Genomic DNA, 260,318 nt, shown 5'->3' with positions numbered 1-260,318 from the left:
GTTTGATCCAGTACGTTGCGATTTCGCCAGACACGAACTGTACATACACGATGATTGCGAACTTTCATAATCCGAGGCGGCTTCGGACGCCCTTCATCGCCATCATCGTTTTCATCCTCATTACCGGGTTTTTCTTGCTCTTCCACCAACCGCTTGTCCAATACTTTGTAATACCTTGGACGGCAGAGCGTAAGTCACGCTGATAACCCTTTTGCCACTGCGGGGTGCTAACTTAGGTTCAGAGTATGGTGGCAGCTGGATGAACGACTCTTCGCCCAACTGGGTCCAACCAGCACTCTACGAAGGTCGGCCAGACAAGTTTGGCGAAGCAAGTCAATATGTCCAGGCAATTCTTGACCCTAAGAATGGCGGTTTTCCCATTGTCAACTGCCCAGCGACAAACGTTACTCGCTACGAGGTACTGCGGCCAACTATGAACATGGACAAGAGGCATTACTTCTTTGCTCTTGACTTGCGACAGGTCAGAGATCTTCTGCCTCAGTTGATAGGAGCTGTTCTGGAGGCAATGAACATCATCGGGCCGGAGAACTGCGCCCTTTCCATCGTCGAGGGTATCTCCACCGACGGCACATATGAGACGCTCTACCGCCTTAAATCCCACCTAGACAAAATGGGAGTTTCCTATCACCTACAAACGAGCAGCATCGACTCCCATAGTGGCGACCGTATCGGCAAGCTCGCCAAGCTGAGAAACCTGGCGTTGGAACCCATGATGGCAGAGGCAGATGCCTACGACCCGAAGGCGACGATTATTTTCCTCAACGACGTTGCCGCATGCCCCGAGGATATTCTAGAGCTGGCATACCAGAAGCAGACGCAGGGAGCCGATATGACTTGCGCGATGGACTACCACTTCCTCCGATTCGCACCGCACAATGGAGAACCATCGTTTTACGATTCATGGATCTCTCGCGCCATCAATGGCGACACGTTCTTGCCGATACCGGATAGAACCCCCAAGGGAGAACAGTGGAGTGACGTGGCGAATATGTTTTGGAATCACCCGTACTCTCAGGATCGATACCTCAGCCGTAAGCCGCTGCAGGTGTTTGCGTGCTGGAACGGAGGCGTTGCGGTGACTGGGGAGCCCTTCCTGAAGAAGCAGATTGACTTCCGGAGGTCATACCAAGGGGAGTGCCATACCGGCGAGCCGACACTGCTGTGCAAGGATTTGTGGAAGTTGGGTCACGGCAAGATCGCCGTTATACCGAGCGTCAGCCTGGCATACAATGTGAAAGACGGACGACAAATCAAAGAAGAGAGAGGCTTTGCGTCGGCTTGGACCGTCACAGAGAACAATGGAGAGCCTCCGAAGATCAACTGGCAAGAGGAGCCGCCGGCGATGGTCAAGTGTATGCCGACATTCAGGAACCAGTTCTGGCGGCCATGGAATGAAGGACTGTGATGAGACTTGCTCAGATCAGGCGCTACAGGGAAGAAGAGGTGGAATTGTCATTGTAGAGAGCATCAATTATGATACCCGGTCGCATAGTATTTTGGGATAGCAGGCGCTAATATCAAATATTCTTGAACTTTTTTTGGGTCTTGTTGTCTGATGGCAGGTTTTGAGTGAGGTATTGATGCGAAATACACCTACCCCATCGCCAAGAGCATCACCTAACGTTGTCAAAACTGCCGGTATTTGACCAAAAAGCCACATCGGTGGATGGTACCATAGTACCTCCCCCCCTTGCTGCGGAATGCCGTTGCATGTCGCATGCGTACCTCATCTTAGTCTCGAAGGCTGAACACAAGCGTCGTCGACCACGCAGGACGGATCCGGAAAGATTACTGTCCAGAAGGTAGGGAGATAACAATGAACTCCACATCCCGTCTCATTAGTCCACGGGGGCCGGACCGGGGGAAGGATTTCACGTCAATCAAGTCCGTCTCCGGGCGCGCCTTTCACTTTTCACCCGGCCCCGCTAATTATCGGCACCGGCAGACCTCGGGGCACGTTTCTATCTTTGCGGAACGGGATGGAATTTTCTCGGAGCCGCAACTTTTTTTTTTTTTTTTTTTTTTGTCTTCTTAGTACCTTACCTTAGCTTACTGATGACTTTCCATCCCGGATGGTCCTGCCAACTTTTGCTTCTTGTCCATACCGTTTCTTTCCCCCGCCTTTTGAGCCTGGCTCCCGCCCGCCCTTCTCCTTCATCTACAAGACTGAACTTCTTAGACTGATTCGATTTTTTTCAACGACAGCCTAGATTGGAGAGCATAGTAAAGGATGCCGGTTAGTCCCAGAAGACCTAGAACCGGGTGAGTTCAAACGTCACAACGTAGAGACATCTCGAATACACGTTCGGGGTCAAGAACTGAGAAAATAAGCCAGCTGCGTGCAATGTTGTGATGTTATTGTTTGTCCCAAAAGGATATTAGGGTTTATGATACTTTTGGGCTTCATCGAGCTGGGAAAGTATATAGGTCTCCCAAGCTCGCCCAAATGGAAGGGGGGGAATCGTAAGTACAGGTGAACAGCACAAAATGTGGTGCTCACAAAAACAAAATACAAAAAACAGGATATAAGCGCTGATTGAATCAAAATCTCTCCAAGCCATCCATCTTTTTCTTCGTCTTCTCCTCCAAAGTCATCTTCGTATCCAGAAACACCATCGCCAAAAAAGCAAAACACATCAAAAGTTTCATCAAGCCGCTCCGTACATTTCAAGTGATCAGGGGAATCATAAGCATCAGCAAAATTCCGGCCAACATCAACATCCCAACAGAGCACGTGGATCTTTCCCGCCCAACGCCGCCCGCTGCTTCGTTTTCATTACACTCGTGACACATGGCGCACTGGCCGGGTGTTGACGGATGAAATGCGTGAGCAATAGATTAGAGTCAACACCAGGTCAGTGCTTCCAAATGAGCCAGTCGTACATAATTAGAGCAGCGCAGCGACAAAGGCAGCGCCGAGGAGGACGGCCATGCTGGCGGGCCCGTTGCTGCTTCCGGCGTTTTGATCGGGGGCAGACGCCGAGGTGGTCGCCGACGAAGGGAAGACGGTACTCCTCGCGCTGGAGCGAGTCGATGTCGTGGCCAGGGTAGTACCGTTGCCTGAGGCGAAGGCTGTGCTGGTGCCGGCGCTGGGAGCAAAAGTGGTTGAGATCTCGGTGGTCACCTCGGTAGTGCTGGGGACCTCGGACGTGGTGGGGGCGAGGGTGGAAGACGGAGCGGGAGTGCTGGAAGTGGTGACGACGACGACGGACGACGAGGTGGTGGTGGGTGGTGCCGGCGTTGAGCTGGTGGTCGGGGGGACGGTGCTGCTCTTGCTAGTGGTGGGAGGAACAGAGGTGCTCGCGACGACGGGGGGATCGGAGGTGAGACCGCTAACGCCGTGCTTTGCGGCGCAGTCAGCGAGGTTCATGCCATTAGGGCAGCAGGTCGTGTCGGTGTTGCTGCCGTGGGTGCAGTAGAAAGATGACAAGCAGGAGTCTAATGGGATTTGTTAGTCATCAAGGTGCAGGCTACAGTAGATGAGGCATCAACTCACTTCCGGTGGTGGTTGAGCAGCAAGTCTCGCCGGCGGCCGGGTTGAAGCAGTGGACAGCCGAGTCGGTGGACTTGCACTGCTCATAGCCGGTTCCACAGGCCTCGGCGCAGGTGTTACCACCCTTGTTGCAAACTTCGTCGGCGGGCTGGTAACCGTCGTCGGCGCGGCGCATAAGACCCAAGTCTCTTCCGGCGGTGATGCTGCGCTTGAAGATCTTGGTCTGTTGTTGCGCGAAAGCCTGGGCGGCGAAGGCCACGAAGGCCACAGAGGCGAGTGAGCGGATATGCATTGCGAAATGCGGATTTCCCGGGGGAGTTTTAGCGATTGGAGTGGTTCGATCGGGTAATCGGTCGATTAGAGTCTTGTTCGAAATTTCCGAACGACAAGAGACTCAATAGCGATCGTGTGTAGAGAGAGAGCGCGCGAAAAGTCGGCGAATGAGTGAATCGACGACGAACAACGAGAGTATCGACGGAGCGAGAGGGAGAGAGAGAGAGAGAGACGAGTACTCTGGACGTGAAATCGTGACGAGGAGGTGTGAAAGAGTGACTGGGCTGGAGGGGCCTGACCTAAAAAGCGAGCGACGATGCAAAGGGCGTTGCGGGAGAAAGACAAGAGGCAGAGCGAGGGACAGCGAAAAGACTGGAGATGAAGTGGAGAGAAAGAGTGGGAGACTGGGAGTTGAGTCGCGAGACGGGGGAGGAGGACATGGGGATGAGTCGGGACAGGCGAAGGGTGGCACGGGGCAGGAACCGGGAGGGTTACTAACACCAACACTAAGACTACGGGTAACACTACCAGTCCAACAGAGCGCCTCAGCAAGAAGGGCCCGGGGCAGATGGACAGACTGGGCGAGAGACAGAGAGACAGAGATGATGGCTAGAGGATGCTCACTTGTGCGCTCAGCACCGATTCGGAAGGATCCTCCTTTTAATTTCATTTGCCTGGACAGCAACCACTTGGAGTCGCTTGGCCGACAGGGCCAGCCACGATGACCCCGGCTTGGAGGGGGAGCGCTTCGGGTCAGAGGCTTTCCAGGACAGCAGAGCAGCCAGTGGTCGGCGTTCGCTTGCTTTGGTCGGTGAACAGACCGTCCCTGGGGTGTTGATGCCAGCAGCCCCAATGGATCATGTTGGATGAGAGTGGACGAGGTTGTTGGTGGTGGACTGGTGGACTGGTGTGGCAGCTTGCCATTGTTCCCACCAGGTTCAAGCAGTGGGAATGGCCGACACCTGCTCCTGTTTGGAACTGTTTGGAGAGGGTGGCACTGGCCTTCGTGCGGCGTCTCAAGTGGACGGCAATGAAAAAGAAAAGGGGATGAACTGGTGGTCGTTTATGCGTCCAAAGTATCTCGTACTTTTTGTGTCTTTCTCTCGTGCAGCAACAACTTCATCATCTCAACCCAGCCTCGCTGACCGCCACTGTTAATAGCAATAACAACAACAAGTCCGTCTATTCGTACGAATACAGACTTTGCAGCGGTCCTTCTCCGATGCCTCCACGATTCCACCGAACGAGGGTGCCGGGGGCCCTGGAGCCTTGAGAAAGACAGGCAAACGTGACCGCCCCCAGAAGCAGAGAAGCAACAGGGAGGCTTGTCGCGTCCGAGGGGGGGGGCATTTGGAGGGGCAGACCAGACACTGGCAGGGAGAGACAGTCCAGTTCCAGAGAGACTGAGAAACGGCAGGAGTCGCGACGAGACCAAAGAGGAAAGACCAACGGCTGGAAATCTGCAGGCGGGAAATGAGACAGGTGTACCTAGACAAGCGGCGGCGCGCGCCAGCCAATCTTTTCTTTTCAGGAGATTTTTCAACGTGCGCCTCAAGCCTCACGTCTCTTCTCTGATTTCAGGGTGCTCTCTCTCTCTCTCCAATCAGATTCGGGTCGACCGTCGCACAAGTTTTCAAGGTGGATACCACCGGGCCCCCTGTTCATCCAGTCCCGAAAAAGCTAGTGCCACCATCGGGTACCTTGCAGCGCCAACCCAGACGTGCATCATCCGCCAATCGTCTGGATAAGATTCCCTTAGTCACCATCAGCAACGTACCGCCCACTCACTCACGTGCACTGGCTTCCATTCCAGTACCTCAAGGTAGGTACCGGTATCTGCTGCGAACCTCTCTGTCTTCCTTCTCGGCCCCCACCAGCTCGGTCATCTGACGAACCATCAGACGCCGTTTCAGGTGGCGTCCCGATGCTGATTCGCCCGTTCGCTTAGTAGGTCAACTCTTTTTTCTCAACGAGCAACACCCACCTCACCAGGTTTAACCATATGTACCTTCTTAGCGGCGGTAAAGAGGGTAGGTAATTGGGAAATGTACGGATACGCATCACGGATCCAATGGGCAAATGAGAAGATGGCTCAATGCACCTAGGGATCTGGAAATTGCAACATGACGTTGCTTTTGCCAGGTTTCCCCATCCTTGGACCCCCAAATCCAACCCAATCCCTTTTCGCCCATCTTTGCCATTGACTTGCTCTATGTGCCTCTCTTTAAGGGAAAGCTCCGCCGATTATCATCACGTCCAATTTCGTGGACGTCCAGAAACGGATACCTAAGGTGTCAGTGAACCACAAGCCCACGATCCATGGCACAAATCTGGAGATGACAAGACACACACGCACACACACACACACACACCACCACCACCACCATCACATCACGAATTAGCACGGTCGATAGACGCCGGATGGCCTCGAGTCCGGCTCAAACCCAAAACTTGGCTGGCCGGCCTTTTACTTCTGTTGCTGGCCTAACGCGACGTAGAACGACGCTAAGCTCCAACGTCTCGTCGTTGTTTCCAAATTATCGGATTATTTCGTTCGTTTTCTAGGTGGCATACTCCGTATTTAGAGTGCGGAAACAAAGGTGGTGAGAAAACATGTTGTAGCAGATGGACCTTTTTCAAAACGATTACTTGCCTTGGTAGCCAGCCATACGATGGTTCAATAGTCAAAACCGTGTCACACACAAACCTCAAGACTCACCTGAATCCCAAGGTCGAAGTGTTTCTCGGGAAAAGGGGTCCAAAAAGGGCCCAGCGCGAACTGGGCTTAAACTCAATCGTACTTTGGACGATGGTGCTATCAGGTTCATACGAACAGACGTGGGCTATCTCAGGTCGATCGAAGAGCTTGGACTATGCCAGTAACTGTGCGTATTGTTGACATAACGCTGTTGATGATGCTGCAAGAAAACATGCCAAGACTTTGGGTTGTTTTCGATGCGAGAAATTCTTGGCCAGTACACGAGAATGGAAAGGGGTTATATCCGTAGCCGAGGCAGATTGAGCCGTCGATCAGCCTGATGTATTTTGGGAGGCGAACGGTTTAGTGCCAACTTCGTTCGCCGACGCTTTCCAAACTTTCGATAAGGCTGATACTGCATGACTTTGCCGTCGCATAGCTAACCGACCGACGGAATTCGAGGATTGAGCTCGCCGAAAACCAAACCCTCTTGCCGCTGAAGCTATCCGCAACTACTACTACAGCGTCGCCCCGCGCCAAGGTCTTTCTTACCAGCTACTGCGGGAAGCTCAGACCAGATGCCAGCCACCGGCACCACAAGATGAGGGCATTTATATCTTGATACTTTTACCAATTCCCTGTTCAACCCGATGCTATCGGCATCAACCTCGATGCCTGGTATACCTATCCTCGAGCTGACGATGAAGACTGGCCGGGGTCATTTGCTGGAGGAAGGGGCCGGGGGCACGTGAGGACGACGCAACACGACATCTAGACGGTACCAGAGACCAGAGCAGCCAACTTACATACATACGTACAAATAAACAAACAGGTGAGTTCACTGATATGATCGCAGTGCAAAATATCTTTCACTTTGGACAATAAGAAGATTATCCGACCACACCATGGATTGAACCACAAGGCCCAACACCTCGGGAAAACGACATTGATGAGGATACTCATTCCGGTATCCAACCCATAATGTGGCGAACGGTAGAGAAAGGCGATTTTGGATGCTATGACTCCTTTCCGTTTTATTTTCAAGTTCAAAGCTATCAAGGTGCCCAGACTGAGGTTGTGATATCAGGAAACTGTGATGAGGATCATGACTATTCACCTATGAAGGGAAGGGACCAGAGAAGAGACAGCGCCGATACTCTGCTCCCCCAGCCGTGCCACATGGCGTGTAATCATGATGAAAGGCAAGTGTTCTGTTCCAGCTGGCAAATGTCTTCGAGAAGACCACTCCTATCTCTTCTCAGCTTCAGACCGATATATGGATAGCGGTATCCAACTTCCACACATCTCACCTAGGAAACACAAGTCACAACTCAGGAGGCTCAGTATCCACCAAAACTAATCAGGGAACAGCAATGTGAAAGAGGATAAACTTTAATTAAAGGTACGGGTATATACAAGTTCTCTCTTCTATCCGTCGTGGCGATGTGTTGTTTATTATCTACACCAAATTCGTTCGTTTCATTCATTTCATCCAGAGATAATGATCTAGAGTGTCAGGGTATAGTGAGGAGAGAGAGGAAAAGGCGTTTATGCATGTGCCTCCAAGTGCTTGGAGCCAGCCTTGTCGCCGTAGGAGTCGTCTCTCGCCGGGTCGCCAATGACGCCATGCGCGTCCGTGTCTCCAATCTTGGACTCGCTGAAGCTGTCGAGGTCCTTCTTCCAGATGGTGTTGAGGAAGATGGGGTAGGCGAGGGAGATGACGAAGCCGGCGAGGGGCACGACCATGGCGATGTGGTATCCCTTGGTGTCGGCGACGAGACCAGTGAGGGAGGGGAAGAGAGCACCACCCTATTTGATTGAATTAGCAAACACGTCCCAAAGTTTGATGATGATTATGATGGGAAAACTTACACAAACGGATGCGACGATCCAGGAGCTACCGCGCTTGGTGTGTCTGCCGAGACCACGGATGGCGGTGGTGAAGATGGTGGGGAAGATGCACGACTCAAAGAAGAGCACGAGCGAGAGCATGGCGATACCGGCCTCGCCCTTGACGGCGATGGCGCAGGCGATGAAGATCATGATGCCCGTCATGAAGACCATGAGGACGAGACGGGGCTTGATGACCATCATCAAGCCGGCGGCGGCGAAACGACCAATGGCAAACAGACCCTGGCCGATGGCGTAGCGGTCGCTGGCTTCGGAGTGCGTCAGGCCGGCGGACTCGACGGCGTACGAGATGAACTGGGAGGCGACGGCGACCTGGGCGCCGACGTAGCAGAACTGCGCGGCGACACCGAAGAAGAGGCGGTACTGCTTGCGGAGGGGCTTGTCCTGGCCGTGGCCCTCTTCGCTGGCGACCATCTCGGCCTGGAGGGCCATGTCGCTGTCGGTGATCTCGGGCAAGGGGACGACGAAGAAGACGACGGCGAGGAGGAAGACGAAGGCGGCGATGCCGAGGTAGGTCCACTGCACTTTCGACAGGTCGTTGGGCTCGGTGTGGGAGAAGAAGACGCGGGCGGCGAGGAGTGGGGCGATGACGGAGCCGACGGCCTGGAAGGACTGGGAGAGCTCGAGGCGGAACTCGGAGAGGCGGGGCGGGCCGCAGGTGGCGATGAAGGGGTTGGCCGAGGTCTCGAGGGTGGAGAGGCCGGAGCCGACGATGAAGAGGGAGCCGCAGAAGCCGGGGAAGGAGCGGTAGACGGCCGAGGGCCAGAACATGAGAGCGCCGACGCCGTAGATGCAGAGGCCGGTGATGAAGGTCCAGCGGTAGCCGAACTTGCGGACGATCCAGCCCGAGTAGGTCAGGGGACCGATGAAGTAGGCGCCAAAGTAGGCGCCCTGGAGACCGCCGGCCTTTGCGGCGGTGATGTTGAGGGCGATTTGGAACTTTGAGTTGAGGACGTCGAGGAGGCCGTACTGGGGGAGGGAGGATTACATGTCAGTATGGACTGGGAAGTGGAGATCAAAGGTTGTGAACTTACAGCGAAACCCCAGAGGAAGAAGAGGACGGTGACCAAGGTGATGGGCAGAATGGACTGCTTGACGGTCAAGGCTGACGCGCCGGTCAAGCCCTTGTTGGAGACATTCTTGCGGTGCTGGTGCGCCGTCGCCTCGGCGGTGCTGGGCCGGCGCTGCTCGAGGACCTCGGCGACATCTGGTTCCTGCCTCTTGCCGAACATTGTGACGATTGTGGTGATCGGAGTTCGGGAATGTTGGACGGTGGTGGTGGTGGTAGAGTAGGAGGGGAGAGTAGGAGGGATGAGATGAGGATATATATATATGTATAAGAATATAGGCGAGAGAATTCACTCAGAAACCCCCGCTGGATTGGCGAGTGTGTGTATGTGTGTGAGAGTGAGAAGAGTCAGATGCTTTACTGCTCAGGATGTTCCCTGCTGGCTGATGGAGAAATTCTTCTTCTTCATCTTCGGTGCGGCTGCCGCATTGTTCATATATACTCATGAAATCCCCGGCCGGGGGTGGTGAGTACCCCAGGCTCCATGCCCATGGGGGGGACTACTGCGACGACGACGACCACGATGATGCGGAGAACTAGCCGGAGCTAGAGAGAATATGGGTGAAATCTCCAACTCGGCGAAACCGTCGTGCCCATCATCCACGCCACCACACTGGCTGGGGGGGGGGAGAAGGGCCATACCTAGACTGGGTGACTAGGCCTGGCTGGATCCGACGTCGTGGTTAAGGTGGAGTTTTCCCTGGTCCGAACTACAAGACCTTGGTCGCATACGACTCACCTCGAATTTTCGGCGCTTTGGGGCTGCGACTACGGAATGTTCCCAACGTTGGCACGTTTTCCCAGGCTTTGGCTGCCACTAGGTACTGACAACCTTCACGGCATGCGAGAAGGGGGGAGGGAGGGAAGATCCACACCACCCACCCTGACACGGCACAGATCTCGCTCAAACACCAGAACAAGCTTCATCGATCAACTCGGTAGTCTCTGTAGCTTCTGTAGCTAGCTCGCAGCCGCTGCCATTGATTTGGTGGCCGGACGGGCCTAGCTAGAGCAAGCACGCAAGTGATCATCAACTTAACTAAAGGAACTCGGAGTGCACGAACCCTCGAGTGCTCCAGCCTCCCCCCTAGAGACAAAACTGACAACCTGCAAAGCTCTCTAGTCGTTTTCTTGACGGCCTTCTAGATGCGAGGCCACGATGTTGATCACCCGGGGCAGACATACCGCAGCGGTAGCGGGAGAGGAAGAGTCCGCAACCACCCTCTCCCATGGCTAAGCAGAATCAGCTTCGCGTTTCATTCCGGGCTTCGTACCCACGGCTTGAGGTATCACCCCCCCCCCCCCCCCCCCCCCCCCCCCCCGGCACTTGGGAATAGGTAGGTATTCTGTCGAGTTGCGAAGTATTCCAAGGACCAACAAGCACAAAAGCTAGTAAGACAGACGTGCCTTATCTTGGCCTGGGCAACGGCAGCGGCAGCCAAGCACGCAGAATGGGAAACCGGCCAAGGGGGCACTAAGATAAAAAGGCCGAGAGACGCCGCAGAAGCTTGACAGAAGAAGCGTCGCGGGAGGTGGGCGGCCCACGCCGCTAGCTGACCCCATGGTTAAGAGGTTCCAGCTTTTTCGCCCGCAGAGGTTGAAGGAGGGACTACAGAGTCCACAGCAAGTTTGGGGTTTGGGGAAAAAACTGGCGCTGGGGTGCGGGGGAAACACCCAAAAGACCATAAGCTCGCGTGGGGACGAGACATTCTCCACGCGCAGTCAGAGAGTGCCAGAGTGGAGGGGCGGGTCAAGACTCGAGGACGGGGCGACGATTTTCAGCGAGTATATCGACGGTTCGACTGTTGACGCGGGGACTGGGGGTTGGGGGAGGTACGCGGGGGGAACGATTGGCTCGCCCTGTCCGGATCTAGCATGGCGCTACGGGTACCATCTCTCGCGAAAAAAAAGGAAGAAGAGACGGTCTAGTCTATTTTACGACTGGAGTTCTGGAATTATTGGGTAGCTCTGCGAGTGGGCTTCTTTTTTTGTGGGTTGGAGGTTAACGGGCGTGTAATCATGTATCATGTATGGATGTTGAGGCTTTTTTTCTTGGTGTTTTCTTTTCGCTTGCGGTGAGATGATGGCGTTAGTGAAAATTTTTGAGGGTAATACAGTTACACACGAAATGTCATGAAAGCGTTGGGAATGGCAGAGACTCGGCCGAATTCTAGAAGATACGGTCTCGTTGGAGGGAGGTTGCGAGGCATGAGGCTTTAACAGGGCCCTGCCGGACATCTCTCCGAAATCGTGCGATGTTATGTGCATATCACATCAGAGCCTCTCTGTAACACCGAGAGTTGTGAGAATCGTTATCAAAACATCTCTTGGCAATGGGGACCGATCCACCAAACACTCTACAAGTTCTCACAAGTTGGCATACCAAAAAACACAAAATCCTCGGTGATGCGATCCATCATGTGACAAATTGACAATGGGCCTCGAATTGGTCCTCCCCGCTAAAGAGACATTTGACAACGCGGGGACGATGGGCACTCTTCTCCTCGCCTGACGTCTGCCGATCATGGGGTTTCCAGGAACTCCAGTATTCCAGTTTCTCCAGAGAACGCGCATACGGAGTACTCCAGACTCCTCCAGGCTGCAGAAAGGGCCGACGCAGAATCTGGAGTCTGGAGAACCAGAAGACAAAAAAAAAAAAAGGGACACCATAAAAGTGGCGAGGTGTGGTGGAACTGGGGTAGAAAAAAACCGTAGACCGTAATTCAGTGGCCTAGACTCGACGTTCCAGTCCCTTAATCCACCCCAAGCTATCTCTCTTCCAGTGTCACTAACAAGAAAGAGCCCCATCAAAACCCCCCCCCCCAACCCAAAATGATTTGGATTCCTTGACTCGACTCGCGCGCACACCAAACAACCATACAGATGGACCTCATAGAGAAACAGAGACCGAGACTAGCCTCACCTGACGTAAAGGTAACGCCGAGACTAACATCCCCTTCCCCACGCGAATCCAGGTGCCGGCGCCGTGGATATTCGGTCCGATGCATCAGGAGGCTAAGGGGTTAGCTGAGAAGTCGCCCGCTGCCCAGCCCAGCCTGCCGGTATGCTCATGGCGCATGTCGTCTGCTTTTCTCACAAGAGCCTCAGCCGCGCCGGCGGGAGGGAGGGATGGAGGAAACGACGCCTCCTTTTTCGGGACGCCAAAATACCTCATCAAATGGCCAGAGTATTGGTTTGATGGAATGAGTAATGGACTGGCTAGGACTTGACTATTGTGCCCGACGATTTGTTGGGATCTAATCAAAATAATCCCTCGATTGTCAGTGCCCAACTCTCATGACACCAGGGCACGTGCTACCTCTTTCGGTACTTGACAAGTTGACACGAATTACACAGACGACGATGAGGGCGGTTGCGAAGAAACTCTGGTGGCAACGAGGTTCACCTCGCCATCGACAGAGTGAAGTGGAGACGTCAACATTGCTGCCGCGTTGGCACGTGGACACGTGAGATGAACAGAGCGACAAGCTTTCAGCTTTGCATCCGTATAATGTCGCTTAGCGAGTCTACCTTAGGTTGAGTACGAATACATGTGATATGGCATAGCTAGCTAGGTAGGTCTATCTTGCGCTGCTCGAGGTCAGTCTGGGTATTATCCTCCCCGAAAGCAATCCACTCCTACTCACAAATCCCCTGCACCCTGTCCCTAACGATACACATTATATAGCACGCCCTTATCGCGCTCCCCCACCAAGATGAACAGCGCGCCCAAGGATAAGACAACTGTCGTCCGTCCTCTCATGAAATATCATACACGTGAAGCCCCAATCCATATCATGCATGATTCGCACCATCAGCCAGAGAATCATGTCGCGGGGTGGCAGTCTAGTCCACGGGCTCGCGCAGCATTTTGGAGATGTTCTTGTGCATTTGGGCATACTTGTCCTCAAATGTGCGCTGGAACTTCTCACACGCCACCCACATGGGATCGCCCTTTTTCCAGTACGTGTAGCAGTTTTCGAAAATCTGGCGCACGTCGGCGGCAAACTCGTCCTCTGTCTGGTACTGGTGTTGCGACATCTTGAGCTTGACTGTGTTCAAGTCCATGGGTTTCTTCACCTTCAAAAGGTAATCGGGCACGCCATCCTCATTAGGATCGACAGGTTCCTTGAATGGGCCAACGAGTCTCGTCCAAAAGCCTGTGATGGGTCAGTTTGCGTGACTACATGGAATGATTCGGCCAGGCATAACACACCAGGTCCTGATAGCATTCTGTCAAGCAGATCGGAACAGAACTCGACCTTCTTCTCGGTCGTGATCTCGCCGCTTGGTGCCGAAACAATGCTGCGTCGTTTCTGGATAACGGGCTTTTGACGGGGTGCCGCTGCTGCAGCCGCTACAGCCGCGGCCTTGCGGACCGGGGGAGGTGGCGCGCGGGAAAAGGCCTTGTCTCTGTTTTGAGAAGCGGGTAACGGCGCAGAGGACCGCCGGTTCTTCTTGGACATATGTCCTTGTTCTTCGTCACTGTCCTCCTCCAGATAGTGCACACTCTTTCTAGGAGTAGGCTCGGCGGAGGCAGTGTCGGCCGGTGCTGCAGGCGGCGTAGGCAGGTTCTCGAGTGAACTCATAGTCACAACTAGCTCGCTCAGAACCTCTTGAGGGAGAGACTTGGCGAAGTCGGCTCTCATGTCGGATGAACGCATATACTCTGCCGTCCACGAGAGGAGGAGCTTCCGAATGGTTGAGCCCTCAGGGGTGTCCTTCCAAACCCGGACAAGAAGGGGAGTGGCGGGGATGTTCTCAGTGAGACGTCTGCACTCTTTCATTGCGTCAAGACTCGTATCACAGAGACCATCTATACCCAATTCGTGACCCAGCTTCCACACACCAATGAGAGCCTCATAAGACGGAAACGTCTCGACATCCTCTGAGACTTCTCCAGTGAAGAGAAAGAGCTGAGCCAGACCGAAGACTTCGGGAGTGTACTGGGGAAGCTTCACCAGATGCTCGATGGTATCGGATGATTTCTTCTGTCCTTTGAAGTACTCGTGGTAGTATTTTGATTTGGCACACAAGAAGTCCTTTTGGAGGCCAAAGGGCTTCTGTTCGGCTCCGACGAGGACGATGACGAAGATTGGGTGTGGCTGACTGGGAGCTGTTAGATCTATGTACTTGTGACATCAATGCCATCACCTACAGCCATGAAAACGGCATCTCCAGCTCCTCCGTTGGCTCTTGCTTTGCCTCCGGGGTGGCAACTTCGGGGATGCCATTCGAGGCGGCGACCGGCGTATCGGTTGACATCCTAGCCTGTACGGTGATGTGGATCGACCTAGATGGTGTTAGTCGACTGAAGAAAATCTCCGATAATACGTGAACAGCCACTCCTGGATGTCGTCAAACACAAGTGCATAAAAGGGAGTAGAGAGATGAGTGACTAGTTGATGAGAGGAAGAGTGTTTTACAACAATGTCGTCGTCCGTGGGAGTGAATGGCAGGCATGAGACTGAAGCCATATGGGTGAATCACGGCATGAGCCAAGCTGTGGTGCCTGTCTGATGCCGGCCGGGTTGTATTCAGACGCAGACACAAGAAAACAAACTTTTCCGAGTCCAGGAACATGAGTTACAAAAAGCAGCTTACAATGGTGTCCAGATGTCGGCGGATATGATGAGATAAATTGCGGAGTTTGATGAACGAGGTGGTTGACGTAGAACAGGTGATCGAATTGTGGTCTTACAATCGCGGGTGATCGAGACGAAAAAGTGAGTCGAATACAATGCAGACAGCGGCAGAAGATGTGTGACAATGAGATGGTAAGTTTGACGCCATTCAAAGGATGAAGAGGAAGCGTGTAGTTGAAAATTTGCTCCCTGGGACGTTCTTGCCAGACACACTCAACCTTGAGAATGAAGCGGGAAGGTAAGGTGTGAAACGACAGCACCTTCTGTGGCTCCCCGTGACTGGAGGTGGCCTGTGCGGGAGCTTCCTGAGGCCCATTGTTCACGTGTTCCCTCCCTTCCTACCATGGAACCCTGCCAAAATTGAGGACCGAAAGAGCTTACGCCACAGTGGCCGTCAAGATAGGTGCACCGCCACTTTATCTGTGAAGACACCTACACAGTAGGTACTTACGCTTTTCAAGGTTTCTGTAAAGGTTTCTCAAAGTTCTGTCACCTCCTGCCTGTCATCAAGGATCCCCATCTTCGCAGTCCTCCGCTCTTGCCCTGGTCCCATGGCCATGGTTAAGCGAGGTCGACCGTCCGTTAGGACCTTGGACCTGAATGGAAAGTCCAAGTGCATCACGTCCCAGGAACTCGGCTTCGCAAGGTAAGGTTGGCAGGCAGGCATGTTGGACTTTAACAATTCCCTTATCCTCGGAGCTCGCCGTAGTCAACGGCCACACTTCCCAAACAGTTCCCATCGCGGTCCATTCCCCTTGCAAAGGTACCTGAACAGAGTCAAAAAGACAGACACACCGCGACAGTCGACAACGCCTTGTCAAATCGCATTGGCGCTACTGCAAACCACTCTCCCGATTATCGCCCCGCGCGCACCCAATTGACCTCTCACGTCCCGTATCTCGAGCAGGTGGGAGTGCTACCCCCCACAAATGGGCCCTGGTCCGCCGACGGCAACGACGGCTGACAAGACCTGACAAGCACTGTTGCACGTTGGCCAGCTTCCTTTTCAAGTCAAGAGCATTTCCAACATCGCTTCCCGTGTGGAGATTGGAATCTTTTTTTTCTGCCATGTTGCCCCAGGTGGAAAGATAGATAGAGAGGAGACAGTGAATATAAAGTGTCATGAACCTGCGCAAGTTGATCCAACGTCCCTTGTGTCGTTGTTGCTCCCCTGCCTCTGGTCCCCGCCAACTTTTGTGAGAGAGAATTGTACAATCTGTAAACTCGAAAACATGTCTCGAACAATTGGACTTCTTGCTGTCGCTGGTCTCCTGCGCACGGCCGCAGCCGGCCTTTACCCGGGCCTGACCACCGCCAACCACACTTGCGCTCTCGGTGAGACCTCGGTGACCTCTTGAGAATCTAGGACTCAGCTGACCCTCCGCGCCTCACAGTCGAACCCGTCCTGTCTTGCTCTTGCGGCGCAAACCCTGACAAGGTCGACAGCTGCTGCGTTGAAGTTTACGGTGGCCTCCTCGTAAATTAACCCTCTCTTTTTATTCAAAAAAAAGTTGGTAAACTGACTGTGAACTTTTGTGGTGGACAACAGCTCGCGACGCAGTTCTGGAACACCCACACCGGTCTCGAGGCCGAGGGCCAGAAGCTGCCGGCTGACGCGTGGGGCATCCACGGCCTGTGGCCCGACTTCTGTAACGGCTCGTACACGCAGTACTGCGACCTCAGCCGTCAGTACGACCCGGCCCCTTCCCCCAACACCACCACCGGAAAGGCGGATGGCACTCCGGTCCCCGCTTGGACCGGCGCCTCCCTCGATGAGTTTGTCAAGCCCTTTGAGAGGTTTGATCTTCTCGAGTACATGAAGAAGTAAGATCCTCATCCCAAAAGTCCCCCTCCTGCTCTCATACAAGAATACACAATCTTACAACAAACCCCGCGCACCAGGTTCTGGATCGCCCAGTACACCCCAAACTGGGTCCTCTGGGCCCACGAATTCTCCAAGCACGCAACCTGCTTCAGCACCTTTGACGTAGAGTGCTACGGCCCCAAGTACCAAGAACACGAAGAAGTCGTCGACTTCCTCGAGACCGCCGTCCACTACTACCAAGAGACCCCGACCTGGAAATGGCTCGCCGCCAAGGCCATCACCCCGTCCAACACCACCGCCTACTCCCTCTCGGACCTCCAGGCCGCCCTCAAGGAGGGCCACGGCGCCGTCCCCTACCTGGGCTGCTACGGACCCCGGTACAACGCCACCGAGGCCGGCAAGGGCTCGTTGGACAACGGGTACACCCAGCTCACTGAGGCGTGGTACTACTTCCACGTCCACGGCAAGCCCCAGCGCGGGGATGCTGTGCCTGTCGCTGCTGATGCCAATGGCGGGCGCGTGACCAACTGTGCGACTACGCCTGGTGCTGTTTGGTACTACGAGCGCTCTGAGGGCTCGGTCCAGTGAAACATCCCGAGGTGTTGACTGTTGAGCATGTAAAAATAGAAGCATACTAGTAATGAGTAATTCCCTACTACGCCACAAATGTTCGGCTAAGATGCGAATGGGGCGCGATCCATTACATTTCACAACTATCGAGGACCGATGCAACCTGATTTAGTCCATTGAGTACCCTAGGAGAGCCGAGGTGACCAGAATGCTATGTACCGAGATCGCCTGTCCTTCTCAGACCCACGCGTCAACTAGTTTGGACGATGGGTATTCTATTCGTATAGTCCTTCCTTCCTTCAGCCAATGAAAAAGCCCCAACGCCTGTTTGATGCGAATTTGCCCACCTCGAAAATGCATCTACTCCTCATCATCACCAAGCTCCTCCACAGCTGGCGCGACATAACCAGGGCGTTGCGCGGGCTGCGATGCAATCTGCGTCTCCGTTGCTGTTGTGGTCGCGGAAGCCGGGAGAGGCTGGCCAGTGGATGCGGCGAAAGTACCACCGGCAGTCGAGACGCCACCAGATGAGGCGGCCTTCTTCTTCTTGCCCTTCTTGGGAGCAGTCTGTCATTTGTCAGTTTTTGCCTAATCACATCGAACACAGGGTGCAGTATAGCTTACATCGTGCCAAGCCCAGACGGGCTTGAAGCTGTCCATGAAGGAGACGTCCTCCCAAAGATTGGGGAACAACCAAAGACCGGGAGATGCGACAAAGTAGGTGATGCAGAAGAGAATGACGCGGAAGATGGCCATGAGGAAGAACAGGCCGAGCAAGCCCAAGAATCCCCAACTGAGGTAGTAAACGCCAAGACGAAGCTTGAGGGGCCAGAGAGGGTAGCAGACAACGATGAAGATGAGCACGAGGGCGAGGATCGAGTACAGCTTGCGCTTAACCTGGCTGCCCTCCCAGAACCATGCGTAGTACATCTCCTCCTTGGCCTCTTGCTGAGGCTCGATACGGACGGTCCATAGACCTTTGATACGCTTCGTCTTCTTCGGGCCGTGGTCGTGGCCTTCGTGGGGGTCGGTCTTGGTGACGCGCAGGGCAAGCATCGACATGGGAAGAAGCTTAAAGGTGTTCTCGAGAGACGCGCGATCGGTGATCTCGGGCAGCTCAGGGTTCTTCTTGCGCGCCTTCTCGTAGGCGGGGGACTGGAGAGCACGGAGCGCACGCTTGACTATAGCCCAGAACGTCAGGATTGACTCGGATTTTACAAGTCACGGTTGCTTAGTACTTACCCTTGAACATATCTTTGCGCTCGCCATTAAGGATACAGGTACGGGGCTTCAAGTCCTGGGCGCGCAGGAAGCTGGCCAGCGCAAGCGCAACAGGGTTCGGTGGACCAGGCCGAATAGGCTGAGGCTGGCCCTGCTGGGGCTGCTGTTGCTGGTGCTGGTGGGGGTGAGGGTGCTGATGACCCTCGTGGTCATGATCGTGATCGTGATCATGACCGCCCTCTCCACCCTCGCCGCCCTGCTGCTGCTGCTGTTGTTGTTGCTGTTGCTGTTGCTGCATCGCCATCCGTTGCTGCTGCATAGCCTGCTGTCGGAGGTGGTTGAGGAAATCCGGGACACTCATGCCGGCCTTTTGGGCATCAGCCTCTATTTGTCTGCGCATGGCCGCGATCTGCTCAGGCGAAGGCATGGGCTGCCCGTTGGGGCCCATCTGCATAGGGCCCATGGGGCCGCCGGGCATTGGCATCGACATCTTGAATATGGGCTAGTGCTCGAAGGCAACCAGTGTTTAGGAAAGACGCGAGGAAGAACTCTGTGTTCTCTCTGCCAAGGTTGTCGGCGGGATTGGAGGAGTCCGGCGACGATTGGGAAGCCTGACTGCTGGATCAGGTTTTGTTGGATGAACGTGAGTTTGACCGTGGGAGCTGTGGTCGTGGGCTGGGTCTTTGAACAAAAGTGACCAGCAAGCAAGCCAGGTGTTCACTTCTGGTCCAAAAATCCGTGCAGGGGTCAAGGTCCGTCCCCTCCACCCATTGGATCCATCGAATTCCATTGATTCAAGTTCGGCATCCCCTTTCTCCGACTCCCGTTATCGATAAGCTTATCAGCCCAGAAGACAAACGCTTGGACCACACCCAAACTCAAATGTGTCTCCACTCCGAGTTCAAACGGTCTTGTTGATCATTCGTTGCATCACGTGACTTGACTGCATGGAGAACCTGCAGAGGACTTTCTTCTCTGTTCTTATGTCAGCAATATTATGTCAGCGAAGACACTCACCGAAACTCCTCTTTTCCTCCTCCCACTTCGTGCCACTGTGGCGGCTCGCCCGAGACATTTTGCTTGCACTAGAGTAACACGAGAAAGTCTGCCAAAGTCTCTCGTCCACCGGTTTTCTTCAGACCAAACGATGACGAGAGACTCCGCCACAGTTCCCAGCAACGGTTTCCCGGCACTATCTTGCTAGACTCGAGTCATCAGAGGCCGGAGACTTCTTTTCTCATGATCTGGCTGGGTTTTGCAACCACCACAGTCAGCAACATCGCAGCAGTCGTCAAGTGACGCTGATTGCCCGAGTGGCTTTTATTAGATCCAAGGAAAATCGAAAGGGGGCAAATGCGAAGCGGAGCGGGACAGCACGGAGTACAATAACACTCTCTCTGTTTACCTACATATTATCCACAGTCGCCATCCGTCGGCCACCCCATCGACTTCGCCCTCCCCGTACGACCACTCAACGGCGATGGTGTCCTGCAATAACCGGAGACATGCTGAGCGACGATGGGAGTTGTGACGGCACAACGCATCCCCAATCCGCACATAGGCTTCCCGCGTTCCTTGCCCCCTGCCACCCGCGGTGCCTTGCATGCCACAATGATTTCCCATTGCTTCCCGTCCGCTCACGTTGGAACATGTCACTCAGTGACTAGGTTTATTGGTTTCCGTTTGGATAGACAGTCAGCCATCGCCCAGTGATTGGTCACAGAAGCCTTATTAATTGCCCGACTGGAAACACACACACACTGCGTCGAATTACCCTTCACTCTCAGGCTTCAGCCCGTTGCCCTGTTTGTCAATAATTTTCGACAAAGGGTTCGTGGGCCCGGCGCTCCAAGAGATGACAAGGGGCGGTGACGGGTAAGGTATGATGTATCGCAGGATGGCAGTTCATGACTGGCACGAGACCCTCCTTGCCTCCCCCCCCCCTCCCCTCTGGAGGGGCACTTGTGGCAAGCAACTGCTGGTCAAGCTGGGCAGTCCAGTAACCAGAGCAAGGCAGAGGTGAGACATCGACTCGCTGAGCCATCGTCTTCATCTTACACGACTGGTGGAGCCCTGCAATCTGGTGCAGGATGGTGGTGTGCCGCCAGCCATCCGAATCCGACAACACCCCAGCTTCCTAAGCGCCGGTTGGCCGGCCGTGTCTGGCCCGTTCTGCAACCCCGGCCTATCAGAACGGTCCGTCTGCATCTCGACTGCACACCTCGCCAACAACTGCTAGGCCCATGTCCCTCCATGCCCCTCCATCTTCTTCTCAGCTGGACCTATGAACCAAAGCACTTGTTCAAATCTCTTGCCCAAAGTGGGAATTGGGATTCAAAATGCCTCGACTGCGTGACTTCAAAGAGAGAATAGTCGGCCACACCCAAGTGGGTTCCTTTGGCATTGCCTACTACTTGTTCGTACCGTACCTGTTCGCCTTCCACGACTAATCCCGTGTACCCATCTATTATAACTCAATCGGATCGCTCGCTCGCTCTTGATTCCTGTGCTTTGCCGCCCTCTTTGCATCTCCCCTTCTCTCGTTCTGTCAAATCGCTGGCCGTCTTTCGTTTCTGATTTTTTTTTACCCCCCGTCTCCAGCAAATGTCCGGCATGAAGCTATCTGTAAACCAGGTATTATGAAGGGTCTGAGTGGCATACTTGCAGACGCCTATGCGACATGGCTTTCGCCCCTCACCAACTGCTGCTCTCCATTTTCTGACTCCGTAGAAGAGAGGCCGCGTCAAAGTGAGTGTGCTCTTGGGTCCGGTAAACAACACAAACATATCAACTACCGGAGGCTAACACCAACCCGCTTAGACACCTTTGACATTTCTGAGAAACTGTCACCCACCGTAACCCGCAACCAGCCCGTGCCCATGCCGCCGCCCTTTGCTGGGACAATGCAAAAGTCAGCCGGACCTCGTCCTCAGCCGCAGGGGAAGTCGAAAGGAATGAAGAGAAGTTTCGCATCGCTCCGGGAGCGGTTCTCTGTGAGAAAGCGATCTCGCTCAGACTCCTCATCGCGCCGACTACAAATATCGGCCCCCAGCAACTTCCGCCATCTGCATTCGGAGTCCTTTCAGTTCCCCCAGTATTCGAACCTCCAGCACGTCGGCCGGACCCCACCACCGCGTCCCATGCCGCGACCTCGCCCTTCTTCGTTCAGGCCGCTGGAACTCAGCATATACGTGCACAAGAGGGAGCTCTCGCCGATTCTGCCGCACTTCGACATGATTACGCCGCCGCGGCCTGCTGCCCAGGTGCGGCCGAATTCCGACGACGATGTATTCGGACCTTCGCATGAGCCCAACTATTCCCCAATGTCGTTCCATCTGCCCCGGAAGATGTCGGCGTCGCCATCCACCCTTGCTACCTCAGCCAGCGATACGCCGCCAAAGATTCCGCCAAAGTCGAGGGCCCGGTCTCAGACGTCATCCAGCGCGAGCGCAGAGAGGATGAAGGAGCGAATTGCCGGCGCCATGATGGAGGTCGACAAGCTCCAGCGCGAAATCGAGCTAGTCATGGAGCGTCAGAGCATCTACGCCAGCAGCCGGCCTTCGACTGCTCATTCGATGGCACTGACAGCGCACGGTAAGCTCAGACGAAAACACCAAATTTAGCACTTTTTTTTTTTTCTTTCTCACGTGTGCATGTAACTGACAAGAAAGATTTAGACCTGGAACCCATCCCCACGGTCCCCGCCCTCCCGCCATCTGCACCCTCTTTTGCCGAGCGCCTTAACCCCGGGGCCGAGCGCCCTCACACGGCACCACCCCGGCCGCCGGTGCACATTCCCCACCGCGGCATGGCCTTCGCCGACGCCTCGGCCGCCTTCATCACCCCACCCCCGAGCCGCGGCAGGGAAAGCAGCCGGCCCCCGCCGCCCCCTCCACTGCCCCTCGTTCTGAGGCCCCCATTACGCAAGAAAAAATCATTCTCCCGCGTCTCCAGTTGGCTTTTCCCCGGCGGCAGTGGTGCAGCAGAGCCGCACCACCACGGACGAAGCATCAGCCACGATTCCATCACTAATTTTCCCCGCCCGGTCAAGGGCCGCGAGGGCTTCTACCAATGTGTCCATGCGCCGCGGGACAGGCGCACGAGCGTGGACACGGTGTCGACTGTGTCGACGTGGGAGTCGGACGACGGAGGCCAGACGGTCCCGACGACGTGGTCGCCAGGCAGCACTCTCGCCACTAGAGCGGAGGAGCAAATGCCTCTGGAGCGCGTTACCACCTTTGGGAAGGAAAAAGATGCCGGTGGTCCTAGAAGGACCGGCTTCGCGGCGGTATTTTGAGTCTTTGAATGGGGTGGAGCGGTGGTGTTTTTGGTTCACACCTCTTTTTTTTCTTCTTCTTGCATGATACCAACGGTTATTCGGGAAAGAACAAAGATACCATGTTGTAAATATTATGGATTAGACGGGGTGGCGGGCGGTTTTGTTTGTTTGGAAATCTAATGATGCCAGTGGCGCTTGAGGTACGGTAGCATAGGATCGGGCAGGGCTCGGGTAATTATTGGAATGATGAAACGGTTTTTGATGGTGTCAAAGTCGGATCTCTAATGTCTACCTTCCGTGAGATGCTACTCTGGATTACATCGCGGTGGTTCAAGTTATATGCGCATTTCTTCAGTGTTCAAGAGAGTACCTAGCTTCAGCTGAGGCGATCAAACAAGCCATATGCAATCAAAAGTTTTAGTCGCGAATACTTAGAGACGCTATTTCAAATTCGTCCTTGTAAGTGTACAAGACTGAAGCATTGTGCATATGGCTTCCTGCCAGGCCTCTCTTATTCTCAAATGCTCTATGGAAGCATCATCTGAACTCGCCATGCAGCAGTATTCGAGCCCGGAGCCCAGTATTCTGCAACCTCGATCCAGAATAAATCATCCCGTTTTCTCAACTTTAAAGTATCTGCCAAGGTTCTTCCAATAGAAATGCAACAATTTGAACGAGACCTGGGCTGCTTGAGGTGGGTATTGCTGATGGACATCGCCGAAATACGTATTCGCGAGCTTGGCACGTTCATCACGTAATGATCACAATTCGGGACACTCAGAAACGGCAAAAGTCAGCAAAAAAAGCCACCAAGCAGGAAATGGACGAATGATGTTTGCGATGGTAACTTCCGACATGGGGATGTTTGATCCGGGTATGCCCACTGCCGAAGTCACCACGCCTTCCTCTTCCATGTAATCCCGGTGAAACCCCAACTGCGTTGGAGCTCCTCCGTTTTAGACGTCTAACAGGACACTTTTTGAGGCAGCACGTAACTCTTCTCCCAAACATCTTCAACATCCTCTTTACTGCCCTCGCATTACCCTCCACCTCATCAACAGACTTATCGAATAAAGCAGTCTTATTTCGACACGATGGGCGCAGGATGCTGCTCTGACGACCCTGCTAAAGACCAGGGATGCGCCGGTCCTGCAAACGACACTGAACATGGACACGAACATGACGACCATCCCAAGCTCGACGACTGCTGTGCTGGCGACGGAGCATGCGACGATGCCATGGAAGTGAACTGCATGGACGAGAACTGCGATGCCGAAACCTTTTGCGATTCTGAAGATGACTCTACCTGCCGTTCCATCAAGCTCGAGTGCTGCACCTCTAAGGAGGAGCATTGCGATGGTACGGGACCCCTCGTGATGTCATGTGTGCCTTGTCTAACGCCGTACGACAGAGAAATGTATCATTGCCGCCGCTGCTGTCGAGTGCGAGAAGTCGTGCGAAGACGATGCCGCCCATGACGGTATGCCATGATATCCGGGCCATCATCAACTGTGTTCATAGCTCACGACATTAGGTGATCACGAGCATTCCCATGACAAGGACGGTCGCCATCCAGCCTCCGCTTGCAACACCCATCTGTCTAAGGCTTTCGAGCAGTACAGCGCCTATCTCGAATCGGCCCGTTGCATCTGCCGCAGCATTCTCGATCGCGGACTCCCAACCGCCTGCTGCAGCGAGCAAAAGCCCGTCGTCACAGCCACAGTCGCTCCTGTGAAGTCTTCCCCCGGGAAGAAGCGCATCGAGGCTGCCAAGGCGCACACGACCGCGCACACTCATGGTCAACACAAGCACCATCACCATCACGGGATCAAGCGACGTGGCAATAAGTCGCAAGCCACACACGACCATGACATGGCCATCAAACCCGTTCGCGATGATCAGTCCGACTGCTGCAGCGGCCACGATGTTGAAGCTTCTTCAGCTTACGAAAAAGGACGTTTCGCTATCGATGGCAATGTGGACAAGGATGTCGAAAAGGATGCTGGGTCGGAGCATGTCGCCCTCGTTGTCGACGGCATGACCTGTTCTGGGTGTGGGAACAAGCTTGAACGCACCCTCAAAGGAATGCCTGGAGTGTCTGGCGTGCGGGTCAACTTTGTCATGGGCAATGCCGAGTTCACTCTTGACGGTGCTGCAGGAAAGGCCGAAGATATTATCCGCAACACCGAAAAGGCGACAGGCTTTCATTGCACCCGAATGTCGAGCGATGACCAGACGCTGGACATTCTCGCCGCAGGCCCGTCTGCTAAGGCGCTGATCAACCTGGCGATAATCGGTGTAAACGAAGTGAGCTTTGTTGATAAAAGAATTGCCAGGGTCACCTATGACCCAGCTGTCATCGGAGCTCGAACGCTTTTTAACAAAATAGGACCGCACTCGACTGGCCTAGCCCCCTCTCACGATGACCCGTCCATCGCAAGTGGAAGAAAGAGGATGTATGATCAACTGATCAAGACGGCCGCTGCCGCAGTTCTCACCATTCCTGTCGTTGTTCTCGCCTGGGGTGAGAAACTTGAACCCAAGACGCGCTCGATCATCTCGATTGTGTTGGCCACTTGCGTTCAGCTCATAGCTGTGCCAGATTTTTACAAACCAGCCATTTCATCTCTCGTACATAGTGGTACTATTGAGATGGACATGCTGGTCGTTATCAGCATTACGGCTGCCTATGTCTACTCGGTTGTAGGATTTGGTTTCCACATGGCTGACCGGCCACTCGATCCCCGCGAATTCTTCGAAACGAGCACCCTCCTCATCACGCTTGTGCTCCTTGGTCGCTTGACTGCTGCCTACGCGCGCATTCGTGCTGTTGCTGCTGTTTCCCTGCGTTCGCTTCAGACATCTACCGCTGTTGTCATTGAAGATGGAAAGGATGTCGAAATAGACGCCCGTCTCCTCCAATATGGATGGCGACAAATTCAAGGTTCTCCCGCACTCGGTTGTTCCTACAGACGGTCTAGTGGTGACTGGATCTAGTGAGGTGGACGAATCCATGCTGACTGGGGAGAGCGCCCCTGTCTTCAAGAGACAGCGCGACATTGTCATTGCGGGCACCATCAACGGATCCGGAACTCTGGTTGCTCAACTTACTCGTCTCCCTGGAAAGAACACCGTCACCGATATCGCCGGGCTAGTCGAAGAAGCGGCAAACTCCAAACCAAGGATCCAGGATATTGCAGATCGTGTTGCAGGGTGGTTCGTCCCTGTCGTCACGGCCGTTGCCATTATTGTCGTTATTATCTGGACCGTCATCGGTGTCAAGGTTCATGGCGAATCGGCTGGGAAGTCGATCTCCACCGCCATCACCTACGCTATTGCTGTTCTCGCTGTCTCCTGTCCTTGTGCGCTCGGTCTCGCGGTGCCTATGGTCTTGGTTGTGGCTGGCGGCATTGCTGCTCGAGGAGGTGTCATCATCAAGTCGGCCGAATGTACCGAGAGGGCTCGAAGGGTCAGCGACGTGGTGTTCGACAAGACTGGAACCATAACTGAGGGGGACCTCGACGTTCTCGAGGAAGAGATCCTACATCCCGACCATGACGAGGCTCGTGCCATCACTAAAGCCCTTGTGGCAGGCAACAACCACCCCGTATCTACGGCCCTGGCAAAATACCTTGCCTCACGGGCAACCCGCGAGGTGAAGATTACCGACCCTCGAGTCATCCCTGGCGCAGGTGTTGAAGCAAGTTACAATGGCCACAAAGTTTGTGCTGGAAACCCCTCGTGGACTGATGCCGACGCCCTACCCTCCGTCATTCGCTTCCAAGAGGCGAACATGACTATCATGGTTGTCACCAGTGACTCTATCCCCATTGCAATATTCGGGTTGCGCACACGTCTTCGACCTGAAGCAAAGAAAGTTATTGCTCAGCTCACCCGCCAAAGCATCGCCGTTCACCTCGTTTCTGGTGACCAAACTCTCGCTGTCGAATCTATCGCCGCCCAAGTTGGCATTCCTAACGTGGCATCTCGACGCACTCCATCGCAGAAGCGGGACTATGTCGCCTTGTTAATGTCAGAGGGCAAGATCGTCATGTTTGTCGGCGACGGAACTAACGACGCAGTGGCGGTCACCCAGGCTGATGTAGGCGTTCAACTGGGCAGTGCAGCTTCGGCCAGCGACGTCACCCGCGGAGCCGCAGACGTGGTTCTTCTTGCAGGCCTCGAGGGTATCCCCTTCGTGCTTGAGGTCAGCCGCGCCAGCTTTCACCGCATGGCGTTCAACTTTGTCTGGTCTGCCGTGTACAACGTGCTCGCGATCTTGCTTGCCGGGGGCGCATTCGAGCCCGTCAACTTCAAAATTCCTCCTGCCTATGCAGGATTGGGTGAGATGGTCAGCGTCATTCCGGTCATCGTCGCTGCCCTGACAATGTTGGGAAAGAAGATCCGAATCGAGGCCTAAGGTGCCGGTGTTGAACATGTGCGATGAAGCCTAGCTGGCACGTTCAACACCTGCGGGCTGAGGCGCGGATGGTTTTCTTTTTCTCGTCATTGCTTGTTGATGACGGCTGTTATCGAGAGACGAGGATTCAACACCGACGACGCAAGGAATCGACATTTTATGTGTATTTCGGGGGCACGGTTCGCTTCGATTTACGGGTGCGACGGAGTCATCAGGGCACCGCGACTTGGTTGACTCGCTGAGCCCCTACCTTTCACTCGCTCTGGTCTCTATCACAAGGAGGCTTATACCGTACCGAGGTCTGCCATTCTAGTGGACGATTAGAAGAGGTGGCCAATCGAGTACAGAAATATGAATACAAGAGACTGCAATTGCTTGTCCAAACCCCCCTTCCTTTTGATTCTATATAAGCTGTGAAGTGATGCCCTTGGGGTTTAGATCATTGTCACCCAGGCCTTTAAATGCTTCTGATATGGGCTTTACCATGCGCCGTTGAAGAGACTCGACTTATTTCAGTTGCCAAATCGTCCCGACTCAGCTACTGTCTTGTGAGATTCAAGATGCGAGGTTTGCTAAGAGTGCTTACTTTCCTACAATAGCAGATACACGTCAAAGCGGATTCGCCAAACGCTGCTGACAAGTTGCGTTATACAGCGAATCAGAAGCCACACAATCTCCCAACCTCACTCGTTGGTCATATTGGAATGGACAGACTCTATAGGGCTAAGGGTATAGCTGATGACGTCTGGCAAGAATAACCCTCGTCGTGCAAGTTAAACTCCGAGCCATTTTCAACGTTTGCATTGCCCAATCCGGAGGTGGGCATTACCAAACAAATCTTACTGCCCCGCCGAAAAGACGGGACTTTGCTCTGGATCCACCGTGAGGTGTTGTCAAGACTCAACCGGTGGACGGCCCCGCAGGAGCCCAGCCACCTAGACCCGGAGGAAAGCGATGAACCAGCCACATGGGGCCCCGAGAGCCCCCGGCAGGAAGGCCAGCTTATGATGTCGAACTCCCGGGTGAACCTTGGTCTGCATACTTAGAGAGACAGACTTAACCCATATCAAGGTTGTCGCGTAATGTCGTGAGAGTATTCCGTACCCGCACGCACGTTGAAGCATACCAGGAAGTAAGCATCCATGCACAGCTGCCATGCGGGTCAATACTAGGATGCAAAAATGTCGCGCAGGTAATGACCGCAGACGTCATGTGCTAAGCGGTGAGAGGAAGGATGAGGCGTCGTGATGCGAGAGGTGAGGCTGGGTGGCGACGAAAGTGTGGCAGAGTTACGGTAGAGTGTAATAACTCTGAGCAACGACATGCAACAGCCCGGCACGTCGACTTGACTACCTGAGCGGTCAAGGTGGTGAGGTGCGGATGTGTCACGGAGGACGAGTCGTTTTCATCGGGATCGTGATTCTGGTCTTGATGTACTCCAGAGGCTGACTTGCGTGGTTGGGCAAGTTCCACGATGGACGTGGTTCTAAAAAACCACCGACCAGTCACCGCCGCGCCGGGTCGGTGTGTAAGCTGGTAAATGTAGGGTTGTTGTTGGTCCGGCCGACTTCTGTGGGCGACGGGAAAGAGCAAAAGAAGAAAAGAAACAAACGGGGGCAGGAAGTGTGGGCAGGGTTCAGGGTTTGACATGTCGGCATTGTGATGGCAGATTTGGCCAACAGATTGGATACCCGCTCTAAGCGCATGCGCATGTGCAAGCGATGGATGTGTTTATTTCGAGTGAGCTGGGAAACACTAGGTAAGCTCACAGTGTCACTGCCTTGGAAGTAAGCAAAAGACTCGATTTTCACGGGGACAGGGCAGTGAGTCCAACAAGAGCCACGAATAGAAAGAGGCTGAGAATGGCACGCTATCTGGCAGTCGGAGAAAGAAACTCGGGGCCGCGAAATAGGGTTTATGCGTGCAGCAAGTGGTATCGTCATGCGCAGTGGGGACGGATCTCGTTCAACTTGCAAGTGCAAATGTCGTGGTTCGGCGGCGGGACGTGTGACCATTGGCCAAGCCTACATCGTTTTGGCGTTCGGTTTCCTGGGTTGAAGGCGGATCGCAAAGTGCGTTGGCGCTTGTTGACTTTGGGCTCCCACGTACTCTACCTTACCTTAGGAAGCGTGACTAGACTCGATGTAAGGATGCTCGTCTAATGCAGTGAACTCGCTGGGCAGCTGGGCCGTTGTTAATCGATTGTCTAGTGGTCGGTCCTTTTTTGATAAACAAGATAGTATTGAGCGGAAAGTGCATGGATGTTGACCGAGAGTTTGCGAACGCACCCGACGCTGAAAGTCTGAAGTTTTGAGGTCGGCGAGTGGAACTTTCTGGTTCCGTATATCGGCGTCTCCTTCCGGGCAGGCAAGACCACCTCATAATGTACACGGCACACCGTACAAACCGTGGCAGGTCCGGGGTGCAAAGGCAACACAACTAGCAACTGCAGCTCAGTAGATCCGGTGTCGTGCCTGCCGGTGCCTTGCGCTGAAGGCTGAAGGCTGAAGCAAGATGAGCAGCAAAAGGAAGGCATGGAGGAGGCCTTGGCACTGCTCTTGCTCTTTGTGTTTGATCTGCCCACCCAGTGGAAGGCGCGGACCGGCACGAGAATGGAATGCGACTGCCAACTTCCATTGAGGGACGCCTACCTCAAGGCATTAGGTATTGGGTATTATCTAATCTGATCTTGTCGTTCTGGGCTGTTTCTTGTCCCCCTTCGGCTGCCTCTGCTTGTCCGTAGCCATCCGGACTTCCTTTTTGCCTTTGTCTTTTTTTATCCTTCGGTCCTTCGGGAAGCGTTGCATCCTTTTCGTTCGGGCTCAAACGGGAGGCGCCTCATCTTGCCCTTTTCCAGCAATTCAGCCCCCCCACGTTTGTCTAATATTGATCCGTACTCCGTATCCGTCGTTGACTTGTTGCTTACAGTTTATTACCCGCTGCTGACGCCGCAATCCCCTTGTTGCGCACGGCCTTTGGAGGTTCCATCATTTGACAGGGCTGCCCAGGACGACTACTTTGAATCGGCTTATTACCCAAACGCCAATAGGCCCAAATACTCTGTACCATGCTCTTCTGGATAGGCCATGCCATGGCAGATGCGAATCGGCTCGTTAGAGTGGTGTCATCCCGCCGTGTCCGCCTGATGCCCCCCATTCTACCCGCCATAGATCCACGAGCTACTATTGGGAGAGGCGTATCCGTACCGTTACTGATACCTAGGTCCTAGACCAAGGGACCAAGGACATGGGCTTCGCTTCCCGCCCGAGCCGTCGATAGCTTCGACAATCCCAACTCTGATCCTGATCTGGTCTTGGCTCGACCCTCACAGATACTGCACATTCAGCTGCCACGCCTGCGCCTCGTCCTGCGGCCTCTGAACCTCTGGGGCTGCCATTCTGCCTGCATGCCGTGTCGTTGGACCAGGTTACTTGTTGGATCGTCGTCCTGCAGCCTGCAGTGCGAGGCGAGCTGCAAGTCGCGGTAGCCTGGGATCGTCGCAAATCGACATTTCCCCCTTGGAAAGCCCATCTTACCCATCGCTAAGGCGGCAGCAGCACACCCTTACAAGTTACCGCTGCAACTCTGCCAATGAAACCAGGGCCTGGAGGAACTTCTGCTGTGCCTTGCTTTAGTTGCACACAAGCCCGGCTCCTCAAGGAACCACTCACCGTCTTTGGATTTGTAATGACCATCATTTCTCACAATCCGCTACGCTGAACACACCGCAAGGTAGTTGACTTTGTACATGACATTGACAGCCGGCTGGCGGCATATGGACCTGGAATGAGATGAGGTAGGCAGGCCGCAGACTTGGCCGTGGAGAAGGAGATTGCATGTCTGCTGCTCTACCAAGCTTTCTGCTACCTATGCTTCCCTCACATTGGGTCACAGTAATTCACGGTCAAAACACCGCCGACTGCGGAGTCGAGTCAGGAATGTTGCTCCATTTCGTACAGCACGGGCACAGAAAGAGAATGACGGGAATCCCTCCGCATACACACAGACGCACAAGAATCGGATTCAGGGCACAGGCGGCACCCTTGATCCCTCATCCCTCATCCTGGGTCCCTTGAGTCCTTGACAAGCATCGCCAGGATTGGGACCATGGGCCATGGGTTGGAGCTGCGCCCGGGTCACTGGCCTTTCTGGGCAAGGCTAAACCCCCACGGACAACTGTCATTCGTCCACCAATCCGTAAATCGTTTTTTTTTTCTCTCGCTTTCAACGCGTCAGCGAAATCCCATCTGCACCTCTTACGTTGCATCTTTCAGCCCATTCACACAACGTCCGTCATCCCTAGACATCCGCAAAACCGCCGCGGGTCAACAATTCGACACCGGTGTGGTTCCCTACCTAGTTGCAACTTCCCGCTCCAGCTTTCTTGGGGTTCCCACCGATCTGATTCCACTCTAAACCCGCTAGTGTTCCTTTCTTGGCCACCAAGCAGCTTTCCCTCGTCTACTAACCGAGACAAGCGGCCTGCTGCCAAACACAACGCGGTACCAAGCCTCAGCTCACGAAAGGGAGAGAGACAGAGAGCAACATCGAGGCAGGGCAAGGCAGGCCAGTCCACAGGAATACCTAGGACCTCCCATCTGCTGTCAACGTCCAGGCTTCCATTTACCCGTCCGAGTTGTGCCAACTTTGGCCAGTCAAAGTTCCGTTCCGTTCCGTTAACGCAGTTGGCCACTTCACACATTGAATCAGCACACAAACAGACTACCTACACTTCTCAGTCTCTCTCTCTCTGTCGTCCACGCCCCCGACGATAGACACCCCCACCAAGCTACCATTCCCACGCCCACGCCCACTCCCTCCAGACCAGTCCGCCGCGGTGCCCCCCCTCCATCCCTCCATCCAGAGCCCACGGTCAAGGTCCATGGTCCACAGTCCACTCACACTACTCGCGCTTCCCTGTTGTCTCTGTTTCTGACCCGTCACTTGTTGCTTCTTCTTGCCTGTCCGGGGCTACTGCCACTGGCACTCGACTGGTGAGCAGCCATGAGCCAAAGAAGGGCATCCGGCCACAAAAGCAAGCCGAAGGCACCTTTCCCTCCCGACCCTGACGCCGATACGGTTGCTCTCGCTTTGGAACCTTTGCCTCTTCTTGCACCTGCAGACGGTCCCACAAACGACAGCTCTGCCGCTGCTGAAGCTGATGTTGCGAATCCCTCGACTACCTCGTCATCCGTACAAACCGCTTCTGACCCATATAACACGGCACGCCACCCTCGATCTCGCCCTTCCACTTTGCGAAGCCGACCCTCTACCCTTTCACACGCTTCCAGCGCTGGCGAACATGGTGACGATACGATCGAACCGAACCCTCAATCTCCCGTCCCGCCTCTAGACGACGGCACAATGCCTTCGAAACCTTCCCTCCTGCGCTCTTCGCGCGACGACGCCCCGTCATACGGTGCCGTCTCCCAAGACCCCAGCCGCAATGTATCACCTACCGGAAGTGATTCAAGGACGGGAAACGCACATCCGATGCGATATGTCTCCGATACTACCAGGTCAGCTTCCTCGAGGTTCTCTACCGCCTCAAGAAGGGAGAGCTCTCGTCTCTCCGAGGAGTTGGATGCTGCTGCCCTTACAACCGGGCTGGAGGGGCGCTTTGGCGTGACCCAAGCTCCAGTGACGACAAACATGCTCGAGGATGCCAAGTCAGACGCCGCCGAGGATGAGGTGGACTACGACGACTACACAGGCAGCGAACCTGACGAGGATCCGGTTGACAATTCGCCTCACGAAGTCGTCCGCGCCTCGGTGCCGCCGACGGATAATATCACCCTGTCCATCAATACCCCGAGGATGTGGACACTCTCGTTTCTGTTTTCGGTGCTCGGTTCTTCTACCAACTTGTTCTTCTCGCTACGATACCCCAGTGTTGCTATTACGCCTGTCATTGCCTTGTTGCTCGTCCATCCACTTGGTCTCATGTGGGACTACCTCCTCAAATATCACAGCGATCCTGCGGAGGAATTTCTGGATGGTGTCCTCCAGACTGATTGCGAGAACCGCCCGCCAGCGAAACGGTCCTTGACCCGATTTCGCAGATGGCTTGCGCAAGGACGGTGGAACGAGAAGGAGCATACTTGCGTCTACGTGAGCAGCAACGTCTCGTTCGGGTTCGCTTTTGCTACCGACGTCATTGTTGAGCAGTCTAGGTTTTACCACCAGGAAGCCACAATAACCTATCAAATTCTCCTGATTCTGTCGACTCAAATCCTCGGTTACGCCTTTGCCGGCCTTACGCGTCGATTTCTCGTTCGACCCAGCGGCATGATTTGGCCCGGAACTTTGATGTCCGCGGCCATGTTCGGGACGCTCCATAAGGAGGAGAACAGGGTTGCAGACGGTTGGAGGATCTCAAGGTGGAAGTTCTTCTACCTGGTTTGGTTTGGAGGGTTCGTCTTTTACTTCCTTCCCGGCCTCCTGATGCCTTGCCTCAGCTACTTCAACGTCATTACGTGGTTTGCGCCGAAAAACGTGGTTGTTGCCAACCTCTTTGGCACCGTCTCTGGTCTGGGATTGTTTCCTTTGACCTTTGACTGGGCTCAGGTCACGTACATTGGGTCTCCTCTTTTGGTCCCCTTTTGGGCTGCAATGAACGTCATTGGTGGCCTCGTCATCGTCATGTGGCTCATTGCGCCCGTCGCCTACTACGCCAACGTCTTCTACTCATCCTATATGCCGATTCTGTCTTCTGCGGTATTCGACAACAAAGGCAAGGTCTACGATGTGAGCAAGATCCTGACGCCTGAGTTCCTTTTCGACAAAGACGCGTATAGCAAGTACAGCCGGGTCTTCCTGCCTATCACATATGTGCTCAGTTATGGAGTTCAGTTCGCTGCCCTGGCGGCGCTCCTGACGCACACGTTCTGCTGGCATGGCAAGGACATGTGGAACACGTGGAAGACGGCCATGGCGGAAGCTCGCAATGAAGGACAGGCGGTTTACCAGCCTGTTTCGGGCAGTTCTGAGCACATCAGGCCCCAGCGATCTTTCAACAGCAGCAACGGAGGTCTCTCGAGATCTTCTTCCAATCTCGAGGGCATGATGTTCCGAGAAGATGTTCACTGCCGACTGATGAAGCGGTACAAGGATGCCCCCCTTTCCTGGTATCTAGCAACGTTTGTCACGATGCTGGCCGTGGGCATCTTTGTCGTTGAATAGTAAGAGCCCCTCTGCAAGTTGAAACGACCCCAGGCTGACAACTTAGTTACCCCATCCACCTCCCGTGGTACGGCTTGCTCATGTCACTAGGGATCTGCGCCATATTCTTCATTCCCAATGGCATCATCATGGCAGTGACCAATCAGCACAGCAGCATCTATTTGATCTGCCAGCTCATCTGCGGCGCCGTGTTCCCTGGTCGCCCAATCGCAAACATGGTGTTTGTCACCTATGGCTACATCTCGTCAGCTCAGGGCATCAAGTTTGCCTCCGATCTCAAGCTTGGCCACTACATGAAGATTCCGCCCCGCATCATGTTTTCGGTGCAAATGGTGGCCACTATTGTGTCATCCTTGACCCAGATTGGCGTCCTCAACTGGATGTTTGCCAACGTCAAGGGCATCTGCACGCCAGAGGCTGTTAATGGCTTCACATGTCCGATCGCGCGGGTGCACTTCAATGGCTCTATTTTGTGGGGTGTGGTTGGACCGGGCGAGTTTTTCGGACCGAACGCAACGTACCGCGGACTTGTGTGGTGCTTCCTCATTGGAGCCATCGCACCGATTCCCCTGTGGCTCTACGCACGCAAGAACAGACATAGCATCGTCCGAAAGATCAACCTCCCGGTCGTTTTTGGATCCATGGCGTGGATTCCACCGGCGACGGGACTCAACTTTTCGGTGTGGGCGGTGGTTTGCTATGTGTTCAACTACCTGGTCAAGAGGAGAAAGAGCGCGTGGTGGGCCAAGTACACCATGACCATGAGCGCTGCGTTGGACTCGAGTCTGGCCTTCGGCATCGTCGTGGTGTTCTTCGGCTTCGTTTATCCCGGGCACATGAAGGGCTTCAAATGGTGGGGTACGGAAGTCTACAAGCAAGGCTGCGACTGGCAGGCGTGCTCGTATAACACGGTACCCGAAGGAGGGCATTTCGGCCCCGACAAGTGGTGATCCTTTGCGGCGACACGACACGAAACGACTTTATGGAAACTATTTGACACATTTTCGGCATGGCAAGCAGGCATAGGGATGGCATATTTTTGATTAAGATGCAAGAGACGGAGTTCTGCCATTGTATAGGGTGTATTAAAGCCCTAGGGATAATATTTCACGCATTTAGAAGCACGTCATATAGAGATGCTGCATTTGCGAAATTCATCAAGACCACTTTGGCTCGTGGTTTGCACTTGCCTTGAATCGTATCAACTGAAATCATTGCGAAATGAAAAAAAATACAAAAATTTGAGTCACATTGTCCAGAAAGGGAAACAATGACTCTTTGCCCCCAGTAAGCTTCGTACGGAGGTCAAATCCCTCAGCGCGGCTCTAAGCCATTTGGTAATCCCGCCGAGCTCTAGCTGGCTGTTGTGCGTGCCGGATTATCACCGACCTTCTCGAAACGGATGGGTTGTGGCCGGGCCGGCATATGAATCCTTCCGTTGTGGGCGCGAGGAGTATGCGCAAGACGTAAATCTGTGAGATTGTCACGAGAGGGGTGAGTCAACCTTCTGGGGTAAGCTAGACAATTCGAGGGTTGTGAAGTGAGGCCAAAATTCGGCTGACGGAAGCTTGACCCTATTGTTGGTGTGGTTGCTATCTGGGGCCCGCTGCCGATTGCGACGTTCCCATGGGAGCAAAGTGGGGCTTTATTCGCTTTTTGACGACTGTCAGCACGAGGAAGTTGATTTAGAGGATTGCGATTGTGCAGGGGGTTTGCAGTATCGGGGATATTGCTGTCGAAAGGGGTTAGAAGATTTGGAGGATAGAGGGGTTGGGATATGATGGGATGGGTAAGAAAGATTTAAGAGGGCTCTACGGGACGGGATCTCGAGTGGTTATTGGAAAAGAGACAGAGAGACTATACATTCATCCCATAACGCATCACAGTTGGACGCCGTACAGCTCAACACCAGAAACTCAATTCGCTCCAACCCCCCCCCCCCCCCCCCAACGTCATCTCATCTCAAAAAGATCAAACCAAAGCAGATATCACAAATCACCATAACTCTATCCTACCTGAAGAACCCAAGTCCCCAATCACAAAGGACCTATAATTTTTCCATCTCATCCAAATCCTCTCACAACTAGTTCGACAAACATGGCACCAACACAAGCATCCCACCTCCCGACAACCCTCCGCTCACCAACCCACCCAATTCTCCTCCGGACCCTGGAACCATCCGACTTCGCCGCCGTCTCGGCCGTGCTCTCGGACCCGGAGAATACAAAGTACGATCCGCATGCGTCGGCTGTCTCCCCCGAGGTGGCCAAGATTGTGATTGCGAGGATGAGGGAGAGCGCTGGGGTGCCGAGTGTTGTTGATGAGGGTAGTGGGAGAGTAGTGAGTGGGCCGGGGAGGGTTAATCTGCTTGTTGTTTTTGTTGGTGATGATGATCATCACAATCAAAAAGACAGCGACAACACCACTCCAGAGGGGACGGTGATTGGATTCGGCGGGTACGGCGGCATCAACGAGCACGAGGAGGAAGACGGGCGGACGGTGAGGGTCGGGGATGTGGGCGTCATGATTAATTCGGCGTTTCGGGGCCGGGGGTTCGCGGCTGAGGCGGTACGGTTGGCTGTCGAGTGGGGGTTTAAGGGGGTTGCGGAGGGCGGGCTGCAGCTTGAGAGGGTGAGTGCTACGATGAGCGAGAGGAATGTGCCGATGAGGGGGTTGGTTGAGGGGAGGTTTGGGTGGAAGGGGGTTGTGAAGCCTGGTGAGAAGGAGGGGGATGGGGAGGTGTTTTTTGAGGTTACGGGGGAGACGTGGAGGAAGTGAATGGGGGTTTGGGATGGGGGTAGGTGGGAGAGGATGATGTGAGGGTGTTGTGATTTTGATTGAGGGAGGTTTGGGATTGGTTGGTTTTGATTTTATTTTGCATATGGTGTCTTCTGTTTGGTCGAGGCGCGGACCACCATATATGCCTTGGGATATCTTATACTGAGGAGGTGACATTGCCCTTGAGTGGGGAGGTATCGATACAAAGAGCAATAGCGGCAGTGTTTAGTCTGACGTAAACCCTCAATTATCATGGACATTGATGCCCGCCCAAGTTCTGGAGCCTTGTGTCTCGTTACGCGAAGCGGGCGATAATATCAAATCAGAGACAACTTACAGCATACCCACATGATGAGAGGATATGAACTGAGCAACGGAGGAAGAGCATGGTCATAAACACGCGAATCGCATCAGGTACACCCACCCATGAAGTTAGACGCCTGTCGTTTACTTGCGTCCTATGAAAATCTCAAGATTCCCAAATGAGCACGATAACAGAATCAAGATGATCGCCATCCCCATCCTCACCCTCCTCCTCTCCATCCATGAAGCCCGAACCGCCCCGCCTCTTCACATACACCTGCCAAACCTCGCCTTCCTCCCCTATAACAGAATCCAACAGCAGCCATACATTCCTCGTACCCCTCCACGTCACGACTTCCTTATCCTCTGTAGAATCATGCAGCACGATGCCTTCCCCCAGCGGCATCTCGGCCTCCTCACCGTATTGCATAGGCCCCTGGAGGTCCGCATCGCTTTCCATAGGCACGACCTCGGATCCGGCGCAGTAGTGCGTGAGTGAATACCCGTTCACGAGCACCCAGTCGTCGGCAAACCGGAAGCGCTGCAGGAAGCAGGCCTCGCCGCAGACGGACGTCACGGCGTGGCCCTGGCTAGGGTCGAAGCGGTGGCGGGACTTGTAGTGGCGGAGGGTTAGCGGGGAGATGCCCAGGTCGTAGGTCGCTGCTTGGATGTTGTAGAGGGCGTCTGTGGGGGAGTAGAAGCTCGGGAGGACGTGGAAGGAGAGGTCGGTGTGGGTCGTCACGCAGTCGTGGAGGATGCTGTCCCATTTAGTGTGGTTGCCGGTGAACCCTTCGTCGGGGCGGCACGGGAGGTGCGAAACGAGGAGGGCGCCGGGCGGGGTGAGGAAGATTGCGCCGCCGCCGTGGGTGACTGCCGTGTCGTTCTCTACGGACCAGTCTGGCCGCTCGCTTGGAAGCCCAATATAGTACGGGCTCGAGGGTTCAAATTTGGAGAGCTTTTGGGTGAGCTGTCCTGGGGTGGGGAAAAAGATGTCGTCGTCCAGGAGGCCAAAGTATTTCTTGCCGTGTTCCTGCTCGGTCAAGGCCTCGTTGACGTCCATGAGAATGGTGACCAGGTCCAGATATCTCGAGGCCTTGTCCCGTTTCTTCTCCAGCGGCACAATTGTAGCGTCTATGCCGAGATTTTGCAGCTTCTCGTATATTTCCCACGCCTCTCCGCTGGTGGCTCGATACAGCGTCACGACGATAGTCGCCCCGTTCGATTTGCCATGGCCGTTCGTAAGCCACCGCTGCCAGTCTCTGATTAGAGAGTCATTGGCGTTTGTAAGGCGCTTGTAGGTCGATGAGATGCCGAACAGCAAATCGGAAGCATCGACAGCGTCCGGTAGTATGCTTGTGGTGACGGGAAGATCGTTTGCATCGCCCTTGGGGTACATGTCGAAACTCTCGTCATCCCAGCGAATGTTTTGAAACTCCTTGCCCGCAAACGCGCGCTTGATGTTTGTCGTTGGGAACCTCTGAGGAGCTTCTGGTACGACCTTGATCCTCTGAGAGTACCAAGATATGTTTTGTGTAAGACTGTGTCGCTCCGCAAATGTCCTCAGGTAGTCGCTGCCATGTACAGACGTCTCCTTTCCGCCGGGCTTGACCACCGGTACGAGCGGGTCGGCGTCGATGACTTCGTAAGCATCCTGTCGGCTTTTTGCAACCTGGATCATTATGAAAAGAAGGACAAGCAGAAACGTTACCGCGTGTAATGCCCTGGCATGGTTGTGATAGGCGTACATGGGCTGCATTGTGGGTGGAAGGGCCCCCATTTTGTCAATAAATTCAAGGCCGCTGTGAAAAGCAACACTTGACGCGAACAAACACTTCCCCCCATTCGGAGGACATTGTCATCTTTTTGAGGGGATATGGAGGAATGTTGGCCACGATAAAGGGATGATGCGTGGAATTCAGTCCGCCTCTGAGGTAGTGAGACACACCATATACACATCCGGCGAAACGCGTAGACTATGGCGCCTCCATGCCAAGTACAGAAACACAACGCTGCTGCCCCCAGAATATCTTCACCATGGTATGCTCGAGCTGTAGGAAAGTCTTGAAATCTTTCGAGTGTCTTGTTCTGAAACGTGCAAGACCAATATGTCGAGTTGCGTTGCTGCCATGCTAGAATTGCCACCGCAATGCTTCGTACGACTTCTCCCTGACGATGGGCTAAGCTGGTGATGATGGAATGGAAAGGGCTTTCGTGCACGAATCCCGTTGGGAAAAGGCAGCAGAGCACAGAACACCGGCACTTCATCTCATCATGACACTTGGTGCCCAGTCAGATAACAACGTTGGTGGTTTAGTTCTAAGTGTGGTCGAGGAGGCTCTTTGTGGGGTTCTCGAGTGACCACTATCGACGGCCGATCATGTCGAAAATGGAAAGCCTCTTCGGCACGGTAAAAGAGCTTCAAAACTAATTAAACTCGGGCCGACGAAACTGTATGAACGGACCTGTTCATGAGAGGGTTCGGGAGATGAGAGAGGGTGTGCAACCAACAAGTTTACTTCTTTGGGCGGTTGGGGAAGAAGACGGGCCCGGGTGCTTAGCTAATGCACTCTCCGTCTCCGAGACCTCAGGGAAGGGGGGCCGCTCATGTCGACGCTTACTTTTTTTCTGATGAGCCAAGCTAATATCTTTGAGTACAGAGTACCTACGTTGCCAAGGTAGGGAAGAACGGAAGGCACTCAGTTGCTAATACGGCATTTGCCTGGATGCTATACTTGTGTCCTCGAGCCGTTGTTGCGTGACACAACCCCTCGTTCTGCATCATCCTCAACATCAGAACGTCCTGTGCCAGCCTCCTCTCCAACTCACGACTTCTCGGCGATATCATCAGACATTGCACCAGAGTGTCTTCTTTCTCCACATATTTATTCTCCTTCCGACGTCGTGCAACGCAGCAGTGGTGCAGCGCCGGCCACGACGAGTTTGCATCGAGGGCGAGCCGCAGAACCACGAGGTATCAGGTCGCACTGTGTGAGGTGACCGCCGTCACCTCCTCAGGCCAGTATCACAGAAACATGTCAGTCCTTTGCTACCTGCGACTTAAGCTTCGCGGACTCCTTTACAACTCCGATTGGTTTCATCTGGATTTCGAGGCTTCAGAATGGTTTCTCTTACTCGAAAACGTTACGTACTGCTCTAGAGAGAACTGGTCTTCGGTATTTGGGGACGACAATACTCAACATGTCCAAGCCCAGAACCCGAACACCATATCTTCACTGCAGCTTCTGACCGGAAGAAAATTCTGACGGAATGAGCATTTCTCAACATTGGTTGTTGACTTCATAGTCTGATGAGCTACGGATGGCCTTACTCTTGGCCGCCGCATAGGTGGACCTGTCCACCCGTCGCTCGAGCTACACAATCACGCTTTCCATCTACGCTGTGTACGACTTACTCCCGAATTCTGCATGGCAAAAGAGCGAAACAACCCGAAGACGATGCGCAAAGCCGTCACCGCTGCTAATCTTGAGTCGCACTACGCATGGCGACCTTGCCACTCCTCTCCTGTCACTCACTGTAGTGTCACCGAGACCGGGAATGGCCATCTGAAACCACGATGGGATCTTCAGCAACACTTCTCTCAGGAGCCGCAACAGTGCCGGATTTGGAATCCACTCAGAACCCTAGGAATCCGAATCTAAAGACCACGATCCAGAGCATGGCGCCCGGAATGGGGTCGTCATCGCCAGGATCCAGCGGGGTTGCCGTTTCTCTTTCCGGCATCGCCTAGTGCTGCGAAACATCCGAACAAACGCCTAGAAATCAGTTCATCAGTCTGCAGCAAGGGTCTGAAAAACAGCTGCCGTCCACGTCTACTTCTACCCTTGCGACGTGACTGAGCTGTCTTTCAGGGGCCATAACCTGTCCAGCCCATCATCTGGTCCGTTTGCAAGAATGCCCAGCCTGGGGGCCGCGGCCACACCAGACTTAATGCTTGTTGAAAGTAGCGGTGCACGGTAGGCCGCAGAAAGTCAATGCCTAGTTACCACATTAACGAAGCACTAAGCAGGGGGCCCATTGACTCGACTATGACCAATGCCGTTCTCCGTATTCTCGACATGCTGTGGATTCGTTATCAATACCTTTCGTAGCATCACTTCAGCAACCGGGCAAAAGGTGTAGAGAGAAGCCGGATTTGTCCACGACTGATATCACAGGGGCGGTTGCGCCAGACTGGCGACCTGTTCGAACCAAGCTCTCCGCCGTCTACTGTGGAAAGGAAAACTTCAACCGATGGACCCGCTATGTCAGGTTAGGGGCAGTACTCCAAGAAAGGCTGTACTCTTGTGCTTCCCATCGGACATTTTCTTCGTGCTTGTACGCAGGAAAGCTCGTGGGGGAACAAGGAGCTTTCTGGTGACAGCTGCAGCCACCCCCTTCAAGAGGAGCCACACGAAAGCATGATACGGATCATACTTCTCTCGAAGAAACTGAGATTATCTCAGCAAATCACTGGTCTGCCTACGGATATGCACATAGCCACGCCACAAAGAAGAGGATCCGGCTTTGGCGGTCTGACGAGAGGCCAAAACGCTCGCTCGCTCATAGGATAACGTGTCATTCGAAAAGAAAGCGTCCAGTACTCACGATGAACTGCTGCTGGAAAGGCTGTCAGTCATGGCAAACCGCCACTGGATGTCTTCGGTATGCCTCATGATTCCCCTCTATTCTTCAAAATCGCGGCCGCGCGTGCCGAGTCAGGTTGACGTTGCCCCGAGATCTTCAACGTTGCAGGAGGGCCAGCCTTGTTCCACCATCTCGAACAAGCTGTTAGAGTCAACGGCCAGATGGCACTCTATGCACCTATCCGCGAACCCGCTCTGCAATTCCCACCCCAGTGCGCCTCCAGAAAAACGGTACCCATACCTGTTTGGTCTTTGCGGGAGCGTCTGCTGTATTTGCGCTTGCTAACTTGTCCAATGACTCTAGGGTTTTGGCGGATGAGCTCCACATTCTTCTGTGAAGCCTCTCTACGGACCAATGCTTGAGCTGGTGATATCTGATGAAACTTGACTAGCTTCGATCTCTGGCCTCCTCCAAGCAGACCTCTTCCCAGTGCGGTTCAGTAGCTCAGAGACCTCTAATGTTAGTATACGAAAGGCCCACAGCTTGGCTGCTTTTGTGAGCTTTCTACAAGTTGGGCAGATTTGCGGATCCTCCTGCATGGAAGCTTCCCCGGAGCCGTTTGGCTTACCCGATTCTCCAACATCAAGACGACACATGCGGTAACTTGAGACCACCACACAAGCATCAGCAGTAACCTCGCTTTACTAGACTTGGTCTCGTGAGTTCTCTTCTGGGGGAAACATATTAGACCGCCTTCAGTCTGTACTCTCGGTGTCTACGGCTTCCACCATCTTACCAGTCATCTATCACTTTGTAGCTTCACCTCGATAGGGCAAAAGAAAGAGCGGTGGCCGGTCACAAACGGAGACCTCAATGCTGAGAGGTCGATTCCAAGACACCGCAACAAAGGAATCTGCACCGAGAGCGCCGAAACTCAAGGAGAAGCCCCGAGCCCCGTACTGGAGTACAGAATCCGTTGCAGAATTGGCCGTGTCTCCAAGAAAAGCGACAATCTCGAACCCCCTTGTCCTGGAAAAACTTGCCAGCGTGCTGCACGCCCATGGATGTTGAGTCGCCAACCCCCGGAACGAAGACATCAAGTGTTTGCCGACTTCCAAAGACCTTACTGGTAATCCGCTGGCCATTACCTCTACACCTGGTCTCGCTATTGCTGCAGGACTTGTCTTAAATCTTCCATCGTCCCCCCTTCTTTTTAGGAAGAGGTTCGCCTACGCCGATTCACCAGGTCCTGTCCGCATCGCAGCATAGCACCACCTTCGAGACATCTTGAACCGACAAACAGCCGGCAAGATGCTTTCTGTATCTTCTCTTCTTAACCCGTCGCCTTCAGGGCCTCTTCCTGCCCCTCGGTTTCTCCCAAGTCCTGCAATGTCCTCGCCGGGAACCTGCTACTCAGACAGAGCTCCGTCACCGTATCTTGACCGACCCGTCGTTCCGAAGGTCAAGATGTCCAAGGACCCGTCTCCAGTGTCCAAGTACAAGCCTCGCGGAGTCATCAAATACTACCCCTTTGAAAACTTGGACGACCTATCCCGCCGCGAAGTCCATCGCTTTCGTGTCTCGCCATTTGGTCGTATCCAGGAGTCATGTGCCCATATTCCCTACAACAGCGGGAAGAAGGACTTCTTCGAGAAGACGGGGCGGGAGAGTTTTGAAGGTTTGTGGTTGTGTTCTCGAGATGGGCTGGCTGCCTTTGCTGACTGAGATGTCCAGTTTTCAAGTATGAGTTCAAAGTCCCGGGAGAGGACAACGACTTCACCGTAATGTGGGACTACAACGTCGGTCTTGTCCGTATGACTCCGTTCTTCAAGTGTTGCAAATATTCCAAGGTAGGATTCCATGTTGATTCTAGGTTGAGAGCTCCACTGACAGATATAGACTGTTCCGGCAAAGATGTTGAGCCTCAACCCTGGACTCAAGGACATCACTCACAGCATCACTGGAGGCGCAATAGCAGCTCAAGGTTGGTCCAAATATCTCTACTATGAGTTTCGGAAGCTAATCTTTCCAGGATACTGGATGCCGTATGAATGTGCCAAGGCAGTATGTGCCACGTTCTGCTACAACATTGCCGGAGCCCTTATTCCCATTTTCGGCCCATCATTTCCGTCCATGTGCGTCCCGCCAGGCTCGCCAGAGTATCAACGCATGGTGATCGACCACCGCATTGTCGAAGACGCCATCAAAGACGCCGATCGGTCACGAAAAGTACAGCACCACGCTCTCCCTCCGATTGCAGTCGGACACATGCCCAACATGGAGCGGCAGCCCATGCGACCTCATCGTGACGACAGAAGACTCCGACTCAACACGAATCGCCTCATGAGCCCGTATAGCGATACTGACGGGGAGGGCGGCAACCGCTCGTGCCCGGACTCGGCGTCTAGCAACGGCTCAGACGGCGTCAGCTACAGCTATGGATATCATCTGGTTCCAGCACGACACTCGCAGCCGCCGACTTCTGGATGGGTGGCCGCAAACCGTCCGGAGCCGTACCGCCTGGCCGACGAGGTCTACCGCACAGCCCATACACCTCATCCATACCTCAGTGCCGTCCCTCGCTTCACGCCCCTGAACAGACACACACCAACCCCTCGTGCTCCGTGGTCACAAAAGCGTCCTGTCGACCACGATGACAGCGATGGCGGTCGTGAGAGCAGCGGCGAGAGCGTCCGCCTCAGCAGCCCCGCGCCCAGCTTCCAGTCTGAACGGCGCAGGGAAGAAGAGTCTGACGCCGAGATTGCCGAACAGAATGCTGCGCTGGGCCTCATGACGCTCAAGACGGCGTCTCGTAAGGAGTCTGGGTACCAGAGCGACTTGGACAGCTCCGATTTACACCGAAGCAAGCGACGGCGGGCCACGTCTGCGTGTATTATTGAGGGGCTTGAGCGGAATAGAAAGGGAGGAGGATGGATGACTCGGACGACTTGAACGTATTCTAGATTCCCATGTTTTTGCTCGCGCACTTACTTTGTATTTCTGTTTTGGGGCCAGATAATGTTTGAGGATGGAAGAGATCAACTTGCTGAGTCTCTTGTGTCTTGGCTCTTGTATCCAGCTTTATGTCTAAAATTCGAGGGTTGGGACCGGTGTTTGGTGGAATTCAAAAGTATTTCATAGTCAACATCCCAATCATCACGGTTCTTTTCTTCGCATTTATAGCAACTCATGCTGAAATCGTCCCTCTAACCAGATAATTCGTCATTCAGTAAAGTTAGTTCAGCCGGCCTCCCTTCTCTCTCATACCCAACTACCTCTTCTCCGCCGCCTTCTTCACCTTAAACTCCTCAATCCACCCCTTGGCCCTCGCCACAGGAACAACATACACCCTCACAATCCCATCCACAACCTCCACATTCCCTCCACTCAGAATCTTCAACAGCGTAGCCTTCTTGCCCACCTTCACCAACCCACCGCTCGCCGTCTCCATGTAACACTCCACCTGACCAGCGCTCGCATACTCCCCCCTCTCATCCCACGGCAGCGGCAGGATATACCCCAAATGATCCCCCACACACTCCGTCTCATTCCACGCCTTGACAAAATCACTCTCCATCTGCAGCGGATACAACAGCACCGCCGGAAAACTCAAACTACTCTTCGGATCATCCTCATCCGGCACAAGCCTCATCCGCGCATCCTCCATCTCAGGAGGCTGCTCCGTAACACGGTGCCTGATCCCCCGCGCCGCAAGCGCAGCCTTCAACAACATCTCCCGTCTCCTCTCAGCCGCTCTCCGCTCCTGCTCCCTCTTCGTCTTGGCGTCGGCGCGCTCGGCCGCCTTGATAATGTCCCACGCGACGGCCTGCAGGGGTTTATTCGCCTCATCCAGCGCCAGACCCCTCGCGCACGCGTCGTCGGCCTCGGCGATACGGTCTACTTTCAGCAGGGCGCGCGCGGAGCGGTAGTAGGCTTTGAGGTTCTTCGGGTTCAGCCGCAGAGCGAGACCGCAGTCCGTCCAGCAGGAGCGGAAGTTGCCCAGCTCGAGGTGGCACGCCGCGCGGTTGACGTAGAGCGATTCCAGCACGGCCTTTTGCTTTGCGATTTCGTCGTCGTCGTCTTCGACTTCGATGTCCCTCTCCTCTTCCTCCCCTGCTGCTGCTGCTGCCGCCGCACCCTCTTCGGCCTTGGCCTTTGCCTTCTCCGTATGAAAGGTCTTCTCCCCTTTCGCGCGCCTCTTCTCCTCCACCGCCAAAATCTCAATCCCTTTCCCATAAAACTCCTTGGCGTCAGCATACATCTTGGCCTTGAAACACTCGTTCCCGCGCTCCTTGAATTCTTCTCCATTCTCCCTCGCCGTCCCCTCGTACGCGAGCGCCTGCAGCGCGGCCACGTCGTCATTTTCCTCGAGCGAGGTCATGAAGAGCGGGGACTTGTTCAGGTCGGCGAGGACCTCGTCGGCCGTTTTGCCGCTGAGGAGAGCGTGACCGGGCGGTAAGGCCGCGCCCTTGGCGGCGCCCGGGGTGGCGGAATGGGATTGTGCTGCCGCTGCCGCTTCGGCGGCGTCGCGGCGCTGGACTTCGGCAATCATGGCGTCGGCCATTTGGTCTGTGATTTCTTCCATTTGGACCATGGTGTTTGCGGATGGCGGATGCGTCCCCGCTTTTTTGTGGGTGGTGGTGTTTGCTGTATCGGGTGTAGATTTGTGTTCTAGTTTGTCTGCAATGATTAAGTCGCAAACGGTCTGAAGAAATGTGTAAAATGCCGGTCTTGGTTGTGTGAGTTGTAAGTTGTGACGTGACGTTGGTGAGTCTCACATGAGATTTGTCGCTTGTCGTTTGTGAGCTTGTGATTGAGTGAAAAATTCAGAGGTGAGTTTGACGTTTGTGTGTGGTTTTTGCGATGGCGATTCTCATTGGGCAGGTCTTGCAAATTCTGGAGTTGATGGAGGAGCTACGAACCTCGTAGAATCCTGACTCTTGGACCTCACTTGAGGGCAAGAGAACTGCCTCTCAGAGTTCTATCGCAACTAATAATTGATTTGAGCGATCATGCAACGTCATATCTTCATTAGGAGGGATGGGCATCATTCATCGAAACCACACACAACCACAGATACCCAAGTTCATCAGTATGACTTCAATTCTATTAGAGCGATTAACTAGTTATGGCGAATGACCAAGTAGCAGCCGCTCCCAACGCCGAATCAAATGCAACAAAACTCCATGCTTGCCAAAGACAAAAAAGTGTCTCTAGTCTATCCGACACTCCTAGCATCAGATCCCAACTCCAAAGTTCAAACCCATATCCGTGACGCTGTCCTGTTTCGACCGAAAAAGCAAACAAACTCCCCTTCTATAGCCCTTTCTCATGCTTTGGTTGGGTCGTGAAATCTTTTTTAAACTCCGTTTCGTGAAATGTCCCCCCTCGAACCACATTCTTCACATTAATCTGACAACATATTCATTCCTCATCCGAGAACACCTCCCTGATGCTGACTCGAGACTCCTTCTTCTGCAAGCAAGGCTGGGCGTCCTCCTCGCTCACCTCGTATTTGCGCTCACGCTTCACGGAGAAGCACTGGATGGCACCAATGACTGCAACGACGGCACTGCCATACCATGCCAAAGCCGTGCAATCAACCTTGCTACCGAAAGTGTACAACCATCCGGCAACGGGCGGGGCGACCATGCGGAAGCCAGCAGCGGCGCTAGCGGCGAGACCGTTGACCTTGCCCAGGGCCTTGGGGGTAGGCGTAACCTCCTTGATCAAGATCAGGAGCAGAGGGTACAAAATGATGGAGAGGACGTTGCGAACAGCCAAGCAGAAGTAGATGCCGGCATACACAAACGACTCTGGGAGGAACAACAGGCTCGGAACCATGACGTAGGCGATTGGGTGGAGGACGGTGACGATGATGAAGAGTCGGTAGACACCAAACTTCTCGGCGGCAAATGGGAAGATGACGGCCTGCACGAACAGCGCAATGACACCGTTCACTGCCATGATCATGCCTACGGCACGGAGCGAGAGACCTAAACCGCCAGGGGTGTAGAAGGGGCTCGAGGCGTCGGTGAGAACGGTGATCGGGGCATTGGCGCGGTCATCCTCGAAGAAGATGGGCAAGAGGTGATCGTAGGTCATGGAGTGGTAGGTGAAGATGCAGAGCGCAAGAATCAGCGACATGATGGGCTTGGTGTAGATGTTGTAGGACTGGTCGGCCTTCTTGGCGGGGGTCTGCGCGCTGCGACCGCGGACGGTACCGTAGTTGTCATCTCTCAAGTCGACGGCAGGTCTCTTCATGGCATCCGAAGTCTCCAGCAAAGGAGTTTCCTCGGACGCGTAGGTGTCGTCGGGCATGAAAACGCGAGGTTGCATGTCGGGGTGAGTCTCCTCCAGGAGGAAGTAGCCCAGAATGATGCTGACGAACAGGAGACCGGCACAGACGAGGTTGGGCAGGAGGTACGGGTAGCGGTAGAACATGCCGTCGACGGGGAAGATGCTGGGAAACGCATCGTGGGGATCGGCAAAGGTACCGCCAATGAAGGGACCGATGATTGTGCCGATGGACCAGACGAAGGGCATAACAGAGAAAGCGCGGGCTACACGATTAGCATAATGCACAGCTTGATTGTCAGAAGAGTGGGCTCTTACGCTCATGCTCAGGCTTGGTGACCAATTCACCAACCATGGTCTGGATGACGCCGATGTTGCCGTTAAGAAGACCGCCGATGGCTCTGCCTGCCAGAGCAATCCAGATGTTGGAGGCGAAGCCGACCATGACCATGCTGAACATTGTGCCGACGCATCCCAGGAGGAGTACGGGTTTTCTTCCGATACGGTCAGAGAGACCGCCCCAGTACATGCCCATCAGGGCCTCCGCGAGGGAGAAGGAGGAGATGAGGAGGCCGGCGTAGAAGGATGCATCTTCAGCGTTGCCGATTTCGAATCTCTTGACGAGGGCCCAAGCGTAGGGGAAGATGGAGGTGAGTGCGATGGGTTCGGCGAGGCGAACAATAGCTGAGAAGGTGGCGTTAGTATGCGTGGTTGAAGAAGAGAGAGAGAGAGAATGTGCATGTGTGATTGTGTGTGTGTGTGTGTGTGTGTGTGTGTGTGTGTGTGGTTGGAACGCGGCAAGGCAGAGAATGCCGGGTTAAGGAATGTGGTAGGGAATGCAGTGTTGGACGTACCAAGGAGGAAGAGCTGAATGGTGGGAAAGTCGTCCGGGTTGCGAAGGCTTTTCTGCATGGTTAGGGCCATTGTCTCTCGACTTGGTTCAAGTCTTACGATGCGACAGAACACTCGACGAAGAATCTACTGGAACGTAGGAAACTTGAAGAATGAAATGTCGGGATGCGTGTACGCTTATACACGTTTCCTCCTGTCCTGGCCGGCGGCGGTGACGTCTTGTAGGAGACGGGTACACAGGAAGATATTTCGTCCGTCTTCAGAAGAGTTGATGTCGAGGGATGAAGAAGAGGAATGTTGCCGAAGAGCGGAAGCAGGAGAGGAGGGGAGGTAAATATTGGTTCTTGGGCGTGGATCCGTGTACGATAACGGCTTTCTCCCGAGTCCTCCAGGGTGGGAGGGTGGAAACAAGCGCTTGCAGCAACCCGGAGTGCCAGATGGAGCTAGAAGGAAAGAAGACTGGCGGATGCAAGCGGGAGAGGAAGCCGGCGGATGCAGTAGAAGTTGCACGGTGGGATGGGAGTTGCGGGAAGTGCTGGGTTTGGTGGGAGGAATGCATATGACGGGCGGCGTGAGCGAGATGTGTGTGTGTGTGTGTGTGTGTTTTTTTTTTTTCAATCCATCCCATCTCGCTCTCTTTCCTCGTCTGATACGAACCGACTTACACCGTCCCGTCCTTCAACACACAGTGACACAGTGTGGCGGGGCTATCTGCTCAAGGAGACAAAACCTAGTGGAGTGAACAGGGGAATTGCGGTTTCCAGACCGACGGCATCCGAGGAAAGCAGCAAGTCTGGCCGCGCGACGACAGGGAAGGAGCCATGGAGGGGGGAAGCTTCAACTGATGGACTGCGCCTGCACGGACTGGACGATGCAGCTCATGCGCAGGGCACACCCACGCACTGCACCGCAGGTCACTCCGTAGGGTATGCAGATATGCGGGAGGAGAGCGGATTCGGCCTGGGATATCTGCATAAGTGGCGCTGCCGCTGAGGACCATGCGGGTGACGGGGGATGGATCTTGCGCTAGTTTAGCGTCCTTTTTTTGTTTTTTTTCTCACTTTCTCTCTTTCTGGGTTCCATTTCTCTTCTCAAGTTCCCAACTTCTCAACTTCTCTCTTCACTGCTGCCAGGGTTGCTGAACGCACGGGCTCTAGAGGAATATCCGCTTACAAGTTGCGCTACGATTCCCTGTCGATGCAGTAGCTCGTCCGTCGATTGTCGTGTCGTGTGAGAGAATGTGTCTTGTGCCGTGTGTGGTGGGTTTTCTTGCTCTTTCCGAGTTGACGGCGGGTGATCAAGGTGAAGGCGATGATGCATCAAGGTGGAGGAAAGAAGTCCGGCTGTCGGTCTTCGGCTCCTCGGATGGAAGTAGCGCGAACTAGACAACTTGCGACGGCTTCGACTTCCTTTCCGCCTTTCCATTTCCTTCTTGTCTCCAACCCGACTAACCACCCACCACCCACCACCAACACCACCACATCACACGCACGCTTGTCCAAGCATCTTCCAAACCTACTGCCGCCTGCAACTAACGAAGCAATCTGTGCCTACCTTATTGAAACTCCGCATACTATTGCCGGCCGCCAGTTGTTGGCATAGAACCTCCCTCCCTTCCAGTGTCCACCCCTCCACCCTCCATCCAAACATTGGATAATGAGTTTTTAGTTCTCGAAACCACGATAGCCTCACTCAAAAAGGAAATTCATCTTCACCGAAAGGAAGCTGGCTTGTTCTCCAACAACCAGCCCCCAATGTACACATTACTCCTCCTCTCTTCATAGTAGACTATGAGGTCGCGGCGGCCTTCATGGCCATCCCAAATTTTGGTCAACGTCACCGAAACCCGTCACCAGCGGACGACTACCGATTGTCCCACGCGAGTGCCGGGTCTGGTTTCCAGTCTCCCTGGCTGAATGTAACGATTTCACCGCAAGGATTGCAACAAGCACACAAGATACTGCATGACACGACCAGCATCGACCGACAACAGTCTTGAAGGCTCCACGGATCATCAGTTTTGGGCCGGTCCAGAGTGTCTGTCGAGGCACCAAAGGCGGCTTCGTCTGCGCAGCGAAATTGCCTACCCTGCGTGTACCTGCCGTGCCCTGCCCGCTGTTGCCCACTTTCTCACGACTTTCCTTGCTCCCTTCTCCAATTCATGGCCCAATTCTGCCATGGGTGCTGGTGCTATTGGCTGGCGGCTCCGACGCACTTGGGACGGCTGATTGGGACGGTTTTCCTCTGCACTGTGTAGAGTCCCCCCCAGTTTTCTCATCGTCTAGCGTTGCGCCGCATCCTTGTATGCGAGTTCGTTAGTCATTGGGCCTCTCCATTGGACCAAGACACCAGCACTTCCCGACTCCCGTCGACTCTCAAGGTTTCCACATTGGCCGTCTTTCGCAGTCCTCCTCCTTCTTCTCCGCCACCACTGCATCGTCCAAATGTACCTGGGCAGCAACCTCGACAACCACTTTTGCTATGCGCTACTGCGACTCAGCATGTGCGCACTTCAGACGACACCGGACCATTGTTGCGAATCCACATGGAGCGTCCAAGAAGACCACGTCGCCTGACAACCACCAATCCCATTTTTGTCACTTTTTACGAGTCTAAAGCGCTATGCCACCCACCACTTCTTCTCTGCTGCTTAACTACCGTACATGACTGGGGACGAGCAGAACCGCTCCTTCAGACTGGCTTAATTTCCCATTTCCAAGGACTGTGACTCTTGGGCGGCTCCCTCACAGTCGTTTTTGACAAGATGCGGTGTGCGAGGGCCATAGCTTTGACGATGTTGTGGAACCTCTCAAGGTTCAGGTCGCCCGAGGCGAATGGCTCACGACTGAAGCGATCGGTTCAAAACGTAGCAGATCTTGAAAAGAAGCCATCCCCAGTCAAGCCTGGCCCCAGCTTCAAAATGATCGAAGACGACTCCGTACGGATAAAGCAAACAGCAACACAGATAGTGGACGAGCGGCAGTCGAACCAGGGCCAGCACAAGGTCGCGAGCCCGTTCATCCACCATGCAGCCCTCTTAGCGCAACCGACCCCAGCGCCGACCTCGGTCATCCCCAGTCCTCGTCGATGCATTTGTTGACAAGCAAGGAAGCACCACGCAGCTGCCCTGCCCTGTTCTCCTCTCCGCATCAACGTTCCCTTTTATCCGTACGGGATACGGAATAGTGTAATACAGAGTAAAACATTCGGGTCTGACAACTGGTTGCCGCACACCGTTTCGAGGTGCGATGCGACGCGACGCTCGTCAAATCTCCCAAGCTGCACCTCTTCCATCAACAACGGCTGCAGTGCACCCTGCGTGCCTGCATGCGTCCTGCCCGGTGGCAGAGAGAGGCCAACACAAGGTTCCAAGTGGCCTGCCTCACTTCTAATCGCAGGTGCTATGTCGTCCTTTTTACCCGGCTGCGAGATAACGCTCCTCACCCTCGCGCCTTGATGGCACTGCCTGCAAGCTTATCTCACATCTGAGCTAAGGTATCTCACGCCAGCATGAAATTATGCTTTTCGCAACTCACCTCGAGTGACACGCACCACCGCGATCGTTAGCGCCGCCCGCAAGCCCGTACCCACCGCTACGCTCCGTGTTTAGTTCTCCACCGCCCACATGCAACGCCGCTAGAGAATCCCGGAACACGGCTTAATTGCATTTACCGCTTATCCTTCTTCGTACGCATAGTCCTCGGTAACAAGCTCGCCGAACCTCCTCCATCCTCTTCCCAACACGAGTGCTGGGCCGCCATCCAACTCCACCGACTTTTCAACCAACCTGTCCTCCCACCACCAAGTGCGCCGCTCCCACCCCGATGACTGCTCAATCACAGTTCCCTTCCTCTTCTCATTCTCTCAAACCACTTCTTCAACCCCAAATATCATCAAATAAACCCCCCTTTCATCGACGTTGAATCTGTTCTTCGCCGCCCCGCATCCCCATCTGCAGGCATCATCTTCCGGCCGGCCCCATGACAGGGTTCTTTATGGGAACTTGCGCTAGTTCCCGTTTGGAATCCTTGGAGGGGTGTGAAGCCGTGGGGAGTGGGACGGCTAGCACTCGGTCACTAACGACGCTCTTTGACTATCTTTGCCTTTCACACGTGTAGAGATCAACAGTCTTGAGTCACAAGCTGGCTTACCTGGAGGGAAACGCTTGTGGCGAACGCTAGAAGAGTTAGCCACCGGTTTATTTCTGTTTTGTTGTTTGTTCCCTCTGGGCGGAAGGGTGTCCCAGGAGTTTTCCGCTCTGGGAAACGTCCAACGGCGCTGATCTCCGCCTATCACAGGGCCTGGTGGCCACCACACACACCGCCATAATTGCCCATCAACAAGATACTTTGTGCTGTCGAAGAAGGTGGCCACGTCGACGTTTGCCACTCGAAACTAGACGGGAATTTCAATTGGCGGCGTTCTACGTCGATATTCTTCGATATAAATGCTTAATTCCCAAAATGAGACTCTTCAACGGCCAGAGACAAGGGTGTGCCATGGTCCCTGGCGGCGTGCCCCACCCACCCCGCGCACGCCATCCTATAGGGCTCTGACGTTCTCGTCAACCCCCACGCCGTCGACGTCGTGAACAGAGCCGCCTTTGACGACGTCTCTTGTTTTGTTGTGAGTTACAGTGTTGATGCTGTTTTGTCGTTTCCCGTTGCAGGTGGGTGATATTCGTTGATCTTGTGTGACGTGACACGCGATGGTGAGTCTGCGGCTTTCTGCCGCGTTGGCAAGACACGACTTGAATCTCGACCTTGGTTACAGGCAGATTGGTTTGAGATTTGGAACCCAGGCTTTGAAGTAGGATCTTCACCTTTTCTTTGGTCAAATAGAGCATGTGATGTGGTGGCACGGGTCGTCTCTGGGCGGTGTCGTGATGCTCCATGTTGTCTCGCCGACGCCACCGGCAGGCTGCGCCGGACCTACCTGATGGTGTTGCCAGAGTGGCTCATATCATGTCGAGATCGACGCCGGTCAGGGTCCTACTTGAGAAACTCTTTCCATTTCAGAGAAGAGAGAAAATGTATTTCGAGTTCTATGTCGGGTGAAAGGGGGCGCTGTATGGAGTTGCGGCGATGGAAGCTGTGTACTCGGGTTGCCCACATCAACAGCCAGTCATAAATTGTCTACGAAGAGGCAGGATATCCAACGTCCCTTGAGCACTTATCATCCACTCCATATCGTCTCTGACGGTATGGTGGCCAACAATTTTAAGTGGGTGTTATTCGTAAGAGGATGCCTGTCGACCCCTTTTCTTGTAACCACCACCTAGGTGTACTATCATACTACAAGAACCCTCCTACGCTACCTAGGGCGTATTCTCAGAGGAATAGACATGGGAGGTTGAAGAGTAACACCAAACTATAACATAAGGCTAGGATTCATTTTCTTTTCTCGGGTTAGGTAATACGCTTCCAGGATGATGAGCTTGCAGTAGGAGAACGCCACGCATCCGATCATCCTCGCGTGCCAAATCACGATATATCTTGCCCAGATCCAAGGCGTTTATGTTACCTTGTGTGTCGAGACTGTGGTATTTATGTATACCCTTGAGAATATAGTCGAATCACTCCAATCAACCCTCAAAAAAACAAAAGAGTTCACCCCCCCCCCCCCCCCCCCCCCCGATGACGAATAATGGCTACATCTCTTGGTGCACATGGTGGGACTCGAATACGGCACCTCTGCAAAGCTTTCCAGGAGTAGGCTTGTGGACCTGAACCACTTCACCAACCAGCCAGTTTTGACCTGACCGCCCGAGGGGGGTAGGTGCCGTCTCCTCGTGCTTGCCTGCCTGTACTTTCATGAACAATATTTGTGGTGGCCTCAAGTCAGCTCCGGTTTGATCAAATGCCAACAGAAGGCGGAAGATGGACCGTAGGACCATAGCAAGAAGGTCCAAAGAAGGCCTATGCTCCAGTAAAGACAGACTTTTGAGGCGGGGAGGCGTCAAGACCGGCCCAAGCTGGCAAATACATCAGAACTCAAAAAGAAGATGAGATGATTGTCAAAAATATGTGCACTTAACTTGTTCCTGACTTTCAGACTTCGCTGGTATACAACCATGCCTCAGGAAAATAGGACAAGAAAGTATTGCAGAATTCAAGCTCGATCGCCTGATGAAAATAATAAACATCTTGGTATGATTCGTACGGCAAACATCTCTGGTTAAGGTGAGATTGGAAACAACTTATGGCGAGGACCTTCAACCTCTGATTTCAGTTCATGCATACGAAAAACGTTGGTGAACGAAGTTGTTGATGACCCTTGCGCCACTGGTACTGATTATGTACACCCCATCGGACTCCAGACCTTTATCAAGAAACACTTCGGTTGGACAACATTTCAAACAGCAATGTCAAGGGATTGAAAAGATGACAGACGTAGATGGATCGAAGGGCGGGAGCATTTGCTTCGTCAAGCGTTTCTATTACCCAAAACTTCACTCTGCCTTGGAGAACAACAACCTTCCATCATCATTCGTGATCTTCGTGCGCATGCTTCTCGCCCGCTCCTCCACTTCCTCAGGACCTGCCGCCACCACTGCAGATTTAGAATCGCTCCAGCCGGAAAGCTCATGGAACAGCAGCGCCAAACTGGAGCTCTTCCATATGGGCATCCCGCGTTGATTATTGCGGATGATCATGACGATGAGTATCACAAACGTCAAGAGAATCAACGAGATTGGTAGGATCAGTCGCGGCCAGATGATCTCGATGTACGTTACGCTGCTCATCGCCACCCCGTTTAGAACAGTGTTGTTGGCCGATGTGCGGAATGCCTCGGTCATGCTATCTGCAACCTCGTCCATGAGATCGGCAATGCTGTCGGACTGGCTGAAGGCCAGACCTAGTCCCGGCGTGATACGCTGGCGAAGCTGGCTAGCCCCAGCTGTAGAGCTGTCGTTTGTGGTTCCGACCACACCGGTGGTGCTCATGGATGTTGTGAACAGGTCTTGGAGGTATCTGGCGATGTCTTTGTAGTTGCAGTAGTTGATCCTAAACTTGACATCCTCGGATACTTGGCCTGGACTGGCCGGCTTCAACCCAATGAATACACGAGCGGCACTACCCTGTGTAGTACCATCTGTGGTAGTCACCAGAGCCGTCCGAGGCCCGGCTAGCGGCGCTGCACTGAAGTTGGCGTAGAAAGGTGTCGTGAATGTTCGAGCACAGAGCTCTAGAGTACAGTGCATTGCCTGTGAGACTGGAGGGATTGTCCGCAAGCCATTCTGGCCAGTGACATATTCGTAAGCAATTATATTAGGAGGGAACTTCACAAAGGTGAAGTCACTAATCACGGCCGGTCCTGATTGCGTAAAGGTGGGATCTTTCTGAAAATTATACGCATTTCGTAGATTAGTGAACCAGTCCTCACCGGCCAGTGAGTTCCACAGGGTCGAGTAAGGGACTCTGACCGAAGCCCCTCCTGTGGCGCCAAATACCGCATTGAAGGTAGCGCCGCGGGATGGTACGGTGTAGTTGCAGTCAATCAACCTCCAAATCTCGGTAGGAGGATGGACGATGCACGTTGGGACCACGGTGTCTGTAAGATCCTCACAGCTACTACAAACGCCCAGTGTGGTTATTGTTGGCCAGTCACAACGTTCGAAGCTGCAAGGCAGCGATGGAGCTCGAGTCGCATTCCATATGGGTGCCAGTATTGCTGCTTGCATCTCGGATTCGACACTCGCGGCGCCGTAGCATTGCCCGAACCTCGCATTCAGGAGCGCTGGATCATAGACTCGGGTCTCCAGGATGCCTGGGCTGACGCCTTCTACTTCACTCAGAAGGACTGGCAAGCGAAAGACTGACTGGATGAACGGGTCCACCAGTAAGGAGGCGATCACCAAGATGGAAGCAAACGAGGCGATTATGGTCTTTCTGTTCCTCCTGGAAACCAGCTGAAACGCTCCCCAAGGACCCCGAGAGGCGTTGTCGAATAGTTGTAGGTCGCTCAGTGTCTGTGGTTTGTGCTGAAAATGTAGCCATTTCAGTTGCGATATGATCTCGGTGAGGACAAGAAGACAGGCCGACTTTGCCAGAGTTCCAAGGAAGGATACCACGACGGTGGGGGAGAAGAATCCTTTGCCCAGACCCCACTGGTCAAGTCGCCGGCCCTGCTCGTAGGACAGGACTCCAATGATGGATGCCATGCAGGCGAGGCTAAAGGCCGAGGCGGCGACCTCCCATAGCCAGAGACGGTGTATGAAGGAGGATTTCTGGTGTGGAGTTGGGCCGCCAATGGTTCTGTCTGAATTGCCAAGTCTCAGAGAGGAAGAATGACAAGTTTGCTCGGAGATGGCGTCTTCCTGGTGTGCTTGACCCTCAGCTTGTAGGAACGGCCGTGTGTCTGCCTGGGCACCCAGAGAAACGTCGTTCCTGTAGCTGTCGCCAGTCTCGTGTTCTTGTGCGTTTATTATGTCGCTGACACTGGTAGGTCCACGGCAATCCTCTCTTAAAGGGCTGTTGCGCAGGTTTACACACTCAGGCAAAGGCGAATGCCATGGAGCCGAAGAGGTTGGCACCGGTTTTCTATTGATGGCATGCATGCTTTGCCTTGAAGCCGGTATATTTCGAAGCTCGTACTGCTGTGAAGTGGATTCGGAATGCCTAGGGCCTTCATCGATCATCAACTGGGATTCAGAATTTATGGACAGGGAGTCCCGAAGTTCAGCGCCTGGGAATTCCACAGTCGTGGGAACTGGCAGATAAGAGGACATCGCGCCTAGTCTTCACGCAGCGAGTAATATAACAAAAGTAACCATAGAGGCAGAACGGGAAACATCGGTTGACGACGCTCCCAGGTGTCCAAAGACTATTTAAGAGTGCGGAAATCCGGGCAACATAATCAGGCTGGAGAGCTTCTGCTCCCGCAACCCCTCAGGAATCATTGTAGTTGAGTTGATGTTCTGATAAGGAGCGGCTGATCAGAGTCAGTGTCTTCATTGGTCAACTGAGATTTATAATTAGGGACATCATGTTCAAACAGACCAACATGCAGAACCTTGCTGCAGGTGAGGAGGTCCTGTGTCGTTAATGCGGTTAGTCCAGCGCATGCCGCCTGTCACAGCCTGATTCTCACCCCCCTCAACTCTGGTGAATCGTTTGAAAGAAAGAAATTACTGCATCGCAGGATTGCATAATAACGTACATTTCCAAAGAACTCGAATGACCGCCTTGAAAGTCTTCGTGTCAACGTATTCGGATTTTCTATGGCTAGAGATGATCAACAAATTGTTGTCTTGGCTTCATATCAAACGAAGCCAAGTACCAGTTGAACACTACGCTGGTTGTTTATCAAGTAGCGCGGAGCTGACACAGCATTCTCAAAAAAATAGACGCATTCAAACAAAGGGTTGCGTTAAAGAAGTTTGGCATAATAATTCTGCTCGTCTAGGAATGAATGACGGGCGGGTAAACAATAGAGTGCTACCTATCCGGCAGGCATACCCACTTATATCGGCTCTAGACTCCGAGCAACGCTGGATCTGTCAGGCCCACGCCTCCGGCCGCTCCGGGCCTCTGCTGCCGGATCTCTGCCGCCTATTACGGCCATACGTACTATACTTGCCTGGCTACGATCGGGAGTAATTGTGACCAGAGAGGCAATTGCGACTGTATGATACGCGTGAATATGCTGCTCTCATTGGCCGACAGCTGGAATAGGTAGATTTACCTCCCAGATCGTAAAACGTGCTGTGGTCCCCAGCATTCGTCCTGGTCTCATGATGTGGGAAATGAAAATGCCGAGTGTCAGTGTCAAGTCAAGTGTCCGGCTAGGGTGGTGGCACCAAAGTTTCAGTTGACAGGGGCGCACCACGCATCAGGGTCCAGGTATGGCAGATGGCGCGACGGGATGTCGTTTCTTGGGTGCGTGAGCTCGAGCCATTTGGTGGCAAGGCCCCTAGAGAGTCCCATTCTCTTCATCCGTACGAAGTACCTCACTGAAATGTGCATAAGTCAAGGCGAGGCGGAGGGGATGGGTGGTAAGAAGGCCTCATGCAGCCGCAGCTGAAAGACGTTGTTTCCTTGGTTCATCCATCCACGTTGCTTCCTCAACTATTCAGACACCAGATATCGCGCTCAAGAGATTAGGTATCATACTTTGGGTGGCATCTGCGATAAGGACCCGGCCGAGAGACACAGTCTCTTGTCTCGACCAAATGCAAGGGGGGCTACATACGGTTTACGGAGCACGCTATGAATAGCGCCGGGGGTCGCACACATGCCACGTTTGGATCTCGAATTGGCGTCAGCAAGGAAGAAAAGGCAGGGGTATCTGATCCGCAAGGCTGGTTTCGTTTCCGGTAGCTTACAGCTGCACCCTCATTGAGACGTCATTGGCCTTGTGGTTAATGGAATGCGCATTTCAAACTCCTGCGTCCGGCGTAAACCTGGGTCTCTTGCTACTGCTGCTGTTTATATCTGTACGGATCAAGCTTCGACTCGGTGGCCCCCAAAATTGTCTTAGTTGAAAAAGTCCCTGCGAATGTGTCGCACTTGTTGAATGGAATGCGCACGCATCCTAGCACCCAGCCCGCGCGCAGTGACTCCTTGCGTTGCCTTGTCTTAAGAACCAAGCCAACTACGAAAGTTGGAGAAATCAGGGCAGCGACGATTGGGCAGCAACAGTCAAGCTCTGATGGCCTTAGGTAATCCACATATAGGCACCAAGCTACCGGGTTTCCATTTCGATTTGCGAAGAGAGTGGAGGATGACCTGGAGATTTAAGATGGAGAAAGAGAGAGAAGAAAAAGAATGGAGACTGCGGTGCGGGCGGGACGCTGACGGAGCCCGCGGAGCTAAAGAGGATTGGGGGCCGTAGGTACTGGGTCAGGGCCGTTTTCATTGGCAGATATTCCATTGGCAAGCTGCAACCAAGAGCAATTTGGGTGCACCTTCTTCATCCTCCTGCGCCAACTTTGTTGCATTTTGGTACCAAGTACGGGAGTAGCTGCCTTGCATTTGCCCTGCCCCAATCCTCCACCAAGGAAACAAGCCGCTCTGCCGAATAGGTTACCTTAGCTCCAGCTCGCCATTGTTGGAGTTGGTCCCTCTTGCCAGGCTACCGAATACCTTGGTGTAGGTATCCCGTCCATACGCAGTAATTGTACGGAGTACAGCTGAAAGCCTGGGGGCTGCTGCTTTGCTGACCTCACCTGCCTGGTCTTGCGCAACACCTGCACCGCACCTGCACCACCGTCCACCGGACCACACACAGCGCGCGCTGCCTCATCAAACAAGGTTTCCACGGGCCTGGTCTGTCTGCTTTCCTCCCAATCCACCACACCTCACCTCATCTCATCATACTTTTGGTACGAAGCTTACCGATACTTTTTCACCCTCCCTTCTCTTTCTTTCTCTCTTCCTCTCTCTCCCGCTCTCCTCTGTTCGCCCTGTGTCGTCCGTCTTCTACCCATCCTCTCCCGGGCCGGGCTCACTCAGCAAAGTACCCGACCTCCGCCTTTGTTTCCTAACGGGCGTCCGTGTCCGTGTCGCACACATAGCCTAGAAGCAAAGCTTCTGGCGACCAAACGAACAGGCGGCTCAGCGAAACACACCACCATCAACAACAACCACTGCTAACGGTCCATCTCACTCGTCAGCCTTTCCATGAGCCGGATCTCCATAATTCGCCGCACGCTTTCAACCACCACCAACACCATCCGACCCTCCATTGTCGTTACTGAATCGTCGTACTGTTGCTGAGAAACGCTTCGATTTCCCCCGCAACGCCAAGCGCACTTTCCTCGCATCGTCGCAATTGAATCGCAACCATGGTTTCAGCCGCTGGAGGTATCGTCATCGCCATCCTGGTCCTCGCCATCGTTGGCGGCGCTGGCTGGATCATCTTCACCCAACTGCGTGCCCGGAGACTAGGTGTATGTTACAAGGCTCCCCATCCCCAGCATCCTATCCCCATCATGCTCTGTCCTGAGACTAACCCGCATTGCACAAACAGCTTCCACCCCCATCCCTCTCCTCCTACATACCTTTCCGAAAATCCGATCCACCGCCGTCATACGGACCCCCGCGCCCCGCGCCGAGTGGCATCGCCGGCTGGTTCAACGACAAGATCACTTCCTTCAAGAATCGCAACAACCGCTCTGCCGCCGGAGCCTACGAGCAGCCCTCCGGCGGCGCTGGCGCGCCTCGCCGGGGCTTCGGACCGCTTGACCCGGATGAGGCGTGGGATGCGCGCGTGGGCCACGAGGCTGAGACCTACGGCCCTTACGGAAACTACGAGGAGCAGGAGCTGGGATACCGTGGCGGCAGCAACAACGACAACAGCTACAGCATGAACCTCGCCGCCACTCCTAACCCGCACGACGAGCCGGCGCGGGGCCGCAGCCTCAGCCGGGATGACGACGGCGGTCTAGGTGTCCACAAGGCCGGCGGCAGGAATCCGTTCGAAGACGATGCCGAGCCGAGTAACATCAGCTTACGCGGCGTCAGCCCCAGGCCGATCGTCGACACGGGTGCGCCGCAGCAACAGCAGCAGCAGCAGCAGCAGCAACAACAACAGCAAAAGGACAGCGGCGAGAGTCCGACAGAACGGAGGTCGATCTTCCGGGAGAACGTATGAGACGGTAGCGCAGGCTCGAAAACCGATTGTGAAATTTCCCGTTAAGGAGACCGTAAAGCACAAAGATGAGAAACTAGACAAGAGCCGTGATTGAAGCAGAGGATGGAAGTTGCAGATGAAGAGGGCAGGTTGTCTTTTTTAATCGGGAGGGCAATGCGTAACGGGTACGGAAAGCGGGCCGGGAAAGTGGGAGGAACTGGGTTTCCGGGACATGTCACGATTGGGAATGTACAAGATATGGTCTTCTCATGAGATTTCAAAGGCGTTGGGCTTCTCTTTGCTTTGCTTCTGAATGTTTCTCGCCTCATGCCCACTTTTTGCGCGGTAGAATATATGAACAGAATGAACCGCCCAAAAAAAGAGCCTCGCCCATGTCTGACTTGGGGGAGGAAAAGTTAGCAGGCCGTTTCCGGTATCCCGCCGGACCGTCCGGGCAAGAAATTTATACCGGGGGGAAATGAAGAGTCGACCGGTTCTCCACCAGTTGATTGGGTGACGACGTTGCGAACCATCTTCAATAGAGGTACTCCGTAGGTACGGATACTGAGGAAACCGACTCCGAGCTCGTACCGGATGTCGCCTGATATGATTCCTCCGTCCACGAAGTGCCATTGGCCTGCTGCAGCACTGCGCTCCTCGCCCGGCGTGTTCCATTATCCGCCGAGAAAGTCCGCTCGGTAGGAGTGACCGTACGCCTCCCGAACCTCGCCGGGGTGGGCCGGGATACCGGTGGCTGCTCGGCCAGCCAGGACATAATTACCTAGTACGGATTACCTTACTTTACCTAAGGTATCCGTACTAGGTGCGCTCCAATCGCACCGAGCTGAAGAACACATGGTGTGAGTTCCCTGGACAGAGTGGGCAGAGGGTGAGATCCGCCCGCCTGTTTCCCCACAAAGGAACTTGGACCAGCTTTTTGTGACCTCATTCCTCTCTCCCCCTCTAAACCACCCCGCCATCCATTCCCCTCCTCCCATCTTCTGCCCCTCCAAAAAAAGACCCTCCGATTTGGAGCTTTCTAAAACATTGATCGACAGCCGCCATCTCGCGAATACGTTTCTTTGAGCATACCAGACGTCTACAAGAGCTGCAATTGATTCCTTTCTCAATTGGGATTTCTTCATACGGTTCGAGTACCAAACATAAGACGATTGTAGTTACCCCCACGGATTCAAAAACCCACCAACGACAGAACACCATGGCGGACCTCAACCTCCAAGAAATCCACGACACCCTCCTCGAGATCGCGACCGAGGCAGGCAAGATGATCATGTCCGCGAACCCGGCCTCCATCGACCAAGACACCAAGCTCAACTGTTCGTGACTGCCCTCCTCCTATCCCTATCTCTTTCCCCATCCATTGAAGCACTTTCCCCTCTCTATCCCCAACCCTCTCTCAACCAAGCAAGCCGCAACATCTGTCCTAACTTCTCCCGCCTCCCACCAAACAGCCGTCGACATCGTAACCGAAACAGACCAAGCCGTTGAAAAAATGGTCTCCACCCGCCTCTCCCAAGCCTACCCCTCCATCGCCTTCATGGGCGAAGAAACCTACACAAAGGGAACCCGCCTCGGCCCGGAACCGACCTTTGTCGTCGACCCCATCGACGGCACCACAAACTTTGTCCACTCCTTCCCGGACGCCTGCATCTCCCTCGGCCTAGCTGTGAACCACGTCCCCGTCGTCGGCGTCATCTACAACCCCTTCCAGGATCTGCTCTTCACGGGTATCCAGGGAAAAGGGAGCTACATGCGCCGTGGCGCCGGTCCCACACAGAAACTCCCCCTCGCGAAGAACCCTATCCCCTTGAAGGGACTCGACTCCGCGCTGTTGGCGTGTGAGTGGGGATCCACGCGCGACGGGCCCAACTTTGACCTCAAGGCTGAGACTTTCAAGAAGTTGGCTGCGACAAAGGAGACGGGCGGCGCGATGGTGCATAGTATGCGCGCCCTGGGCTCCGCGGCGCTGAATCTTGCGGCTGTGGCGGCGGGACAGCTGGATGCGTATTGGGAGGGCGGGTGCTGGGCGTGGGATGTGTGTGCTGGGTGGTGTATCTTGACCGAGGCGGGCGGGATCATGGCCGGTGGGAACCCGGGGGTGTGGGAGCCTGCTGTTGATGAGAGGGTATATCTTGCTGTGAGGGGGGCTCCGGGGGGACAGAAGGAGCTTGTGGAGGAGTTTTGGGGGGTGTTGGGAGGGAAGGCGTTGGATTATTCTGTTTGAGGGAGATGGGAGCGGGTTTGATGATGGATGAGCGAACGAATGAATGAATGAGAGTGAATTTTGTAGTAGATAGATGAGAATGATCACAGGTTATGGGTATCGTATGTAGATCTGCAATGTAGACAGACTCTGGCTTAGAACTCCGAATATCAAAAAGTTGATCCTACCACACACAATATCTCACTATAGGTAGTAGCGTTAATGCCGTACAATTACAATAGGCGATAGTTGATACAAGTCATCTCTATAAACCAAAAAGAGTTCACCCCCCCGGTGCTGAAATGGGGGCTACATCTCTTGGTGCTCCTGCTGGGATTTGAACTCGGGTACTCTCGCTAAGCCTGTCGTCGAGTAGGCTGGTTGGCGTATGAAATTTAATTGTTGACCATAAACCACCCCACCACCCAGCCAGTTTGACCTGACCACCGATCTAGGGGGCGCCTGCTGGCTGGTGACCGGAATGGTGTTGAGGGGGGTTGTATACCCTTTCAGCCTCGTGGCGCGCGGTGTGTCACGTGTGGGAAGGTATCGACAGTAAGATAAGCAGGGAAGGTGCGGTTGACGAGGAGGGAGGAGGGTAAGTGGGCCAGCCACCTCATGAATGTGTGGAAAATACCTTATGGACTGCGTTGGCATACGGTACCCAATTACTAGAAGCCTATTCGGTCTGGCTTGTCCCTGTTCCATCTTCCCTCGCTCCTATCCGGGATGAGGACGTAAACGGCGATGAGGCCCGACGTTCTATGTGATTTGATCAACACCTGCCTCGTAATTCTTTCTCAAGTTGCAAACTTGGTGGTGTTCATCCCAAATCCCTTTCCATCCTCACCTTGATCAGGGATGTTGCCGCATAAACGACATCAACATGTAACGTGATTTCCATCATCGGACGATGCGAACTTGTGTCCCGCAAGAACGTACTTTTCCCCATTCTATGATATGCATGTATTTAAATCTCATACCAGATTACGAAAAAAAAAAAAAAAAGGAAAGTCTATACAGAACATCTACCTACGTACGTGAACATCATCTTATTTGAGCTTAATACTTGAGTGCCCATCGTACTGTATGCTCGCTTTGAGTGACTTACCCAACATACTCAACTCTCAACTGGTTACTACTAACATCAACCTTACTGTATATGTTGCGACCTTGGTGAGCTGGTGCTATATGAAATTTCCTACCACCTTACCTTACGATGCTTGCTCTGCCAGAATGACTTTTCGAAAAATGCTCTTACACGGATACTTAAAGTACATTTTCTCAACACTCGTGTTCCAAGATCAGGCGACAGCTTCTAACAAGACTATGCACCACCCACCCATGTGCGAAGTCTTGGCGATCTCCCACGTCCCGGACCCGGACCCGGACCCGGACCTTGATGCGCGGCGCGCCCCTGTCAGCTGAAACCTTGGTGCCACCAACCTAACCGGGCACTTGACTTGACACTGACACTCGGCACATTTTGATCCCAAGCTTTTTTGACAACCGTCTCTCAATGAAGCCAAAATAGTACCAGGTACTCAGCAGATCATGTCCTCTCAACTGTTTTGGGAAAATGAGTTGCCTGTAGAATTCATCCTCAACCTACTCCGTGCTGTAATGCAAAGTCTACCTCGTCTAGGCAAACACTCCTGGGTATTCAAACATCACACAAAACACTGGTCCCAAAGCCCTCCGCTCTTGGCGAACCCCATGCTATCCACAAACGCCCCGAGCTTGCACCGCCCAAGCCCGTCCGCGCCGCACCCGACAAGCGGAACCACCCGGTCATTCACCAAAATCCGGACCATCTCCTCGTCCGAGCCACCACACTTCATCTTCTCCACGTACATGCGCGCGGCAAACGGCACCGTCCAGCTGGCCGTGAACCCCTTGGCATCCGTCACCGAAGTCCGGTTCGTCTTGGACAAGGGTGCGGTCTCGTTGTACAGCCCCAGCGTGCCGTAAATCGCCATCATGTCGTTGTCGTGGCTGAAGTCGGCGTACAGCTTCTTGTCAAGCGGGAACGTGGCCGGATCGGCGTCCATCGTCGTGTTGGTCGACGTGTGGTCCACAACAGCTTGCCCTGTAAGCCGCGCGAGGAGCTCGTTGGTGAAACCTACGCCCTGGGTCGGGCCGAGGGGGTTACCCGCGTTGAAGCCATAGTACTTGCCCAGCGTCTCGTAGTACTCGAGGTCCTTCCACTCCTCGAGCGTGAAGAGGTCGCAGAACGGCGACTGCGTGCCGTTGACGACCGTGTTGAAGGGGCACAGCTGCATAAAGGCGATGGTGTCCTCGGCCGTGAGGTTCGCGCCGGGCAGGTTCTCGTTGAGGCGCGCCGTGATGGCCGGCGTGAAGGCCTCACGCCAGGGCACCTGCGCCTCGTCGCCGACTTTGGAGAAGGCGCCGTCCTCGAAGGCGGTGCAGAGGCCGTGGTCGAGCGTGTTGTTGATGCCCTTCTCCTCGGGGATGATGGTGATGAGGCTGACGATGCCGCCGTCGGGCCCGCTGTGGCCGTCGGCGAGCTTGGCGCCGAAGAAGCCCTCTGTCCAGTTCAGCCCGGACTCGACGACGCGATTCTGGCCAGAGGAGCGGATAAAGATGTCGTTAGCGGCCGCGAGCTGCTGGTAGCGCTTGTAGAACGCCTCGCCCGAGTCGACGAGCTCGCGCTGGCCAAAGGGGGTGAGTTCGTCGGCGCCGAGAGTGTACTGGTACGTCTTGATGAATTCGAAGCCCTTGCCGTAGTTTGTGACGTTGGCGTGGATGCGGTCGACGAGCGCCTTGTAGGTGGCCGTCTTGCCGGCGGTGGGGTCCCGGGCGCCGTGCCGGGAGAGGACCTGCGCAAAGGTGACCTCGCAGCCCTGAGGGGTGGCGACGTCGATGTCGGACGGCACGGGAAAGAAGGGCGAGTACTGGCCCCAGAACTGTGAGATGGACTCGAGCCCGTTGCGCGGTGCCTGGCCGCTGACGAGACTGTTTGCAGTGTCAGTTTCAACAAGCCTGTAATTTGGGACGGTTTCACGTAGGCAGTCAACGTGACATGGGAACTCACCTGAAGCCCAAGGCTAATGAGAGGAAGATAGCAAAAGCCATGGCGGCGATTGTGAGGAAGCAAAGTCGACGTTTCGGGTCTGGCGTGTGGCTCTCACGATACTCATCGACCTCATCCCTCTCACCCTCCTCGTCAGGGATGGCGTTGTATTTATATGCCTTGCCCGTCAGCATGCCCCTCACGGACTCGTAGGCCGACGTAGCGACGTCGGCGAGTCGACCCATCGCGGCAGTTGGATGGCGGGAGACAGGATAGCCTAGCCTGGCCTGACAGGAGACAGAAAGAGTGAAAAGAAGGGAATCCGAGGTCCGCCTAGTGGTTCCGCGGGTCAATGGGTGAGCTTGTGTGCTTGCGTATGTAACGGCGAAAAGGGTCCGCCCGCTGCAGCACCACCCTTGTTCCTCCACCCTCCTTCCCAGGTTCCAGGGGTCTGGTCTGGGTTCGTGGTATGGGGATGTTGTGTCGATGTGAGGTATGATGTATCTGCGAGGTACGGGTAAATGAGGAGCGTTCGAAAAGGGATGTGCTTTCGTCTCGTGTGGCCTGGGTTCAAAGTCCCGTTGTATGTATCCGTAGTTTGGAACAACGGCAAATGTGCGCTCCTGGGGTTTCAGGGGAAATGGTCCGTGAGAACCCTTGGTATTATATCAGACTTCTTTTTTATGTCTGCGATATGTCTGCGGGTGCAGTACGGAGTAATACAGCTAGCTGGCTGGGCGTTTCTCCTTTGCCCACGTTGTATGCGTAAAACGTGAGGAATAAGGTACGGGTTTGCGTTTGCTTGCTGGCTTAAGCGAAGAAAGGACGTTTCAACGTTGCCCAGTCGGGGCCACGGCGTGCTCCTCTCGGGTGCGGCATGTCGGGCGGACATTAGCCCCAAACGTGGAGCGGACCACACCGGGGCCACTGCCCCCTCTTGGCTTCCTTTCAGGACCTTAGCGCAGTCACGTGGGTCGTTGCGACGTTGGAATTGGAACAAGCTTCCATAAGCTTTTTTTTGATCTCCTCCTTCTCTCCCCTGCCGGCTCCACCCCCAAAATACCGCACATCTTCCAGGTTGTCTTACTCGCCGCATCTTATCGGTAGGGAAGAGAGGGGCCACCCCGAGCTGGAGGGGCCGAAAAGGTGGGTGAATGGTGGTTGACATGAATAAAACGTGTTTTGTATTGACTCGGTGTTGCGACCTTCCAGGTCAGCTTATACCCAGTAAGGTTAACTCGCAGCTAATCAGGGACTGAGTCTCGGAGTCGTGAAAACACGAGACACAATTTCGCCGGCAGCATCGGTCTGAATCCATTGATTGATAATCTGATATCCCTTGGTGACATTTCCGGTTCCGGAGCAGAAGCACAATCCATATCCGTACAGCTCGGGACAGAAGGCCATTCATAACCCACATACCGACACTGGTCCATTGCTGCTTCTCTGACCACGTGGGGTCTGAAAGCTGGGATGGTTCGTGCAAGACAGACCCGTTTGCTTCCACTGCCCAAGGTCGGGGCTTTGGTCAGAGTAGCCATGCAGCTTATCCCAACTTCGTCATGTTTCAACCGACCTCTCAAGAAACGAGAACGAGCTGGCTGATCGACCCCAGGTATGGCAGGTACATCATAGACGGAGCGGTCCAACGTCGAGGACGGATCAGCCCGCCTGACACAGTGACATTCAATCATCCTTACTCATACACCGCATGAATGCTACGATGGAATGCAGCTCATCAGACCGGGGCGGGCACATGGGATGGTCCACGGCGTCATCTCACGAGAGCGCCTTCCTTATTCGCTCATTACCTATGTCATGATAATGCATACTGGTATTCACCTTCTTGGCTAGGATCCTGTCGTCGTCTGTAGGCCCGACATAAACTCATTTGACAGACACAGCAAGATTTGGCCCCAGGTTCAAGTCGATCACGAAAGTGAAGGAACAGCAGGAAAGATAACCGAGATACTGTGATGGCAATCTACACCAGAACTACCTGCATTGTCCTCCTACTAGCAAGCTACTCGACATGGAAATGGCCCCCCCCTCCCTTTAAATCTAGCTTCAACCCCACACCCAGGCCATCCTACATTAAGTGCGGAGAACATTTCTTCCCTGCTCAAAGAGTATGATGTCGTTCTTCAAATCCTCACGAGAAGACTTGCTCACGGTGTCTTCGCCCGCAACCATCTCCAACTGCTCAGCCGTCATCTCAAAGATGCGATTTGCCGACAGAACGTTCAAAGGACTATTCTCTGCGCCAAGAAGGAAGTAGTCGACAATCTGGGTGCAGATCATGTCCGAGAAGCGAGCACTGGCAACCTCATAATAGCTCTGCAGAACATCATGAATGACGCAACTAGTCGCGCTGGTGCCTTCTTCGTGAGCCACTTCCTTCTTCAAGTCGCTGTACCGGATTACATCAGTCGGTCCGGAGCCGAGATCAAGGCAAATCTTGAGCTCGTCGAACTTCTTGGCGGACCTGTCAGCCTTGACCTTGTTGAGAGCTCTGTCAAAGGCCGGATTGTAAGTGATTGAGCGGCCCTCTCTCTCGACATGGATCAACAGCTTCGCCTGGTCCATCGCTACCTGGTATCTGGCAGTCAGATGCTCCACAATCGAGGACCAGAGCGCCTCAAGGACTTGATCATCACCGCAAGACTCTTTGACCACGCCGTAGATGAAATGGTGAACGACGAGAATCGCGTTGCTGACGTGGGCCAAGGTGATTGACTCCCACTTCCGGGACTGCTCCTTGAAGGCCGTGGGCAGCATGTGGCTGCTGAACTACAATTCTATCAGCTCAAAATGCACGAAATAACGAACAATGCCGTTGGCTTGTACTCACAGTGCCCATCTCAAAGCCGCGAGACATGAGATACAATTGCTGAAGATGCTTCATGATGCTATCATCCAAAGGAGGAGGACATTTGCAAGGGTCCGTCAGGACTGTATCAAGCTCACCATACACATCAGCTGGCACTGTGAATGCGATACGGTAGAGGTCGTTTCTTGTAGCATCTCCATCCTCACCATCGTCTGGAATGTGGGCGGCCTTAGCCTTGACCTTGACCTCAACCTCATCATCGGCCTCTTTGGCGTCGGACTCAGGGTCGTCTGTCTTATCCAACCTTTTCTCGACAAGGTCATCAAAACTGCGGGTGTGCGCGCTCTTGAAGAACATCGACGAGAAAGCCGTGTTCATCTCGCGAATGCGAGTGGCAAGGCGAAACTCTGGATGCTTGTCAAAGATGGGATCGCCCGTATAATAGGCATCCACGCCGAAGTTCTTCAACTCGGTGAAGCGACTCACAATCTTGCCGAGGTAAGCTCGCTGCTCATCAGCGTTGCTTCGGGGCTGCCCGAGATCCTCAAGCTTGGCCTTTGCCTCGGCAAGACGGTCATTGATCTCACGTCTGACCTTGGGAAACTCGCTCTTGGTCCGGTCCATAAGTAGTCCTCGCAATCGGATACGCAACGCCGGTATTCCCAAGCGAGACTGGTCGAGTCGAGACCAGGGCTCCTCAGCAAAGAATATCTTCTCGTCGGAATCCCGGTCCTTTTTACTGGACGAAGAGTCGTCGGCGCCGCGATTCTTGACAACGTAGTATCCCAGCTGGATGTCTCGTCTCTTACCTCGAACGAGATCCATCGCTGCCTCGCGGGTGGCGTTCTCGCTGACGAGGTCCGGCTTTGTGAGGACACCCAGAGTGCGCTTGCCCTCGGGATCAGCTTCAGCAGCATAGGTCAGAATGGTCTGGGTTGCGACATCCACGTTACAAGGGATGACTGCGAGGATGCTAGATGGCCCGTGTTAGCAGTCGCACATACCTAAGGAGAGGGGTGCTCACATGGTTCTGGAATCCTTGATATAATCTTTTACCATGGACTTGACCAAGGCAACATCTCTGGCTGTCGAAACGCCTGGTAAGGAGGTTAAAGGAGAAAAAGGTGAGAGACATCATGGGAATATTCTCATACCATCTTGAGCGTTCTCAAAAATGCTTTGATTTCATGTTAGCTGCAAGCGCTAGGAGCAGTAGAGTTTGGTCCTACCAGGAACGTCGATGATTGTTAAGTGCTCCTCGTTGGGGCCGCAAATCTCAACGCGAAGAACATCCTTGCTGAAGGCAGCACCTTCGGAGTTCTCATCGCTTTTCAAGCCCATCACCCTGGCAGCCTATGTCATCGATTAGCTATCACTGACTACGACGGGAAGCTGGCAATGCTGGGAGATGACACAGGAAGTCCGTTGAATGGATCCAAGATGAAGAAAAGAGGTAGCTATGGAACAAACAGCCAACTTACTTCCCGAAGAACATCCGCAAACGCCTGTCCCTTGAGTTCCTTCAGCTCACGTCGGAACGATCTGGCAAGCTCGGTCCTCTCCGAGGTGGCATCGGCAGGCTGAATGGTAACGACGATGCCGGGCGTGTTTTCTCGACGACAGACAATCTCGGTGGCGTGACGAGTGCAAAGACCGACAGATCGGGGGAAGTAGTATCCAGTGAGGCTCTCGAGAACGCTTGACTTTCCAGAGGACTGGTCTCCTACGACGACGAGCTGTTTGTGTGCGGCTTGGGTCAGCATGAGGCGTCATTAAAAGAATGAGGCGAGGTACCTGAGGAAGAGCAATCTGCCTGGCTATTCCGAGTTCTCTCAACTTGTCGATCTTGTCCAAGAGGTTTCGGTTTCCCAAGCCAGTGGCCTGCGTCTTGGATTGGACAGGTGCCATGGTGTCGAAGGTGGAAGACGATGGCGGCCAACGATTATGTCAGAAGTCTTTCCGTGTATCTTGAGAACGGAGACTTTGTATGAGAAGGAGAGAAGGAGAGGAAGTTTCCTGGGGCCTGGAAAGGGTTTTGTAAAAAGTTTCCTTCCGCGTTTGCCTGCTGCCAGCGTCGCCCAGGCCTTCCATAAGTTGCTTTGCGGGAGAGCATTGCCCATGGCATCGCTCAACTGGGTGGGAACAAACGCAGAGGTCAAAAGCTAGATAAAAGACAGAATATGCAAGTAAAGAACCCTTGACAACTTATGCATCACGGCTGTCTGCTCGGCTCGCCTAAGGGGAAGCCGAGATGGCTGCCTGAGAAGTACTCTGCACGGTCAACATGGCGGGCGGTGGAAGAGTCCAACTACAAACGCTTTCCGTCAACCTGAGTGAGAGTTCACTGATGCTAGAGCTGAAAGGCATGTGGTTTGCTTAGCCTAGTCATTTATTGACTTTCTGACATCTAGGAATCAGAATGATTGAACAAAGTTACCATTCAAGCTAAAGGCTGCTCTGATTGCCTCGGCACATGTCAAGGAGGCCATTCGATTCCAATGTAGAGCATTCTAGCTCTCGGATCAATGAGTGACTCTTTTTCAAGAAAGGACAAGCACTTTCCAGTGTAGAAGTCTCTGCGTAAAGCAGCACCGTCACTGCCTTTCAACTACCGATGCTTACAGCTTCCATACCCATTTTCGTCCCCCTTGAGCCCGGTCTGCCGTGGCCTCTAGTCTCATCCAAGCCACAAATATAGCTGCAGCAGCCATGAGAGTACCTACCATGATACCCATCCCCATGTAGTCACCCGATTCCTTGATCTCTCCGTGCCCTCTGACCAGGGCACCAGCCACAGGCGTTCCAATCATGGAAGCCACACCCATGATCATGTACATGATCCCAGTAATCTGCGGCATCAATTCCATGCCGAACAGCTCAACCAGAGCCGGTGGAAACAAGCTGACGTATGCACTTGCGAAAATGCCATACAGAACTGTGAAGCTGACGAGTAGCGACCTTGCTACAGACTCATGGCTCATCCCGATCGCTATGCTAGGAACCCATAACCCGAGAGTGACGGCGGCACAGATCACAGTCGTGAGAAACAGAGCGTTGAGCCTTCCGATGCGGTCTGCCACGAGCCCAATCGCAATCTTCCCGACAGCGTTGCAGGCGTTATTGACGGCAGTCAGATTGGCACCGTCGCTGTCCGAGTATCCCAAGGTCTTAGCGTACGACGCAAAGAAGAACGCCGGTGTGTAATATGCGGCGCTCTGGCAGAACATGCTGAAACTTTGCGCAATGAACTTGCGTTGCTTGACAGTCTTCCATGGTGGCATAGGAACCTTGAACATCTTCTTCAATCTAGATGTCGTCGTGTTCTCGCTCCGTATGCGGGCCGCCATTGCAGGTTCCCAGGTAAGCAAAGCTCCACAGACACAAACAACCACAGCACCGAGAGTGCCAGTCATACGAAGGGTATTCCGATACCCCAGCTTCTCGATGCACGTCACGAGCACAGGAGCCCAGACCAGACCGCCAACGCCGCTGCCTGCAGAGACGATGCCCATGGCCAGCGCCCTGTGCTTATCGAACCAAGTCGGGACGACGACCATTGACGGAACGAACGAGAGACAAGATCCCACTCCCATCAAGAACCCTTGCGTAATCTGGTAATGCCACAGCTCCCGACCGAAACTTGCCAGGACGTTGGCCACTCCTACTAGCAGACCGCCTGCGCACATGACTTTCTGGGGGCCAATAGTTTTTGACCATGCCACAACTACAGGTGCGCATATAGTCATCATTGAGATCGCGAGGGTTCCAATGAGGTCGAGCCGGGCGGCCGTGGCACCGGTGAATGGGGTGTCGTCTTCTAGTGCCATCGTCTCATAATGCGCCTGATAGATGCCGAAGCCGAATTGCAAGCCACCCGTCATGAAACTAATCATGAAGGCAGCAAGGACTACAATGATGTAACGACTGAGTAAGGTCAGCCTCTGTCTCTGGGTTAAGCTGGGGTTGGGGTGGTGATCGCTTCAGGAACTGGCGACCTTTAGCCTACCCTTTCCCATGTTCATGTTCTGTGGCATTCCGTTGCGAAAACCCAGCTTCCAAACGGCTGTCTGATATTGATTTGCTGTTATATCCGGCCATTTTTGTTCAAAGACGGGAGGAGGAGTTTCGGCGGAGCTCAAGTCGGCACTTCGGGAGCATCAGGAAATCAGACCAACTAGAGGCTCTCAGACGGTTGTCGCAACTGAACATCAAGAAGAGCAAATTGACAGCGACCATGAAACATGTGACCAAAGAACATCGTCGAAGCCAAAAAAACAAAACTCCTCGAATGCTTGAAATACTTTGACATACGCCCTTCGTTGATCTGACGTGTTCTACATCAAAAACGGGTTGAGAAATTGAGACATTGCAGAGCCCCACAACTCTTCGCTTCTATTCACCAAGTGAGTCATGGTGCCCCGGCAAAGGCTTCGGCAGCTACGTTATAAGCAATTCCACTAATGTATCGCTTAATGGTTTGGGTATAGTTCTTTGTTTTTAGCGAACAAACCGAGTTGTCAATTTGGTACGTAATGGGGAGTTGATTGCCCTCAAGTTTCTAGTTGAAGCTTTTGCTTGCGCATTTTCCCCCTGCAACGTAGATCTCTCTAGTGGAGATACTAAGCCGCATAACCGCCGTGGACCACATACAATGGACCTTCAAGTTCTAGCATCGACTCTGAGAAAGAAAGAGAGGCCAAAAAGTGTTCGACTACCTAGGGTTTCTTTATCGCGGCCTAGTATCAGAGATACAGACCAGGTTGAAGATCACCATGGATACAAAGACGTAGACTTTTCTTCAAGAGCGAAGTTATAAGTCGCGATGATAGCTTGCTAGTATTGTGGCTTCTTTAAAGTTATATTCTTTGAGCCATCCAGGCTGTGCTCTTATTGTAAAATAATCGGCGTTTTGAATTGCTTGGCATCATGGTTAACGTTTAGATTATGATGTTTCGGCATTGATTCTGCTGCAGCAAACATTGAGCAGTGGCATGTGTAAGGAACCAAAATCAGGTCAGTTATTGCAACAGTCTTTTCTTTTCGCCAATAATCACTCGATCCAGGTTATCTTGAATTTATACAACCCAGGACACATTATGTTAACCCGAAGCTAGCTCAATTACGTGTGAATGCATTAGTTCCCCACGATTTGCACATACTTGAGGATCAAGGAGGCGAAAGTTGTATTTGCATTGATATGTATATGGGATTGTCAAGACATATCGCCTATTTGGTCTAACAACATTCTTCGCGTTACAAGCTGTCGAAGGAATATACAAACAGAGAATCCACATTTGACAATCGCGGAAAGCTTGCTGTTTAGGAAATATTGGCCAGAAGCAAGTTAGGAATCCTTTCATTTCAAATTCCAGGTCATTTGGGTGCTTTGAAAGAGCCGAGAGAATCCATAGTAGTGGCTGAGAACACTACTGGCAACCAGGGCAGATGGCCTCGACGTACTCGAGGTACTCCTTGGCATAGTCCACGTTGCTCTTGGAAGCAGAGCAAGCCCGCTTCTCGATCTGGAAGAGGTCTCTAGCGGAACGTCTGCGCGTGCAAGAGGAGAACTGCGACCAAGGGGCTTCACCCCAGGCGGGGTGGTTGGGAGGGAAGGCGGCGAGCTTGTACTGCGATCCGCCGGTGCCCATATTGCTGTAAATGTTGCCCTGGTAAAAGGGGTTCAGCTCCTCCTTGCCCTTGACGCCGCCGCGGACAGGGGTCCAGCCGATGATCTGGTTGTCCTTGATGCCGCCGAGGGCGGCGAACTCGGCCTCTTGCGGGTACGGGTTGTACTTTTGGAGGGTGCCCTGGCAGTCAATCATGTTGGGGGCCGAGTGGATGCGGTAGACGAAGCCGTTACCGCCCAGGAAGCGGTTGACCCAGGTCTCGGCCAGGTTGCGGTCCGAGGTCGTGGAGACGTAGCCGTCCTCGTCCTTGCTGAAGCCGGTGCTGGCTCCGTTGACGTGGTTCCACAGGCTGGTGTCTGGCGCGGCGACGCCAAAGGTGGATTGGCCCTTGGGCAAAAAGCCCTTGGATGCCTGGATGGTAGCGTAGGGTCTCGAATCTGCGCGATAGAGATCGAGACCATTGCATAGGAAGGCCCAGAAAGCAATGAGCGTCAGCCCAAGCACGAGGGGTTGCTGTTTAGCCATTGTTGAATGATAAAGAGAGACTGTTCAAAAGAATGTGAAAGGTTTGTCAAATGATTGTGTAGCAAGAGAATGTAAGATCTGAAGCCTTGTTGTGTGTTGAGTTCATTGTGAGGAATACTGCGGATTTTGACTGGTTTATATCACGATTCTTGATCTTCCAAGCAAGGAGTTCTTCTGGAAGAACACCGCAGACACAGTCCGCGGATTCCGATCTTTCCGCAAATCATTCAACCACGTTTTACTCTGCGTGACACTTACACGATAACTTCAACTTTCGAGAGTCATGTCGAGACGAGTCTAGTATGAATTCAGGCGCATGAAAAAACAAATAGATTGATTGTATTCAAAGAAGTTACGATTCTTAGAAGCCTTCGTATCCATACGAATATCTTTACATTTTTGCCAAGACTAGACTAGTTGGTCGTTTGCTAGTACTTTGAACTCTGAAAACAATGGAATCCGAAACCGATGGAGCCGGGTAAGGTCTTAGACGGAGTCGGAGTGATTTGTAAACCGTCATTGTAAAGGCCGACAAAATTGGAGAACAAGTCACTCGCCTGCGATGGCTAGACTCTAGTTGAGAGAGGAAAGCATCAATGAAAAACAAATCCCTTCTAGAACAGGACTTTCCAAAGTTGTGACAGGCTAACCTGGACTAATTGGCGATCATGTTCTGTTCGTGGTATATTGCCAAGACCCCGATATCTCATCTGAAATTGGGTAGGACTCCGACGAAGCCCGAATGGCTGGGACAAGAGACTCAAAAACAAATAAGGTTTAAGGCTACGCGTGTCCATCCCAGATGGAGCCTTAAAATACCCAACTAAGAGGTAGTCAGACTCTCCTTGAGCCTCTGAGGCTGGGATCGTCGGTTTACAAAGATGCTGAATGCATCGGGCCGAACAGTAGACAAAAACTGGGACTGGTAGACATCCATTTGTATAATATCCTCATTCCAAATAGGCCCAAATTTAGCAGTAACGACATCGACTTATCAAGTAACTCCATTGCACATTCTCAATCTCTTCAAACCCACCAAACTTGCCGAACGTATCCGGCGCATCCCATCTCTTTCAACTCTGCTGTTTTAGCAATCACACCAACATCATGGGCAACTCCTCAACTTCCGTCTCTCCTCTCACACCCAGCGAGTCATCATCCAAACGGGTCACCGGCTCCAACTGGGGCGACCTCCATCCCATCGGCAATCCCGCCACAGCGGCCTGGACACTCTGCATCTCGAGCACAGACACCGCCAAGCTCCTGTTCGGCTACCAGCCGACGTCGATGGAAGATCATTGGATGTGTCGTTCGGACGGACCAGATGCGCAGGGCGCTATGGTGGTCCATGTGTACCGGAGTTGGACCGGCCACGAGCAGTTTCAAATCAGGGCATCGACCCGAGCAGTTTCGGATGGGCCCGGGCCCGTGGCGGAGGGGGCTGACTACGGGGCGGACATTACGGAGATTATGTGGGATCAGGGTAGCGGTCCCGTACAGGTTGGAGAGGAGGAGGCCAAGGACTTGGTGATGATGGTTTTTAGAAGGGTCATGGGGTGCAAACTTGAGCAGGCGCCTTAGATGGACAAAAGACTATTGGGATTTGGCATGCATCTGCTCTCGCAAATAAGATATGAATCAGGGGCCCTCTTTCACATAGACCTCTTCTAATCACTTTTCGCCCCCTATCGTGCACACTCACTGCCCTATGGATCCAGACACGTTCCAATGCCGTTGCGTACTACGTAGCTAGAAGTCCGTCTCCCGTCCGTGAGTGGGGTAAAAGCCCGATCCCGCAGTATGCTTCCCGCGGATTCTATTGTGCGAAGTCTATTTTGTGGGCGAGGTTACCTTATGCGATCCCACCGGCAGTTCAGTAATCTTCTCAACTCACATACTAGTCTACTATAATTAATTTGACTTTTGCGCCTCTCGAGGGTCCCCAAGACTTGCTTGACTCGATGGAGACTATGAAGATATCGAACTGCAGTTCACTCTTCCTCTTCTGATTGAGGCAGTGAACAAGTGACCAAGATGTCGGAGCTCTCGGTCTAGATCATAATCACACTCAACTCAAAACAGAGTGTTATTTTGGGGACATCGTCGGATTCGCAAATGACTTACACGCCATGATGCCGTAATGCCAAGATGGATGATCTAGATGCCTCCATTCCATGAGTATAAGTGTTGGCAAAATCACCACCGTAACTCGATCCAAAAGGTCTTCATCACACAGCTCACACTGCATCATCCAGTCTCTTACTACCACAGTCACTATCTCACCATCACTTTCTTTCACGGTCTCTGCCACCTCCTCCAATCACTCATACCCCAATCAACACTTTGACTCAACTCCTCCAACCCAACACCGCAAAGGTAAGATAACACCCACTCCTAACCAAACCAAGCCTCTTCAGACACAAAAAGACTAACCAAGCCACAACCCCCTTCCACAGATGCAATTCTCCACCCTCTTCCCCACCATCCTCCTCGGCGCCTCCTTCGTCGCCGCAGACTACTGCACCCAGGCCCTCGATCCGGAGACCCGCAAGTCCAACACGGGCTTCCGCTTCGAGAGCGTCGACAACGCAAACTGGAAGTGGCAGTCCCGCGACCTCCAGGTCGTCACCACCCTCAACCAGAACTGCCAGATCCACCAGGGCGGCGGCGGCGGCGCCTTCGCCGCCACCATCTGCATCGACTTTGACGGCAACTACGCCTGCTGGGTCACCCCCGCCAAGAACCAGGTCTGCGATCTCGTCTTTGAGCAGAACGAGGCGCCCATTGATGTCTGCAAGAGCATCAAGAACATTTGGGGATGGGTTGCTTAGAAGAAAGAGTGTAAACTTGTAAGGATCATTCCTTATATGCTCTTTTGCCGATTTGTGAACAACATTGCTAACGCATTCTAGCTTTTCTGTCAAAAATAAAATACAGCTGCATTGGGAAGAATTTCATATCTTTCGGTATGACGGGAGGCAAGCTAATTCGACAGTCTGCTGAAGGCTCTGCAGAAGACTTTGGCCCGGCACGGAAAGACTGGCGCCTAACCTGGAACCTTTGAGGAGCAGCTGTTTGTCTACTATATTCCATACTTCTTAGAGTGAGAGTGGTAGAAAGCAATGTGAATTATCTGATACTAAATCACAACCTTCCCTTGTGCGTGCAAATCGAGTCTTGGACCAGAGCCATCATACTATGAGATTCAGAAGCCAGCTCTACGAAAGATCCGAGTTAGAAGCGAGAAATCCGACTTTACGCGTTTTCCACAAGTAGTCTCCCCTTCCCTGGAAAGTTTGTTTCCTTCTAAAAGAATTTCCTCAAAGGGGATTGACAGATCGGGTTGAACGGGCTGATGCAGGTTTCCAATTTAAGCCAGGGACCCCGGAAGACATGTCGTCGGAATTGAGCCCCACGGCGTTTTTTCGCCGAAAAACTGCCCCCAAATCTCTCACTCTCCACATTCAGCCCGCCCGTGCGTCCGTTCTTCCGCAACCTGCGCGCGCGGTCCGATCCTCCGACATCCTGTCTGCAATCACATCAGGTCGCTAAGCAGACATGCCAAGATGGAGCCGTAGACCGTACCAACATATTCAGCATTATCCTCATCTAGCCTCATTCCGTGCCCCCCCCCTCCCCCCTCTGTTCTAGCTCAGAGAATCGCCAGCAACAATGGCCGTAAAAGCTCTCATCTCAACCCTAGAGGATGAAATCCTTGACCCCGAAGAGGGTAAGTCATCCTACTGCCCAATCACAAGACTTCGTATCCCAGTAAAACGACTTACACGGGAAACTCTTCAATGTGCCAAACAGAAACCTTTTTCCTTTTCTCCCACAACATCCCGTCCTCGAACCTGGGCTTCATCGACCCAAAGGCTACCGAACTCTCCCTGACGCTGGCGGGCAGAGACTTCACGATCCACCAGTCCCCCACGGTCCTCTCATCGACCCGCGCTGGAGGCACGACAGGGGCCGGTCAGTATTTCTATATTTCTCCATGGATCTAGATCGATTCTCACAGACCTCTCATTTCACACTTTACAACCCTATTTCGCGTCCCCCGTTTATTCATCAAATTCCCGATTGTCATTAAAGTCAAAACTTACTCTCAACCTCACATCACTCGTATTACTCATCTCACCTCTGTTACTAATCTCATCTCTCCTCGCTCAAATTATCTCTCTGCATCACCTCTCATCTCTTAGCCTTAAACACACAACAACCTCAATCCCTCAAGTCAAGATCGTGGCTAAAAACAACCCAAACAAACAGTCCTCTGGAAAATAACACCCCTCTTCGCAACCTACCTCTCATCCCCAACCTCCCCCTTCTCGCCAGTCTTCACACCAACCTCGACAGTCCTCGAACTAGGCTGCGGCATCTCCCCCCTAACAGCCCTCCTCCTCGCCCCGCGCATCGCCCGCTACATCCTAACAGACCAGCCCTACGTCGCGCGCATGATCCACCAGAACCTCGAAGCGAATCCCCTTCCCAAGTCTTCGTCCTCGGGTCACTCGTCAACCTCGCGCCGTTCACGAAAAGCAGCAAGCTCAACAACAACTACCTCTTCCTCCTCATCATCATCATCAACCCCCGGAACAATCTCCTTCCACCCCTTAGACTGGGAAACCGACACCCCAGACCCCTCCCTAACCGGCGTCCCCCCCACCACCGCCCGCTCCTTCGACGCAGTCATCTGCTGCGACTGCATCTACAACGAAGCCCTCGTCGAGCCCCTCGTCTCCACCACCGCCGACCTCGCTCGTCTCCGGCTCCGCGCTCAGAAACAAGACCGCGAAGAAGAAGACGAGGCTGCCGACAACAACGCCTCCTCCTCTTCAACGACGGCAGCGGACCGGTCCGAGCCGTGTGTCTGCATCGTGGCGCAGCAGCTCCGCAGCCCCGACGTCTTTGAGGAATGGATCGGCGCGTTCCATCGCGACTTTCGAACCTGGCGCGTGCCGGATGCGTTGCTGCCGGAGGGGTTGCGGATTGAGTCTGGGTTTGTGGTGCATGTTGGGATCTTGAGGGAAGCTGGGTGGGATTTCTAGATATTCCTAGTGGTTGGAATCCAGGCCATACTATCAGCATCATTACAACGTCTAATGATGAATACACAGCGTCCTCGCGATTTCACAATATCCATTGAAGATATACAAAAGTCAAGATCAATCAACACGTCATGAGATTTGAAGATGTTGTGCTGCGAAAGCTCCGTTATTGTGACGAACTGCGCATCTAACTTGTCGAAAACTTTTTTTTCATGGCTTTTGATACCAGAGAAAAAGCCACTTAAAAATCAAATCCATCCCTTGTTTAAATAGTTCCCAATATCGCCGCCAGTCTGATGAAGAAAAATCATCTCTGGACAAGGTGAACATGTACCCGCAAAAAAGCCGTAACCCAGATTCGTATCGTAGACACGTTACATGATTTGAACTCCCTAGTTTTTTTTTAAAAAAAGCCCATCCGATTTTTTTGTGGTTTTATTTGCTTCTTTTTTGTTTTCCTGTCTCCAAGTACCTCACCACTCAAGAGGCTCCTTCTTTGTCTCGCCCCGGTTCGTCTTGGGGACGGGGACAGCCTTGGCGAGGAGGCGACCGGTCTTGGGATCTCTCTTGAGGTAGTTTGTGCCGTCGAGCCAGGGGGTGAGCTGGGACATGCGGCGCTCGTAGTCGGCAATCTTGTCGTTCTGCTGCATGGTCAGACCGATGTCGTCGAGGCCGTTGATGAGGCAGTGTTTCCGGAACTCCTCGACGTCAAAGGAAGCGAGGGTGTTGCCGTCAGCGTCCTTGATGAGCTGGTTGGGCAGGTCGATCTCGACCTCGCGGCCGGCGCGCGCCTCGTCGGCAATCTTTTCAAGCTTCTCCTTGTCGGACATGATGATGGGCAGCATGCCGTTCTTGAAGGTGTTGTTGAAGAAGATGTCGGCGTACGAGGGCGCGAGGACGCAGCGGATGCCGAAGTCGTTGAGGGCCCAGGGGGCGTGCTCTCTCGAGGAACCGCAGCCAAAGTTGGGGCCGGTGACGACGAGGATCTTGGAGCCGCGGTAGGGGTCCTTGTTGAGGACGAAGTTGGGGTTCTCGGAGCCGTCCTCATTGAAGCGGAGGGCGTAGAAGAGGGCGCTGCCGAGACCGGTGCGCTTGATGGTCTTGAGGAATTGCTTAGGGATGATGGCGTCCGTGTCAACATTGGACATCTCCAGGGGGGCGGCGATACCCTTGAGGTTGGTGAACTTGGGAAGGCCCGTGGAGCTACCAGCCGAGATGGTGTTGGTATGGGGTTCGTTGTCCTCGGGCTGGTCGGCAATGGCCTCCTTCTCGGAGTCGCTCTCCTCGACCCGCTCATCGACCTGGGGTTCGCTGTCGGGGGTAATGGTAGCCTGGAGCTTAGGGCTCGTCTGGTATCCCTCCAACTTTCTTACATCAGCCAGCTTGCCGACAATACCGGCAGCAGCAGCCATGACGGGGGACATAAGATGAGTGCGGGAACCGGCACCCTGGCGACCCTCAAAGTTTCTGTTGCTAGTGGACGCGCATCTCTCCTTGGCGGCAAGGATATCAGGGTTCATGCCCAAGCACATACTGCAACCAGCCTCACGCCACTCGAAGCCAGCGGCCTCGAAGATCTTGTCCAAGCCCTCGGCTTCGGCCTGGGTCTTGACGAGACCAGAGCCAGGGACAACCATGGCGCGCTTGATATTCGCGGCAATCTTCTTGCCCTTGACGATGTGGGCCGCGGCGCGCAGATCCTCGATACGGGAATTTGTGCAGGATCCGATAAAGACCTTGTCGACGGGGATGTCCTCCATGGGGGTTCCGGGAGTCAGGCCCATGTACTCAAGCATTCTGCGGCCAGCAGCCTTCTTGTTCTCCGTGGAGAAGGTCTCGGGGTCGGGGACGACGCCGGTGATGGGGATGACGTCCTCGGGACTCGTGCCCCAGGTGATGGTGGGAATGATGTCCTTGCCATCGATGAAGACGTCAATGTCGTACTTTGCGTCGGCGTCGGACTGGAGAGACTTCCAGTACTTGACGGCCTTATGCCATTCGTCCGAGTTGTACCTGGGCGCCAAGGGGCGGTTCTTCAGGTACTCAAAGGTGATGTCGTCGGGAGCGACCATGCCGGCTCTCGCGCCGCCCTCGATAGACATGTTGCAGATAGACATGCGAGCCTCCATGCTGAGGCTGCGGATGACGGAACCGCAGAACTCGATAACGGCACCGGTACCGCCAGCCGTTCCGATCTTGCCAATGGCGTGCAAGACAACATCCTTTGAGCTGACGCCGGGGGCCAGCTCTCCGTCGACCTGTATCCGCATGTTCTTACTCCTCTTGGTGATCAAGCACTGGGTTGCGAGGACGTGCTCGACCTCACTGGTACCGATTCCGAAAGCCAGGGCACCGAAAGCGCCGTGAGTCGAGGTGTGACTGTCACCGCATACGACGGTGGTGCCGGGGAGGGTGAAGCCCTGCTCGGGGCCGATAACGTGGACGATACCCTGGCGCTTGTCGCCGAGGCCAAAGTATGTGAGGCCAAAGTCCTTAACATTTTCCTCGAGGGTCATGCACTGAACTCTGGAGTCATCCTCGGCGATGAAGGAGCCGATGTCCTTCATGCCTTTCCGCGATGAAGTAGGGACATTCTGGCCAGCCACATCTTAGCGATTATATCATCACGGCGAAACTGACATTGAGCGGGCGAGAGCGATGCTTTCCGCATGCGCATGCGCGTGTGGGAACTGGAAGAAAAAGAAGACTTACGTGATCGGTCGTCGCGAGGGTGCAGTCCGGTCGGCGGACCTTGCGGCCTGCATTCTTCAGACCCTCAAATGCTTGCTGCAGCCCTTTGTTAGCGAGGTGTCATGGTGGGGTCGATCAACCGACGTCATCCGAGCCGGAGTGCGAAGGCGGCGGTGGCAGCGGATAGCGAAGGGGGACGAGGGGTGGGAAAAAAAAACAGGAGCAAGCGTCAAACGTACAGGAGAGGTGACCTCATGCACGAGATGTCTGTCTGCATTGCGTCTCATTGTCAGCGAATGAATTCTTTCCCGTTTCCCGCGTAGGATCAAGATCAGATCGTAGGGGAGGGAGGCAGCATGACGCAGAACTTACCAATGTACAACAGGATCGTGCCGTCCAACTTCTCGTCTACGACGTGGGCCTGGAGGACCTTGTCGTAGAGAGTCTGCGGGGTGCCTTCGGCAACGGGCATTTTGTGCAACTCGGGGAGACGGGGAGAAGGTTCAAAAGCTCAAGTCGGCCTCAATTGTAGGGACCTGTTTGGATGTGCGAGGGGGAAGGTTCCCAAGCTTCCTTGTCAAGATCAAGCTGGTGTGAGAGCAGTCGATGGGTGTGCGTATGTGTGTGTGACTCTGTTTGTATGCAATTGGGAGTCTAGGGTAGTGGATGACGGAGAGAGAGGGTTTGGTGAGAGGTGATGAGAAGAGTTCGTGGGATGAGAGGCGTTTGGGGGAAGGGAAGAAATGGAAAAAGGGTTAGAAAACGTAGAAAAATCCTGGGTCAGAGGAGAAGTGTGGTCAGGGGTGTGGGGGGAAGAGCAGCTCAATATGTATCTGCCGGACTGGGAGGCCTTCGTCCCTCTGTGTGTCTGAGGTAGGTGCTTGCTTTGCTTAGAGTTGGGACACCTGAATCAAATTACTCCGTAAAGAGATACATAGAGTCAGAGAGAGAAAGAGAAAAAAGAACGAAGGTACGAGATCGGAGCGAGAAAGAGGTGCGACTTGCAAGGGCGACAAGGAAGAGAAGCACGTACGCTCGCCCGCCCCTCTTGCAAAAGTGCCCGCAAACCGCAGGTACCTAGAACCCTTTTCTCCCACTACGCAATGCAGAAAATACACCCGAAGTTGACCTTGCTAGCTGCTACGTCTCTACCTGGGGCCAAACGAAACAATCAACTGTGACTACTACCTTAGTACCTGGTGTGCTGGTGAAGCTTTGGGACGAAAAGTTCCCAAGTGTGTCCGATGATCGGAGGCGCCAGCTCCAGCCAGCAGTGGGTCCGGTCGACGGAAGACCTGTGAACGCGGGGTACAGCGCCCTGATTTGCAAATGACGCCCGCGGATTGGCCCGCCGCCGCAAGGTGCCCTGGCCCGGGGGTCCCGCATCCCACTCTGAGCGCCCTGAGAAGGTTGAGAACCTTCCAAATGCTGCCATGAACTCGGGCCATTTCATGTATCCGGACAAGACCTCTCAACACACGCCACATTATCACAGCCATCACTCAAGTCCCGTCTCCATCTCTAAAGTCTTGGATGTTTGGCGAGACGGGCAAAACTGGACACGTCAAAAGGGGGAGCCACTTATCCACCATACAATAGACCACATCAAAGTGTGACTCTTTTGATGCTTGAAAAAAAAAAAAACATCTCTCCCAGTCTCGGAGAGGATACCGTTAATACGACGGCACTTGACATCTCCACCGCTTGACTACACGTCCCGCACGTGAGACGCAAAGAGCCCGCAATCTGACGAGTAATATGGGCTCCAATGGGCTCAGCGACGCCCAAAACAGCAACTCGTTGAATTCTCATGTGTCCGACTTGTACTCTATGCCACGCTGGGCCCAGTCGCCGTCTCCGTTTTGTTCCGTCGTTTGCCGTTGCTGACTTTTTTTCTTCTCTCTTGCCTTCACTCTGATACTCGGTGGCCCTAAAACTGTGTGTGTGTGTGTGTGTAATTAGTACGGATATACATACCAATTCAATCAAGTACATGCGCCAGCAAGACCAGTAACAAAACACCGAATGCTGGCGCCGGCATCATTCGCAACCCCCTCATGTACGTAATTGACGCGATGCCGATGCTGCATTGCAGCACTTCAACTCGCTCTTTTGCCTCTCAACGGTTCCAATCTTATTCCTGTCGCCCGGCACTTTTTTTGTGCACTAATCAACTCTACTTCTGTCCTCACATTTGTACTTCGTACACGAATAGTAGCACTCAAGGCACTCAATCCCAAGACCTCCTTCCTCCTTGAAAAGGAGTACGTACCAGATTACGGAATCACGGAGTGTCGCCCATTCATCCAAGCAAAAGTGACAGTGAACCAACAATCCCTGAATCCCATCCTGGAGCTGGATGCAACATCCGCCCGCCGAGGCTTACTCGATGATGACGCTGCAGAACTGCGCGATAACATGATAGGGCCTCGATCGCCCGCCGCTGCTGTCGCAAAACGCAATGTCCAGGTCCGGCATGAGGCAGTGGCAGCTTCACCGCATCGGCCGGTCCTCCTACGGTCATCCCAACAAGCGCTCCAAGCTAATCCGGAGACCATCTACCCTCCCCAATAACGTCTACCCGTATCCGTACCCGAGCCCGAGGTGCCGACTTCATCATACATTGCAAAAGCATACCCGGGCTGCTCGTTCTATGGTGCAACTCTGTTTCATTAATGAGAATAGCCATACCGGCATATCAATACTTCGTGCCAACTCGTCAACCCGTCAACAACTCCGCCACCTGCCATTGCATTCGTGCTGCCATTGCCAACCTCGTCCAAGCACTCGAGAAGCAAGGTAATCAAGTCTCAAGACTTGAGAGGGTTGATCTCCTTCAAGCTGCATGCTTGGCCTGCCACTACCCCACACAAGCTCAAACAGCGCCCGTTCGACTCGTATCATGTGCATTTGACACTGCGCTTTCGGCCTCCGTCTTATCAAACATTGCTTTCCCCCAACCCAGCCGATGTACGGAGTATGGCCGTCGTAGCGCCTCACCCAGCCGACCTGGTCCCTACAGCGCCGATCGGCGGTTGGTCGGGCTCCAACGCCAAGCTTTCCTCCACAACCTCCCTTTTTCGTCACCACCGGCTGTCAGGAACCGAGAATCGCAATCAAACCCCCCAGTAGGCCTTGCACCATCTGGATCACCCACGCAATCCCCTGCGCGATCCGGACCGCTGCCGCCAATACGACGAATCCGCTGCTCAGCGCAACGAGAAACATCCCAACGTCCGTCCAAGTTGACTCGTTGACATCAAGTCGCTTTCTGAAAGGCGATGTCGGATCAAAGCAAGGTGATACGGCTCTCCAATACCATCGAGCCAAGCTCCCCGCAATCTGCTTGCCGTCGGTGGCGCACTTTAGCACACGCTTATTCAACACGTCTCTTCTCAAACGACCTCCGGTGTCGCCGCCTTCGGAGTCGCTGTTCACCAGGGCCGTTGACGTGCTGCAGCCAGCTTTCAACCTGGCTTGACTGGCTGCTGACAATTCCTTGCTCTCCGTTGGTGTATTCTGCGGGTTGCCTTTTCTCCCATTCATGACGCAAAACGCCTTCAAACTCTTGCGGCTGTCGTCCGCCTCTACAACGTCGGCCACGGTGTTGTTTGACTTCGACGGGCTCTTGTTCGAGAACCTCGTGATCTTGAACTTATTCCGCAATCTCCTACTCGGAACAGAATCGGGAGGAGGCTTCCTGAGACTGACAGGCAGCGTTCTGGGTGTTCCGCTGGCTGGGAGGCTCTGTTTCCGAGTTTCCGCCGTCCTTTTGCCCGAATTGGCCACTGCGGCCCGCGCCGCCCCCGTCGATGCGATCTTGCTTTGGCCCTGCTGCGTGGCTTGCTCCAACACGGTTAGAGGTGATGTAGACGTGGACATGTGTGATGTGACAGGGTCCTCGGCTTGGCTCTCCTGCTTGTTGTTGTCTGCCAAATTTCTCGCAGAGTATTTCCCGACCTCCTTGTGGATCGCATCGTTTTGACGCTGGAGGGTTAGCGTTTGGCTTGCCTTTGGTGCCAAAGCTTGGGTCCTTATTTTGACGGTTCTCAGATGCCGCACTTTTCCGGTCGAGATGTCCTCTGTTGACGTTGACATCTGTTCGCCGCATCGTCGACTCACGTGTCGATTCTGCAACATGCTCCAGCTTTCGCTGACTTTGCTCTCGAGTTGCCCTTGGCATAGGTTCGACTGTGAAAGACCTTGGTCGCAGCCAATAATGGTGGTGGTGGGTGTGGTGGCAGCTTTTGTCTTGAGAGCCTCCGTCTTTTCTACTTCTCGCTGATGTAACACGTCCTTGTGGATCTCCGTCCTTCTTGGAGTTATTACTCGGCCCTCGAAGGTGAGACCTTCCACTGCCAGTACTGACGGCTTTTGGGTCACCCTGCAAAGGCTGTCCTGTAGCGCGTGGATATGCTCTCGGGTCAGCGGATTCTCTTGAAGCGGGCTTTCCAGGTCGATCTGGGATGTCAACGATGACTTGAATGGGGATATGCTCGCTGTGGTTGGTAGGCCATGAGTCTTGGCTGCCTGCTGGTCGTTGAACTCGTGAGTTTCCCCGATCAATGAACGGCAAGCTACTACTGGTGGCGCTACTGCCAATTTTTCTTCGCTGTCCAGGGCTTCCGCATCTCGGATCAGTGGGATAAGTTGTCTTGCTTCCCAGTGATTTAGTGTTGTCCGCTGCTGGTAGTCCTGCGCTGGACGTTGGTATGTTTCCCGCAGGATATGACCTCTCGAGAGGTTGGTAGGCGTCAGGCTTGCGCTTGCTGGCACTGTTCTCGAACGACGGAGGATTTTGTCTGAAGTTGGACACAGGTTTCTTGAGGATCCCTTGCTGTGGTATCCCAGCGGATCCTGATCGTCTGCTTTCCGCAGAGACATCGGGTTGGAAACGGCCCGGAGAGCTTGCCGGCCTCCCGGCTCTGTCTCTGGGCACCGCTGGCCTAAAAAAGACACCGTCTTTTGAGGCCCTGGAGGTAAAGAGGGCAACTCCTTTTCCGTGGGTTTGCCCTTCAGACTCTGACCGATGATTGGTTCTGGGGGGCCGAAGTGACCTTGGCGACTTTTCTCACTGGCGCCGTGAGGCGAGTTCAAGATTCCAAACGGGAGGGGCATCTGTGCAGGTCCTCGGTCTCCGCCCAAAGTGCGGCCGTTTCTCCCGAATTCCTGGGCCGTGGTGGATGCCAAAGATGATCGCCTACTTTGGGGGGTTCGTATCACAGTGTCAGATGAATCAGCATCGTTTTCTTCCGAGATGATATGTCTGGGCAGATGAGATTTGGGATCAGTATGGCCCATTCCCAAATGATGAGGGCTTGGTTGCTCGAGCAGATTTCGGGCGTCTTTCGCTTCAGAACCTGACTTATTGGTTAGTATATGAGCTCAATGTAGACGCAAGCTAGCTTACCGCGCGTGGATATGCTCTTGGTTGACTGCGCAATCGGGCTTAGGACTGGCTCTTTGGCAGAAGACCACTGCTGCCTATGACGTTGCCACTGAACCTTGCGCTGTGCTTGTCGTATGGCCTCCTTTTCCCGATCTTTCTGGGCAAATCGTTGCTCTTCCCGTTGCTGGAGCTTCTTAGTCACCTCTTCTGTCAGTATTTCGGCCCCGCGGCGCGTACGTCGAGACTCCGACTTGTGTCTAGCTTCCAGCTTTTGGTCGAGAGTCAAGGACGCAGAGCTGAAGCTGGTCGTAGATGGTGTCTCAACGTCTAGTTCTCCAGTGACTGGGTTGATTCCTGTGACGCCAAGGTAATCTCCACTCTCTTTCAAAGTTCTGCGCTCTCGATGAACCAATCGACGTTCTTCTAGTGTTCGCTCTTCTCTTGAAGATCTAGTCACTGGTGCATGGGCGATCGTGTTGGCTCTCCGGAGAAGAGGCTCAGGCTCAGAAGATCGAGCTTTCCGAGAAAGGCCCAGTTCCTTGGCTGTGTTCCAGCGAGTGATATGGTCAGAGCTCCGACCTACTTGAGGAGGACTTGTTGGAGAGTGTCTAGATCTCGAACGGGGTTTCTCGGTGATTTCCTAGTATCCTTGATTCCGATGGGTGCTACCCTTCTCAGCCCGGCGGCTTGGGAAAACGGCCCTCAAACGCGCGCTTAGAGTTGACCTCCGGCCAAACCATTCGGAAGCTTGCTGTCCAGGACGTCTAGATAAGACTCGAAACGATGGTGCATCGGGCGGTCGACCGGTGGTTGGGGCTGAGTGGGTTGACATAATTCAATTCGAGGGGATGCGGGGATAGAAATGCTGCATGGTCAGACAGACAGAAAGTAAATAAACAACGATGCCACCAAAAAGAACTCACGAACCAGTTGCTAGGTGTGTCCGGCGGCGATGTAAGAGATCGGAAATGATGGGTTATGGTTAGAAAGGGAGATCCTTGCTCAGGAAGGGACGACAGGTATGAGCAACCAATCTCACAGAGGCGCAACGACTCGATGAACTGCTGCTGCTATCAACCCCTGACTCAAGGCACAAGGCAGCTGCTTGTAAGTTGGCGACGCTCCTCCCTCAACATTTAAATAACTCAATTGATTTTCTCTCCTTCTCATCCCTTTTCTGTTTGCGCGATGCCTTCTTCTTTCTTTTGCTAGCCGTCTACCAGATTAGCCGTCATCTACGCCTGCGCAATGGAGTTCCACCTCTTTGGCGAGTTGCCTGCAGAGATTCGGGCCGAAATTTGGAAATTGTCACTTCCTGAAGTCGAAGCTGAAGTTTGCATCGTTCCGTCATCGTGCGATACACCGCAGTCGTTACTGGTGTACACTGCCTTCCCGGTGCTGATGCATGTTTGCCACGAGTCTCGCCAATTTGTCCAGAACTCTAGACTGAGTGGAATCAATCTCATGCGTCCGGACTCGGCCATTGATACGATCGATTTTTCTGTGCCATTCCGACTCTATCAGCCAGAATTGGATACTCTGTTTTGCCAGAACCAAGGCCCGGCATCTCTGGAAGACATTGCCAGCGAAGACGAATTCGAGCACGTTCTTCAAGAAACAAGGCATTTGGCTATTCCCGGCGAGAAGGAGTTCTTGGATCTGGTAGCTTGGGTACTCACATTCTACTTTCCGAAACTGGAGACTTTGTCAGTGGTCGTTGAGGACCCCTCTCGTGACTCTTGCTTTGGCTCCTACTTCGACGCACCAAAGACACGCTGCAAGCTACGCCCGATATCTGCGGAAAGCACACAGATATACACCGTTGATATGAAGGATCTTGACGGATCCGAAACCTGGAACCCATCGCACCTGTCAAAATGCATGACGGAGTACATCCAAGAACTCGAGAAGATCATCGAGGAGTGTTTCAACGATATGGACAGAACATTACGAAGAGCTCATCGCTGGTGGAATCGTGAATCGAAGACCTTCAAGAGAGTCCAATACTTAACACAGACGTTTGTTGAGTATGAGGCAGGAAGTACCTTCCACTTAGAAAGAGCTTCCTCGTAGCACAAACATGTTAGTAAGGTCCGGGTAGCAATGAACGATAGAAGGTTCCAATATTGGATGCATCATGAGACAGTTCTTCCTACTTAGGAATCGAACATATCAATCACATGAGGGACACCTTGTTGAATGCGCTACGGTCCTTCTTGCCTGAGCCTTATGCGACGAGGGCAGGTGCAGCGCCTTCGACGTACCTGCCTTCTCTCGTAACTTTCGTTGAACATCGAAGAGGGTACCTTCCTGCCTAATCAGACTGACTTCCTTCCATAAGATAACTTCCCTCTAACTCGCAGCTTCCTTCCTCCTCTTCTTCCTTCCCGCCACGTCGGCATCGAAAAATCCTGTCATCTTTGATTCTAAGCTCTGAGAATTCCTTCCTCCTCCATTTTCATCGCCATCATTGCCTCCCTTCCCTCCGCCTAAGCTTCCATTACGATTGATTCCTTCCATCTCTCCACCTAGACTGCGCGTCGAGCCTGGCTATCTCTGACTCGTTCTGGTTCAAACGCCTCACTTCACTCAGCTCAAGTCAGATGTCCACTAAGCATGGCTTCTTTCGAAAAGTTCCCTCACCTACCCGTCGAGCTCCGGCAAGCCATCTGGAGATTCAGTCTGCCTGACAAAGACGAACCGGAAGTCTGTGTAGTCACATACCTCTCACGAGATACAGTCTACACTGCCTTTTCTGTCCTCATGCATGTTTGCCAGGACTCCCGCCATTTTGTCCAAAACTCGAAAGCAAGCGGTATCGAGTTTCGCTTCTCTGACGAAGCTAAATTTTGACGTTCCAGTCAGAAAATTCCGCCCTGAGCTAGACACGGTGTACTGTCACAACTGGGCGACGCTGAATCTTCTGAGACATGGAGCCCGCATGCCCATCGGACAAATGCGCCACCTGGCGATACCATATTGTAAGCAGCTCTTCTCGTCGATTGCTACCGCCACCATCAGCGATCCCAACTTTAGGCTTTTGAACCGAGTGTCAATTGTGGTTTTCTTGCCGGAGGAAGGTCATGCCATCACATACAGCATTCGACGACCCAGACAACGGTGCAAGTTGAAGGATGTTCGATACTACACCGAAAGCTGCAAACCCGTCAAAGCAGTCTCCAAGCCTCAAAAATCAGAGGTTTTGTTAAATATGATTGAAAACGTCTTCATGGATTTCCAAGCAGATGCTCGGGAGTATATTGAGAGCGCCGCGGCCGCAGGCGAGGCGATTGACCTGGAGGCTTGGGTTCAAGCCTGGGACCAGAGATATTCAACCTATGGAGGTTTACATAGCCATCCCCAGCAGTTTCTGAAGTACTCTCCGGGAAGATAGAGTCAGACATGGTGATCAATTTGAGTCAGTGCGGGAGGTAAGGGGAAAGGCTGATGGAGACGGGGGTCGGAGGTTCGGAAGATATCATCTGAAAGAAAGTATCAGGTGCCGAATTTGGCCGAATTGCTTAGCAAGCTATCATACTGGAATAACTAGCATACGTCGTGGGAATTAGTTCTTTGCCGTTTTACCTGCCAGTCCGGTCTTCCTGGTATTTACATGCGCATACGCCTACTAAAGACTTTGGAAGCCCCATCCAAGCAGCTGTGTCGGTTTGTATGATACCATTATAAGCAGCAACCTACTACAAATGTTGTCCGTTAAGCGAAACGAGGCGAAAGGGGGAATCCGATGTCGCGGAAGCCAGAAATGCAGAAGAGCCTCTCCCCACATAGCTTCACCAGCCCGTAAGCGTCTCCACGATACCGCCAACGTGGTCAAGATAAGTAGGAAGTGGCATACTCCATACTCATGAGCGAAGCATTGGCATGCGTTGCTTCGCTAGCTCTCGAATCTATACACACAAAATGAGCCTGGGTATCAAGACGAGGCCTAATGGGTCACTGCTGCACCCCACATGAACACTGGACAGGTAGTAGGGTACAAGGCCACACCCATTTCATAAAGTCGTAGGTTCCCCCATAAGGGCAATGTTGAGGATGTCTTCGACGTCTTTTTGAGTGGTAAGGCTGAACCAATATTGCCGAGCCAAGCTCATGCGGTGACACAATGTAGATACGTATTCAATAGGAAAAGTCAATTGAGGAGAACACGAAATCAGTCTTGAGACTTGAATAGTTGATTAACAAAGAAGAACGCCGGCCCAGGAATTGACCATCCGCCCGAACCAGCCTAACGCCGCCATATGCTGCTGTAAATAAGTTTGAAGCCATCAAGCAAAAAGTCTCCCTAGAGCAATTTCACCTGTCTCTCATGTAACGTATGTCGACCCCTCTCAGTGGAAACCCGACCATCTAGAAGGGTACCGTTCCCCCTGTTGATTGCTTCTGTTCCTCTTTGCGCTGGCAAAGGGGTTGTAGTCAGGAGCGCTCGTGTGGTCGAGGGCATCTGAACCAGTTGATCTCCTAGTCTCTGACTGCTTCAACGGGCTGCCTCGACGCTGTTCCCGAGCAGCCATCTCTCTCGAGTTGCGGGGCGACATGAAGCCTTGGTTCATCTCGTTGAGACTGGATGTCTTCTTGAGGGGCGAGTTTGCGTGGTTGAATACACCCAAGTTTCCGCCGAAGCTCGTCGTTCCGGCGTTCGCGGTAGACGTCGAAGTCGACTGGTACATGGGTGCCGGCGGAAGACTTTGACGGACTGAGCGAGTGCTGGGCACAGGGGTGAAAGACTCGGATCGCCTATTAGATGTCGGCGTAAAGAGGCGGGACGCGAAGCTGCTAATGGGAGGAGTATGGACTGGGTCCTCCTGCTTGACGTGAGGATTGGGCGTAACCACAAACTCCTTCTTGATGACGGTTGTAGGCGTTCCCAGTTCGACAAAGGACTCTTCATCCTCAGCCTCTTCAGGCGAACACTGTGTGCCTACATCGCGAACAACGGGGTGAAGGCGTGGCCGCACGAACTTGGTGTCATACTCGTGAAGGACCTCCTTATGGATGATGGCCGTATCCTTGATCTGCTGAGCGTACCGAGTTTGGACGAAGATCAGCTGCACGGAAAGAATCAGCTGCAGCACGATGCAGTTGAAAACTGTGACGCTCGGTCTTGGATCCAAAGGCACCAGAGGGAGGAACATCATGTAGACGAGGACGTGGCCAGGGCTGAAGAGGCAGAAAAGCTGCAAGGAGACCGGGAGAGGATCCCAGACGCTCAGCTCCCAAACATCGTGTGATCTGTCGGGATGGGCTCGCGATTCGGCAGTCTCGGAAGACATAAGGTTATTCAAGAGTCGAAGGGGCGAAGAGACGGCCGGGCTGGACCTGGCTTTGACTCGTTGGGCTGACGGGGTGTGCGGCTTGTCCTCGACGTTGACTTGGAATAAGCGGTACTGCCTTGTCCTCGACATGGTATAGAAGGCGTTGGCAACAGATAGGAGGCCAAGGATCCAAACAAGGGGCCGCACCTAAGGACTTGTTAGCAACCATGATGCGCAACCCAAACACCTCGATGCTACTGACAATGTAGGTGACGATGCCTCCAGAGCTTCCATCGCTGAACACGTCATCCTCGACCTCCGATGCTACGCAGTTAGCTCTGGCGAGGAGGAACACAAAGTTGCAGCCGAGCCCGAGCTGTGTCCCCAGTGCCTTTGAGTCCCAATCTCTCGTCTCCAATTCTTCCGACAGCCAGAGCAAGAAGTCCATGGGATTCAGCATGGCCTTCAGGCGCTCAGAGAGCGGCTTCTTTCGCACTAGACGCGGCATCTCGTCGGATTGCGCTGCTTCTCATCAACAGGCGAATTCTGGGCGGATAGAAACCTGGCGGCCTTGGAGGCGATGGCTTTTGTGGTCGACGGAATCGAGTGGTGTGTCGATGTCGTTTATCGTCGTTGTCGTCGTGGATTTCGTCGCTAGGTGAAATTGTTTACAAAGAAGTCTGGGTCTATTGATTTTTGGGCCATTGTCCCGCTGCTAGGCAGGAGGAGCTTTCGACAGGGGTACCTTCTACATGTGCATGGACCGTAAACTGAAAGCGCACCTTGGAGCGATACGTACCGAAATGCTGTAGGTGGGGTCTGGCTTGTTGCAGCGCCCACACCTCATCCGACCTGAGCCTGTTAGCAGTTCGGCCTCCAGCAGGCAGTACCTGGCAGGATAGCGCTAACAACGGTTCAGCCACAGTGAGGATGCTGGAGTGGAGCGCTGCGAGTACAGGTAATCAAGGCAAGTACGTCAATCCGTCCGCTGACCTCCTGGACCATCGCAAGCTCTCCTACAACCGCACAAGTCATCCAAGATGGCTTCGCAAGCAGATATGAAGGACCGCCAGTTCCTCGCCGTTATCGGCGACGAGGTAGGACACTTGCGTATTCAACACTGCGTGCGATTTCAACAAGCTAACACTTCAAAACTAGGACTCGGTCACCGGCCTCCTTCTAGCTGGCATTGGGGTGCGCTCTTTCGACTCCACGGACGATTGCGATTGCGGCTCGAGATAACTAACAGATGTACAGCACGTTAGTACGGGTGCCGACCAAGAAAAGAACTTCCTCGTTGTGGATGGCAAGACGGATACCGCTGCGATCGAGTCTGCCTTTGAATCCTTCACGTCGAGGAAGGACATTGGCATCATCCTCATCAACCAACACGTCAGTAGCGATCGCGCGGGGAGGAAGACGTGTGCCATTAGGATATATGCTGATTGAAGGAACAGATTGCCGATCGCATAAGACACCGTGTCGATACCTATACCGCTGCTTTCCCGACCGTTCTCGAAATTCCGAGCAAGGACCACCCGTACGACCCCGAGAAGGACAGTGTTTTGCGCAGAGTGCGCCGTTTGTTTGGCGAATAAGCATGTCATTCGCAGTTTGCTGGGAATAGTAAGGGTCAAGAGGCAGAAGCATGATACGCCGGTAGCGTATTCGGGGGGTTGGATGGACCATACCGGCCTATCGTGAATAAATTGCGAGCTACATGCCGAGCACCGCTACCCTATGTACGTACGCATTATTATGCCGATACTCCTACGCAGAATGAACACTTAAATGGACCCTCAAACGAATCCGTCAGACGGGCAAAATTGAACTGCGTTATGCCAAATTCCTAATGCTACCAGTGTTATGAGATGAAGTGAAACCCCAACAGCAATCTGGATGTATCGCTACGTGTGACTGTAACCCATGCCCCATCATCGTAAACCATCGTATGCTTATAATTAATTTAAAGCTCCAAGCTGAAGAAGCTCTTGGTGTTGCGCGAGAAAACGACTTGAGCGGTCAAGCAAGTGATGGGGACGTCATCGGCAGTGTAAACGTCAGCAAAGACAGTGTACTTGCCCTACGTATGTGGTCAATAATCTGATGATGATTCTCATAGACGAGGCGAACTTACGGAGGGGATCTCGTTAGGAAGCTCGACGGACTTGGTGACGGTGAGAACACCCTTCTCGATGGGGCACTCGAGGTCGACGTTCTCGATCTGCTCGCAGAGGTCCGCCTTGGTGCTGATAAGGCGAATGAGGCCGTACTTGACCTGGAGAAGGACGTATGCGCCCTTCTCAATGTTCTGCTTCACGGTGCCGGAAGCCTTGATGACAAGCTCCTTGCCACTGAAACACTATGTTAGCCAATTCCCGTTTCACGATATTGCGGTTTGCCTCGTCATAGACTGGGCTGCCTCAAACAACTTACGCCTGAGGGGGGTTGGGAGAGAGGTCTACGCTGTCGATTGTGACGATATCCTCATCGTGGGACTTGGGACAGAGCTCCAAAGGCGAGTCGCCAGGGACTTTGAGGTCATCGTTGACAATGACGGACTGGTCTCTCTGGACCAGGACGCTGGCACCGGCCGGTGCGAGACCGGCAGAGAGGAAGGCGATGACAGCTGTGGCGAACCTCATCGCGAGTAGAGGTTTAGGTGTTTTGATGTTATTAGGGAGATGGGCTCTGAAGGGTTCGAACGACGGCGGTCTCGACTTCGTTGGATGCTCGGTGTGGAATCGTCGGCGTCCGAGGTTCGATGTTTAGCGTGAGGATGATGAGAGGTGGTAGAGAAGTGGTTCCTGCGAGCGGCTACGGTTGGTAGGTGGTGAGCAACGAACGGGGCTGGGTTCGGAGGGAGAACGTCATGGGGACAACCAAGGGCTGCTCTGATTGGGCGGAGCTAGGTGGACCTTGATTGGGACAAGCGCCTTTGCCTTCCCCAGCGACCATGGCGACATTCAAGGTACCTTTCACTGCATGTCTTTGGTGCAGAACAAGCGGTACCCTTTGATGATATGTGTACATGGAGGTGTAGATATTTGATTGTTGACTGGAAATTTAGATAAAATAAACAGAAGTGGCCTCTGGATTATCCCTATTGCTAGAATACAGCGAATGAACCACGGATGAGCCTCTTCAATGGTGGTCCAAAAGGTACATCCAATTCTGTTGTCGTCGGCGCACTGCACGGGCCACCGTAAAATTCCCACTCTTGTGCTTCGTTCCCCTCCAAAGATCCCACTTTCGTTATCAACTTCCCAGCTCCAGATTACCTCCCGCCTTCGTCTTTTGAGATTGAAACGGCCGAGTCACTTCATTGCGAGCTGCGACCATTGAATTGCGTCGCGAGTGCCATGTCACCATTTGCGCATTGAAGAAGCCGTCCCTGCGCAAACGAGACGGAGCGCCACACGAGAAGAAGCTGTCAGCATTCTAGCCACAATTATGGGCTTGACTTTTCGCCTCCGCTCGTGCTCACTCCTATGCGACGGCTGGAGCCTTGTCACGGAGAATAGCTGGGCTGTTTCGAAGGCCCAGCTTTCGTTGGAAGATCCCTGGAACTTTGGTCCCGTGGACAGAACCGAAGCAGACAAGACAGCAACCTCAGCATTGAAAGCCCAGTGCCCGCCAAATCTGTTCAGGGTCTCTCCATCATCACAAGCCGCTGTCCTCCAAGCTCCTCAGTGTCAGGACCGCAACTGCATGGTGCGCACTCCGATCCAAGCATCTTGAAGTCTCGATTGCGCAGGTTTCGTGATTGGGCAGACCTGTCCGCGATTCAAGACGTCGTGCTACGGCATGGATGATGACCTGAGGGGAAAGGTAGCCACACCGGGAGCCACACCATCTCATGCGTCTTTCTCACCAAAGAAACCGTGGTGCACGGGTCCGTCGGCTTGTACCAAGCAACCTGGCGTCGAGTGCAGGAAGCTGGCGCAAACAAAGTGCTCGAGTGAGCCGGAAAGTGTGGCCAGCCTGCTTGGACGATGATTGGGGACCGTGGTCAACAAGTATCGACAACTCAGCTGCAGCCCCGGCTATCAGTGTCGCAAACTTTTGTACAGGACGCAATCGTAGGACAGGGAGATCCTAGCCAAAAAAGACACCGGCCGCGAATCATGCCGGGGCCCTTACGCCAGCTGGGTGCGGATGGACGATGGAAAACCGCGACTCTTTGTTTTGTTTGTCTACTTCCAGTTGGGGGAGAAGGATGATGAGGCGAGAGAGCAAAAGGATAGCGCATTTCCTCCCGTCGATCCCTTCACCAAGGAGCATTATGAATGGCAAAGGCTCGATAACGACCTTCGAGCCCGCAGCGGGCGCTGATGTCCTCCCTACGTCGTACTGTACTTGGAGCACCCGGGCGCTCTGGGCAACCAGTCAATCCAAGGGCAACAAGGACCACAACTGCTCGCAAAGGCGCCGCGCGTGGTCGCATTTTCGAGGCGCGCAATTGTGCTGGACCTGAAGAGCATTGACTGAAGGTGGTCAAGGTACCGATACTTCTGCAACTATGACTTGGTGAGGCAGATAGGTAGATGACACCTCAGCAGCCCAAATGGCCGCCCCCCATGCCTCCGTTTCTGCGTACACACTCACAGTAGAGTTCAACGCAGTGTGCCATTTACCGAGCTCTTGGAGGCCAACCTAGTCTGTCTTGGTGAGGGGTCGAGCCATCTAGCGCAGATGTAGAAGGGGCATCGGGTGACGGCGTAGGATTTTGGAGAGAAAGGAGAGCAACTGGAGGCGAGAGTCATTCTACCTACGCTACCGACCGTCGAACGAAAGGGTGGGTTGAGGTTCCAGTGCCGAGGGGGGACGCATCGCATCAGCCTGCAGTGATGATGACTTCAAGCTGCATGCTATTGTCGCCTTGAGTTGACGAGCGATACATGAGGCTTCACGAAAGGGGTGATGGGGGGAGAGCTCCAGCTGCAGTCATCAAGGGCCGCCTCTGCAGGCGGGTGACCTTATGGCGGCGAAGACGCCTCTGCGAGACTACCTACGACAAACCCATGGAACGCTACCGTCAGCCGTGGGCGTGGGTGTGCAGAGACAGACTCTGTCACCCAGAGAGCCAACATTTGCCCATCCAAGTCGGAGCTGTTTGTCACCTCCAAAACTCCAACGCAAAGTCGCATGTAAAACTGCAGGTCTCCAGCTTGACCAGGGGGAAGGGTGACCTGTTGCAGGGAGCGATTAGACCGGCTCCATGCACGATAATACTAGGCCCTGGCAGTAAGACCCGGTCGTTCATTCCCAGATTGATCGTTCAACCAATGAGAGAGGACGATGGGATGTTGAGTTGAGACTCGAGACAAGTGGGAATCGGCAGGACACGACGCTGCACTCGTGGGACTTGCGGCTTGCGACTTGCGACTTTGGGGGGGAGGGGACTTCACCATTTTGGGTTTTGGGGAGGAACATCAGAAATGATGCCCTTCGCAGGTAAGACCCACTTAATCTGATGGCAAATCCAATACAATCTGATCCCACTGCAGCCGAACAGAGTCACATAGCCAGGTACATACAGAGATGTATTTTTTCCTTCCTTTAACCTCCACGAAGCACCTCGGCCCTAGGTATGTATACTGTCCTCACTGTGTATGGATTACATGTAACTAGGAATATGGGTGGCTGACTTTGGTGTAGTGTCCGCTTCGGTTCCATGGCCCTCGACGCGATGAACTCTCGAGTGCCGTATTCGCACCTCTTCGGTCGGACAGACATTTCTGTGACGAGAAGCGAGAAGCTCTCTTCTTCCGCGGTGCGCTAGGGAGAGACGAAAGTGGACAGTATTCGGCGTGGATGTGGAGAGCTTCGAAGCAGTGGAGGCCTGAGTGAGGGGCAGCGCCTTTGAAGTCTGCTCAAGGTCTCCCATTGGACCATCTTGCAGAGGCCTTTCTCTCTCTCACGGTCTCACCACTCACCCTCACCTGGAGCCAAGAGGCTCGACAGTGGAGTGTCCTTCGAGTGCCTCTCCAGTCTCGTTGGCTTCTTCTACCCCTGGCGCCCTGGCGCATTGGACTTGGATTGCCCCCAACCGGAAAGTGACTCTTGCCACCCGCCCACGCCGTCCAGCTGCCTAGCACAAATCAGAAAGAAGCACCAACTGACTTCTTCACAAGTCAGGCATGAAAGGGGGGGGCCAAGGTACAAAGGTTTCCTGCGAAACGACGCACCGAGACCAAGTCACCTGAAGGCAACTCCTATTTTAAGAAAATCCAGATTGCGCATAATTGGACGGGCCTCACGTCTCCCTCGGCATGGGATGAAAGCCATGGTCATCCCCGATTCTCAGTCTTGAATCCTGCTGGTTTGGTTTTCCAAAGACGCTACCATGTTTGAAAGGCATCGAATTCGACGCTTGTTCAACTGGAACTCAACGAGGAGATCAACACGACGCCGACATTCTCCCGCTCCATGATACAAGCACACAAACAATCAAATCTACGCTCATCTTGTGCATAGTCTTCCGTCAGCTATGAACCAGTCACATACGGAGGACCTACTCTCCCGTGTCTCTGGTCTCAAGTCTACCCTCCTGGCTTACCGCAATTCTCAGTGCTCACACACTCACTTCCGCCCACGCCCTCATCTTCCTATCTTGCGGGATACGGATACCTTGGTCGTCTCCGCACACGGCACTCGGATGCCCTTTCATTCACAGGCAGAAACCAGCGAAGCAAGGCATCCATGAACCATCCATCCATATGGCGTAGGCAGAGTCCCTCCCGTCGCGCGGGTCACCCCTCCTTCGACCAGTCCTCGACCAGTCTGCCGTCGCCTTTCGCCCTCGGTCGTTCCACCTCTCGCTCCTCCCGTCACATCCGCCCACCGTTTCTGCTAGGGCCAGAGAGGGTCGATCACCCAACTCGCACCAAACACCAACACCACGCTGCCTGCCCATTTCTTTCTCTCTTATTACTCATTAAATCTTTGCATGCCGCCTCTTGTCCCTCCACTCCCACCAGACGAGTCTGCCTCTTGTTTTTGTTCATATCAAACCGACATCGCGTGGCCGCCAGCTGCTCTACTCTCTCATCAAGATGATGAGAGTCTGTTCTAGTCGAATGTATCCTTCATTTTGTCTTCTGTACACTTATTGCGAAAAGTGTTCCACACCCCACTTTCTCTCCAACATTTTGCTTCTTTTCCCACTCAGACTGGATTCTTATTATTTTTTTACCCGTCATTCTCTTGCCTGGTCGACCTTTTTCAGGCGTGTCTGGTGCGGAGGGCTAACAAGGCACTCGCCCAGTCCTTCATCAGACGGGAAACCATCACACACTTCCTCTCCCATCTCTCTCAGTGTCTGGTTGCGGCCTGAAACCTCTTCTGCCTGAGGCATCATGGATCTGCGCTAGAGGGCTGATTGGACTGCCGTAGCCACTCATATCAGCGTGTCCACTGCCTTTCGGGCTTAGCTTCAAGTAAGTACTGGTACCTGTGTACCCTGCTTTCTCCTACACACGGGCTTTGGCTTTTCTGCCCTCGTCTCCCGTCTCTCACTCACTTTCTCGTCTGTCTTCCCGTCTCTCTCTTTCTCTCTCTCTCTCTCTCTTGGCTGGGCTCCTGTTGTCGCCCTTCCCTTCCAGCGCATGCCCGGCTGTACCAGGCTGTGACGGCTGGCGGGCTGGCTGGTGGTAGCCAGTGCTCCTCAGCAGGAAGCGGGCGATGAGCCAGGGCAACTCGAGCTGAGCAGGTGCGATGCTCCCCCAAGCATCCCAGCACCCAGCAACCCGTCCGGGGAGAGTCCTCATCGCCCTTTCCCCCCAAAAAATCCCATCTTCGAAGACGCCCCCCCCTTCCCTTGCCTCCCCCCATCACCCAGTCCGCAATCCGCGCACCGAAGTACAAGGTGCCAGTCAGTCCAGTCCCCAAGCCGCAGGAGTCCAAGTCCCCCAACCTGAGCAGTGCAGTCACTGTTCCTACTCATTCGTCCTCTCTCTCTCTCTTTTCGGCTTGGCCTGGGCTCCGGCCTGCACGCTCCTGCACTGGGACCTGTCTCGCTCTCACCTCGCACCGCACCGCACCAGCACCGGCACCAGTACTCCTACTGCTACTACTGCTGCTGCTACCACCACCGCTGCTCTCTGCTACGCTCCTTTGGGGGACCCATCCATCTTTCTCCTGCGTGTCGTGCCCCCCTCTCTTCTTCTCTTTCAATCTCTTTTCCACCCTCATTTTCTCGACCCAAAACACCCTACTCTCCCTCACCTCCGGTCCTCAATACTCGGTTTCCTCATCATACTACGTCCCCCCGACTCAGTCCAGCTTTTCGAAACGCTCTATCCCTCCCCGTCGACGAGGCGCAACCGCTCAACCCTTTCTTCGACCTCGTCCCCCTTCTGGCTTCGATCCGTTTCGTGGACACGCTCTTCGCGATCACAATTCGAAAACTTTTCCACCTCACGACGCCTACAACACACGCTCGTGACGTTCTGGCTGCATCGTCCTGGTTTCGGGGCAACCGCGGTGACTGGAAACCCGATTTGTTTGGGCCATTTCTCGACTCTGCGACGACCTGTCCTTTGTGAGCCAGACTCGACAATCCCGCCAAGTCCTATCTCTCCCGACTTCGTCGAGATCCCTCGACTCGACTACACACCTCTCGCTAACGGATGACGACGACCCTACGTCCTGCTGTTTCTGTGGTTCATTCGACGGCTTGCTCCTGTGCGTCTAAACAGGCGTCGTCATGCTACCCAGGCCGCAACAGTAATCACCTCACGCAATACCTCGACTTCAATTTGCACCACGAGGCAATCTTAGATTATGACCGAAAAGCCTCAGCCGCTGTCGACGCAGACCGCGACTCCTAGTCAGACCCTCTTCGCTCCGAGCGTACCAGTCTCAACACATAATGTGCCACGCAAGGCCGAGACAGTAGAGGAAGAAGAGCCATACACCATTAAGTGTATTTGCAACTTCACTGACGATGATGGAAACACGATCTACTGCGAAACGTGTGACACGTGGCAGCACATCGACTGCTTCTACCCTCACAGTCGCGAGGAGGCACTCCGCGAAGACTTTGCCCACTCGTGTGCTGATTGCAAGCCGCGTCCCTTGGATCGACAAAAGGCCATCGAGCGAACCCGGCGACTAAAGAATGGTCCTACGACAGAAACCATACCAGATAAGAAGGCCAAACGCCCGCCATCCAAAAGCCACAAAAAGAAGCCCAAGCCAACGGACTTGCAGTTGAACGGTCACCCTGTGGGCCAGGAGAATGCAAAGCACGGAAGTCCTAGCGACCACCCTCATCCATCAAAGAAGGTGAAATCATCCCATCGCCCATCACACTCGATCAGTTCTCAGAACGCAAAGCGAAGTCCTTCGTATGGAAACGGTGGACGATCACAGCCCAACGGTCACCCCCCAAGTCCAGCAACTACTCCCCCGGACCTTCCGAGCGATTTTCAAATACACAATTACTCGGATGGCTTCTTGTCTATGAGCAAAGAAGCAGACATCCCCATTACTCGCATCAATTCCTTTGCAAGCCTCTTCGTTTCCAACACTCTGTCAGTTTGGCTTCGAGAACCGGACCGTATGAGGCAAGAGACTGGCGAGGAATTTAACGACGTCTTTGCTAAGCTGCCGAAAGACCTTGATGCTCGTAAGCGTCAGCTCCATGTCGAGAGTAAGAAGATTCCTGTGTCGCCAGAGACGACATTGCGATGGCAATACCTCGCCACCCCCGCCGCCATCGAGAAAGACGTTCCTTTGATTGAACTCAACGGTGTGATCGGATTTCAAAAGGACTACTGCGCAGATCCCGAAAATCTTTGGGAGGAACTCTCATCCCCGTTACCTTTTGTTTTCTTCCACCCGATGCTTCCGTTGTACATTGATACCAGGAAAGAAGGATCGATGGCTCGCTTCGTTCGAAGAAGTTGCAAACCCAACGCCCTGCTGGATACCTACTTGTCAGGCCAGTCCGAATATCACTTCTGGCTTATGAGCGACAGATACATCGCGGCAAACGAGCAAATCACACTTCCCTGGGACTTCAGATTACCCAAGAAATTCCAGGCACGGTTGGTGCATCTTCTGGGCCTCGCCGACGATGACACCAATACGCAGAACGATACTGAAATGGACGAGGCTGAGTACCAAACACTATCGGGCTGGATCCATCGGATATTGTCCGAGTACGGCGGCTGTGCGTGTGACTTGGGGGCAAACTGTGCCTTTGCTCGCTTCCACAGACAACACCAAGCGAAGGTTCAGTCTCGGCCTCCGGCAAAGAAGAAGCAACGAAAGCCAAAAACCCACACCATCTCACCCACCAGCACCGGGCACGCTACAAACAGCCGCGCAGCCAGCGAAGGACATCAAGACGACGCCGACAACGACGGTCGGTCAGTTTCTGAACGCAGCAAACCGCCCAGTCGTGATCGCACGCCCGTACGCCAGGGTTCATTAGATCGGCCAGGTATCCTGACAGAACCTACTGACAGGGACAAGCGAAAGGTTCAAATGGTTGAAGACTCATTCCGACGGATGGAACAGCAACAGCCTCCACGCAAGAAGAAGCGGACATCCGATGGTACGGCCTCCACTTCCACTCCCAGTTCTTCCAAGACGAAGCAACGCTTGACGAGCAACGCATCTAGCGGGACTACACACTATGTCGACGCGGGAACTTCTCGAAGCAAGTCGAATTCTCCTTCAAGCGGCGTGTCACCAACGGCACAGAATCCCTTCAAGGCACCTGTCGCCAGAGCCGAGTCGGCCGGTTCCCAGTCCGGTCGAACATCATCCGCACCTCGTCCCGTATACTGCGATGTTGGCGTACAAACCGACCCTGTCGAAGGCGAGTGGTATAGTGAGCCCGTACAAACGCCCAGGCCACGACGACGTATCATTTCCCTTTCACAACGGTTGCTCAACAATCGGCATCGCCTACGTTGTGATGAAGTCGAGAGACGCAAGTCGCTCTCTTCGCTCTGCACTCAGGAACCGACACCTATGGACGTGGATCAACCAGCTGAGCCCAAACTTAGCGCTGACCTTTCCCCGCCCTCAAAGGCTATTGGCAACCAAGTCCGCGAGACATCGCCAGCTGATCCTCCCACTGGCGATGTATTGATGTCGGATGCTCCGACAAGTTCGCCAAGCACGGTCAAATCGCCTCTGCAGACTGACCACGTTTCAGATGTCCTTGCAAACGGCGCAAGCAGCCCGTTGAAGATGCGATCACCGGAGTTGCGAGTCACGATGCCACCGGTCCCCGCCTTCAACGGACCTGCATCGGCGACTCCCAGCGCCACAACGCCATCGACAATCCAGTCGCCATTCTCTGCAGGTAGCCTACCTAGCCCTTTTGCTCCGACTGCTGTCAATGGTGTTGCGGCACAACCCAGTCCGGTGAAGAAGAAGTTGAGCCTCAGCGACTATACCAAGAGCAGGATGAACAAAGCCAAGCCTGCTGGCACTCTGAAGACCTCGTTGTCTGGCACTGAGGAGACGAAATCAACACTTGATGCGATCGTCGATTCTCCAGTGGTTGAGAAAAACACGGATGTTCTCACACCCGTCACGGGTAACACGATCAATTCGAATCCTGCGGCTGCGGCCGCCAACACGATGTAAAATAGATCGGAGTTCACGAGTCTCGAAGACGTCACGGCGGCTTTCATTTCCCTTCTAAATATTATCAAAACGTTTCGGCGCGGCGACAGTCTGGTGATTGACTTTGGCGTTTGGGCAGCGACGGACAATGGGAATGGGAAAGGGGCGGGAGGGGGTCCTCGGATTCTGGTCAGCGCTTTTTCGGGAATGTCTTCAGATGAACCGCGTTTTACTGTTCTTTTTTTTTTTTTTTGGAGGAGCTGCAAAAAAGAAAATGCACGTCTTTACGAAAAACACATGCCCATTTCGACGCTTTTTTCTTTTCTTTTTTCCTCCGTCATCTGGCAGGACAGGAAGCTGAATCTTTTCGATGGGGTCTACGGCGCAACCCAAGGGAAACGGGACAGACGTAGTGAGAAAGACGAAAACCTTGAAGGCGGGAAACGAGATGAAGAAAAGACAGGAGGAAGGATTCCAACTACTCTTGCCACGAACGGCATGTTTTCGTGTGTATTTCTAAGGCTTTTGTTAGCTGTGCCGAGGACACGGATAGTTGCTCGGTGCGGTACTATTACACCCCTCCCATGACAAATGGATGGCTCTTTTTTCTGCAGCCGAGAGGCTGCCTAAGTTTTGACTCACATAATACTGTTCACATGGAACCATGGTCGTGATGTGATGTTCTTTATTCCCTCTTGATTATCTCGACCAACTTTCAAGAGTGTCAATTTCGGGTCATATGTACCCGCTAGGTACTCTTACAGGGTATCTCAATCTCAAACCTCTAAACATTTTTGGTATAATACAAACGGCTCTCCCAGCCTCGCCGCCCCTGTGCGATGCGAAGTCCAGACATGCGGAAATGAAGCAACAAAAAAATCTCCGGTTGGAATGTCAGTCCGGGATTGGTGAACAGTCATAAAAGTGCGAGGCCCTAGGAGGTCTTGTCTCTTTGGCACAGATCAACACAACAGGGTTGATCAGTATCTCTTGGTCGTCATACCCCAGTTATCCTCCTTAAAGATGAGCAGAGCGAGGCGATGTCGGACAAAGAGGCCAAACAGGCCAACAAAGAGCTGGAGGAAGGTGACCTCCCACGCGAGACGATCCTCTCTCAGGGGACCTCTCCAGACGAGCCACAGGTTGAGGAGGGTGAAGTTGCTCGTCTCGACGAAGCGGCCCTTTTCGTCCACTGTAACCTCCAGAAGGCGCAACTTGGCAAGCAGGTGCAGTCCTTGCGCGACGAGGGGGCGAGGTTGGCGTTCGGGGCTCCAGGGGGTCTTGCTTGGTTCGAGGAGGCCGGTACGAGCGTTGAATCGGGGCAAGCGGTGGCGAGGGCATGGGATGAGGCCAAAGATCTGGGGCGTCGAGTAGAGAAAGTTGAAGAGCTGGGGGACGAGGAGGAGACCAAGCGTCTTTGAAAAGTGACCGAGGATGCCGACCGTCGCGAAGACCATGCCGGAGAAGTAGCAGTACGTATCGCCGACGAAGACCTTGGCGGGGTACCAGTTGTGCAGGACGAGGGCGAAGGAGACGCCGAGCCAGGGAAGGAGAAGGTAGAGGGAGAAGAGGTGGGAGTCGGTGGCCGGGTGTGGGTAAGGCGTGAAGAGGTAGAGGCAATCGTTGAGGACGAGTAGGAGGGAGACGACGATGCACTGGGAGACCTCGATGCCGTTGATGCCGGCGAGCATGTTGATGGACTGGGGGCAGAACATTGCGATGCAGGACATGTAGATGTAGTAGAGGACGCCGAGGTCGAAGAGCTCGCCGAGATAGGGCTGGAGGGGGATCGGGATGACGATGGAGGTGACGCCAAAGTCGACAAAGTAGATTACTAGGATGGGGACCGAGGCCAGGCCTGGGATCCACCACTTGTGACGCCATCGGATGTCGAAGAGGTCGTCGCCAATGCCGAGGAGGGCGGTCGTCTGGAGGGAGATGATGGCGGAAAGGTAGGAGGCAAGCTGGTGGGTTGGAACAGGTGAGTAAGTAGTTTGTCATGGTGTTGCGCTCGAGGGGACAAGATGTTAAGCTAACCTTGCTATGGGGGAAGCGATGCAGGAACCGTCCCTGTTGGACATGCTCGACCTGGAATACAACGTCCCTGTTTCCACCACCGCTAGTGGCGGCAACAATGTCCTTGTAGAAGGGGAAAGGGATGAAGACGATGACGACAAGGAGGTAGACGGCGGCGCAGACGGCACCCATGCACTCTGGCAGCTCAGGGCGGTGGTGCTTGGAGAGGTCGCGACCTTTGAAGCCAGCGTGCTTGAAGACTGGGCCAAGCCATCGGATCATGGAATAGGCCAGCGCAAAGGCCAGGACGGAGAGGGCCAGTGACGCTATCAGGGGCTCGCCCTCGCCCTGGAAGGCATTGAGGAGGACTGCGACTGCGGCAAAGGAGAGGGCTCCCAGGCTCAGGGTCTCGGTTCGGGTGAGGGTCGGGGAGGAGGTTGAAGAGGAGGCCATCTTAGGCTGTGGTATCGTCGGTCTTCTGCGGGCAAGAACGTGCCCGCGGGATGGTGGTTGTGGTACCAGTAGCTTTCTCGGTACCGGTGTCGCTTCCTTCGCTTCTTGTAGAATTCTAGGCTTGGCTGTGGTGCATTTTCATCGGATTTGTGTACACGAGGTAAGTAGACAGGTACGCATGTGGTTTTGTTGTCGGGAAAGAGTGGTCGAAGCTCTCTCAATAGAAAGAAAAAGGAAGGTCGCAATGTCAAATGTTTTGCGACGGGACACAGTTGCACAAGGTGGAGGAGGGCTTCGTCAGTTTGGAGAAAGAGGTGCCCACATTCTTCCAGGGGGCCGCGTTATCGATGGTGGCTTCCCTTTCCGGTCTCCTTTTTTTTGGGGTACGGAGTACCTACCCAGACGGATAAAGTGTGGAAACCACGCTGAACTTGCCGAGAGGCTGCGGGGCAGATATGCAGTATGAATACCTACTCCGTACTCTGTAGGCTGTGGAGGAAGGAAGGCGAGGAGAGAACGGGAGTTGGCAACCGAAGTGGGGCCGGGGAACGGTTGCAAACTTCCATTGCAGTTGCAGCTGCCCTGTTGCAGCTTCTGGTCTGTGCGAGACTTGGCTCTGTTCTTGGGGACTGGAAAGGCGCATTGACCAGTGGTGGTTGAGTCTGCTTCCTGGACAGTTACGAATGAACTCTATCTCTAAAGTTGATTGATTACAAACTCTAAGACTCTTGTAGTGTTGGTAGTTGTAACTTCATCTTGCATTATCTGTATGTCAATTTACAAAGAAAGAAAGGTACAATACACACTTTGCTTCCGATGTTCCTCTTGGTAACATGAAGCTTACAAAGAGCATTCCAGCTTGCAACCAATGACCACCAACTGCGGAAAACAAAGTAGAGAAACGCGGAATTAAGATTGCCACGGCAGAGAGATGACGGAACGCCAAACACTGCCGATTTGCCGTACAGCCTACAGGTAGGTGGTCAGCCCCAATCCATTGTCCCTCGCTGATCTCCATGGATAGTCCGCGGCTCCGTCTCCAACGAACCCCGCGTCCTAGACTCTCCCATCGCCGTCACTGCCTGTCATTGAGAAACAAGATCCGAGGTTGGGTCTCCTTAGTGCATCTTAGTTCGAGAGCTCCACAGCATCCCTACTTACCTTACCTAGGTACGGATACCTAGCGTAGACTGCCTATTTTCCTCATTCTCTGGGTACTATGTACAATAAGCCCCTCCAATTCTTGATCCCCATACCCCAACTATGCCCGCCGCGAAGCGGGTAACGGAGATAAAATATGGACTTGTTAGCCCCGACTGAGACGACTCAGAGGGCAGCGAAAACCCCGGCGGCGGTAGAGAGACTAAACGCACCTTCCTGCAGCTGAGGCCTGCAAGTCGCAAGGGGGTGGTCGGCCGAATATGATGGAATGGGGACTTTGGAGAGTACTGGTCGAATAACGTTACACCATTCACCTCAATGATCGTCGCCCTTGCCTTGCGCCCTTCCCTACACAAGGGTAGATGCGGCAACTGGGGGGGAAAGGTAGAAGAGAGAGGGGGGTCTCGGGTTAGAATTACTAAAGCAGTTTCTCTCACTACTCCTACCGTAGAGTCACGGTACCGCGATTGAGGATTATTACTAGGTGGATAGATACGCCAGGCACGCGGATACCTTATGTGCTTGCTTGCCCTCCCGCCGGCTACTACATCCGGGCCCTTTGCTCTTTCCTCCTCCCCATCCTCATTTTCCATTCCCCTTTCACCTACAAAATCCCTTCCTTCCTACCTCTTGGTTTCAGGTAACATCACTTCCAACTACTCAATTTCTTCATTCATTGTCCATTGATAGAGAAAATCCACTTTTGTCCCCAAGTATGACGTCCGAGAAGGACGTGGAGACGCCGGCCGGCGCCCACGGCCCCCGAGGATCCTCCTCAGAGCAGGGCACGCTGGCGGAACGGGAGCCTCGACAAAACTTCAACGCGTCAAGCGATTTGGAAAAGGGCGAAAAGACTGAAATGGAAGAGAGAAAGAGCTTCGACGATGTGGAGGATACGCCCGACAGCGAGCCGTACCAGGAGGTGAGTTTCAACTTTTCCCTCAGAATGTTCCTTGGCAAAACTTCTTGCACCTGTTTTAAGAGTTTGCCAAGGTTCAATCACCATTGGCACTTTATTTGGCTTTCTCTGTGACCTCTCTAGAAATACTCAAATCTGTTGACAGTGTATTCTGTCTCAAGCTACTCGTTCCGTGCTAACTCCATCACCAGGACATCGTCGTCGAACGCATACACACAGGACACTCCCACACCAGCGCAAAAAGTCGCCTCTCCCGCATAGCAAGCTTAGCATCCTCGCGGCGCAAGAAAGAAAAGGAACAACTCCCTCCCACGATCCACCCCGTTTCCGACCTCGACAATGGCATCGTCGGCTGGGACTCCCAAGATGACCCGGCTATGCCCATGAACTTCCCCCGGCGCCGCAAGTGGATCATCATCTGGTTCCTGGCCGGCATCACCTTCATGACCCCCTTTGCGTCCTCGATTCTCGCGCCTGCCATCGAGTATCTCAATGAAGACTACGACAATGCCGACCTCACACTGGGAACGTTGCCAGTGAGCATTTATCTCCTGGGCTACGCCGTCGGCCCCTTGATTCTGGCGCCCCTTTCCGAAATGTACGGCCGCCGCCCCGTCCTCACGGCCGCAAACTTCTTCTTCTGCGCCTGGCTCATAGGCTGTGCCCTCGCGCCCACGCTCGACTCCCTCATCGTCTTCCGCTTCCTCACAGGTATGGGCGGCTCCGGCTGCCTCGCCATCGGCGGCGGCGTCATCGCGGACATGGTCCCCATCGCCGAGCGCGGCACCGCAATTTCCATCTGGATGATAGGGCCCCTCATCGGCCCGACAATCGCACCCATTGTCGGTGCTTTTGTCGCCCAGGACGTTGGCTGGCGCTGGTGCTCGTGGATCGCCTTCATCGCCGCCACGCCAATGGCCCTCGTCATCGCCATCTTCAACCAGGAGACCAACCCCCGCGTCCTCATCGACCGCAAAGTCGCCCGCCTCCGCAAGGAACTGAACCGGCCCGAGCTCCGGAGCGTCTACGACGACACCGCCCCGGGCACCGCACCGAAATCCACTTCCCAGGTCCTCCTCCGCGGCCTCGTCCGCCCCATCAAGATGCTCTTCCTCTCCCCGATCCTCTTCAGCGTAAGCCTCTACTGCGCCTTCGCCTACGGCGTCCTCTACCTCCTCTTCAGCACCATCCCTCTCGTCTTCTCCTCTACTTACGGCTTCTCCGTCGGCACCACGGGGCTCGTCTACATCCCCCTCGGCCTAGGCTACCTCATCGGCATGGCCTGCTTCACCCTCCTCTCAGACCGCACCGTCGTCCGCATGACAAAGGCCAATAAGGGCGTCTACGAGCCCGAGATGCGCCTCCCAGACTGCATCTACTTCGCCGCCCTCCTCCCCGTCACCTTTTTCTGGTACGGCTGGACCGCCCAATTCCACACCCACTGGGCCGCGCCCGTCATCGGCCTCCTGCCCTTTGGCATCGCCATCCTCGGCATCTGGCAGCCCATCCAGGCCTACGTCATCGACGCCTACCCGGCCTACGCCGCCTCCGCCATGGCGGCCTTCACCGTCTTCCGCAGCGTCGTCGCTGCCTTCTTGCCCATGGCCGGCCCGTCCATGTACGACGCCCTCGGCCTTGGTTGGGGCAACAGTCTGCTGGGTTTCATTGCCATTGCGCTCATCCCCGTGCCGGCGCTGATCTATCGGTACGGCGGGCGGTTGCGCAAGTGGCAGAAGCTAGAACTTTGAGGTGGAGAGTGGGGGGGGGAAGTGTCAGATAGACTGGGCTTTGTGAGGGAGAATGATGAAATTGCAAGATACCCATTAGATGTAGAGTTTGTGCGCAATCGGCAAAATTATCGTTCTATATCGCTGTGGCAGTGTTTCGTCTGATGTTACAGTAGTGATTGCCCGAAGAGACCATCCAATGGCGGTTGTTGGGTTAGAGTTGGCTAAATTTGGTTTTTCCTCACCTGATCCCTGAGCGAAGTAAGTTCAAGGCGATGAAATGGAAATATGAACCCGAAAAGATACCAGAACCACAATGCGTGATCCAAAGAGTCCCATTATCATTATGTATAAACGATATAATGTTTCGGCCGTCCCAATCGTCAGTTGGAGATTCCCTTATTTCTCTCGTGTCGTCGTCCTTGCCCCTCAAATGAGCTCCCATTTCATGAGGAACGTCCAAGCCATGCCGCACCTCCCCTTTTTCGAAAAGTAGTAGTCGGCCGTCATGCCTCTAGCGTCCTGCCCGTCGATCGAGGTGATCATGGCCACGCTGACGCTCTGGCCCGGCGCGCCGAGGTCTATCGCGTTGACGTCGGCCCAGTGCCAGAATCCGTCCGTTTGGATAGGCACCATGTCGTCCTTGCGGCCGTCCCGCCCCTTGATACTGAGGAACAGCAACGGGGGCTTCCCCAAGCCGTGTTTCTCCGAGGTCCAGTGCTCACATTTGTTGGACCACTGGAAGCGCACGACTTGACCACTGTAGACGGGTATCTGGAGCTCCTTGGGTTCGACGGTGTGGTCCCAAACGCCTTCTTCGTACGCATGAGTGTATACGATGGGTTTGTCGCCGTGTACTGTGCCGATGTAGTATTCTTCCCAGGACGGTACTCTGCCATCGGGCCGGAAGAAATGTCGGGCATCGGATGGGTAATGCGATAGTCCGAATATATCGTTCCTCCGTGTAAACTCGTGCGGCTTGAAAGACTTAGTGTAGTCTTTTGTCACGTCAGAAACGTTACCGGCACCCCAACAGGCGTCGAGCAATTTCCACTCCCCGCCATCGATTCGAACCGCATTCCAAGCATGGCCGTCAGCCTTCTTCGGCGGCGGACGCTCTCCCTTCTTTAGCGCGGTATATCCATACCCTTTTCCGTGGCCCACAACCGTGATACACTCGAGACCCGCACGAGTGGCGATTTCTCTATACGTGTCTGCATATCCTGAGCAGACCGCTTTGCCCATGAGAATTGTTTCAGCTCCCGAGCGACCCCTGATGTTATTGCCGAAGAAGGCTGCGCAGTCGTAAGCGATATTATGGTGAAACCAGGTGAAAATCGCCCGCGCCTTGTCTGTATGTGACGCGAAGGGTCCGCAGAGCATCTGAGCCAAGTAGCCGACAGGATCGTTCCTTGGTAGGACGTGTATGGGATACTGAGCAGCAACACCATCCGGCCCGGAAAAGTCGCGACAGATCAGACAGTCATTTGCACGCTCAATCACTCTAGCCGAGATCGCCTCGATTTGCGCGGCGCTTGGCCGGGAGCTGAGGGGAACAGGAGGAGGTGCGTCATCATTCGCGGTCGGTCGTCTTCCTGGTAAAGGCGGCCGGTCGTTGCCTTGTTGATCATGAGCCGTATGGCCGTTTGTCGTCGGGGGCGGTGGCTTAACGTATGCCGATGGTGGCGGAGGTAATCTTCGTGGCTTTGCCGGTTCTTCTTCCTCCAGCGTCTGTCGGTGAACTTGCTGTGTGGTCGATTTGGAGGTTAATCGTGGGGGTAGTATTGGTCTCTGAGGAGGCTCAATCTGTCGGATTGCAGGCGATGACTTGACCGAAACAAGGGGAAACTTGGGCTGCTGAGCGGCGGCTTCTTTTGCTTGAGCAGCTTCTCGTTCTCTCTTGGTTGGTGGCAAGGGTGGTAGCTTTGCCTGTTCCAATGTCGGAGGCAGCTTTCGTGTAGGGCCATCAATCGAGTGAATGCTAGTTGCCGATGATACAGTTTGGTTCAGCGAGAGGGACGACAGATTAGAAATTTCGGAAGCGTTCGAGTTGCGGCGGACAGTCAGCTGCTGTGTGGATGGCCTCCGAGGGGGCAGAGCTGGTGAGATTTGCTGAGTCGAAGACCTAGTTGGCAGGGGTGGAGGAGCAATGCGATCCCTGGGGGCTGGTGAAGTTGTCGTTTCGACTTGGGATGAATCGGTGGTTCGTCGCGGTAACGGTGGTGGGGCGGGCTTTGCCGGTGCGGCGGCCTTGTTCAGGCGAGGTGGTATCGAGGGACTCTTCTGCGGCGTGGGGAGTCCATTGGTCTGGGTGACTGGGAGCGTCTGGCTGCGTGGAACAGGACGATTTGTTGGCGGTGGTGGTGGAGGAGGCTTCTTGGGCTTTGTTTCTGGTGCTTGGAAGTTCTTTTGCTGATTGAGGGCGGCGATTCGTTCAGCCAAGGAGTTGAACTTGGGCTCCTCGACGTCGGCCATGATTGAGTCTCGAGACTTGAGTGAGGAAAATCGAGTGAAAGGCGAAAGTTGGTGTTCCGCAGCTCAAAGCGATGAGAAGTGCGGACAGGTGGTTTGTATAAACGATGGAGGAAATAAACGACTGTCGATTAGTGGTGTTTACCCCACCAATCCAGTTCGTGTTGATTGCGGCGCGATGTCCCAATTGAGCAATAGGCAGCAGGCAGGCCACAGTGACTGAGTCACGGAACTCTAGAGGCGATTGGGACTTTTGCGCGGCGGGGTTACTACGAGTGCAGTGATGGTATCGCTGCTGAGCAAGATCTGTAAAGAGCGGGCGAGAGGGTTGAGCAATCGATCAGGGGTCCGACGAAAGAGAAGAGACGAATGGGTTGGAGGGGTATCGCAGATAGTCTTTGTATAAATGTGCTTGGTGCCACGGTAAGGTAATAGTAGTCGAGGTATCCGTACGAAAGAGAGCAAACTAGACGGGCGACTATCGGTGTGGCCCGGGGGCGGAAACGAATGCTAGTCAAGCAAAGGATTGGCTGGTAGATGGCTCGGCCACCAACAAGTGTAATCGTACAGCGTATCTGTACCTCTGTACCAAGCCCGGTGTCGATACAGAGATGGGTGTGGGGGGAGGAGAGAGGTGTCGGATTCTGGCGATGCTCTCAGCCTTCGGGTTGATTGCCGTTGCAAACAATGTAAGGCGAGGATGGGAACGCAGGCTCGCCTCAGGCAGTGGTACTGGTGGCCCAGTCAGGCAATAGGAACGGGGTGTCTGGGAGGCCCACCGGTTCGGAGGTCGGAGACTGGCAGGCGCGGGACGCGAGAATCTCAGCCGTGACAGGGACGGGGACGGGAACAAGAGCAGACGAGAGCAGGATGAGGTATTACGGTACAAAGTACGAATTGATGAGGAGGGAGAAGGGGGAGGAGAAGCGTGAGGAGTCCAACAAGGTTTGCAGGAACCGGGGCCAGATTCGGACTCGACCTGAAGGTTGGTTGCACGCAGCTGTGTCCGTAACGAAGTATCCGTAAAAGGTATGTGCCTCTTTCCAGGTTCGCAAAGCAGCACAAGCGCGCAAACACAGACCAGGAAACAGCAAGCAGCAAGGGGGCGGTTGAGCTTTGGATGAGGGGACGGGTATCTGCTTTATTTAAAATAGAAGAGATGGGAAAGACAAAGGAGCATGGAGCCACAGACATGGGAACGCCAGGGCCAGGCATGGCACGTTCGTGTCTACGAATACTACAATTGCAGTACCCAAGGTACACTAGAAACCGGGTAGTAATCTGTACACTACAGACACCTACCTATGGACAGGCTGCTCAGCCCAGGACTTTGTACCTGGTTGGTCTGGCCTCGTCTGTACACTACCACTATGTAAAAACTTGGAATACGGATAGAAGATACTTATGAAGGTTGTGAGGAGAATGGGGAGAGTACCTAATAAGGTGCTAAGGTACCTAGGTATTCGTGCTAAGAAGGTGGGCTGGGCTGGATCAGTCGGCACAGCCCAGCCTTGCTAGTGGGGGATTGTGGGGATTTCCCCTTGGAGCGGATGCGCTAAGGCTGATCGTTGCCTCAAGCTTGCGCCATGTCTAGCGCTCGACATGTCTCGAATGGCGGCTGCCTGGTGTTGGATTCTTTGCTTCCATCATGAGAATCCCGTCCGTTGTGTTAGAATTGGGTGTCTCCAACGGATAGACATGCCGTTGAAAAGGCCGTTCCAGAGCCCAATTTCGTATAGCTGCAAGCAGCGACTGAGCCAAAGTGAAATTCATTTCCAAATGATTGAGACTTCCTGATGCTGCCGCTTCTCCACACAGGCGTCATTGCGCCCCGTAAAGAACCATGTCTACCGCGGAAATGCGACACTAGCAGACGGCAAACGTAAGCTGCCGTAAAACTTAAGGTACTTAGCCAAGACTACGTTCCTATCGTCTCTCTCTCTACCTCTGTCTGTGCTTAGTAAGTGGTGTCTTCGAGGTAAGCAGAATGAGACACCAAAAATGCACCCAAGTTGGATGATATCTTGGTCTTCTCCTAAGACTCTGGCTTGTTCAATCGACATCCTCCTAAATATGTTACCCCGTATGTCTAGGTGAGACCCTGCAAGCTTGCCAAGGGCTCTCTCTGGCGTGAGGGCATATTTGAATGACAGTCTCATTCACCAATGTTGGGATGTCGGGAAGGTGCAGAGTAATCGACACCTTAAGGCAGAAAAGGTCTTGATATGAGTTTGAGATGATGGGTAGGCGCAGAGTATCCAACAATGTATGTGACAATGGCATGAAGTCCTTTCGGAGTGTCCTGCGGAGAACAGCTGGAATACTTGAGCCGGAACCGGCACACGTTGCTGTAGAGGAAAGACCTGTCGTCAGCTGTGAGGGACGAGACATGTCTATGAAGGCAGGTATTTACATCCCTCAAAGACCTCAGGTGGGAGTTGCAAGGTGAAAGAATGGGATAGTTACCTACCCTTAGGTACGGATACACCGTAGAGTCTAGGCGGGAGTTGCAACGGCAGGGAGGTGGAGCCGGATTAGAGTGCTGCGGGCTGCGGGCTGCGCGTGCTGCGAGCCATCCTTGAGGTCCACGATACAGGTGGTCCTCGAATGCCAGGATGACAGGCGAGACGCTAAGCCCTTTTCTCTCATTGCCAGCTAGCGAAGCGCCCAAAAAGACAGTGAACCTGCCATAGCATGCTTAGTCACCATGCCATGATACGGAGGTGCTGTACGAATATTCATAAAGATTCTAGGGAAGCTGCTCGCCCTCCAGTGGAGAGGAGGTGGCTACTACCTGCCACCCCGTGCGGCGTGCACAGGGAAGAGGACCCCGGGGAGGCCATTGACCACCCATTTACCTGCAGGTGGCATGCCTCTTTTCTGCCAGTGACCTTGGAGGCTGGAGCCCACCTCATCCCTTTGCGGCGTGCGCTGTCGGTGGGCCGAGGGCGCGCGCATCGTTCGTTGTCTGGCTACCAACCTTGCCCGACCTTAGGTGGCCGCCCCGTCACCTCCCGCCTCGACCACCGGCCACCATCCACTGTGACGCTCCACTGCATCCTCCGCCTCCGAAGACGCCCCTCCTCCACTCCATCCAGTCTCCTGCAAGTCGCAACTTGTTCTGTCCCTGCTCGCCCGCCCGCGTCTTGCCTTGCCTTCCATTCCTAAGTTCCATCTTCCCGTCCACTTGCAGCTTGCCATTGTCTGTTGTCCGTTGTCTCCATGTCTTCAAGGGTCTCTGTCATTTCACCCTCCCCAACATAAGGCAGGCCGAGCCGATACCTACCTTTACCTTACCTCACGCAACAAGAAGACAAGGACAGACGCAGAGCCGTTGCCGCCTTCTGTTCATTTCCACAAATTCGCTTGTTTCTGTTCCAGATTGCCTTGGATTCCCTTTCTGCCGTCCTCTTCACTACACTTCCGGCGACCATATCTAGCAAGTTCCACCCATCGCGAATCGAGTTGGCGTATCCGTACTTCCCTTCCTACCTATGCGCCACACTTCGCCCACGATGGATTCAGCCCAGTCTTGCGACAAGGCTACCACCACCGCCTCCGAGCCCGCAACCAAACCTCTAGACTTCCTCGACCTTCCTCCCGAAACCCAAAAGGACATCTTCAGCCATGTATGCCCTCCCGGACGCCTATACTCCATGTCGCAATGCAACTGACCACGTCTAGTGCTGCCAAAGCGACCTGATTTGCCTCTCCCTCGTCTCCAGACACTTTCGCGAACTCGCTGCCGCCCAGCTATACCGCAACTTCCACATCGTTTTCCCCGATGAAGATGACCCATCCTTCGATTCACCCATCGACAGCCTGGCTGGTGGCCTCGACACCTTCGTATCGAGCGAATATGACTATGCCCAGCATCTTCGGGATATCTCCCTCGACACCCTCAGTGCTGGCGACAAGGCCGAAGCTGCATATAAACCATACTTGTACAGTGCCAGCTGCGGCAAGTTCATGAACACGTTGTTGTTTCTGGCCCTCAAGAATGCCAAGTCGCTCGAGACCTTCAGGTACGTACGACTGGCCTCTATTTGCGCATCATCGCCACTGACAGCTCGGACACCAGGTGGAACATTCGGGTCGAGCTAAGCCGGCCTGTGTACAAGACGTTACACCACATTGTGACGCTTAAGAATCTCCATATTCGAATGCAGGCGGGACCGTCCCTCTTCGAGACTCCTCCTCCACTACCGTATTCGACGAATCTGCCGCCGCCTACGTCGACTCAAGGTCATTGGGACCCGTTGCCGGCCTTCTCCTCGATTCCGCCCCCGCCTCCTCCCTTCGCAAGCATGTCGTTGAACGTCCCGCCGCCGTACAACCCCTCTTCTCTCGGCTCTCACCCCCCATTACCGCCGGCGTTGAAGCCGACACCCAGAAGTAGGCGCAGGATGTCCGCCAATGAACCCGCAACGCTGGGTGGATTCCGGAAGCTGAATTCTTTGGTTGTTCTCGATATCGATACGCTGGATACTATTACGGAGATCAAGTCATGCGTGCGCAATTCGGCGCCGACTTTAACGAAACTGAAACTGTCCTTCTCGACGTATCTCGCTTTGCAATCCCGGAAGCCGCCTCCAGACACCGATCCCGACGATTCCGACCAGGACGATGAGTTCCAAGTCGTTCCTCTGCCATCAGCGCCCGGTTGGGATGAAGCGAGTGGGCCAGCAAGAGCATTTCGCGCGCAAGAAGAGAGGAAGAGCCAGGAGTCGGTTTTGGGCAGGATCTTGGACGTGGAGCCATTCCTCGCGAAGAAGTCACAGCATCGCAAGAGTCTGAAAGGGAAGGCAAAAGTCGATGCCCCTGCTGACACACATGAGGCTGGCTCACCTGCCGAAGCGTTCATGAATAGGTTGCGGGAGGTCTCGGGTAAACTGATGGCAAGCATGGCGGAGGGTGATACAGATGATGGGTCAAAACAAGAGATTCTAGAGATGATCGAGAAAGCCAGTCGGAAATATCTGGAAGCAGAGGAGGCGAAAGCGGCGACGGAGGCAGCGAAGAAGGAGAACGATAGCACAGCGTCAGCTGAAGCGGGGCCTTACTCTGGCGCAGGATCATCGTCCGCCGCAACAACCAGCACTCAACCGGCTACAACTGTTGAGACCTCTGGTGCTTCTACTATCAGTGGAGACACCAGCACCAAGGCCAAGACGACCCCGGCAGCCGATTCTAACCCCGAGGATATCAACGTGGAAGAGCCCATTGCTGCTGATGAGGCTGAGGCAATCGAGAGAGTTCAGGCTGTTGCTCCCCAGGCGAGTTCGTCAAACCAAGAACCCGTATCACCTACCACGGTGCGAGCAAAGGCCGCGTTGGAAGCTCAAAAGGCGAACTTCGAAACGCTGGTCCTTCGTCTACAGCACCTGCTATCCGAAGCCACAAGTCTCCAAGAGAAACTTGAGGATTTGCGAAACACAACTAGCGCGTTTGACCGTGATCACATTCGATATGCCGAGAATCAGTTGCAGGGCTTCTACCGCGATATCGAGAACGTTAGGTCCGAGTTGAATGCGACCGAAGCCGAGATTCGTGAAGTAGAGAAGCAGGTCAACGGCATAGCCACGACAGCACATGGCGAGGACGAGAGAATCAGCGAGTATATCCGATCTACCAGAGGTGTCGCCCTACGATCCTTCAGTGTCCACCTCATCCCAGTCAAGGCGTCCGTATTCAAGGCAGCCATCGACGTGCGAGTGCTGAAGAGGCTGACATTGTTGAATGTTGGCAACCAAGCTCCCATTTGGACCATGTTGATCAAGGAAAACAAGGCGCAGCCGCTCCCCTTGCGCAAGATCTTCACAGACAATGTCTCTATGTCTTTCCTGACGTTTGCATCGCAACTGGAGCAGATTACCGAGTTGTTCATGCTCGAGCGGTCATCAAAGTACAAGCCTGAGAGCTTCGCGCCCAAGACAAATGTCGTCATGGACCAGATCCGCCGTCTTGTTCTCAAGAAGCATATGCCGACCCTAACTCGACTGATGATTAAAAATGATTCTCAAATGAGCTGGGATGTGGACGAGAAGGCCATGCTGCTCATTTGTAATCGCGGGAAACAACTCGAAGAGCTTGCGGCCTCGCTGGGAATTCGCGCCATGGTAAGTTGTCTGAGACGCTGTGCATGTTCTAGACTAACCCATCTCCTAGCACACATTCATGCAGCATCTCGGAGGGCTTGTAAACCTCCGAGCCTTGAACGTCATCTCGTTCAGAAACGATGACACCTGCGTTTGGGTGATGCGCGAGACGCGGAAGTTCCTTGTCGATAATCTGAGCCATCACCCCCACATGAAGCTCGAATGGATCTCGATCGACGATGACCGGGTTGAGCGCATCATCCGCCCGCCACCGCAGACCCCGGCTGCCAAAGCTGAAGAGAAGAGGAACAAGAAGGGCAAGAGTAAGCCTGCTGGCTCTGCTTTTGGTGCTTTTGGCGGCCCAGGCACCTCCACTGGTTCAGGAGTCCCGGGTGGCTTCCCACCGCTGCCTATGCCGGGTTGGGAGACGGATAGCGATAGTGACGACGAAGACACCGATATAGTTGCGAACACCAAGCTGGAAACCGTCGAAGGCGTCCACTTTTATGATGTTTGGGACGTCCGTATCTTCAAGAAGGAAGTCATGGCTGGAAGGCTATAAAAGAAAGGTTTGGAAGTGTAGGCGGAAAATCGTCATGGAGTGGAGCAGAGGAAATAGCGCTGTAAAAGGTTGTGGAAGAGCTGTGGGCTTGGAAAGAATACCTAGCAGATGAAACGGCGTTTATTGGTTTCAGTTATTTGGATGGGATCATCTGGGCAATACCCGGCACTAAAGGGAATCAAGGCCTGGCGTAACATGGGTTGGAGAAGGGTCATCAACAAGGGAGATGCATCTTCAGGTTTTCTCATTTGCTCATGGCGTAAAATAGCGAGTTCTTGTTAAGCATTATTGAGAGGGGCTTCTGTTGCCCCCTTTTCGTGATCATACCATAGACCAGTCATTGTGAAACGAGTGTATAGTTTGCTATTGTGACATGTAGACCCCCCCAAAGGCAACCCCAAGCCATTCATCCATCTAACTAACCAGGCATTCCTTCCTAGCCAGGACATCTCTCGAGGGAAGCCAGCCTTCCTCACCCCAGCGTCGAGAGTCAACCGCTCGCACCGCCCTGGGTAAAGTAGTGTCAATATGACAGCCCTGGTACAAATCGATAATACTCCTTAGGAAGGCGTGACACCGTGTACTTTGGATGCCTTCGATTTAAACATCTCTCCCACCCCTCTCTATAGAAGCTTCGAAGAGGGTGTCGTTTGGCCCTCGCGGTAGTCTCGGATGTTTGGAGACTTTGGAAGTACTATCGAGATGGGTCTGAGTAAGATGGGTAGTTGAAACATGAGGGGAGAATTAGAATCATAGAAACAACACACAAAGGAAAAGAGAAAATGAATGGTTCACCGCCGGTGTGGCGGCATTTCTTGGCAGTTGTTATGGTACTCATGCTAGGATTGATGTAGGCTACCGTATAGGAGGTTAATTATCGTTGACCGTAGACTATACCAGCACGCAGCCAGTCTCCTCTAAGCAACCGACCTAGATAATACATCTGCTATTGCTGAATGAGAGAAGGGAAAAAAAAAAAGAGACTTTATCATAGGGAATCGAACAAAAGAGTACGCGATTGATCGGCTTGGCTCTGGAAGAACGGGTTCCACTGGCGCCCCCTAGACCCCTCGGCCAAGTTTCCCAAATCACATCTTTTGGTGGTAGGCAGGAGCGAAAAGAGACTCAAGCACTGTCTCGCTAGTCGTATACATTAGGATGAATATACGTATGTACACGGGACCGTGTTTCTCGCCCCAGTGTGCTACCATTTGAGGAGTATGTATTTGTAATGTGTGACAGCAATGTACAGATCACTGCAGTTTTGAAGACAAGATGGGAATTACAGTCGTTGCGTGGAGTTGCCCCTTTTGGTTGCTCATTTTTAGGCACTCAAAACAAGTATGGCATCAACTGGCATTTCCAACTTCTACAAAACTCACCGTGTGGAGGAACAAAGCTAGTACTACCGTATTGCGTTGTTTTGCTCACTCAAGAACCGCAAAATCACCCCGAGGACGGGGTCAGATGCAATTGTGATCAGGGGAAGACATGGTAAGTTAGGTTCTCGTTTGGGTATCAATCTTCTCTTCTCAAAGCCACCGGCAATACATCGCCGTTCTATGTGGCCTTTTGATCCATCAGTGCCATAATCTCATCCTCCTCGTCTCCCTCGCCAGCCCTCCGCCTCGCCTCCCTCTCAATCCCAACCCTCGTAATCATACCACCAGCAAGCATCCCGGTCTCTTTCACCCCCCTCACCCACCCCTCAAGACTCCTCATCCCCACAACCAGGAAACCCAACTCCTCCCTCTCAACATCAAAGACCTCCCACCACGCAACCTCAGGCATCTTGGCCCCGGCCTCTCGAGCGGCAATATACACCGCCGCCGTCGCGAGCGCGTTGGGCTGATGCGTCAGGTACAGCATCTGCGGGCTCAGCAGCGCCGTATTGAGATGCGCGACCACCCGACCCGCCACCTGCGCCCTGGGTTTCCCGAGAAAGTCGAGCGCCTGGAGGTACGTCACGGCCAGCGCGTGCGGTAGCGCCACGGCCGTGTCAAAACCAAGGGCCCAGAGGATCCGCGCCTCGGCTGCCAGCATCCGCGTCTGGAAGGCGGCGTACTCGCCTTCTGTCTGGTAGTACGTCGTCGGGTCCGGGCGAGGCCGCTGCTTCTCCAAGTCGTCTGGTGGCTCGCCGCGGAAGAGGGAGGAGGCTGGGGAGAGGAGGTAGGCGTATACGTTTGAGACGTCTCGGGTTGAGCGTGGGAAGGGTCCCAATTTGGCGGCTAGGTAGAGGGCTGCGGCGGAGATGTCCTGGGCGACTTCATGTTAGTGGAATTTGAGGATTTCTTTTTGTATGGAATTGTTGCTTGCGACTCACGCTGAATTCTCCCGCCATTGGCGACTCGACGAGCCAGTATCGCGCCAGCAGGACATTTGCCTGTGCCGTTGTCGATTGCGGCAAGTCGAGTAGGACACCGGCAGCCTGTGTTAGGCACTGCGTCGCATAGAAAATGACATCCTGGAGGTCGGCCGGGAGCGAGCTGAAGGAATTGCGCTTGTAGAGCTGCTCGGCCGTGGCCAGAGTGTTGATCATATGCGCCATGGTCTGCGCCCTCGTTATGTCGTCGTCTGGGCGATCTTTTCAAGGCAAAAAGATCAAGCTAGCACCAGATAATCGTCGTCGCAAGGCTGAAAAGAGTGTTGAAGTTTCGAGGTAGCTGCGATTCCCGCGTCCCTATTGGTCAAAGCTGAGAGCTGTCAGGATAGTAGCTTAGGCGCGATGTCTGCCGCGCGTGTGTCGTCACTCCTCGAAAGGCGAGACAGAACCCGGAAACAACTAATAGGTAGGTGCTCCGTATGGAGTAGTGTAGCCTGTAGATGCTGCGTACGGAGTACTGTGGTAAGGTACCTAGGTACCCCACTCACCCTCCGCTTCGGCTTAGCGTCCCCACGTCCTTCTGCTTCGCGGGCTTTTGGGTTGGCTCTTCGGCGTACCTGAGGCTTTGAACTGAGGTGGTTACGAACCAATTCAAGGCAGCTGCGTGGAGAAAAGGTGCCCCGGCCTTCTGGACATCACGCTCGCATCCCGCATCAGCTCGCGAACGACACGAGAGCGATTATACGGACCATCATCAATCCACCCGGGCTTCTATCCTTCGGCCCACGACGACTACTATTGCCTTTCGACACTGGTCAATGGATGAGCTCATGTGCCGAATCCCCAAATAACCATCTGCACCCGCTCCCTCTTCCCCGCATCGGCTTTGTCGGCCAGTCGTGATCCGTCCACGCAACCCGACGACATCATCGATTGCACCCCTTGGCAGACGACGAACAACGACGACAAGGAAACCGCCGTGGCCATGGACTACAGCGCCTCTATCCACGAAGAGAGCGGCGCATCGCCCTGGGGAAACTCCCCAGGCTCCTCGCCCCGGCCTAACCAGACCAACTTCTCATCTCTCGGTGCTGACCTCGGCGGCGACCCGGCCGGATCCCCATTCAACTACTCACCGAGCCCCGGCAACGCCACCCCGCAGGACCACCAGGAGGGCTTTGGCGGCGAGCAGCAGTACAGGCGACCAGACACCGCGAGCAGCACCCAGTCGACGACCGAGGTGGAAACACAGGAGTCGAGAACCGAAATAGGCTCAGAAGCCCGCTCCAGCGGTGATGGTCCGGGACCTGAGCTGCCCCAAAAGTCGCAAGAACAAGGCGGACCCGCGGTCGCGGGCGGACAGGCTCGTCAAGAACAGCCGCGCAAGCCTCAGCAGCCTCAGTTCAGGCTACAGGCCAAGATCACCGGTCTCGAGCGCACCGGGAAGAAGGACCCCATCTTGCGGTTCGATGTTCATGTAAGGAGCAACATCCCCATTTTGCTGCTGCTATGCGGTAGAAGATGAATGCCTAACACGTCGTAGACCAACCTCCCGAGGTTCCGTACCACTCAGTACCGCGACGTGCGCCGCTTCCACTCGGAATTCGTCAAGCTTGCGGAGCACCTGATTTCTGCAAACCCCGAATGCCTGGTACCTACCGTACCGTCTGCCGTGACGTCGGCCGGTGCTGGCACGGACGAGGACGAAGCCCGCGTCAAGGCCTTATTACAACGGTGGTTCAACTACGTGTGCAGCAACGAAGTTCTTATGAGGGACGACGAGATGGTCCTCTTCGTAGAGAGCGATTTCGGATACAGCCCTATGGTCAAGATGAAGCAGCCGGCGACGGGCGTGCGCAGAAAGATTCTGAAGCAGTTTGCTCCCCCGCCGGACGACACTCCGGAGCTCCAGGAGGCTCGTCCGATCGTCAAGCTCTTCTACCTTGGTACCATGGATGCCGGCCATAAGGTCGATAAGCTCGTCAAGTCTCGTCGAGGTACGTCCATGCCAACCCCTCCTTAATAACGCGCTGGTATTTGCAGGTCTGATATCATCTAGGTCTGGGATTGGCTGAATCCGACTTTGGCGTAAAGCTCGGCTCCATGCATATCCAAGAGCCCCATCAGGGTCTTGCCAATGCCTATCGTAAGCTGGGCAAGATCGTACAAACCGTCGGTGACTATCACGCTGCGCAAGCTACTGCGGAAGCCACCACCATTGGTGATCCGTTCCAGTACCACTCCCAGGACTCATTTGTTGTCAAGGAGTCGCTCACAAACCGCCAAATCCTCATCCGCGAGTTCCTCCAGGCACAAGAGAATACACGTAGCAAGCTCAATGCCGCCGATCGTCTGAAGGCGAGCTCCAACGTAAGACGCGAGAAGGTCGACGAGGCCATTACGGCTCTTGATGACGCCCGTCAAAACGAGACCTACCTTTATCAAAAGACGACTCGTGTCACACAAAATCTCGTTCAGGAGCGTCGAAAGTGGTTCTCAAGAACGGCAGCAGATCTTCGGCTCAGCATCAGAGAATATGTCATTCGCGAGATTGAGGCGGAGCGACGTGCTCTTGCCGTCCTCGAAAGCGTGAGACCAGACATCCGCGCCATTGACGCATCTGGCGGTCTGAGTCGACTCGGACGCGAGGCTCACCCTCCCGTCAGAAGGGCCAGCGTGGCAGCCAGCCAAGGTCCCAAGGGTGATGCATGGAGCGGTGTTCCACGACGCACCGACACGCTCAACCGCAGCGTCTCTGGCAGTCTTATGGGCGTCCCTGAGGACGGTGAGGGCGACGACAGCCAGGGTGCGGGGCAGAACAAGGGCGGTGCAGCGGGCGGCCGGGCGAGCTTGTCCGGTGTGACAGAGGAGGACGACGAGGACCGAGTGGATGCGAGAAACGCAGCGAGCCGATTGGCGACCAGCACTTTCTGATCGAGTCGACCTTGTTGTTTACGAGGCGCGGGTGAACGGGCGAAGCCGCTCCTTGGAGGGGAGGGCAAGGAAGGAGGGGGGGGAGAAACCTTGGACCGAGGCCTTTTTTGTATGGAAAGGGCTTCGGGGCAGGCACTTTTTTCCAAAAAAAAAATGCTCGTATGATGTGTAATGTTGTATCCGTCCTGTTTGTGTTCCCATACACATAGATTCCCAAAGTATGAGCCTTGCTTCTTTTTTTCTGGTTCTTAATCTGGGTTTGTCTCCTGCGGTTAACTGTGATTGCAGCCGGTGTGGACGGTGAACTTGACACGCCTGCGGTCTGGGAGAGAGAGAGAGAGAACATACAAAAGAGGGAGGTCCTCGTTGGGGGGGGGGGGGCAATGGCGATGACAGGATGCACCGATGTAGTGTCACGATGAGATTCTTAATGGATGACTCGGCCTGCGTGTGCCTCGTTGGCGATAGGCGGTAGGCGGTGAAACGTGACTCAACCTCAAGCTCGAGGTAGGCTGGGGGAAAGAGAAAAAAGAAAAAGGGCCCTCGGTGGTGACGCAAGTAATAACGTCCACGATGCAATGAATGCGCCAGATTATGTTTTGTATTTTGCGTGCCATCTTCTGACGGTGTCTCTACCTAGGTACTGCATCGTCGGACATCCCATCTAGTAAGAAAAAAAGGTATATAGAAATGCAAACATGTGTGGCAGATGCCGTGTTCCCGCCCTCTTCTCGTCTCCCCCCTCACTTACTCGACTCTGTTCAACTCACCCCGGTTTCGGCTTCGGGGTCTTGATGTTTTACCTGCCATTGTCCAAAGGGTGGACGTCGCCGTCTGTATGCCTGTTGGCTCGGGCTTGTGGTTTGATCGATTAGCGGTGAGGTTGAGGTGTGTGAGTCAAGTTCAAAGTGGCTGGATAATACGACCGGGGAGTGACGCGGATGCGGGCTGTGGGTGTAGAGCAAAGGTGCAGGCAGATTTGGTGAGTGCTGTGTTGGCTGAAATGCACATCCATGGATGCTAGCTCAGCACTGGATACAGGGGCAATATTCACATGTTCTTCGTTGATATAAGGTAATTGAGCGATGATTGAGGCGGTGGCTGCAGGCAAGATGATTTCATTGGGAGTTGATGTTTGTATGTCGATTGGTTGGTGTGCTTCTGTCGGCTTCCGGACGACTTTTATTTTCCTATGCTTCAGTCTCCTTCTTCTTCTTAGCTTCCCCAATACGATTACAACCTCATACGCTTAATACTATTGTTTCTTTCTTCTTACAATTGATTGTCAGCAAAACAGTCATCGTCTGGCATCAGTAACCATAGATGGAGGCTTTTCGAGCGGTCTGAGAAATGTCTTGGATGTGTCGTGCCATCAGCGTCTCGGCCGGATTTCTATCCCATGCAATGTAGTTCATCGTTGGAACTCTAAAAAGCATGCCGAGGATGTACGATGCAGATGATCGGGTCTCACATTGCTTTTTCTGCTCATGCTGGCGCCAGTACTTCTTTTTCCTCCCCAGAGAGACGCGGTGTTTTCGCATTGTCAGCCTGCCTGGACTCTTCTCTCCGCTTAATTTCTTTGGAACACCTAGGTGGCTAACCAGACGCCGTCAGCGTCGGGTTCTGGAACGGAGGCGTCAGCCAGTTTTCTCTTTCCAATCTATCTGGCATTCATCTCAGCGATGCGAGCAGTGTTTCACTCGATTCCAGAGATCCGGTAGATACCCTCGCTGACGCGCCTAGGCAGACGATGTACCCAAGGAGAGGCCGTGGCCTAGTGAGGTCGCATTGTGCTATGCTTCCCTAGTCGTCCCATCCGGCTTTTGTGATGGAAATTTTCCTTCAAAGTCAATAGCCGTCAGGACGCAAAGTCATTACTCGGCAACTACGTCGGCAGGTGTAATAGCTAAACGCCTGCCTTGGAGCTGGAGTCTGAAGCAAGGAGAAAATCGCCGGTAATGGAATCAGTTTTATACACCGCTAGCAAGCGGCACTCGTCGTTGGTACTACAATGACTTATCTCCATGCGGCTCAGGAGAAAATCTGCTAGCTCTAGTGGTATCAACGCCATTCATTGGTAGACCAGCCAGTAATTCCGTCAGCCGTACTGCTAATTGTCGCTGCTGTCATTTCTGATATCAGAGACCTGACGAGAGTGTCGTCTGAAGAGCTGCCCACGTTCGTCTTCGGATACACCAGTGTGCGAACACTCCCCCAAGAGATGACGTGACGGGCGGTTCTCACCTCTCACATATTATGAAGGAGACGGTACTGTGTCCATGGGCCATCAGTATCACAGAGACCCAGCGTGCCGGGCAAGACTTCATGCATGGCTTCTCTTCAGGTAGACATGGAGCTCCACTCAACTGTCCTTTGCATGGGCCCTGGGTGATGCCATGCGTTCCGATTGCGTGAGTATGCAGGGTTTCTCCGAATTGGATGATCGTCTCCAATTTTTGTTCGGAAGTGGGCATCTGCTGGCGGCCGTTAAATGTGATGTCCACGCAGCTTGCGGATGCGGATATGCGAGATACTTGTTTCCGTCACTGTCAAGCACTGACTGAGTCGCTAGACAAACCAGCTCCTGATTCATCCCGCCTCCTTCTAACGGCGGAGGAGTAGATCTTGCCGAGTCGAGGGTTGCGTTGTCGGTTCAGGCTCTCCGTGTGATAGTGCACTTGGAGATCACTCGTTTAGAGTTGAGTAGAGTTGTGAGTGTCTCTTTAAGTATCTCGCCCGCCTCAGAGATCAGCGCGGGCGCCGTCCATGTTGATACTGTCGACAGAAATAGTATTGAGAACGCCAGATAGCTGTTGATTGTGTCTCCAAGGTTGTGGATAACTGTGAGCTTGTGAAGTTCGCAGAGCACAGAGAATGACATTGATGTATCTGGTCCTTGCTAACAAGAAATGTAGTTTATGCGTCCGCCTACAAAAACGTTTGCGGAGCGGCATCGATTTCGAATTGAGCGACTTCAAACGATTTAATCCAACGCCCACAACTTGTGGACAGGGTCTATATTTCGCCCATTGTGCCATGTCGAAACGGGCAGCATTGCCGCTTGCATCGTCGGAAAACTATCAGCCCTCGTTTTGTAGATGCTTCGCTGTGCCCCTGTTAGATGTTGAGGCAATGCGGGCAAGGCACAAAGACCAGCACTGCTACTCTGTAGAAGGCCGCAGTCCACATCCTTGCTCTGACTCGGCAAAGAAATGTAGCGGCAGAAAGCCGGGCAGGGGTTTGCGTGCCGACTGCGGATGCGTCAGAGGTTGCGGATCAGGATAAGGTACGGCCACCCAAGAGTTGGAGCTGTGGGCTTTGAAGGACTTACAAGGGCTGGGTCCAGGACCAGCCATGCAATGCGCCTTGCTATAGGACCGGTAAAATGGAGGTGCACATGCAGTGGAATAATTAGTGTATCCGCGTACCATCTGTCGGTTGCTCTCTCGAGAATTTGAACCCAATCACTCGACCAGGTTGGCGCAGACCGGAGTGCTGACAGAAAGCAGATAGAGGAGCAGTTGCAGTGCCCTCAACATACGCTGTTGTATATGCTTTCTTCGATAGACTGGAACCAGACTGAGGATTCCTGGCACCGAAAACGTCACGATGAGGATGCCCTGTTCGGGCCGGTTCAACGATGGGTTAAATTATTGGAGGACGCATTGCTTCCGACACGATCTGGTTCGGCCGGTTATAACCTCGGCATCGTGTTCTTTCATCTTGTGCCATCGTTTATTGCTAAGAGCCATTCTTGCAAGGATAGGTGTTGGTAAGGTAAGGCCCCATCAACGGAGCCGGGGTCAACAGATGGGGCGTCGAACCCCCTCAGAAGGAACCACTGGGTTCTTTGCCGCCTCGGCCAGGGACCTTGAGGGCATGCCATCACAGCGGGCCCTGACGTGCAGGATTGAGCACGCATCTCGAGTTGAGGATATGAGCCCTGCGAAGAGACTTGGCGTTCAGTGGGTTTCTTAAACCGCAACCGAGGCGCGAGGGCGAAGTTCTCATTTCCATGGCGGAAGAGAGCTGCTGCTTAGTAGAATACGCTTGGCAATGTCTCTCTGGTTGAACACTTGCTGTTTGTCTCAAGCGATCGACGTAATGAATGGTTCGATGTGGCGAGGCATGACGCTTCGTTAGCTGGGACGGATGAAGGCTGTCAGTGGCCGGCAACATCCTCATTCCGCGGAACGAACGGGATGTGCGCCACCGTTGGCCAGGACAGGGTAAGGTAGATGGTGTTCAGCCGTGCCGTACCGCACAACCTCCAGAAGAGGATCTCCAGAGGAGGGAGTGACGACGGATGGGCGTTTCGAGGGCACCAAAGCTGGTGTAAAGGCTTTGGCTCCAATTCTAGAACGTATCCGACGGCTGCTGGTTGATAGGATGGTTCAGCCAAGACGATGCGATGCAGGCGGCAACATCCATGCAGCGCCGTGCGCGCGTGGCCGCGGAGTCAAAGTAGCTCAACATCCCAAAGCTGCCGATTCGCTCCATTTCAGAACGAGAGGTTTGGCGAGATGACAAGAACGTACGGAGGAAGGTATCGCGTCGTCAAGGAGAAGCGAAGGTGTTGGACGGAAGAAGTCGAGCGGCACGGTTTCCGTGCATCAGAGGAGTTACATACCTAAAATAACGAAGACAGGGAAAGTCCCTACCTTGGCACCCTGCCATCCGAAGTGTTGTCTGATTATGTAATGTTGTGAAGAACCAAAGAAGGTGCCTTATCCGAACCTTCTCTTCCTTCGACGATATTTTACACAGAAAACGGTATGTGCAAAGGCAGACAACCAGGGAACGTGAAAGGCAAGAGAGAATCTACAAAAGTCAAGCCCTTGGTTTCTCCAATGGGGTCTATCTAGGGCAGGCAGGAAACTTTCTTCGCACACTTTGTTTTGCCTCTATCGATGCGCGGGAAATTGAAGTAAGGTACCTTATACGGATACAGCATTTCGCCTCCCAACATTTCAGACACTGGACGACACATCAGGCAAAGATCCATTCTCGCATCAGCGGCATTGCTCTAGGACTTTCATTCAAACCGTCATGTCAATTACTCAGTTCTTAGCTGCAGCTCTTTACTCGGTCATACTGCACAGGGCCCATGTCCATGGCATACATAGCTCGCACCAATGGCCAGAAGGTTGTGCTCAACCCTTCGACCGCCGAGCATCCGACTGGACCCCCTGGGAGGATTCTACGCATTCAACGAGGGCCACGAATCGTTGCTTCGTTGCGAATCTCGTGCGGAATTCGAACCTCGACTAGCCAACTACGTCGTTTCTCCGTCAGAGGCCTGCCCTGGTCTTCTCTCTCTCTCACCGTCTATCTCCATATCCATTCTTCCTGCAACTCTGGCACATTCACCAGGGGCCTCATTCATCGCCTCATCTTGGGTTCATTGTCCATCATCTGTCGCAATTCATCCGCGATTGTCCCGTCCCATCTCTTCCTCGGAACCCTTGCAAACAAGATCATGGTACGGATACCTACAGGCGCAGAAAGAGCAATTTTGCCCACGGCATCTACCTTGTTCACCACACCTCCTCATTTCCTACCCTCCATCAAGAGCCATGCATCCCCGTTGCAATGTCTGCCCCCCCCTCCCAGCTGTCCCCTCTCGACCCCTCTCATTGATCCCTGTCATGGTCCATTCTGTTCCGGGCCCTCACTCCCGGGTACCTCACCGACCATACCTTAACTGTCCACTTGGCTCAATATCCCAGTCCTCGCATGCGGCCGTTCCACTGAGCGCGCGAGAGGCAATACCTAACAATTTTGACTCCCGCGATTCGCCATCGTCATATCTTCGTACTCGCTCCCTTCTACCTACCTACTCATACCTACTGACTAGCATAGCATCGCGACCCGAGACAGTTCTATCCGTCACCGCAACCTGCAACACATGCAGGCAAGACACTGCGTCCATGGCTATCATGTTGGAGCCCCATGCATGCCGATATCTGTCACCGCACTGATGCCATCCAGGCCATCCCATCACCAGCCGCTACTTCCCCATTTGCTCGCTGGGCCCCCCCCATCTGTGCCATGCTTGGAAAGTTTCGGAAGTGGCTCAACAGGGCCCTGCCTAGTCACCGTAAAAGGCGAAAAGTTACTTCCATCCGCCCTCCCGCTTTCCATCAGTCCAGCATCGTCAACCAATGCCACGACGATTTCACGCCCAGTGCGTACAGCTGCTGCCCAAATGCGGACACCTCCTGGCCCGACGTGCCTCGTTCCTTGCCAAACCATGTCCACTACCGCCCGGTATCCCCTATCCCTATCCGCATCCCTTTCATCTCTTCGCCTCGCAAGCCAGTACGATACCGGCCAAGGTTTGTGCTGCTGCCGAACGCTGAGGTGGTTCCGTCGCTAGATGTCTCTTGCATACGATTTCCCGAGATTACATGTACGAAGCTCTTAGCTTGGCTCCGATAACTGGTCGATGTTTGGTTGGGCGAACTTGGCCAACTCTCCCCATCATGGTCGCCATCGATAGGTATACTCATGGCCCGTTGTCCATCCGTCTCCCCATTCACCCAAGATAGCCCCTTGCAACTTTGGTTTATCACCGATTGACACCACCATGAGCATCATTCATCAGGACGTTGAGAGTGTCCGGGGCCGGGCAAGCACGCAAGCCTATTTAAGGGGTGGGGGGAGCAACGGCCCCTCGCGCCAAAGTTTCCTTAAAATTCCCTTTATCTCAAGTCTCCTGCTCTTCCGGTTATCATTTTGTTCTGTCAAGTGATAATATACTTGCCCACCTCACCTCCATCTTCGCACAAGGAATCGTGTTAGCCTGGATTTCGTACATCTTCATCCCACGAGATAACCCTGTCTATCCTCTCGTGGCCCCCGTTAACCCCCAAACTCCAAATACCAAAGCGAACCTATCATTCCTCGAGACACCCCGCGCCGGTCCCCTCCCGTCCCTCATTCCCAAGACCCTCGCCCTCGTGTTTTCAGCATCGTTTGTGTTGTCGGCACCCCTCATCCGGCACTTGGGCCAATCCCACTCGTCGAGTCCTCCCTATTAGGAAGTTAGGCCAAGCCCCCTTTGACACCCTAACCCATCATCCCACGCTTCACCCCACGCCGCCGGCGTCATCCAGCTTTCATCATGGCCCCAGTTGCAACGGGTGAGATGGCACCAATGCACCTACCCGTCTACAAGTCAAAGTCTTGTTCGGTCACTGCGTCAGTCTTGTATGGTCCTCGGGACTTGCGATTGGTAAGTACAACTTTCTTGGGTTCATGGTCATGGATTGTGCGTGGAGAATGTGGGCTCGTCACACAAGCTCCCCCACGTTGATCGTGTTGCATCCTTGAGTCCCTACACTTGGATGTGTCAAAGCCGCCCCGCCTTGTCGATGTTAATTCTAACGACACTCGTACTCTTAGGAAACGAGAAGCATTGAAGAGCCGGGCGCGGGGGAGCTGCAGATTGCCATCAAGCGGACCGGCATCTGCGGGTCTGATGTCAGCTACTACAAGAAGTTCGCCAACGGCGACCTCTGCGCATGTCACCCCCTCTCCTTGGGCCACGAGTCCTCGGGAGAGGTCGTCTCCATTGGACCCCAGGTCACGGGCTTCAAACTAGGTGACCGCGTCGCTCTCGAGGTCGGCGTTCCCTGCGGACAGTGCACCATCTGCCGCAAAGGCAGATACAACCTCTGCAAGAAGATGAAGTTCCGGTCCAGCGCCAAGAGCGTGCCCCATTATCAGGGAACCCTCCAAGAACGAATCAACCACCCGGCGGCGTGGTGCCACAAGATCCCCGACCACGTCTCCTACGAGGCCGCCGCCCTCCTCGAGCCCCTCTCCGTCGCCATCCACGCCGTCAACAGGGCCGCGCCGGAGCCAGGCTCGACGGCCTTGGTTATCGGCGCAGGCACCGTCGGGCTCCTGACGGCCGCTATGGCGCGGCAAGCTGGGTGTTCTGAGGTCACAATCACCGACGTTGACGCCGGCCGCGTAAACTACGCCGTCGAAAAGGGCTTCGCTACCCACGGCCACGTCGTCAACACCAACTCGGGCACCTCGACGCCAGCGGACCCGGGCGTCATGACCCCCGCAAGCATATTCTCCGTCCAAAGCGTACAGAGCAAATTCGACGGCGCCAAATCCCTCGCCGCAGAGATCCTGGCCCTGACAAAGGTCCCCGACGAACTCGACTCCGACGCCGAAGATGACGGCGTCGACGTCACCTTTGAGTGCACCGGCAAAGAAGTCTGCATGCACACCAGCCTATATGCGACGCGGCCCGGCGGTAAGGTGATCATGGTCGGCATGGGCACGCCCGTGCAGACTCTACCTCTGTCCGTCGCGCACCTCCGGGAGATTGATATCCTGGGCATCTTCCGGTACGCAAACACCTACCCGACGGGCGTCCGGTTGCTTTGCGCCAAGGGCAACGGCGGGCTCCCGCCTCTGGACGATATGGTTACGCACCGGTTCAAGGGGCTGCAGAACGCGTCAAAGGCGTTTGAGCTCGCGAGTCGAACGTTTGACGATGAGGGGAAGCTTGTGCTCAAGGTTGTTATTGAGGCTTGAGTTGACCCCTTCATGCATTAGATAGCTAGGATTTGCGGTTCTCTTTCGGGGGTGCGGGTTTCCTAATTTTTACAAGTGTGCGGTTTTTGACTATAGACACTACCTTAGATTCTCTTTCTTTTTCTCTTCTTTTGGTTTGGAAAGCAAGCGTTGGAAAGTTTGGCAAAGTGGCTATGATGACGAAGTTGATACCTACTTAGAGAGTGAGAAGAAATCGACAAGGTTGATTGGGCTGGCGACGGAGGCTAGGGGGCGAGATGAGAGTGAGGGTCGCTGGATACATTTCCTTTCCCAGGGTTTCTCAGGACACAAAAACAAAAGAGAAAAGAGAGCATAGGTAGTCTGCAGGTTGATTTAAAAAGAAGATGAATCATATGACTAGTGCCCAAGATCACGTCTGTCACATTCGTCATCCCCTAAATCCCGCAAGACTATGATTTTCTTCTTCCTGGAAAGAAATAATTTGAAGTATGTACGGTATTTGTGCCAATTCTGTTCTTTCTCCTAGGAACAAGAGGAACGTGGCCGGGGAGGCAGTAGGAGGGGAGTCGATGTGACCAAGTTGAAAGTTCTTGAACCTCACTCAACCTAACCCCTTTTTTGAAATGGATGTCGTTGAAACTATGAAAAACAAAGGAGGAAAGGGGGAAAAGGGGGGGGACAAATGATCAGTCAACCCGGACCAAGACTCTGACTTCATAAGAATATTCCAGGTTTGCTTTTTTATTCATGACTTAAATTGACCACCTCGCATATAGCTTGACCTGAACCCGCCGACATAGACGCGCGGAAAGACCTGAGGGACGTGAAGTTGGGAGGGAGCGAGGCAGGTGCCGATGCGGGGGCTGTGGTTGAACGTACCTCAAGGTATCCACCATAATCTGAGAAACAGCTGGTGGTAACTCGATCACAAGAAGAACCTCATGAGAAATCATCCATGGAGCTATAGCTCGGTGGCAACGGTGTATCTGGACTTAAGGTGTTTGTATTTTTCGGGGTTATTTGTGCCCCTCGCACGTGTGGTCATGTCTACATTATCCCCTGAAACGCCTCCCCATGAATCCCAGATAGGCTGATGATGCGCGCAACCGTCGCCAAAAAAAAGACTCTTTGCTTCGCTGCCCAGGCACCATAAAGTAAGATGCCCTCTACATCATAATGTCTCCCGCGCCGGGAAGATTGAAGCCAGAAGGACCGTAGTTGGGGAAGTCAGACGCCGTCGGATTACCGCGATTCCTGCTACGTGCAGACTCGGCGATGCTAAACTTCTTGCCCAAGTCGCGCATGCCACTGATACTCTGCATGAGTTCGTTGAGACGTGACGTAATGGCGACCTCGTTCTCCTCACAGAGCACCTCCTTCTCGAAGCCCTCCGCATCAGAGGGAACGAGGAGGTCTAGCCGGTTCACGAGGGCCTGGATTTGGCGGAGGATAGTGTGAGATGGTGTCGTTTGCGCATCTGTGGTGGCAGATACGGCATCGGGCTGTTCAGCCCCAGTAAGGGGTTCGGCCGGCAAGCGTTCGAGGTAAGTTGTGATGAGGCGGATGCGGCCCTGAAGCATCTTGACGGCGTTCGCCTTGGCCGTCAGAGCGGCGACCATCTCTTCCTCTTCTGGGGACAGCTGAGCCTCTGCGTTATCACCATCTGAGCTATCAGTAACAACGACGCGGCGCTTAGTACCGAGGTCAACGCGCTGGACCTTGGGCTTGACAGCCTCCTTGGGGGCCTCGACGGCGGTCGCGTTGCCGGCACCGCGCGCAACATGGTCCATGCTGATCATCTCAGCCTCGCCCGTCTCGACCGTATAGGGCAGCTCGCGGAAGCGTAGCTTGAGCTTTGATTCCCCGTCGTCCATCTTCTTGTCCTCGCCCTCTGCCTCGGCAGCTCTCGGATCGTCGACCTCATAGTTGGATTCGTATATGGTCATGGGCAGCTTGCCGCCCACGGAATGAGTAAAGACTTCCTCAGGATGGAAGCCTAGGAGGAGGGCCGACTCGTTGAATTCGGAGAGAAGCTGGTTGTGGATCGGGAGGATGGTGGGTGTCGGGCCGGTGACTGCCAGGAGAGTGTACCAGCCAACCAAGTCCAGGCTTCGGTCCTTGTGAACTGTCTTCACTTGGGGGGAATTAGTCCGCTGAGGGTGCAATGAACGGGAAACATGCTGAGCTTACTCTGCTCCAATCTCGCACCGAAGCGCCCCGAGTCCAGGAGGTAGCCTCCTTCTACCTCTGGTGCCGGTATCGTGTGACAATCAAACGCATGTTCGACGGTGATCTCGCGACCATTCTGCTGGCCCAGAAGAGCGCCAACAATGGGACCTTGCTGCGACCGCAGCGTATGACGGGTGATGTAGTCGGATATGGTGAGGAGTACCAAAGGATGAAGGATTGCCTGAAGCTCCGAGGACTTCTGGTTCGAAATGAGCGGGTTCACGTCGGAAGAGGCCATGGCTGACGATTCTCTGGCCGTCGCCACAGAATTTGGGAATTATTATTCGACTGTTGAGACCATGTGAAAAAGTGAAGGGACAAAGATCTGGAGCAGGGAGCTGTCGACTAGTGTTTGGGTTGACGTCGGTGGTGTTTGCTGTTGCAGCTGCAGGTACAGTTGGAGATGGGTAGTGCGTTGCTCAGGTATGGAAGGTAAGGTATCTGTAGTGGTGAAGCTGCCTTGAGGCTGCCCCGCGATGTGGGGAAGGCGTGGTTCACAGATGGGCAGGAGCTTAGCACGATAAGAGGCTGAGGCGGCAGTCAAGCCACATGCTGACTGTTCCCATCTAGGACCAATCATAACAGGGCAGCTCGAAGCTATGGTGCTCAGTCTCATGAATTGCTGGGTACCTCTGTGTGCTACTCTCCTCCATCAACACCATTTCTTGAACTGAATGAGCACTTCTCATAGCGATAAAATACTCTGTTTAGATTGAATCTGCAATGAAGCAATTTCCAGCAACTGGTAGGCCTCGCCCAATGGTGCTGCGTCATGTGCAGAGCACCACAGTCAGCGCCACTGATCCCTGCGCTGATAAGGCCATGAAGACACTAGATGAGTCCATCGCTGCACAAGGGAGCAAGTGCCTCAGATCAGAGCCCTTTCGGTTACTTTCATTGTCTGAGCTTGCAACTCTACAGGAAACCAAAAGGACCTATCGTCTCTTTCAGCAGTGATGGGCGGCATTGATAGGAACACTGGCAACTCTGCACACCTCCTTGAAGGCAAGGTATTCACTTGGGCACCTCATGCCGCCTTCCCTGCCAAGTGGCAATCTGCATCCTGGACCCGAGAAAAGTAGCATCAAGGTGCTTGTCACAGTTTGCAAAACTTTGTGATTTTCCTCTTCTTTCTGCCAGGTACACCAGGCTGGAATCCCACCGTACCAAAGGGAACGGCTCAAAGGCAAACAGTGCAACATGCCAACGCTCTTCTCTTGGCTTCCCTCTTTGCTGTTCATGGCTCACTGTTACTGGGTGTGCTCAGCTTTCCCCGTCATTCCAATATGTACGGTACCCAGCATAGCTGTTGTTGGTTGGCACAGGGTTCAAATATGGATGCTTGGCCGTTTCTTATCAGTTAGCGGCGTTCCTCCATCTCATCGATGTTGCATCCGCTCCCGCTCCCGCATCAGCAAGACACCCGTCTCTCCCTCTTTTCCTCTCCGTCACTGTCTCTCCTCATCGATATGGAAAGCTCCCACCACTATCTTGGCATGTTTCCCCCAGTCTATTCCACAGCCCTTGCACCATACCCACAACCTGTGATACCAGCGAAACGAGATGATGACGACGTTCAATTCGTATCTTCCAATCCCGTCAAGAAGAGAAGAATCGATGGCTATCAGCCGGTCATGCCACATACCACCGCAGACTCACCGGCGCCGGCGGGGCGACCCACCCCCATCAACCATCAGCCATCCGAGCCCGCCAAGCCCATTTCTCAGCCCGAGAGACGGGGAAGCACGGGCATGGTCGATCACTCACCCACGGCCCGTTTGCCGGACGTGGACCCGATGAGAGGATGCTCCATGCCGACGCCGGAGAGGGCCTGCCATTCAGAGTCATTCTGGACTGCACCGTATACTGGACCGCAATGCTCGCCACCAGTGTCACCCAAATCACTCCCAGAACATGTTTCGCCTTCAATGCTTGGAATTGACAAGAGTCACGAGTCTGCACCTGGTTGTATGAGCGGAACCAACGAAGCCGTGGCTGATATTCCCGCACCGGTCTCGTCAAGCATGCCGTCAACCATGACCTCGCCTCATGTGTATCAAGCGCAAGTGTCAGGAGAACAAGGTATGCCGAATCAGATTCAACCAGAGACCGAGAACCACGCTGAGACTGCGAAGGAGACAACCAAGGCTCCCACAGCTCCCGCAGCTCCCGCGCTAGCTGGTATCACTGACCTGGGCAAGATCAACTCTATGCCCGCATCAGGGGCAGATGGCAAAACCATGCTTCGTCAAGCAGCTGAACCTGTGCCAACACTGAACCATCCTGGTACCGAAGCGGAATCGAAGAATGCTATTCGCGATCTCTTGGATCAGCAGGTAGACGTTCATAGTTCCAAGATTAACGAACCCCCCTTCCCCTTCTCCTTCCATACCCATACTCACCAAAACACCGATACACCAAACCCGTTCACTTCTGATACTCACAACACCACGCATGGTACGTCGGATAACCAGGCCGGGGCCTGTGCAGATCGCCCTACGTCTGGAGCAAAGGGGCCCTGCCGTCAGTGTGTGGAGGCGAGGTTGAGGCAACAGGCTGCCAGCATGGCGGTCAACTCAGGCTTGCCAAACGGCACAAATGCAGCTACTACGAGTCAGACTCCCCTTCCGCCGTCGTCTATGCAGCAGCCTTGGACAAACCTCCTGGGCCTCAACCCGTACCACAACGCGATGGCTGGAGCCATGTACAACCCGCTGCTACAACAATCTCTGATGGCCGGACCAGCTGGTCACTTTGCCGTCCACCCGCAACAACCACATCTCGGTGCTGGAATTCCTGCCCCACAACCGACGGGACACATGTTCCATCTCGGACCTACTTCGCCGGTCCCTCAAACACAGGCGTACGTCACGCAACAGCCACCCGCCCAACCAGCCCAACCAGCGGTAGCTATTACCTTGAAACCTCAGGCAAATAGAGTTCCCGACACGCAACCGACGACCAAACACATCATTGTCGACATCGCAGACACCTGCCTAAACATGTTTCCATTCCAGGAGGTGGCGAAGCGACACAACCAACCGGAACAGAAAATCAGGGACATTTTCTCCGCCGTCATACAGGTTCCTCTGCTTCGTTGTCCCACAGACAAGAGAAGGGCCGGCAAGCTGGGTACGACGAGGGTCAAGGAATTTACGCAGGCGAAGAAGGAAGTGCAAGCGCAGAAGGGAAACGCTAGTCAGCAGACGCGACAAGATTCTCCGAATCAGATGCCGTATATGCCTTCGGCATGGGATGTTGCGCAATTCATGGGCCCGAGCGATGTGCGGCTTGGGGCGTTACCAAAGTATTCACCACCTTGGTGATCAAAAGGATGTTTGCTTAGAGGTCGTGTCGTTTATGGGAGGGCAATACTTGGTTTTTCAGCTCGCACTGAGGCTTAAGAAAGGGGCCATTTAGGAGGCATCTTGAAGTTTTGTATCTATACCCCCCATTTGCAATTGCATTCAACCTTTCCATGATTCCTGGCCCCAGAGCGGCCCCTCCAAGATCATCTCATCCACCACCATCACCAGTAATTCTCACCATATCATTCACAAGCAGGCCACCTGACGGCTCCTCCCTCACCAAACTCACCGCAAAATTAAGCTGGCGCAACAGCCGCGTGTGATCCAGCATGGCGCGCCGGAGGCGCCGCATCCCGTCCTCGTTACCCGCGGCGTCGGCCCGCATGTGCTCATCCATCAGCACGGCGTGCTCGGCCTCATACCGCGTGCGGTTCTGAGCGTAGCAAGCGGGGCGGTGGCAAGCGGCGCAGCTGTCTTCGAGGGAGGCGGACTGGGGCTGCTGCTGCTGGCAGCGCGCGCCTTTTTCGCAGTCTTTTGGGGAGAGTCAATTGTGTGGCCGCAGGACATTGGTGTTCGGGAGCCTTGACACATGACAGGGTTTTCTTTGGGGGGGCACTTGTTCTTTACGGGTTAAGATACTTGGTCAATTGGGATCAAGGACTATTGGTATTAATATGGAGGATGTTGTTTTATTTACTACGCTGTGGAGGTTCTTCATTGTTTTTGTTCAGTCGGTTTCTGGAAGCTATTCGCAAAGCATGTTCTTTGTTCCAGCTCGAGAACTTGGATGTTGAATAGAATCATTGTACGGAACCTCCACGTCTTTGTGTGATTAGGGACGGAAGTCTGAGGCTCACAGTTGGCAAAGGACCCCGTTGCGATCTCCCCACATTTATAGGCGCAAGGGGGAACCCTCCCCCTGGTCCTCGAACCCCCCATTTCGGACCATGGAATCCAACGTCCCATTGCCCGAACCAGTAATGTGGTCATTGGCGCATCGGCTTCTCTAGTCGCCCGAAACTAAATCTCAATCATCATCATGGGGATATAGACTGGACGACAGATATCGTCCCTTGATAACCCGGAAAGCATTTCGCTTCTGCAAGAGCGCAACTTATTTCCTCCGCTCCAGGATGTCTCGAACGACGGCAAGATGGACGAGATTGTGTTGCTTATCAGCGAATAGGGTCGCTTGCCGTAACTACCCCAGGAGGATACAGATTGCCCACCAATAAGCGGCGACGCGGAAGAAGCGACGCAATCCCGACCGGCTGGAGATTGCCGTCGGCCCGCCTGTCGATTTCTGTGTCTGGGATGAGAGGTTTATCCGCCGTCTGCAAGTCTTAGGGTCTTACTTTCCACTCACTTCTCTCCAGTAAACATGCACATGGACTTATGCTCACACTACACTGTCTACTCGAATCGTTCTCCTGGAGCGGTGCGTTTAGGGTATACCCCGTGTAACGATGGCCGAGGCTTTTTCATGTGTCAGTTAGCCTTTCATGTCTTGCTTGATAGATTCGAATGTATGCGGGGAGTGAAAGTGGGTTTGTTACTGTTCTGACGATGCGTATGCGTAAATATTCGTAAAAGTATGCGGCATGACGAAGTCGCGACACGCAAGGTAGGCGTCGATTTCTCTCTGCTGCAGCATGCGAAGGGAAAAGCGAAACGGCAAGAATCGTCTTAGTGAGAGATACCCCGAAGACGAATGTAGGGAACTATCTAAATGCTACAAAGAAAGCGCGATTCCGGTCTAGAATGCATATGGTCTGAACAACTCCAGATTCTTCGCCGTTGCTCGACGTCTCACCTGGCCGCTTATTCAGCTACCTTGGGTGCCTTGGGCGCCGTGACTTGACGTCAAATGAAGACTCACCCCCACGGAGCTAGCACTCTGATCTTTTGGTGGGGGTGCCCGGGCCCGAGGGTTCCGGACCCGGCGTGAGACCAACCTCTTTTCCACCTCAGTCTCAACGGACGCTAGGTAGGTTACAACTAGATCTGCGCGATTGACTTGCGGCTCGGCTCTGAACGACAACCTCCAAGAAAATGTGGGGGGACCTTTCCAAATGCGACGTTGAGGTTGACGTTGATGTTCCCCACGGGGAAAAACAAGAGTCATGAACCTAGTTCACTACCTCATTAGTGTTGCTTTGTACCCTTCTTTTTTTTTCTGCCTCTTGAAGGGAGATCGTGTCTGAGCCTGCCCGAGATGTCTATTCGATCTTTTAAAAGTAACGTTTCCAGCAAATATCGTCCGATCTATTGAGTACATTTAGGATCTTGAGATGAGACATGATTTTGTGGTTTTCGCCCTCATAGTATAAGTTGTTTTTTCCCGTCCCGCCAGCATTCATGGAACGTGAGTTGTGTACTCCATATAGTCGCATGTCAATGTAAACCTCTGCTGCGGCGTGTTCGTAGAGTGCATCGTTATTGGTAACAGTGGTTCCAAGCAGCAGTACTTCGATTTAGACACTTGTGTGAGCTTTAACATACATATTCAAGAGTATCATTCTGTGTGAATTGAAGCGACTACGAAGCAAGATAGAGTTCTCACTTACCAGCACTTCAACCAAACGTCAGTCCAGTCTGTTCATCAGTCATTGAAACGATGCAATGTCACCTCCGATCATCGCGAGATCCCGCCTCGGACCGGTATGCGTCAGAGCCATTTGCTTACCTTCGAGATCAAACAAATGTTACGTTCCATCGGAGACATCGGCACGGCCACGAGTGCGCAGACATACGGCGGCGCCAGAAGAAAGAGGGCCGGAGCGGAGCCCCAAGGAGCATCCTTGTTGATGAGGATCGCGCCGGCGGGTGGCGCCGGATTGAACAAGAAAAGCTGGGGCAGACCCAGTTTCCTTAAATCTCCTCTTTGGGGTTGGTGAACGAATCACGTTTCACGAATTTGACCTCAGGTCCTCGACCCCAAGCGTCATGTCCCACATAGACCACACTGCTGTCCGACTCCTGTGCCCCCCTCAGTATGATTGTGGGAAGATATTCGAATCCTTCTTACCCGATAGAGAACAAAATCTGGATAATGCGGAAAAGAAGGCGGAAGGGTCCTCAGCTTATCTTCTTTCGTCCGGCTTCCCCGTAGCCTCACCCTTCTTGTTATCATGTCGTTTTTGGTAATAAACAGAGCGAGGGAGATCAACTGTCACGCTAGCGGGGAACTGTTGTAGGTAGGAATGGTGTTGGGGAAGCCAAGCTTCCGTAGAGTGATGCGACATCAACGTTACCATGTGCATACGCTTCCTCAACGGCGCCCTCTACTGGCTAGCCCAAATGCTTGGCGGCCTCCTCATCGGCCTCCTCCTCGAACTGCCTGCCCTTGATCGTCCAGCGCGCGCCCGCCTCGGCTGGGCCGTCCTCTTCGTCACGGGCATGGTCATCTGGGGCGGTGGGTACCGGTTCCAGCGGTGGCAGGACGCGCGGCGGGCCCAAGGCCACGCGCAGGACATCGACTTTGCGCGGGACGGCGACGGCGGCGGCGCCACAGCCGCTGGACCAATGGTGTTGTACGTGTTGTACAGGGCCTACGACTCGCTGTGGTAGTCGTACTGCTACTAGCTCGTAAGCGCGCAGTCCAACTCGACGGGCCGGGCGGCGGTCCTGGTCGGCGCGTATAAGGCCTTTCAGGCGGCGGGCGGGGCCATGGCGTGGCGGATCAATGCCCAGCGCACGAGTGCCATGGCGCAGCTTACGATGAATTGGGGGTTGAGCATGGGGGCGCTGGTCTTTGTTTTACCTACCGTGTTGGCGGTGACGAAGAGGACCGGTCCTCCGGAGGAGGCCGGCGTGGGAGGGGTTAACGATGATGGCGAGAATGAGGAGGGGGCCCGGGGGAAGAGAGTCGAGGGATTGTAGTGGTCTTGTGTTGGTAAAGGGGGAATTCCATGATCGCCCGGTGTGACTTCTTGTTGTTCCTCTTTCGGGGCGGGATTTTCTGAGAGTAGATGGTGAGATGAAGATGGTCATGGTTTGAGCTGAAGAAGGGAGGCCTGCAAGGCGATCTCCAGTGTGGAGATGATCCCACTTGTACACATAGAAGACTTGCATCTTAACGATCAGTATGAGCATCAATTCTTGTACAGTCCGAAAGGATCTGTGCCCTGAAGAATATCTCACAGGCTGCTCGGACGCAGAGCGCACAGTAGCACTTGGAAAACGAGGAGGACTGTAATATCTTCCACCTAACTCTATCAAAAAATTGTATAAATTACCTGAGAAATCTTAGAACTAGTAGAATCATTGATGAGACCGAGCCAGCGGCAGGCGCTTCGCCCAACGTCCCGTGACGCGGGACTGTGTCGAATTTGGCCTTGCTCGGCTCGGAGGCGATCGAGGGCTGGAATGAACTGCGGGTATCTACCCTTTAGTCATCGTACGCCTCATCCGAGATGCAGTACCCCGCGGTACGAAAGATCGCATTTTGTTTCTGATCAGCACGGGCTATAAGAGATCAGAAGCGGGAGGCAAGTATCCGCAAGCCTTCTGAGGTAATGGTGCTGAATGTAATCTGATTGACGCGCAAGGCCATGCCGTCCGTTTCTTGGGCCGTTTCCCTGTACGCGTATGTGAGATTGAGGTCGATGGGGCCGCCATGGTCTCCTCCCCCTTGCCGTCAATGAAAGCCTGCAAGTCGCAAACATATCCCCCTTCGACTGCCAAGTAACGCTTATAGATAATATCTCGTAGCTCTCGTGGGAGGCAGAGGAAGTTGAAGAAGGCGGCAGCCATTGCTTCGAATGTCGTTAGACCAGAGTATGATGCAATAGTGATCTCGTCAGCTGTTTCCTCAAGTCTTGGTCAGAGTCCCACTGGCGAAATTGTCGGATTGATGGGAACAGCCTCGTTAACTGGCTTGGCCTTGACACTGAGGTGAGCAAGTGTGGAGGATGAGGAAGACACCATACCCCAAGGACTTGGGGATGGGACGGGCCTCATATATGCGGACTGGAGTGCCTTGCACCATGATGAAGTCAGCGCGTTCAGGGCGTCTGTGTGTCGGTGCAACCCACTAAATTAACTTTCACAGAAGGTACCTGCCTAAAGCTTACGCACTAGAGCACCTAAGGCAGACAGGCATGCAAAGGCAGTCACCTCTCTAGACTCTGGACGCAACCCTCTTCCCTGAGATATCTGCTGATGGATGGTGGCTCTTTGCAGCGCGTCAAACTGGTCAAAAATCAAACACATTAAGCATGGAAGCAAAGATAGAGGCATCCGAAGCCCCATCACTTTTAGCACCCAGTTAGAATTTTTATTCGTAACCTAACGAGTACGTCGGGGGAAAATGGCAACACCGAATTAAACCACTCCTTCGCTCGGCAGTACCCTGACTGGTACAAAAGTGAAAGTGCCCGCCCTTAAAAGGGTGTTTGAGCAACCCTGTATTCTTCGGAACCCTGATGAAGTACCCCTTTCTGCTTGTCCACAGCAGTATCCAGAAACTGTAACCTAGCTTTTCGTCGACCTTGGTAGACCTTGATAGGAGTTAGTCAAATGACGCTCAGAAGCTTGAAGTCAACCTACTGACGATGGTTTCCAACTATCCCGTCTGGCACCGGCAAGGTTGAAGAAGATGGGAGTATTAAAACTCGGATCTACCAGGCGCTAGTCAGCAAAAGGCACCATGCCATCGTCCTGAACACTGATCATACCTGTCAAACAGTGACGTTGCTGATCCCTGATCCCTAAACAACTCACAACTCACAACTACACCATAAACAACGCTCAACCGCTTGACTTCCACATTCAGGCATGCCTTGTGCATTATCAAATTGTATGTTAGATTGATATGAAAGAGCAAATGAATGATTCTTTCAACTCACAACAGGGCACCAGCCTCACACGATCGAAAGACAACCGAGATGGTGGTGGCTGTTGTTGAGAGATCTGAACCTCCACCGGCCACGTCGTCCCCTTGTGAATGGTAGTCAGACTCCTTGTCGAACACGAATGGCTGGCAAAAGTCAATGTCATGAGTCTGTGAAATTATGGTTATGCGGCGCACAGTTTGGTAGATGGCTACAACAAGTGCTTTGGCGTAATCATGAACCGCATCCAGAGTTCGGATATCTGGGAAGCCGATCGTACGCAATTGCTTCTCGACTTCTTCGCAGTATCTCTCCTCGTTTGCTCTCTCCCAGTTGAAGCGTGGCTCCTTGTCTCGGTTGGGCTCAACTGAGACTCTGATATGGAGGGACGATGATCTGATTCGAATCCAGGTACCGACAGCGCTCGGGTTGAGTGAGTCCGAGACTCAAGCTCCGACAGGCAAATGCCAAGTCAATGGTGGTTGAAAAATCGCCAGAGTCGGTAGCCGATGGTGAATAAGTCCTCAGACCAGGTGGTAACAAGTTTCGCATGCCTGCCATAGCTTTTGCCTAGTGGAGAATTTCGGCGTCCTTCTCAACTTGCGCAACCCCATCTCCACCCCAGCCCGGGTGGTGGGGGTTGAAGTGGCCAAGTAATATGGAATTTTCGCCGGTGACGGGTTGGTCCGCGTCGGTCAAAAGCTCCGACATGGAAGTGGATTGCTTGTTGTTGTAGACGTTGTAAATCGTTATCTCACCGCATGGGGGGATTGAGAAACAAAGAAGCTACCGAGCTAAAGTGCTTGTTCTCGTGTTCCCGCCAGTCAATCCTCCACTCGCTTGGATCAATCGACTGGATAACATGAAAGCCAACGAGCTGGACTAAAACTGGATTTTCTGTCGTTTTCGGATTGTCTTTCTCCAGAGGCTCCCTTGCCGGGAGATACTCAATATTGTAGCCTGGGCATGATTTCCAACCGAATTCTGGTGGAGGATCTTGGATGGCGACGACGTCTGGTGGAGGATCCATGTGTGGCAGGTGTTCGATGAGGCAGCCCATACGAGCGGGAAAGCGTTTGAGGTTCACCTGAATAAGATCCAGGTTACTGGCATAGTCTGAGTCGGCTGTATCGGAGGCAGAGGCGTCATTATCGTGAGCATCGTGCTGACGAGCACTCGGCGATGAAGCATGAGCCTCTGTTTTTGAATAGACCCTCGTTAGACACCAGAGCCGTTGAATGCTACGCAACTGCGAAGAAAAGTCTCACCTTCTTACGCGAAGTGCCTTTCACACGCGCTTGTTTCTTCCTGCGAGAGTGCCTCATTTCAGCAGGCCAGAAGGTTGAACAAGGCTGAAAAGATGACGATGGTGAATAGACCAAGCCACGTCTAAGAAGGTCGTTAAGTCATCGAATTATTTTGGGATCCTCAGGTACAATTACCCATGAGAACATTCTCCATTTCGCCAGAGTGAGACGTGTCGTAGGCCTTCATCGGAGGCTGAGGACACGGTTCACAGATGGCAGCAAAACCAAAAAAAAGATTATGGATAGGAATACGGAGCAGATTAATAAGACGTTATCGAAGCATCGCAGGATGTCTTATGTCCGCATCGCTCCGGAAAGTATGTGTTCAAGATAAATTCGACTGTTCGTGATGGGATGAAAATGAAGGATTATCAAGTCTGAGAAACAGGTCATGTGAGATTTTAACCATACTTACGCTTCGGCACAAAGATATCGGAGGGCAAGGGGCAAAGTACAATCATTACCATGTCTGGGCTGGCTCGATTGCTTCCTGTAAATCTTCTATTGTCCAAAGTGCATAGGATTTGAACCCGAGAGTCTCTGCATTCCTGGTCATTTCGCAAAACCGTTCCATTCGCGCAAAGATTGAAATGCGTCAATAAGGCAATGCCAGCAATGGCCCTATACATGCTTGAGGTATGCGAGACGTTTGCCAACGACGACTCGAGCAGAAGGAGTTCCAAGACTTGACAACAAAGCGGAGACCCACTCCGGGAACCCGAACAGCGGCGGCGCCGTTATCGATAAGAACGGGGCCGTCTTGCCGGCTGGTCCCAAATAAGTCTAGTGAGGGGCACCCCCCACCAAAAATTTCATCCTCACCGATGCGGTCGCCATCCAAGGTACCTGTGTGCCTGCGTACAGTGACAATCTCATAGTCAAAAGCCTTGCGAATAACCCATACAATCCAAGCTTCTTCGCAACAAACCCGCCACTCAGTCATCGTATCCCTGCATTACAGCACAATATTTCAAGATGGGAAAGAAGAGAGAGAGAGACGAGGCCAAGCCTGCGGAAGATGTCCAGATGGCCGACGAGAGCTCCGACGATGAGGTGAGAGACGACTCATTTTTCTTCCCTCACCAGAGACCAGCCTACTCACTCAGCCTACAAGGACTTTGATGTCGTCAATGTCGACTTTGAGTGGTTCAACTTTGACCCCGAGGTCGACTTCCAGGGCACCAAGACGCTCCTGCGCCAGCTGCTCGACGTCGACTCCACGCTCTTCGACATCTCAGGCCTCGCCGACCTCATCCTGTCCCAGCCGACCATCGGCTCGACAGTCAAGGTCGACGGCAAGGAGAACGACGCCTACGCGCTCATGACGGCGCTCAACGTCCAAGAGCACAGCCAGAAGCCCGCCATGGCGGAGCTGGCAAAGTACATAGTGGACAAGTCGCAGACGAACCCGGCCCTCGCCGCCGCCGTCCCGCGCGTCCTCAACGACAGCGGCACGCAGGTGGGCCTGGTGCTGACCGAGAGGCTCATCAACATGCCCTCGGAGATCGCGCCGCCCATGTACCGCATGCTCGTCGACGAGATCGAGGCCGCGGTCGAGGACAAGGAGCCCTACGAGTTCACGCACTACCTGATCCTGTCCAAGACGTACCAGGAGATTGAGTCGACGCTCACCGAGACGGAGAGGAAGGGGAAGAAGGCCAAGGCGGACACGGCGCTGTGGCACTTCCACCCCGAGGACGAAGTGTTTGTGAAGCACGCCGTGGCACACGGCTCCTTCCAGTTCACGAATGAGGAGAAGGCGGTGGCGGACAGCAAACGTGCGTTCCAGGAGATGGGCGTCAAGTCGCACGGCCACCTAATCTTGATTGAGGCTAGCAAGTGGGAGGGTACAGTGCAGGCAGTAGAGCAGTACCTGAGTGCATCTCAATAGAAAGGGGAAACCAGGAAAGAAAAAAGAAGAAACATGATTTTGAGCAAATGTTCTTTCATTTTGTAGTCTATTCTACAGGCTCTAATCTTTGCATGAGGTACTCGACCTCGACGTCCTTGGTCAGGGGTATCACAAAGTCTTTGTACATGGCCACCACGGCATCGGCATCGATCTTGGCCTGGTTCTCCGGGCCCGCTCCGATGGAAGGGTCGGTGCCGTAGGTCAGCACCTTGAGCCTGAGCCGCTCGAGGACCTTCTTCTCGACGGCGGCGTTGGTGATGGCCTCGGCGATGCCCTCGCGGTCCTCGGCCTTGATGAGCTTTGTGTACTTTTCCGGATCGGACTGGAACTTGGACTCGGCGACAAACTTGCCAAAGTGTATCCTGCGGGAGAGGGCCTGGAGGCAGGCAATGTCGCAGGTGGCCGAGGAGCCGTAGTTCTCCTGGGACTCGCCGCGATCCTCGCGGCCGAAATCGGGGCAGAGTGCGGGGAGGAACTTATCCACGTAAAAGTCCTTGATCTGGTTATTGACGTTGACGTCGTTGGGATGCAGGATGCGCGGGTAGTGCAGGGGTTTGAGGATCTGCTTCTGGACGGCTTCGGGGAAGAAGGGGTACTCGTCGGGAGAGTCGTAGCGGCGGATGATGGACTGCAGCTTCTCCTGTTCGCACAGGTACCAGTCCATGAAGCTCAGTTCACTGTTTGGTATGTTGAGCGCGCCGGGGACATAAATCGTTTTGTTGCGGGCGAACTGAGCCCGCTCGATAAGGTGAAAAGTGATGGTATCTTCGAGACGACTGTTTTGGTAGTTGGCGTTAGATGTGACCAACGAAAAGGGGGTCAACAAACAGCGTTGGAGGTTGGAGGGGGAACCGACATCAACTGGTAGCGAATGCGGGACAAATCCAACGCCTTGGAGGGGTCCGATAGGTCAATGAGGGAGTCCATTTCGTCGTCAATTGATTGAAAGCCGGTTGGATATTGATAGACCAGTCCCTGGATGTTGTGCTGGTGCGCAATGGGAGTTGGGACGACGGGTTGGGGCGGGTAACGCATTCGGACTGCTTATGGTCGAGTCATAAAGGGTAAAAAGCTTGACGGTGGTGAGGATTTGGCTGGGTGCGGGCGGGTGACAACCGAGGCCGATGACGCTCCCAGCGAAAAGGGACAAGCCTAGCAAGCCCAGTTCCCGGGCGGCGGGTACCCTGGGGAGGAGGAAAAAAAGAAAGAAAAAAAAAACCTCGTCCCAACGCAGCACAAGCGCGAGGCTGCCCATCTCCGGACCCCCCGTGCACTGCATCTGCAGGTCGCTGCCCCCAAGGGATCGAGTGGCTTAAGCGGGCACCAATCACTGACCCCTGCCACCTTTTTGCAATAGAATTGGCCCCCCAAATCTTGCAGCCTCGTACTCCCTATGAAGTAGGCCACACCGGGGCGTTAGCGTGCCCAGGTGTCCCGTGTTGCCCGTGTGCCCCGTGCAGGGAGCTTCTCGGGTGTTTAGCGCGTCATCCAGACAGGAGGCGTCCCCAACCGGGTTCTTGCCGGGATCAGTGCTTGGAGTGTGGATACGTATCTGATTCTCGACCGAGACGACAAAACTCGACCCCGTCAAAAAGAAGCACAATCCGGACCGAGCTGTTCCCACAACGCCCAGCTACGAAATCACCACCTTTTCTCCTTTCCCGACTCGTGTCCTCTTCCTTGCCTCCTCCCCCTTTGTGCCACTCACTGTCGCGCGCATCGGACGGGAGCACACACGTACGCATGGCCGCCTCGGATCACGACCAGTATGGCTTCCACGACGATGCGGCCGCCGGAGACGACCAATCCGTCCTGTCTGTGAGTCGACCTTTGCCACTCGCGTGACCACTTGTTCGTCGTGATATGATGACTGACCAAAGTGCCGCATTGGTAGACTCGCGGTATAGAAGCATTCGGGCGCAAGGTCACGTCCACAGCGAGCCATTTGATGGGTCCTCTGTCCGAGCAAGGGAACAATAATCATCACCACTACCATGGCGCCCTGGCCGAGGTCCACAAGCAGCTTCGGCGGCCAACTATCCAACGGAGCATGTTCTCCATGGCCAAAACGACACCGACAGACATGGTCCGGTCCAAGTTGTCCACGACGGAGATCCAGCATCGCGCTCTGACGTATTTGCCCGACGAACTGTTAGCGAACATTCCCGAGAGCGACAATTCCTACTCTCTCTTCCAGGGCTTCAAAGCAAGCTTTCCGGACCTGACGGAAGAAGGTAGGAAGCACCGACGGCGGGTATCGAGGGGCAGGAAGCTTTTGGAGGATACGGAAAACACTGCCGGTACACCGCAGGCGCTGCATAATCTGAAGAAAGACAAGGCCTCGATGATGCACGAGTTAGAGATGCTGGGTGTTCGCAAGAACATGGCAAGTAGTGAGATTCGTGACATTGACAACAAGATTGCCAATCTGCACGGTATGCGCCGGATCATCCTGGACAGACTGGCCAACTTGGAGCAGGAGGAAACATTGCTGGAACATGACCGTGAGTTGCACAATCATGTATGCTCTTAAGTGGCTCGTCTGGTACTAACGAAACTCAGTCATGGATGTTGAGACACGGTTAGAAGACGCCCAAGAGCTTGCAGACGAAGCCGAGTCGATTGCGATAAACACACCCACGAAGACTGAGGAAGATCTGGCTGGTGAGGACGACTCTGGTTTCATGTCACAATCGGTGTACGAGAAGCTCCCAACGACGGCTGGTACGCCGGCATCAAAGGCAAAGAAGAGGGTGGTCCGCCGGAAATCAATGCCAATCTTGCATGAGCATTTCGAGGCTGGCACGGCTATCAGGGAAATTCGCGCGCACCAGGACACGATTACGGCTCTCGACTTTGACTCACCCTTCGGAACAATGGTGACTTCGGCCATGGACGACTCGATCAGGGTCTGGGATCTTAATGCTGGACGATGCATCGGTTTGCTGGATGGACACACGGCCTCAGTTCGCACGTTGCAAGTGGACGACAACTTCCTCGCAACCGGCGGCATGGACGCTACGATTCGACTTTGGGACTTGAGCAAGGCACACTATGATCCCCACGGAAGCCAGTACGGAAGGGACGAAGATGAAGACGGCATCGCATTTGAGAACCCCGACGATGGACCGGTCGAGCCTCCTGAAGGAAGCATGAGAGACTGCCACCTTTACACCCTGCAATCTCATGTCGACGAAATCACGGCGCTCCACTTCAGAAACGACACGCTCGTGTCCGGCTCGGCAGACAAGACGTTGCGACAATGGGATCTCGAAAAGGGCCGATGCGTCCAGACTCTGGACGTTATGTGGGCGGCAGCGCAGGCTTCTGCATCTCTCGGCAGTGAAAGCTCCTGGAGGCAGACGAATCGGGCACCCGCACAGCAGGCCGATTTCATCGGTGCGCTGCAAGTCTTCGAGACTGCTCTTGCGTGCGGTACTGCCGATGGCATGGTTCGATTGTGGGATTTGCGAAGCGGACAGGTTCACCGAAGCCTAGTGGGACACACAGGACCGGTGACCTGCTTGCAATTCGATGATGTTCACCTCGTGACTGGTAGCATGGACAGGAGCATTAGAGTGAGTTTGGCCTTTTTCTAAGTCAGAGAGCATCGCTAACCATCAACAGATCTGGGATCTCCGTACAGGGTCTATATATGACGCCTACGCGTACGACAACGCCATCACGAGCATGATGTTTGATGAGCGGAGAATCGTCAGCGCAGCAGGCGAGGACGTGGTGAAGGTGTACGATAAGGTGGAAGGCCGGCAATGGGACTGCGGCGCGGGCATTTCCGAGGCCGAAGAGGGCAAGACGCCGGCTGTTGTAGAGCGTGTACGTGTCAAGGACGGCTACCTAGTTGAGGGACGACAGGACGGGATTGTAGGAGTATGGACATGTTAGAGTATATAGAACCCCTTTCAACAGAGCGAATTCAACGCGATTATGACACAGGCAGAGGGTGCGAAAGGAATGTCTTAATGATATGCTGAGGAAATGCGACGAGGTGGCCTATGTTTATATCTGGACGTCATAATGTCAAGGTCTATAATCAATCTCCTTCCAGGCTCCTTTGTTTTTTTTACTTTGGGAAGGCGACCGTTTGAAGCCAGTGGTGTTCATCCGACATGCTCCCGAGCTAAAATGCAGGAAGCAGTTGCTATCATCAGACGAGACCCGCTCAGCCAAACATCTCCAACTTTTTTTCTTAGAGGGCCTTTGACAATTGGCTACTCAGCTTCAACAACTACCATCCACCTGCCATCCAACTTACCCAACTGATTCCACACATGACTTTTTTAATATCACAAATCAAGAAAAGGCAAAGCGAGGAAAAAAGGAGAGAGAAGGAACGTAAGAAAAAGGCCCCAAAAGAGGGAGCCGAAATGTCCATCCTTGATAACCCCGCCCTCATCGCAGAGTGCAGCGAAACAGCGGTATCAATTCACTCCGAAGTCGTCGACCACCTCCGCGCCGGGTCTCCGCTTTCGTACTCTGATTCTTCACAACCGGAGCAGCAGCAGCTGCGACTTGAGAGCGATGCGGAGCGCGGGCTGAGACCTGTCGGAAAGGATATTTTGAGGGTTGTGGAGGGGTTGGCTTTTGAGGTTTTGGGGTTGCGCGCGTCGGCGGGGGGTTGTTTGGATGGGGACGATTATACGTCAACATCAACATTACGACCACCACGACCACCACCGTCGTCGGGACCGGAGGCGGATGAGGAAGAGAAGAGTTCGGAGCCTGTGATTGCTCGCCTCGACGCAGAGATTGAGCGGACCTACCGCCGGTTTTATGACTATGTCTACGCGGACCTGCCGTTTTGTTGGAGGTTGTTGTATACGGAGCTGAGTCTGCTCAAGTTTTCGGCGGTGGTGTTTTTGTATTATGCTAGGAGGGCGGGGCGGGATTGGGAGGGAGGGGGGAGGAAGCGGGGTGGGAAGATGGAAGGAGGGGACGAAGAGAAAAAGGACGAAGACGAGGACGAGGGAAAAGTGCTGGATGAGCTCGTCGCCGTGCTGGATCAAGCGCTCATCCTCGCTGGCGGGGCGGGATTGAAGCGTGGGAGGAGGGCAATTTCGAGGTTGCTTGGGTACCTGGACGACGCGCCGCCAACATCATTGTCTTCGTTGGGTTCACCTTTCCCAGCGAAGTTCCCTTCTTCGCGCCCGTTCACACCGCCTGTTGAGCAGCCTATTCGCGTCTTGGATCGTATGTCCATGTCGGCTTTCCAGGCGTACTTGGACGGCCGGAATCACCCGGAGAAGGCAGACGAGGATCTGGACTTGGCGGAGCCGTTGGTCCTTACATCGCTGATGAACGAGTGGCCTGCGCTCTCCACGAGACTGTGGTCTTCGCCTGCGTACTTGATGTCCAGGACGCACGGCGGGCGGAGACTTGTGCCGGTGGAGGTTGGGCGGAGTTATGTTGATGAGGGATGGACGCAGGAGTTGATTCCGTTTCGGGAGTTGGTCGCGCGCGTTGTTACGTCTGCTTCACCATCTACTACATCGACGACGACAATATCAACACACACAACGATAGGGACAGGACCAGAGCCAGGACCGGAAAAGGGGACGACATACCTCGCCCAACACGAACTCTTCGCGCAGCTCCCGCACCTGCTAAACGACATCCTCACGCCGGACCACTGCTTTACCTCGCCGCCGGCGCACCCTTTCGACAAGACTGCAAACAAGCCGGAGCTGGATGTGCCGCTTGTGAATGCGTGGTTTGGACCGCCGGGGACGATTACGCCGTTGCATACGGATGGGTATCATAACCTGCTGTGTCAGGTCGTTGGGGAGAAGTATGTGCGGTTATATGCGCCGCGGGATTCGGAGGCGTTGTGTCCTAGGGGGTTTGATGACGACTATGATGCCGTGGAAAATGACGACGATAGGGAAGAAGGAGAAGGTGATGAAGATCTAGATGGAAAGCGCAAGGGAGGCCAGGGAGTAAAAAAGGTGGACATGAGCAACACCAGCGCCTTTGACGTCGGCGCCGTGGAGGGCTGGGATCCGGACACGGAGGGCCGCGATCCCATGGAGCTCGAGGAGTTTCGCGGCCTGCGGTACTGGGATTGTGTTCTGGGGCCGGGAGAGGTGCTGTATATTCCCATCGGGTGGTGGCACTACGTCCGCAGTCTGAGTGTGAGTTTCAGCGTGAGCTTTTGGTGGAACGGGGACCACTACGTTGGTCCGGAGGACGAGGAGAGCAGATGATTGATGTCACGCCTCGAGAGAGTCTAAATCTAGGTGAGGTGTTTACTTTTATAGCTTGAGAAGAGATACCTCTGTGGAAGAGGTACAACAAGCCTCGGGTTCATATTTTCATTCCATCATGTCCTCTGCGTCAAATGTTCTTCGTCAAGGAGGGGCAACTACAGTATCAACTCGCAGCAGCAGCAGCCTCGTCCGCCTCGGCACTCTCCCCTGCCCCCTCTTGCGCCTGCCGCCTCGCCTTGGCACCAGCTTTCAGCTTCTCCCACTTTTCGCGATACTTTTCCAGCGTCCGCGCCATTGTGCGGTTCTCCTTCTCCAGCGCCTCCATGCGCTGCATTGCCATGGCCATCTGTTCCTCGAGCTCCTTGTTCCGCGCCTTTAACACGGCGTCGGTACTCGACATGCCGACGCCAGCACCAACACCACCACCGGTTGTGAAAGGGGTAGTAGTAGTCACCCCCGCCGTCGCAGGCGACCCAGGCCGTCGAAGACGAATACTCTCCGCCAGCGCCAGACTCGAATTCTGCGCCGTAGCCTCGAAGGCGTGGAGCCGTTTGCTGAGCTTGTCAAGCATATCTTTGAGACCTCTGTTTTCGAGGTAGAGTTCCTCGACTGTGTTTTTGAGGTTCTGTTCTGTCCGGGGTTTGGCGTTGCGTCTTCGGACGCCGGGGGAGGTTGGCGCCATCACGGACGGAGACTCGCGCGCGTCGACAAAGTCGTCCTCGTCGTCTTCGATGAGGCTGTCGCCTGCGCCGCTGCCGCCGCCGCCGACGCCGACGCCGCTGTGGAGTGAGGCCTCGAGGCGGCGCTTCTCCTTGTCTGCAAAGTTGAGGATGTTGGCGTAGGACATTGTGTGCCCGCTCGTCGGGACGACGTAGAAGGAGTCGTTGGGGTTGTTTGCCGAGATTGCGCGGAGGGTGGCGCGGGAGTAGATCTTGGAGAGGTCTGGTTCGGCGGGGGCTGCTGGGGAGGGTTTGAGTCTGTTGCGCTTTGCTGGGGCCGGTTCTGGGGGCATCTCGGCGTGGGGTTCGGGGATGGAAGATGAGGTGGAGGATAAAGAAGATTCTTCGGTGATGAGGGGTAGGCCTGCGAAGGCGAGGGGCGCGGAGAGGCGGTTGATGATGTTGCCAAAGGTGCTGTAGAAGCGGGAGTATCCGTCGTCGCTGGTCGGCGAGGCGACTTCTTCCGCCTTTTTGGGTTCGGATTCCCTTCGTGGGGAGTCGTTGGTGCCCGTTGGCGGGATCCAGCCTGGTTTGCCGGACTGGTCGAGGACGTTTTGCATCTTTGTCCTCGATCCGTCTCTGCGGGCTTGGACTTCCATATTGCCTGGCGCCTGGTCGTTTGTGACGCTCGGCGGGATGGGCTGGCTCCGGTTCCTGCTTCCGCGGATGCCTCGCGCCGAGGCGAGGTTGCTCGCGATCGACGAGGTCATCTCCCGGCTTGGGTAGCGGCGCTGTTGCGCCGCCAGGGACGGAACTCCCTTGACGGCAGCAACTGGGCTGCCGGCGCCGGTGGGCTGCTGGCCTGATCCGGACTTGGTGCGACCATCATCGGGTGAGGAAACATCACTCGTGGCATCGGAGGCTTGCGATTCCTGCTTCTCGTCGATGGTCTCGGAGGAGGGGTTCTGGCTGGCGGCGGCGGCGCGACGGTCGTAGGGTATCTTTAGGAGTTCGGCGAGGCGCTGGTGGTGCTCTTCGAGGAGCTTGAGGGTGCGCAGGGCCTCGATGCTCGAGGTTGCGCGGGCTGCGTTGGCGAACTCGCCGGCGGCGAGGGCGTGTTCGTTGATTGCTACCGTCGTCTCGGACTGGTGTTGGGCGTTGGAGGCTGCTTTGGCGTGGTCATGCGCCTAGGGTGGTTGATTGTTGTTAGTACAGGTGCTAGACATTCTTTCACAGTTGCCTTTTATTTAAAGGTTGAGGATACCTTGACTAGTGAAGACTCGTCCATCGTCAAAGAACTGTAGGCAACAGGTAGGCTGCCGGTGATGTGTCAAGGGACGGTGCCGGTGCCTGTTCCGGATCGGAGGACGTTGGGGGAGTTTTCTAGTCCAAGTCGGCCGTCCGCACGTTGGCTTCTGGATCACGCGGCCGCCTGAGACCGATGCAGACGGTGGTAGGTAGGGGAGGCAAGTGGAGGGATGTACGGACATGCGCCGATGGAGGTACGGAGGAGGTCCAACGAACCGGCCTTTGATATTCGGTAGCCGGTGGTTGGGTCGGGTGTTGCGGTCGCGGAGGTTTCCCCAGAGTCGCTAAGAGATGGCCCCCGCTTGTTCTCTTCTCCGGTTGCAGTCAGGTGGGAAATGGACAATGAGTGCGGGAGGGACGATGCTTGGTGGTCACTGGTACGTTTCCAGTTAGAAGGGGGCTAAAGGGGCCTGGATGGGCCGGTTGGAGTACGTAAGCTTTTTGCTCGCCAAAACGTCCTCCTCCCGCTGGTGGCCACCAACGCACCTTGCCAAAATTGTCAAGGTCAAAAGGAAGCGAAGAGATTGATCCCACGTCACCAGGTGCTAGTAATTGCCTCAAGCGACTTGCTGGAAGCTAGCTTTACCAACTCCAACTAATGACATCTCGATGATGTTGCTAGAGAATCCAAAAGAGACTTCAGACGGCTTTTGTGTGGAGAGACCAGTCCTGCTGTACCACAACACGGCACATAATACAAAGCACCGAAACAATCAAGCAGGCCATTATACCGTAAGAATAGGTATTTGCAATCAACATTATCAAAGCATTCAAGCCATCGGTCGTCACTTGTATTGTCAAATTTGATATGCTGATCAATAGACAAGCCATAGCAGCGCGACGTCTGGATGGTAAGTAGGAAGTGAGTGACTCGTCAATCCAGACTGGAACAATGACAGCAAGCGGCGCAACTGAGACAAACCAACATTCAGAGAGATTCTGGATGACGCAAAATGCATGTCAAAGAAACCCAGGAACTTGGGCATTATATTGTGTATGCGAGTGTTGGAACCTGGGTGTGCTGTGGCTGCCACCTGTCCCCGCCCTAACAATCGGTCGAGAGGGACATTGTCCAATATCCAGTTGCGCGGTGTCTCGTCGCTCTAAAGACGGGCCTATCATGATGAAGGAGGAAGAAGGGCCACTGCACGCCGTAAGCCGTAAGCCGCGAGACACAATTCGCGCTTACAGAGGCCCCTGACGTAGGTATGGTTCCCCCAAGCCAGCACCTGATCCAAACGGGCAACCCAACGGCCACAACCGCCCCGAATCGGGCCAGCCATCGAAACCTTGCTGGGAAAACCATCTGCGAATCTGCCAGACGTGCATGCATCGCCAGGAGGAGAGCGGACTGGGAGGCCTGGGTCGGGCTGAGTGGGTGAGAAAGGTGGGATGAAAGGCTCCGGGCCAGCCGTTGATACGCTGGTTGGGATCTGCTGGGCTCTCTGGTTCGACCTACGCCAGAGACCATGTGGTGCTCGTGCATCCGGCTAGAGTGGAATGGGAGCTGGCCGGCCGGTGGTGAGATGTGATCTGAGCCGAGGCGGGAGTCGGAAACTCAGGAGACGATACTTGTTCCTGTTAAGGGCCGGGGCAGTCACGGCCCAGTCAGCCACAGCCTCCTGGGTCCTGGGGAGATTGACTTTGGGAGCATCTGTCGGAATCATCCCGATGCAGGTCCCAGGTCCCAGGCGCAATTCCAAGGTGGAAAAGTCATGGGCTGGTAGACTGACTGGCGTGGGGATGGAATGGGGATTGCATTTTGGGATTGCGCAGTCGCCAATAGATCCATCGAAAAAGAGATGCCATTGAACAAAAATAGCAGCGCAGTGTCTTTCCCGGATCACGGGTGGCGGGCGTCGAATAATGCAGCAATACGTAACATGGTGTACATACTCCGTACACAGTACTCCGTATATGGGTGGCTCCATTGGGGCTGGCCAGATTGACGGCCCCAGATTCCCGATTCTGAGGGATTCCAGGCCGCTCGTAATAATGGACCACTGTCGGGAAGCGGGCAGATGGAAGTCATCAGGGGTTATGCCAATGTGAGTGTGCACTTGGTTATTTTGAGGGTTATGAGGAGAGGATTATGAGGATGCGAGAACTGGAGGAGATAACAACTTGCTGTGCAAGGTACGTAATAAGGTAGTAAGGTAAGGTACAAAAGCTTATGTAATGAGATGCACTAACACTTTGAGGTACCCCTTGTGCTCTTCCGTTTCAAGCCAAGGAAGGAAGGAGGAAAGGTGCCGGCCTGGCCCAGGAACTTGCCTCGCCTCCAGTGACGATGACGCTCTTCGTGGAAAGAGAGCTCCGGCTTGGGGTTCTTGCCTTGGCCAGCCGCCAGAATGGAAAACTGACGATTTGGGGAGGTACGAAAGGTACGAATAGAAATCAAGGTGGCAACCACATAGGACCAGAACCTGGGGAGCTCCTTCCTGCTCGGATTTTCACTTTCATTTTCTCATTTGGGATCCTCGGCTCCGGCAGCGTCTCCAAAGAAATTGCAAACTTACCATTTTCCGTGAAGTGTGAACCGATCTCTGCTCTCTCTCTCTCTCTCTCCCCCTCTTTCTCTCTCTTACCCATGACCTGACCCATTCATCCATACATACGGAGTACACCTTGTCATGTTTGCACTTTGCATTTGCACCACCTCCCCCAAGCAAGAAACAACATTAAACGGAGCCCCGTCTGCATCGCATAAACTCGAAAACCGTCACAACATCCGCGGGTTCGTTTCCAAATAATTCCCCATCATACACAAACAATACACCAGGCCAACGGTCTACCCCTACCTCGCATCGCACCTCCCTACGGATCCTCTACGGATACAAGCTTGTCTTGTCTTCTCGACCTTAATTTCCATACTGCCAATTCCCTGCACCCGCGGACCATGATCATCGTGCCCACTCTTCGCAACCAATGCGCGTATAGTCTTTGACAGCACCAACCCGCCAGACCGCAGGCACACATTGCTCGGGAAAGAGTACGATAATTACGAGCTTCAACGACCCCAGGAAAAATCAACACCTAATCTACCTGGGAAACCATGGACGGCGCCACTGAAAGCGGAGGAGGTCTGAGCAAGCTGCTGCCAAAGTCAATCGCAGCCAAGCGCCGCCGCAGAAAGCAAGAAGCCCAAGAAGATGAAGCCGCTGCCGCTACGGCCGCTTTGCTGATAGGGGTCAAGGGGGAAGATGTTACCGCTCCAGCTGTTACGCCTGCACCGCTCAGAGACGATGATGCCAGCCATCTGTCTAACAAACGCGACAGCGGCTCTTACGTCCATGACACGGACAGCTTTGTTGGATTTGGAAAAGACAGCTCGACAGGGTTTCCCGACTACGACTACGACTACTACAACGAGCACGGCCACGCCGCCCACGACACCCGCGACGCGGACGAAGCCAGCACCGAAGCCACCAGCATGCTGTCGCTGGAAGACCCTGAATTTGACAATCATCAGTGAGTAACATTGCCTTTTCCCGCATGTTCTGTCTCTCTTCATCTCTACTAGTTATTTCCGTCTTTTACTGCTTATTCCTTATCCCGTCTTACCCATCTTACCTTGTACTACTACTACTGTATGCAACCGGTTGGGGCTTCTCTGCGCCCTCATCCTTCAATCTTCCCACCACCTTACATATGTATGCATCCGAGCGCACTTTGTTCCGTGCTCTTCACCACCTCACAAGGCCACGTCTTTTCGCGTGGCGCATTCCCCCCAGCGTTCAAGTCGTCACTGGCGTCTCCATCGAATGACGAGTCGAGCTACGAATATCTACCTAGCTACTCTCCGTACCACGGGTGCTATGCAACTCGGCCCCAGTCTACTGGCACAACCCGCAACGGCGCCGTCTCTCTTTTGTGCATGTCAAGTGGAGAGACAGAGAAAGGACAGCGGGCTTAGCGTCCGTAGTAGGCTGCTCTGGCCATCCTTGGTCTGACAGTTCTCACTGGTCCGGGGGGTTCTGGGACTGGGAGACTAGGAGACTAGGAGGGGAGGGGGGGCTGATACGCCGCCCTCCTCTCCTGGGCTCTCCTCTCTCTCTGCTCCATGGCCCATGGCCCATGGCCCATGGGTCTCAGCTCCCCCTCATCCACTCTCTGCGGCAATCGCCGTATGACAGCTGCCTGGGGGTCCCTTCAGCACATTTAACTCGTGTCCCTGACGAATGTTCCATTTCAAGCGAGTGCGAACAAACGGGGTCAGGGTCGTCCATGTCTCCCCCGACCACCTCCTACTGTTTCGTGTCTTCATGTAACCATCCGTACGGAGTACAGTACCAACCAAGTATCTAACCACGACGATTTCCGCCCCCTCTCATTAGATCTTTCTCTCAGCACTCTCGACCAAGTGCCATATCGACACATCCTTCGCAAATAGGTTACTTGACCACTTCTTCCCCTATCGTTCAGGCAACCCACTTGCCTGAACCCCAACCTCAGATACTGGACGACCAACTCTCCCAGATCGCCTCGGCGCGATCCACTCTCTCTGCCAAGCGGACGCAATCCGTCGAATCCTCGACAGATTCGTCTTTGCGCTCCAAACGCAGTCTTTCAAGTCTTGTGCCACCCAAGAAAAACACCACGAGATCGCCATCCCCCGTTGGCCGTCTCAAAGGTGTTTTTACAAAGTCAAAAAAGACTCCCAGCGCCGCCACGAGCCCTGACCGGTCCCTGGGCGGTGACGAAACCCCCGACCACGACCGAGACACGCGGAGAACTAGAGACCGAGGCAGAGCCACTGCTTCCACCTCTGACCTCATCACAACCACAAAGCCGTTTCTAGACAATTCGACCGCGCCCCAACCGAATGCGACCACCGACGCAGATGCATCTCGCGTAAAACAATCAGCAACGCAATCCCCTGAGCGACGTCGCTCCAGGGCCTCCACGAACACCTCACGAATCGACACCTCCTTCGTACCCCAAACCCCGCCCAACGCCGACAAGACGCCCGTCATCGTCAATACCCCTCCGACGCCAACCGACCACAACGCACCCTACGCTCAATCTCCTCCGCCAGCCCCAGCTCCGCAGCCCGCTCCGGAGGTTTCTGTCACTGCCTCAGGCAACACGAATGGTGGTTCTGCCACGGGTAGTATGCTTGCTCACCGCAGGGGTAGATCAGGATCTGGAAGTTTAGGGCCAAGCAAACTGTCCAACATAACCCTTGCGCCTTTGACGCCCACCCCCGAGAACGGGACCGCAAGCAACCCAGGAACTCCATCTGGCGGAAGCGGCTTCTTTTCATCTGTCTTCTCGGCTGCGCAAAACGCCGCGACCTCGCTCACAAGTACCATCCAGAATACCGGAATAGGGCCGACCCCTCCCAAGAACAAGAACGTAGGCAAACCCCCCGATATCAAGATCGACGAGCAACCCGAGGTCGAGCCGCCACCTCCATCCGCAACAGGTTCGGCCATGGAGAAAGAGCCTGCAGTCAAGACCATTGGGTCGGGCGAGCTGAGCCTCAGTCAATTAGGTATAACAGACACAGCCAGCAATGCAGGAACGCCCATTACAGCAAAATTCCCCGAATCGGACGCACGAGCTAGAAGCGAGTCAGCTCCGACTGACGCTGCCTATGCCGCTGCCACACGCGACCTCGGAGTAGATGACGGCCGAAATGCGGCGAGACCCCAATCACTGTACGATCCAGGAAGCACCGGCGACCGAACCCCTCCGCAGGGCAGCATCCACGAGGACAAGATTTCCGGAGTCCAACGCAGTGGAAGCATTCGAAGCGCCATTGGACGCCATCGCAAGCGAGGAAGCTCAGCTGTGTCGGGAGGTACGGCTACTACTATTGGCGCTGCCATTGCTGCGGCTAACGCGTCTCTTGCTCACCCTCAAGCCAACGCGAGCGTACCGAAACTTACTGGATTTGCGGTTGCGAGCAAGAAGCGCAACCGGGATTTCCATGGATTTTTCAAGAGCGTGCCCGACGACGATTACCTCATCGAAGACTACAGCTGTGCGTTGCAGCGCGAGATCCTGGCGCACGGCCGCCTATACGTATCCGAAGGCCACTTGTGCTTTAGCAGCAACATCCTCGGCTGGTCGACCACGCTCGTCATGAGCTTTGACGAAATAGTAAGCGTCGAGAAGCGTAGCACGGCCCTGGTCTTCAAGAACGGACTCATGATTTCGACCCTCCACGCCAAGCATATTTTTGCCAGTTTTACCAGTCGCGACTCGACTTACGATCTGATTGTCAATATTTGGAAACTCGGACACCCGACCTTACAAAGCTCGTTGAACGGAGTGCAGCTGGAGGGTACTGGTGGTGATAAGACAGAAAAGGTTGACGCGAATAGTGCTGTGGTAGCAGAAGTTGATGATGGTAGTTTGTCCGGCACCGACGAAGAGAGTGACTCTGGCGACGACGACGACGTTTACGACGAAGACGATGATGCGGAAGACTTGCAAGATGTCACCCAGCTGTCAGAAGTTAACGCTGAGCCTGAAGGCGGAAAAACTGTATCTCGCAAGGTATCTGGCGCAGGTGCTAATGGCGCTGTCGCCGATGTCGTCAAGGAGGCTGTCGGTGCTGCTCCTGGTGGCAATGATTTTCCCGGCCCGGCCACTCACGCGGCGACAGACTGCGGAGACTCTGATACGCATTACGACAGGGTTGTCGGAGACGACGTTATCCCTGCGCCTCTGGGCAAGGTGTACAACTTACTCTTCGGTCCAGCCTCGGTCACTTGGATGACCAAATGGCTTACTGTTGAGGCCAAGTGCACAGAACTTACCATGGAGGACAAGAAGGGGTTGACTCTTGATAACAAATCTCGATATTTCACCTACATCAAGCCACTCAATGGAGCCATTGGCCCAAGGCAGACCAAGTGTCTTGTGACGGAGACTTTGGATCATCTGGACTTTGAGAAAGCCATCAACTTTAGCGTCACCACACAAACACCTGATGTGCCGAACGGCAATATTTTCAGCGTCAAGACGAAGTATTGTTTGACGTGGGCCGACAACAACTCTACCAGAGTGCAATCCAATTGCACTATCGAGTGGACGGGCAAGAGTTGGTTGAAGGGTGAGTGCCGAAGACTTGGCTTACGTTAATGATACGAGCTAACATGATGAAGGTCCTATTGAAAAGGGAGCGAACGACGGCCAGACTCAGCACTGCAAGGACCTTTTCGCTAGTCTGAAATCAGCTGTATCTACCAAAGCCCGCGCAAGCGGTGCGGGAGCGGGATCGGGCCCCAAGGGCAAGAAGAAAAGCAAGAAGAGCAAGGCGGCCGGCTCAACGACGGATGCCGAGGACGAGCAGGTCCGGCCCAGGCACGTTCCAAAGACAGATTGGGGCCCGTTGGAGCCCGTCCGAGGCATTCTCGAGCCAATCCTGGACATCGCCAAACCACTGCTCACAGGCAATATGATGTATGGTCTCCTAGTCGGTCTCCTAGTTGCGACTTGGTTTGGCTTTGGCCTGCCTGGTAGACAAGCATCTGGAGACATGCGCATGTATGGTTACCCAGACCGCCTTGCGGCGTACCACGAGATGTGGAGACGCGAAGAGAGTGAGCTCTGGGAGTGGCTGGAGGAGAGAGTCGGGTTGGAGCGCTTGCACGATGGCAATTTGCCCACGCGGAAGCGAGCAATGGAGCCGAGCACGGCGGAGGAGAGGGTCAGAGAGGACCGCATGGATGAGCGGGAGATCGAAGAGGCAATCAAGGTGACGGAAGAGAAGCTTAAGGTGTTGAAGGGCGTCATGGACAAGAAGAAGCCAACATCCGGCTGAGGAAATACCCTGGGAATGGGAGGCGGAAAAGTGCAGCAAGTCAGGTTACGGCACGACACAACGTGTCTTCTCATTTCTATGTTTTATTGTGTAGCATATTCAATAGCGATGCCAACGAGCAATCAGGGCTTGAGTAGATCAGCATCAGCAATGTCATTTTATATCGACAACCTACATGTTAGTCTTGCCGTGAGGTCTTCTAGGGTTGCATCAGTCGCTGGAGTGAGTGCTCTGAAACCCACTGACTGACCCATGATAAGTTTTCACATGGCATATTCACCATCTCTGGGAAGAGAAATACTGTGATTTGGCGAAGGTATTTAAGCTTGTGTGGGTGTTTTAAAGCTCTTGCATGATTGGAAGGTGGGCAAGGTGAGGTTACCCGGCATTGAGAATGCCATCTGGTATCTCGAACCACAGACCTCCGTGATACTTGTGCATGTCTTTCCAACTGTCTGCCGTTATGAGGCTCGACTCTGCCTTCGTTCCACTTCCTCTATAATGTACCTACTGCTCGTCGAAGAGATTTTTGTTTTCGTGATACCTAGTCCAAGTGGGCCAGTGTCTCATTGATCTGGTCTGGACGGTTTCTGAACCTGAGGGTTCTAGGTGCAATGAAATTTTGGAAGGGAAACTGTGAGGTGTAGTTGCGAGAGTGGAACGAACCCTACTGGCTAGGCAAACATGATACTATTATAGACGATTCTATAGGTATTGCTACGAATACTCTAGCACTGGTCAAAGGTCGTTATCGATCTAAAGATATCGTTTAGTTAACTCTGGTTGTGCTTCGTCATTGATGCATTCACAGGTGTTAGCTCAGAGATTAGGCCGACATTGATCAGAGGGCATCCAATTGACCGATCTGTAGAAGTCGGTTCAGCCAAGATCTGGCCTGGGAGTGTAGGCCCGAAGACCTGACAGGAGAAAGTCCTAATAAATATGACTTAAAGAGTGTTTGATGACCCGTCGAGGCAGTTCGACATAAAAATGAATAGTATCCCCTTTCTCCCATCAAACATCCACTATTGCTAGTGATATTCGTTTATGAAGGGAAGTTTTCTGATGGGCATTAAAGAGCCAAAGACTGTCTCACCTTTGCCTGGCTCGAAGGACGAGACATAGAAGGACGTTGCCTGCTCCAGAGCCTTCGAATACACCAGTCAAGTCGTTGTGCCCCGGTAGAAGTGCATCTTCGTGGCCTCTTTCTGCCTGAACTTTCTCTCTTTTTGCCGGCAGTGGGCACGCCATACGACGGGTCACCTTCCTTTGCCCTAAGTCCGCTCTTCGTTCTCACATAATTGTCCATTCGACCTAAAAGGTACCCCTCTGCCTCTTTCCCCTGAACAACAGGTACTGGCCTGCCTCCATCTTATCTTGTTTTTTTCCTTACACAAAATTCGAGGATTCAACTTGCCCTCGTCAACCACCGCAACCCAGCCATCTTCCTTCGCTCACTGCCCAAGATTGTCTCAAGTTTGTTCTTCGTACCCTCATTCATTCCTCACCACTCCATTCCCTTCATCTGACAACCAATATTTCTGGTTTAAGAGACAATCCACACAGAGAGTGAACATGGGAGACCACCAAGACCAGCACAAATTCCGCGACTCTGCTTACGAATCACTCGGCGATGATACGTTCTCGCGGACCATCGACAAACTCCGCGAGCTCGGCGCCGACCTGGTCCCCCTTCCGCAACTTGTTGTAATTGGCGACCAATCTTAGGGCAAGAGTTCTGTCCTAGGGAGCGTGACAAGCTTCGCCTTCCCTCGCGCTCGCGAGCTCTGCACCCGCTACGCGACCCAGATCACTTGTCACCGCGATGATTTCGAGAGAGTTCGAATTTCCATCATTCAAAGCCAGGACTCCGACGGGGATCGGAACAAGCGATTGAAAAAGTTCGGGTTCTCTATTGAGAATGCCGAGAAGGAAGACTTCGCGTGGACGAGAATCTTTTCAGAGGTAAGTAGAAGACCCCTTCGGAGGCTACGGTATTGATGCTGATGGGTACCATCTTCTGTAGGCAAACGAAGTAATGGGACTTCGCGGTCTTAATGATGGAGATAACCCGAAGCTTTCGACCTTTGTCGAAGACGTTTCCAAGATTGAGGTCAACGGCCCAAATGTACGTTCGAATTTGACGTTGTCCGTACATGAAACTTGCTGACCATACAATGCCAGCAAAACCAGTTGATCATCATTGACATCCCGGGTATCTTCCACACGTCTACAAAAGGCCTGACCACCGAAAATGACATTGTTATCGTCAGGAATATGGTCGACAGATACATTAAGGATCAGCGCACCATCATCTTGGCAGCCATCCCTTGCAATGTCGACATTGCCTCCCAGGAGGCTCTCACCCTTGCCAAAGAAATAGATTCGGAGGGACTTCGAATCATGGGTGTTCTCACCAAGCCCGATCTTGCCTCCGAGCGCGCCACTTAGCAGATCGTATGCGAGCTTGTTGAGGGTAAACGCCACTCCCTGCGCCTCGGATACTGTGTGGTGAAGAACTGCAGTGCGGATGATAACACCTCGACGATGGCTCAAAGAAACTCATCCGAGAAGGTATTCTTCCGTACCAATCCTTGGGCGAGACTCAAATCGACGAACTGGGTTGGTGTCGACAGCCTCGCCATCCGTCTGCGTGGGTTGCTACGCGACCTCTCGAAGAAGGAGTTCAAGAACGTCAAGGCCGAGATTGAACGTATGCTCAACAATTGTGAGACAGAGCTCAAGCGTATGGGCCCTTCGCGCTCTCGGCCGGACGCTCAGCGATGATACCTTGGCCAGATTGCGTCAGATTTTCAGGAGGCCGCTGTTCGAGCTCGCGACGGTCATTACAATGGACAGGATATGTTCGACCAGAGCCCAAAGCTGCGACTCATCACATCTATTGTCGATCTCAACGAGCAGTTCAACAAGGTCTTCGCGCTACGTGGCCACACGAGAAAGTTTGAACCAGGCGAGGTAGAGTTTGGCCTCGACACTCGGTTGAATGTCGACGCAATCACGAACCCAGACAAGGCTCTTGCCGGAATTTTGAGAAATTTGGAGGTTCAATTCCCCGAGCCTATGAATAGCTCGCTATTGAGCAATATTGAAAGTGTTTTTCGCGAATCCCGCAGTGCCGAACTTGGCTCAGTAAGTTTACTATGGGTCCGAAAACGTGCATCGGGTTCAGCACTAATACAACGTCAGTTTTCGGGTTCTATGTTAGCACAAGTTTTCAGGGAGCAGACCAAGAAGTGGAAGCCGCTGGTCTTGAAGCATGTCAGTCAGGTAATCATGATTGTCCATGATTTCATCGGCGCTGCACTCCGACTCAAGTGTACCGATAGCAACACTTCCGACGAGCTGCACGACAACTTCCTGCTTCCTAAGCTCCGTGCGTCGTATCGAAGAGCTTTGGATCACGCCCAGTTCCTCATCGATGTCGAGCTCAGCGGACAGCCCTACACCATGAATCACTATTTCAACAGCAATCTCCAAAAGTCGCAGGCCATTAGACTCTAGCAAGCGATCAACAGGGCCATTGGTCCGGCGAGCGTCCTCAACGCCCAAGGCACTGTTCCAAACAATCCGAGCACTGTCGCAACTCCGGTTTCTGGAAATACCACAGCTGTCACTCCCAAAGGGCCTGGGACTCCGGTAGCAAACCGTAACGGCAGCCCTTCCGACTTCACCAGTCAGAGATCTGCTGGGTCTTCCGAAGCTGCAGAATGGTGGTTATCAAGATCGATGCTCCCTAGGCTCACAACCGATCGCTCCAATGCTGAGCAGGTCAGAGAAGATATCCATGACATCCTACGCAGCTACTACAAGGTTGCTCGCAAGCGATTCGTTGCCGTTGTGCTGCAGCAGACCGTCTTCCACTTCCTACTTGATGCCAAGACCAGCCCTCTTAAGATATTCACCCCTGACCTGGTCATGGGCTTGGATGATAAGCAGCTTCATATGATTGCCGGAGAGCATGCTGCGACGCGGGATAGACGCGAGATTCTTGCTCGAGACATTGAGAACTTGAAGCTCGCGGTGGAGGAATTGCGAATGTCGAAATAGGATTCGTTGGGAATTCAATTTGTGTTGCATTTTTGAAGTTTGGGGGTTTCCAGCAGTACCGTGGCTTTTCAGATTGACATCATGAACACTACATTGTAGACCTACAGAAAAGCGAATGTCACTTTCGTCCATACTCATTGTCACTTGCATCAAATTCCCCTGTTCACCCTGTTTTCTGGTTTGCTGACGCTACATTGCACCGTTGCCGCAAAGCTGGAAGAGCGTGTGTTTTTCGGTATTCAAGTACCATTTTTTTGGAGGCTTTCTAGTAGTCAAGTGTACGACAAGGTCGCTTGCCGCTCGATTACTACGTTATCCTTGCGTTCAATATATAGAAAAGACCCCCAAAGCCCCGGTTCGTATTAGAAATCGTATGTCTGGCGTTTTTCAGCCTCGACAAACATGATTTGCTTGGCGGATATGTTGTCGTTGTCGTTGCTGTTGCTGCTGCTGCTCTTGCTGTGTCGGTTGTGGTTGTGGTTGTGGTTGTGGTTGTGAGGCTGCCCGGTATTACTAGCATAGCGGGGCGCCGGGTCCCCAGTTGACGGAGTCGACCTTGTCGATGGCCGGGAGCGCGGAGTGGAGCTGCTCAGAGATGTACTTGTAGAACGTACGCTCGCGGCGGAGCTTCACAGCTTTATCTCCAGTAAGGCCAACGTCCTTTTAATGGGCTTGGCGAAAGGAGTGGTGTTTGTCGAAGACGCGACGGGCTCTACAAACAGTCTGCGGTTGACTTTGGATGGAGTAGGATCCGGTTCATCGCTTCCCGTGATGTCCCGGAGCGAAGAACAAACTAGCCGTATATTGAGGCTCGGAGTACAACATTGCAGAGGGGAAGCTGTGAAAGTTCCAAATTATAACAGTAGTAGTGTCTTGTGGTGGGATGGTATGCATCTGTCTTTGAGTTCCTACGCCAGGCAGAGAACCTAGATATAGATAGTCTTGCACCCTATAGGTCAGCTATGTTGTCTGATGTCTCAGCGTGGCGTAATTCTTTACGAAGTTGTGCACTCCAAGTTGTCCTTGTGTAACATCAAACTCTAGACCAAAGTCTCAGTTCTCCGGGTATCAAAGTTCCATCAGACATGTGTCAATTACTCTCCCACTACGAAGTAGTTGACGAAAAGGCAACTATGCCGACCTGATCTCTCTTCTCAAAAAGACGTGAAGCGCAACATAAGACACCACACCCGTAAAACACAATCCACTAATAACCCCAAAACCCATCAGATACTTTGGCGCATCCTTGGAAGGGAACAGGTACGCCCCGTAAATTTGTGCCAAGTTCCCCATGGCATTCACAAACGCCAGCGAAATGGCCCTCGTTTCGTTGGGCATGGACCCGAAGCTCACCGACGCATACGAGAGCGCCAATCCATTCGAGGCCCAGAGCCCGGACGCCATGATGACCAGCAGCGCGTACCGCGCCTTGAAGTCGTAGACGACGCAGGTGATGACGGCGCAGAGCATGGCGACGGTCATCCAGGCGCCGAGAATGAGGCCGCGGAAGCGGGAGTGCCGGTCGGCGAAGTAGCCCGTTACGGCGGTGGAGACGAAGGCGATGCCGAAGATGGGGATCGTCATATATTGGGCGGCTGTGGATTGGTAGCCCAGGCCGGAGACTAGGGTTGGGTAGAAGTAGGATAGTGTTGAGGATCCGACGATGGCCTGTTGAGGAGAGAGGAAGTTAGCTTTCTTCAATAGTGAAAAAGGGGTTGTTCGGTCTGCTGATGATTAGATCAAACTTACCATGTAACCAACGACAAAGAGCCAAGTCCGCCAGCTCATCATGCTGAGCTTGAAAGCCGCCCAATGTCCCAAGTGAGGCTCCTCTTCCGTCCTCAAATATTCCGCTGCGGTCTTGAGTCTTCGAATCGCGAGCTCCCTCTCCTTCTCATTGAACTTCTTCAACGAAGTATTTTCCGGAAAATCGGGCAGCGCAAAAAACGCAACCAGTGCAGCACCCACCGTCGCAGCCCCCTCAACGACAAATAACCACCGCCATCCAGCAATCCCATGCGCCCCGTCAAGTCCACTCGTAATCGAACCAGCCAACAATCCGCCAAAGGCACCAGACAAAATGGCAGCGGAGATATACACGGCAAACCTCTTACTCTGCTCCTCCTTTTTATACCACGACGACAGCAGTAAGAGCACACCGGGGGCGAAGCCGGATTCGAGAACGCCCATGACGACACGGAAGCCGATGAGGGCTTTGTAGGTTGGCGTAAAGGCCATGCCGATTGTGACGGAGCCCCAGAGGGTCATGATGCCGGGGAGGTAGAGAGAGGGGCGGGTGCGGGTTAGGATCATGTTGGAGGGGACTTCAAAGAGGACGTAGCCTACGAAGAAGACGACGAGGGCGATGGAGTACCGGGAGGAGTCGAGGTTGAGGTCGCGGTCCATACCGGCGATTTTGGCGTTGCCGATGCTATTTTGGGGGGAATGATTGTTAGGTTATGGGGGTTTGGTGATGGTGGGTTTGTTTATAGAGAGGCCTACTTTGTTCTGTCCATGTAAGAAAGTAGATACTACATTGAGGTTTCTTAGCATGGTGCATTGTTGACCAAGGTAGTTTGGCTTTTCTTTCTGGTGAATCAAGATCAGGGACTCAAGCGTGTACGAACCATGATAAAGACGAGAGGAAGCAAGTACAGGTCTATCTTGCGGACCAGTTTCTTCTCTTCGTCGCTGTCGGCCACGTAGTCATCGACTCCCACCATCTCCACGCCCTTGGACAGAGCATGTTCATGCTCGTTGCTTGCGGTCTCGTTCTTCTCCATTGCCGGTGATGTTCTGTCAGTTGACTGGGGAACTGGAGATGTAAAGAAAAAAAAAGGCCCAATAATACTCTTGAATCCTTCAAGGGGGTTGTTGGATAGGAGAAGTATATAGTAGAATTCCCAACATAGGCCCAGAGTTGCCAATCGAAAGCCAACCGAGAGCAACTGGCAAGTAAAAGCGTCTTAAGTATTTCACAACTATCTACCTTGTTCTTGCATATCTGCTTTGGCCGAGACAAGAAAATGGTAAAGAAGGCTTGTTGCCGATAGCGTCCGAGTAATACTTGTTGGCTTTGATGAAAGATGCCTTGGTCTTGAGTGCGGCGTGCCGCCCTTGCCAGCTTGCCAGCTTACACGCAACTTGTCTAGAGGCAGCCTGGTTTCGTATGGTGGTCGTACGACCAACGAGGGTTCGTAGATCATCTGAACTAAGTCATTGCCATGTTTCTCCCCCATCTGGGGAACCGGGGGCCCTCAGACGAATCTTCTGAAGTTTGCGGGGTCCGGGGGAGGGTGACCCCCGGAAGAGCAATCAACTAGCGCAAGCCAGATGGAGGGGTGTGCCACCCGCGACTCGAGGGACAATGGAAAATAATGGGGCTGGGAATAGTGGAAGCTAGCCGAGTCCGTAGGAGGACCGCGTCTCGAGGCAAGCGGATTCCGAAGAATGGGTTGCAATATGCGATCTAGACATCGGCTCGTGGTTTATTGGTTGTATGTTTAACAAATTGAGAAACACGAGGCTTGGAGTTACACGACACGGTCCGGCGTTTCTACATAATCGCCCGTCATCAGCCGATCCGGAAACTGTATCCGCACCGAACCGCGTGTCGGGAGCCTCCTCATGTTCGATCTCCGACGAGTCCCACGGCGCCGGCGAGCATTGTGGTCAACAACGTTTTCCGTTCGCCCGCTTCTCTTGTTTACTTAAGGCAAGGAAAGGTGTTCTGTATCTCTCTCAGCTTGCGATACCGCCTGCAAGTTAATTTCTCAGCTCTGTTGGTCGTTGCATTTGAACTGAAACCGACTTCGACTTTCTTTCTCTACAAATCACACACATCATCGTCGTCACAATGACTGGCTCCTCTGATCAGAACGGCAACGGGATCACCGCGATCCCCGCCAACGGCACAAACGATGCTCCTGCCTATCTTAGCACATTACCCCCAGCCGGCACTGACTGGAAGGTCTCTCTCAAGGATAAAGTTATTGCAAGTAAGTTCCCTTGAAAAAATAAAAGCCAAGCCAAGAGGTTCGTCTACTAAACGCACATCAAGTTTCGGGAGCAAATCAGGGCATAGGTCTGGGCATCGCAGAAGTCTGCCTCGCTAACGACGCAGCATGCGTGTACAGCCTGGACATCACCGAGCCGGCGGAGGACTTTGCCGGCCTGCTCAAGCGGTTCCCCGGCAAGCTCGCGTTCCAGCACTGCGACGTGACGGACTACGCCAGCGTCGCGGCGGCCGTCGACGCCGTAGTCGCCGCGACGGGCCGCTTCGATGGCATGGTCGCCAACGCCGGCGCGACCAAGCACCAGCCCGCGCTTGACTTCACACCAGAGCAGTTTGACCGGCTCTTCAAGCTTAACGTCAACGGGTCTTGGAATTGTGCGACTGCCGCCGCGCGGGCGTTTATCAAGCTCCGGTGCAAGGGGAGCATCGTCTTCACTGCAAGCATGACTTCGTACAGACCGAACCGGGTACGTCCTTGTGTTGTGTGATGGGTTGTTGGTGATGAAAGATGAGGGGTTCTTTGACTGACTTTCTTTTTGCATTGTAGGCCGCTCCCTCTGCCCCGTACGGTGCGACCAAGGGTGCCATCCGCAACATGACACACACGCTGGCCATGGAGTGGGCCGAGCATGGCATCCGTGTCAACTCAATCTCGCCTGGCTTCGTCAAGACGGCGTTGACGTACTACGTTGCGACTGCGCCTGACTGGGACACCAAAATGAAGTATTACGGTGGGATGCCGCGTCTGGCACTGCCTCAGGAGCTGGGCGGCGCGTACGTCTACTTGTTGAGCGAGACGGCTTCATACACAACAGGTATTGATATTCCCATAGCAGGCATTGTTGGTGCTTGGTAAGAAGAAGACAGAGAAGATACCCAGTTCCAATATTAGAAAATCAATGACGTATGACACATTGATGCATGTGCATTAAGGTAGTTAATGTTTTCGGTGAACCCTGGTCTTGGGGCCTACAAGTAATTTGGGACCAATGACTGCTTCAGTATCAAGGGGAATCCTTAAGAACAAATATGCACACTCTGGTAGTTTGCATTCAAAACTCTTTTAGACCCTAGCCATCATTGTAGCTCCAAATCATCTTCAAGAAGGAAACTCCCGGCGAGTCCCCAAAAACCCGAGGTGCCTTCGACCTCTTTTTGAGCTTCCACGTCATCTCAGACAGTTCCTAAACCTGAAGTATCCCACCGGCTTCACGATGATCTGCACGGTACCATTTATGGACTGCGGTGAAATGCCAGTAAAATGATTGGCGCCCGGGGGCTTGCTACCAATGCTAGTATTCACTTGGTCCCTCAATCGAAATGCTCTGCAACATCGATTGCAGCTCGATAGAACCGCAGTTACAGTGCGGACTGCGGAGCCATGGCATGTCCGAAAGTCCGGTCAACGTTTGTTCAAGCTCATAGTTTCTTTATCCGAGACATTGGGCATTCGTATCATGATGAGGTCTGTCTGGCGGGCTGGAAAGCGATATAACACCTTTTCATTTCCGTCAAGTAGCAAGTGTCAGTCCGGCAGATCTCCATCAGATCTCTCACCATCATCTCATCACCACTCGCTTCGAGTCAACAATTATTCCCACATCTCGATCTTCTATATTCGAGCAATGGAGCTCTTTGACAACACAACCTCGAGCATCCAGGCCGTGGCTGTCGAATATGGAGGCTTAAGAGAGTACCAATCGCATTTCCTGCTGGCGGTCGCTTTCGTCGTTGTAGTCTATGGGTTCCTGCGCAACGATGACGCCAAGAAACTGCCCGTCATCAACCCAAAAGGATTCTTCCAATTGACCTCTTCCCAGGCTATCATGTCATTCGCCATAGCTGGACGGGATCTTCTTGACGAGGCAAGGCGAAGATTCGGGGCTACGCCGTTTCGCGTCTTGACGGACCAGGGCAATATCATCATGCTTCGGCCGCAGCACGGGGAGGAGATCCGCAACGACCCTCGCTTTAGCGTTGATAAGCCTATCATTGAAGTAAGCTACATAATTAATACCCTCTGACCACAATGACTATGTAAGTAATGACTTATGGACTCCGTTGCTAACATAAATCATTACGTAGCTGTTCCAGGCGAAATATCCTGGATTTGAACCATTCATGGAAGGCGCAATTCCTACAAAACCTCTGCAAAATGTAGTCAAGCTACGAGTCACCAAGTCTCTAGGTTAGTTACTGGGGATTACTCCTTGTTCTATGGATAGAGGGCTTGGCTAAGAAGAGAACATTGCCACAGCGAAGATCACCCAGCCTTTGTCAGATGAATGCGCAGTGACGCTTCAAGAGTTCCTCGGTGGCACGAAAGGTACTGTACGCATCTTGGGATCATGTACTCGAGATCCAAAAGAAGAGTGAGACAAAGGCTGGCCGCTGACTTCAAAGACAGATTCCCAGGATATTGTTCTCAGGGACTTGATCATCCGCCTCATCTCGAGAATGTCAGCTCGAATTTTTGTCGGCGAAAACCTATGCCGCAACGAGCGCTGGCTCGAACAGTGTATTGGGCATGCGAAAGTTACGCCTCTGGCCCAGCTTCCTGAAGACATTGGCAACGAACTATATCCCTGAGTGCAAGGACCTCAAGGCCCAAGTAAAGGAGGCCTGGGACCTCGTCGCCGCCGAACTGGAGGCGCGACACGCCAAGAATGATGGAAAGGAGTACAATGACGCTATCTACTGGTTCGAAGAGCATGCTGCCGGGAAGCCTTACAACTTTGGGGCGTCGCAGCTAATGTTAGCGGTGGTTTCCATCGGCACGACATCGGATCTGATCACGCAGGCTATGGTCGACATTCTGCAGCACCCCGAGCTGATTGGTCCTTTGAGAGAAGAAATTATCGCATGTCTCGAGAAAGAGGGGTGGAAGAAAACGGCGCTTTACAATATGAAGCTTCTTGACAGTGTGCTTAACGAGAGCCAACGCCTCAAGCCCAACCAGATTTGTAAGTGGCCAAATACTCCAAAACTGGTAGCTGCGACTCCATACTTGGCAGCTGCGGCTTAGTTGACTGACCTTGGGATGCCTGTAGCTTCGATGTTCCGACAAGCGATCGCCGACGTCACCTTGTCCGACGGTACCAAGATTCCAAAGGGATCCTCTGTCGCAGTGTCAGGTGAAAGAATGAGAGATCCAGTATTCTACGAGAACCCCAACGAATTTGACGGCTATCGCTTTTTACGTATGCGGGAGAGCGGCAAGCCGGGGCAAGAGGCGGCTGCTCAGTTGGTGACTACGAGCGTCAACCATCTTGGCTTCGGCCATGGAGAGCACAGTTGCCCAGGACGCTTCTTCGCGGCCAGTGAGGCAAAGATCATCATCGCTCACCTGCTCTTGAAATATGACTGGAACTACGACACTGCTTACAAGATGAGATTGCGGAAGTTCGGATTTGCGGAGGAGGCCGATCCGGATCTCAAAGTTTCTTGCAAGCGACGGGAGATGGAAATTTCGTTGTGAATATGTTGTATGAAAAGTAAAGGACGTGTGGAAGGTTGCATTTTTGTTTATGGCATGGGAGGTTGAAATTGTACGCAAGCTGAGAGCTAAATAATCCCAGGATCGGTATGCGCAGTGAAGCTGAAGTGCCTCATATACCCCTCTGAGTTAATTCCTGTCACCAGCCTGTAGGCCCTCGTCTAGGTCGACGGGCCGGTTCAAGCTGGCTGGGTGATGAAGTGGTTAATGGACAACAATTAATTCATACGCCAACCAGCCTACTCGACGACAGGCTTAGCGAGTACCTGATTTCGAATCCCAGCATAAGCACCAAGAGATGTAGCCAAACCGGTGGTGAACTCTTTTTTTTTTTGTGGTCTCCGTGACTATTTAGCTCTTATGTCAGGTGAATCGCCGCAAGTTGCCATATTTTTTTCCTGGATATTTTTGTTCGAATTGTCAACTCCTATTGCTTTACTTCAGGCCTTGATCCCACTCGACTGCTTCAGATCATAGTCATCGATGACTTTCACTTTTGCTGCGGATGCAGATGCCTTGAAAGGATATTGTCAACTGCCCAAGATACTAAAGTGTAAAAAAGGCGAGAGGCTCAACTTACGGGATCAAACTCATAACCCACCCACTCACTAACCAACCGCCTCGCAAGCTCGACACCAATAACGCGTTGACCGAGGCACAGCACCTGCGCATTATTGCTCTTGACAGCTCTTTCCACTGAAAAGCTGTCGTGCGCTGTCACTGCCCGGACGCCTGGGACCTTGTTCGCCGAGATGGCGACACCTAGCCCGGTGCCACAGATGAGTATGGCCCGGTCAACCTTGCCACTGGCAACGGCCTCGGCAGCAGCGATGGCGAAGTGTGCGTATGCCGTCTTGTCTGTCGCGGAGTTGGGGCCGAAGTCTACGACTGTGCTCACTCGCGGATCAGCTTCCAGGTCCTTGGAGATTGTGGCCTTGTAGTCGAAGCCGGCGTCGTCGCCGCCGACGGCGATGCGGAGACCGTTGGCTACAGCCATTTTGAGGAGTACTGCAGGACGATAATGAGAACCGACTTGGGATGTGACAAGGAAAGTTCGTTAGGATGAGTGGGTTTACAGACGAGCAAATATTACACTACCCTTGCGGATGAACAACTTGGACAAGCGAATGTCTTTCGATGAGTATCCCGACTATCTCCAGTTGAAAACAGTCTATATCGAGGTTCAGCTATGTAATTACAGGACCTGGTCAGAAAGCCATGAAGTGGTGTCTGCCTGAACACAAGTTTCTACATGGATCATCAGTCCGCGCCTCGTGGCCGGTGGGCCTAGCGACCGCGAGTCGTGGGCACACACAAATTCGAGGCTTCCCCTAGCCGAGTGTGATCCATCGGACGTAATGGCACCAGACCACGACGCTTCTTGGCAGGCGTATCGAAGAATCTACTCGCTCTGTTTGGACAAAAGGCTATGTCAACTTAGATGAGGCTTTTTGAGCAACTCAAACTTCCTTGTCGGAGTGATCGCCTAGAGCCGTCTTGTTCAAAAATTATTACTTGAACGTGCACAACTTTGGCACCTGCGCTGAGATACGCATCGGATTCAAGATGAAGTCGTGGGACCCTTCGAAAAACAAGACATATCAAATCCTCAAAGCTGCCGAGGAAGGCCAATATGGCGTAGTCGCGCCGATTGCCTACAACATCGAGAACATCCTCGCCTTCATCCGCGCCGCCGAAGCAACGAAAAGCCCCCTCATCATCCAAGTATTCCCATGGGCCATCACCTTTTCATCAGGTCTCCTTGTTCATGCGGCAGCGCACGCGGCTCGCGCCGCCTCAGTCCCCGTGGCTATCCATCTCGACCACGCACAGGACGAAGCCATGATCAGACACGCGGCAGATACGTTGCCGTTCGATAGTATCATGGTGGATATGAGCCACTACGAGATGGACGAGAACTTGGCCAAGACCAAGGACCTGGTAGCATATTGCCATGAGAGGGGCATTGCGACCGAGGCCGAGCCGGGACGTATTGAGGGCGGCGAGGACGGTATCGCGGATACAGCGGACCTTGAGGGGGCTTTGACAACGGAGGAGCAGGTGGAGGACTTCATCGCTACCGGTATCGACTTTTTGGCGCCAGCTTTCGGGAATGTGCATGGGGAATATGGCGCCAGGGGACCCGTATTGGAGTTTGACCGGTAAGACCAATCTCTTGGACACTGAGTGTGAGCCGTTGCTAATTCGATGTGTGGCACAGGCTGCAAAAGATTCGCGAAAAGGTGGATGGAAGAGTTCGGGTCGTGCTTCACGGTACCAACGATTTCCCTGAGGACCTGATGCAGCGCTGTATCGCTGGCGGCGTATCAAAGGTCAACGTGAATAAGCTTATTCTTGATGACTACTTGATTCATTTGAAAAAGAATGCCTCAAGTCAAAACCTGACAACACTGATGGAAGAGGGCGTCAAGGAAGCTCAGAAGTTGACGGAGTGGCAGATGGACGTGTGCAGCTCTGCCGGTAAAGCATGAGATAGATGCAAGGTGTCCAAATATTTCCTGCCTTCAGGGGTATCTTGACGGTCGATAATAGAACTTCAACGCATCACATCCGGACTTTGACTATCGGCATTTGCCCATGCCTCCCTCAAGTCATCTCGCCACGTCGCCATCGGTGCCCATCCGACTCTCTCTTCACTTCTCTCAATCAGAGACAGAATAGTGGTCCTCTTTAGCGCGTCTTGTACACATAGGCCCGCCCCATACAGACACTGTGCTGAGAGTAATTGACACCCCTCGTCTGTCGATTCCATTGCAATGCCACAGATCGTATCTACGGCCTCTGAGAGTGCTCGTTGCATCTTCATATATCCATCAAACCCTGAAGACACCGGTTTGTGAAGAAGAACAAGTATTTTTGCGAAAGAGTACGCTTGAAGAGCAACTCCAAATTCGGGAGGATGAACCCAAAGCGGCATGAAGACATCGGACGGACTTGTTGAAGTCGGGAGGGGTTTAAACTCAGTCCCTAGAAACGACTTCCATCGCTCCATCTCAGCTAGCATTTCGCTTCCGGCCCTTGCTCTATTCCCCGAAGCTGAAACATCAGTCAAAGAGGAAGACTCCATCATGCGAGAGTAAGCACAGTAGTTGACGGCTCGCGAGAGCAGATAGATGGCCCTGTCGGCCAGTCCATGAGGGTCAAGTTCACAAAAATCTTTGTCTGCGGCCCAGAAGCTGAGGCAACGCCTCTTTTCGCGAAAAGCAGCCCAAATGTCCTGGCGAAGCCAAGCCCACCAGACTGCTTGTCGCAGTCCACCGGATGCCCCATTGACGTCTTGAGATCGTTGGATCCAGAAGACGCCCTTCAGGTGTCGTTGCCAGTTGCCTCGACCGTCTGATTCATCCAACATCTCGTATGCCGAGATCACAATGGCCGTGGCATTGAGCTCTTCTGAAGCAGTATAGCTGGTGTATGCCAATGCTTCTTGAACGTAGCGGAGAGTCTCGTAATAGTATCGAACCCACTCTCCGCCGGAGTCCTCCTCTGTGTCCCCATTGCTGCCAACGGAGTCCCGATGTCCTCCTCCCAATTTTGAGAGGTGTTTGGCTGACATAGCCAGGATTGCATTCATTAGACCTGCATTCCTTAAAGCCAAGCGGACTGCATAGGTGGAGAAGTGCTTCCGGGGATCCAAGAAGTCCAACCAACGAGCCGATCGTTCCGTAAAGTGACGAAAGAGTACGGCCTCTCGGTTAGATAGTGTGATATCCCGATCCGCCTGCCAAGTTTTCCGCTCTGGATCTGAGACTTCGTTCAGCCGAGTCTCGAGATTGGTTGCATCGGGCGGGCCATGCAGGTTCGCCGCCCGCCTCTGCTCCTCATCCTCCGGGGCGGGGCTCGGGGCGAGTGAGAAGCCACTGTCTGCCTGCGCCGCGTCGGTGGCGAGCAGGCCGAGCCATCGTGTCGAGGCGAAATCGGTGGTCCACAGCTCGGATGCGACGGTCTCGGGAGAGTAGCTGTAAACGTCGCCGAACGACACTCCCGCCGTTACGCGTGGCTGGCTCACGTAGGGCGCGTGAGCTGCGTCATACGTCCCGGGAGGCTGGGAGACTTGCTGCATTGACGACGTCTGCGACTCGAGGCTGCTGGACTCTGTTAAGCCGATCGATTGCGGGAGCTCATCGACGCGGGACTGACTGCCATTGTCTCCGAGACGCTGAGTCACGCGGTCGACGTGCGAGGCAACCGGGCTTGATCTTCTGTCCGCATCTTGAGAAAGATGGGGAAAGATGCAGTGACGAGACGAAATGCTGCATGGCCCACAGACCGGCTGCTGTTCGTCGCATTTCTTGTGTCGCTCGCGACAAGTCAAGCTGTGCAGAAAGTCAGCAACCCGCGCGTCGAGGGTAATAGTGCGGCTGGGGAGGCTTGAACTCACCAACCGGTTTTGGTGCGCAGGCCACGGCCCCGAGGCTTTCTGACACGCTTCTTGGGCGGCGCGGATGCAGCTTGTCTTCCATCCATGAGGTCATGGCAGGCCTATGGTCGTGGTCGTGTATGAATATCGGTTCCTTGCATGAAAGGACTGCGAGACGCGGTTCGAGCAGGGTTGAGTTAAGGCTTTCCGGTATGCGGGGCCTAGCGAACCATGAAACTGGAACTACCGCTCGTGACCTGGTGAAAAGAGCTGCGGAGTACGAGTTGTAACAGCTATTTCCGAGTTGTGCGGAGCAGCGGAGCGTCGCCGACCTTTCGGACTCGGTTGCAAAGAGGTTGGATGTCGGGACTTGTCCGCGGAGTCTGATGAGCTGCATTGCCGAACTGGGAACTTGAGCGAGATTATTGTGCGGGGACCCGCGGGGAAAAATGAACCATTGCCTCCCCCCAACAAAGCGTCTGGGGGCAGGGGTAAGTGGGCTAGAATGATAGCTCCAGTCTTGTTTGCCTGCGGTGCGCGTCTCGGGGGTATTGACTGACTCGCTTGAAGCTCCTTTCGTTTGCGAGGCTTCAGAACTCGGGAAAAGCTGAAGGAAGCTAGTGCTCTAGAGAAAAGTCCAACGTCAAGATACCCATGTGGCTCGAGGCGCGTCAAGTTGGCGTTCTCAGATGAGGATGAGTACGATATGTGTGGTAAATGGTCGCGGTTGAAGATTACCCAGGTATGACGGAGGGGAACTGGCAGCTGTGCTTAATACGGAAGACGTTACCCGTACCACATATCCGGAAATCTGTCCACAGCAATGGCCTCCATGTGACATTTGAATATCATCAGTTTAGAAACATTCAATATGGCAACAAAGCACTACTTCCCCGACACCGCTGCAAATACCCTCGTACCAAGGGCTCTACGGGCTCTTGTTAGAGCGAACCCTCATCTCACTCTCAGTGAAGCAGAACGTGTCGTTGCGAATTCGCACAATGATCGATCGACCGTAAGCATCATTGGCGGTGGCGGCTCGGGTCACGAACCGGCATGGAGCGGCTTTGTTGGTGAGGGTCTTCTGTCAGCAGTTGCATGCGGCGACATATTTGCATCGCCGAGCACGAAGCAAGTTCTCGAAGCGATGAGACTTGCGCCTTCCGATGCCGGGACCATCCTCCTCATCACCAACTACACTGGTGATAGACTTCACTTCGGACTCGCTGCGGAGAGAGCAAAGGCCTCAGGCCTGTCCGACAAAGTCGTTGTTCTCCCCGCCACGGACGATGTTTCCATCGGCAACAGCAAGAGTAGCAGAGTGGGGAGGAGAGGAATGCCAGGTCATATTTTCAGTCAGCGTTGATCATTTTGTCATCCAGTACAATCGCTAATTCATTCTAGCTATGAAGATCCTCGGTGCGGCAGCGGCTGAGAAGTATTCTTTCGATCAATGTGTAGAGGTCGGCAGGGCTGTCAACGACCAGACGGTGTCGATAGGCTCAGCGCTAGACCACTGCCATGTACCAGGACGACAATACCACTCCGTCGCAGAAGACGTGTGCGTTGTCGGCGCTGGGATCCATAATGAGCCAGGCCAACAGCTCATTGCCCCTTTTCCGTCAGTAAACGATCTCATCGGGAGGATGCTGAAGCTCTTGTGCGATCCGAATGATACGGAAAGAGCTTTTGTGTCTTTTGAGAAAGGGGATGAGGTCACACTTCTGATCAACAACTACGGCGGGCTCTCAATTTTGGAGCTAGGCGCGCTCACGGATGAAGTACAGACTCAGCTGGCGTCGACCTGGTCAATTACCCCCGTACGAACACAAGTTGACACATTCGAAACGTCTCTCAACGCACCCGGATTTTCCATTTCACTCTGCAACATTTCGGCTGCAGCAAGGCAGTCCAAGTCATCTGTCACCAAGCTCCTTCAGCTTCTCGATCGTCCCACAAGTGCAGTCTACTGGCCAAACACTGTTCGGCCAGTAGCGAGCAAGGAGAAAACAAATGGACCGGTGGCGAATGCCGACAGTAATACTTCAAGCAGTGCTGAAAACAGGTCAGATCTCATCAAAGTTGATCCCAAGCTGTTAGAAAAGGCCATGAGATCCGCTTGCGAACGGGCAATCGCCGCCGAGCCGAATCTGACGAAATGGGATATGGCGATGGGCGACGGCGATTGCGGTGAAGCGGTCAAGGGTCTATGCGAGTCTCTGCTGCGTAATCTCGACAACGGTTCAGCGGCTAGCGGATCTGTCTTCGCCTTCCTCGAGTCCACAATCGAAGCTGTCGACGACATGGGAGGAACCCTCGGAGCCATCCTGGGTATCTTGCTGTCTGCATTTTCCTCTGCCCTTCGATCCGAAGCGCAAGCTAATCCCCCGTCCACGGCGTCATTCTCACCGATGTTGTATGCCTCATCTTTGGCTTCTGCGGCTGATTCTCTCAAGTCTCATACGCCAGCGAGAGAGGGTGATCGGACTGTCATGGACGTGCTACTTCCGTTCTCGGATACTTTTGTCAAGTCAGGGGACTTCAAGGCTGCTGTCAAAACTGCTTCTGAAAAGGCAGAGGCTACGCGGTACTTGAAGGCAAGATTTGGAAGGGCAACGTATGTGGGAGACGCGGCGGGACAAGAGCTGCCCGATCCTGGTGCCTGGGCATTATACGAGTTCTTGTTGGGAATGGCCGAAGCTTAGACTTTCTGTGATTAAACAACAGAAATGAAAATGTTTGCAGAGGCATCTTGGACTGGAGATGTGAAAACTTATCACATTGATCGAAAATATTTGAGAATTGTGCAGTCTGCCCGCCCTAAGCTGGCTATCGAGATCTCCGCAATCAGAAAGGGAGGGCCTCTTGTATCATATATAGAAGTCACCCAATATCCCATCGGCTGCTATATGGCGTTGATACATGTATGTACTTCAACTTTTGACGTAGATGGATGCTCCTTAGGTAGTATTTTTAGTGAGAAATGGAAGGAAACGGAAAGGAACGAGGGCTCTTATGGATTATGATATTGTGAAAGCCTGGTCAAACCACAGTCTATGGGTGGATAACGGCGCCCATTATCCGAGTTGTCAGATAAAAGCCACACTTTTGGGATGATTTGCGCCAATGGAGGAGGCTGATCTCAGATAATTGTCACAAGGAGAAGAACAAGAGAGTGAGTCTTCTATACATAAACGCTGTGAAAGCGTCTGGGTTGTTGAACTTGTGCCCCTTGCGCAACCAGTCTCAGCCCCTTTCAGGTGTGTTGCTTTGATGTGATCCAAAATTGGAAGTCAGAAAGGCTGGCGTGCTGATTTTTCAATAGAAAGGAAGGAACAGCAGACTCAATGTAACAAAATGTGACATTGATGGCAGCATCCGAGATCTAGGCAAGGGGCAAAATGTCGAGCGCGATTTCCGTATGGATTCGTCACCTTGACATATATTAGAAGAAACTTCCCCTCGTATGGGGCCATCTCACGGGCTACATCAGAAGATGCATAAGCGTAATAAGAACAGGCATGGCAATACCTTCATGTACGTGTATTGAGTCATACTGGCGAAATCAAGAGTCCATGCTGTGCTTTTACGTCCCTTCCCATGTGTCTCAAGAAACAAAACCAACCTCCATCCATCATCTGGGTATCAATCGGCCCTTTCGTCGTCCTTGTCGTCCTTCAATGACCCCTCAAAAGCTGCTCATGGACCAGGAAGTTCTGTCGAAGCTCCTCCTTCTCCAACCAGTGCTCCTCGACCAGCCTAACCTGCTTCAGCTCACTCGTATCCTCCGAGTTAGTGACTTTAAGCTGCAGAGCCAAGTTGAGGAGACGGAGGCGGCCCCAGTAGACAACCTTGTCCCAATTCCAGCCGCCGACTCGCTCCTTCTCGTTGGTATCGTAGTGCATTCCGACCTCAATCTTGGCCTCGTCGAGAGTGAGGTCGCCCTCAATGTCAATCGAGGCGTTGGAGAGCTCAGAGCCACGGTGGCCCTGCTGATCGACCCAGAAGAAGCTGGCGTCGATGTCCTCCCAGCGATCACCGACCTTCATGCTGACCTTGAGCAGAACAGACTGTCCGGCGCGGCGGTAGCCCGGGACGCTGCCGTTCTTGGGCACATCTTGATTGAGAGTGCCGATGGTAAGGGAGGCATCGTCGTTGGTGCGCTTGGGGAGCTGGCCTGGAGCATTATTGTTCTTATTGGTGGTCCAGCCCTTGGCGAAGATGCGGTTCCAGAATTCGTGGCGGACTTGGTCGAGGGTGTCGGGGTCCATGGGGCAGTTGCGCAGGATGAGGGCCTGCAGGAGGTCGTCGCACATGCACTGCTGTGAGTCTGAAAGCTGGCTGAGGCCTGAGATGGCAAGCATGGCGCCTGTTGATTTCAGTTCACCGTAGGACTGCATGTTTTAGCCTTTGTGTTAGTCTGAATGCTCTTTGTGGACTTGCAGCGCTAATGGGAGCCTTTACCGGGAAGACGATTCCGATATGCGATTGTGATTGTCGAGTTGCTTTAGCAGCTTTGTTGTGGTTCTGAAGCGTGAGGGTGGGAAATTTCTCAAAGTGCGCAGAAAACTTCAGGCAAATGAGGAAAGAAGCCTGGAAGTGTTTGTGGGAGAAAAGCGTGTCTTGTCTGATGAGGCATGGGAATTGGGATAAGTAGGGCTGGATTGTTGGGTGGTTGCTGGGACTGTTGACAAAGTTGGACGCGTCTGTGATGCTATGATAGTTCACCTTCACCTCAGATGCGGCAAGTCAGTCCTACTTTATTGACCCACTGAGAGATATAGGCACTCTTTGAACAGTTCAATTGTCCCTAGGGCCATGCACTCCCTGAAACTGGTACCTTAGTCCACGCACATTGTGTGAAGTTCTTCTACAAGACAACTGGAAGAATCTCCTTGTTATTGTGATGCACCAATAATGCCTCTAGACACCTTTTGATATACTTCGGTTCATTTTCCGGAACTCGAATGATGTTTTGGGGGACAAAAAGAAGTTAGTTGCAAGTTCCATGCTCGAGACCAGTTCTTATTCTCCAGCTACTGGGCTTTCTTCCATCAAGCAAGGAAGTCTGAGCATGAACATGATCGTTATCTTCAGCTTGGACCTCACCTTCACAAATTCACTTCAGTATGCCTTCTATAAGAATCTCGATCCCCACTGTCCACTAGAGTAGTCGTCATTTGTAGAGAAAATAAAAAATAATAGTGTTATAACCGAAGCCGGCATCTCTACACTAAAGGAGAAGCACGCAGAGTCGAGATACGAGGATCTGGCTTGCCGTAGTTGTACTACATCCGTATGGAACCATTTTAATCTACATTCATTCAGTAAAGTAGATACCTCGATCTTAATGGTGAACTTGACGAATACAACCACTTGTTATTTTCCTTGAGGAGTCGAGCCAATATCAGCAGATCTTGTCTTGTGACCTGGCATATTCCACAACAGATGAGGTGAGATTATATTATCCAGATGGACATGATTCACTGCTACAGTTGGTAGTTGACTCCATCCTCGGTCGTGTATAAAACCTTGAGGTCTCAAGCAGCCAGGTCGAATCTCTTCCTTCGAACCCCATCACGCACAGAAATAGGACTAAGCATCTTCGACAGAGATCACCACACACCCCAAAAAAACACAATTCAGACAACCGGATACCTCCATCGTCAAGAATCTTCATGTCCAGCCAAGGCAGATTCATCGACCAAATGGAGTCCTACCTCAACCCCTCCCCCCAATGCCCAGTCATGGCCCGCCGCATCCAGGAAATCCACCGCGCAGCCCACGCCACCAACGACTGTCACCGCGAGCACCGCGATCGTGATCACCTCCGCCACCACCACCACCACCACCACCACCACCACAGCACCCGTCACCGCACCCCAGCCCACGAAGCAGACACCTACTACCACCGCAGCGGCCCAGCCCCGGCACCGACCGTTTACGTCCGCTTCGAATGCATCCCACACCGAAGCCATAACCTGCAACGACGTCTGGCAGGCCCTCGGTTCCGCTGCCGAGTTCTATATCGGCTGCAACCGCATCAAGGATCTCTGGGACACGGTCTTTGCCGGCGGCTGGACGACGGCTCATTCTGTCGGCGATTTACCCCAGCCGGGTCCGAGGAATGACGATGCGATTATGGTTAGGTGCGGCGTTTGGCGGAAGGATCTTCCAAAGATCTCGGTGAGTTCCAAGATTCCTTATTTTATCTTCCCTCTTCGACGAGCATGAGCGGTCTCGCCTCGAGAAGTATAATACAGAGCTCGCGGTGTATATCGTTCGACGGAGGCTGCATTACTGGGTGAGCGAGGGGTATCTTCGCATGAGAGGTGGTGTGCATGGGAAGGAGGCAGCGAGTACTGTTGTGATGCTCCCTGGGGATGACGAGGAGTTGAAGGGGAGGTTTGAGGATTTTGTTGGTGCGAGGGTGAGTTTGGAGAAGATGGCTGCTGGTTGGGGGGTTTTGGAGGACGCGAGGTTTGGTCAGTGGCTCTGGGTAAGCGATTTGGAGACTGGGGGAAGTGATTTCTGTTAAAAAGACGCTTTGTTTCTCAGAAAAATACACCAAGTTGCACATAGCATTTGCGAACAGCTGGACTGTTCCGGGTTGTGTACCTTAGTCGACTTTTGCTTCCCTCAGAGGGAACTAATCAAAGTATCCCTTGTACACTTTGAAATTAACGTGAGCATGAGAAAATTGCAAAAGACGAATGGTCAGGGTAAGATGCCTTTGGAGCGAAACTTGAATAACCGCGTGGGCGGTTTTGATGCCATAATCATACACTATCTACTGTAGCCAGACAAATCCATATCTAGCAAAAAGTCGTCATCATGAAAAATCCCTCTTTTCATCCAGGAGGGTTTGCCAAAGACCGTACGCCCGCTATTTTCCCCTAAAACCCATCACGCGCGGGAATCCCGCCTCAGGAGGCTTCCCACGTCGTGTAACTTGACGTTCTCCATGGGCTGAGCCCCATGATCCACCCGGCCCCACCCGGCGCCCCATGTCGGGAATACGCCGGGAGCCGCGGGATCGGCGGGCATCTGCTCGTTGACAGCGCCCATATTTCTCCCAGTATACGCCGAGGATACACCGCTGTTGCGTATGCTCATTGCGTACTCGTCCGTTCCACCGATGCTGCTGCCGCCACCCCTCTCTTTCCGCCTCTTGCGCCAGAACCGGGACTGACTTCTTCTCCTGCGCTCTTCCTCTGCGAGAAGGTCGGGGGACGTCATAATCCCGACGCGTGCTGCTTTGACGGTGCTAGTCCTTGGGTAATGGAATCCTGCGGGGTGACCACCGTTGAAGGGATTCCACTTTGATTGCGGGCGGGGGTAATGCGATATACTGCCGTTGCGACCGCGGTTGTAGGATGTCGGTGTCTCGCCGGCAAGTTCTTCGAGGGTCATGCCTTTTGTCTCTGGGATAAGTAAAGATGACAACATGCCGAGGAACATGAAAAGTGCGAACAGCTCGAGGAGACGGTCGAGCCATGGCGCACAATGGTCGCCGTGGCAGTCGCCAGGAACGTCTTTGGCGAGCAGAGGGATGCTAATAACCTGCGCTAGGATAGCACCGACCTTGCCCATCGCTGCAGATATTCCGTGTCCCGTGGAGCGGTATCGAGTCGGGAAACATTCGCCAGGAACGATAAATGTGGTAGTGTTGGGGCCAAAGTTGAAGAAGAATTGGCCAGTGATGTACAAAGTGAGAAAGACGGCATCGGTCAACTGGTGGAGCAGGAAGCCGAGCACGCAGAAAATAACGGTGAGCATGAAGAAGCCCATGATCTGGATGGGTTTACGACCGATGGTGTCGATGGTGAAAACGGACACCCAGTAGCCCGGTATCGCACCAGCGCACGCCAGGATAATTAACCCTACGGCTTGGTTGTGTAGTCTTTTGTAGAAGTTGGCTCCGTCGGCATAGCCAATGGTTTGAAGCACAACAGTACTATTCAGCCCGAGGCCGTAGAACGCCAGATCCTATCCAGTGTATTAGTATGTGCAAACCAGTAGCGTTTGACATGGCATTACTTACCAGGAAGAACCAGGAAAAGGCAGTACCCAAAAGCATCTTAAAGTGCTTCCATTGCGTGAAGTATGACCAGACATCAGGCCAGGATGCCGCCGGGGTGTTGTAACCGGGACCGGTCTCCTTCTTCATCTTGAATTGCAAATCCGGATCGTAGTCACCCTTGGACTTGCTCGCCATGTACGCTCGAATATCCGCATCGGCCTTCTCAACGTCTTGCTCCACGTCAAAGGTGTACCGAGGCGTCTCTGGGATCGTGATTCGGTAGTACAGTGCTATGCAGGCGGGCACGGCGCCCATGCCGACGATGATGCGCCATGAACGGTCAGCAGCAAGCTGGCATCTTGCGTGGCAGTCGCCGAGAGTGTGGACGTCGAGGTAAGAGTCCTTGAAGGCTTCGGCGGTGACTAAAGCCACGACGGCCGCACCTAGTTGGCCCATGCCTTGCATCGAGAACACAGCCGCGATCATGGCTCCTCTCCATCGTGTGGGCGCAAACCTGGGAACGGAATTAGTTACGGTTCTTGGATCAGCAGCTGAGAGCCAACTTACTCTGATGTAATGACTGAACTGAGTGGATAATCGCCTCCAATGCCGACGCCCTTGATGTAGTTAGTAGGAGGACAAGACCACCAAAGTACGAGACGCTCACCATGATAACCCTCCAGAAAATCATCAGCCCAGTGAAGCTGACCGACTGACTCGGCGAGACCAGGGCGGCGCTGAGAGTCGCTAAGATGATGATTCCAAGTTCAACACCGTACATTCTTCTTCTGCCGAATACGTCGGCCAACCAGCCGAACACGATCTGACCGACAATGATGCCAGCGCTGGTTGAAGCCTTCAGAGCCGAGTTGACCGGACCCGGCAGTTCGCCATTGTTGCCGCCATAGCCATGCGCACTCGATTCAGGAGGTCCTTGCCAAAACACTACGCCAAGAAGGGTAGTGATGAGGTTGATGGCAAAGATGTCGTACGAGTCGAGGAAGAAACCAACACCAGCAACCAGGATAGCTCTTACATCTGCGGTCCAGTGTTAGTCTTTCAATGAGAGGTGAGCGCAAGTATTTGATGCGGACTAACGGTACAAGCCAAAAGGAACCTTGTCAATCTCGCTCAGTGCCAATCGTCTCCTTAACGTGGGGTCTGTGATATGAGAGTAGTCGTTTGCAAAGTTGTGAAAGGCCTTGTTGCCTCCATTTGTCCGCCGATGGCCCCGTTCCGTAGACGGTGTCATCGGCGGCGGTAACATTTCGTCCATCTCGGGAACGTAACGTTGAAGACACAAATTGATTGATCGAAAAGTTGTCGCGATGGCAATATTGCCCGGTCTATGTCGCCGTCGTCCGCCCAGATGCCATTGTGGAGTGTCTTAGTCCGTGTGCTGGGCAGCTTTCCGTAAATCCCGACCTCTCTATCGAGCCCACAACTTTGAGTCCTTCGTCGTGGAGTGTATGTCGTCGCTTAGGTCCGCAGCCGGTTTGTCTCTGACCCGGGAGTCTCTGAAGTTCGGGTATCGAGAATCAACGCGATCGTGGCTGAAATTCGCTGGATATTCACAGGCTTGGCTAAGGTTTGGGCGTCTTGATCTCAAATGCGCGGGGCGTGAAGGGTGTGGAAGAGTTTAAAGGGAAACGCCTGAGGGCTACCGAATATAGACATGCATACCAGACATATACCTATCCCGCCTGATCCGTCTTTGCAGGACCTCTGCAATGGGGCGAGGGGCTGAAGTTGGGTGACAGGGGCTCGGCAGGGCAGGCTGATGGCAAGGGGATGCTGGTCAGAGGGGGGAGGGCCCGCGACGTGGCCGATTGGACGAGCGGAAGGGATGGCCATGGACGTAAGAATGTCCGTGTACATTGTTAGTAATTCGTAATTCCTCCTCTGACCTTACCATAGTATGTTAAGAATGGCCGTTTGAACACAAGGCTGGAGAGTTTGCTACGGTCCAAGAGGGGATTGGTCGGAGACTGCGGAATGCAAAGATGGGGGCGGAATGGGTGGAACGATTGTAATGTTAAACAAGGTGATGGTTCGCATCTGTCACCGTGTCACGTCCTGTTTGTCAAACCGATCCCGGATCCGGTTGCAGCCAACACCGTCTAAGGAAAGGGAGCTCTAAAGCTAATCGTGGCAGAATGCGTGGGTGTGTACTGTATCCGTACTGGGAGCAAGAGACAAGATAGAGTGCGAATGTGTGGCCGGGCAGAAGAAAGTTTGTCTGCGTTTTAGGCCAAGGGCAAGAGTCCGATCCCGAAGAACAATGTCTCAACTCACTGCGCTAACAAGAAACATCGAATGATGCAGGATTGGGGGAACATACTTTTTGTCTCTGTCAGAATGGGTGACGAGATGAACAAAAAGAGTCAAGACCAGGGCCGTATTATTCATGGTAACGAGAGCGGGCCTGTCAAAGGGGGAGCCTGGTGGAGAGACAGCAGACTACAGATGCAAATTGCAGGCAGAGATGCGATGCCATGGATGAATAGAGTGCCACGTGCTGTCGATAGCCGTCCGGTACGGAGAGTGCGGATTTCTGCCTGGGCGGGGCGCCGGTGGGGGACGTTGAAGAATAAACAGGCCCCCAGCCGTTGGTAGACTTGCACATCAGTTTGCTAGTTGCTTTTGGCCCTTTGGCCTGTACCATCCTATTCTGATCTGGGCCTTGGTGGTGAAGGCTGAAGCTTTTGCGTATGCGGATGCGGCTGGCGTTGGAGACGGAAAAGGTGAGGCAGCAAAAGTTTACCGGAATGACTTTGCTGAAAAGAGGTGGATTGGGACGAAGGACAGAGCGAGCGATATGACGGTACCGTAAGCAAGGTTGGCTCCAGACGTCAGACGGGCGCTCTTGCCAGGCTCACCGAACGATGCATTATCAGGTCATTTCTAGGTAACCTGGAAGGCAGGTGCAACCCAGAGTACCCACTTTCCTTCTCCACCGTTTAACAGCTTTAATCTGGCGCCTTCCACCTTCCAAGTTCTCAATGAGTCTGACTCTTTCCGCATGTGCTGGGCGACGGATCAGGCAGGGAAGGCACTCTTTATGCGGGTGGCTCTTTCCCAATGGAAGTTTCCAAGAGTCAACGTCTGTCGCCTGTCGCCCCCACCGTGATCCTTCCCAGACTTATGTACAACTCGGGAGAGCAGGGGTGCTCCTTCTAGAAGGACGCTGGAACGCCGACCACACGGAACTCCTTTGACGCAGTTACCCAGACGGCACCTCCCAAACTCCCCAAGCAGATCTGCTCCCAATTGGGCCGGTGTCGCCTGCTGACATTGGAGGGTTGTCTCCCCCAATGTCCCATTCCTTTTTGTGCGTCTCTTTCGCATAGGAATTTCCGACGTCGCATCAAACACGTTGAAAACACGTCCAGTCTCTTTCGGTCCAAATCGACGAACCAAATGCTGCACTCTGTCTCTCAATTGACCACCTCTCACTTGACTGGCACACCAAACTCCGAGTAGCGGGCAGACACTTACCTATAGCGACAGCCACCTGATTGATTCGCACTAACACTACCTGCCTGCCAATTTCCTCCCCTAAATTCCTCGCACCAGTACTAATAGGTACGCCTCACTCACGACATTCACTTACAAAATGGCCCCCCCACGGTTTCCAGATCTACCAATGCACTCGCTTGGCTCACCGAGCAGGGGATGGGCAGGGATTCCCCGAGCCAATACCAGGGATTCCCTTTCGCACGTGGACCCTGCGACACTGAGGTGCCTCTCCTGTCGAGTCTTCCGTCCACGTCCAACGTGTTGGGGCTTGAGAGAGTGTCTGAAAGAAGGGGGGGAAGGAGAAGGCTACATTTCATCACCGCCGAGCGGCCAACGCGTCTTTCGGCGATATGCCGGTCAGCCTTTGGACGAAGCTGCCGCACCGCACCGTATACACTCACCTGATTTCTACTGTCTCCTGAAATGCCGCTTATCCGGACTACAGCCTATCCGTCTTTACAGTACGACTCTTGGCACACCACCGGCAGACAGTCCTCGTCTCTTGTCCTGGCGATGCCGCGATAGATTTTAGTTTCAGTACCTTCATTCTATCCTTACGGCCGGCTAAAGTACTTTGTATGGACGAGTCATCTGCGTTTATTCAATAGCCGTTCAACCTCTCGTTCCGTCATTCATCCTGTTGCACTTACTGTAAAGATACGCCACAAAGAGGAACTCCTGCTTAGCTTTCAGCCTGCGTAGAGTTTGTTGCTGCACTCCCGTTCATGGGAACTGCTCCGGCGACGTACGGGAGGGGGAGCGGCAACGATTGGGATTTGTGGTTTTCTTGGAGAGTAAGGTTGCGAAATCTTCCGCGAGCGTCCCCGAGAACGAGATAGGTATATATGTCGTGCGCCCGGCCAGTAGCCTGCTTAAGGAGTCTAAATGCCAAGCTGCGGAACCGCATTCCGTAAGGACGTACTGAGGTGAATTTCAGAGCAAGGGAACAGATAGCTCAAATGGCGTTGCGAATGGCTCACTCAACCAGGTGAGCCGTCGGGAGTACGAGGCTACCAGTGAGGTGTTCCAACATCCGTGAGCTCGACTTTGGGCTTTGAGGTTGTCCGTGAGGAGCATTGTTTCCGGTTTACCTGCGGGGACCAAATCCTCCGGACAAACGCAAGCCGTACTTCCATATATGGCCAAGGAACATTAGGTAATGCGGCATTATCGGTAGCATGAGCCTCATTACACCCATATCACACTCTGTAGTCCAGACTCCACGTTCACGTCAGCGGTACGGTCGAAGGCACTGCATGTCCAAATCCAAAAATTTCCCCATCTATTTTCTTGATCGCTGAGTTGTTGAAAAAGACTCCAGACCTGTTGAAACAGAAAGAAAAAAACCCCATGAAAAGAAATCTGCGAGAGTCCACCCATCTTGCCCCTCTCTACCTATATGGCAACACCCATTTTTTTCCGTCCTAGGTTGATTTACCACGCGGTAATATCATCCACCTCAGCCTCGCCAAACGTGCTACTCTTCGTCAACTGTCCAACGCCAACCTCCTCCACCTCCTCCCCTTGCTTCTCCATGATATCCTGCAGCGTCTCCTTCAAGAAATCCAGCACGTAGCGGTTGACCTGCTCAAACTGGAGCAAAAACGCGTCGTGGCCCTCGGGGCTGTCGATGCGCTCTAGCCGGGCGTTCTTGACGTGCTCGGCGATCTCTTCCTGCTCGGCAAACGTGAAGAGGCCGTCGCTCTCGATGCCGAGGACGAGCGTGGGCTGCTCGATGAGGACGAGGGCCTCGGCGATGGTGGGCGCGCGGTCGCGGGAGACGTCGTGGGTGTCGAGCTTGCGGGTCATGGCGATGTAGCAGTTGCTGTCGAAGCGCTTGACGAACTTTTGACCTTGGTAGCGGAGGTAGGATTGTGCAGAGAAGTAGGTTGAGGTGGGGAGCTTGTCGCCCCCGGTTAGGCTGTCTGTTGTTGCTGAGGTGATCGTTGTGGTTTGAGGGCCGTGGAATTGGGGATCCAGGGACTCGGGGACGGCTGTCTCTGTCGCCGCTGTGCCGTTGACGGACATACCCTCTGCCGTGCTGATACCGCCCTGGCTGTTCTGTCTCGATAGACCAACGCGCTTGACGTTGTGGCCGTCGTTGTGGATGTGGAAGTGCGCCTCGGACGGCGTGCTGGGCCTCGGCCGCTCGCGGATGATCTGCCGCCTCGAGGGGTCCGGGATGTTGCGGCCGAACCGGGACTCGAAGGAGTTACGGCTGCGGTACGTAAGGAGGGCCGACATGCGGGCGGCGCCGAGACCGGTGGAGGGCGGGTCGTCAAAGGGGTAGTAGCCGTCGTCGTACTTGGGGTCGGCGTAGATGCTCTGGCGCTGGGCTTCGCCCCAGGAGATGCCCCAGGCGCTGTGTCTGCTCGAGGTCGCGATGGGGACGACGCAGCGGATGTAATCCTTGCCGAGGTAGGCCCATTCTAGGACGAACATGCCGCCTAGTGAGCCGCCGACCACTGCGGCGATTTGCTTGACGCCGAGATCGTCCAGTAGCAGCTTGTGAAGGCTAGCAAGGTATGAGCCGTGAGCACCTGGAGATAGGGTATGGGAGTGACTTACTTGACGTCGTCACGGATCGTGGTCAAGGGGAACTCGGGTCCGTAGATGCCCTTTCCGGGATCTCCATCCTTGGCCGTGACAGGGCTTGCCGTGCCGTACGGACTTCCCATAGCATTCATGCACACGATGAAGAACCGCGATGTGTCAAAGGCTCTGCCCGGTCCCCCGAGAAGAGGACCCCACCAGTCGCTGACGTCTGCGCTGCCGGTCAAGGCATGGCAGATCACCATGGCGTTATCGCCATTAGGCGAGAGCTTGCCCCTGGTCGTGTAGGCGACGGGGACATTGTGAAGAGTGACTCCGGATTCAAGGGTGAATTCAGGGATGATGGCGAACTGTTGCTCCGGAATCAAGGTAGCAAACGGGTTCTCAGGCTGCGTTTGGGTTCTTTCTTGCGGGTATTCAGCAACCGGTCTCATAACTTTATATGAGTATTCTCATGGGAACTCAAGTGGGATTACAGGGCAAGAGACCAAGCATGATGGCATGGCCGAAAGTATTGAGCCACTAGGCTCACATTGAATAGATAGAACAAGTGATGAAGACGAAATGAGAGGTAATTGGCTCTTCCAGGGTTGAGGATAAACTGACCGTACTTCGGCTGGGCGCCGTTCTCTGAATTTTGTGCAGCCATCCCGATCTCGGAATGAACGAGGGGCAGTGTGTACGATGCGGACTGGGGGTCTAGACGTCCTCAATTGAACGTACAAACAGGCCTTGAATAAGATAGAACAAGGGTAATGTTGCTGGAAATCAAGCCACTCCGCGATGGCGAGATATGCGAGATATATGAAGAATCTGGGGTTTCCGCTTGCTCGATGTGACTGTATGACTGGACAACGTTCAATGAGGGCAACCAAAGATTTGCGCCGAAAATGGCGTAATTACTGGCAGCTTTGCCGGTATCTTAGTTGTAGCCGTTATTTCCACGACGAATCATTGGCTGCGGGGGATCAATGAGTCAGCCGAGATCCGGGTCAATTGGGAGTCAGACAGCTGGCAGGTCTTCAGAACCGGTACGCTATAAACACCACCCCATGCACAGTCACGTAGCCAATCGAAACCCCCAGTTGATGATTTCTCCATAAAAAAAGCTACCCAGGTACTTTCACTCCGGTACGTTCCACCTCACAGCCTTCTTCCGTGAGGCTGCTACCCGTTTTCAGTGAAGTGGATCTAAAGCTCGCTCTCAACTCTGGAGTTGCAACTACGTCTTCACGCGAGAAATCGTTCATCGTCACCTTTCCGTCGCCAACCCTGGAAATCTCCAACTTTGGAGCGCGACTCTTTCCCGCAATCACAGCAGCTCTATTTCTTTTCGTCGAGCCGATTGCTTGACCCAACCGATTCTACCAGCTATTTTAATTTTCCTTTGTGCACGAACAAGCTACACGCGACAAGCTTCCCATCCTTTCAACCGCGAGGCATCTCTCCCCTTCCCCCGACGTGCGCGTAAATTAATCATCTGCACTTTTGCTGACTCTGGCAACCCCTGCAGATTGGCTTCATCGAGACAGCGCGATACCCAAATGATACCTTGAAAACACCCGCGACGAGAGCACGATGCCTCCCAAGCGCAAGGCTCGTGGTGGCCCTGCAGGCGAAGGCAGCAGACCCTCCCCCCATCGACCCGGAGACATGCCACTAGGCCAGCGTGAACGAGACTTTTCAGAGGGTGGCGGTAGGGGCGGCCGCGGTGGTAGAAACACTAGAAGAAACGACCGCCGAGATTCCGCCCAGGGACATCAATCACAGCCTGGTACTCAGTCGGCAAGCGCTTCCCGCGTCACATCCCCGACTGTTCCTCGGCCGCCTTCTACGCCGTCGCAGCCGCACCATCCCGCACCGATCGTAGTCGAGCCACCCTCAGCACCAATCTCGCATCCGCCCTCCCCAGTACCGACAAGCTACTGCTACGAGCACATCACTGACGAGGCGATTGCTTCCTGGGAAGGCGGCAGCAGGCAAAAGCTAGTCGAACATGGAGTCAGCTCACGGTCGGATGTGGACATCGAGGAGCTGGCCGCCATCTACCAAGAGTTTATCCATGCCGTCATCGAGGGGCGGCTGTCGCCTGTTGACGCTGGCGCTTGCATGAAAGAGATACTCGGCTCGGAATCGCAAGAAATGATTAAGGAGTCTTTCTCGTTCGAGCCTCATACTCTCTTCCTCGACACATGGTCAATTATCTTTGACAATGACCGTGGTCTTTTCAAGCCCCACCTGCGCGACTTCATTCAAGCTACAGGCGTCTCATCGGAGCTTGTACGTCAAACTCTAGACGCTCCGCTTCTCCAAGACCTGGGCATGATCCGCGAGACATTCATCAAGCTTGGTATCAGGCGTGCGACGAACCTTCTGTACCGACAAGCAAACTACAACTTGCTACGCGAAGAGAGCGAAGGTTACTCCAAGCTCATGACTGAGCTCTTCACAACTAGTAGTTCAGAGCCCCCGTCTGCCGAGATGGCCCACGCAGCTTTTGAACGTCTCAAGGGCCTCATTGGAACCTTCGATCTCGATGTTGGAAGAGTTCTCGATGTTACACTTGATGTCTTCGCCGCCGTTCTCATTAAGCAGTTCCGGTTTTTTATCAAGCTTCTTAGAGTCAGCTCTTGGTGGCCTCGCGATCAGAACCCTGCCTCATCGACATACGCAGGTGGCCTTCCTCCCTGGGCTCTACCCGACTCGTCGCACTGGATGACCAGCCAAGAAGTCGAAATTGAGACTGCCGAGCTGAGACGCCAGCGCGATATCGAGTTCTGGGACCGCGCTCGTGAGGTTCACATTGATGCATTCTTCCAGCTTGGAGGTAGACAAGTCACAGACGAGCACCTCAAGTTGCTTGAAGGATCAGAGTCTGCGTCTGAAGCCGAAGTCAACGCTGCATCCGCATGGATGAAGATGACAAAGACCCTTCCGCCCCAGGGAAACCGCACCGCTGCCCAACTGCTTGGCTTCAAGCTGAGGTTCTACGCCTCCGATGCTAGAAATCCCGACGATGTTCTGCCAGCAAATTTGCTTTATCTTGTCGCGCTTCTCGTCAAGGTAGGCTTCATGTCTATAGTCGACATTTACCCGCACCTTTGGCCTCTTGATGAGGAGATGGACAGCATGAGAGAAAAGAAGATGAAGGAGCTAGACGAGAAGGAGAGGCAAAGTCGACCTGGTGCTGCACAAAACGCCCTTCTCATGGCGGGTGCCTTACCTGACGACAGCGCACCACCCCCCACGACCCGCACTCGAGTCGCCGCAGGCAAAGCAGATGCCGACGCCAAGACAGACGCCACTGCGGACGAGAAGGAAAAGCTGCCAGAGCCCATGGAGCAGAAGGCTGCTTTACTGATCTGCCTCCTGACTATTGGCGCTATTCCAGAATCCCTTTTCATTCTTGGTCGCTTCCCTTGGCTGCCAGAGGCTTATCCCGAAGTTCTCGAGAGGATTCATCGCATTCTCAACCACAGCGTCGAGAAGGTGTACCAAGAAAGTCGACCAATTCCCGTCGGCTCGACCGAGCCGGCTTCGAAAGCAATTGCCGACATTGACCAAAGTGGTGTACCCAAGGGGTCCGTGAAGCTTTCCACATTGCCAGCCAAGAAGTCAATGAGATGGCCCTTCCCCGACGGATTCGACGGCAGAGATCAACACTACAGATTCTACTGGGACGAATGGGCAGACAACGTCCCAGTCTGCCAGACTGTCGAAGACATCTTTACGTTGTGCGACACGTTCTTGAATCTTTCCGGCGTAAGCATCGGCAAAGATCCTGCATTACTGGCAAAGTTTGTCAGCATCGGAGCGAAGAGTTTGGCAGAGGACCGCTCTCAGCAGAACATGGACCGTTGGCAGGACCTCTTGCGGCGCATCCTGGTTCCTGCTCTCAGCATGACTAACGCCAATGCAGCCATTGTCAACTCTGTATGGGACCTGCTCAAGCTATACCCCGTCACCATCCGATACTCCATCTACGCCGAGTGGTTTGAAGGCCAGATTTCCCGATTGCCGGCAATGAAAGCAGCCTTCACTCGCACTCGTGTGGAAACCAGAGGCGTGATGAAGCGCATTTCTCTCACAAATCTGAGCGAGATGGCCAAGTCGCTGGCCAAGACCAGCTATTCGTCGCCAGGAATTGTCTTCAAGGAGGCTCTCGGCCAGATCGAGGCCTACGCAAATCTAATCGAAGCTTTTGTTGAGTGCGCCAAGTACTTTACTGATTTGGCTTACGATGTCCTGATCTGGTCTCTCGTGAGCTCCATGGGTGGGAAGCGAAGTCGCACGCAGGAATCATCAATCCTCCTGACCAGCAAGTGGCTCCAGGCACTTTCCAAATTCGCCGGCAAGGTCTTCAAGCGCTACTCCATCCTGGACTCGACCCCGATTCTCCAGTATGTGAACGACCAACTCTTCCAGGGCAACTCGACCGACTTGATTATTCTCAAAGAGCTCGTGTCGTCAATGGGAGGTGTTGTGCAAGTTCTTGACTTCACCGACGACCAAATCTTGGCCATGTCTGGAGGAGAGGTGCTGCGACGCCAAACACTACTCAGTCTTCAAGACAAGCGATTCGAGTCGACTCGCAGCGCCAAGCGTCTTATGCAGTCCCTTGTTGACTCCAAACTCGCTGGACGCCTGCTCATCAATGTTGCTCAATACCGACAAGCCGCCATCTACAAGCTTCCCGACGATGAAGCGCACATCAAGTACATAGGTTCGGTCATCGATGACAGTCATCAGATCCTAGTTCAATATCTCGATCTTCTACGGACCAATCTCGAACCCCACGAGTTCGACGCATTGGTACCTGCTATCACCATCCTCATGGACGAGTTTGGACTTGACGCAAGCCTGGCGTTCTTGATCGGTCGTGAGGGTGTTGCTTACAACATGTTCGCCAAAAAGCAAGATTCCGCAACCAATACCGACTCCGACGGCGACTTGTCAATGATTCAGGATGCACCCGATGCAAAGGAAGCCACGGAAGAGTCGATTGAGACGGAGGACAAGAAGTTGACACCGCAAGAGGTTCGGGAGAGAGCAAAGAAGGACGCCGCACGCCAGATCCACGAGGCGCTCGACCCCATCGTTACGTCGATGAAGTCCATAACGCCAGATTCTTCGTGGACCAAGCTCAGTCCAGAGCTTTATGTCCTATTCTGGGCTTTACAGCTCGGTGACATCGAGGTCCCAGCCGCCAGCTACAACAACGCTCATAAGAGACTTTCGAATCTGAAGAAAGAGCTAGACAGAGACCGCTCTGACATGAGTCGCAGCGGCATTAACAAGAAGGAAGCCAAGAAGGCCGAGCTCCTGAAGATCAGCAACGAACTGCCAAAAGAAGCTGATCACCAGATGAAGCGAGCACGAGTCGTCCGAGACTACATGACGGACCGCATGGAAACTTGGTTCACAGGTTCAGCCGCGAAGTTGAACGGTGTCTCGGATGCTGTTCTCGAGCAATGTTTGCTTCCTCGGCTGGTGCTCTCGGCTAGTGACGCTGAGTACTGTTATGTGTTCATCAAGAAGCTCCACATGTTCGGCGCACCTAACTTCCGTCTAAAGGCATTGTATGATAGGCTCTTCAGCGTCAACCGACTGCGGGCTATGATCTTCACATGCACAGTCCGCGAGGCAGAGCATTTGGGCAGGTTTCTCAACTGCATCCTCAAAGACTTGTCCAGATGGCACCGCGACACAAATGCTTACGACAGAGAAGCGGTCGGCAAGCGCAGCTTCTTCCACGGATTCGCTACCGAATTCGATGACAAGGGACAGCCATCGTCTTATTATGATCATGCGCAATTCCGCGACATCTTGTACGGGTGGCACAGCAAGCTCAACTTGGCGTTGAAGTCCTGCCTTGCCGGCATGGAGTGGATGCACATCCGCAACGCCATGACAATTCTGAAGGCAGTTCTCGACCACTTCCCAGCTATCACTTTCATGGGCACACAATTCATCGATCAACTCAGGACCATTACAGACCGCGAGGCAGCTTCCAAGACCGCATCTGCCGGAGAGGAGGGACATCGCGTGGATCTTTCAGTCGCTGCGCAGGGTGCTCTGTCAGAATTGCAGAGGAGGAAAGACAAGTGGATTATCCCCGCCGGTTTTCGCCCCAATATGGTAGGAGAACCAGACAAGCGAAGATTCGGGATCATACTAACCTGTGTCAAGAATGGTGGGAAGGTCAAGGACGAGTTGACAACTACCAATTTGCGCCCGACCGCGATTGAATTCCAGCCCAGATCAGCCAGGTTTGTTGCTTTGAGGACGCGCCTTCTCAAGCTTCAACTAACATCGATGTGCAGGACCGCGGCAGAGCAGGAAGATGGCGAAGTCAAGGATGGCGAAATCAAGGACAGTAAAGATGCTGGGTCTCGATCAGCAGCACCCTCGACGCCAGCCACGCTTACCCAAAAGGACCCCAACTTGCCTCCCAAGCCATCCTCCTCCCAGCCGGACACAGCGAAGGGAGGCTTCCCGCGTAGCGACCTCGGTTCCACTACCTCAAGCAAGCCGCCTACGCCAAAGCCAGCGAATGCAACACCGTTGCCGAATAATGCGAACCACCGGGATGTGCCTAGATCAACTCCTACGCCTACGGGACCAGACAGAAGTGCGCACAATCTGCCCAAGCGACCAGACGTCCCTATCCCCGGCCATTATGGTCGTACTCATTTCACTCCTGACGCTTTGCCAGACCGGGTCCGAGAACAGAGAGATCCGCGGGAGCCTCGCGGTCCCAGGGACACAAGAGAGACTCGGGATACCAGAGATCACAGAGACCCCCGCGAGCTCTCAAGAGAACCAAGATTCGCCGAGCCATCACGTCCCGACCGCAGTCGAGACTTTTCTGGACAAGATAGAAGAGGACCAGATGCTCCCCCTAGAGAATCTGGTCGCCTGTCCGAGAAAGATTGGCCTTCGAGGCCGGACTCGCTGCCCCCTCGTCGCGATCAAGGGCCCCATGAGCGGGAAGGTCGTCCTTCTCGGGATAGAGTGCCCCCAACAAACGGACGCGTTTCTGAATCAGGAAGACTGTCGAGAGAACCTGCTGTCGCCACCCCGCCATCACAACCCACTCAGAAACCAGCCGAGGATCCCCCTGTCAACCCTGCCCGATTAGCCTTGATCCAAGGAGACCAACCTGGTAGGTCCAACCGCTCCGACCGAACCCCTCGATCATCAGAGACAGACCGGCGGAGCGGCCGGGGACCACGCCCTCAGGAGACCCAAGGTCACGAACAGCGGACTCCTGACCAGCGTGCTCCGGAACCAGACCGTGCCGAAATGATCAACCCTGAACGTGCTGCTCTCATCGGCGAGCCACGAACTGAAGTCCCAGCCAGGCCGGCACGCGATGAGGCTAGAGACCGAAATGCTCCACGAGGTCATTCACCTAGGAGAAGCGGACGTTTCAATCCAGAAGCACCAGCAGATTCAGTGAGGGATGACAGACATGGTCGCTCCCATCACGCGGACCACCGATCTTCTGGAAGAGAAACGCATGCAGAGCCTCCCGCCTACAACCCCAGGACAGAACGCATTGGCGATAGAGATGGTGACCGTTCCGGCCAAGACAAGAGCAGAGAGGCATTTATGGGTCCTCCCCGGAACTCGGAACCTGACCACGGCCGCACTGCTCATCAGGATCAAAACTACGGTCGTCTGAACCACCCAATCCAGTCGGTAGTTGCCCCTAATGAGGTTCCACTGGGCCCCCGGGGTCGCGGCCGAGCGTCTGCCCGAGGTGGATCCGCGGGCACCCCTAACTCGCGATCCGATGGCCGGTTTCCTAATGCAGACAGCCCGGCGGCACCTGAGGAAAGGCATCCACCCACTGGTCCAGCCGCCTCAGGCAGGGGACGTCGGAATCAGTACGAGTCTAATGCGCCCGTCAACTCTCCGTCTGCTATGACGCCGACTCCAGCAGCACACCCCGATCGCACACGTGCTATCAATTCGGGTCCAGCAGGCTCACCCACTCCAGCCTCGGGAGGGCCTACCTTAGCTCCTGGTATTCACCCTGATCGACTGGCACAGATTGCTCCACCTCCGCCTCCGCCTCCTGGACAGCCACCGAGCCACGGTCATTCTCGACCGCCTGTGGCCCCTATCAACACACCAGATCGCCCATCAGGAGGCCAAGGCGGTAACATCAGAACACCGACGGGCAATTTCCCAACGCCTACCGACGGGGTGCCGTCTGGGCCATCATCGAATGATCGAGGTCGCAGCGGTGGTAGCCGTAGACAGCTTGCGGGTATCAACAGCACCTTGCAGCAAGCACAAGCCAATATGCCAGAAACCAACAGAGGCACTAGTATTCGCGGGCGTGGGGTTGCCAGAGGTAGTATCGCTGGCTCCGATGCTCAAGTTCTGACAGGTGCGTCACCGGTGTCTACGCCAGTCCAAGAACGTCCAAACCCTGTCGGACAAGAAAGGCCACAGACAAACGGCGAGGATCATCAACAAACCGAGCATGACCGCAGCCGCCGCGAGCATCGTTCAGAGCGTGGCCGACATTCGAGACGAAACAGTCGTGAGCGAGAGCGCAGTCCTGGTCGAGAAAGGGAGGGTAAGGAGCCCCGTGAACACAGGGAGAGAAGGTCTGGGACTCAGAACCAGTCATCCACTGGTCGAGAGGAACGTGAATCCCGACGCTCTGGTCGAGAGCCATCCGGCAGCACTAGGGAGTCGCATGCGAACCCTGCCCACGGCAGTAGCCGGGATAACACGGGAAGCAGTCGCGAAACTCGCCACCGAAACGATCGTGGAGACGGTGGACGTGGAGACGCAACGACGGGAACAAGAAATGAAGAATGGGCAGGGAATCCGCGAGGCGCGCCTAGAGGAGGACCTCGCGAGGGAGGTCTAAGACCGAACGACGACCGACGCGAAGATCGGGGCCGAAAGCGTCGAAGCGAAGACGCAGCAGGCTTCCCAAGCGAACGAGAAAAGAGGCAAAGACGCTAGGGGCGGCAGCCGATCTTCTGAAGGAATGAAGGCACGCGAAGTCAACTCGAGGGGATGAGCGACTAGAGAAAGTTATGTTGTATGGAAGATGCCATGGGTCTATACACGACACTTCGCAAAGAATGGACGAGAGAAGAACCGTTTCCCCCGACGAAAGAAGAAACATTCATTACCACTTTTTTACAATTGCTTCTATTATTTACAAGTACTGCATTGGAGGGTTTCGGTTGCACGACCGCAGTGGTCCAAAGGAAGGGAGACCAAGTCAATATCAGATACACACAAAACAATCCACTCTGTATCAAAACCAAACACACAACATCGTTCAGAACAGAGGAACACCATCGGCATTGTACAAGGCGAAATACCGGATGGCTACGTCAGCCTCGGATGAGCCTGCCGCGGCGGCACTTTAGACATGATCGCGGCACACAGCCAGCACACATTATGATTGTACCTTCGACACCGAAGCATCTGCTTTTATATGATACCCCCCAATGTCTCTATTTTTTTTATAAGCTCTAGGGCCCCCAAGGAGACGAAGGGGGCCCCGACGCCGGCAACAGACGGCAGACCGTAGAATTCCCACCGCGTGCGTTCACGTACGCGATGAGACAAGTGTACATCAGCCTTTCGGATATAGGTGAAGCAAAGGGCACGAAAAAGGGTATGGGGAATGGGAGGGAAATTATTTCATGGCTGTATGAGTTGTAATATCAGAGCGAGTAGTAGTGTTTTTAAGGTCCATCGGTGGCGTTCAGGGAGGTGACGAGAGGGCTTTAGCATGTCCATAGACTCAGTCAGGATGGGCTCAGGATGAGCGCAGATCAGAGGCCCAAAAACCTTTAATAGATTTGCCCCAATTTGATCATCTCATTCGGAACGGAGTCACCTTGCAATCGCGATAAATGTATTTGTAACTCAATGAAGTAGCGATCGGCTGGGAAGAACATAGTCGTCCGGTCGCTTGTGTGACGCTGGCGTTGGAGCAGTGAATCTCGGCTCTCCATGCAGTCCGAGGAACCCAAGAGTTGGGATTGACACCAATTCTGTGCTGTGGACCATGCGCAAGGCCCAGACAACCTTTCATACAAGGGATCACGTTGGATGATGCCAATCGAGGCTCCAAAAGAAGGGCGCAGCTTAATGAGTCCAGATTCCAAGCTGTCGATCAACCCACAGTTGTTGGTGGGAAGTATACTGGGCAACTGGGGCAGTGAAGAAGGTGCATCGTGCATGGAGTAGAGTATCCGTACCCAACGAGAGGCTCTGCCGGTTCCGCCTCCGGATTTATGACACTAGAGCAGCAAAAAAAGGGCTAACTGAGATTCTGAGTAGAGTTCTAAGCCCTGTTTCTAGGAACAAGGGGTTGAATTGTCATGTGCAGCTCAAATTTAACGCCGGATAAAGTTGTTCGTCGGATCGAGCGAAGGGGCTTCATTCTTCGAGAAGCTTGAGCTGCCCACCCCGGAAATTGAGAGGGGGTTGGTTGCCTGAGCTTCATCCTTGAGTCAGGTCGTGCTTGCGACAAGTTGTCATGACGGGCCCGCGTCGATCATGTCAAAAATAAAACCGGCGAGTTTGGGTAATTGAGGCTGACTGACTGACTGGTGCAAGCGGCAAGTTTGCGTGAGTCTCTAGTGTCTGATTGGCTGGGTTGGCCAACATACTGCCCAGTGTTCTGGAAGCTCTGGGGACGCCGAATAACTGTAATATAGCAGGACCAAATTTCGCCATTGAACATCATTCATGCGTTCGTCTGAAAGTCTGAACCTCTATGGCTAGAGTCCACACTGCACGTGCCTCTTGACCTACTTAATCTTTGAGTTTATCGTGCTGTGGATAGGGTACGGAGTTGAGGAAGTTGGGAAGCGATTGCGCGAATGCACTTGGTTGGAGTTGAGGACTATCGTCTCAATGGCAACACAGGTAGTTGGTCTAGCAGTATTGGAACTGGAAATGCTTCCCTTGAAATTCCTCTTTAGATGCAGACGATTAAGATACTTTTTTAACAAAATTTCATGTCTTTACCGCTTCTGCCCTGTATGTAGAGTCCCGACACGAGGTCTTATGGCAGCCTTTGGCGCGTGCACCCGCACCGCCGCGCCGCCATGATCGGTGTAATTTACAGATTGATCTACACTTTTCTCCAAAGTCCGTGAGTCTTGGCGCCAAGCGACCACGCTCTTCATCTCTCGGTTTTCTCCGAGCGAAGCTCCTTTGGCTCATCATCGTGTACTTGTTGTATTATTATAAATGAACAGCCTGTCAGTATGTGAATCAGAGGAATGTAGAATAGTCTCAGTATCCAAACCACCAATTCAGTCTTTACCAAGCAACGGCTTTCCAGTCTTTACCAAAAACCACACACTCCTTTTTTCAGGAACTCCCAAGTTTAAAACATCGCGACCATGCAGATCACTCAACTCTTCTCCGCCGCCGTGCTCATGGCCTCCGCCGTCGTCGTCGACGCCAACCCCACCCCGATGCTCGCGGCCCACGGAACGGGTCTGGAGCGCCGCGTCCCCAAGACCTCCGGCGCCGCCTGCATCAAGGCGCCGCTGAGCGCTGAAAAGGACTTCTCCTACTACACCTTCACCATCGACGCCGGCGTCAAGGCCGCCGCCGCGCAGGCTGGTCTCACCAAGATTGGTGTCCGTCAGCACTGCAACTCCAACGGTGGTGCATTTGGAAGTAAGTTTCATTACCCAGCATCTTGAGGTTATGCAATGAACCAAGGTCTCTAACAAAACCCCCCTTTACAGTGTGGGCGCAAAACACCGAGAACTGGGCCTACGTTCCCCTAGACAAGTTCGGCCCCGACCAAAAGTACAACGTCAAGGTCAACCGTTGCAAGAAGGACTTTGACCGCCACGTCTGGAGCTACAGCGTCTGGCTGTGCAACAACAACAACTGGTGCGGCACCACCAACTGCGGTTTGGACCGCGAGATCTGTCCTGAGCAGAAGACTAAGGCCGTTAACCTCAACGACCCCCTCAAGTGGACTTGCTCTGCTTAAGTAGGGATCGTGGCGCTGCGGCTAGTTGAGAAATATATATAGACACTTAGATACCGGTCTTCGACGCCTTAAGTAGAAATTATGGAGTCGGGATAGCGTTGAATTTAATGCATTTCAAAAACCATGACTCCAACGCAGCTATTTTCGTGTCTTCCACTTGAAAGTATACTGCACGTGAAAGTATACTGCCCATCCGTGATCACGACGGTGAAAGCCCATTCAGAGTCTGGATGTAGACGCCATTGGTAAAAGAAAGCCATCGTATCGAGCGTGGTGATGTGCGCTGCGTTCGCAGCTTGAAGAAATACTAGAAAGGATCAACGGACTCGACGTCTTTCTCTGGCAATCTGTGTCGTCTTCTGCGTGTGCAAACCTTCTGTAAGTCATTCAACGCCGGACGCGAGAGGGAGGAAGCTGACGCGACCTTCTTGATAACTTGCCACTCAAGAAACCCTTAAAGTCCGCTAAGCTAAACTATATGCATCAATTCTTAGACAGCGACATACTTGTTAGCAATCTGTACAACTGATAGGGATCAGCGCACAGGAATGGAGGACAACGATAAACCCGAAACAAGCTGGCTTCCTACTAATAGTAGGCACCGAGGTAAACCCCTGTGTTCTTTTGGCAGCCTTGCACCTCGCCGAGATGATAGTTTCTGATAAAATGGAATGGGACTGAGGCAACTGACTGGAAGTCACATTCTGGTGCGGATGGTCCAGATGAAGGATTCATGTTGGGACCGATCAGCATGTTTATGACGACAGCGCCTACTCAGGCGACCATCCGGGAAGACTTGCAGGAAAGCTAGATGGATCATTATTACGAGTTGCCACATTGTTTCAACCCTCAGTATTATGCCTAACTCGGCGCTCATTTCGTCTCTACCGGTTCTAGTTCTTTCCAGTATGCTTCGATGCCCGGTGTAGCATCTCTCTGCACCCTCCCATCTTCCAGGGTAAATTGTGTCTTCCCCAGCATGTACAACCAGCTATTCATACTCTTCGCTCGATCATCCTCGCCGAACCCAGCAAAATGTATCAAAAAGTCGCCACGTCTTGTCTGCCAATCCGAGAGCCCCTTTTCGTCGTTGCCCTCAAGATACGTGGAAGCCTTGAGGCTGCCAGGATACGAGTTGAACCAGGTCTGAGGTACCATTCGTACCCCCTTCTTGAATCTCCTCTCCTTTATTAGTATCTCCATGGCGCTCTGCTCGGTGAAGCGGAGTTCTGTGCCAGGTCTGAAGTGCCGAAAGGCCATGATGGCGCTGAAGAGCTCGATGGCCCATTGACCGACGCGGAGAAGGAAGACCCCGTTGTTAAGGCCGTTCCAGTCGTCCGCCGCTATGAGGTGTACGTCTTCTTCTTTCGGAGTTGACCCGTAGGCCGTCTTGCTTTCGGCAACTCGATTGAGGATTCGGGGTGGAAGGAAGCTCGATATCGGTCGGCATTGGTCAAGGATTATGGTGTCGCGGTCGACCCAGAACAGCCATTCTGCCCGCTCTTCTAGCGGTTTAAGCATCTCATCGAGTAACAGAGACAGTATGTATGCAGGCTTGTTCCACAAGTCGTCAACGATAGGTGTACACATGACTCCGATCCCGTTGCCGTGGAGTGTGGTATGAAGGATGTGAGACTGTAGGGCGTTCTGGTAGTGTTCTCGAATGTTGCCAAATTGCGCCGTCACGGTGGTGATCCGGATGTGGAATTTCGGGTCGGGGAGGGAAGATCGACATGATGACTGCAGAAGTCGAAGGGTTTCTGAAAGGTCAGGAGACAGTTGCGGTAGACATTTGGTCCCTGTTTGAGGCCGAATAGGGGAGGCTGCGGCGGCGTGTTCGAGGGCCGTGGTTATAGAGACTTCATAGTAAAGAAATATTGTACGAATAGAAGTTAGAATAATGACGGTGGCTAGAAGAGTCTTGATGAAAATGGGTGATAATACGAAAGAAAGAATTTTCGGTTGATACATGGCGAGGAAGGATCGCATTGTGGATTTGAATCTTGTTGATGATCCTAAAACTGTTGAATCCGATTTTTCTTCACTTTATATCACATCATCACCAAAGACTTCATCACGATGGATCCCTCGGCCCCCGTGAGGTAGATCCATTCCCCAGACAACATGAATACATGTCGTCTTCGTCCATGCCTGAATTAGAAACTCGTGTTCTTGACATCCACGCGGCCATCTGCCGAGGGTTTCTCCACGGCAGCGTCCTCCGTGGCTTTGTAGCGTCCCTGGGTATGATAACCCAGCGGCATTAAGGACCCATGATTTCCCGCCTGTGATAGCTACGGACATTGTGGAGATTAGATCTCTCAGTGAATTTGCAGGTTCTTCCCTATCAGGCTATCACCGCCCCGTTGCAACTCTTCCTTACATCAAAGGTCTACACCTATTTTTTGAGCCCCAAATAGCCGTAAATCCCTTCCAGATCCTCTTCGTATGCTACTTCTTGTCGCGTGGAGACACGTGTAACAAGGTTCCTATGGGAGGGATGATAACGTTACAAGACTGTTGCTTCGGATCTTTCCGAACTGATGTTTGAGTGGGCTATTCACACGAGACTCTCCCCTATCCGGGGAATTCTTTGCTCGACATGGTGTCTCTTGGCAGCTGTGAATACGGAATCGGAGGTGAAGGCGGAGTAGAAACCACATTAAGAATAGACTACGGACCTCGTCCGTCAAATTAGGAAGATTCCCTGTTTTGCATGGAAATGTGCGCCATTGAAGATTTTAGGTTAGATTGTTAGCATAACCACGAAGCGTATCCAACCCTGTCCACGCGGCTTGTGTGGCTTAGCCCTGGGTTGCGAAAAACCGCAGTTAAAGGTCGCAACACGAGCAACAAGTCTCAATTACTTTGTTCTCTGTATCCAGATGTCTTGATTCTGACTTGTGATATTCTGAAAGAACAACGAACTTTTATTTTCAAAACAAAGTTGACATGGAGACGGAAGAAAAGATCCTTTCAGATGAGAAACGGAACAGTTATTCGCGAGACTATCCGAGCAACTCGCGCACCATATCCCCACATCATTGGTGAGAAAATATCGGTAACAAAAAGGTCTCAAACTGCTGCCTAGAGTACGAGAAGACTTATATTACATTTAGCTTCCCAAATGGGGAAGTTTACTTTGTAGTACTGCGGTGTACTGGGTTGGTTGGTGCAAATACTTTCCTTCCCAGGAACCAAATTCCGAACCGCAGAGGTGGAGAAAGGGGAGACAATATAGACAGGGCCGACAGGCTCTAGAACAGATACAGTTATTGCAAGCGACAGACGACCTCTGGAGCTCATTATAATGTAGCATACATAGCGACGAATGATCAGTTTCGCTACAAACGCCTAAGATGAAGACGATCCATCACCCCCCTTCTCCCGATCACGGGCTGCAATTGTGAAGCACATGAGAGTACGGATGTAAATGCGGACGATGGATACGTCCCCTACGACGTTGAATACCTGCCTTGAGATAAGCTGAAACCTGCTGGATTGCTATCATTGGTTTAACAAAGGAGAGAAAAGCGGTGTATGGTGCGCCGATCACATTGATCAGTTGGATCAGGGAATCGAGACTCGCGACCGAGACTCGCGACCGAGACTCACCAGCTGCTGAGGTGTGACCCATAACTCATATCCCGTAACTCATATCAACGATACAATTCATCTTTCAGGTGGTAATCCCCACTTCAGCCCTCAAATTCAGGTGTCAGGGCTTGACACTCTCAGCGGTCCTTGGCTTCTGGTCTTAGTGAGGCTCCTCACATGAGTGAGTGCCAGTTGACAACCTGTGCCGGAGAATAGACAGTAAAATCTACCGCAGGCCTCTAGATATGGCATGACTGGGGAGTTTGATTCAGTGTCCCCGCGTATTGCTACTCGATGAGTTCAACGCAGTATATTACTGTTGGGTTGTTGACCACGTCCAACTTCCCCAGTAATGCTCATATCCCACTTCTATCATCACATTTTGAATGATCGAACACCTCTTTGACAAAATGCCTCAATGTATAAAACATTAATCAAAGTTTTCGAGAACACCAAGATGTATCGAGTATTCCGACGCACCACGTACACCAAGATTTCATCGCTAAAACCCCGAATTGCCACCTTCTTACTTCCACTTTTCATGTATTAGCTCCTTAATCAGACTCCCTCTCAAGGCTTTGCGTGTTTCAAACAAAATTTGCCCTAATCGTACGAATCACTCTTCCCTTCCTTATTGATATTTTTGCCCTTCAACTGGGGCCTCGATCTCTCTGCTTGAGAAAGAGCAATGCGGCAACTCAGCGCCAGGCTTAGATACTACACCCCAGCGCAATGCCTTTGTCCACATCTCTGGCTCCTCACTTGTTGCCGGATGGCAGGCCGCGGAGATTGCGACACTGCAACTGCTTACCACCGGGATCCCCCCGTAACGAAAACGACGAAAGCCCGATGCAAGAAGAAACCCGACCATGATCGTGCCTACCACTATCACGCATATGACGCCAATCGGTGACCATCCACAGGACATGGCGCTATCTCCAATGGAATGGGATGGCCCGCTAGCATACCGCCCCTCAATGTTGACCAGGAATATGCTCTCCGAAATAAGCCAGTGCATTCCACCAGAAAATACGGTGAGCGGAATAGAGTACCGGTAAGGGAGTTGCAGGAAATACGTCTGCCGTTGGTCACCTCGGCAGTGGAATGAAACCCTCAGACCTTTCTTTTCTTCGCCGAGCCGATCCCATTCGGTGGTCAGAGATATACTGGTAAAGAGGGCGTTATAGCTTAAGTATATCATCGACATGATAACTTGTGGGGTGTTGGCAAGCAGAACGTTGAGAACGAGGGTGTCGGACTCAGCGCTTAGCGTCCCAACGTCCATTATTGTGTCGCCCTGAACCTTCCCAAGCCCATATTTCATGATGTTGGACGCGTCGACTTGGGTGCACCCCCACACTAACAAGATTATGCAAGTGAGAATAGCGGAAACAAATCTACTCGTATTAGTTTGTCGATCTCTAGGCCGAAGAATACATTGAGTTGAAGACTTACATAGCTATAGTAGTCGCCCAACGACGACAGCTTGCTGCAGCAAATTTCCGTCGTCTTGTGGATTGGAACTCTTGTGGGCCGCAATTCCAGCTTGATCCCTTTAGGCTTGCCTTCGACGCAAGAGCCATTGTCTTCGTAGACTCATCTTCAACCGTCAAAAAAGACTCGATAGCGTCACCTACATTCAAGATGGGCCTTTCGGTATTTCCATATGCAACATAAAGCATCAATATGCCTTTGACTAGGTTGAGTGCAATTACGGTCCAGCATAGCCGACTGCTGAAAAGTAGCTTGCAATGCTCTGCTCTTTCCTGACTGTAGCAGCCCCTTACCTCCAAGTAATGTTGCCCCACTATCCACTTGGCACTGCTCTTGATACTTGAGAGTTGCTTGTCGCAAGAAGATGTAGTTGAGCCGTGTTGTTGTTCCCCACAGATCCAATCAAAGGGATGAGCCAACGATCGATAGTCGTAAGTGGGGTTTAGCTTGGCTAATTCGCCAGTGGATACCGTTTTGTTATCAACAACGAGGATCACATCGCCTCGCAAAGACTGAAACGTGGTTCCGTACTCATCGATACATTTGCTGGTGTTGAGAAAATTGAATCGATTGCGGGTAATGATGTTTGTATCTGGAAGGAGCTCGATCGGTAAGACATCCGGAGCATGTTTCATTTCGACTCCGCCGAAGTTATCCGCGCTGATGGTGTAAACTCTATATCGGCTTGTAGAAGTCGAGGTGAAAACAACTGAATTGAAACTGCAGAACCGCCAGTATTGGATCACAATGAAATATGAGATGTTTACAGCAAATGAAGTGGGAATGAAGACATCGCCAGAAGGGCCCAGAGCATCCTTCTCTTCCAAGCAATGCTCCAGAAGTTACGAATGCTTGGAATGCCAATATCGAGCCACTCATGCTTGGCATGCGCACTATCGATCTCGGTCCGAGTCGGTGCAATCAAGCACTGCATGCAGTAGTTGCTTCCTGTCAGTAAAACAGTACTGATGATGTTGATTGCGACGTGAGCGCAAGTATTCCAGCTCTGGATGCTCTGGCAGTGACCGTTTGCTACAACTCCAGTGTCAGGTGTCATAGTGTCGCTCGAGTGCGTCATGGCCCAGATGACGAAAGACAGGTTGACGAAGAACGTGACGAATGCGGCCGCGGAAAAAGCGAGCGCACTTCTTTTCCAGCGACTATGAGGGAAGATCTCTTCTCTCTTCTTGATAAAGATCATTGTAGATGATTTGAAGCAATATCGTGGCGATACGAAATTGGTCGAAACGCTGCCAGCGAAGTGATGAGTCGGAGGACAAGCTCCCCGCCACATTTCTTTGGTTGCACACGAGGATTGCGAAAGAATTTAAGGACTTTTGCCTTGAAGCCCCCCCTGCTCTCGTAGACTAAGGCCGTGGTATTCAGTCAGGCAACAAAGCCCTTTGTCATCATACTCATGGTAGCTCATGTCTTGGACGGTTTGGCACCTACGGAAAGTTAAGTAGCATCTGCCAATTCAAGTCCAACTGCATGATTTCCAAAAATTCCCCAAGGTCTTAGGCCGGTGTGGCTGGTCGACTGGTCAATAGCTAATTCCCATATAGCGAGTAAGTGTCTCGATATACGTCCCACACTAATGCCACCCTTCTATTTGTAGAATAAGCCAGCTTTACTAAGGCCCAGATCTGCTCGAGTGAAGCGGTTAATCGATAATTGCCAGAGGCGCGGAGCCACTGATTCAGGCAGGGCTCGGTTTGTAGTTGAACTGCCACTGTCGAGCGCCACTACCGTGGCTGTGGAGTGCCAGCCGGGCCGCTCTGTTCCCACGTCGAGAATCGATCCTTAGTTGTCGACGTATAACGCGTCCTATAGCCAATGACTATAACATCTCCAGCCTAGCTCAGCCACTGTTGTAGAAGGAAACCGTGCACAATTTTAGGCCCTGATATTCCGCGAATTAATCGCCAATTGCCAATTGCCAGCGGTACAACGCCACGGCTTCTGCCGCTGCCCAGCTAGCGATTGTATCACCGCGTTGGGCTGTAGTCCCGGGCTACTACCGGAGCGCCGTTACGTGTTTTTTGCTCTAGAATCAGTCCTGGCATCAGATCCTAGCGATTGGGCGCCCTTCGTACAATGCCAGTTGCCAGCCCAGATTTGACCCCAATGCCAAAAGCTATACCATCTCCGGCCTGTCTTAGCCACTGATTCAGAAAGGAACATTGCATAACTTTGGTAGGATTAAAAGACCGGATCCGTCAGCGAGTCTACGGCCTAAGTAGGTTTGGCTTAACGGAAAAGGGGTTTCCGTTGATTTTATGCACAGATTACATCAGCCGGGCAATTGGCAATTGGCGATTAATTCGCGGAAGATCAGGGCCTTAGCATCGACGAGAGACCGAATCCGGTAGCTGAACTACATTCTAATGAGGCTTGATCTGGTGCAGAGCTCAACTTGCATGCAGCATCGCCGCTCGCGACTAAAGAGTCCGCGATATAGGCTCGTAGGCAGACAATCAGGGGACAAAACGTCTACCACTTAACACACCGTGAGATCCTCAGTTCTCGGCCGCCGTTGGCACCACGGTCTTAGTGACGAATCGAGAGTTGTTGTGATGTTTTTGCGGCCTACTTTTGTTCACTCGTTTCGCAGTATCTGATCACTAGTCCTACGCGCCGATTTCTTTTGAGACTTTTTCAGCTTCCTTCATCGAACTGATCGTGAAATTCGCGTGTCAGTGATAGAGGCGCGAATGTCTTCAGATCGACCGCATCAGCCCGCTGGAATACATCCCTCCGGGCTAGGACCAAGAACGACAGATAAGGGGGGGGCTTGACTTTGGCACAGCCTCTGGGTAATCTGGGAAACAAAGTGTTGCTAGGCTCAAAAGAGCTACAAGCTGTGGCGAGATGAGACAGGCTAGATGTGACTCTTTCTGTCTGTGGCCGAAAATACGCCCTCTACTGTTACACTGCGCTAGACAAGCCTCAGCTGAACTGATTCACAAGCTTACCTTCCAGTCAAATATATGTTGCGGAGAAGAGGCAGCTAATATGATTTGTGTTTCGTACTGTGTAGATGCCATTGCTAAGGTAGATCCAACCTGCGGTCCAAGGGGACCTGTGGGATAACTTTGTAGGGAGTGGAATTATACTTGCGATGTCAAAATAAGCTTTTCTGTTTTATTTCAACTGAGTTGAGACTAACCCACGGGCACTGAACATATTACCGAGCTTGAGAGAGCGACTGGTTTCGCGACACGACAGGCAGAGTTGAGCTGCCCAATGGGTGGCAGAAAGCCCATGTCTCGTAGACAACCCACACGTGGCTGAGACCGTATTCAAAGAGCCGGCCGGGTACAGTCGCCAAATTTCACATGCCGGTGCTCTTGGCAGCGTACGAGCTGTGCCCGTCCTACTTACAGTTCCCCCAAGCTAGAGACTAGGGATTCGGAGTGACGGATCGAGTCCTTCCACAGGAATTAATTTGGTTTAGGCTTAATAGTCCAGTGAAGTAGGTGCGCTGCTTCCCGTCGGTGCCCGCATGCGTAGGCTACCTCGGCCCCGATACCTGTCTCTCTTACTCCCCGCTTCACGAGGTAAGTTCGCCAAATCATCGCTCTCAGGTTTGTCAGGAAGCCTCCTACATCAGCACCGGTTCAGCCTCACTTCGTACCGTCTCACACGGACAGTTCCTACATCAAGTACCTTAGGTACCTTAGGCGAACTTGAGGTTTTTCTTTTTCGACTTTCAAGTACCTTTACACAAGTTACTTTCGATACCCTAAATGAGTTTCTATGTCAACCGCCCATTGCCATGCGTTCTTACCCGCAGCAAAGCTCTGTGACGTCTTCGACACCACGTAGCTATAAGAAACGCCCAGCGTCAGCGGCAGATTTGGACTGCAACTTGGAACGTTCGGCCTCTGTGAGAAATTCTGAAAATAACTGCCCGAAACGGGGAAGCTTGACGTAGTCTACCTACTGACCACCAGGCTTAGCTAGACGTTTGCTCATTTGATCGGTCAAGATGTATGGAACCGAGGCTGTGTTTATATAACCACGGTCCCGACGGGGGCGAGCCTGCTATATAGATCTTACTTGGGTGATATCGACCGTCAAGTGGAATGAACGTCGTGTCCGCCGGTCACTCTCTGGGCTTTTCCTCTTGTTCTGTATTCATCATGCCATCACCATCAGGCTGACTGGTTCTCATCGTGGGTGGCAACCCACAAATCACACAGTCTTCCAGTCCCACCACGGGCCACACATTCTCAAGATAGCCTCCGATGGCACAGCGGCGGGCAACCTCGCAACATCAAGAATCAGTAACTACTACCAGTACTACAACGACAAAGAGTATATCAAATTCATACCACTGCATAGCCGCGGACCAAAACATCGTAGCTTTACAATTGATCTCATCAAAGAAAAGAAGATTGACGTCGTTCACAACCATCAACTAAAAATCGAAGGGAAACAATGCGAGACTTTTCAACAGACAAGACGAGAACCCCCCCCCTAAACTCCTCCCAAAACCAAAACAACAGAAACCAACCGAGCCCCAAATGCAGAAGTCCTGAAAACACCAGACATCATACAATACCCAATACGCTACGGCGGTGTCCGCTCGGTTATCAGGCCCGGTATTTTATATCAGAATGACGATGCACTAGACTCATTGTAATGGTCTCAACCAGAGGACGAGTCTGCCAGACAAATGTTGCATTAGGATCAATGGATGGTATGCCATCTTTCACAAATTCGACTTTGCGTGATGTACCTGGTATGTAACTCAACCAGTCGCGTGATGTCATCCACTACTGATGGCCAAATAAACTACATGTAACAAACAAGGTGCCCGTGGGCCACCTATGGGTAAAGTGCCACCAAATATCAAATCCTCTCCATGGAAGATGAAGTCCGTCCGCCTGCCCTTCAGGCTTTTCCAGTTCACGCCCAAGTCCGTTGCTAGAAGCAGGTCGCTGAAAGTGGTAGAGTATGTACACTTAGGTGCGTACCGCAGAAAGATATAAACAACCAGGCCACCACTCGCCTTCCTCTTAGCGGCCTGGGCCGTGAAGAGAGTTCTTCAGCAGCTCGTACATCTCATTGTCGCCGGGAGAGTAGCTATGGCCCGACATGTTAAGAGAGCCATGCTGCTGCTGGTATGCTTGATTGGAGGAGCTGGACCCGCTTCCGTAATTGGCGGACGTGGTACCTCTCGTGGCATAGCCTCCAGAGACGTTCGCTGGCGTGAAGGAAGTGTTAGATCCCGAATTAAACCCATACCAGTTATGTTGGTCCGGCTGAGTTGATTGCTGCTGGGTCTGATTTGCGTAAGATCCATACGATTGTGCTTGTTGCGGCTGCGACTGCGACTGCGGCTGCGACTGCGACTGCGACTGTGGCTGTTGCGGCTGCTGATTTGTGTTCCTCGAGGACGACCTTGGCTGAGTGCTGTTCACTGCTGAATTTCGCATGTTGAACGACTGCAGAGAGGATGACTGCTGCTGAGTCGTCGACGGCTGTTGAGCGTAAGTGTTCGCCGCCGCCGTGGTGTTGTTATTATTGTGTGATTGCGCATTGCGCGATTGCGATTGATTGTTGTACAACTGTCCGGACCGCGTATTACCGCTGGAGGTGTGTGAGGCAGTGGTATTGATTCTGTCGTAGTCATACGAAGGGTAAGTGGATGTGGTCGCAGACGTGTTTTGCGCCGCATAGGGCTGATAAGCAAGTCTGGTGGTATTCAACTCTGTCGAGTTGTTGCTCTGGCTAGAGTACTTCGTACTGTAGTTGTCGTAGTCGGAGACGTTGCTCAAGGATTGGGTATCATTGTATGTTGCTGAGTCCATCGCCGCTGAAGTTGAGGGTTGGACAGTGTGATGGGAAGGTGTAGCACGGGGTTCATTGACCGGAGTACGAGTGGAGGCTCTCTGTCCAGCTCGACTCTTAGTTCGGGCTGCCTGCACTGGCGTCTGGAATGGCGAGACCTGGGCCGGGGTAACTGTTTGGGCCACTTGAGCTGCTTGCTGTGTAGGGGAAGGGCGATGTTGCTGTTGTTGCTGTACAGCGACATGGGCCGTAGTCTGTTGCGTGTTCCGGTAGGATGTCTCCTGGGGAGCGACGGTAGTCGCAGCCGGCATCTGGGTCGACCTCCGCGGCCTGTGCTGCTTGGTCATCATGGTAGGCGAAATTGTATTCGCTGCCCTGGGAGGAGAAATGCTCTGCCAATTTTGTGCGTAACTGGGAAGCGGAACAGGGCTTTCAGCCGTGGGCTGCTGTGCCTGTCCTGGTCCAGATGGCAGACTGCGCCTTGAAGAGGTTCCCGTCGCCCTAGGGCTCTTAGCTGCAGGTTGAGAGTAAGTCAGACTCGACGTGTTGTCATTACTGGCAGCTGTATAGCTGTTCACGTCTGTGCTCGATCGAGCGTATGTTGCCGTGCCGGTAAGAGACGGTTGTGAGAAGCTTGTGGAGACTGCCTGCTGCTCCGTGTAATTTGCGGTGACAGAAGGCTCGGGGTATGATGAGACGCCGTGTGACATATTCATCTCGTTGGAGGCGGAATGGGTGTAAGTCAGTTCGTTGGGCCCACCGTTGAAGTAGTCCTGATTGGAAGGCTGTGCGACGGGGGTGAGCATGTTAGCAACCGGCATATTTGACGAGTAGTCGATAGTCTCGATGTCGTCTGGTTCTTGTTCTTCAACTTCCATCTCAGGCTCTGCGGGCTCGGGCTCGGGCTCGGCTTCTACTTCAGCCTCAGCATCGTCGTCGTCATCATCATCGTCCTCTACTACAGCTGCAGACTTTTCTTCATTCTTCTTTGCAGACATCTTGTTGATCAGAGGGTACTGGCATTCCACGCCCAGCTCTTCACAGGAAGCGCACTCAGGTTTAGCGCGATCGCACTGGGAAACGTTAGCATCTCTGAGGAGGTCGCCCAACAAAACAGATTGACATACCTTGGCCTTTGCTCTTCTGCAAGCAATACATCCTCCCCTCGAAATCAGCTTCATTGGCGTGCCTGGCGGTGCCGGGATCAACTCCACTTCTTCTGCATCTGCGACCGCCTTCGACTTTCCGGACCGCTTCTTCTTCTTCCCTGAAGCTGGGGATTCCAACGTGGTTGTGGTGACATCAGCTTGCGCAGTTGGCTGCTGAGGCGTAGGTGACGCGCTGGTCGACGACGCAGCAGCATCGTTCGGATGAACAATTCGGAGTCGCTCAGCACCATACTTCACGAGCATGGCAAGAGACTCTTTTTGAAGATCCGGAGATTGATTGGCAAAGATACCGAATTGTTCTGTAGAAAGACTCTCAGGATCTAAACCGCTGTCGCTGAGGAATCTGATGGCGACTTCGCGGCGCCTAGCCGCTTCGCCTGGGGGCACATTCAGCACTGCATGTGAATGGACACCACTTTGGACAGCAGCATCCGCCTTGGTCGGAACAGTGGCTGTCGCCTCTCCGTTGGTGCCTTCGCCAGCGGCCTGTGCGTCCTTTGAAGCTTCCGATTTCTTCTTCCTCTTCTTTGGTTGGACAGGTGTGCCATCTGGATTCAGAGCCTTGCTCTTCCTCTTCCTCTTTGGCTTCTGGACAGGCGTTTCGTCCTCATTCAAGGCCTCGCTCTTTCGCTTTCGCGGAGTCTTCGCCTTCTTGGACTTTTCCCCAGCGGGAATCAGAGGTGCCGGAGGTGCTGCCGAAGGGAGGGGTTTGAAGTACTCGATCATCTCGCCCAGTGTCTTGTGAAGAGGCGTGTGTTCGTACTGGACGTTGATTGTCCGAGTATTCTTTGAGAACGCAATGGTTAGCGTGCCGTGACAGTCGAAAGCTGGTCGGGCTTGCATGATCGGTTCGAGCTCCTTCTGACTATACTCTCCTATGATAGTCTTATTGGGCGTCTTCTGATTCTGCCGGTTCCAAGTGGCGAGAGAGTCTTTGCAGTTGTAGGTGAAAGACCACCCATACTGGCCGCGCGAAACCTCTCTCACCGCCCACGTGCTCTCATCCACAACAGACAGAAGCGCAACAATGTGTTTCGCTACTGCTCTCTGCATCACGGGGTTGTCGTGGGGCTGGCTGATAATGGTACCGTAGGCGCGCACTATTTTGGCGGGTTGACCATCAACAACCTGCGTTCGGAAGCCGCTGAGCGCTGGGTCGATGTTCTCCTGCGCATCGCCGTCGCCATCGCGAATGGCGAATTCGAGGGTAGATGGCACTTCGATTGTGACTGAGACATGTTCGCATCGTGTGGGTGTCTTCTTTCGTTCGAGTTCGCGACGGAGCTGGGCGGGGATGTCGTCGGGATGCGCAATGGACGGCTTGTTGCTCGACGCGCTTCCGTAGGAGGGCGTGAGGCCCAGCAGGGCCTCAGCCATATTCGATTGCGGCCTCCGTCTTTGATCTCGACGGATCGACGCGACGAGACCGCAAAGTCGCGTTTTCGCAGTTGGCGATTGTTGGCTTGTGACGGAACAACGTTGGAGAGTGCCGAGTGACGCTTTGGTTGGAGTCGTTGGCTGGGATGGAGGCTGGGGGTGCGAAAGCGCAATTCCGCTGAAAAGTGGGCCTTGGGGTGGCGTGTCCATAGCAGCTGCTGCACCAACACTGTCGCTAGGACTTGGCCAATGGCCAGTCAGCATCGGCGAAACCAAACTCACGGTTTCTGTATCCATTGACGCTGGGCCGATTTCCATGTGGTGATGATCGAGGGCACTTGCCAACGACGAGGTATCAGAAGATACCGTCGCCATTTTTGGTGATGCCGTCGAGCAAAGTACTTGCGAAGTTTTTTTGCTCAAGATCCACAAAGAGCGATGGCTGCCAGAGGAGGGGAAAAGATATCAGTGAAGCGAAAGTTGACCTGTGTGGGAAGTAGGAGGCGTAATAGCTTCACGTTGATGTGTGTGAAGAGAGGTGTAGCCTAGTGAATATGCAAAAGCAGGCAGGCAGCTTGACTCTCTGACCGATGAAGTAGATCTCATTCGGGAAGGTCGTCTCTGGGTAATCTGAACAATCGTGCAGCCTCAGCTATGAGGCTTCAACCCGGCGATTATTGACACACTGCTCCTTCCCTGAGGACCTATCAGTGAGTTATTTGCAGCTGCCCCTTTTGAATATGAACTGCAGTCGACGCGCAGGTGTCCCTCCCGGCAACGGTATGGTTCGCCTCTACTACGTACATCATCTTTCCGCGTTACGTGCTCGTTACAATGCGATCATGATCTTTGTCGAAGTTGTGAGCGCCAAGATGCAGATAGCCTTGCTCTTCATAATGCTAATGCTAGAACCGTGTTTACGAAAATATCTGTCTATCCCGATGCGCAGTTTCGCTGGTACGATAGGTGGAATAGGACCAGTGGGATTGTAAAATTCTCATTTTGACTACATAAAAAAGGCCAACGCCAGAGGGCGTTGCAGTTATTAGAGAGAGCTCATACTCCCAAGGGTATCAATGGTATACAAGTGACAGGTAAAGCACATGCTTTAGTAGTAGATCTTCTCGTCCCAGATGGGAGGTCTGGCGCCCTCAGAATCCCAAACAAGCTTATTCTTCTCATCCAAAGAGCAACCCTCATCGGTGATGGGAATGATCTTATTCGTCTGCGCGATCTCATACTTCGAAACACCAGCAGCATCCTCAGGAATCCAAAGGAGAGGAGGCAGGCTCGAGACCGAAGGTGGGTAGTAGGCGTTATCCTGAATGTTGCCAGGGTACATCTCGTCAATCTGTGTGGGGTCGTGGGGGACGAGGTTACGAAGGTGCAGGTAGTCGGCAAATATCCACGGCTTGAGGAATCGTGTAACAATGTTGCCGCCCTTCTCGACAACGTTCTCGTCACCTCCGGGGGCGAACTTCTTGATGTTGGGAATCTTCTTCATGAAGCCGCTCGAATCACCGTTCTGTTCCTCAGAGACGCCTCTACCAGAATCCTTGCGGTCAATACCCTCAACGTCGGCGTTCAGTGACTCTTCCTCGACCTGGAGGGATCTGGGAAGAGTGTACAGCAGAGGGTCCAAAACACTGTTCAGGGTGAGGTGGAAGAGAATTGAGAAGATGAGGAAGATGATCATAAGGACGAGGGGTCCAAATGCCTTCGATACGGAAAACAGACCCACGAGGCAGATCTCTGCCAAGTAAACACCGGCAAAAAGCTGCTTGAGGGCGCGGGGGTACAACAGACCCTTAGTATCAATCTTGGTATCCGTAACAAACAGAATGTTGTAGCGGTAAGAAAGATAGAACAGGCCAATGCCGAGGGTGGAGAAGAACAGCATCAGAGGAGCGATGAGAGCGTAGGTGATGCCTAGGCGGAGTTAGCAAAAAATCCTGGATTGAGTGAAAGTGGCCACACTTACTGATGACGGCAATGGTTGTGTAGACAGGGAGCACGCTTCCCCACGAAATGGCCGCAAGGGTGGACCACTTATTGTACAGAGCTCTAGGCGTATTGGTGAGGAACTTCAGGATAGCCACGAAGATTGCAAACGCCACCACCTGGGTCAAAACACCGGTTGCGAGTGTGATACCCTGAAGGATGAAATAGCTGACGTAAAAGCTGGAGGACTTGGGAATCGCAGTGGACAGAGTGCTGAAGATGGAGCCGGGATTCTCAGAGACTGCCTGGATGGTCGCTACAGCAGACGAGGAGACAGTCGTGATAAGAAAGACCTGAATGAGCTGGAACCAGTAGTACGCGTTCTGGGTAAAGAGCTCAACGCGGGAGTTGGAAGGCTCGCCAGAGAGCTTAGCGCAAAGACGCATAATGACCGGCACCAATGACATGAGAACTGCCAGAGCAACACTGGGGAGAAGACCAGAAACGACACCCATGATGACATTGGGAATCTTGTCGAGCCATGTGAGGAAAGAAATCTTCTTGAGGTACGAAACCTGGGAGATGATACCGACCACGGTGACAGGAATCGCCCAGAAGATGATGAGTGCGCTGATGAAAGCAATGACGGCATAGCGACGGATAACGCGCTGCCACCAAGATACTCTGAGAGATTTCCAGATGACTTCGGTAGGCTGGATGCCGATGTACTTGGGCGTCATCTGAAGGGCTTGGTGGTGAGTGGTAACCTGGTAGGCGGCCTGGGCATCGGATTGGGTGTAGAACTCTGCGAATACGGCCGGAATCTTCTTGGCCTTTCCGGCGCGGTAATCGGCTTGAGCGGCATCGACGGCGGGGATAAGGCGCTGGAGCTCGGAACGGCACCATTCGATGGTATCAACCTTCTTTCCAACGAGACCCAGAAGACCAAGACGGTGAGTAGGGCGCTTCTTCTGGGGGATCCAACGAGCAGCGGCATCGGATGCGCCAGCCTCGGTGTCTTGAGCCGAGGGAGTCTTCTCAGGAGCACCGCCCTTCTTGGCAGCCTTGAGACGAGCGGCGTTTGCCAACTTGATGAGCTTCACCTGGGCCTTCTCGAGCTTCATGGCGACCTTGTCACGCTCCTCGACGAGATCGTCCAATTTCTCGGTGTCACCAGTGATCCAAACTCTCTTAATCGAATCGCTGAAAAGCTTCTTGAATTTGGCTTCGTCAAGGTACGCGTCGGGCACGGATACGAAGAGGACGGTGCGAGACGAGATGCGCTTAGAATATGTTGGCGAGAGCAGGAATGCCTGACGCAGGTTGATGTAGAAGATGCACTCGCGCATGATCATGTACATGACGAAGCCATAGAATAGCCAGCCAATGAGGGCATGTGCGTACAGGCGGTTGAGGCCAGAGGAGGATGCGACGTCGATGTTGCTGTAGGTTAAGATATCGAGCTCCTTGGCGCTACCTCCACCGGTGGCATTGACGGGGAAGAGGACTGGCCATGTCATGACAAGGCCGACCAGGCAGATGGTGGCGCAAATACGGAGGAATCGAAGAAAGAGGTAAGAATCGAGAGACTGATGCTTGAGAGCATAGACATCGGGGATCTTCCAAAAGTGACTGAACCAGTTGAACAAGCCATTGGGTAGACTTGGTGATCGCTCGCTGTGACAAAAGTTAGCATGTTAGGTTTGTGAAGATGGGGTACTCTCACGAACCTCTCACGCAAGCTGCCGAGATAAGTTCTCGGTGCATAAAATCGCCTTTGGCTGCGACGGAGGATCAAGAAGATGACGAGGTAAACGCCGGCAATGGGAGCGCAGACAGCTAGAGTACTGACGAGGCCAGAAATGGTGCTACCCGAGGTATCATCGAGAGCCTCGCCGCGGTTGCCCTGGCCATCTTCGGCACTGCCAAGACCCGACATGATGGCGTCTAGGCGTATTGAGACGCCTGGTGGTCGTTACGGTTGTTGGTTTTTGCGTGCCTGCTAGGACAAAGTTGAGTCGAAAGAGAAGAAGGGAGGTCGAATACGGTGGGGGTCCCTGGGGCCAAGTCGGGTATTAAACAGGGAAGGGTATCGAGGGTCGTGTGTCGTGGAGAGTCCTACCGAGAGACAGACGAAGGGCCGTGGACACTTGGAGTCTGGACGGTGGGCGGGAAGAGAAAAGAAGGTCTAGGGACAGGGGGTTCAAAAAGAAGCAGTGGAAGGGGGGACGGGTGGGGGATGATATGTGTGGTGCGCGTTGTTGGAAAACCGGGAGTTGGGAAATGAGACGATGGGTTCGTAGCTTGTCAGGATGCTGGGATGGGCCAGGCCGAGCGTCGATCAGTTACACAAGCGACAAGGTGCCCAGAGCTCTGAGGTAACTGATTGCGCGCTGGTGAGGTGAGGTAGTGCGGTGCGCTTGCGTGCGATGGTGCTTTGGTCTGGACTTGTTGGTGCGGCGTGCTGCTGCTTTGGATATTGGGAGCGAAGCTGCAAAGGGGGTAGGGACTTGGAGCCGTAGGAGAAGCAGAAGAAGCAAATAGTGACGTGACTGAGGTGAAGGGTTGGTGGTTTGGAGGAAATTGGGCGCGTCTCCCAATGTCTCAGTTCGTTGCGCTGAAAGGAGGTGACGCCACAAGACAGCACTAGGGGCAGTGTTAGTTTATCTTTTGTGCCCCCTTCTATTGCTCGTTGGTGCCGCTGTTGCTGTCACGACTGTTGCGCCAGCTTCAGTCGAGTCTAGTGGTAGCCAGAACGATGGGGATGGTGGAGGAGTACGGTTTCTGGGGATGAGAGCAGGAATTGTCGATCGAGCCGAGGGAGCTTACCTTTCGATGAAGCGATGAAGGGCTGCAAGGCAGGAGGTCGGGCACGACGCAATAACAGGCAGATCTTGGTGGAGTATGATGGACAGGTGGATGGAGTCGTGGGATAAAGTCTGTGGCAGGAAGGGGTCCACGAGTCGTAATGCCTCTTCTCTATCGAATGTCTGCAGAGAGTCTGATGTCTCTATCTAGACAGTCCAATCCGAATGCTTGAGATGAATAATACCCATGATCCGATGAGGGGTCCTCGTCGTCCCTTATTCTTATTTTCAAAGGGTTAGGCCTACTGTCTCCTCTCAAACAGGCCCTCACCGACTAGGAAGCACACACACAAGGTACCGACGAAGCGTGAGAGGGAGGCCACCGGGAGATTCAAATTGAGACCCCCAGTTCGGCGTGGCCTAGACCGGGTTGTCACCCATTCCACAGTGGTAGGTACTATGTAGCCCGCTGGGTGCACGACACACACCAGCTGAAGACAGCTCGGTTGGGCCCTCTTCCTGTCGGCTGTCCACAGTCAGCAACGAAGACCGACCAGGTAGTGCTTGTTCATGCAGTCGAGTAAAGTCTCACCTCACATGCAAAGATTGCTACCTCACCGGCTCATTGTGCTAGAGAGATCGTGTTGGTGGCGCGGGCAAGGGGAAACGAGGCGCGGAGGTGGTGTGTTCCAGGTTAAGCTGTCGGCAGAGCCACCGTGCCAATCGATACTGGACGTGCCGCAGGGTTGGAATAGCTAGCAGAATGCCAGCCAATGCCAACTATGACGCAGACACGCAGTGCCAATCCAACTCGACAAGCCCGTGCAAATGCATTGTTCTCACGCTCACTGCTCAGTGTGTGCAGGGAAAGAGGTACCTAGTAAGTGTGGTAAGAAAACATGGGAGCCCCTTCATCCAGACAGGGGCTAGCTCAATGTGAATGTGCATTTGGGGGGCAGGAAGAGGTTGACTCTTTCCTGCAAACTTGCATCTTCCCAAATTCTACCCCCACTTTTAGATACCTATCTGAGGTAACTGGCAACTACTACGTACACTAGTGTAGGTAAGAGGGAAAGTTCGACATGGAAAGTTGGATCCCCTGGCAACTTCCTGGTGTCGATGCGCCTGCCATCCTGGGAACGGCAGCGCACCTACCATATGGTGGGTTCCTTTACAGTGTATCGTCGATTCCTGGCCACTCGAGGTGAAGTGGGTCGGCTGAACACTGCATGCGACGCTTCTTGATTGGCTGCCGTGTTTCTAACTGGAAACCTCCTTCAGGACTCAACGCTGCCGTTGCCGGTTTGTGGGCACTGTCGAATACTTTTTTGTGATTCATTTTTTGATTAAAACTTTTTGCTTTTTTCTTTTCTAGAGCTAACAGGTAGTATTCTGCCCACTTCGAGGAAGGTTTGTCGGTCCAGATTGCCGTCTAGTGACTCCAGTCTACGACTTACGAACCTACTTCGTACACAGTTTGTGGTCTTGGCTCCCTCTCGTCTGCACCTTCTGGTGACCATCAGAGGCTCAGACATCTCCATGGTCCGTTCATACTGATGCTGACGCACCCAAACATTCGTCGCTTGTCTTGGGATGCGTTCATCTCTTCGACAGTGGCATGGTCTTCACTCTAATTCTCACAAGTCGCATTTCCTTCTTCCTCTTCCTCTTCTCTACCGGGCTGCCCTGATTCCCGCGGTTCACTACCCGGAAACACCGTGGTCCACCAGCCCTGCCACCCGCCGGCAGCGTTGCAGCCAACAAACAACACCCCCGGCAGTCACCCAAAATGCGCTGGCTGAGATTCCCGGTTTTCACCACTTAAAATCTGGTCTTTTATCCTTCCCGCTGCAGGGCTCGTCGCAGTTTTGCAGGGTCTCCGGTCAATCACTGCGGGCGGTGCCACATCAAACTCCATCAAACTGGCCTTCAGACGGCCAACTCTTTGATCAGTTCAACCTCCATCCTATGATCCTTCACGGCATCGTCCCCGACCACCGGCCAATTTTGCCTCGAAAGTTCTTGGCCCTTTCCAACGTTCGAAGCCTTTTCCCCCGAGACACGGCGACCGGCGCGAGTAACGGCAGCCACCCGGCACCAAAACTACCGAGTGACATCAACTTGCTTGGCTTGGCTTCTTCGGCCAAGTGAGCGACGTACCAGAAAATACCCCAATTTCACCTGCCCACTGACGCAATCCCCTCGTGATTGTCCATGCTATCGACAAGCTACGCACAATCCAGCATCCACTTCCGCGCGGCTCTTGCGCATCCCGTTCGAAAACGTCGGTAACATGACATCCCTCAAGATACCCCAGAAAAGACGGTTTACACACCGGCCGGCTGGGCAGCCTTCGTAGGCGTCATCGAAAATGCCATGCTCGTATGGACATGGAAATTTGCGCACCTCCAAATCGCTATAGCCCTGGGACCAACGCACTGGTGGTCTTGGAAGCTGGAGCATCGAGACGAAGGATGGATGATGGGATCTGTGCCACTTACGATCTCCCGAGTCTCGACGAATGCTGCCAATTTACTGCTCTGGAACGCTTCGCTGGGTGTCCACACATGTTTTCTACCCTAGCGCCGATGGTCACCCAGCCCAACCCACTTCCGGAGACCCTATCAACCTGCATCGGCGCTACTCTACCAGAAAATCTCAAATCCTCCACAATTTGACACCCGTCCCATGCTACCATTGACAAACCATCTCCTCCAGGATCCCTGCTCGGCTGACGAAAGAAATTGTGTCTCCGGGAGAAACGCCTACGGTGGACTAGCGACCAGCCGAGCCCATGGCCAGTGAGCCACGAGAGACAAAGCCGCGCCGCCTGAAAATCGAGACAAACCACCAGCCACTGTTGCTATTGTCTATACTTTGTGCGACATTTGACGACGGTAGCCGCCCGTGGCCCTCTGAACACGGCCTACTGCCGGTTACACCGCTTCGACGCATCTTTATGTGTTTCCAGCGTGTCGCGTCAAACGACTGAGGACGCGCATTCTGGAATGACACGGCGTCGATGACAGGTAGGCAATGTCACCAACAATGCGGCATCGTCCTTAGCCGAAAGAGTGACCAGCCCGATCAGGGCAATCTGCAGTCCTCAGCATCATCTGCATATTTACAACTCATCAGCCTGCACAGCTGGATATTGCTGCACCTCTTGCAGATTCGCAGTCTTGTGCTTCCCACGTGCGCACCCGCAAGCTGACCGGCCGCATTTCGACCGGCCCAGGCCCCCATACCGCACTCGACCCCTTCATCAAACATCCCGGACGACTTCGCCTCAATTCCGGACCTCTCCGTTGAGAAATGAGAAACGCGAATCTAGGCGGTCGTTCTAAACTCTATTTGAAAGCTCCGTTCGGGACTACGCCCGGTAAACAACCATCGGCGGTACTGCTAAGCAGCAGTAAAGCACACTTGCCGACGACCGAAAGAGACGGACTTCAGCCTGGTTTTAAATAGAATCATGACCACGCTTAGAGCCGGTTCAGCTAGTGCCGCCTGAGCGAAGCTATTCAGAGGCTGTGGACTTCACAAGGCTTCACAGTCCCGATCCCATCAACCCTTCCAGAGATGCGGTCTGGTCTGAGTGATACTTTCCCAGACAGCTGAAGCCAGAGACCATCTCTCTCTAGAGCAGAAGCATATGCCCTGCCGCTGAATCATATGCTTGTGCCCATGGGTACCGACAGCGGGCATCGCGATCTGCAAATCTCAAGACGATGAGCACATTGCTTCAAGTTCTCATTGTCTAGATGTTGTTGCCTAGGGTTTCGCCGAAGTCGGCCAAAGCTTCATGGTTCACCATCCCAATTCTTATTGCTCTTCGTTGCTCAGACTCTGACAAAGGATGCCGTACTCTCCTAGCATGGAGGAGGATAATGGCTTCCGTCTTAGACAAAACATCATCTCCATGCTCCAACAATGAATGAAAGTCGCATTCATGTGCCAAAAATGCGAGCTGTCATTGTTCCCAACTTAGAATCATCGTCAATATCATGCTCGTCTATTGTTTGTCTGGTCACTGTTGAGCTTGACATCGCAGACCTTGCCATGTAGTCTTTGATCTAAAGTTTCCATCAGGTGCCATCACCAAGGAATGCTCATCCCTTTAAATCGACAGCGTTGATAAACACGTCTTGCCTCAAAGATGGCCATTACCAGCATCGTCATGCTGTTCAACCATTCATCTCACCAGCTGGCTTACCTCTTCCGCACTAGAATTTCCCTGAGAATTACGCTAAACCAGACTTTTCATCATGTCTTCCAGAACGCCCCCTCCACCCCCTCAAGCTCGCATCCCAAAGACACCATATGCCGACGCCTACCAGTCCCGCTACATCGAGGAGGTTCTCTGCCTAGGTGGTGGTAATGAAGACGCTCCACACGCTGAATACGCCAACTGGGATGCCAGCCTCCTGCGTCACGTCAACTGCGGGTATCTCTCAACAAATGGACATGCGCCTACACTGCTCGCCCTCAAGCAACACGCGCAAGCGCTGACCATCCTGATTGCCCAGCTTGCGCCGACGACTCAGTACGCCGAAGTTGACAATGAAACCAACAACAACCAGGGCCGCATCCAGAAGTCGTTTAGAGACAACGAGGCCTTTGACTGGCTCAATAACTTGCAGCTTCCCTATGAGAACGACGATGAGTGGCACAACAAGCCCCTGACTGATCTCATGAACAGAATCCAGCACGAGTCGGATACCCAGGGCACCGTTCACCACTGCCCCCTCCAGGAATACAACGAAGACAAGGGCAAGAGAACCAAACCTCGCCCTTACGCCACGCATACTGCTCTAGCACACCACGCAAACGAGTGTCTCGAGATGCTGGACCACGAGTACAGCGCCACGGGCGGCCTCCTGTCCCTCCTCCCCACCGACGAAGCCCTCGACAAGGAAGAGATGGCCGCCGTCCGCAACAGCCTCCTCGGCCAATGGCTCCTCTACACCCAGCACCTCGTGGCGCGCATGCACGACCTCGAGCTGGGCTACGCCAACGCGCTCGACGTTACGGCGGGCGAGGCCGCCGTGCCGATGCAGATGCTTTCGAGGATGGGCCCCGACGCCTCCTCGGGCCGCGAGATGGCGTATCCGCAGGATAAATGGATCCTCGCCAACGCGGGCGACGACGTTTTTGACTTCTTGCATCGCGTGTTGGACAGGCAGGAGGCGCAGATTGAGCAGAAGAGGGAGATTTGGACGGCCAACGGGACGTATGGCGAGCGTATGTGGAACGAGACACGCGGCGGGGATCTCTATGCGCGCGGACTCGTCTTTTACGACGTCAAGACGAGGTATTATAGGCTTGCTGGGAAGGGGAAGAGTACCATCTTCATCCTGCCCGCGCACGGGGAGCACCCTGCCGTGCAGCAGACGAGGCGATTAGAGTTGACGCCGACGGTGGTGTCTGTTGTGACGCCGACGTGGCCTGCGCGGGTGTCGGATTGGGAGAGCAAGTACAAGAGTCAGCTGGACGAGGCGACGCGGATGGAGATTCAGAATCACGGGTTGACGAGTGTGGGGGCGGCGATGAAGGAGCATAATGAGACGTTGGCGACGGAGTTGGACAAGGCTAGATTTATGAATGAGCAATTTGAGAGGTATTATGGACGGGCGGAGGTAGCGGAGGGGCCGAGGCATTTAGAGAGGGCGGTGTCGATGTTGTTGAGGGATTTGAAGGAGAAGGAGGATGAGTTGAAGGGGTTTGTGATGATGGCTAGGGAGGTGAGGGATAAGTTGCCGAATCAGTATGGTGTGTTGTTTGATGGTATGGTGGATGATGAGGATGAGGGTGTTGGTGCTGAGGCGGCTGGTGAGACGGCTAAGTAGCATGAGGTTGAGGGAAGCGTGGATGGCAGACTGTGTAGATGAATGCAGGTACGGGGTTGCACGGGTGCGAACTTTGATAGATTGTGTTTCTCTGGTCCACGGGCTGTGATGCAGAGGTGAGGTGGCTTATTTGATGATGGTGTTACCCAGATGACAAGTCAGTCCAGCAGTTGGTACCTGTATGACTGATAACCTGTCTTATCACTGCCTTACCTCGTGTTTCATTTATCCCATATTCACCAAAGGTGGTTGGTTGAACCAGCTCATAATCTGAGGATATCTCTTTAAATGATCAGTTTTTGATATAGTCACATTCAGTATCTCATCTGGAGAATGTTCCTTGAAGAATTAGCCAAGAAGAGGAACAGTTGTAATGGTCGGAGTATTCGTAAGGTAGCAGAAAAAGAGTTCCAGGATGTATTCGGTAGATCATTTTGCGATCCACTTGGACGTCTACCTCAGGTGACGCGGAGTTAGGACCAAGATGTTAAAGTCGCGCAGCTTGGAGGTTGGAGGTTGGACGGAGATGTCTTCTGTTTCCGCGGTGGTGTAGCTTCAAATGCTAGGTAGTTAGCCTGGTTGATGAGGCAATATAAGACGAATTGGCGTACGTAAGGGGACCCTTGCATGATTCATACAACCACTTTCCTCGCATTGTCACGTTGAACATGTGATTCCTGGAGGTGTCCCATCCGGACTCGGAGTTGTATCATTGGGTATGCTGGAAGTAACAATAGTTCCACCGAGCATCAAGGAAAAGGATTGAAACACACTCGAGAGATAGAACCGTCGGTCGTTCGCGAATCACCGGTGGCCCCCGTCGAACAAAGAACGGCAGCAAGGATGCACAACTCATCTAATCCCAGTTAGGGATGGCGCACATCAGTCAGCAGGGGTCCACTCTAGCCGAGACCCTCCGTTTAGTGGGGCGTTGCCCCGGACGACGGCCTGACAGTCGCGCAGCCGCCGCCAAAATAAACCCTCCCCAAGCTTGGAAACACTCACTCATGCACCAAAGGCACCAAAGCACTTCCAACTTGCAGGCAACCCTTGACCGGTCCAGCGTCCTCGATCGGGGCCGACCTGCCCGCGGGTTCCTCATGATGCCATACTGCGGACACTAATTGGCCCATCTCCCTATCGTCCATCGGTGCTAAGCCTGCGGCGCAGATTGAAGACTTGGTTCTAGGCTTTCTAGCCAACCCCTCTTTTCCCGCTCATCCTGGGGGATTTCCAAGTGTTCCCAAGTGCGCGGCCCTTTGATAGACGTTCGGATCTTGTGGGCGCTGGTTCACACGGCTCTCTCTGCCCTTTCAGTCTGTCGTTTCCCTCCCACCGGTGCCAGTCAACCGCCGCAGCGCGCCGCCAAAACGACCCCTCCTCCGTTGCCCCCCTGCACATCGAAACCGTTCGATTTGTTGACATCCTGCTTTTTTTCCTACTGTGTCTCTGTCCTCAGTCCTCCCTACCTTACAGAAACCAAACAACCCTTGTCCAAAACCCCCCATCTGCACACCTTGCATCCAGGCCACACCCCAACCCCTCGATTTGCTCGTCATCCAGATTAATTCCCATCGCCCTTGTCCGGGGTTGCTCGCCTTTCTCCATCTCTGATCATCCTGACCACAGCTCTGGCCTCCTCTTTCCCGCATGTCCCGTGCTTTTCCTTCTCTGATTCTTTTCCCGCCTATCACTTTTTTTTGTGTGTGTTTGTCGACGTACTCCTCAAGTCCCTTTTTCAGACCCGGCTAGCTAGTTGAGAGACAGAGAGTCGAAGCGAGAAGGAGTGACGAAGGAAGAAAGAAGAAAAGAGGGAATGCTAGTCTACTGAGGGAAGCATCCGTTCTAGAACTTGGACTCTTTCCCCGTCTTCACATTACACCAACACCGGAAAGACAACGACGGTCGACTAGAGTGCGCAGTAGAGAGGGGCAAAGAACATGAATTGACCACCGCTCAGCGGTTGGCGCATACGATTACACAAAAACCGGACCGCAAACGACAACTTTCTACGGAACGATCATGACCGCGACGGCCGGCCGGTTGACCTCGTCGAGGGCCGAAGCAGCTATCCGCAAGACGACGACAACCTTTGCCGCCGCGGCGCTGCTCTTCACTTCCCTGGTCTCGGCGCAACAGACGTTTCCTTACGCTCCGACGACAATCTTGCTCTCCTCCTCCCTGCCGGGATCGCCAGGCAACAGTAGCAACCATGGCATGGCATACATCTTTCACCAGGGTAGTTCCGGCGTCGAGCTGCTGTCCGTAAACGCCTCGGCCACCGTCGACGGCGCCGCGAGCCTGCAGACCATATCGACAAGCTTGCCATTCCTCGACGATGCGACCAAGACAACGGCTTTCCTCCCCACGATGGCGGACAATGGGACTATTGTGGTTCAGGCGGGGGATTGCATGACGTCGGAAGGTTACGACATCTGGACATATACCCCAGGAGGGTCTTTGACCACTTCGGGATCCTGGTTCAAGACTCCGGCGACATTACCAAGCAGTGCGGACTCTGACGCAGGTCCATATGCTCTCGGCGCAGGCATCAGCTTCTCGTCGACCCTCGCGCCGACCATGTCTGAGCCCTTGTTGTACTCATTCGGCGGCATGTGCCTAGCATCGACGACGGACGAATCTACGTGGCAAGGGAACGGGACATACACGAAAGCCATGTTGAGAGTGGCTCCTTCAGACTCTGTAGCTTCGGGATACTCCGCCAGCTTCATCTCCGGCAAGGGTCCAGCCTACGCTGAGGCCGGCTTCTCGTTCACGCCCCTGAGCCCTTCGATTTCAAACCGGTCCGGAATCGTCACGCAGCAGAACCGCTATGTCTTACTCGGCGGTCACACTCAGCAGGCCTTTATCAACATGAGCTCCGCCGCCATCTGGAACCTGCCAGAAGAGTCGTGGAACTTTGCGACTGTCAGCGCTACGCGCGTCGGAAGCAGCGAGCTAGCGGTCAAGGACATCGAGAAGCGCGCGGGTGCGGAAGTCGAGAGCCGGTCTGGGCACACGGCGGTGCTGAACGAAGACGGCACCGCGCTCATTATCCTGGGCGGCTGGGTTGGCAGTGTATCTCAGGCTGCCTCTCCGCAACTTGCACTTCTCAAGATGGGTGATACATACGGAGACTGGACGTGGTCGATTCCATCCCAACAACCAGATGGTGGGATTTATGGCCATGGAGCAGCGATTTTGCCTGGCAATGTGATGATGGTTTACGGAGGATACGAAATTACGACTTCAGGATCCAAGACGAAGAGGCAGTCGAGTGGGACCGGGCTCAGGTTTCTGAACATGACTTCCATGGCGTGGACTTCGAGCTATACGAACCCAAATCACGCGGCCTCGTCTACTGGGTCCGATAGTTCCACTGGAAACGACAATATCAAGAAGATTGGACTCGGTGTAGGCCTCGGCGTTGGGCTTGCTGCTATCCTTGGCGCGTTCTTGGTTTACTTTTGTTACAAGAGACATCTGAGGAAGAAGAAGGAGATGAGAGAAGAGACTGTGCGCTCCCTTGCGCAGGATGCGACGCGGTTCCTGCATCCGGACGACGACATGATGGAGCGGGATGGCGGATCGGCGTACCCCTGGACGAGCCATTCTTGGTACACGGGCGGTCACGACCCCTACGAGACGATCGACAGATCGCTCGGCTACGAATCGCTCAGGACAGGCCATGGTCCGGGCAACAATCAAGGTGTATATCAACAGCAACCCGGCCTCCTCATCCCCCGCAAACCCATACCTCGCGCGGCAAGAGGCGCATACCAACCAGCGGCGAACCTCACTACTCCGGGCCATATCCACCCGATTTACGAAGCAGACGAAGATGATCCTGAACATGCCAACCGAAGAAAAGACCAGGAGCCTGCGACGCCCACTACGCCGGGGCACGCCGACCCGTTCATGACGCCGACGGCTTCCGTCCCAATATTAACACCGGGCAACCGCAATTCCATGACGCCCAGTCCGGAGGCTCTACTGCGGCGCAACACAGAGGTGCAAGACTGGCAGTCGGACATTGACGCCACCGAAGCCCTCCTAGCTCGCATGCCCTCGCGCCGCAACAGCCGCGTCTCCCCGACACGGCGCGCGTCGATGCGTTCGGCTCGCTCCATGGCGGATGACGAGCGGACGGCCAGCAACGTCTCGGAGTCGGCGCGGAGCGCCATCAGCGTGCCCACGCGCTCAGCGTCTGCGAGACGAAATAGTACCGGGCCGAATAACCTTACCATCATCACCGATAACCGGGTGGGCACCTCGTCGTCATCAAGCAGTAGCGGGCACACATACTCCACCGCCAAAACCACATTCAACGCCTTACAAGCTGAGGGTCCCTCGCTGCTCCTCCAGGGCCAGCGGCCACGCAACGACCACGATGATGACGAGGAGGACTTTGTGCACATCCCAAGCAGTCCCAGCAAGCACAAGCCGCGCCGATCACTCGGCTGGCTCGGCAGTCTCCGGCGCGTCTTCAGCAGCGGCGTCAACAACAACTCGTCAGATTCAAGTGACCACGAGAGCCCGCGGCGTCTATCCCTCGACCAAGTCAGCTCGGACTACGAGCCGAGGCTGGTCGGATTATCCGGCATCGGGGGCGCCGAGCTCCTGCGCAGGAAGCAGGGCCGGCACGACTGGGATATCGATCAGAAGTCGTTGGATGAGTGGGATATCGAAAAGGCGATTGAGCAGCGGCTGGTGCAGGTCATGTTTACTGTGCCCAAGGAGAGGTTAAGAGTCGTAAACGCCGAGATTGAGAAGGAGGAGGAGGCGATTCTTGTGGATCCGGATAAGGATGAGATGGAAGGATTGGACGGGTCCCATGCGGATTTGGAGAAGAGGGCGCTGGAGGAGGAGTATAGGGATAAAGGCAAGGGCAAGGAAATCGCCCTCGATGACGAAGATCTGGAGTCCCACAGAGGGATGTATGCGCGGAGACCCGAGTCGCCGAGTACGGGGTCGCCGGTCCGCGGACGGAGGTTACTACACCTTCCCCCGCCAAAGGATGAAGCCGGAGGAGGCGTGGGCAGCCACGACCATGACCACGACCACGACCGTCCGCTGCCGAGCCGGGAAGACTCGGCGGAGCCCCGGCCGTCGCTGACGCTGCGCACGGCAGAGGTCGTGAGCGTAGCGAGGCCGCGGACGAGGGTGCTTAAGATGGTGGAGAGCTTTGAGTCACGGAGCAGGGAGACCAGTCCGTCGCTCGGCTAGAGGCCGGGTGATCACCAGGGACGTGGTGATTCTTCCCTGTTTGACTCGTTTTCTGCCGTCGGACCCATGTCACCATGACATTCTGGAGTTTAAATCGAGGCGTTTGAGTTTTTTGCTAGGTAGCAACCGTCGTTCGTTTCAGAGCAGGAGCCATTGGGCTTTATGTTCTGTGTGTATGTGAAATGGGATGGGGACAGGGCTGCTGCAGTGTATACATGGAATACTTGGGAGTCATTAACTGGGACAATGGGGGGTTTTTTCTTCCCCCTTTTTTTTTTTTTTGGCCCGTTCGGCGTGACGGAACAAATCATGGGCAACTTTTGGAGGCGAGGCAAATTTATGTATCTTGTGTTAGTTTACAATAGCGAATTTGACAGCGTACTATCCTGTCGCTTCTGTCTTGATACAAAAACCTGAATCGACTTGCCATCTTGAGTATGAGCCACGTGTGACTTGACCTCTTCTCGGTAAAGGGAGTACGGCAATCACCTAACATGAGTAATGAGACAAATCACAGCAGCAACAGTCCAAGCAAACATTCATAGTGTTGAAAACACTCAAAACGAATTTACATACGTATGTGTTCATTCCCACCCAGCTAAATGATGTGGTATCTCGTAAAGAAAAACAAAAAAAACGCCGATTTTTTCCTATGCATTGTCCACGCCTGAAGTCCCCAAAAGCCAAACTAACCCTCAAACCTCATAGTCATGAAAGGGGGTGTTCAGCAGTTCTCTTGACTGCTGGTAATTTTCCAACATGTAACCTCTCGTCATCCGCGGTTTTTGTTCAAAGAAAATCTTATGTACATGGCTGAGCCTAAAAGGCCTGGCCAGGCCCCGGTTGCTGCTCGTGCGTTTGGTTGTTATACGCGGTATTGGCATGCGGTTGTTGTTGATTGCCAAATGCCTGGGGCTGGTATGCTTGTTGCTGGTACGCCTGTTGCTGGAGGGCTGGATGTCCGTAGGCGCCGTTCATCGGCGATCCAAGGACGGGACTCTCCGGCATGATGGAGGCGGCTGCTGGGCTTTGTGGTGGTCCCCAGAGCGCTTCTCCCACTCTTTGCTGCGTCAAGTCGCGCGGACCTGCAACGCCTAGGTTTGCTGGTGCCGCCGGCCCCGTCCTCCCCCACTCGCCATTGCTGGGCCCTGAATGTGCCGGATGCACTGGTGCCATGCCTGCCTGCTGCTGAAAGCTCTGATCCTGGTACGGCGAGATCGGGGACATGGGCGACAACGGGACATCCGGACGCGCGGGGCGGCGTGGCGGAGACATCTGCGAGGGGTTCGGTTGGGCGTGGGCTATGAGGCTGTCACTCTCGTTGCCGGGGCGTTGGGGTCGGGGAGGTGGTCTCGATGGCTGCAGGTATGTGCTGCGGCGGAATTCGGTAGCGATCGGAAGATGGTCGGTGCTCTTGATACCGGCGGGGTGATACGCGGTGTCTCCGCCCTTGTCGAGGTCGTCCATATCGAGGCTTGCTGCGGTCTTGTAGCTGGGATCCTCGTGGCGGCGCTTAACGCCGCAGAGAAGCCAGCGCATACCACGTCCAAAGGCCTTGACGAAGTCCCACAGGTTGAGGGCGTCTCCCACAGCCTTGAGGCCCATCCATCCGCCAGCCGGTGCCGTGTGCACGTTTTCGCGGAGGGGAGCGTTGCTGTCTCGGGAGTCGGCGGACGGGTAGTACGTGGTCTTGGCCCCTGGGACGTAAGGGGCGTAGGGGAAGGCCCACAGATGAAGAAGGGCGAACAGTGCCATCTCGAAACACAGAAGAAGGGCAGGGATGCCGACTTTGATGTCCGGGTAGGCGAGGACTTCGTTCGGGTGGACAAGGTCGAGCGTAGATGTGGCGAGGGAAATGCAGGTGACCTGCCAGAAAGAGAAGAAGACTACAAGCTTAATAGCAAGGACCTTGAGGAAGGGTGAGTGTTCCTTGAGAGGTTCTCTCATCTGAACGTAAAACTGAATGACGGAGTACATGGCAATGGTGACCGCTACACAGTTGATCGAGATGACCTGTTTCTGTTAGTGAAGGCTTCCAAATGGGTCAGGGGCAAAACAAGCTTACCCAGATATGAGCAAATACGGGGTTATTTGAACTCTCGCAGTAGCGGTGGAAATATTGCGTGACGACGGCCGTGACAGTCATGGCGACGCGGATAAAGACGTAGTGGTAGACACCGATCCAGATGACATTGAACCAGGTCAAGCCGCTCTTGGGCGTGCGCCAGGGTCCCCTTTCTCCTCCGCAGCACTTTGCAAACCAGTCAAGGGGCCAGACCCAAGGCTTGATGGGGTAGAGATTGCGGAAGTAGTCCTTCTGGGTGTGGACATCTGGAGCGAGGTAGTGACACATGAGCGAGAAAAAGGATGCGATGGCAAAAGCTTCATAGCAGTCGCTCATGAGCTGAAAGTACACCGCGTGCCAGTAGTACCAAAGTTGAAGAAAGGAGGAAGCGGCGTAGACGGGGACCATGAACAGGATACGGATGATCTGACGCTGCTCGCGGGGCTTGGTGTAGTTGATGGAGTGCATGAAGACGAGGTAGAAGGAGAGGCATATTGCGATGATGGTGCAGGAGCCGGCGATGATGAGGGCGAGGTCGTGAAAGGTCAGGGGACCAGCGATGAGGATCTCGGAGCCGGGGAGGACTTGAGAGAGAGGAAGGTCTGTTAGCTTTCTTGCACGTTGATGTCTCACAAAACTTGAGTTGGGGGTTTTCAGGGTCGAGTGACATACTCCTCAGCTCCTCGAGCGTTGAATTACACGTTAGATTCATGGTGACGACAGCTCAGCGCCGTTCTGAGGGTGACCTCCGGCGTACGGGGGTTGGTGTACGGGACGGAAGGCCCGGTGAGTATAGCAGCGCGGTGTCAAAAGACTACAAGCAGCGTGGAACGGAGTAGACGATGACGATGTCGGTGTGGATGAAGGGCGGTGGGTTGGGGTTTAACGGTTGTGCCAAGACTGGTGTGCTGCAGGAACAGAGCGGGTGCCGGTCTTGGCAGAGCTTGGTCGCCTCGTGGCTCTGGACTGCGTTCGGGCGGGTCGCGTGGTCGCAACGGGCTCGCGAAATAAGAGGAAACGTCGGTTTTCGAATTAAGACTGACGGAGTCGTATTCCGGGATGGCTTCCTCGTTATAATTCTACCGGCTCAAGTGACCTTCTCCCTTCAATTCGCGCCGTGTCTCTCCCTCTCTGATGAGTATGTGGTTGTGTGTTTCTGTGGGTGCCAGAGGATCGTGGTCGACTGGTTCGAAGGGGATGTCTTTCCCCAGTTCGTGCCCAGTAATGTAGTCGCACGTCGATCCTCCTCTTGTAAGATTCCACAAAAAAATTAACTGTCCGTCGCGCAATTATAGCTGGGGATTTCTCCTCTTGGTCGTTGTTCGGGGTTCGGGGTATCGTTTCGGTCTTCGTTATCGGAGTGACGTTGAATTAAATACAGGCGGATACGAAGAAGGTAGTTCGGTCAATCGATGGAGGAGATGCCCACGGCCAAGAAGCAAAAAAGAATAAGGTAGAATCAGAAGAGTAGACGCGCACCAAGGAGAACGGCCGTTGTGGTGAAGGGTTGGGAAGGAGGGAAGAAGAGTGACGAAAGCGCAAACTTGGAGGAGGGGAGGCACTTGGGGGAAATTGGCGAGAGACATACAGCCGTCAGGAGGTAAGCACCACACAGAGAGTCACTTCTTTCCTGCAGCTTTGGTAACTTGGGTGCTTGGTAGGGGACCAGGGGTAAGGTATTCGTAGGGGCGGGCACATTACCTAAGGCAAAGGAGTCCGGGGACCGTTTGCCAAGTGGCTGTGCCAAGGGTCGAACGGAGCGGACGCGCTAAGATTACAGGGCCGCTGACGACGGCGGCATCCAGTCAGCAGCGAGATCCCTCCCTCCTCCGGGACAACACAGCGCCGCCCCTTCAGGGGTTCTCCCTTCACATGGCCCTTTCATCTCGACTTTTTCGGGGCCTTTGGGCTGCTCAGCCGTACGGAGTACCAAGCACACATAGCTGTGGCGGCGTGGACAGCATCACTGTTCAAATCACCAGAGCAACTTCATCCACCAACATCGGATGCTTCAATGCAAAGAGCGTCACCGCCTCATTGCGCCCAGTGCCGGTTACCGAAGGCATCTATTTGCAGCATCATATGCCTTCCTTGCCTTAGCTACCTTACCTACTACTCATCTACGCCACACACACCTCCCAACATTGTGAAATCAACATCTTCTCGACACTCGAGAGTGCGTCGTATGGGCAAATGTGAACGCGTCACTCGTACGGGGCAATCTCATTACCATCTCTTATTTCAATCTTTTTTTCTCCGTACTGCGTCGAGCTATGAACAGGGATCCAACGCCAAACACCTGGGCTACCTCCGCCCCCTTCCCTGGCACCCCTTCCTCAAATCTTGTCCCTCCCGCGCGGCGTTTTAGAATTCGGAAACGAAGGAGAGCAGATAAAAAAAATTCGATCTCTACCTGCAGAGTACAGAGTACCTATTTACAACCTTCGAAGGCTTGAACGAATAGCACAGTAAAAGCACTCTCATCCGCTGTAAAATCCCCGACGCGACCACCGCGGATGTGCAGCGGGTGCGCACGCACAGCGGCACGATGGATTCGCCCGCCATGCACTGAAGCAGGGACTCGACCTCGATCAACCTCGAGCGCACTCGATCAACGTCATTCTTTTCGTCCGAGCAATTCTCATATCGCATGCACAGCAAAACTCTCTCTCCTCGCGCCAGCGGCAGATCAAACACACGGCCCATCGCAATGAGACGAACACCGGACGGACTGACAGATGCGACGTCACAGGCCTCCCAAAGAACGGGGGAAACCCGATGCAGGAACAAAATCGAGGGAGAACGGAAAGCACGTTCACATTTTCCGCTACCTATCCATACAGGCTACGGATAACTAGTATCGCGATTCTGCCTCACTCATATTAATTACCGCGGCTCCGGGACCACGACGACGACGAAGCAGAAAAAAGTCAATGCCAACATGCCAAGTTCACCCCCATGTTCCATTTCTCGTTCCTGGAGACGCAACGACATCCCACTTTCCGCGCTACCTACCCGCTGTCCGCCGTACGGATACAAATTCCCTATCTCAAAATACTCTCTGGCCAGGCCTATGAGATTGAGGCTATTCCTACATCGTCAGCCACAATTGAGGCGCGGTCGTCGTATACCATACAGCCCTGGTCGACAGTACCGTGGTTCGCAATTACAGGTCAATCTCATTTTGCTCCCCTCTCCTCTCTATCAAAAAATACGAGTCAAACAAACATTCCTGGTTCCTATTACTCGTATACGGATACCGACCGCGTATTTCTCTCCCATCAAACACCCCCCCTAGTCCTTTTCCTTCTTCACATTTCATGATCCAACGAGCAAACACCATATTCTGTACAACTCATGCAGCGTGCCATTCATGACATGTGTTGTTCATGGCTCTTTGTTTGTTTCGGTAGGTATCTATTCCCCCTTCTCATCTTACCTTACCTATGCTCAATGTCTCTCACTCCCGAAACTCAGTTTCGGCTGCGATTTTGTACCACCAACCTAAAACGCCCACATCTCGAACAACAATTTCACCACTATTCAGCCCCAAAGCCCCAAGTGACTTTTCCCCCTCCTTCCCCCGTCATCCAGTTTTGTTTCGAAACATGCAGCCTCCCATCGACCCCCCCCCCCCCCCCCAAAATCCTCCCTCGCTCCCACGGCTCCCACGCCCGATGGAAGTATGCTTATCCCACTTAAACATGGACGCCTCCAAACCACCATAAGATGCCCAGTGCAGTCCAAACGCATACATAGTACCTACTCGATTGTCCTCGTGAAATAGGGGGGAAGAATAGTGCCACCATCGACGCCTCCTTTCTTGGAAGCTATCCGCGAAGGAACGCGTCGGATCATCAAGAGACTAATTGCTCTAGTGTAGCCAGTCCGCTCCGAATCCTGCATACTATTTCGCGCATGACGCCAGTCCGTCCGTCCGTCCGTCCAGCGGCTTCGATTGAGCCTCATCTCAAACCTCCGATCCGAAATACTAGGAAAAAGGGGAAGATCTACACTACACAGGAAACCAGCAACACAAACCCCAACATACACATGGAATCATCAGATCACGTCCTCTTATTAAGCATCAACTCGGTCAGCCTACTAACCAGTCTTGTCTGTCACTGCAACAAAACGTAGACCGGACTTTGCTTCTGACCAACTATCAACTCCGACGGCCTGTAGTAGTCAGCAACAGCCAGGCATGTGAAATGTATCCGTATTTCCCGTATCAATCGCAATCACGGTCTCCATTCATTCCACACACACCCTGAAATCCAGAATCCAGATAATCAGATCATACCCACTCCGGAATCCCTCCACCTCCCTTCTCCCATTCAAACGACATGGACGCTAAGCTTTTCGCAAACACCCACCTAAATCTAATGAAACAGCAGCACCTAAATCATCATCTAACCACGTCCACCCGCCCAAAACTTCTTGACGCCAAAATCACCAATGACATCAATACCCAGGCACGCGCCTCCAACACTCTTATTCATACTACGTGAGACTCCGAAGAAACCACTGCCTATAGAGACTAAAATCGAAGGATCTGATGACGGAATCCATCTCAGTTGTTCCTCCGTTGCCTCCAACTTGTCAAAAAAAAAAACACAGATCTCCACATCAAAAGTTGCGATCGACCTCGCCTTGCTTCCGCCTCCCCCCCCGGCCGCGAACCTATCTGCATCGCTTCCGACCCTCCATCTTCCACTAATCTTTACACAACTATCCCATGGACTCTACTCGGTAGGTTTTCAGTAATACACAAGCGTCAAGACACACACACACACACACACACACACACACACGCACAAACAGAATCCTTCGGCAACCTTGTCCTCCAAACACTGGGCCAACCCTGGGCCAACACTGGAACCAGGCTTTCACGCGAACAATCACAAGCAATTGGCAAAAGTCCAAATCCCTGTGCCCTGTATGCCCTGTGCCCAGTCGTAGCCATTCGTGCCATGATCCAACATGTGGCAACGTCTATCCCCGTACGCCCGTAACCGATACGCACACACAATTGAGTCGCCCGAGCCTTGTTTTTTTTTTTTTTGCCGGCCCCGGTCCGATCCAGCGAGGAGGGTGCCCGAGACAGCGGCGGTTGATTTCACACGAGACTCATGGTCATCGCTTGCCTATTGTACACCGCCTGGCGTAGACATACATCATGCGTACGCGTTCAATTGTGATTATGATTGAATGTCGCAACTAGCTATAGAACTTTTCTTTCGCTTCAGTGACCATTGTGCAGTCTGCTGTTTGGTCGCCCAAAACATCCGGTGACAGGCTACACAGTCTGTAACCTCGACGTGATGTCTCCATCTTGGGCTCAGCTCGACCAGCTTCGTGCAACCTCCGCAGTCCCGAGTCACTCGATTACGTGTTGTGGATGCATCGTCACCCATAGGTGTGTGCCCATTGGAAAGAGGAATGGTGCTAAAACCGCTACCATCTGTAACCAATCTCGCCCATCCAACCGTCGTCGACTTCTGAGAGTCGTCTTGCTGTTGGCTCATGGCCCGTTCGTGTATGTACAAATGTCGCTATCATTATACCCCAAGAACTAAGAGTCGTAGCTCGACTCTCATACCGGGAAAGCAGGGCTCTTCGTCTATGATCACTGAGCTCGGCCTAATAACGATAACCCGCCGATTTTGGGCTTTGCCTGTGGGCTGTCGTCGACGACCAAACCACCGATTGAAGGCAGGAGATACAGAATCGAAATTATGGCAGCCGTCGTCCCCTGCATTAGTGTTGCCCATGTGATGTGTTCGTGTTCGTGCTCGGTGGCCTGATGCTCATAATATACTGCGGCGGATGTCGATCTCAATTGATCGACCTTATCACGCCCGTGTTGCCGCGGGGGCCCCCAATCCAGGATCCTTCTATGCAGAGTCGTGAAATGAATGGAAACGCCGTCCTGGTATCTCAAAAACGCAATGCGAAGACCGAAAATTGGTACCTAGACCGAATTCGTGTACGTCGTAAACGAGTGCATGACATCTCGTCGTCTTGGTCCGCCCGATTGTTCCATCGACTTTTATCAAGTGTCAGGATCCGGGTTGGTCGCCCGCAAAACCGGCTGGTGAACCTTGCGGGAGTAATCTTGGTCGTCGCGTAGGGTGTTAATACTCTCTGCACTTTTGTTGTGCACGTAGAGGCCTCTCGGGAGAGGATCCAGGCGAGGGTCATGAGCGAGAAGGCGGCTTCGGCGATGGTCGCTTGAGGCGTCGGGATCCCATCTTCCTCCATCGACGGTAACAACCATTTCGGGGTTTCGTGGCGAACCGGTCATGCCGGCGGAACTACCCCGGTGGCTAGGCTCGTCGTACTTGTTGTTCTCGTTTTGTTGTTGTCTCCGACGTCTGAAGAACAAGAAGAGTCCCAGTCCTGCAATGGCCACGACCGCGGCGATAACACCGACCACGATTCCAACAACAGCACCGGTGCTGGGTCCATTTGACGATGATTGGTTGCCGGGCGTCAGTTCGGAAGCCCCTGTTGCGCCTTCGGTCCCCGTCGCAGTCGGCGTGACGAAGATGGTTCTCACGGTTCCATCGGCTGTCACCGTTTGAACCGTCGATCTCGGTCTGCTGCTACTCGAAGTCTAGAATTCCAGTCAGCGGTTACTCGTGTCAGTGACACACCCCCTCATTTATCAAATGCAGGTTTACGGGCACGGCATGTTGTTGGGACTTTTGAGAGCATACAGTTGTTGTTGACGTCGTCGTCGTTTCCGGATCGGGCGTGACTGTGTTCTGAATTGTCTCAGTTTTTACTTGTGTGATGATTTGTACGGTTGTTGCAGGCGGGGCCGGGGATGCCTGGGTTCCAGACGATTAAGCCAAGGCATCACACGTGGTGGAGGTGAGACGACGGAGTCTGGGGATGAGGATCGGGATCGTGTAGTGGGTGGAGATCACGCAGAATCACGCATGCAATTCACGATACATGGCGATGGGGGGTGTACTCACTTGTTGTGCGGTAGTGCTGGCCGCTGCCTTGGACGATGACGAGCTGTCACCTCCGCTGCCGGCGGTGCTGGTAGGAGCCTTTGCCAGCGTAAGGTATCCGTAGTAGTTGGGCCTCGAGCCGCAGTGCTCGATATCATAGCCGGGGCAGATATCGTTACATTTGTCGCTGACTTCGGCTTCGCTGGACGCGGCCGGCGCGACATCAGAGCACCAACAGGATTGCCACTGGACAATGGCAAAGGCATAGTTCTTGTCTCGACAGAAGTCGGTGCAGAGTCCATTCGTCTGCCACGTGCTGAGGTCTAGAGAGGTAAATTAGCCATTGTGTACGGCTAGGTAGCGGGAGACAAAAAACAGGGCTGGCCGAGGATGTTGAAAGCCTCGGGCAGTGCTGCCAAATCATGTCTTCTTTTGAGGTTACAACATACTGGCGCTCATGGATGCCGTGTTCGTATTAGAGCAGAGGTTCTGCGTCAATTGTCGAGGCATGAGGATTTCGGGTTCTGGCGCAGCCTGTGCCATCGTCGCCCATGATGATAGCGCGAAGGCGAAGATGCCCAAGCATCTCGTCGTTCGTTCGGTGAAAGTCATGATAGCTACGTCTCCGTGGACGATTGTACTGAGAGATTTTCGGTCAGCTTAAACATTCAAGATTGAGGGGGTAGAGGTAGTTTTAGGTTCACAAAATAACCTCGGGACCAATGGCTGGGTTTCTCAGGACTCTGGACTCACACTTGCCAGAGTCAGACGCTCACGGGGCTGACATCTGACGTCTGGATCGGTCGGTGGGCGGCGGGAGGAAAGGTTAAAAGGTGCTCCCAAAGGTAAGATGCTGTGCTTGTCCTACACGGCCAAGCAGGCAAGCGGGAGACCGCAGGGGTCGTCGAGTACCTTGACTATGGTCTACAGCTGGTCCAAGTCTCGGAGATCGATTCTTTTTGCTTGAAGTTGGGAGCGAGAAAGCCGCAAGGTGCCGACTCGAACGAAGTTGAAGCCGAGAGAATGAGAAAAAAGAGGATAAGAAGGTAAGCAGGCCGGGCCGTGGCGTTTGGTGCAAGATTTGTTGGCGCCAAGTGTGGATGGGGAAAGAGGGCGAAAGGGTTCGGATGTGAAAGCCCAAGTGAACGCGGCGAATAATTACTGGCAGCCGAGAGTAGCCAAGCACCGACCAGTGACTGAGATGATTGCCCCTAGAGACAACTAGCGCAATGATTGAGGATAAGAATTGGGGACCTTTGAGACAAGAGCAACGAGACGACCGGGTGCGCAAGAGTCCGAGTATAATTATGGTCCTCCCTCTTTCAATAATGAACAGCGTCCTTCTTTCCTCGATTAAGGTGTGGCCTGAGGGTAGAGGATGCGCAGGGTCTGTCAATCAGTCAGGGCTGATGCTGTCTTGTCGTCCAGGAGGTTGTCGACCTTGGGATCTGGTCGTGGTCCGATTGGGAGAGGGGAGAAGGAGGAAGAGGGAAGGAGGAGCAGGTGTGGAGGAAAAAGGTGAAGTGAGTGAGGATGATGTTGGAGAAGTGGTGATGGTCAGGCAGCCCCGGGTAGAAAAGAAGCAGGCGCCAAGGGGAGGGAAGCGAAGGGAAAGAGACAAGGCCAGGGAAGAAAGTGGACAAGCGAGTGAGGTGGAATTGGTGGTTGGTGCCGAGCAGCAGCAGCAGCAGCAGCAACACGCAGAATGCAATTCGTAAGGTGCAGCTACAACGGCATCGGCAGCAGGGCAAATGCAGCAGGCTAGCAGCAACAATAGCTAGGAATAAGACGCAAGACCCAAGCAAGCAAGGGCCAGGAAGGGAAACGAGGGACTGGGTGCAGACAAGAGCTGCAGCGAAGCGGTTGTGGTGGTGGTGTATCCCCTCTCTATACGATTTGTGTGTCTCTCTCTCTTTCGCTTTTGCCGGGGGATGCTGGCTTCACCAAGTTCACCAACAGAGACAAAGGCGCGAAGGCGGAGGCGGAGAGCAGGTGGGAACACTCGCAATACTCCGTACGGGGGAAAATGAAAAAGTTGACGATAATGACACAAAAAAAAGGCGAGGAAAACGAATGGAGTCTAGCTAGGCAGGCACACCGTGGGCTAGAGAACAGGCAAGGAAGAAGAGAGAAGGAGAGAAGATTCCAATATCGAAAATGAAGGTGGATCGAGGAAGACGAGTTACAGGTAAAGAGGTAGAAGCTAGGTCACGGCTGCGGGTTGTTTTCTTGGAGCGAGAACAAGGTAGGGATTGGGGGGGGGGGTGTCACTGTGACTACGGATACCGTGGATGATCATGAATGGGCATGGGCATGGGGAGTATCAGTAGAAGTTTAGAATGGCACAATTGGGAAATCCGAGGAGGACGAAGGGGGAAGGGATTAGACGCTAGGGACGAGACGGTGATGGTGTGGATTTCTTGGGAAGTTGGAATGGGGATGGATGGCACAACGACCACCAAAATCCAAGAACGACGCACGCAGACACTTGGAGCACCTGCCATTAGCACCAGCAAGCTGCAACTTTGGAAAGCCCGATGGGCGGGTGGTTGGAACTTGCAGAAGGAGAGAAAAAAGAAAAAGTGGATTTGACGTGACTGAAGCGGGGCCATCAACAAGGACCAGGCAGGAAGGACACGACCCCATTTGATTGTGACCAGGACCAGGAAGGAACCAGGACGGAGGGGGGGGGCTCTTGCTTCCAAAGCAGCTCACCTCGATCACGTTCTCTCTCTCTTCTCCGTGTGTTTCTCTTACTTCCGCTCCCATTTCCATCCCAATTGCACCCAAAAAAGAGAGGCCATCCCATCCTTCATCCGATTGGGTGTGCCAATGCCAATGTTCTTCTCTCCAATTATCAGAGTGGAACACGACAGCTGAGAACCCAACAGCATGACCCCGTGGATCATCCTCTCGCATGTTGTGCGCTACGCCCGCGTGCGAGCTTGCGAATGGCCCGCCAGAGACAAACTCGGTGATGGTGGCGGTCGATGGAACATGCTCAGCGACAAACCACAGCCGCCTTGATACGTGGACGCGTGCCGCTCATAACACCTAAAGCGATGCATACTCAGAGACGCCAGAAGAAATATCAAAGACCATCACCACAATGGCACACACGCACATGGTACCCAAGTATGTGTGTAACGACGTTGCAACTTCACCGTTGCATTCGCATCCAATCCGGATCAGTGGACGGCCGGCCGGCCATGAGCCCTCCTATTGGGATAGGAGCAATTGCGCCTCCTGCCTGTCTTGTGAAAGCCGCGAGCTAACAAAGATACAGAGAGCGGTCTAATGACTATCTATGCCACTTGTGTCGAATTGCATAACAAGCATTTCCTCACGACACCACAACTTACACAACGAGGAGACAAAGTGCGAAGAGAAGTCAATAAGAAGGGACTACCGGTACGTAGTACTTTCGTCTTGCTCATATGATGCTTGCCGAACCTTCGCCATCCTCGCCATCTTGGACCTGGTTTCCCTGACTCTCCAAACTGCCCTACGGCAGGGGGATTGATTATCTCCATCTGACGGACATTCAGCGAGAGAGATGCCAAAACCACAACCCCCATCGGGGTCGACACGACATCCCAGTCACAGCAGAACAACCCAAGGAGTCCCGCTTCGCGCGCGCCCGGCGCATCCATCCCGAGCTCGACCTGATGTAGCTTAGACCAGCTGTGGCGTCGTGGGTAGCGCACAGTAGTCGAGCTTGCAGGGGTCTCGACGAACATCCAAATCAAACGCAGCGTGCGGACGGACCGACAGAAGTGCCCGAGAACGAACCAACGATGCGGCTGTGTGAGTGGATGAGCAGACGCGGCGTCCGTCAATCTCAATCTTGCGTTCCTCCCGCGGCCGTGTCGAAATGACTGAGAGTCTGTCAATTCCATCAATGCTGTCTAAGCGGCAGGCATCACGGCGGCACCCAAAGGTTTATTACCGCCGCCAACTCCCTCTCTCTTCATTGCCCACGACCAACAGCCTGTCAATCGTCTTTCTTCCTCCATCAAAGAGTCTCGGACTCGAGTGAGAGACTTGAATGGGTGACGGATGATCTGTCACTCCCAAGATGTACCTCCAAGAACCCCCTGCTCCTCTTCCCCTGCTCCTAGCACACCCCTGTTCCCCTGAGCCCATGTTGAATGTCGTCACTCTCCACTATCAAGCTCCATAAAGCACAGACCACCAAGCGCTTGCCTTCTTTCGTTTCTCTGCTTGATGATAGGTGGATCTGGCACAAAAACAACATAAAAAAACTGTGATACGGATGGATACATTATACATGTCTCTGGCCGCTTGTGCCGTGCCTGGCAACACAAACTAGGTAGACATGTTTACCCAAGAGGCATGATGCCTGCATTCCTTGCCGTAGCCCGACAACTTCTCAGCTGCCTTCAGCAGTTGTCTCTGTCTCTCACTAAAAACCTCTTCCTTTCCCCTTCCCCAAAACTCCCGGCGCAACACCAGCTGAAGCCAAGCGCTGGAACAGCGACAGAGTTCTCCCCCACTGCGATGATCTCGTCGCTAAAACACCAGACACAAGCAAGGGTGGGCGCCTCCACGGATCCAATTTACACTGCCAACTTTGGAACATCCTTTTTGCTTTACCGCCCGCCCTTATTCTCTCACTCATTCGCTCATTCAATCGGTGAGGGTTGGGGTGCATGGATACTCGATCCGCCTCGAGTGAGGCAACACTGAACAACACACACAATACCTTGATGAATACGATATCGGAAATACGCGCTGCAGCGTCACGTTTGAGCCTTGATTGCAGTCTAATTCCCGCGGCTCCGGGGAATCCCAAAGCCTCAACGTGGTTGGACCTCTTGACGTTTAAAATCAGCCCCTTCAATCTTGTTGCTTATCTTATTCCACCCACTCTGTTGATTGTCCCCAAGAAATGTCTGAGTCGTGAATGCATCCACCATCAGACAGGAACCTCCACATTGACATTTGCTTTGCGAGTATCTCACTTTTTGCTCGCTCTTGCGTGCAGTGCGGCCATGTTTCGTCTGTCTGATCCTGATTCTCGGTCTTTAGGGCCATTGTTGCTCTGAGAATGCCTCATGTCACTTGTACTCATACTAATGACACCAGGTCTATGGTCGGTGTTCACTTCATCAGCATTCGGTTCTTTTTCGCATCCTTCCCGCTGGCCGGTTGCTACCGTCTGCTCGTCTTATCCTCATCCGGCGTTGAGGTCCTGCTTGGTCCCCGGTTACGAGTTGGCTCTCAGTCTCTACTCGCGAGCTATTCCCCATGTTGCTTACAGTCACTCTACTTGTATACGAGGACAGGAACACCATGGCCGGGGCCGCCGGTAGTTTCGGGGGCGCAAACGGCATTAATAACATGTCTACTATATGACACTTTACCTCACTGGGTCGTTGATATGGCGCCCGGTGGTCTCGCTGCTGTCAGGCTGTCAGCGAACTCTCTCACCTTGGCCTGGACTACGAATACATACCTTTTCATTCACACCATTTTCCGGCCTGTTTTTCGTATCTCTCGCATGGTGTCGTTGCCCGCTCAGATGGGCTGACGCTGATAGACAAGTACTGTCCCGGAGCGGGTTACCCGGAAGCCAGAGTCCACTGGCACGCCGAGTCATTTTGGTCCATTTCAATCCATTCTGCCCGGTTCTCTCGGCTCACCTCCATGATTCATCTACACCAGATACCCGGTCACATTCATCATCTGCAGAGACAGTTCAGCAACCGAATCGCGTCCGTCGTTGCTCTCTTCATGGAACTGTTGCTGTCCCACGTTCCCGCCCGCACTCACACCCAACAAACACACCTATTCAAATTCACCATACACGTACTCGCCTGGCGCGCTGATAACAGCATAGCACCGCGACGAAATGCGTTCTAGCGTTGCCGCTACCATCGAAAAAGCCACCCCGTTGCAATCCCCCGTGCCCCCCTCCTGGCTTGAGCCGCCGCATCAGGTTACACCCTCAACGCTCTTCCTGACCCTCTTGCTGCAAAGGGGTATGCCCCCTATTGCCCATTGGAGACCATTGATTTTGATTTGTGAGCATCGTCGAGCCTTCCCCTTCTCAGGACAGAAGCACCGGCGCCAAACACATGCGGCAGTGCTTTATTGACTTGGTCATGCTGCTTTGGCTCTTTGGTCGCTTTCCGTGCAGTGAGTGTGCCTGCCACTACTACCCTCAGAGGCACCCTCTGCCTTGGATACAGACGCTTGTCGTCCCAGTTTCTTTGCGTCCCATGTGCGATAAATCGAGGCTTCCATCGCGAAGAAAGAAACACCGGACGAAATGAGTACCCCGGCTTCTACCAGTACCAACGTGGTAAAGACTGAAGAGAACCTGATGAGTCCATTACCATGGGCATGTTGGGAGCTCTAAACCCCCATTAGGCAACGCCCGTGGCAATGGTCGCATGCATCCAGATAACCGGAGCCGCAGGGGGGTTGTTGGGCAAGCTTCTAAGTTCTAACTTCTACTACCATGGTAATCTCGAAACATCATTCCATGTGCGCCACCCGAGCAAAGAGCAGAACATTGCGGCACTTGTTTGCCAGAACCCCGCCACAAGCAGTTTAGGGTGCATCTGCCTTGGGGGGTTTCGGAGAAGTAAACACTCCCTTCGACTCGGCACTCTTCTAGTCCGTACACGATACAGAAGAAAAGGCCGGATGGCTGTGGGATGATTGAACGGCACAACGGGTGCCACAATATTCCCCGTCGCCCATCCATCCCACCCCCGGAACGCCGAAAACTTTGAAGTTCACGTCCGTCTGAAGCTTCCGATCGAGACCGGGGCCTTTTCGCCAATGTCGCCGACCCTCGACGAGATACTCACTCATACGATACCTCAGCTGCCTAGCCTGCCCTACAACAGATTCCGTCAAGGTTAACCTGCATAGCAACATGACATGAACAGTCGGGGCACGCCATGCAGGAAGGGTGCCTATGCTAGCACCATGTTAGTCTGACATCCTGCGACTAAGCGCGGGCATGAATACACCACCACATGACGAGCTTCGACTTCGTATCACCAACCTCGTGGTTTGCATCTGCATCTGATAAACAAAACCCTCCTGGAATAAAGAGGGGACCAATCCTGCTGTAGAGGCCACGCCATTCCGGCACGAATCGGGCCTCGTACCGGGAGAACGTATGCGCGAACGCGGCGCCGGATCCGGGGCTGGTTTTCTCTCTCCTCACCAGGCTTATTACACGGGCGTACGCACGGGGACGCAACTCCGCGGGGTCGATTGCCAGATCTTCTTGCTCCTGGCTTCACTTTTTGACTCAAGGCCTGAGTTGCTATATTGCTTCCTGTATGTTGTGCACTTTGCTACACAATCAAACCCTTCGATCGCGGGCGGAGTTGTCATCTCAAGCAGGCCAAATCGCTTTCGCAGGGGACACTATCCGTCCACGGCCCAGGGAAGGATCTCAAAAAACAGAAAATAAAACCAAAAAGTCAATTCAGCCATCTCCAATGGATGCGGAGTCGGCAGCGGCGGGGGGGCGAAAGCGGCAGCGAACATGCTGCTTACCGCAGCAAAGTTGACAAGGACCTACCTGTTATCGACCGATGCCAGCAAAGAAACAAGATTTGGTTTCCAAAGGCCCGATAGGCGCGGCGTTTCCTCCGTAACAAGGAACAAGGTCATTGTTCTCGTCTACGTCTACGGAGAATCTGTTCAGTCCTTTAAGCTTTGGTGGGTTCCCTGACCAGTCCAGCCCAGCCAAGCAAGCATTCACCAGAAAAAAAACCCCGTCCAAGGTTTCCCGCTCACGGTGTCACCATCTCTCTACCTACAAATATTGAAACGATAGCGGCACCGCGAAGAAGATCGCAGACTCGTTCGCACTAACAGACCCGGAGTCTCAGTGTCCCGGCTGTTGGTCACCTCTCGCCCCGCCAAGCGAGACGCTGAATGTACTGCATGTAAAGGAGGAGGGGGGGACGATCTTTCTTGGAGGCTCTTGTTGTCGAAATCGCAGGGACCTCTGCGCGCGATTGGCGAATGGTCTTTTAATGATGTGAACGATGAGCGGTTCCCCTTCTCCGGAGGTGGGTGGGAAGGCCACTTGTGGTTGCACACTTTGATGGTGGGTGGTATGCAGACGTCGTGCTACATACGAAAGGGATTGTGGGGTTTGTTGGGAAGAGATTGGGGGAATACGAGGCGCGACTTTCTTCGTAGGGATCACATGAAGCCGTCCGGCGGCCATGAAGAAGTCTTCTTTGGGGAAGGGGATAACTATCATACGGCGGTTCGCCCAGAGGATCATCTCATCTTTTCATTGTTTCCGCGGGCGGCAAAAGTCCCTTGGCCGCCAGATGTTTCTCAGAAATACCTCAGGCTCACATGGTTCTTTGTGTCTAGGTAGGACGAGTTCGCTGGGCCCCTGAGGAAAGAGGAACGCGGAGTGATCAGCGGCGGCGATTTCGTGAGCCTCTTCTCCAGGTGTCTACGGATACTTCTTGCTCTCACTCCACATTCCACTTCCTCACCGTCCCATCATCAAGAGATGGGAACCGCTCTTCATCGGGTTCGTGCGCCGCACTAGTTTGACTACAAGATCCCCTCCCATTCACGGGGAACTAGTGATGCAGGCCGCGAACACGGGCCCAGATACGCGATGCCGGGCCTTGAAGGCGAGGCGGACTTGAATCCCGTAAACCTTGAAAGCTGGACGGGGGATAGGGACGGCGACTGTTGACGTGCTTGACTTTGCGGTCCACTGGTCCTGAGATTATAGGTGGGGGGCCTCTTCGCGGCACATTCTGCCGTGCAGATGGTAGGTGGCAAGAGAGAAGTGTCAGCCCTTCTATTGCATGTTGGTGCTCTATGATTCGGATGCCCAGATTCAACCTGTCATGATGGAGTTGCCATGCTCGGCTGGGATATCTAGAGGTGGAAGGCAACCATCTTTGTCAGCATCCACCTTCAGCACTATGAACCTGGAGTTTATCACGGTTTTTATGCAGTCACACAGACTGTCAGGCAAAAGGCGTTTTCTGAAACCGAAATAACCTGTCAGTGTCAAAGAAAGACTCGTATCGCCAACTTACAAGGTAGCAACGGAACCGTTACTGTCAAAATTGCGACCGTCAAACAATCCAATAAGAATTGGCAAATAGCTAAACCCACGCTTCCCTTCGTTTCGTCTTAAGGCGATGTGGTTGGGCCTCCAGTCCTACTCATTGGCACGTTGCCAAAACTTTGAGGGTGCTATCGCTCAACCGGGGACAAAAGGGCTTCTCGACGTAGGAGAGTTGAGCTGTTTCCAGTTGTTTTTCAGCCTCACAACTGTAACCCTCTTGATGTTGACCACTGGCTGACTATCATTTTGACGTCAAGCACAATTCTGTACACGCTTTGGCGGAGACATGAACACTGTGAGGTGCCATTGTCTCAACGATGAGGGCATATCATCGCGCCATGGTCACTTTGATTTTGAGTTGACTGGAAATGCTACGAGAGCGGGCTCTATTCTAGTTTCCACCTCATGCGTACCCCGCCATCCAACCACCACGCGATACAGCAACATCAAGGCTCGTCTCAAGAGTCGCGTCCATCCTTCTTACAAACAATTGCCTAGGTATTTCGACGGACCTCTATGGGATATACAAAACGCGGAATATCTTTTCACGGCATGAGGGCGGGTCACATCATATACGCATCCGCGTAGTTGCATATGACTGTCCGCTTTCGGTGGAGAGAAGAGCTTGAGCTAGGTGGGGGCCAGGCAGCGGATATGCGCGTTGACAGGACAGGGCCTTTTGGAACACTGGGTTTCCTGCGTGCGTGCGGGGGATGCGGTCGGTTCAGTGACGAAAACAGAGAGGTTGGAAAGGTTTGTTGTTTATGATCGATCATTCATGCGTGAAACCCAAGTCGGGCGGCGGCGGCGGCGGCGGCGGTTGCGGCGGCGGCAGCAGGACTCAAATGGACCCAGTGCCAGGAGTACCATGAAGCTGTGAATGCGCGAGACACCTCCAGGTAAAACATGTCAGCGACCTGCATTCACAAACTGATCTTGCGGTCGAAAACAATGCAGCGCAATCCGTACCGCATTGGCCGAAAGAGCTGATATGTATCGCGGGGACAGTCATATGTTTCCACCAACAGTCCCAATTCCCAACCACCTGCCTATCACAAACTTGGGGGGGGGGGGGGGGGGGGCGAGGAGTACAACATGCGCGACCAGTGACCATCCAGCCGGGGTGCCGGCATACGGGCTGGCTGCGTTTGCAAGTTTTCCAACAACCTGCTTCTACCTTGTTTCTTGTTTATCTTGTGTGATGTTACACGCCCGACTCACCGCATGTTCCCGTGCGTGGGTTTCACATTCCTCTTGTCCATTGTGTGACCTCCTCGAGTCCCGGATAGATGAATACATGTAGTCTCGTGGACTATGGAATACTCTCGAGGACAGAAGGAGCTTTGACAGCACAAAAGACGGCAAAGCAAGCAAACCGCAAAATCACGAGCCGAATCATGGTCTTTCCTTTCGAGGCCTAGTTGAGCATTGGTTGGCGGGACGAGCTGTCGTTGTTTCGGCGGTGACCGGGCCAGGATCGGCCGCGTGCTGTTCCCGCCGATGCCGCACGCGGGGCAGAGGCCTGTGCCTATACGGATGCACCGCCGTGACCTGTAGGCCCTGGGCAGTCAGCGTTATGTGCTGATCCCTTGGTCTTATCGCCTGTCGACTAGCTAATGGCTTTGAGATATGATGCCCGTACCTATGGTACTACCTAACAGCTGTACTTGGCACAGCCGTACACGATGCCGCAATCTTCATGATGGACTCAAAGACTTGCTTCAAGTTTCAACCTCTTCTTAACATGCTTCCTCCAATGTCAGGATAACCCCTATAATCTCAGGGGCAACCCGCAAAAAGATGGTGGAGCGCTTTGAGCCGCCCGTGTCCCGCCCGGAGGCGAAGGCAATTCCGGAACAACTTTGGTGCGGTCTTCGATTCATTTTCATGCGACGCACGTGGGCGCCCAAAGATGAGCTACGGCGCGGACGTCCAACGGGGGGGAACCAGTGACGTGACGTGACGTTCGGCTAGCTCTGAGGCTCTCTCTCACTTTCGACTTCTCACTCTCCCTCAACAGTAAAAGCATCTGAACCTTACATGTCCGCGCCCCTTGCCCCCTGAACCTTCTCTTTCTTTGAAGTGCGTGTGGGAGAAGTAAGTGCGGGAGATTCGCTTTTGTTGTTTGTACATCATTTCTTCTTCCTGTGTACCTAATTGGACGTCATTTCAAAGAACCGAGTCTTAGGCGTATCCCCCTTTTTTGATATCTCCTTCTTCAACGGCTTCAACAAGACTTACTGCCGGACATTGCGGGGGCCCCCTTCTCCGTGCCGGAGATCTGCAGAGCACCGCACCGCGAGCGAGCCAAACAAGGTGCGAGGAGCTCCGTCATCCGCGTCTCACCCGAGAGAGGAGCCTCATCCGTGCATCGCGGACCTCTCGGATCCCACACCCCGCGTCCGCGCCTCTGCATCTCAGTACGACCTCACTCACCCGCTCACTCACTTCAAACGAGTGTGTGTATCACCCACTCACTCACTTACGCGTGCCCGTATTACCCACTCTCATACACCCACGGTTTATAGACCGCGGCGTAGCCTCCAAAGATGCGTTTCCACTGCATGCCCCTCCTCTACGTCCTCTCCTTCTTCCTCCTCGTCTCAGCCCTCTTCTCCGTCCTGCTCTCACTAGCCCCCTGCTTCGTCAAGTCTAAGAACCACTGCTACCGCGGCTATGAATCACACTACTCCTTCGACGTCGACAAGGCCGATCACGCCGAATGGATGAAGGCCATCCCGGACGAGGCCAACCTCACCTCGCTCTCCATTCCGGGCACCCACGACACACTCACCTACGACCTCACCAACCAGGTCTTCCAATGCCAGAACCACAACCTCTCAGCCCAGCTGCACGCCGGCATGCGGTACCTCGATATCCGAGGCCGCCTCGTCAATGACTCCATAGAGATCTACCACGCCTCCATGTACACGGGCCACTCCTACACGGAAGTCCTCCTCACCCTCTTTGACTTCCTCGACGACCACCCCAGCGAGACCATTGTCATGCGTCTCAAGGAGGAGGGCAGGCCCCTCGGCAACAACAGCATGACCTTTGAGGACGCATTCAACTACTATCTGCACAACTCCACCGCCACATCCCCCGGCGCCAAATCCCACTTCCGCAAACACAACCCGCGCAAGCCCTACCCGACCCTCGGCGCCCTCCGCGGCAAGATCTTCCTCCTCCAAAACTTCCCCTCCAAGGGCCCCGAGAGTCCTTATGGTGTCATCTGGGAGTCGGCCGACATGGTCCTGGAGGACCTCTGGATCATTCCCAGCGTCGAGCACCTCTACATGAAGTGGGAGGCCGTCGAGAACGCCCTCCGTCGCGCCGCCACCGCCAAGCCGCACGCCAACCGCGTGCTCTACCTCGCGCACCTGAGCGCCAGCGTCGGCGTGCTGCCCATCGAGGCCGCGGCGGGGAATCTGAACCGAACGGTGGCCGGCATCAACGACCGTACCGGCGACTGGCTCGCTGCGACGGCGGACCGGGGGGATAGTGGGAAGACGGGTATCGTTATTATCGATTTCCCTGGCAAGGAGCTTGTGGATCAGGTGTTGGCGCGGAATAGACCGCTAACGGACCGGAGTGCCGAGCTGTGAGGTCCCCTGATGTAGAGCTAGAATTGTCCATCGCCTCGGAGCGGATGTTTGTCGTATATCAAGCGTAATACCATGTTCTTTGATCAGCCTTGCTTTGATACTTCACCATTGCTTGTCCCTTGCCCTCCCTATGATTGGCGCGGGTTTCAACAGTTAGATCTATTTGCTCAACACGATTCATGCACTTCCAGTACATGGCCCCTCACGGTAGGAAGGATGGACTTTTCGAAATCTAGCAGTAGACGAACACACAATGCGAGAAGTCGATAGCAAGATTCATACCAAAGAGTATCTTTGCCTCGTTTTCGTTCCCGTCTGCCATGGCGAAACACCCCAGCCAGTGAAGGAGAGAAAAAAAGTTGGTAATCGCCAAGTGTGGAAACAGCGGGACTACGACGTCAAAGACTCAAGGAAGATCTATCCATACAAACATGATCAGGCACGCGATGGCAACAAATGATGGCCGCTTCTTTGGTGTAGGGGAAGTCTAAAACCCGGCCATCATATCTTACCACCGCGTGTCAGGCTACGGAGCAACGGCCAAGCCAAAACGACGGCTGCGGGTGGGTGTTCCACTTTTGGCTTCCTCCTTTCTTTGTCCTCGCTCGCCGACCCGCCCGAGATGAGGATCTTCGCCGGGGAAAACGACTAGCGTCGGAAGCCGGGTGATCCGCATAGCCCGAAACGGCGCCGGCCTTGCTGTGGGGTTTTTTTGACGAGGACATATTACACATTTATTTTTCCGCTGGTTTTGATGTTTTTTCTGCCCGGAGAACTGCCCGGAGAAGAGAACCGACCCCATCTGTCCATGTCCGAAGTTTTACCCCTTTGGGTTTAACTGTTTGAGCCATTAGATCTCATCGCGAACCACGATTTTGAGAGGGGTTGGGGGGTTCTTGCGGGTACTCGAAGAACTTAGACCTGTATGCCATGTGAATGATTCGGGTCGTCTGGAAGACAAACAGGACACACGCGCGCTAAGTGATGCTCTGGTTGCGAATGTTCCCAGTGTTGGGACAAACTACAGAAAGCGGCGGCAAGGTCTGCTTTGTTCGCGGTTGACGCCGTCTGTATCGAGTGTTCATTATCACCCCTCATCAACGTCGTTATCGACGCGTCTGTGGAGAAATCCAAGTTGGATATGCGTCAATTTCTCCTAAGAATCTCGATCACTTAACGCAAGCGACTGCGACGTGTTGTTTCCTTGACGCCGTCCCACCTCGGCTAATTCATTTCTCAACTATCAGTGTACTCGTGTG

At 53.7% G+C, this 260,318-nt stretch overlaps 78 protein-coding genes across 78 annotated transcripts in view; 41 read left to right on the top strand and 37 right to left on the bottom strand.

Moving 5' to 3' along the window:
- The window catches only part of BDP55DRAFT_170606 (alpha-1,3-mannosyltransferase CMT1), a 1,862-nt gene extending 332 nt beyond the window's left edge, over positions 1-1,530 (top strand). The window contains exons 1-2 of the mRNA XM_060565751.1: positions 1-189; positions 243-1,530. The exon at positions 1-189 is cut by the window's left edge and continues 332 nt beyond it. Coding sequence (XP_060428743.1) covers positions 51-189; positions 243-1,426 — 1,323 coding nt within the window. The 5' untranslated portion in view covers positions 1-50 and the 3' untranslated portion in view covers positions 1,427-1,530. The remainder of the gene's footprint in view (positions 190-242) is intronic.
- Positions 1,531-2,908: 1,378 nt separating this feature from the next.
- Positions 2,909-3,806, bottom strand: BDP55DRAFT_729388 (uncharacterized protein; the record flags this gene model as incomplete). Its single annotated transcript, XM_060579557.1, has 2 exons — positions 2,909-3,459; positions 3,518-3,806. 2 exons carry the CDS (start codon positions 3,804-3,806, stop codon positions 2,909-2,911), a joined length of 840 nt encoding a protein of 279 aa, XP_060428742.1.
- Positions 3,807-7,849: 4,043 nt separating this feature from the next.
- Positions 7,850-9,932, bottom strand: BDP55DRAFT_666078 (glucose/galactose transporter). Its single transcript, XM_060575083.1, has 3 exons — positions 9,431-9,932; positions 8,358-9,365; positions 7,850-8,294 (listed from the first exon to the last, which is right to left on the bottom strand). The coding sequence occupies exons 1-3, from the start codon at positions 9,626-9,628 to the stop codon at positions 8,034-8,036; spliced, it is 1,467 nt and encodes a 488-aa protein (XP_060428741.1). The 5' UTR covers positions 9,629-9,932; the 3' UTR covers positions 7,850-8,033.
- Positions 9,933-11,312: 1,380 nt separating this feature from the next.
- BDP55DRAFT_666075 (uncharacterized protein) lies at positions 11,313-11,720 on the bottom strand. Its single transcript, XM_060575082.1, has one exon. It carries the CDS (start codon positions 11,701-11,703, stop codon positions 11,401-11,403), a length of 303 nt encoding a protein of 100 aa, XP_060428740.1. The 5' UTR covers positions 11,704-11,720; the 3' UTR covers positions 11,313-11,400.
- Positions 11,721-12,978: 1,258 nt separating this feature from the next.
- BDP55DRAFT_583839 (uncharacterized protein) lies at positions 12,979-15,081 on the bottom strand. The gene is made up of 3 exons (XM_060570854.1): positions 14,624-15,081; positions 13,682-14,574; positions 12,979-13,625 (listed from the first exon to the last, which is right to left on the bottom strand). The coding sequence occupies exons 1-3, from the start codon at positions 14,728-14,730 to the stop codon at positions 13,312-13,314; spliced, it is 1,314 nt and encodes a 437-aa protein (XP_060428739.1). The 5' UTR covers positions 14,731-15,081; the 3' UTR covers positions 12,979-13,311.
- Positions 15,082-16,261: 1,180 nt separating this feature from the next.
- On the top strand, positions 16,262-17,642 carry BDP55DRAFT_666065 (ribonuclease T2 family protein). Its single transcript, XM_060575081.1, has 4 exons — positions 16,262-16,445; positions 16,505-16,587; positions 16,660-16,934; positions 17,013-17,642. Exons 1-4 carry the CDS (start codon positions 16,343-16,345, stop codon positions 17,521-17,523), a joined length of 972 nt encoding a protein of 323 aa, XP_060428738.1. The 5' UTR covers positions 16,262-16,342; the 3' UTR covers positions 17,524-17,642.
- Positions 17,643-19,078, bottom strand: BDP55DRAFT_666061 (translocation protein Sec62-domain-containing protein). The gene is made up of 3 exons (XM_060575080.1): positions 18,748-19,078; positions 18,130-18,686; positions 17,643-18,072 (listed from the first exon to the last, which is right to left on the bottom strand). Exons 1-3 carry the CDS (start codon positions 19,043-19,045, stop codon positions 17,866-17,868), a joined length of 1,062 nt encoding a protein of 353 aa, XP_060428737.1. The 5' UTR covers positions 19,046-19,078; the 3' UTR covers positions 17,643-17,865.
- A 2,881-nt stretch (positions 19,079-21,959) lies between these two features.
- Positions 21,960-23,023, top strand: BDP55DRAFT_553698 (uncharacterized protein; the record flags this gene model as incomplete). Its single annotated transcript, XM_060569315.1, has 2 exons — positions 21,960-22,320; positions 22,404-23,023. The coding sequence occupies 2 exons, from the start codon at positions 21,960-21,962 to the stop codon at positions 23,021-23,023; spliced, it is 981 nt and encodes a 326-aa protein (XP_060428736.1).
- An 852-nt stretch (positions 23,024-23,875) lies between these two features.
- Positions 23,876-27,425, top strand: BDP55DRAFT_716168 (copper-transporting P-type ATPase; the record flags this gene model as incomplete). The annotated part of the gene is made up of 4 exons (XM_060578333.1): positions 23,876-24,364; positions 24,417-24,485; positions 24,540-25,949; positions 25,978-27,425. The coding sequence occupies exons 1-4, from the start codon at positions 24,100-24,102 to the stop codon at positions 27,423-27,425; spliced, it is 3,192 nt and encodes a 1,063-aa protein (XP_060428735.1). The 5' UTR covers positions 23,876-24,099.
- Positions 27,426-31,039: 3,614 nt separating this feature from the next.
- BDP55DRAFT_666049 (uncharacterized protein) lies at positions 31,040-31,640 on the top strand. The gene has a single exon (XM_060575079.1). The coding sequence runs from the start codon at positions 31,262-31,264 to the stop codon at positions 31,499-31,501; it is 240 nt and encodes a 79-aa protein (XP_060428734.1). The 5' UTR covers positions 31,040-31,261; the 3' UTR covers positions 31,502-31,640.
- Positions 31,641-32,315: 675 nt separating this feature from the next.
- On the top strand, positions 32,316-35,975 carry BDP55DRAFT_170307 (OPT oligopeptide transporter). Its single transcript, XM_060565750.1, has 2 exons — positions 32,316-34,606; positions 34,654-35,975. The coding sequence occupies exons 1-2, from the start codon at positions 32,430-32,432 to the stop codon at positions 35,555-35,557; spliced, it is 3,081 nt and encodes a 1,026-aa protein (XP_060428733.1). The 5' UTR covers positions 32,316-32,429; the 3' UTR covers positions 35,558-35,975.
- A 729-nt stretch (positions 35,976-36,704) lies between these two features.
- On the top strand, positions 36,705-37,385 carry BDP55DRAFT_729380 (acetyltransferase; the record flags this gene model as incomplete). The annotated part of the gene is made up of 1 exon (XM_060579556.1): positions 36,705-37,385. The coding sequence occupies one exon, from the start codon at positions 36,705-36,707 to the stop codon at positions 37,383-37,385; it is 681 nt and encodes a 226-aa protein (XP_060428732.1).
- Positions 37,386-37,854: 469 nt separating this feature from the next.
- On the bottom strand, positions 37,855-39,444 carry BDP55DRAFT_553937 (uncharacterized protein; the record flags this gene model as incomplete). The annotated part of the gene is made up of 1 exon (XM_060569343.1): positions 37,855-39,444. One exon carries the CDS (start codon positions 39,442-39,444, stop codon positions 37,855-37,857), a length of 1,590 nt encoding a protein of 529 aa, XP_060428731.1.
- A 4,217-nt stretch (positions 39,445-43,661) lies between these two features.
- Positions 43,662-45,224, top strand: BDP55DRAFT_553728 (apses transcription factor Xbp1; the record flags this gene model as incomplete). The annotated part of the gene is made up of 4 exons (XM_060569318.1): positions 43,662-43,950; positions 44,007-44,122; positions 44,172-44,256; positions 44,305-45,224. The coding sequence occupies 4 exons, from the start codon at positions 43,662-43,664 to the stop codon at positions 45,222-45,224; spliced, it is 1,410 nt and encodes a 469-aa protein (XP_060428730.1).
- A 319-nt stretch (positions 45,225-45,543) lies between these two features.
- Positions 45,544-46,866, bottom strand: BDP55DRAFT_694483 (uncharacterized protein; the record flags this gene model as incomplete). Its single annotated transcript, XM_060577362.1, has 3 exons — positions 45,544-46,358; positions 46,410-46,740; positions 46,813-46,866. 3 exons carry the CDS (start codon positions 46,864-46,866, stop codon positions 45,544-45,546), a joined length of 1,200 nt encoding a protein of 399 aa, XP_060428729.1.
- Positions 46,867-47,696: 830 nt separating this feature from the next.
- On the bottom strand, positions 47,697-49,493 carry BDP55DRAFT_694482 (major facilitator superfamily transporter; the record flags this gene model as incomplete). Its single annotated transcript, XM_060577361.1, has 3 exons — positions 47,697-48,835; positions 48,888-49,253; positions 49,424-49,493. 3 exons carry the CDS (start codon positions 49,491-49,493, stop codon positions 47,697-47,699), a joined length of 1,575 nt encoding a protein of 524 aa, XP_060428728.1.
- A 6,073-nt stretch (positions 49,494-55,566) lies between these two features.
- Positions 55,567-58,220, bottom strand: BDP55DRAFT_666037 (uncharacterized protein). The gene has a single exon (XM_060575078.1). The coding sequence runs from the start codon at positions 58,150-58,152 to the stop codon at positions 55,873-55,875; it is 2,280 nt and encodes a 759-aa protein (XP_060428727.1). The 5' UTR covers positions 58,153-58,220; the 3' UTR covers positions 55,567-55,872.
- A 2,989-nt stretch (positions 58,221-61,209) lies between these two features.
- BDP55DRAFT_632790 (uncharacterized protein) lies at positions 61,210-62,018 on the top strand (the record flags this gene model as incomplete). Its single annotated transcript, XM_060572469.1, has 2 exons — positions 61,210-61,314; positions 61,395-62,018. The coding sequence occupies 2 exons, from the start codon at positions 61,210-61,212 to the stop codon at positions 62,016-62,018; spliced, it is 729 nt and encodes a 242-aa protein (XP_060428726.1).
- A 1,198-nt stretch (positions 62,019-63,216) lies between these two features.
- Positions 63,217-64,242, top strand: BDP55DRAFT_632789 (inositol monophosphatase; the record flags this gene model as incomplete). The annotated part of the gene is made up of 2 exons (XM_060572468.1): positions 63,217-63,334; positions 63,470-64,242. The coding sequence occupies 2 exons, from the start codon at positions 63,217-63,219 to the stop codon at positions 64,240-64,242; spliced, it is 891 nt and encodes a 296-aa protein (XP_060428725.1).
- Positions 64,243-65,891: 1,649 nt separating this feature from the next.
- Positions 65,892-67,500, bottom strand: BDP55DRAFT_553918 (histidine acid phosphatase; the record flags this gene model as incomplete). Its single annotated transcript, XM_060569340.1, has 2 exons — positions 65,892-67,197; positions 67,277-67,500. The coding sequence occupies 2 exons, from the start codon at positions 67,498-67,500 to the stop codon at positions 65,892-65,894; spliced, it is 1,530 nt and encodes a 509-aa protein (XP_060428724.1).
- A 1,835-nt stretch (positions 67,501-69,335) lies between these two features.
- BDP55DRAFT_583814 (dynamin family protein) lies at positions 69,336-71,993 on the bottom strand (the record flags this gene model as incomplete). Its single annotated transcript, XM_060570853.1, has 7 exons — positions 69,336-70,045; positions 70,107-70,349; positions 70,401-71,058; positions 71,110-71,182; positions 71,315-71,438; positions 71,567-71,821; positions 71,880-71,993. The coding sequence occupies 7 exons, from the start codon at positions 71,991-71,993 to the stop codon at positions 69,350-69,352; spliced, it is 2,163 nt and encodes a 720-aa protein (XP_060428723.1). The 3' UTR covers positions 69,336-69,349.
- Positions 71,994-72,459: 466 nt separating this feature from the next.
- BDP55DRAFT_666025 (monocarboxylate transporter) lies at positions 72,460-74,423 on the bottom strand. Its single transcript, XM_060575077.1, has 2 exons — positions 74,092-74,423; positions 72,460-74,009 (listed from the first exon to the last, which is right to left on the bottom strand). Exons 1-2 carry the CDS (start codon positions 74,181-74,183, stop codon positions 72,704-72,706), a joined length of 1,398 nt encoding a protein of 465 aa, XP_060428722.1. The 5' UTR covers positions 74,184-74,423; the 3' UTR covers positions 72,460-72,703.
- A 1,088-nt stretch (positions 74,424-75,511) lies between these two features.
- On the bottom strand, positions 75,512-76,237 carry BDP55DRAFT_745678 (heat-labile enterotoxin alpha chain-domain-containing protein; the record flags this gene model as incomplete). Its single annotated transcript, XM_060580541.1, has 1 exon — positions 75,512-76,237. One exon carries the CDS (start codon positions 76,235-76,237, stop codon positions 75,512-75,514), a length of 726 nt encoding a protein of 241 aa, XP_060428721.1.
- Positions 76,238-77,221: 984 nt separating this feature from the next.
- On the top strand, positions 77,222-77,921 carry BDP55DRAFT_666024 (uncharacterized protein). The gene has a single exon (XM_060575076.1). The coding sequence runs from the start codon at positions 77,345-77,347 to the stop codon at positions 77,816-77,818; it is 474 nt and encodes a 157-aa protein (XP_060428720.1). The 5' UTR covers positions 77,222-77,344; the 3' UTR covers positions 77,819-77,921.
- A 772-nt stretch (positions 77,922-78,693) lies between these two features.
- Positions 78,694-79,068, top strand: BDP55DRAFT_632783 (uncharacterized protein; the record flags this gene model as incomplete). The annotated part of the gene is made up of 1 exon (XM_060572467.1): positions 78,694-79,068. One exon carries the CDS (start codon positions 78,694-78,696, stop codon positions 79,066-79,068), a length of 375 nt encoding a protein of 124 aa, XP_060428719.1.
- A 679-nt stretch (positions 79,069-79,747) lies between these two features.
- Positions 79,748-81,376, top strand: BDP55DRAFT_666022 (uncharacterized protein). The gene is made up of 3 exons (XM_060575075.1): positions 79,748-79,967; positions 80,051-80,212; positions 80,510-81,376. The coding sequence occupies exons 1-3, from the start codon at positions 79,910-79,912 to the stop codon at positions 81,286-81,288; spliced, it is 999 nt and encodes a 332-aa protein (XP_060428718.1). The 5' UTR covers positions 79,748-79,909; the 3' UTR covers positions 81,289-81,376.
- Positions 81,377-81,761: 385 nt separating this feature from the next.
- Positions 81,762-84,451, bottom strand: BDP55DRAFT_729366 (3-isopropylmalate dehydratase; the record flags this gene model as incomplete). The annotated part of the gene is made up of 4 exons (XM_060579555.1): positions 81,762-83,882; positions 84,001-84,075; positions 84,219-84,250; positions 84,352-84,451. 4 exons carry the CDS (start codon positions 84,449-84,451, stop codon positions 81,762-81,764), a joined length of 2,328 nt encoding a protein of 775 aa, XP_060428717.1.
- A 2,431-nt stretch (positions 84,452-86,882) lies between these two features.
- On the bottom strand, positions 86,883-89,390 carry BDP55DRAFT_666017 (uncharacterized protein). Its single transcript, XM_060575074.1, has one exon. It carries the CDS (start codon positions 89,278-89,280, stop codon positions 87,076-87,078), a length of 2,205 nt encoding a protein of 734 aa, XP_060428716.1. The 5' UTR covers positions 89,281-89,390; the 3' UTR covers positions 86,883-87,075.
- Positions 89,391-90,459: 1,069 nt separating this feature from the next.
- Positions 90,460-91,441, top strand: BDP55DRAFT_716152 (uncharacterized protein; the record flags this gene model as incomplete). Its single annotated transcript, XM_060578332.1, has 1 exon — positions 90,460-91,441. Exon 1 carries the CDS (start codon positions 90,617-90,619, stop codon positions 91,439-91,441), a length of 825 nt encoding a protein of 274 aa, XP_060428715.1. The 5' UTR covers positions 90,460-90,616.
- Positions 91,442-91,938: 497 nt separating this feature from the next.
- Positions 91,939-92,247, top strand: BDP55DRAFT_666013 (uncharacterized protein). Its single transcript, XM_060575073.1, has one exon. The coding sequence runs from the start codon at positions 91,985-91,987 to the stop codon at positions 92,219-92,221; it is 237 nt and encodes a 78-aa protein (XP_060428714.1). The 5' UTR covers positions 91,939-91,984; the 3' UTR covers positions 92,222-92,247.
- A 1,230-nt stretch (positions 92,248-93,477) lies between these two features.
- On the bottom strand, positions 93,478-95,238 carry BDP55DRAFT_170068 (uncharacterized protein). Its single transcript, XM_060565749.1, has 2 exons — positions 94,904-95,238; positions 93,478-94,848 (listed from the first exon to the last, which is right to left on the bottom strand). The coding sequence occupies exons 1-2, from the start codon at positions 95,147-95,149 to the stop codon at positions 93,718-93,720; spliced, it is 1,377 nt and encodes a 458-aa protein (XP_060428713.1). The 5' UTR covers positions 95,150-95,238; the 3' UTR covers positions 93,478-93,717.
- A 376-nt stretch (positions 95,239-95,614) lies between these two features.
- BDP55DRAFT_666009 (V-type proton ATPase subunit F) lies at positions 95,615-96,365 on the top strand. The gene is made up of 4 exons (XM_060575072.1): positions 95,615-95,738; positions 95,800-95,835; positions 95,899-96,033; positions 96,099-96,365. Exons 1-4 carry the CDS (start codon positions 95,682-95,684, stop codon positions 96,237-96,239), a joined length of 369 nt encoding a protein of 122 aa, XP_060428712.1. The 5' UTR covers positions 95,615-95,681; the 3' UTR covers positions 96,240-96,365.
- Positions 96,366-96,607: 242 nt separating this feature from the next.
- On the bottom strand, positions 96,608-97,286 carry BDP55DRAFT_553924 (ML domain-containing protein; the record flags this gene model as incomplete). The annotated part of the gene is made up of 3 exons (XM_060569341.1): positions 96,608-96,724; positions 96,779-96,995; positions 97,078-97,286. The coding sequence occupies 3 exons, from the start codon at positions 97,284-97,286 to the stop codon at positions 96,608-96,610; spliced, it is 543 nt and encodes a 180-aa protein (XP_060428711.1).
- Positions 97,287-102,182: 4,896 nt separating this feature from the next.
- Positions 102,183-103,435, top strand: BDP55DRAFT_169928 (uncharacterized protein). The gene has a single exon (XM_060565748.1). The coding sequence runs from the start codon at positions 102,361-102,363 to the stop codon at positions 103,276-103,278; it is 918 nt and encodes a 305-aa protein (XP_060428710.1). The 5' UTR covers positions 102,183-102,360; the 3' UTR covers positions 103,279-103,435.
- On the top strand, positions 103,429-106,254 carry BDP55DRAFT_553724 (PHD-finger domain-containing protein; the record flags this gene model as incomplete). Its single annotated transcript, XM_060569317.1, has 1 exon — positions 103,429-106,254. The coding sequence occupies one exon, from the start codon at positions 103,429-103,431 to the stop codon at positions 106,252-106,254; it is 2,826 nt and encodes a 941-aa protein (XP_060428709.1).
- A 211-nt stretch (positions 106,255-106,465) lies between these two features.
- Positions 106,466-106,888, top strand: BDP55DRAFT_665995 (uncharacterized protein). Its single transcript, XM_060575071.1, has one exon. It carries the CDS (start codon positions 106,531-106,533, stop codon positions 106,819-106,821), a length of 291 nt encoding a protein of 96 aa, XP_060428708.1. The 5' UTR covers positions 106,466-106,530; the 3' UTR covers positions 106,822-106,888.
- Positions 106,889-107,213: 325 nt separating this feature from the next.
- Positions 107,214-108,702, bottom strand: BDP55DRAFT_553715 (family 4 glycosyltransferase; the record flags this gene model as incomplete). Its single annotated transcript, XM_060569316.1, has 2 exons — positions 107,214-108,197; positions 108,271-108,702. The coding sequence occupies 2 exons, from the start codon at positions 108,700-108,702 to the stop codon at positions 107,214-107,216; spliced, it is 1,416 nt and encodes a 471-aa protein (XP_060428707.1).
- Positions 108,703-110,215: 1,513 nt separating this feature from the next.
- On the top strand, positions 110,216-112,734 carry BDP55DRAFT_169890 (major facilitator superfamily domain-containing protein). Its single transcript, XM_060565746.1, has 2 exons — positions 110,216-110,785; positions 110,974-112,734. Exons 1-2 carry the CDS (start codon positions 110,579-110,581, stop codon positions 112,528-112,530), a joined length of 1,764 nt encoding a protein of 587 aa, XP_060428706.1. The 5' UTR covers positions 110,216-110,578; the 3' UTR covers positions 112,531-112,734.
- A 204-nt stretch (positions 112,735-112,938) lies between these two features.
- On the bottom strand, positions 112,939-114,984 carry BDP55DRAFT_632771 (transglutaminase-like superfamily protein; the record flags this gene model as incomplete). Its single annotated transcript, XM_060572466.1, has 1 exon — positions 112,939-114,984. The coding sequence occupies one exon, from the start codon at positions 114,982-114,984 to the stop codon at positions 112,939-112,941; it is 2,046 nt and encodes a 681-aa protein (XP_060428705.1).
- Positions 114,985-118,312: 3,328 nt separating this feature from the next.
- Positions 118,313-121,763, top strand: BDP55DRAFT_169872 (uncharacterized protein). The gene is made up of 4 exons (XM_060565745.1): positions 118,313-118,610; positions 118,666-119,006; positions 119,063-121,100; positions 121,150-121,763. The coding sequence occupies exons 1-4, from the start codon at positions 118,476-118,478 to the stop codon at positions 121,639-121,641; spliced, it is 3,006 nt and encodes a 1,001-aa protein (XP_060428704.1). The 5' UTR covers positions 118,313-118,475; the 3' UTR covers positions 121,642-121,763.
- A 1,223-nt stretch (positions 121,764-122,986) lies between these two features.
- Positions 122,987-124,441, bottom strand: BDP55DRAFT_769072 (cyclin domain-containing protein). Its single transcript, XM_060581048.1, has 2 exons — positions 123,965-124,441; positions 122,987-123,897 (listed from the first exon to the last, which is right to left on the bottom strand). Exons 1-2 carry the CDS (start codon positions 124,187-124,189, stop codon positions 123,202-123,204), a joined length of 921 nt encoding a protein of 306 aa, XP_060428703.1. The 5' UTR covers positions 124,190-124,441; the 3' UTR covers positions 122,987-123,201.
- Positions 124,442-124,949: 508 nt separating this feature from the next.
- On the top strand, positions 124,950-126,898 carry BDP55DRAFT_553835 (PX domain-containing protein; the record flags this gene model as incomplete). The annotated part of the gene is made up of 3 exons (XM_060569329.1): positions 124,950-125,441; positions 125,508-125,961; positions 126,024-126,898. 3 exons carry the CDS (start codon positions 124,950-124,952, stop codon positions 126,896-126,898), a joined length of 1,821 nt encoding a protein of 606 aa, XP_060428702.1.
- Positions 126,899-134,024: 7,126 nt separating this feature from the next.
- On the top strand, positions 134,025-135,457 carry BDP55DRAFT_553787 (alcohol dehydrogenase GroES-like domain-containing protein; the record flags this gene model as incomplete). Its single annotated transcript, XM_060569324.1, has 2 exons — positions 134,025-134,135; positions 134,306-135,457. 2 exons carry the CDS (start codon positions 134,025-134,027, stop codon positions 135,455-135,457), a joined length of 1,263 nt encoding a protein of 420 aa, XP_060428701.1.
- Positions 135,458-136,425: 968 nt separating this feature from the next.
- BDP55DRAFT_611658 (uncharacterized protein) lies at positions 136,426-138,203 on the bottom strand. The gene is made up of 2 exons (XM_060571190.1): positions 137,630-138,203; positions 136,426-137,573 (listed from the first exon to the last, which is right to left on the bottom strand). Exons 1-2 carry the CDS (start codon positions 137,904-137,906, stop codon positions 136,606-136,608), a joined length of 1,245 nt encoding a protein of 414 aa, XP_060428700.1. The 5' UTR covers positions 137,907-138,203; the 3' UTR covers positions 136,426-136,605.
- Positions 138,204-139,137: 934 nt separating this feature from the next.
- BDP55DRAFT_704664 (uncharacterized protein) lies at positions 139,138-141,150 on the top strand (the record flags this gene model as incomplete). The annotated part of the gene is made up of 2 exons (XM_060578013.1): positions 139,138-139,633; positions 139,775-141,150. 2 exons carry the CDS (start codon positions 139,138-139,140, stop codon positions 140,992-140,994), a joined length of 1,716 nt encoding a protein of 571 aa, XP_060428699.1. The 3' UTR covers positions 140,995-141,150.
- Positions 141,151-144,231: 3,081 nt separating this feature from the next.
- Positions 144,232-145,068, top strand: BDP55DRAFT_716137 (uncharacterized protein; the record flags this gene model as incomplete). Its single annotated transcript, XM_060578331.1, has 2 exons — positions 144,232-144,509; positions 144,570-145,068. 2 exons carry the CDS (start codon positions 144,232-144,234, stop codon positions 144,856-144,858), a joined length of 567 nt encoding a protein of 188 aa, XP_060428698.1. The 3' UTR covers positions 144,859-145,068.
- Positions 145,062-145,891, bottom strand: BDP55DRAFT_665965 (uncharacterized protein). The gene has a single exon (XM_060575070.1). It carries the CDS (start codon positions 145,729-145,731, stop codon positions 145,444-145,446), a length of 288 nt encoding a protein of 95 aa, XP_060428697.1. The 5' UTR covers positions 145,732-145,891; the 3' UTR covers positions 145,062-145,443.
- Positions 145,892-146,360: 469 nt separating this feature from the next.
- On the bottom strand, positions 146,361-148,584 carry BDP55DRAFT_632763 (uncharacterized protein; the record flags this gene model as incomplete). The annotated part of the gene is given in 9 exon segments (XM_060572465.1): positions 146,361-146,477; positions 146,527-146,597; positions 146,655-146,680; positions 146,826-146,980; positions 147,008-147,206; positions 147,569-148,059; positions 148,079-148,199; positions 148,253-148,310; positions 148,533-148,584. The coding sequence occupies 9 exon segments, from the start codon at positions 148,582-148,584 to the stop codon at positions 146,361-146,363; spliced, it is 1,290 nt and encodes a 429-aa protein (XP_060428696.1).
- Positions 148,585-148,785: 201 nt separating this feature from the next.
- BDP55DRAFT_665959 (p21-C-terminal region-binding protein-domain-containing protein) lies at positions 148,786-150,055 on the top strand. The gene is made up of 2 exons (XM_060575069.1): positions 148,786-149,170; positions 149,232-150,055. Exons 1-2 carry the CDS (start codon positions 149,093-149,095, stop codon positions 150,006-150,008), a joined length of 855 nt encoding a protein of 284 aa, XP_060428695.1. The 5' UTR covers positions 148,786-149,092; the 3' UTR covers positions 150,009-150,055.
- On the bottom strand, positions 150,056-151,248 carry BDP55DRAFT_665958 (chorismate mutase). Its single transcript, XM_060575068.1, has 2 exons — positions 150,886-151,248; positions 150,056-150,805 (listed from the first exon to the last, which is right to left on the bottom strand). Exons 1-2 carry the CDS (start codon positions 151,062-151,064, stop codon positions 150,076-150,078), a joined length of 909 nt encoding a protein of 302 aa, XP_060428694.1. The 5' UTR covers positions 151,065-151,248; the 3' UTR covers positions 150,056-150,075.
- Positions 151,249-151,772: 524 nt separating this feature from the next.
- BDP55DRAFT_553652 (mitochondrial division protein 1) lies at positions 151,773-153,932 on the top strand (the record flags this gene model as incomplete). The annotated part of the gene is made up of 4 exons (XM_060569311.1): positions 151,773-151,847; positions 151,924-152,533; positions 152,592-153,607; positions 153,657-153,932. 4 exons carry the CDS (start codon positions 151,773-151,775, stop codon positions 153,930-153,932), a joined length of 1,977 nt encoding a protein of 658 aa, XP_060428693.1.
- Positions 153,933-154,978: 1,046 nt separating this feature from the next.
- Positions 154,979-156,257, top strand: BDP55DRAFT_665952 (uncharacterized protein). Its single transcript, XM_060575067.1, has one exon. The coding sequence runs from the start codon at positions 155,240-155,242 to the stop codon at positions 156,248-156,250; it is 1,011 nt and encodes a 336-aa protein (XP_060428692.1). The 5' UTR covers positions 154,979-155,239; the 3' UTR covers positions 156,251-156,257.
- BDP55DRAFT_583758 (uncharacterized protein) lies at positions 156,258-158,675 on the bottom strand. Its single transcript, XM_060570852.1, has 2 exons — positions 158,177-158,675; positions 156,258-158,099 (listed from the first exon to the last, which is right to left on the bottom strand). The coding sequence occupies exons 1-2, from the start codon at positions 158,198-158,200 to the stop codon at positions 156,417-156,419; spliced, it is 1,707 nt and encodes a 568-aa protein (XP_060428691.1). The 5' UTR covers positions 158,201-158,675; the 3' UTR covers positions 156,258-156,416.
- Positions 158,676-161,275: 2,600 nt separating this feature from the next.
- Positions 161,276-165,997, top strand: BDP55DRAFT_729344 (uncharacterized protein; the record flags this gene model as incomplete). The annotated part of the gene is made up of 3 exons (XM_060579554.1): positions 161,276-161,691; positions 162,558-165,286; positions 165,339-165,997. 3 exons carry the CDS (start codon positions 161,276-161,278, stop codon positions 165,995-165,997), a joined length of 3,804 nt encoding a protein of 1,267 aa, XP_060428690.1.
- Positions 165,998-167,572: 1,575 nt separating this feature from the next.
- Positions 167,573-170,195, top strand: BDP55DRAFT_745633 (interferon-induced GTP-binding protein Mx1; the record flags this gene model as incomplete). The annotated part of the gene is made up of 8 exons (XM_060580540.1): positions 167,573-167,704; positions 167,726-167,962; positions 168,024-168,125; positions 168,182-168,406; positions 168,449-168,743; positions 168,807-169,147; positions 169,205-169,497; positions 169,534-170,195. 8 exons carry the CDS (start codon positions 167,573-167,575, stop codon positions 170,063-170,065), a joined length of 2,157 nt encoding a protein of 718 aa, XP_060428689.1. The 3' UTR covers positions 170,066-170,195.
- Positions 170,196-171,196: 1,001 nt separating this feature from the next.
- BDP55DRAFT_553733 (major facilitator superfamily domain-containing protein) lies at positions 171,197-172,788 on the bottom strand (the record flags this gene model as incomplete). Its single annotated transcript, XM_060569319.1, has 4 exons — positions 171,197-171,733; positions 171,815-172,496; positions 172,568-172,596; positions 172,693-172,788. The coding sequence occupies 4 exons, from the start codon at positions 172,786-172,788 to the stop codon at positions 171,197-171,199; spliced, it is 1,344 nt and encodes a 447-aa protein (XP_060428688.1).
- Positions 172,789-173,562: 774 nt separating this feature from the next.
- Positions 173,563-174,982, top strand: BDP55DRAFT_611637 (uncharacterized protein). Its single transcript, XM_060571189.1, has 3 exons — positions 173,563-174,063; positions 174,126-174,547; positions 174,628-174,982. Exons 1-3 carry the CDS (start codon positions 173,922-173,924, stop codon positions 174,934-174,936), a joined length of 873 nt encoding a protein of 290 aa, XP_060428687.1. The 5' UTR covers positions 173,563-173,921; the 3' UTR covers positions 174,937-174,982.
- Positions 174,983-175,705: 723 nt separating this feature from the next.
- Positions 175,706-177,558, top strand: BDP55DRAFT_694454 (cytochrome P450; the record flags this gene model as incomplete). The annotated part of the gene is made up of 6 exons (XM_060577360.1): positions 175,706-176,077; positions 176,166-176,268; positions 176,338-176,406; positions 176,464-176,539; positions 176,598-177,043; positions 177,131-177,558. 6 exons carry the CDS (start codon positions 175,706-175,708, stop codon positions 177,556-177,558), a joined length of 1,494 nt encoding a protein of 497 aa, XP_060428686.1.
- Positions 177,559-178,016: 458 nt separating this feature from the next.
- Positions 178,017-178,573, bottom strand: BDP55DRAFT_729338 (uncharacterized protein; the record flags this gene model as incomplete). Its single annotated transcript, XM_060579553.1, has 2 exons — positions 178,017-178,091; positions 178,157-178,573. 2 exons carry the CDS (start codon positions 178,571-178,573, stop codon positions 178,017-178,019), a joined length of 492 nt encoding a protein of 163 aa, XP_060428685.1.
- A 569-nt stretch (positions 178,574-179,142) lies between these two features.
- On the top strand, positions 179,143-180,068 carry BDP55DRAFT_632752 (fructose-bisphosphate aldolase; the record flags this gene model as incomplete). Its single annotated transcript, XM_060572464.1, has 2 exons — positions 179,143-179,738; positions 179,798-180,068. 2 exons carry the CDS (start codon positions 179,143-179,145, stop codon positions 180,066-180,068), a joined length of 867 nt encoding a protein of 288 aa, XP_060428684.1.
- BDP55DRAFT_169469 (putative Zn(II)2Cys6 transcription factor) lies at positions 179,980-182,353 on the bottom strand. The gene is made up of 2 exons (XM_060565744.1): positions 181,979-182,353; positions 179,980-181,913 (listed from the first exon to the last, which is right to left on the bottom strand). The coding sequence occupies exons 1-2, from the start codon at positions 182,062-182,064 to the stop codon at positions 180,134-180,136; spliced, it is 1,866 nt and encodes a 621-aa protein (XP_060428683.1). The 5' UTR covers positions 182,065-182,353; the 3' UTR covers positions 179,980-180,133.
- A 475-nt stretch (positions 182,354-182,828) lies between these two features.
- On the top strand, positions 182,829-184,662 carry BDP55DRAFT_694450 (Dak1 domain-containing protein; the record flags this gene model as incomplete). The annotated part of the gene is made up of 2 exons (XM_060577359.1): positions 182,829-183,312; positions 183,362-184,662. The coding sequence occupies 2 exons, from the start codon at positions 182,829-182,831 to the stop codon at positions 184,660-184,662; spliced, it is 1,785 nt and encodes a 594-aa protein (XP_060428682.1).
- Positions 184,663-185,634: 972 nt separating this feature from the next.
- On the bottom strand, positions 185,635-186,357 carry BDP55DRAFT_729334 (uncharacterized protein; the record flags this gene model as incomplete). Its single annotated transcript, XM_060579552.1, has 1 exon — positions 185,635-186,357. The coding sequence occupies one exon, from the start codon at positions 186,355-186,357 to the stop codon at positions 185,635-185,637; it is 723 nt and encodes a 240-aa protein (XP_060428681.1).
- A 2,313-nt stretch (positions 186,358-188,670) lies between these two features.
- Positions 188,671-191,420, bottom strand: BDP55DRAFT_169282 (H+ symporter). Its single transcript, XM_060565742.1, has 5 exons — positions 191,079-191,420; positions 190,648-191,018; positions 190,548-190,597; positions 190,002-190,494; positions 188,671-189,946 (listed from the first exon to the last, which is right to left on the bottom strand). The coding sequence occupies exons 1-5, from the start codon at positions 191,254-191,256 to the stop codon at positions 188,864-188,866; spliced, it is 2,175 nt and encodes a 724-aa protein (XP_060428680.1). The 5' UTR covers positions 191,257-191,420; the 3' UTR covers positions 188,671-188,863.
- Positions 191,421-194,739: 3,319 nt separating this feature from the next.
- On the bottom strand, positions 194,740-197,016 carry BDP55DRAFT_611622 (homoserine O-acetyltransferase). Its single transcript, XM_060571188.1, has 3 exons — positions 196,659-197,016; positions 196,068-196,458; positions 194,740-196,014 (listed from the first exon to the last, which is right to left on the bottom strand). Exons 1-3 carry the CDS (start codon positions 196,699-196,701, stop codon positions 194,934-194,936), a joined length of 1,515 nt encoding a protein of 504 aa, XP_060428679.1. The 5' UTR covers positions 196,702-197,016; the 3' UTR covers positions 194,740-194,933.
- A 614-nt stretch (positions 197,017-197,630) lies between these two features.
- On the top strand, positions 197,631-205,043 carry BDP55DRAFT_553751 (THO complex subunit 2; the record flags this gene model as incomplete). The annotated part of the gene is made up of 3 exons (XM_060569322.1): positions 197,631-202,190; positions 202,242-202,321; positions 202,376-205,043. 3 exons carry the CDS (start codon positions 197,631-197,633, stop codon positions 205,041-205,043), a joined length of 7,308 nt encoding a protein of 2,435 aa, XP_060428678.1.
- Positions 205,044-207,362: 2,319 nt separating this feature from the next.
- BDP55DRAFT_769050 (uncharacterized protein) lies at positions 207,363-208,062 on the top strand (the record flags this gene model as incomplete). The annotated part of the gene is made up of 2 exons (XM_060581047.1): positions 207,363-207,737; positions 207,809-208,062. The coding sequence occupies exons 1-2, from the start codon at positions 207,455-207,457 to the stop codon at positions 208,060-208,062; spliced, it is 537 nt and encodes a 178-aa protein (XP_060428677.1). The 5' UTR covers positions 207,363-207,454.
- Positions 208,063-208,935: 873 nt separating this feature from the next.
- Positions 208,936-210,051, bottom strand: BDP55DRAFT_729328 (galactosyl transferase GMA12/MNN10 family-domain-containing protein; the record flags this gene model as incomplete). The annotated part of the gene is made up of 1 exon (XM_060579551.1): positions 208,936-210,051. One exon carries the CDS (start codon positions 210,049-210,051, stop codon positions 208,936-208,938), a length of 1,116 nt encoding a protein of 371 aa, XP_060428676.1.
- Positions 210,052-210,973: 922 nt separating this feature from the next.
- On the bottom strand, positions 210,974-211,586 carry BDP55DRAFT_665905 (uncharacterized protein). Its single transcript, XM_060575066.1, has one exon. It carries the CDS (start codon positions 211,366-211,368, stop codon positions 211,150-211,152), a length of 219 nt encoding a protein of 72 aa, XP_060428675.1. The 5' UTR covers positions 211,369-211,586; the 3' UTR covers positions 210,974-211,149.
- A 704-nt stretch (positions 211,587-212,290) lies between these two features.
- BDP55DRAFT_632742 (uncharacterized protein) lies at positions 212,291-214,354 on the bottom strand (the record flags this gene model as incomplete). The annotated part of the gene is made up of 3 exons (XM_060572463.1): positions 212,291-213,056; positions 213,115-213,873; positions 213,921-214,354. The coding sequence occupies 3 exons, from the start codon at positions 214,352-214,354 to the stop codon at positions 212,291-212,293; spliced, it is 1,959 nt and encodes a 652-aa protein (XP_060428674.1).
- An 8,252-nt stretch (positions 214,355-222,606) lies between these two features.
- BDP55DRAFT_632740 (uncharacterized protein) lies at positions 222,607-225,378 on the bottom strand (the record flags this gene model as incomplete). Its single annotated transcript, XM_060572462.1, has 3 exons — positions 222,607-223,427; positions 223,480-225,116; positions 225,170-225,378. The coding sequence occupies 3 exons, from the start codon at positions 225,376-225,378 to the stop codon at positions 222,607-222,609; spliced, it is 2,667 nt and encodes an 888-aa protein (XP_060428673.1).
- A 1,631-nt stretch (positions 225,379-227,009) lies between these two features.
- BDP55DRAFT_632739 (uncharacterized protein) lies at positions 227,010-228,397 on the top strand (the record flags this gene model as incomplete). Its single annotated transcript, XM_060572461.1, has 6 exons — positions 227,010-227,126; positions 227,317-227,407; positions 227,528-227,548; positions 227,622-227,656; positions 227,723-227,788; positions 227,861-228,397. 6 exons carry the CDS (start codon positions 227,010-227,012, stop codon positions 228,395-228,397), a joined length of 867 nt encoding a protein of 288 aa, XP_060428672.1.
- Positions 228,398-230,514: 2,117 nt separating this feature from the next.
- BDP55DRAFT_632738 (uncharacterized protein) lies at positions 230,515-232,095 on the top strand (the record flags this gene model as incomplete). Its single annotated transcript, XM_060572460.1, has 1 exon — positions 230,515-232,095. The coding sequence occupies one exon, from the start codon at positions 230,515-230,517 to the stop codon at positions 232,093-232,095; it is 1,581 nt and encodes a 526-aa protein (XP_060428671.1).
- Positions 232,096-234,117: 2,022 nt separating this feature from the next.
- On the top strand, positions 234,118-237,321 carry BDP55DRAFT_553898 (uncharacterized protein; the record flags this gene model as incomplete). Its single annotated transcript, XM_060569336.1, has 1 exon — positions 234,118-237,321. One exon carries the CDS (start codon positions 234,118-234,120, stop codon positions 237,319-237,321), a length of 3,204 nt encoding a protein of 1,067 aa, XP_060428670.1.
- An 819-nt stretch (positions 237,322-238,140) lies between these two features.
- BDP55DRAFT_553847 (organic solute transporter Ostalpha-domain-containing protein) lies at positions 238,141-240,098 on the bottom strand (the record flags this gene model as incomplete). Its single annotated transcript, XM_060569331.1, has 3 exons — positions 238,141-239,334; positions 239,387-239,970; positions 240,059-240,098. The coding sequence occupies 3 exons, from the start codon at positions 240,096-240,098 to the stop codon at positions 238,141-238,143; spliced, it is 1,818 nt and encodes a 605-aa protein (XP_060428669.1).
- A 5,343-nt stretch (positions 240,099-245,441) lies between these two features.
- On the bottom strand, positions 245,442-246,963 carry BDP55DRAFT_694440 (uncharacterized protein; the record flags this gene model as incomplete). Its single annotated transcript, XM_060577358.1, has 4 exons — positions 245,442-246,005; positions 246,151-246,222; positions 246,373-246,674; positions 246,801-246,963. The coding sequence occupies 4 exons, from the start codon at positions 246,961-246,963 to the stop codon at positions 245,442-245,444; spliced, it is 1,101 nt and encodes a 366-aa protein (XP_060428668.1).
- Positions 246,964-247,580: 617 nt separating this feature from the next.
- On the top strand, positions 247,581-248,069 carry BDP55DRAFT_632734 (uncharacterized protein; the record flags this gene model as incomplete). Its single annotated transcript, XM_060572459.1, has 1 exon — positions 247,581-248,069. The coding sequence occupies one exon, from the start codon at positions 247,581-247,583 to the stop codon at positions 248,067-248,069; it is 489 nt and encodes a 162-aa protein (XP_060428667.1).
- Positions 248,070-258,003: 9,934 nt separating this feature from the next.
- BDP55DRAFT_553792 (phosphatidylinositol-specific phospholipase C) lies at positions 258,004-259,059 on the top strand (the record flags this gene model as incomplete). Its single annotated transcript, XM_060569325.1, has 1 exon — positions 258,004-259,059. One exon carries the CDS (start codon positions 258,004-258,006, stop codon positions 259,057-259,059), a length of 1,056 nt encoding a protein of 351 aa, XP_060428666.1.
- Between the last annotated feature and the right edge of the window lie 1,259 nt (positions 259,060-260,318).

The sequence above is a fragment of the Colletotrichum godetiae genome, assembly GCF_030913485.1.
Source record: "Colletotrichum godetiae strain CBS 193.32 chromosome Unknown BDP55scaffold_24, whole genome shotgun sequence".
NCBI classification, from domain to species: Eukaryota; Fungi; Ascomycota; class Sordariomycetes; order Glomerellales; family Glomerellaceae; genus Colletotrichum; species Colletotrichum godetiae.
This window is presented reverse-complemented; position numbering and strand designations above follow the sequence as displayed.

Coding starts and splice junctions, on each gene's coding strand:
- BDP55DRAFT_169282 (XM_060565742.1), bottom strand. CDS start 191,256: ATGGACGAAATGTTACCGCCGCCGATGACACCGTCTACGGAACGGGGC. Junction 190,495..190,547: donor AGTTCAGTCATTACATCAGA/GTAAGTTGGCTC, acceptor TTCCGTTCCCAG/GTTTGCGCCCACACGATGGA. Junction 189,947..190,001: donor CCTTTTCCTGGTTCTTCCTG/GTAAGTAATGCC, acceptor TACACTGGATAG/GATCTGGCGTTCTACGGCCT.
- BDP55DRAFT_666013 (XM_060575073.1), top strand. CDS start 91,985: ATGGCTTCTTTCGAAAAGTTCCCTCACCTACCCGTCGAGCTCCGGCAA.
- BDP55DRAFT_169469 (XM_060565744.1), bottom strand. CDS start 182,064: ATGGATGGAAGACAAGCTGCATCCGCGCCGCCCAAGAAGCGTGTCAGA. Junction 181,914..181,978: donor CTGCGCACCAAAACCGGTTG/GTGAGTTCAAGC, acceptor CTTTCTGCACAG/CTTGACTTGTCGCGAGCGAC.
- BDP55DRAFT_170307 (XM_060565750.1), top strand. CDS start 32,430: ATGAGCCAAAGAAGGGCATCCGGCCACAAAAGCAAGCCGAAGGCACCT. Junction 34,607..34,653: donor GGCATCTTTGTCGTTGAATA/GTAAGAGCCCCT, acceptor CTGACAACTTAG/TTACCCCATCCACCTCCCGT.
- BDP55DRAFT_666065 (XM_060575081.1), top strand. CDS start 16,343: ATGTCTCGAACAATTGGACTTCTTGCTGTCGCTGGTCTCCTGCGCACG. Junction 16,446..16,504: donor CAACCACACTTGCGCTCTCG/GTGAGACCTCGG, acceptor CGCGCCTCACAG/TCGAACCCGTCCTGTCTTGC. Junction 16,588..16,659: donor AAGTTTACGGTGGCCTCCTC/GTAAATTAACCC, acceptor GGTGGACAACAG/CTCGCGACGCAGTTCTGGAA.
- BDP55DRAFT_666017 (XM_060575074.1), bottom strand. CDS start 89,280: ATGGGCCATACTGATCCCAAATCTCATCTGCCCAGACATATCATCTCG.
- BDP55DRAFT_666075 (XM_060575082.1), bottom strand. CDS start 11,703: ATGTCCGGCAGGGCCCTGTTAAAGCCTCATGCCTCGCAACCTCCCTCC.
- BDP55DRAFT_666009 (XM_060575072.1), top strand. CDS start 95,682: ATGGCTTCGCAAGCAGATATGAAGGACCGCCAGTTCCTCGCCGTTATC. Junction 95,739..95,799: donor TCGCCGTTATCGGCGACGAG/GTAGGACACTTG, acceptor CTTCAAAACTAG/GACTCGGTCACCGGCCTCCT. Junction 96,034..96,098: donor TCATCCTCATCAACCAACAC/GTCAGTAGCGAT, acceptor TTGAAGGAACAG/ATTGCCGATCGCATAAGACA.
- BDP55DRAFT_611658 (XM_060571190.1), bottom strand. CDS start 137,906: ATGGCCTCTTCCGACGTGAACCCGCTCATTTCGAACCAGAAGTCCTCG. Junction 137,574..137,629: donor CGGTGCGAGATTGGAGCAGA/GTAAGCTCAGCA, acceptor ATTCCCCCCAAG/TGAAGACAGTTCACAAGGAC.
- BDP55DRAFT_169928 (XM_060565748.1), top strand. CDS start 102,361: ATGCTCCCCCAAGCATCCCAGCACCCAGCAACCCGTCCGGGGAGAGTC.
- BDP55DRAFT_769072 (XM_060581048.1), bottom strand. CDS start 124,189: ATGGCGCATATGATCAACACTCTGGCCACGGCCGAGCAGCTCTACAAG. Junction 123,898..123,964: donor CAATGGCGGGAGAATTCAGC/GTGAGTCGCAAG, acceptor GAAGTCGCCCAG/GACATCTCCGCCGCAGCCCT.
- BDP55DRAFT_666078 (XM_060575083.1), bottom strand. CDS start 9,628: ATGTTCGGCAAGAGGCAGGAACCAGATGTCGCCGAGGTCCTCGAGCAG. Junction 9,366..9,430: donor TCTTCCTCTGGGGTTTCGCT/GTAAGTTCACAA, acceptor TCCCTCCCCCAG/TACGGCCTCCTCGACGTCCT. Junction 8,295..8,357: donor GGATCGTCGCATCCGTTTGT/GTAAGTTTTCCC, acceptor TCAATCAAATAG/GGTGGTGCTCTCTTCCCCTC.
- BDP55DRAFT_666049 (XM_060575079.1), top strand. CDS start 31,262: ATGTCTGCTGCTCTACCAAGCTTTCTGCTACCTATGCTTCCCTCACAT.
- BDP55DRAFT_666037 (XM_060575078.1), bottom strand. CDS start 58,152: ATGTCCTCTTATCTGCCAGTTCCCACGACTGTGGAATTCCCAGGCGCT.
- BDP55DRAFT_169890 (XM_060565746.1), top strand. CDS start 110,579: ATGACGTCCGAGAAGGACGTGGAGACGCCGGCCGGCGCCCACGGCCCC. Junction 110,786..110,973: donor ACAGCGAGCCGTACCAGGAG/GTGAGTTTCAAC, acceptor CTCCATCACCAG/GACATCGTCGTCGAACGCAT.
- BDP55DRAFT_666024 (XM_060575076.1), top strand. CDS start 77,345: ATGGGCAACTCCTCAACTTCCGTCTCTCCTCTCACACCCAGCGAGTCA.
- BDP55DRAFT_665958 (XM_060575068.1), bottom strand. CDS start 151,064: ATGCGTTACCCGCCCCAACCCGTCGTCCCAACTCCCATTGCGCACCAG. Junction 150,806..150,885: donor CGCATTCGCTACCAGTTGAT/GTCGGTTCCCCC, acceptor CTACCAAAACAG/TCGTCTCGAAGATACCATCA.
- BDP55DRAFT_666061 (XM_060575080.1), bottom strand. CDS start 19,045: ATGCAGCAGCAACGGATGGCGATGCAGCAACAGCAACAGCAACAACAA. Junction 18,687..18,747: donor GCGCAAAGATATGTTCAAGG/GTAAGTACTAAG, acceptor TCTGGGCTATAG/TCAAGCGTGCGCTCCGTGCT. Junction 18,073..18,129: donor CCGTCTGGGCTTGGCACGAT/GTAAGCTATACT, acceptor GACAAATGACAG/ACTGCTCCCAAGAAGGGCAA.
- BDP55DRAFT_665965 (XM_060575070.1), bottom strand. CDS start 145,731: ATGGCTGCCGCCTTCTTCAACTTCCTCTGCCTCCCACGAGAGCTACGA.
- BDP55DRAFT_665952 (XM_060575067.1), top strand. CDS start 155,240: ATGTCCATGTCGGCTTTCCAGGCGTACTTGGACGGCCGGAATCACCCG.
- BDP55DRAFT_583839 (XM_060570854.1), bottom strand. CDS start 14,730: ATGTCAACCGATACGCCGGTCGCCGCCTCGAATGGCATCCCCGAAGTT. Junction 14,575..14,623: donor GAGATGCCGTTTTCATGGCT/GTAGGTGATGGC, acceptor AACAGCTCCCAG/TCAGCCACACCCAATCTTCG. Junction 13,626..13,681: donor CAGAATGCTATCAGGACCTG/GTGTGTTATGCC, acceptor GACCCATCACAG/GCTTTTGGACGAGACTCGTT.
- BDP55DRAFT_170068 (XM_060565749.1), bottom strand. CDS start 95,149: ATGCCGCGTCTAGTGCGAAAGAAGCCGCTCTCTGAGCGCCTGAAGGCC. Junction 94,849..94,903: donor GAGGCATCGTCACCTACATT/GTCAGTAGCATC, acceptor ACAAGTCCTTAG/GTGCGGCCCCTTGTTTGGAT.
- BDP55DRAFT_611637 (XM_060571189.1), top strand. CDS start 173,922: ATGACTGGCTCCTCTGATCAGAACGGCAACGGGATCACCGCGATCCCC. Junction 174,064..174,125: donor CAAGGATAAAGTTATTGCAA/GTAAGTTCCCTT, acceptor ACGCACATCAAG/TTTCGGGAGCAAATCAGGGC. Junction 174,548..174,627: donor CTTCGTACAGACCGAACCGG/GTACGTCCTTGT, acceptor TTTGCATTGTAG/GCCGCTCCCTCTGCCCCGTA.
- BDP55DRAFT_583758 (XM_060570852.1), bottom strand. CDS start 158,200: ATGGACGAGTCTTCACTAGTCAAG. Junction 158,100..158,176: donor ACGAGTCTTCACTAGTCAAG/GTATCCTCAACC, acceptor CAACCACCCTAG/GCGCATGACCACGCCAAAGC.
- BDP55DRAFT_666022 (XM_060575075.1), top strand. CDS start 79,910: ATGGCCGTAAAAGCTCTCATCTCAACCCTAGAGGATGAAATCCTTGAC. Junction 79,968..80,050: donor AATCCTTGACCCCGAAGAGG/GTAAGTCATCCT, acceptor TGTGCCAAACAG/AAACCTTTTTCCTTTTCTCC. Junction 80,213..80,509: donor TGGAGGCACGACAGGGGCCG/GTCAGTATTTCT, acceptor CCAAACAAACAG/TCCTCTGGAAAATAACACCC.
- BDP55DRAFT_611622 (XM_060571188.1), bottom strand. CDS start 196,701: ATGGCTGCACAAAATTCAGAGAACGGCGCCCAGCCGAAGTACG. Junction 196,459..196,658: donor CGGCGCCCAGCCGAAGTACG/GTCAGTTTATCC, acceptor AATACCCGCAAG/AAAGAACCCAAACGCAGCCT. Junction 196,015..196,067: donor ACGATCCGTGACGACGTCAA/GTAAGTCACTCC, acceptor ATACCTTGCTAG/CCTTCACAAGCTGCTACTGG.
- BDP55DRAFT_665959 (XM_060575069.1), top strand. CDS start 149,093: ATGGGAAAGAAGAGAGAGAGAGACGAGGCCAAGCCTGCGGAAGATGTC. Junction 149,171..149,231: donor ACGAGAGCTCCGACGATGAG/GTGAGAGACGAC, acceptor TCAGCCTACAAG/GACTTTGATGTCGTCAATGT.
- BDP55DRAFT_169872 (XM_060565745.1), top strand. CDS start 118,476: ATGCGCCACACTTCGCCCACGATGGATTCAGCCCAGTCTTGCGACAAG. Junction 118,611..118,665: donor AAAAGGACATCTTCAGCCAT/GTATGCCCTCCC, acceptor GACCACGTCTAG/TGCTGCCAAAGCGACCTGAT. Junction 119,007..119,062: donor AAGTCGCTCGAGACCTTCAG/GTACGTACGACT, acceptor CTCGGACACCAG/GTGGAACATTCGGGTCGAGC.
- BDP55DRAFT_665905 (XM_060575066.1), bottom strand. CDS start 211,368: ATGAGCTCCAGAGGTCGTCTGTCGCTTGCAATAACTGTATCTGTTCTA.
- BDP55DRAFT_666025 (XM_060575077.1), bottom strand. CDS start 74,183: ATGGCCGGATATAACAGCAAATCAATATCAGACAGCCGTTTGGAAGCT. Junction 74,010..74,091: donor GAACATGAACATGGGAAAGG/GTAGGCTAAAGG, acceptor GACCTTACTCAG/TCGTTACATCATTGTAGTCC.
- BDP55DRAFT_665995 (XM_060575071.1), top strand. CDS start 106,531: ATGCCCATTTCGACGCTTTTTTCTTTTCTTTTTTCCTCCGTCATCTGG.